The following is a 239,678-nucleotide window of genomic DNA, read 5'->3' on the forward strand; positions in this document are numbered from 1 at the left end:
CCCTACAAAACAAATATTACTAATTCATTCTGAGAATATCCCTCATTTTCCCCACCTCTCATCTAAGGAAAGCACAGCCCTCCTGCTTTCCAGCCAGGCAGGTCCTTGGATATTCTACTGGGGTTGTGTGAAGCAAATTCAGTATTCCCCATCCCTAGATCTAGTCAATTCAGCAGCAGGCAGATTCTGCAGGATTGAACAGTTCAATGTGCATGCCCAAGTGAGTTTTAAGGATGACAGGTTGATTTTGGCTTCCTGAACACAATTTAAATTGATGAGATCTCAGTGAATTCTTTCTTCCAATCCTGGGGAGGCGGGGGCGGGGCGAGGGAGGGTGTTCAGATAATGCTTTAATCACATTGTGAATAAAAACTGTTTGCTGAGCTCTGATACTGAGAAGGCACTGGATTTTCCCAGCTGAAGAATCGTGGGCTTCTTCAGTAAGAGCCCTTTCAGAAACTAAGGAAACTGTCTGTTCCCACTTTAGTTGTCAACAACTCCTCTCTAACCTCTCAAAAGCAATCAGTCAACAAGTATTTGTTTAGATCTGAGCTATCTGCACCACCCTAGGTGCTTGGTAAAAAGTGAGACAGTAGAAGCCATAGTATCTCATTCGTTCATTCATTCATTCATTCATTCACTCAACAAATACTCACTGAGCACCTATTCTATTCAAAAATATTGTTCATTCTGAGCACGGTAGCTCATGCCTGTAATCCCAGCACTTTGGGAGGTGGAGATGGGCGGATCACCTGAGCTCAGGAGTTTGAGACCAGCCTGGGTCACAGGGTGAAACCTGTCTTTACTAAAAACACAAAAACTTAGCCAGGCATGGTGGTACGTGCCTGTAGTCCCAGCTACTCAGGAGGCTGAGGCAGGAGAATCACTTGAACCTGGGAGGCAGAGGTTGCAGTTAGCTGAGATCACGCCACTGCACTCCAGCCTGGGTGACAGAGCGAGACTCCGTCTCAAAAAAAGGACTGTTCAAAGGATTTGGGGTACATCATTAAACAAAACAAAAAACAAATCCCTGCCCTCTTAAACTTTCATTACATTTGGAGACAGATAAAAAATAATAAATATAATGAATAAATAAATGATACCATATGTTAGAAAGTTTTAAGCGGTGTGGAATAACTAGAACTGAGTGAAGGAATAAGGAATGTGGAGTGAATGATGAATATCAGTTTTAAATAGGGTACTCAGGATAGGAGTTTTGCCAACCTCAGTTGGGAAAACCACACAGCTCACGTGGAGTCAGTGGTAGCAACTGGGGTGGAGAGAGCAACTGTGAGTTCAGAAGATGAAGAAAGCCAAGAGAATCTGTGAGGCATACAATATGTATCTTTAAGACACCGCTGGTGCACTGGGGCCAGCTCGTACAGGCTCACTAGAGCCAATTATGCACAACCCTTCCAAACTCGGGGTTCAGTGTTGTCGTATTGGTAGCTTGCAACCAATCATGTTAGTAGCTTGGTGGGAGGATTTACACCATGAAAAATGGCAAACCCTCCAAATCAGAGTTTCCTTTTTTTTTTTCTTTTTAGTAAGAGTTCAGTGTTTAAACATTTTGTATCATACCACTAATTGGACCCCACCTCCAACCATACCCTAGGAGGTTGATATGGTTTGGCTGTGTCCCCACCTAAATCTCAACTTGAATTGTATCTCCCAGAATTCCCACGTGTTGTGGGAGGGTCCCAGGGGGAGGTAATTGAATCATGGGGGCTGGTCTTTCCTGTGCTATTATCGTGATAATGAATAAGTCTCATGAGATCTGATGGGTTTATCAGGGGTTTCTGCTTATGCTTCTTCCTCATTTTTCTCTTGCCGCCACCATTTAAGTAAGAAGTGCCTTTCACCTCTGGCCATGATTCTGAGACCTCCTCAACCATGTGGAACTGTAAATCCAATTAAACCTCTTTTTCTTCCCAGTCTTGGGTATGTCTTTATCAGCAGCATGAAAATGGACTAATACAGAGGGCTACAAATGTATGTCCTTTAATAAAAAGCATAGAGGGCAATCAAGTGTCACCCAAAAAGGGAGATCACCATGGCAAAGTTTCAGGGGAAAGTTTTTGGGAAGAGGGTCTCTCAAATAAGCAGCCAAGCTAATCTGTATAAAGGAAGAGAAACAGAGCACAGAATGGGTAGAAAGGGATGATTCCATGGGAAAGGCATGGAGGTTGGGCTGACATGGTGTGATAGAAAATCTCCACCAAGAAAACACCCAACTGACACTGAATTCAGCTTCTTACCAAGTGGGATGGGATGCTTTCCAAAATTGAACTAAAAATTACCTCGTCTTTCACGCCCCCACCAAAGTCATTCCTAGCTCTCTGAAAGCTTTGCAAACCTTGATGAACACAATCCACATGTATCTTCAGGAATAGAATCTGGGCTCAGCATCTGTTTGGAGTTCTCTGAATTTTTCTGCATGGAAACATGAGCTGGTAAATAGACACTAAAACGCTGAATGTCTGGGTTCTTTCCCCATCTCTGGAACTGCTTTGCTCAGTAACATTGGGCAAGTTGTCTCAGTACTGAATTTCCCCACTTGAAAATGATCAATTTACATTCTTCGCTCCTTGTTAAAGATGAACAATATCATCTTTGGGAAATATTTTAAGCTCTTCTAAGAAAGACATAAACAATTATATGTGTATGATAAATAGAATAATATTATTGTTATTACAAATAAAAATACAGATATCCTCCAAAGGCTGAAAAAGGAGAGCAAGCTCTATTAACTCTTTCTGTTGTCAGGGAAGCCTCCTCCTCCAGATCATAAATTTACCAAAGCAATTCCCCTCCCTGGCTATGGTATACCAGCCTCCAATCACTGGTTCAGAGTATCAGGCTAGCCAGTCATAGGAATGTGGGCGTGAAGGCAATACCCTGCTCAGATGCCATGGTTGGGTGTGCCATTTATCCTCCCTCCAATCCTCTCTCCTTCACAGCACTGTTCTTTCTCTGTGGCACTCCAGCCCTGATGAGGCCACCAATTTGCTTTGCCTCACTTGTACCATGCCTCCAGCACAACTTGGCATGCATGTAGCTCTTTAAATTATTATTATTATTATTATTATTATTATTATTATTTTAGAGATGGGGTCTTGCTTTCTCACCCAGGCTAGAGTGCAGTGGCACAATCATAGCTCACTGCAGCCTCAAACACCTGGGCCCAAGCAATCCTCCCACCTCAGCCTCCTGAGTATCTCGTACTACAGACGCACCATAACACCTGGCTAATTTTTTTTTTAATGTTGAATAGATGGGATCTCATTATGTTGCTCAGGCTGGTCTCAAAACTCCTAACCTCAAGTGATCCTCCCTCCTTGGCCTCCCAAAGTGTTGGGATTACAGGTGTGAGCTACCATGCCTGGCACTAAATTCTTGATCACCAACATCAAATGGGCATCAAGACCACTCAACAAGGTTTCTGTGCTTTCCTAATGAAACTTTTATTCTTCTCAACACAAAAGCTGTCTCTTACCTTCTCTAAATCTCCCTCTACCCTCAGATAATAATCTTACCTTACTCCTAATTTATAACGTAGAACCCACCAAAATTGGCCTCACTTTCCTACCACTAAATCCATAGACCTACCTGCCACTATACCCATCTCTTTCCACTCCTCTTGCAAGGAAGAAAGAGTCCCTTCTCCTTCCATAACCCAGTTCCAAGTGAGTCTTCAATTCCATCTCTCATTTCTTCCAAGACTCCAGACCACTGTTGATTACCTCTCTCTCTTTAGTCTTCAATCTCTTTTCTTGATTATTTCTGTGAACATTCTAAGATGTGCCAGTAACTACTATCTTTCATATTTAACTTTTTATTTTTAAAGTAATGTGTGTGTGCACACATGCACACCGTGTGTGTTTGTGTGTGCATGGAGTGGGTTGGGGGGAAGGGAAACAAAAATGGAAAAATGTTACAAGTTGTTGAATCAAGGAAGAATATACTAAGGTTTGGGTGGTTCTTGTAACTTTTCTCTAGGTGTGAGATTATTTCAAATGCCCCTTTCTCAGAGGTCTTCCCTAACTACCAGATATAAAGTAGTGACTTAGTATTGTTTTCTCAGCAGGTAACTGTTCTTTTTAGGCATAGATCTTGCTATACTATGGAGTTCTAGGCACACAGCAGCTGTCTCAGCCATGTTCAACCTGTGACTCACATGTGACCACACATACCTGAGAGACAGTAGGAGTAGACCCAGGGCCCGGATGAGCAAGAGACATGGGAGACCCTCGCCTTGGGCACCAAATGTACAGGGCCACCAAAAACTCAGAAATCAAGACAAGTAATATAAAATTTTATTTAATAAAATTTAATAAAAATGTAAAAAAGACATGCAATATAAAATTTTAATATAACAATTTAAAAAGACAAAACAGGCTGGGCACAGTGGCTCACGCCTGTCATCCCAGCACTTTGGGAGGCCGAGGCGGGCAGATCACTTGAGGTCAGGAGTTTGAGACCAGCCTGGCCAACATGGTAAAACCCTATGTCTACTAAAAATAAAAAAATTAGCCAAGCTTGTTGGTGCATGCCTGTAATCCCAGCTACTTGGGAGGCTGAGGCAGGAGAATAGTTTGAAAACAGGAGGTGGACAGTGCAGTAAGCAGAGACCATGCCACTGCACTCCAGCCTGGGCGACAGAGCAAGACTCCATCTCAAAAAAATAAATAAATAAATAAATAAAATGACAAAATACAAGAAAAAAAAAACACCCATGGTGATCCAAATATCACAATTATAAATAAAGATGAAAATCTGAACTTGTACTTTCATGACCCTCTCCCAATCACCCCACCCTAATCCTGATGTTGTTTCCTTTCCAATAAAATTTTATTTATAAAACCAGACAGCTGGTGAATAGTCCATGGTTTGCCATACACACACACACACACACACACACACACACACACACACACTCACACTATATATTTAATATAATATATATAATATTATATAGAATATATTATATATTATATATAATGTAGAATATATTCTATATTATATATTATATATATAATATATTCTATATAATATAGAATATAGAATATATTCTATATTATATATAATATATTATATATAATATATAATATATTCTATATAATATATAATATATTCTATATAATATATATAATATTTTATATATATAAATAATATATAATATATTATATATTACAAGATTATAAGATTAATTTTGATGACTGAGGTTTGGGGGCCCCCTTAAAATTTCCCTCCCTATAGTCTTAGCCCTGGGTGGATCCCTCTATGATGAGGGTCTAAGGAGCCTCCAGGAAATGAGTATAGGTGCATACATTTGTTCAAAGACAGTGGGTCACTCTTGGAGAGGAAGGCAGTTCTGAGCTCACACAGTGCCTGTCACTCACTGCTGCTCAGCCTAGTGGATTCAAGCACCCCTCCTTTGTGGCTGTCTGCACCCTATTTACACTTTGCAAGCTGCATATTCAAATATTTCACTTCACTGAAACCATTAATTTATAGGCTGCACACTTCTTAAAGGCCAAATCACATCTTTTCTCCTTAGCTCTAGAGCCTGGGCTATAGTAGATACAAGGGGGTACCTGGTGATTCAAAACCTGACCTTTTCATGTGACCGGGAGGTCAACCAATGGACTTCATTCATGTACTTACCTTCACTAAGGGCCCCCTGGTCTGCCGAGCTGTTTGTTGTTTTTGTTGTTGTTTGGAGGAAGGTAAGAAGACAGGAAATAAACACATCTGCAAGCGTTCAAAGGCCCTTTTGAGAGTCAGCAAATGAATTGAGACCTCAATTCTTCTCTTTTTAAAGTTCAACATTATTAGGAACTCTCTGATAAAGTAGACACTTGTAGAAAAATCCTCAGAGGAGGCTGGGCGTGGTGGCTCACACCTGTAATCCCAGCACTTTGGGAGGTGGAGGCAGGAGGATTGCTTGAGGCCAGGAGCAACATAGTGAGCCTGAGAGATCAACCTGGGCAACATAGCAAGACCCCACCTCTAAAAAAATAAAAAAATTAGTCAGGGGTGGTGGCACATGCCTGTAGTCTCAACTATTTGGGAGGCTGAAGTGAAGGAATCAATTGATCCTAGGAGCTGGAAGCTGCGGTGAGTTATGATCCGGCCACTGTGCTACAGCCTGGGCAACAGTGAGACTCTGCTTCTAAAAAAAAAAAAAAAAAAAAAAAACAGGAAAGAAGAATCCCCAGAGTTGTACTACCACAAGGAGAAGAGTTCTGAACTGTGGGCTAAACCTGTGTTCTTGGGGACTTGCTGCCTCCTAAGAGCATGTCTAATGTCCTGAAACACCTCCAGATCCAAGCTTCTCAGCATTAGGGTCTTGCTTTGGAATAATGCCTGAGTGTCTAAGTGTGAATTAAAAGAGCTCTAAATTAGAGTCCAAAGTTAAGGCACCAGTGCCATTGGTGAGAGATCTGGACAAGCAGCGCATCCTCAGCATCATGGATGAGCACCCACGGGAGTGAGAGGGACCAGCTTTCATCAGCACTAGTGAGTCTGTGAAGCAGTGCCAGTGGTACACTGACTCGGCTACTGTTCTCTCTGCCTGGCAGACTAGTCTAGCATTTGGGGCTGAGCAGGTGTCTGATGCTCTAAGACAAATCAGAGATGCCTCAAGAGGGAGATGTACTTCCTGCTAAGTTGGGCACGTGGGATCTTCAATGATTCATTGGAAAAATGGAGAGACGTGATCACATTTGCACATCCAGACTGCTGATACAGATTATGCTAGCTTTAGTAGATATTCGATAAAAGTTTGATGCACAAATGCTTGTTGTAATTTCTTCTGCCCCATTCATTGTCTAGGTCTACTTTTTACCCCAGAGGATACTAGCAAATTAGAGGAGAAAGGGCTACATAATGAGAAGGGAGAAGAAGGTAGCTTAGAACTATGATTATATCCACTGGCTATGAGCTTCCTTTAGATTAAAAATGTTCTTATTGATTTCAGCAGGGATACATTTACATACAATTGTTCCTCAAATCAGCAAGTATTTATTGTGTACTTGTACAAAGTGAAACTTTGCTCCAAAAACCTTGCCTATTATAGTATTTAGAATTCACTGTCAGTCATGCTTCATTACTATGCAGGATGAATCATAGACCAGCCTCTCTGTGGTATCAAGAAAAGAGGTTACAGTAAAATAGAGCCCACGTATTTAAATATCTAGATTTTCTTCCCTGTTCAGACACAAAAAGGTTGTGAACAACCAGTGATATTCCCAGTCCCAGTTATCTTCAATTATACAATAAATATGCAATGATCTAAGAGGGGCAGATCCCGGTCTGATGGGGTCTGAAGCTTATGCAGTTTGGGGGGGGTCCACTTTCAGATTAAAAAAACATAGAAAACTAAAATTTAAATTGGGTATGAAAATGAATGTTTACTCAAAATGAGAAAATAAATCACAACAAATAGCAATTTGTTAAATCTGATTAATCCAGAAAAGGAATCAAAAAATCCAGAAAAGGGGCTGGGCACAGTGGCTCACACCTGTAATCCCAGCACTTTGGAAGGCCGAGGTGGGCAGATCAATTGAGGTCAGGAGTTCGCCAATGTGGTAAAACCCTGTCTCTACTAAAAATACAAAAATTAACTGGGCGTGATGGCACGCGCCTATAATCCCAGCTACTCGGGAGGCTGAGGCAGGAGAATCAGTTGAACCCAGGAGGCAGAGGTCACAGTGAGCCGAGATCGCTCCACCGCATGCCAGCCTAAGAGACAGAGCAAGACTTCATCTCAAAAAAAAAAAAAAAAAAAAACCAGAAAAGGTAATACAATATTTTTAGCAATTTGCTGGCTAACATCCCTGTATAATACATTTTTCCTACTTTTTTACTGCATTGTCTTTGATCACTTCTTTGTAGGACAATGATTTTGTTAAAATATATGGAGAGAATAGAAGGATAAAACTCTTTTTTCTCTAACATGGTTCCTTGAAATTTGCTTCTTATTATTAATAATTCTAAGCTCTAGAGCTGTTGTTACATTTTTAAAGTGCTTAGCAAATATTGCTCATTTTCCACAGACTGCACATTGATGCTACATTTCAAGACCTGTTTCTCCTCCACTTTCCCCATGCTCCTGGGGCTGGATGTTGTGGGACATTCATATCACGATATCCTCTAGCCCCACACCTTTATGTCACTGCACCTGAATGGCTAGGAACAATGTGAGCAGATATGGAAGGGACTATAAACACAGAAACATATCTCACTAAACCCAGATTAAATGCACTCACAAATCAACTTCCACTGAGCTGTATTCTCCAAATGCTCATGGCCATTCTACTACCACCAACACAAGGAGAAAAGTGACAGAGGGCAAGAAAAATGGGATGCACAGCAATGCTGACCAATGACAGCTAAAATGTCTTTTTTTTTTTTTAAGTGAGACAGGGTCTGGCTCTGTTGCCCAGGCTGGAGTGCAGTGGTGCAATATGGCTCACCGCAGCCTTGAACTCCTGGGCTCAAATGATCCTCCCACCTCAGCCTGCCAAGTAACTGGGACTACAGGCATGTACCACCGTGCCTGGCTAATTTTATTGTTATTTTTCATAGAGACAGGGTCTTGCTATGTTGCCCAGGCTGCTCTTGAACCCTGGCCTTAAGCAATCCTCCTGCCTCTGTCTCCCAAAGTGCTGGAATTACAGGCATGAGCCACTGCACCTGGCTCTAATAATATCTTAATTTTTAGTATTTTACTAAAGTGTGTGACCACATGAACACATGGCCCTGAGGCATAGTCTTCTTTAGCTTGACTGTAAATCTCCCTCTGTGGTGGTATTTCATCAGCTCCTACCCTTCTTCCCTCACCACATCACCTTTCCCACCTCAGCTCCCAGGTCTGGGTGCTCTTTTGTGTCCTCATGCACTTAGAGACTCTTTTGTTGCCAACCAGACCCAAAGTTGATTTCTCCACTGATCTCCTCTTCCAAGTCATTGTCCCCAGTTTCTGGGATGGACACCTGCTTTGTCCCTGCTGTCATACTCTGTATTTTTTTTTTTTTTTTTGAAACGGAGTTGCCCAGGCTGGAGTGCAGTGGTGTGATCTCAGCTCACTGCAACCTCCGCCTCCCAGGTTCAGGCGATTCTCCCGGCTCAGCCTCCCGAGTAGCTGGGATTACAGGCACCCGCCACTATGGCCGGCTAATTTTGTATTTTTAGTAGTGATGGGGTTTCACCATGTGAGCCAGGCTGGTCTCAAACTCCTAACCTCAAGTGATCCACCCTTCTCAGCCTCCCAGAGTGCTGGGTTTACAGGAGTGAGCCACCACACCCAGCCTCTTACTCTTGAGAGTTGCTTCTCCCAGAGCCTGGAATTCTGACCATTAACCCTAGCATGGTGGTGGGTCCACTTTCTTACAGAAAGGCTCTTAGCAAGGGTCATCACTGCCACTGCTGGACTCTGAAGTTCAGCTGCCCCAGACACTCCCCTCACTTGTACTTGGCTTGGTAGATTATGGGAGCCATAATCTACCAAGATTATGCTCTTGTTAGATTATGCTAGCTGCTCCCTCTTAGAAGTGCTAGGAACTGCTGGGTACGGTGGCTCACACCTGTAATCCCAGCACTTTAGGAGGCCCAGGCGGGTGGATCACAAGGTCAAGAGTTGGAGACCAGCCTAGCCTACATGGTGAAACCCTGTCTCTACTAAGAATACAAAACTTAGCCAGGCATGGTGGTGCATGCCTGTATCTCAGGTACTTGGGAGGCTGAGGCAGGAGAATCACTTGAACCCAGGAGGGAGAGGCTGCAGTGAGCTGAGATCGCACCAATGCACTCCAGCCTGGGTGACAGAGCAAGACTCTGTCTTGGGAGAAAAAAAAAAAAGAAGAAGTGCTAGGAACTACTGTTTGAACAGCAGTGGCGCACGTTATGCCCTTTGGACCCTGAACTTTGGACTCAGTTCCTTGTAGAGGGATCCTCAGATGTCCCCAACCATAAGCTCTGTCATGGCCCAATTTCTGAGCCAACTGAAAAGCTGGGAATGCTTTAGATAACCTCAAGCCTACTTCACTTCCCATCCTCCCTTAGGAAAGCGAAGGCGCTGACTTCAGTCACCTCTCATTCTCTCTTTCACCCACTTGCAACCTGGCTTTTAGCATACTGCACCGTTCCACTCCCGGAAACCCATTACCTCAAAGGTTTCTAGAGGTGGCACTCAAGTGGCTTTTTCAACCCTCGTCCTCTCTAATTTTCTGCCATGCCCAAACTATTGACCACTACTTATTAAAACTCTTTCCCTTGGTTTCCATACTACCAGCATTCTCATCTGTCTCTCTGTGACTCCATTTTCTTCCTTAGATTCCTTCCCTAAGCATCCCTTAAAATCAGGCCTTCCCCACGGTCTGCCTCTCCATACACTCTTCCTTCCAAATGATCTCCCTTGCTTCAGTGATAACCTCTAATCATGACTCCTGAATCTACACATGGAGCTCTGGCCTCTCTCCCAGACTCCAGCCTGTATTTCCCGACTGTTTTTTAGATATGCCACATGCATGTCCCACTTGAATTCAAACTCCCCTAACCGATGCTGAACTCCTAATCATCACTCAGCAAACACTCTTCTTCCTGTGACACCCCCCAACCTCGTCTCCATGAATGAATGGCATTACCACTTACCCTGGGCTAGCAATCTCTAGTTTTCTCCCTCCTTCCTGCAGCGAACCTGCTAGATCAGGTCATGTCAAGTCTAACTCCATGACCCCTCTCAAGCCCATCCTGTCTATTCCATTTCCACGGCCGTCTTTCCAGTCCAGCCACCAGTTCTTTGCATGGAGACTCTCACAGTGGGCCCCTCATTGATTTCACTGCCTCCAAGTTACCCTCAGTCCAATTTCTCCTGCATACTATTGACTTCCATCTTTCTGCAACACAGATTAGTTCATGTACATTTCCTATTCAAAAAAAAATGTTCATACTTAAAAAAACCTCCAGACTCCTGGATGCGGCCCTGAACATCTTCTTCATGTGCCTCCAACTTAACTCCGCTGCCTCATCTTCCTCGTAATCCCCATGCACAGCACGACTGAGTAGCCTGCCCAGACCTCTGACAGCCTGGCACCACACACACCCCTCCCATGCAATCCTCTCATCCTTTAAACCAGACATTCTTCTTCTTTTTTTTTTTTCTTTTTAGAGAGGGGGTCTTGCATGTTGACCAGCTTGGTCTTGAATTCCTAGCCTCAAGCAATCCTCCTGCCTCAGCCTCCCAGTGTGATAGGATTATAAGCGTGAGCCAAGTCACCCGGCCTTAAACCAGCCAATCTTCTTAATCCAGGGAACCATCCTCTCCACAACGTTGGTCTGGAATGATGTAAGTTTAGGGGATTATTTTATAGTTCACATGTATGTATGTATGTATGTATGTATTTTTTATTATTTTTTATTATTTTTATTTTATTTTTTATTATTTTTATTTTGTGATGGAGTCTGGCTCTGCTGCCCAGGCCAGTGTGCAGTGGCACTATCTCAGCTCACTGCAATCTCCGCCTCCCAGATTCAAGTGATTCTCCCACCTCAACCTCCCAAGTAGCTGGGACTACAGGTGCGTGCCATCACACCCGGCTAATTTTTGTATTTTTGGTAGAGACAAGGTTTCACCATGCTAGCCAGGCTGGCCTCAAATCCCTGACCTCAAGTGATCTGCCCACCTCAGCCTCCCAAAGTGCTGGGATTACAGGTGTGAGCCTCACACATATTTAGATGGCGATCTCTCTCACCTATTAATCAGCAAGTTTTCCCGGGGCAAGCAGCAGGTCTTACTGGCACTGTTTTTCTGCATCCTGGGTGCAGTTCTGCTGCTCTCAGCCGTTGTGCCTCTGCTTATCAGCTCATGATGGTTACTGTGAAGGCTGAACTCATGTGGCATGGCTGGGTTGCTTGGGGGAAAGGGCCTGAGCCTGCCACCAAAGAGACACAGCTTTTCAACTGAACTATATCACTTATTAATGGTACAACTTAGAGCAAATTTCTTACCCACTCCTAACCTCAATTTCCTCATCAATAAATCAAAATAATGGTAACCTGATACAGAATAAGTGACATGATATATACAAGAGTGTCTGGACATAGAAGGCTCTCAGTTATGGATTGGATTTGTTATGCTCTCCCTGCAAAGCCCACCTCTGTTTTTCGTTTTTGTTTTTTAACCTGAAAAAAAATCACAATCCGAAAAATAATAACGATTTGAAATTTTAAAACTAAAAAAAAAAATCGAGGGGATAAAACTAGTAGCTAATATAGAAAGGTGATAAGTGCTATAAAATTTGTATTATAGTGCTTACCACATCATATTATAATAATTTATGGGCTGTGTGTCTCTTCTGTGAGCTTTACAAGGAAAAGGACTATGACCCTTTATCCCTAACACCAGAACAGGTCTTGGCATGGAGGAAGCATTCAGGATATGCTTATTGTCTACTTGAAGAGCAATTTCACAATATCTTTCACGAATTACATTGCACCTACCCTTTGCCCTAAATATTCCACTTCTAGGAATTTATCTTACAGATAAACTTGTACAAGTATGCAAAGAGATAAGGGTCCCAAAAAATGTGCATTGTGACATTGTACATAATAGCAAACCAAACCAACCAACAAATCAACAAAAAATACTTTTTTTTTTTTTTGAGACTGAGTCTCCCTCTGCCGCTCAGGCTGGAGTGCAGTGGCGCGATCTTGGCTCACTGCAAGCTCCGCCTCCCAGGTTCACGCCATTCTCCTGCCTCAGCCTCCTGAGTAGCTGCTACTACAGGCTCCCGCCACCACACCCGGCTAATTTTTTGTATTTTTAGTAGAGATGGGGTTTCACCGTGTTAGCCAGGATGGTCTCGATCTCCTGACCTCGTGATCCACCCGCCTTGGCCTCCCAAAGTGCTGGGATTACAGGTGTGAGCCACTGCACCTGGCCAACAAAAAACACTTTAAATGTCCATAATTAAGGTCCAGTTTAAAAAACAAATAAAGACATACCAAGGAATACTATGTAATGTTAAAAAAAAAAAATGTGCAGTAGATCTCCAGATACTGGTATGAAGAGGTGCCTAATAACATATTGCTAAATGAAAAAAGCCAGCTGCATAGTGCAAATACACACACACACACACACACACACGTGCCTCTATGTGCAAGAACAATTTCTTGAAGGATATATGGGGAACTGTTTCTAGTGGTTACTTCTATAGACTGAGACTAAGAAATCAGGAGTGGGAGGAAGGATTTCCACACTCACTGTATATCCTGTGTACAATTTGAACTTTTTACCATGAACAGGAACTAATTTTGAAAAATAAAATATAAATGTAAAAAATGAAATTAGCAAAAAATATTTGTTGAATAATTCAACTTTGGGCTTGTCTGGGTAGCCTTTGTGTGTTTGATTATTAATTTCTATCAGCAGGATAAAGAAAGTGATAGATGTGCAGGCTCCTTTCGTTTCCCTTGATGTAAGTTCAAAGACCATAAGGAACAATTTAGGGAACACTCAGTTGCTCAGCGGGAGTCCCTTGTGGCTTATCAGTGTCACTAAGAGCACCAGATGCATTTATAATCCCATCCGTAAGTGTCGATTGTGGCTTGTTCTCCATGATCAGTTACCAGCCCCGTCTTACACTCTGTTAGCAGAAAGCACATCCTCACCAGGACAAAAGGGGGTATGGAGAAAATCAGCTTTGCTGATTGTCTCTGCAGACTTCACTGCTCTTTCCCTGGGAGCCATGTGCTGCCTTAACAGTTGGCCCAGAGCTGGCACTGCATAAAGGAGAGGAATCTATAGCAGCAAGAGGTGGTGATTAATTTTAAGCTGTCATGGAAAATGTTTTTGCACTCTAATGTCAGAGAACTGTATTATTATTATAGGTCTAACGTTTTCTTGCCAAAGCTGTGTGTTTGCTCTCAGGATACAAAATGAATACAGAAAGCTTTCTGGTTGGCTGTCAGTAGCATCTTTTGGAGAAGGGAGAAAAGGAAGGCTGCCAAACCAGCCAGGTTCCACAGCAGCCCTCATGGGGCAGGTCCTTCCCCACCTGCCCCCTCTCCCTGCCCCAGGCTGGAGGAAGCCCTGGCCACTCCCTTCTGCCCTAAATGTTGTCCAGCTGAATACAGTTTTGCTCTCTCAGCCATCTGACCCACAAAGTCTACTGGAAATCTCAGATAGGGGCAGACACCCTGGAGAAGCAAAGGATAGAGAAAGTCAAGATTTGATAGAAAAGAAGACAAGACTGTAGCCGCAAGTAGGGAAAAAAAAATGGGCCGAGAGCAACAAGTCCACGGAGGTCTTTAAGATCCATGCCATCTGGGTCTGAGTCAGAAACAAGTACAGCAAACATGTGTGCCCTACCACCACTCTCCCTTCCTGCTATACACACAGAGGGAGAAAGAGAGGAGGAGGAAGAGGGAGAGAGGCAAGAACTGACTAGCTTTTGGACTTCAATACAATATTTATTTCTTGCATAATCTGCCAGCAAATTAGATCAAAGAGCTGTCGGTTTTTTAAATCATGCAATTCATTAAGGGAACAAACTTTAAATATACTTAGTCTAAAATAACATTTACCAAGAGGCAGGATTGATTTATCTAGCTAGAGCAGATCTAGGAACTGGAAGAGAGTACAAAAAAAAAAGAGAGAGAATCAGAATACTGACTTTATAGCACTTTCAAAAAACTTGAGATAATCATGTTAATAAAAATGGCTATTTATTGAGGTCTACCCTGTGCCAGACCAGGCACTTTACAAAGTGTTTATCTGTAATCCTATCACATAGTAAATATAGTTATTCTCATTTTTCAGATGAGAAATCTGAGAATTGGAGAACTTGCAAAGGGCACCTCACAAGTAAGTGGTGAGTACTGCCCATCTGTCTGCCTGTCTGCTTGTCTGTCTGTCCACTGGACCAGGCTGCTCTGTGGTATGCACTATCAAGAGGGATACATGCAGTATCCAGTCTACATAAAAAAAAATTTTTTGGCAAGGTGCAGTGGTTCATGTCTGTAATCCTAGCACTTTGGAAGGCGGAGGCAGATGAATCACTTGAGCTCAGAAGTTCAAGACCAGCCTGGGAAACATGATAAAATCCTGTCTCTAAAAAAATACAAAAATTAGCCAGGCATGGTGGCGTATACCTGTAGTCCCAGCTACTTGGGGGTGCTGAGGTAGGAAGATCGCTTGAACCCAGGAGGTCGAGGTTGCAGTGAGCTGAGACAGCACCACTGCCCTCCAGCCTGGGTGATAGAGTGAGACCCTGTATCAAAAAAAATTTTTTTAATTGATTCATAATATTTGTATACGAATATTTGAATATGTATATATGTATAAGGTGCATTCAATATTTTGCTACATGCATAGAATGTCATGATCAAGTCAGGTATTTGGGATATCCATTACCTCGGGTATTTATCTTTTTTTTTTTTTTTTTTTTTTTGAGATGGAGTCTTGCTCTGTCACCCAGGCTGAAGTGCAGTGGAGTGATCTCGGCTCACTGCAACCTCCACCTCCTGGGTTCAAGTAATTCTCGTGCCTTGGCCTCCTGAGTAGCTAGGATTACAGGCATGTGCCACCACACCCGGCTAATTTTTGTATTTTTACTAGAGACGGTTTCACCGTGTTGGCCAGGCTGGTCTCAAACTCCTGACCTCAGGTGATCCACCCACCTCAGCCTCCCAAAGTGCTGGGATTACAGGAGTGAGCCACCATGCCCAGCTGGTATTTATCATTTCTATGCTTTGGGAACATTTGAAATCTCTGCTAGCTGTTTTGAAATCCACAATTTATTGTTGTTAACTATAGTCACCCCACTCTGCTATTGAACATTAAAATACATTCCTCCTATTTAACTGTACGTTTGTACCCATAAAACAACTTCTCTTCATCTCCCCAGTACCAGACACAGACACACACACACACACACACACACCATTTCCAGCATCTGCTTTCTATCATTCTGTTCTCTACCTCAATGAAATCAACTTTTAAGTCTCACATATGAGTGAGAAGATGTGAAGTTTGTCTTTCTGTGCCTGGCTTCTTTCACTTAAGTTAATGACCTCCAGTACCATCCATGTTGCTGCAAATGACATGATTTCATTCTTTTTTGTGGCTGAATTGTATTCCACTGTGTATATGTACCACATTTTCTTCACCTGTTTGTCCACTGACGGGCACTTAGGTTGATTCCATATCTTGGCTATTGTGAATAGAGCTGTAATGAACACGCAAGTGCAGGTATCCCTTTGAGGTACAGATTTCTTTTCTTTTGTATAAATGCCCAGTAGTGGGATTGCTGAATCATATGGTAGTTCTATTTTTAGTTTTTTGAGAAATCTCCATACTGTTTTCCATAATAGCTGTATTAATTTGCATTCCTGCCAATAGCATATAAGCATTCCCTTTCCTCTGCATCCTTGAGAGCATATTATTTTTTGTCTTTTTAATGACAGCCATTCATTCTAACTGGAATAAGATGATGTCTCATTGTGGTTTGATGCTGAGCATTTTCTCATATACCTGTTGGCCATTTGTACAGTCTACATTTTTTTTTTTTTTTTTGAGATGGAGTCTCACTCTGTTGCCAGGCTGGAGTGCAGTGGTGCAATCTCAGCTCACTGCAACCTCCCCTTCCTGGGTTCAAGCGATTCTTCTGCCTCAGCCTCCCGAGTAGCTGGGACTACGGATGCATACCACCATGCCTGGCTAATTTTTGTATTTTTAGTAGAGACGGGGTTTCACCATGTTGGCCAGGATGGTCTTGATCTCTTGACTTCGTGATCCACCTGCCTTGGCCTCCCAAAGTGCTAGGATTACAGGCATGAGCCACTGTGCCCGGCCCAGTCTACATTTTTAAGCCATTCTTAGATTTAAATGTTTCTTTTTATAGCTCCCTTATTCAACCATTGATAGAACCCAGGTCCTAACTAAAGCTTTAAAAATATATATATATTGTTGGCCAGGCGTGATGGCTCATGCCTGTAATCCCAGCACTCAAGTGAATCACTTGAGGCCAGGAGTTCAAGACCAGTCTGGCCAAAATGGCGAAACCCCGTCTACTAAAAATATAAAAATTAGCCCGGCATGGTGGCTTGCATCTGTAACCCAGCTACTCAGAAGGCTGAGGCATGAGAATCGCTGGAACCTGGGAGGCGGAGGTTGCAGTGCCATGATCACACCACCACATTCCAACCTAAGCAATAGGGCAAGACTCCATTTCAACAACAACAACAAAAAAAGGGTTCCTGTAGCTATACCAGTACTGGCTACAATAAGCCAATAGCAGAAGCTGACTTTGTACCCGTGAAGCATTGCTATGTTTCATGGAAATATTTGGCTTTGATGGAAGCAGATTGAAAGCCAACTCTTATACATATTACCTGCTACAGTGTCTACAGCTATATCTGTGTCTGGTGGAGCCATAGCTACCTCAAGGTAGTAGGAGAATAAAATGACATACTGTATACCACCACTTCTGGATCTCTCCTCTGGGCTCCAGAATCATGTAACTGATGCCACTTGGATACCCTACATATGCCTTTAACTCATCATGTCCAGAACTGAGCTCAGCATTTTCCCCTAAACTAACTTCTTCTGGGTTTCCATCAGAGAGAATTGCCCCTCCAGTAGTAACTGGGTGAGATCCCTAAATTCCTATCTCCCACATCCAACAGTCACCAAGTCACATCAATTTTACTCTTAATGCCTCCGACGCACCCACTGCTCTCTCTGTATCACTACAGTCTTTTTTTTTTTTTTTTTTTTTTTTTTTTTTTTTTTTTTGAGAAGGAGTCTCGCTCTGTCACCCAGCCTAGAGTGCAGTGGCGTGATCTCGGCTCACTGCAAGCTCTGCCTCCCGGGTTCACACCATTCTCCTGCCTTAGCCTTCCGACTAGCTGGAACTACAGGCGCCTGCCACCACACCTGGCTAATTTTTTGTATTTTTAGTAGAGACGGGGTTTCACCGTGTTAGTCAGGATGATCTCAATCTCCTGACCTTGTGATTCGCCCGTCTCGGCCTCCCAAAATGCTGGGATTACAGGCGGCAGCCACCGCGCCCAGCCCACTACAGTCTTAATTTGGGGTGTCATATGTGACCCCACTCCTGCACCTGCCCCTCCCCACTGGCCTCCCTCTTTTGAACCTTGCCCTCTCCAAATCATTCTCCACGTTGATTTCGGAGAATGTATTCTAAAGAGCATATCTAATGATGCCATTTCCTGCTTAAAATCTAATGACCTCCCTAATTGCTTCCAGATATATTTGTCATTGTTGTTGTTGTTGAGACAGGGTCTAGCTCTGTCCCCCAGGCTGGAGTGCAGTGGCACAATCATGACTCATTGCAGCCTCAAACTCCTGGACTCAAGCAATTCTCCCATCTCAGCCTCCAGGGTAGCTGGAACCACAGGCACGCACCACCATGTCCACTTAATTTTTTTTGTAGAGGCTGGATCTTACTATGTTGCCCAGACTGAGCAGTAACAGTTGAGCTCCATCTCAAACTCTTGAACTAAAACAATCCTCCCACCTTGGTGGGAATTGCTGGGACTACAGGTGTGTGCCACCATGCTCAGCTAATTTATACATTTTTCGTAGAGACAGGGTTTCACCATGTTGCCCAGGCTGGTCTCGAACTCCTGGGCTCAAGCAACCCTCCCTCTTTGGCTTCCCAAAGTACTAGGATTACAGGTGTGAGCCACCTCACCCAGCGTAGATATATTTGTTTAATAGCTTCAGTAAGATGTAATTCATATATCATGCAATTTACTTTCTTTTTTTTCTTTTTTGAGACAGGGTCTTGTTGTGTCACCTAGGCTGGAGTACAGTGGCACAATCACAGCTCACTGCAGCCTCAAACTCCTGGGCTCAAGCATTTCTCCCATCTCAGTCTCCTGGGTAGCTGAGAATGCAGGCACACACCACCATGACTAATTTTTTTTTTTTTTTTTTTGAGACGGAGTCTCACTCTGTCACCCAGGCTGGAGTGCAGTGGTGCGACCTTGGCTCACTGCAACCTCTGCCTCCCGGGTTCAAGTGATCCTCCTGCCTCAGCCTCCCAAGTAGCTGGGATTACAGGCACCCGTCACCACACCTGGCTAATTTTTGTATTTTTGGTAGAGACGGGGTTTTGTCATGTTGACCAAGCTTGTCTCGAACTCCTGACCTCAGGTGATCCACCTACCTCGGCCTCCCAAAGCGCTGGGATTTACACACGTGAGCCACCGTGCCTGGCCTAATTTTTTGCTTTTTTAGAGATAGGATCTCATTATGTTGTCCAGGCTGGTCTTGAATTCCTAGGCTTATGCAATCCTCCCGCCTTGGCCTCACAAAGTGCTGGGATTACAGGCATGAGCCACTGTGCCCAGCCTAATTTTTTGTTTTTTTTAGAGATAGGATCTCATTATGTTGTGCAGGCTGGTCTTGAATTCCTAGGCTCATGCAATCCTCCCGCCTTGGCCTCGCAAAGTGCTGGGATTACAGGCGTGAACCACCTCATCAGAGTACCCATTTAAAGCCCACAGTTCAGTGGTTTTTTAGTATATTCACAGACTTCTACAACTATCACCACAATCAATTTAGGTATAATCAATGTTTACTGTCATTACCTAAAAGAAAACCCCATTCCCTTTATTAGTCACTCTCTACTTCTCCCCAACACCCTTATCCCCTGGCAGTCAATTACCTACTGTTCTGTCTCTGTGGATTTGCCTATTCTGGACATTGCATATCTAGAGAGTCCATACAGTATGTGATCTTTTGTGACTACTTTCACATGGCACAATGTTTTCAAGTTTCATCTATGCTGTATCATAGATGAAAAAGGAAAGTTTCATTCCTTTTTATGGCTGAATAATATTCCATTGTTTGCATAGACCACATTGTGCTACTCCAGTCATCATCCACCAATGGGCATTTGGGTTGTTTTCACTGTTTGGATATTATGAATAACACTGCTATGAACATTCACTTACAACTCTTTGTTTTTATTTCTCTTTCGTTTTATTTCTCTTAGCTAGAGAGAAGTAGAATTGCCAGGTCATAGGGTAAGTTGATGTTTAACTTTTTAAGAAGCTGCCAAATGTTTTCTAAAGAGGCTGTGCTCCCCCCACCGCACTCCACCAACACAAGCCACTCAACATGGTCCTTCCTAATCTAGTTGCAGCTTGTTGTACCACCTTCATCTCTACTGATGCTCCTACTCAAACTGGATACTTCAAGTAGGCCCAACTTCACCAGCCCTAAAAAACAAATAATCCGTCTCACTCGGGCTTCTATAAACATGGTTCCCTGTGCCAGGACTACTCCTCCCTACCGTAATCTCCAGGCTCACGCCCACGTGTCCTCAGACTCAGTTTCCTTGGCATGTCTTCCCAGGTCCTCCACAAGACTGGCGAGGCCTCTGTGCTCCCTCATGTGCCCTGAGTTTTTGTGCTCCAGTGGCTCTTCTCATATGACAGGGTCATCACCTATGCACTGGTCTTTACCTGACAGTGTTTGGATTTGTGTCCACACCCAAATCTCATGTCCACTTGTAATCCCCAGTTTTGCAGGTGGGGCCTGGTGGGAGGTGATTGGATCATGGTGGCGGATTTCCCCCTTGCTGTTCTCACGAGATCTGGTTGTATAAAGTGTGTGGCACCTCCCGCTCTCTCTTCCTCCTACTCCAGCCATGTGAGACATGCCTGCTTCCCCTTCAAGTTCCGCCATGATTGAAAGTTTTCTGAGGCCTCCCCAGCCATGTTACCTGTACAGCCTCCAGAACTGTGAGCCAATTAAACCCTCCTTCATAAATTACCCAGTCTCAGTTATTTCTTCATAGCAGTGCAAAAACGGACTAATACATTATTCTTCACCAAACTGTAAGCTCCCTAAGGATAAGAATTACACCATTTTCCTCAGCCAAGAACAGTTCCTGATATGTTGGTGGCTCTCCATAAATATTTGATACATGGATAAAGCCCCCAGCATATAGTAGGCCGTCACCCTCTTCCCTACTATATTGAAAGTGTGATGCAAGAATCCAAAACTTCATTCTTTCCAAAGAAAATCGTTCCCAAACCATCTTGGAAATGCACAGTCTGATTTTAAAAATAAAACATTTGTAGTTCCTTCCTGATTCTGTTTTGTACGGGCTAATAATAAAATGAGTTGGCATTCCTTGGGTATATATCAACTAACAGTAGAGGGAGCCAAGCCAAGAATGTGCTAGGTAGTGGGTAGGAATCTGCATGCGATTAAAAATAGGCCATGTGTAATAATGGAGGAAAACTACTCAAATGGTCAGCAATTAGGAAATAGTTCAATAAATTCTGGTATTAGATAGATAGGTTATATTGCCATTAAAATCATAAATATGGAAAGGTTTATTCAAAATAATCCTAAAAATAAAACTAGGACACGAATTAGAATATGCACTTTGATTACAAGTATGCAACACTGTGTCTGTATAATCTCATAAAACCCTATTCGTTCCAGGTATTTTGTAGTAAAATTTAAAATTGGGGATTTTTTCTCAGTTTTTTTTAAGCTTTTGTTGTAAAAACCTATGACAAATAATTGTCATGCATTGTTTCCAAAGTGTATATCATAAAATGGACATAGTGAGCTTTTTGATCTAAGGCTCCTAAAGGTACTGTTTATAATTTGTTGGATGTATACGACACATTGCATTCCTTAATTTAAAAATATATATGTATAGGCTGGGCATGGTGGCTTACACCTGAAATCCCAGCACTATGGGAGGCCGAGGTGGGCAGATCACCTCAGGTCAGGAATTCAAGACCAGCCTGGCCAACATGATGAAGCCCTGTCTCTACTAAGAATACAAAAATTAGCCAGGTGTGCTGGCAGACAGCTGTAATCCCAGCTATTCAGGAGGCTGAGGTGGGAGAATCACTTGAGCCCAGGAGGCAGAGTTTGCAGTGAGCCGAGATCGTAGCACTGCACTTTAGCCTGGGCAACAGAGCGAGACCTCCTCTCAAACAAACAAACAAAAAATATATATATACACACACACATACGTATTTATATATTAATGTACGCATGTATGCTTACATGTATTTATTTCATAGTGCTCTTAGAGAAGACAAAATGTTTTCACATTTTCATTGCACTTTGCCTCCAGTACTTCTGGGAGTCAGACAGAACAGGAGCTATTGTATTATCCTCTCTTTATCCATTTGACTTTACACACAAACTGAAACTGACTTGCTCAAAGTTACATAGGGTATTAGTTTGCTCTCACGCTGCTAATAAAGACATACCTGAGACTGGGTAATTTATAAAGGAAAGAGGTTTAATGGACTCAAATTTCCATATGGCTGGGGAGGCCTCACAATCATGGCAGAAGGCAAAGGAGGAGCAAAGTCACATCTTACATGGCGGCAGGCAAGAGAGCATGTTGCAGGGGAACTCCCCTTTACAAACCCATTAGATCTCATGACACTTATTCACTACCATGAGAACAGCACAGGAAAGACCTGCCCCCATGATTCAATTACCTCCCACTGGGTCCCTCCCATGACACATGGGAACTAGAGGAGCTACAATTCAAAATGAGATTTGGGTGGGGACACAGCCAAACTATATCACATAGTTAGCAAGGATCAGAACCAAGATCAGAGCCCACTCCACACTAATACAACCTCCTTCACTCTGCCCAGAAACCTGAGCAGGAAAGACTCCGTGGACTCAGGATCAGCAAAGTTCCTTGCTAAAGAAGCTTGCACAGCATCTTGCCCTAGGAGTTGCTCAAGGAGCATTTGTTCAAAGGATTGATATACATCAATAGCTTGATGGGTCCATCAGTGGATAGGAATTTAACAGATCACAACTAATCAGATAAAATTCTTTGGCACTCTCTGGTGTCAGCCTTCACCAAACTCATATCATTGCTACTTTAAATGTTTTCTCTAAAAATATTTCATTTGTTCATTCAGCAATCAAATATTAGACAACCACTAAGTATAAGAAGCTGTGTTAGCAGCTTTAGGAGTCAAAGAAATAAAATATCATTCTTGCCTTTAACATAGTTACAATCCACTAGGAGAATAAGACTTTCATTTTATTTATTTATTTATTTTTATTTTTTTGAGACAGAGTCTCACTCTGTCTCCCAGGCTGGAGTACAGTGGCCCAATCTTGGCTCACTGCAAAATCCGCCTCCCAGGTTCAAGCAATTCTCCTGCCTCGGCCTCCTGAGTAGCTGGGACTACAAGTGTGTGCCACCACACCCAGGTAATTTTTTGTATTTTTAGTAGAGACAGGGTTTCACCATGTTGGCCAGGCTGGTCTCAAACTCCTGGCCTCCAGTAATCCACCTACCTTGGCCTCCCAAAGTGCTGGGATTATAGGCATGAGCCACCGTGCCCAGCCAAGACTTTCATTTTTAGAAATGCTATAATACCTGGCAGAATATGAGGTAAAGAGAGATATAAACAAAGTGTTCAGAGGAAAAAGAAATGATATTTAGTTAAAAGAATAGAGGCAAATTTCATGGAAATGTGGCATTTCAGCAGCACTTTGAGTGACAGGTACAATTTCACAAGAGGCAATGGGGGAGGACATTTCAGGGAGAAACAAAGTGTTTTGTTTTTTTTTTTTTTTTTTTTGAGACAGTGTCTTACTCTGTAGCGCAGGCTGGAGTGCATTGGTATGATCTCAGCTCACTACAACCTTCCACTCCCAGGTTCAAGTGATTCTCCTGCCTCAGCCTCACAAGTAGCTGGAATTACAGGCACCCACCACTACGCCCGGCTAATTTTTGTATTTTTAGTAGAGACAGGGTTTCACCATAATGGCCAGGCTGGTCTCAAACTCCTGACCTCAGGTGATCCTCCCACCTCAGCCTCCCAAAGTTCTGGGATTACAAGCGTGAGATACCACGCCCAAAGTGTTAGCCAAGGTACTAGATCAAAAAACTTTGCAAAAGTGAGGATCTTAGGAACGCTCCACGTCCTTAGAGAAACACATTTCAGCTAAAATGTATTCTCTTTTTTCCACCATCGCCTTTTCTAGTCTCTTTGTCTGACATAAGACAGACAGTTCCTTAGTCATCTCATCTGACTTGCCCGCAGGTGCTAGAGATAGAGTCACAGATACACAAGAATATACTGGAAGGCTGTGTCTGTTAATTTGCTCCCTTTGATGAACACAGTAGAAAGTATTATATTATTAGCCATGTTTTGCAGCAGCATGTGAAACAAAGGTGCAGAGAGACTGGGAACTTTTCAAGGTCACAGAAGGAGCCAGCTGGAAGGAAACCCTAGAACCACAGCTGCACCTCTCCAGAGGAGGCTGTGTGGCACATCTTTGTGAGGGGACAGTGTGTTCCCACCCAATACCTTCTGCACCCTTTTGCCAGGGAGCTCAGCATGCTATGCAGACGTTATTTAATGAGTTCTCTCAGCCCCATCGTGGTTGAAGTCGGGTGAAGGCATGTTTGTATTCTTTTCTCAAATTAACAAACTGAAGTCCACAGGGTATCCTAGCAGTTCATCTGAGAGCAAGGAATCTATGTGAGAGTTAAGCCAACAACTGACCCAAGCGCAATGTTTTGTTTGGCCCTTGTGTTAGGACCAAATGTTGGCTAGAGAGGTTGGAACGTGGGCCGGGCATTTTTAGACCCAAATTCTGATCCCAGCTCCACTATATGCCTACTGTTTGAACTTGGTCACTGGCTCAACCTCTCTGAGTGTCGGTTTCTGCATCTGTAAAATGGATACACATCTGTAGCTGTCACATACATATTTTGAGTGGTAAGAAAAGGATACAAGAGCGTCCCCTCAAAACCATGAAAAATGTTTACTTTAGGGGAAAGAGTAGAACTGGTAGGCTTCTATTTGGCTTGATGTACTTCTTTTTCATTTGGAATTGTTTACAAGAACCTGGACAGCAAATAAAAGATAAGAATAATAACAATGTTATAAATTACCATATAGGCTGGGCATGGTGGCACACACTTGTAATCCCAGCACTTTGGGGGCTGAAATGGAAGGATTGCTTGAGCCTAGGAGTTAGAGACCAGCCTGGGCAACATGGTGAAATCCCTGACTCTACAAAAAATACAAAAATTAGCCAGGTGTGGTGGTGCACACCTGTAGTCCCAGGTACCTGGGAGGGAGGCTGAGGTGGGAGGATCACCTGAGCCCAGGAGTTCAAGGCTGCAGTGAGCCAAGGTCTCACCACTGCACTACAGCCTGGTCAACAGACCAAGACCCTATCTCAAAAAATAGTAATAATAAAAAGAATTTTTTAAAAATTATTATATAAAAAATCTACATGGTAATTTCCAAATACTACCTTCCCAATAAAAGTTAATTTTAGGCCAGGCACAGTGGCTCACACCTATAATTCCAGCACTTTGGGAGGCCGAGGTGGGCGGATCACAAGGTCACAAAGACCAGCCTGGCCATTATGGTGAAACTCTGTCTCTACTAAAAATATAAAAATTAGCCGGGCATGGTGGTGGGTGCCTGTAGTCCCAGCTATTCAGGAGGCTGAGGCAGGAGAATGGTGTGAACCCGGGAGGCGGTTGGGCCACTTCACTCCAGCCGGTGACAGAGTAAGACTCCAACTCAAAAAAAAAATTTTATTTTTATATGTAAAAAGTAATCATTATGTCCTGTGGCAAATATGTCCTGTGGTAGAATATAAGACAGAAAATCAAGGAACTATAAGAGCATAACAGTTTCTAATCAAGATTCAGATTCTTTGGGAGGTAATGGATGGTATAGAAAGAACACCCAGGCACCTAGCTTTAAATCCCATCACTGGCCAGGCGTGGTGGTTCACCCCTGTAATCCTAGCACTTTGGGAGGCCGAGGCAGGCAGATCATGAGGTCAGGAGATCAACACCATCCTGGCTAACATGGTGAAACCCAATCTCTACTAAAAAAAAAAAATACAAAAAAAAAAATCCCATCACTGCCACATCCTTGCTATGTGACATTGGAGAAGTCACTGAGCCTCTCTGGGATTCAGTTTCTTTATCTGTAAATGGAGATTTAAAAAATTTTACCTTGGTGGGGCGCAGTGGGTCACACCTATAATCCCAGCACTTTGGGAGGCCGAGGTAGGTGGATCATCTGAGGTCTGGAGTTCAAGACCAGCCTGGCCAACATGGTGAAACCCCGTCTCTACTAAAAGTACAAAAATTAACTGGGCATAGTGGTGTGTGCCTGTAATTCCAGCTAATCAGGAGGCTGAGGCAGGAGAATCGCTTGAACCCAGGAGGTGGAGATTGCAGTGAGCCAAGATTGCGCCACTGCATTCCAGCCTGGGCAACAGAGCAAGACCCTGTCTAAATATATATATAATATATATTAATATATATAATATAATATATTAATATATATTATATTATATATATTAATATATATTATATATATTATATTAATATATATTATATATATTATATTAATATATATTATATATATTATATTATATATATTATATATATAATATATATTAAATATATATTAATATAATATAATATATATAATATATATATATAATCACCTCATAGCTTGTCTAGAAGATGAAATGAGACAAACATTTAAGTGTAATAGAAGGCATTGATTATTACATTTAGTGTGGGCCACGGAAATGAAAAAAGACGCTGTGTACACCTACAAAGCTTCTATTCCACCTGCTTCCTGCAGGTAGATTGCTCTGTAGAGTGTCTACAAGATTTTATCAGGGGAATCACCTAAATTGTTTAAGCTATACATGATTCTTTTGAAAATATCTTAACAGCAGCTGGGTACAGCTCTGCTCATGCCTCTAATTCCAGCACTTTCAGAGGCTGAGGTGGGCAGACCATTTGAGGACAGGTGTTTGAGGCCAGCCTGGGCAACATAGTAAAACCTTGTCTCTACTTAAAAAAAAAAAAAAAAGCTCAGCCTGGTGGCATGCTCCTGTAAGCCCAGCTACTTGGGAGGCTGAGGTATGAGAATCACTTGTACCCGGGAGGCAGAGGTTGCAGTGAGCCGAGATTGCGCCACTGCACTCCAGCCTGGGTGACAGAGCAAGATTCCATCTCAAAAAAAAATTAACAGCAATCAATGAAAGCCAAGAAAGCAAATTGGGAACCAGCCAACGTGCATCCACCTTTAGATCTTTCTGAGCAAGACAGGGTTTTCAAGCCCACATATTTGTGGTTAAGTGCTGGCCTGTGCTTTCCTGGTACTTCCCGACTACGTGTTTCTCCACTGCACCTCTCAGTAGCAGATGTGTGTAAAGAGCCATAAACTCAGCAACAATAGGTGGGAACATGCTTGCTTTCCTCTGGCCTTCCTTGTTCTGATTAAAGGGTCCTTTATAGGATCTGGCAAGCGTGCTCTGTTTGGTGTACTAAGCAGACAGATATTTCTATAGGAAGTTCTATACACTGAGATGACCTTTCCTTCAAATCAGAGCAGGTGGCGACGCCCCACTCCCCAACTGCTAGGGCCTTTCTGAGTCTGTTTCCTCACCTCTGAGATGAAGCAGGCTCATCGTCATGAGGGCAAAACATCATGGCTTGTTGAGAGATTTAAACCAGACAGTATCTATGGCCAAGGTTTTGCAAGTTGGAGACAGTAAACCATCTGGAAGAACATGCACAAGTCATGAAGCTGAGGTGGGGAGATGGCTTGAGGCCAGCAATGTGAGACCAATCTGGGAAACATAGCAAGACCCTGTCTCTACAAAAAATTAACTGCACATGGTGGTGCCTGCCTGTAGTCACAGCTACTTGAGAGGTTGAAGCAGGAAGATTGCTTGAGCCCAGAATTTCGAGGCTGCAGTGATCTATGATTGCACCACTGCAGCCTGGGCAACAGAGCAAGACTCTGTCTCTTAAAAAAAATTATATATATATAATATATAAAATATATTATATATAATATATTATATAAAATATATTATATATAATATATTATATATTATGTAATATATTACATATTATATAATATGTAATATATTACATATTATATAATATATATAATACATATTATATAATATATAATATATTACATATTATATAATATATAATATATTACATATTATATATTATATAATATATTATGTATAATATATTACATATTATATAATATATAATATATTATGTATAATATATTATATATAATATATAATATATTATGTATAATATATTAAATATAATATATAATATATTATGTATAATATATTAAATATAATATATATAATATAATTTATATTATATATAATATATATTATATAATATATATTATATATAATATATATTATATATAGTATAATATATAATATATTATATAATATGTAATATATATAATATATAATATTATATATTATTATATATTATATTATATTATATTATATTATATTATATTATATATATACACACACACAAGGGAAGCTGAGATCCCTAACAATAGAACTAACTGCAACTACAGGATCAATTTCTTTGCCTAAAGAGAACCTTCATGAAAATGTTCTAAAACTGAAAGAAAAAGAAGTATTTTGCTTTCAAATTTTATAGATGATTTCTTTTCAAAAAAAGTCTCTTACTCATTTTGTCCTGAATCTCAATTTTACATTTTCTTGCCTGCTGGCTATTTTTTTTTTTTTTTTAAGAAACATGATCTCACTATGTTGCCCAGGCTGGCCTTGAACTCCTGGGCTCAAGGGATACCTCCAGCCTCAGCCTCCTGAGTAGCTGAGGTTATAGGCCCATACCACAGCAACCAGCTTCACCCATATGCTTTGATGTCGATTCAGTGCTGCAGCCTGTGTTTCTGTGTTTTATTCATCCCTCTCACCTCTCCTCCTCTTTTCTTTCCTGCTGCTTCACCCTACCATGAACATTTCTAGGCAGTAAGTGGACATTCTGCTTCTGAGATGGGGGAGCTATATTGCTTAGATGAAGCTGAGAGGGAAGGTAGTGGCTAATTGCTATGTCAATAGCAGCCTCTCTTGCTAGTTCTGTCTCTTAATGAAACCACGCAGGAAGACAACAGCTTTTTTTTTTTTTTTTTTTTTTTTTAAGATGGAGTCTTGCTCTGTTACCAAGCTGGAGTGCAGTGGCGTGATCTTGGCTCACTATAACCTCCGCCTCCTGGATCCAAGCAATTCTACTGCCTCAGCCTCCGGAGTAGCTGGGACTACAGGCACGTGCCACCACACCCGGCTAATTTTTTGTATTTTTAGTGGAGACAGGGTTTCACCATGTTAGCCAGGATGGTCTCGATCTGTTGACCTCGTGATCCGCCAGCCTCAGCCTCCCAAAGTTCTGGGATTACAGGTGTGAGCCACCACACCCAGCCAACAACAGCTTTCTAATAAGTCTTCTCTTCTTTCATTTATTGAGTGTTTTCGGTTGTGTCAGATACATGCAAAGCATCTTTCATTACGTGTTGCTTATAATCCTCACAGCACTCTGTGAGACAGGACTTTTATCTACCTAACAGATAAGGAAAAAGAGTCTAAGAGCTTACGTGAATTGTTCAAGGCCAGGCAGCTCATTAATGACAGAATTGGAATTCAAATTCAGGTGCCTTCATCTTGCCAGGTGTGTTGAGAAGTAGAAGTGAGGGAGCAGTGTCAAGGCAAGAAGAGAGGCTCCAAGAGACTTGATAGAAGATAAATACATGAGGGTCCCTTGAGCAGTGGGGACCCTTTCTCTGCTCCTGGGCAATACAAAACTTGAGTGGTGTTCCTAGCCATGCCCAAGGTTCCCGTGCTATAATTAATTTTTAATGAAGAGCTGGCCAGGTGTGGTGGCTCACATCTGTAATCCTAGCACTTTGGGAGGCCAAGGCAGGAGGATCACTTGAGCTCAAGAGTTTGAAACCAGTCTGGGCAACATGGTAAAACCCCATATGTACAAAAAGAAAAAATGAAAATTAGCTGGGTGTGGTGGCACGCACCTGTGCACACCTGTAGTCCTAGCTACCCAGGAGGCTGAAGTGGGAGGCTCACCTGAGCCCAGGAGGTTGAGGCTGCAGTGAGCTGTGATCTCACCACTGCACTCCAGCCTGGGTGACAGAGCAAGACACTGTCTCAAAAAAAAAAAAAAAGAGAGAGAGAGAGAGACAGCGAGAAAGAAAGGAAGAAAAGAAAAGAAATAAATAATATAGCGGTTATATTTTAACAGGTACTTTTGAAAATTTTACATGCTGTAATTAATTTATTCCTCACATAAACTCTATGAGTTAAATACAATAATTCTTCCCATTTTATTATATTTTAGAGACAGGGTATCGCTCTGTCATTGAGAACTGGAGTTCAGTGGTGCGATCATAGCTCATTGTAACCTCAAACTCCTGGGTTCAGGCAATTCTCCCCAGTCAGCCGGGCTTACAGGCATGCACCACCACACCTGGCTGATTTTTTAAATTTTTTTGTAGAGTCAAGGTCTTGCTATGTTACCCAGACTGGATCTCAAACTCCTAGCCTCAAGCGATCCTCCTGCCTTGCATCCCAAAGTGCTGGAATGACATGCACGAGTCACCACACCGGCCTCTCTCCATTTCATAGATTAAGAAACTGAGGCTCACTATTTAAACCAGGGGGATTTGGCTCCTGTGCTCATTTTTCTTTTTCTTTTTTTTTTTTTTTGAGATGGAGTCTTGCTCTGTCACCCAAGTTAGAGTGCAGTGGTGCGATCTCAGCTCACTGCAACCTCCGCCTCCTGGGTTCAAGCGATTCTCCTGCCTCAGCCTCCCAAGTAGCTGGGATTACAGGCACCTGCCACAGCGCCCGACTAATTTTTGTATTTTTTTTTTTTTTTTTTTTTTTTTAGTAGAGACAGGGTTTCACCATGTTGGCCAGGCTGGTCTTGAACTCCTGACCTCATGATCCACCCGCCTTGGCCTCCCAAAGTGCTGGAATTATAGGCGTGAGCCACCACGCCTGGCTTCCTGTGCTCATTTTTCTAACCATTTTTCTGATAATTCTGTACTTCTGGGTCTGAAGGAGCCCGTAGATTATGTGATTCTGTATGTTAGCAAAAATGATCTGTGAGTGGGCATGTCCCAATGTCTTGAGGCTATGGAAGATCCCAGAACCTTGCAGTATCTGGGGAAGGGGTCACACCAAGGACGACTGAGGCCAATTTCTTGTCTGTAGAGCTTGATAGATGCTTAGTGTTGAAGTTAAAATTATTTAAAGAAAATACATTTGTGTGTGAAAAACAAATTCAGATATACCTTTAGCCACTGGCGACACCACCTGCTATCCTACGAGAATTTTTATTTGACCTGGTACAATCTGACCCTCACTGTCCACCCCTCTTCCTTCCTGAAATGTGCAGGGCTGTCTTTCTTTTTTTTTTTTTTGAAACAGGGTCTCACTCTGTCTCTTAGGCTGGTGTGCACTGGCACAATCGCAGCTCACTGTGGCCTTGGCCTCCTAGGCTCAAGTGATCTTCCTACCTCAGCTAGGACTACAGGTTCGCACCACCACGCCCAGCCAATTAAAAAAACATTTTTTTTGTAGAGATGGGGTTTTGCCATGTTGTTCAGGCTGGTCTTGAATTCCTGGCCTCAAGTGATTCTCTTGCCTCAGCTTCCCAAAGTGCTGGAATGACAGGCGTGCACCACCATGCTTGACCTAAGGCTGTCTTTCAAAAGCGACACACTGTCTCTCTCTCCCCCACCTGCCCTTTGTGACTCATTTCAGGAGATGCCTTTGTTGAGAAGCTCTCGCTGACACTCCCCGACTGACTCCAAGGCCCCCTCCCAGTTCACACAGCTCACTATTTATTTTTCTTTTATTTATTTACTTTTATTATTTTTATTTTTATTTTTTTGAGATGGAATTTTGCCCTGTCACCCAGGCTGGAGTGCAGTGGCACAATCTCGGCTTTCTGCAACCTCCACCTCTCAGGTTCAAGTGATTCTCCTGCCTCAGCTTCCCAAGTAGCTGGGATTTCAGGCACGTACCATCACACCCGGCTAATTTTTGTATTTTTAGTAGAGATGGGGTTTCACCATGTTGGCCAGGCTGGTCTCCAACTCCTGACCTCAGGTGATCCACCCTCCTCGGCCTCGCAAAGCGCTGGATGACAAGCATGAGCCACCGCACCCAGCCTCTTTATTTTTCTATTTCAATGCTTGGTTTGCTTGTGCATCTGTGTCCCAACATGGTAAGCAATTTGAGGGCAGTGCCTAAATTTTTTTGTGCATTACCAGTGCTTAACCAATGTGTAGGCTTGACATAAAATTGGCCCTCAGTACTTGTTTGTTGAAAGAATAAATGGATGAATATATAAGGAATACACAAGCAGCAACAATAGCTACAACAAATAATTCAATCCTGCTCCTTACATCTCGTACCTCAGGTGGCCAAGTAGCACCACATCAATTCAACAGTTTTATTTTTTGAGATGGAATTTCGCTCTGTCATCCAGGCTGGAGTGCAGCGGGACAATCTCAGCTCACTGCAGCCTCCACCTCCCAGGTTCAAGCGATTCTCCTGCCTCAGCCTCCCGAGTAGCTGGGACGACAGGCGTGCGACACCATGTTTAGCTAATGTTTTTGTATGTTTAGTAGAGATGGGGTTTCATCATGTTGGCCAGGTTGGTCTCAAACTCCTGACCTCAAGTGATCTGCCTGCCTTGGCCTCCCAAAGTGCTAGGATTACAGGCAAGAGCCCCCTGCACCTGGCTGTAGAAAGATTTGTTGATCTGTAGAATGGAGGAGCAGAGTACTGGCATTTTGCATCAGAATATCTTAAAAGCAACGACCCTGGGCAGAGACTTCTTGTCTGTAAAAAAAAAAAAAAAAAAGTATAATAGGCCAGGTGCAGTGGATCAAGCCTTTAATCCCAGGATTTTGGGAGGCCACAGCAGGTGGATCACCTGAGGTCAGGAGTTCAAGACCAGCCTTGCCAACATGGTGAAACCCCCTCTCTACTAAAAATACAAAATTAGCTGGGTATGGTGTCGTGTGCCTGTAATCCCAGCTACAGGAGGCTGAGGCAGGAGAATCACTTGAAACTAGGAGGCAGAGGTTGCAGTGAGCCCAGATCGCACCACTGCACTCCAGCCTGGGCAGCAAAGTGAGACTCTGTCTCAAAAAAAAAAAAAAAAAAAAGGCTAATAATCATCCTTTTATCACAGGATTGCTGGGAGGTCAAATGGCAAATGGATGTGAAAGCACTTTAGAAACTACAAAGTGACATGCAAATGTTAGTAGCTGTTATTTTATTGTTATTATTATGTGCAAGGCACCATGTCAGGCCCCAAAGGAGGACTTAAAGATGAGTAATCCACTGCCCACAAGACACCCACAACATAATGAGGTATTCAAAGGACTATGAAATAAGGCAGAAAATAAGAGATGTTCGAAGACCTATAGGGGCTCAAAGGAGAGAAAAATCATGGATCAGGAGTCAGGACAGCCCATTCATCCAAGGCCTTGTGGGAGTGCTGTGGGGGTTTAATAGCAAGGTCCCTACTCTCAAGTCCTTGATGGTCATATATGGTGCTGCATGAGACTGAAATACATGGTATTTGAGCATAGAGAGCTTTTCCAGTGAAGGCATCTGGAAGATCCAGTCTAGATCTAAAAGAGTGAGTGGGACTTAGGTTAGAGGAGGAGGAAAAGATGGTCTTTGGAGGGAGGAGGATGCAGACAAAGGCAGGATTGAGCTTGGAGAGACTGGGAAACTCCTCCTAGGGGAGCAGAGCAGAAGGTTCCTGTGGCTGGGCTGCTCATGACCCAGGGCAAGGCATCAAAAAGCAAGCAAGTGCCATGCTGGGTTGGATCAATAGTCCATTCAGTACTCTGTATTTGGACAGTGGCCCTGGGGGATACTTTGGGAGAGCCTCTGGTTGTGCCATTTGGATGATTCTTTAGCTATTAGGAAGGTAAATTATATAATAACCCATTATGGTGCGATCGTTCATGAATTTTTATTAACCCTGTCTGCATCTGTAGGCAAAAATCTCAAAAAAGACCCTCTTAAAGGAATATTCTACAATACAAAGCTGCTTCTATGGGCTCTCAGAAAGCCGACAGGAAAAGACAATTATATAAAAAGCGACCCTAAAGAAAAAGAAAAAAAACTATAGAAACAAAAAGCAGATCAGCGGTTGTCTAGAGCTTGGGGGAAGGGTAGGGAATGGGAATTGACTGCACAGAGGCACAAAGGAGCATTGAGAGGGATGGAAGTGTTTGAAACTCACCTTCCAATGGCTGAATTTTATGATATGCATAGTATGTCTCATAAAGCTGTTATTTTTTAAAACCCTACATAAATGCTTTCTCCAGTCCTCACCCAGAAAACATTATCTTTATAAAGAAAGCCAGTACAAGGTCAGAGGTGGGAATGGAAGGAGACTCAAAATCATGTCACATGAGAAATGTTGTAAGGACCCTGGAAAATAGAGCCAATAAAAGAGGAGAGAAAACCGGGGGCAGGGGCGGGGGGGGGCAGGTATGTGGGGACCGGGCGCAGTGGCTCACATATGTAATCCCAGCACTTTGGAAGGCTGAGACAGGAGGATCCCTTGAGTCCAGGAGTTTGAAACCAGTCTGGGCAACATAGGGAGACCCCGTCTCTAAAAAAAAGTTAAAAAAAAAAAAAAAAAGAAAGAAAGAAAACCAGGGGCAGCTAGCAGTTTGTGGGAAAGGGATTACAGGTGCTCTGTGTAATGCCAAGGAAGCTGAACTAGACAAAATGGATGAAGGTTGGCTTGCTCCTAGAGGTAGAGAGCTGCGCAACACTGGAAGTATTCAAGCAGTGGCTCAATGCCCCACTGTGGAGTGTTGCAGAAGGTTCTTAAGCCATGGATGAGGGCATGGAGTACAAAGGACTTCAAGGTTCTTTTCCACCCTAAGAGTCTATGATTATATACACTTCTATAATAAGTTTTATGTAGGTTTGCTCTTTGCATCAAAAAAACTGAGTTAGGCCAGGCGCGGTGGCTCACGCCTGTAATCCCAGTACTTTGGGAAGCTGAGGTGGACAGATCACGAGGTCAGGAGATCAAGACCATCCTGGCCAACATGGTGAAACCCCATCTCTACTAAAAGTACAAAAATTAGCTGGGCGTGGTGGCGCATATCTGTAATCCCAGCTACTTGGGAGGGTGAGTTAGGAGAATCCCTTGAACCTGGGAGGCGGAAGTTGCGGTGAGCTGAGATCACGCCACTGCACTCCAGCCTGGGCAACAAGAGCAAAACTCCATCTAAAAAAAAAAAAATACTGAGTTAAAGCACCAGACTGTTGCTCCTTTCCTTCCCAAATAACCTGTCTTAGTCTGCTCAGCCTCCTATGACAAACTACCATAAACTGGGTAGTTTATAAACAACAGAAATGTATTCTTCACCATCCTGGGCTGGGAAGTTCGAGATCAAAGTGCTGGCAGACTCGGTGTCTGGTGAGGGTGCATTTCCTGGTTTGTAGATGGCCTTCTTGCTGTGTGCTCACGTGGCAGAAGGAGTCAATGAGCTCCCTTGGGTCTCTTTTATTAGGGTACTAATGCCATTCACAAGGGCTTCACCCTCATGACCTCATCACTCACAAAGGCCTCACCTCCTGATACCGTCACCTTGCAGTTAGAGTTTCACATGTGAATTTGGGAGGGTCACACAACATGCAATCTATAGGAGAGCCAGACTTCGAAATTGTATAGAAAGATCAAGGAGCTAGGAGGGGGACATGGATGTCCTTGGTTGATGCTTTCTTCCTTTCCCTAGAGGTTGAGGCTCAGTTCTTTAGTATCTTTGGGTCTCCAAGGCTTTGTGTCCTTGGCCCGACATTAGAAGCTCTCCGTTCTGTAGGAGCCTGAGCTCTCTTTCCAGCCTTACTTCAATGCTCCCCACTACAGGCCAGGCACAGTGGCTCATACTTGTAATCCCAGTACTTTGAGAGACCGAGCCAGAAGAATCACTTGAGCTCAGGAGTTCAAGACCAGCCTAAGCAATATAGTGAAATGCTTTCTCTACAAAAAAAACTAAAAATTAGCCAGGCATGTAGGCATGCACCTGTAGTCCCAGCTACTTGGGGTGGCTGAGGTGGGGGGATCACTTGAGACCAGGAGGACGAGGACCTGGCCACTGTACTCTAGCCTGGGGGACAGAGTAAGACTCTGTCTCAAAACAAAATAAAAAAAACCACTGCCCAATGCAAACCATCTGTTCCAGGCAAAGTGGTAACACAGGGCCTCTAAACGCCCTCCACATTTTCCATTCTGCATCCTTCCTCAGATCATACCTCCTGCAGGAAAGGCCCTCCTCTAACCTCCACAGTGGTCTAAGTCCTATGCCACCCACAAGTGCTTCCTGCCACTGTGCCACAGGTGAGACTGGTCCTGGAGGTCCACTAGGAGCTGTTCACCAGCAAAGGCCAAATCTGGTCCGTGGGAGGCTGAGGCTGCAACAGGCCCAGAGGTAAACACAGAATTGGAGACCAGCGGCCAGGTGTGGGGGCTCATGCCTGTAATCCCAGCATTCTGGGAAGCTGAGGCGGGAGGATTCTTGAGCCCAAGTGTTCGAGGCTGCAATGAACTATGATCACACCACTGTTCTCCAGCCTGAGTGACAGAGCAAGACCCTGTCTCCACAAAAAATTTAAAAATTAGCCGTGCTTGGTGGCTTATGCCTGTACTATCAGGTACTCAGGAAGCTGAGGTAAAAGGATTGCTCGAGCCCAGGGGTTTGAGGCTATAGTGAGCTATAATTCCACCACTGCGTCCAATTAGGTGACAAAGTGAGACTCTGTCTCAAAAAAAAAAAAAAAGAAACAAAGACCAGGAATTCAAAATAGGTCAAAGTTGGGCTAGGCATGGTGGCTCATGCCTGTAATCCCAGCACTTTGGGAGGCCCAGGCAGGTGGATCACCTGAGGTCAGAAGTTCAAGACCAGCCTGACCAACATGGAGAAACCCCAACTCTACTAAAAATACAAAATTAGCCGGGCATGGTGGCGCATGCCTGTAGTCCCAGCTACTCGGGAGACTAAGGCAGGAGAATCGCTTGAACCCATGGGAGGGGTGTGGAGTTTGTGGTGAGCCGAGATCACACCATTGCACTCCAGCCTGGGCAACAAGAGCGAAACTAAGTCTCAAAAAATAAATAAATAAATAAATAAATAAATAAATAAATAAATAAAATAGGTCAAAGTCAAGCAGGGGATGTTTGCCCTTCGTATGTGATTAGGGGAGACAACAGACAACTGCTCAAGTTGGTCTTTTTTCTTTCGAAGTTTTAATATATATGTACATATAAATGTTACATATATATGTAATATTAAGAAAGTTAACCCTGAAACAATTAAATGATACTATCACTATTTAATAGTTTACTTACATAATCATCATTTTTCTTTAAGTTCTAGAGTATATTCTACTTTAATTAAGAGTAAAATTAGGCTGGGCTTGGTGGCTCATGCCTGTAATCCCAGCACTTTGGGAGGCCAAGGCAGGTGGATCACCTGAGGTCAGGAGTTTGAGAGCAGCCTGGCCAACATGGTGAAAACTTGTCTCCACTAAAAATACAAAAATTAGCCAGGAGTGGTGGTGCATGCCTGTAATCTCAGCGACTTGGGAGGCTGAGGCAGGAGAATCACTTGAACCCAGGAGGCGGAGGTTGCAGTGAGCGGAGATTGCGTCATTGCACTTTAGCCTGGGCAACAAGAGCAAAACTCCATCTCAAAAAAAAAAAAAAGAGTAAAATTACAGTACATTTTGCTGAAAAATGTAACAGTCATCAAAACTATTTGTTTCTTAGTGTTAGGCAGGCCCAGAGAAGGTAATTATAATTTCTCAGCCCAAGGATTTTAGAAATCAATTTATTAAGCATTCTTCAGAAGGGATTCTCTTGGTCTTTGAGAGTTTCTAGTTTTAAACTTAACAGGAGAGCCAAGTAAAAGTTGAAAATGAAGAGACTCTACCCTGGGGGTTTTCAAAATTGAAAAGGTTTATGAAAACATTAGTTTACATCTTTCTAAATCACTAATCTATTGTCTCCATATAAATTTTACTTCTTTATTTAAAGACACTTATTACTATACAATGGCTGTTGGGTGCAAAGAATATATGCCATAAATACTTGATAAACTGAAGTGAATCCATGTACACCAACGGAACTTGTTAACTCTTTGCAGCCTTTTGGTGACACAATTGGTTAGTATGTCATATTTAACTTGATTACAATCTTAGAAGACACGGTAATATTCTTTGGAGTAGAAGACTACATCAATTTGGGGTCTAATTCCTGAAAATTTCTTGGTAAATAGTACAGGATAATCAGGGTTCATGAACTGCCTTTTCTCATCTCACCTCCAATACTCTTTATCCACAAAGAAGTAGGTCTTGTAGTTAAGTGAATTAAAAACGGCACCATCAAATCTTTTCACAGAGACAAGGAAGCTCGGAGAATGTATCCTCTTGTGATAGTCTGGTTTTAAACAACTGATTAACCAGTACTTTCATCTTTAAAAAGAAGAATTTGACTCCTGGATCCAATTTTATAAGCAGCTTGAATGCCAGATGACAAGATCAGCCATAAGGAAGAAATTAAACTAACACTGCTCTTTGATAGTTCAGGAAGCTTACACCAAAAGAACCTGTCTTTAAAGAAAAAGATTTTTCCTTCAATTATAGTGACAGCATCAAAGCTTAACTTGGAGTCACAGGTAGCAGGTTTTAGAGTATAAGGATGTGACAGGGGTTGGTGCTTTTATGGGCTTCCACGGAGAAACTGAATATCATAGATGTCATCAGTAGAGAGGCAAAATCTGGTTGGATCAACATAACTCTAGAGAGAGAAAAATAGCTTTTGGATCTTTGGAGTGGCTAAGACCCAAGGAATGGCCCTATCAGCAGCATCAAGAAGCAAGTTTATGCCTTTGGAGTGTTGAATTCAGATTTTAGCCTCCTCATAATGCAAGTATCCATCAACACCAGCTCCCAGACCATAAGCATAGGCAATAGGTTCCACCTCTGCCATCAAAAGGATTCCTGTCTTCATGATCTCCTTATGCAAAATATATCTTAATGTGGCGAGGTGCAGTGGCTCACGCCTGTAATCCCAGCACTTTGGGAGGCCGAGGCAGGCAGATCGCCTGAGGTCAGGAGTTCGAGACCAGGCTGGCCAACATGGTGAAACCTTGTGTCTACTAAAAATACAAAAAATTAGCCAGGCGTGGTAGTGGGTGCCTGTGATCCCAGCTACTCAGGAGGCTGAGGCAGGAGAATCACTTGAACCCGGGAGGTGGAGATTGCAGTGAGCTGAGATCACGCCACTGCACTCCAGCCCGGGTGACAGAGTGAGACTCCATCTCACCAAAACAAAACAAAACAAAACAAACAAACAAACAAAAAATATACATATATATAAAAATGTCAGCCTCACCTGGGTCAATCTGTTTGAATTTCGGGGGTGGCAGGTACCATATCACTCCATACTTGAAAGCCTTCTGGATGGCATAGTCAAAATCTTTCTACACCATGCCAGTAGTATAATTCTTGATTGTGTAGGTGATATGACATTTCATCCATACTGGTTTCCCCATCACTGTGTTAACCTGATGAACATTAGGTACTGCTCATCAAGGTGCATGCATCATTGCCAGAGTAGATGCATCCAATTGCCCGGTCACATTTGGCCCCAAAAACTGCTATATTTCCTGGATTTTGTGTGCCTTGAATTCTCTGTTGGCTCTCTTTGTGATCATTGGAATTCTTTCCTTCAGGAGACCATAAAAGATGCCCATGTACCTTTGTGCAAACACATCATTTTGTTCTGGACTTGTACTATTAGCCACAGGAATAGCTCCGAAGGCAGTGGCTTGAAGGACCAGAATTAATAGAAGAAACTTCAGCCGGGCGCGGTGGCTCACGCCTGTAATCCCAGCACTTTGGGAGGCTGAGGCGGGCGGATCATGAGGTCAGGAGATTAAGACCATCCTGGCTAACACAGTGAAACCCCATCTCTACTAAAAATACAAAAAAAAAATTAGCTGGGCATGGTGGTGGGCACCTGTAGTCCCAGCTACTCAGGAGGCTGAGGCAGGAGAATGATGTGAACCCGGGAGTCAGAGGTTGCAGTGAGCCAAGATCGCAGCACTGCACTCCAGCCTGGGTGACAGAGCGAGACTCCGTCTCAGAAAAAAAAAAAAAAATAGAAGAAACTTCATCTTCAAATTCTCTTGAATAGTTTAACCCAATTTGCTCTGTTCCTTTGCAGTCTCCAGCTGGCTTTTATTCCTGCCTTATACATATGCAGGTACTCCCACCCCCAGCCTAACTGAATGTCTCTGACAACAGCTCTCAGAATGCACTCCTACCTCTAAATTCTTTATTATTTGTACCTCCCATTTTAATGATACCTTATATAATTACTTAACTTTTCATAAAATGGTGGGATTTATCAGCTATAAGTAAGACTCTTGAGGCTACACAGGCCAACCAGAGTTTTCAGATTTATTATTGTTGTTGTTGATTTGTTACCTTTTTAATTTCATAGACTGACATCTCCCTTCTACCTCCCACTCTCTTTTGCCCTGAAACATCAACTTTAAACCCAAAAAAACCTTGCTTTATTTATTTATTTATTTTTGAGATGGAGTTTCACTCTTGTTGCCCAGACTCGAGCACAATGGCACAATCTCGGCTCAGTGCAACCTCTGCCTCCCAGGTTCAAGCGATTCTCCTGCCTCAGCCTCCCAGGTAGCTGGGATTACAGGTGTCTGCCACCACACCCGGCTAATTTTCTCTCTCTCTCTTTTTTTTTTTTTTTGTATTTTTAGTAGAGACGGGGTTTCATCCTGTTGGCCAGACTGGTCTCGAACTCTTGACCTCAGGTGATCCACCTGCCTCAGCCTCCCAAAGTACTGGGACTACAGGCATAAGCCACCATGCCCAGCCCAAAAAAGTGTTATCCTGTGCATTCAGATGAAAATAAAGTCATGAACATGGAGCTACTGCTTAGCTGGAAGGAAAAGGAAGCACCAGTGTATGGGATGTGTGTCCACCAATGATGGCCTCAGAAGTATCTCAGATAAGATGCGATTTTTAAAGTGGATACACTCTGTGTATTTACATATGCAGATCTAAAACTTTTAGGCCTTTCTGAACTGTTGCTATTGTTAAGACAAACAAGTGCTATTGTGAGGGATCAGTACGAAGTGCCTTGAGTCTGTCCAACAAAATTCTGTCTCATTTAAAGCTTTTCAATATCAAAGCCACTTGATAATTAAGCAGAAAAGGATAATGCTGAAATCAGGGTGTTCAGGTGTCTATATTTCTAGCTTTTTTGTGTCTTTCTTAGGATTTGGTAATAAGAAGTACACACCCTTCTCCAGGAGGGAAAATAACATCATTTTAAACAACACTACAGTTATACTTTCATTTTATACTGAACCTGCCTATACCGGAAATGGCCCAGCTGTAAAACAGGACCAAAACAGGCTGTCTCATTGTTCTGTTAGAAGGCAGCTGTCCTGGTGAGTTACCCACCACCCCAACACTCCACAGAACAATCGGCTTATCAGAGAAGGAAAACTTTGCCTATCCCAGACTTCCTTTCTTGCTGCTTGTTTTGTTTTGTTTTGCTTTGCTCTTTAAGCACAGATTGGTCAAAACCTTGTATAACACTGATATATTTAGTATACTGTAAAAGCCATGGAGGTCTTTGAAATGCACACAAGCGTATATTATCCTTGTTGGGAAAGGCAAAAGTTTGATTATTGATTGTTCTCTTTTGCAAAAAGATTTTTTTTTTTGAGACAGAGTCTCGCTCTGTTGCCCAAGCTGGAGTGCAGTGGCACAATCTCAGCTCACTGCAAACTCTGCCTCCTGGGTTCAAGCGATTCTCCTGCCTTAGCCTCCCAAGTAGCTGGGATTACAGGCGCATGCCACCACGCCTGGCTAATTTTGTATTTTTAGTAGAGATGGGGTTTCACCATGTTGACCAGGCTGGTCTCGAACTCCTGACCTCAGATGATCCACTGGCCTCAGCCTCCCAAAATGCTGGGATTACAGGTGTGAGCCACTGTCCCTCCGGCCGGCATTTTTTTTAACAGAGCATTTTCCTGTCCTCCTTACCAAAATATTCCTGATGTCACAAAAGTTACCTGAGGCTGTGACAAGCAGTCATCTATAGACACTAATTCTGGGTCGATGACTAATCTCTCAGATTCTGCTGCTCTTCCCTACCCAACCTCCAGCTCCTAAGTGTTACCCTAAGAAGAAAAACGAAATTTTATTTCTCTGGGAAGATAAATTTTTAAAACTGTTCCCTTGGAATTTATCCCTATCCAGAACATGCTGACATAGAAGTGATAATAGTTAAATTTAGAAAGTTCTTTCTCAAATCAAAGAATACTCAAGCAGAGAGGAAAAACAAAGCTCATTCTAGCTTGTGACTTCATTTTGCAGAGAAGGAAACAGAAGTCTAGGGAGGTCGAGTGTTTGGCCGAAGTCACATGGAAAATACATTTGTTTTTCTTAACAAATAGTTATTGAGCATCTTCCGTGAGTCCAGCACTGGAGTTCGGCAGCAAGTGGGTTCTTGGCAGGGATGTGGGTGGCAGAGCCAGGGCTAGAAATCAAGCTCCACCCTCTCCTGCTGTCCCTGTCCCAGGCCTCTCCCACTGCAGGACCTCTGGCCTTGCCTCCTCAAAGGATTAGCATTCTGAGTGATAAAAATAAGACAATTTTCTGGAAGATGGAGCCTCATTTGTTTCCAGTTCCTTCTGGCAGGAATCGAGGGGCATTTGGGAGGGAGCCAGGGACATGAATGTGTTCTTATTCACAGATATGATGCCACTGTCTCAGAGCTCACAGAATGTGGGCCTTGAGTAATTTTCTGGAGACCTCTCCCATGATCAACAGGGTGGTGGAGGTAGATATAAACACAGGTGCCACAGGTCATACACACAAGAGAGCTGACCACACTTTGAGGATTCCTAAATCTACTTGGAAAATTCCTCATATAATAAAAATGAGCCTTGTTCCAAATACTTGCATACTTGCAGCGAAGTAGTAAAGCATGTAGAATTCTTTTTTTTTTTTTTGAGACAGAGTTTCACTCTTGTTGCCCAGGCTGAAGTGCAATGGCACAATCTCGGCTCACCACAACCTCCACCTCCGGGTTGAAGCAAATCTCCTGCCTCAGCCTCTTGAGTAGCTGGGATTACAGGTATGCGCCACCACACCCCGATAATTTTGCACTTTTAGTAGAGACAGGGTTTCTCCATGTTGGTTAGGCTGGTCTCAAACTCCTCACCTCAGGTGATCTGCCCGCCTCAGCTTCCCAAAGTGCTGGGATTACAGGCGTGAGCCACCGTGCCCAGTTCAGCACGTAGAATTCTAAGAATCAAAGCAGCATTCAAAAGTGCTCTTAAATAGAAAGATATATGGCTAGGCTCAGTGGCTCACGCCTGTATTCCCAGCATTTTGGGAGGCCAAGGCAGGTGGATCCCTTGAGTTCAGAAGTTCAAGACCAGCCTGGCCAACATGGTGAAACCCCTGTCTCTACTAAAAATACAAAAAAAATTAGCTGGGCTTGGTGGCGGGCCCATAATCCCAGCTACTCGGGAGGCTGAGGCAGGAGAAGCACTTGAATCTGGGAGGCAGAGGCTGCAGTGAGCCAAGATCACAAGACTGCACTCCAGCATGGGCAACAGAGAGAGACTCCATCTCAAAAAAAAAAAAAAAAGATAGACATCTCTCCTTCAAGCAATTCAGGCCTGCATCCCTCTGGTCCTGAGAAACCATAAGCATTCCCTCCAGGGAGAGCATGTCCTTGTCATTTCATTTCTTCTGGGCTCTAGAATCCAGAGCCAAAATAAAATCCTCAGTGCCACTGAGCTGGTGCCTCCCAGGTGTAAAATCACATTTTCGTACCAACATACAGTCCCTAGTTTTGGGGGGGATTACACTCAGGGATTATAACCAAGACTTTACCTACCCCTAGAACTGTGCTGAAGCCAATAGAGCAGCAAACAGAACAGTCCTGGAATGTGACATGCAACCAGTAACTCACTTGTTTCTGAAATATCTGTATTTATTTTAGCTTCATGATTTAACAGGAATAGTGTGAGGTAAAATGACATGAGTCACTTAAAGCCTTTCAGAAGGAGAAGTACCAGCCTTGATGTGGGGAAAAAATTGGTCATGGTGGCTCACACGTGTAATCCTAGCACTTTGGGAGGCCGAGATGGGCGAATCACAAGGTCAGGAGTTCGAAACCAGTCTGGCCAACATGATGAAACCCTGTCTATACTAAAAATACAAAAAATTAGCTGGGCATGGTGGCGGGCACCTGTAATCCCAGCTACTCAGGAGGCTGAGGCAGCAGAATCGCTTGAACCCAGGAGGTGGAAGTTGCAGTGAGCCAAGATCAAGCCACTGCACTCCAACCTGGGTGACAGAGTGAGACTCTGTCTCAAAAACAAACAAACAAACAAACATACAAACAGGCACAATACACGCACACACACACACACACACACACACACAATAAAAATTATTCCTATTAAAATCTTCTGAACTAAAATAAAATCTGACAATAAGAACCTCCATGGAACACTGACTCAGAATATTTCAATGAATGAGTATTCATTTTGTTAAAAAATTCAGACTGGCCAGGCGTGGTGGCTCGTTCCTGTAATCCCAGCACTTTCGGAAGCAAACATGGGCGGATCACTTGAGATCAGGAGTTCGTGACCGGCCTGGTCAACATGATGAAACCCTGTCTCCACTAAAAATACAAAAATTAGCCAGGTGGGGTGGGTGTCTGTAATCCCCGCTACTCAGGAGGCTGAGGCAGGAGAATCGGTGGAACCCAGGAGGCAGAAGTTGCAGAGAGCCAAGATTGCACCACTGGACTCCAGCCTGGGCGACACAGCGAGACTATCTCAAAAAAAGAAATCAGACAGAAAAGAACTAATGAGTGTTCTCCATCAAGAGCTTTTTTCTATTAAATGTGAGCTATTGTAATAGGCACTCTTCCAAATATTGACAAAGGTGCTTTTTCTATTTCCCAAAACTTTAATTAATATGTATGCCAAATGAGCCTCTCCCTTCCCTAAAAGGAGCCCCAAAATTATATATAGAAATATAAATTTGTGAGAACCCGGCCTGTGAGTTCACTGTTGGCCCACAAAAGACTGAAGCTAAAAGCTCCAAAGAGCTTTTGAGATCAATTGTTATAGGAAAACAGCAATAAAATGAAAAACTTGGGGGCTGTATGTTGGTATGAAAATGTGATTTTTACATCTGAGAGGTACCAGCTGGGTGGCACAGAGGATTTTATTTTGGCTCTGGATTCTAGAGCCCAGAATAAATAAAATGACAAAGACATATTCTCCCTGGAGGGGATGCTCATAGGTTCTCAGCGCCAGAGGGATGCAGGCCTGAATTGCTTTCAGGGAGGTTGTCTGTCTACTTAAAAGCATGTAAAAATATTGTTTTCTTAGAATTCTATGTGCTTTGCTATCTTACTAAAAGTATTTGGAATAAGGCTCATTTTTTGTTTTTGCGGGCAGGGGATTTGTCTGTTTTATTTTTATTTTTTTACAGGTGGATCTTGCTCTGTTGCCCAGGCTGGAGTGCAGCGGTGCAATCATAGCTCACTGCAGCCTCAAACTCCTGGGCTTGAAGGATTCTCCCATCTCAGCTTCTCAAGTAGCTGGCCCCGCTTAACCTTATTTTAATTTTATTTATTTATTTATTTATTTATTTATTTTCTTTCACTCTGTCACCCAGCCCGGAGTGCAGTGGTGTGATCACAATTCACTGCAGCCTTAACCTCCTGGGCTCAAGCAGTCCTCCCACTTCAACCTCTTGAGTAGCTGGGACTACAGACGTGTGCCACCATGTCTGGCAAATTTTCAAATTTTTGGTAGAGACGAGGTCTTCCTATGTTGACAGGGCTAGTCTCAAAGCCCTGGGATCAAGCAATCCTCCTGCCTCAGCCTCCCAAAGTGCTAGGATTACAGGTGTGAGCCACGTCGCCTGGTCAGCCTCGTTTTTATAAGGAGTTTTTGGGGCAGTTAAAAATCCTCACAGTGTGGTTCTGGATCAGGATCATCCACATCATGTGGGAGCTGGTTACAAATGCAGACTCTCAGGCCACGCCCCACATCTGCTGAGTCAGAATTCGCATCTCAGCGGGATCCCTAGGAGGCTCCTCTGCCTCTGGAGGCCTGGTTAGGAATGTGCGCTTCTAAGTCCCACCTCAGTGAATCTTCCCTACAGTTTGAGACCCTTGGACCTAAAAGTTTTAAGTTACTTTAAACATTTCATATGAAAATATGATATTTCATGGCTTTCCTCTTTTTTTTTTTTTTTTTTTTTTTTGAGATGGAGTCTCACTCTGTCGCCCAGGCTGGAGCTCAGTAGCTCAGTCTTGGCTCACTGAAACCTCTACCTCCTGGGTTCAAGCCATTGTTGTGCTTCAGCTTCCCAAGTAGCTGGGACTACAGGCGTGTGCCACCACGCCCAGCTAATTTTTGTATTTTTTGGTAGAGAAGGGTTTTTGCCATATTGCCCAGGCTGGTCTTGACCTCCTGAGCTCAAGCGATCCACCCACCTCAGCCTCTCAAAGTGCTGGGATTACAGGAGTGAGCCACTGCACCGGGCCAGTTCATGGCTTTTCTAATTCAATAGGTGAAAAAAAAAAAAAAAAAATATATATATATATGATATTTCATATCCATAGAATTTCTATGATAACAATGATTGTGTCTAGAGGAGAGTACTGGAGGAGGGAAATTTTCATGTGTTAAGTGAAATTTATGGGACTGTCATTGGCTTGGACTAAGCTCTTGCCTGCACTAGGCCCAACAGACCAGACAAAACCAGAATGGAGTCGCTCATGCCAGGGGCCATACAATCAAACTGAACTCTCAAACAGGCTGATATTCCAAAACACAGGAACCAATCACAGCAACCAACTAAAAGGGGCCCAGTTTCCCCATGCTGGCATAATAAGGAAGCCCCCTCTGTCTGAATCCAGGGAGGAAAATAACTTTGAAACAACCAATCTGCTTTTAGTTCCCTGCTTTTGTTTTTTTCAGCCCTTTTGTGCCTATAAAGCCAACCTCCTCCACTCAGCTTACAGGAGATCCTTTCTAAATCTTTGGATGGGATACTTTCCAATTCATGAATAGTTAATAAAAACCAATTATATATTGAAACTAAATTTGTTGCAATTTTATTTTTTAACACGTTATACCTTCCATACTGCTTGATTATATGTGTGTGTGTGCCCATATTAATCTTTACCATGGCAAAGTAATCATGAGCCTTTTCTAACTACCACACTTCAAGAGGATGTTATAATTTACAAAGCCCTTTGATAGACATGGTTTCACACATATTCTAAACATCCTTTTTTGTTGAGACAGAGTCTTACTCTTTCACCCAGGCTGGACTGCAATGGTGCAATCTTGGCTCACTGCAACCTCTGCCTCCTAGATTCAAGCAATCCTTATGCCTCAGCCTCCCTAGTAGCTGGAACTACAGGCGTGCACCACCACAGCCAGCTAATTTTTTTTTATTTTTAGTAGAGATAGGATTTCATCACATTGGCCAGGCTGCTCTTGAGCTCCTGACTTCAGGTGATCTGCCCACCTTGACCTCCCAAAGTGCTGGGATTACAGGCATGAACCACTGTGCCTGGCCTAAACATCCTTGAGCAAAAAGTGATACGTTCAGATATCCCATATTACAGATAAAGATGTTAAGCACAGAAATAAAGACCATAAAGAAACATTGAAAATTAGAAGCCTGGGCAACATAGGAGACCCTGTCTCTACAAAATAAAATATTTAAAACAACCTAGCTGGATGTGGTGGTGCATGCCTGTAGTCCCTACTGGGGAGGCTGAGGTAGGAGGATCTCTTGAGCCTGGGAGGTTAAGGCTACAGTGAGCTGTGATCACCCCACCGCACTCCAGCCTGGGTGACAGACAAGACTGTGTCTCAAAAAGAAGAAGAAGAAGAAAGAAAGAAAGGAAAGAAGAAGGAAAGAAGGCAGGGAGGGAGAGAAAAGAAATTAGAGCCAAAAATAGGATCCAAGTTTGTTGTTGTTGTTTTTGTTTTGTTTTGTTTTTTTGGAGACAGAGTCTCGCTGTGTCGCCCAGGCTGGAGTGCAATGGCACAATCTCGGTTTGCTGAAAACTTCACCTCCAGCGTTCAAACGATTCTCCTGTCTCAGCTTCCCGAGTAGCTGGGATTACAAGTGTGCACCACGATGTCCAGCTAATTTTTGTATTTTTAGTAGAGACGGAGTTTCACCATGTTGACCAGGCTTGTCTAGAACTTCTGACCTCAAGCGATCCACCTGCCTCCACCTCCCAAAGTGTTGGGATTACAGGTGTGAGCCACCAAACCTGGCCAGGATCCAAGTTTTAAAAATTTTTATTATGACAAATTCTAAATATTTATAAAGTAAATACAATATTATAATGGAGACTTATGTACCTACCTGTCACTCCCCATACCTCACTTGATTATTTTACATATATATTTTTCAAGGTAAAAATTTATATACGTTAGCCTGATTTAGTGGCTCACGCCTGTAATCCCAACACTTTGGGAGGCTGAGGTGGGCAGACTGCTTGAGCCCAGGAGTTCAAGGCCAGCCTAGGCAACATGCCAAGACCCCATCTCTATTAAAAAAAGTTATATACAATAACATGCACAAATCTTATCAGGATCCTTTTTTAAAAACATTCCCATCTTGTTTAGCAAAAATCTGGCTCTATTGCCTCCCAAGTGTAAATGCTATTGCCGGATTTCCTGCTGTTTGCTACCCTGAGTTGAATCATCCTTCCCCTGCTTGAGGTTTAGCTGGGAGAGGATGAATGCTTTTGTTCTCAGTCAGAAAGCATATGGGATGTCAAGTCTGGCTGCTGCACTGTTATGCACTCACAGTGACATCCAGGTATGCCTCCTTCAAACCATCTCCCTGGGCCACAGTCAAGAGCCTCCTTCCAAAAGGGAAGCTCAGAATCCCTTAGCCATGTCCCACTCCCCAGACAACCTGGCAGCCCCCACCTGAATGCTCACTACTCTTGAGTCGGCTGATTGGGCCATCATTAATATATCCAACTCTCATTTACTTAGTCCCAATATGTGCCAGGGAGTTGCCTAGACTTGATCTCATCTCAGAGAGATCCGAACTTATAAAACTCTCATTTCCCTTTACAAGCTGGAAAACAAAATATAAACTTGTCTTCCATCTCATGGCAGGAGATGAGTCAGCAGAACAGGAAATTCTCCTTGCACAAGCCCTTCTGATCCGTGGGTTGGGTGTGTGTGGTATCGAGCGAGGGCTGGGAAGGGAGCCGGCTCCTCTCCTGGAACCACTCTGAAAGGTGAACAATGCGAGTTGGCCGGTGAGTTCAGAACTGTTGACACACACCTTGTCAATTAGAAGTGTCCCAACATGTTTTGGGGAAAGCTGAGCTGCTTCCAAATAAGGAACAGGGCAAATAAGGAAACTGGTTGTTGCCAACGTCTAGGTGGCTTCAGAATGCAAGAGGTTGGAGGAGTTACTGCCCATGAAACTCAAGATGCACTTGAGCGGCAAGCCCAGCTTTGGCGGATGTTTGATGAAAGATGAAGCTTAAGGTGGGTTTCAAGGAAGGTCCTTAAATGCCACAAAAGCCCTGGTAATACAAGTATGCACACGCAGTGAATTGCAGAAGGAAGGGAGCTCTAGGGGTTGGAAATGTCTACACAATGTCTACCACTTCTGGCCCAATCTCTAACAACCCTGCAGTCCCCTGAAGAGATCCAAGCTCTAGTCTGGTGTTATTCCTAAGGAGCTGAAACTTGGGATAAGTCATTTAATTTCCGTAGACCCTCATTTCCTCATCTGCAAAAAGAAGGCATTAAACACGATGAGCTCTTCCACTTCTGAATCCTGTAGCTGCATTGCAAACTCAAATCAGTTTACCATGACCCCACTTTTTCCTTTTCTTCCATGACTTTGCCAATGAGATGATGAGGGAGAAATAGCTGAGGCTGGCTGTTAGATCAAGCCAGACTCTTTAAAATAACTAGTCTGTGGGAATCAGGCATTGCAAGTGTGTGTGTGTGTGTGTGTGTGTGTGTGTGTGTGTGTACACGTTTCCATTAGGTGGGGCAAGGAAGCGGTTTCTGCAGTGTAGAGGGGGAAGCATTCAGTCAGCTCTAAATGTTTCAGCTTTGCAGAAAATTGCATGCAGCCAAGAGAGAGGATTCAGATTTTTGCGCAGGAGAAGGAGGTGGGGGAGGAGTGCATGAGCTGATATTCCAGCTCTGAATTCAAAAAAGGATAAGAATGCAGTTAGAAGAGTAGGCTGAGAATGAGGCAAGAGGTAAAAATATGCTAGGGCTTTTAAATAGGGTGTAGCCAGAGCTGGTTCCATCCTACTCTTCCACTCTGCCTGGCTTTTTACATTCAGCTGGCCTTCCCCTCACCCCACCCGGACCCACTCTAAACTCTTTCAAGGCTCCGATCCCCCTCCACTTCCCCCACGAGAAATTATATAGGAGCCAGGGAGGAAGTGACACATTTTCCTGCCTGAATGGAGCAGGCCCCTGAAGCAGCGTCTCTCGGCCTTTCAGCAGTTTTATCTCACCCTGGCCATCGCAGCCGCCTGGTTCCTCGTACAATGCTTCCCTCTGGCTGAACCCCACTGATGACTAGAACGCCTAAGGAGGCTCCGTGCTAGAGGTTTGGGACATCCATACAGGGCTCCAGTCCCTCTCACATGCAACTTCCGGTCAAACATCAATGATTAGAGCTTTGTTAGACCAACGAACCACTCAGAGCCCTGCCCCTGCCCCTCGGCATGTGCTGGATTCTTGGAAGGTAAAGTAGGAGAATCCCCAAGTTGGCAATCCTCGATGCCTGAATTTCCATGCCAGATCTCTCACTTCCTAGCTATGTGACCTTGGGCAAGTTACCCAGCCTCTCTGAACCTCTGTAGTTTCATCTGAAAGGAGAGATTGATAATAACAACTGCTTTGCAGGTTCTAAGGAGGATTTAATAAAAGCGTGGATAAGATGTGCCTGAAGCATTGGAAGTAGTGGAGAAGTTTTGCTCTGTCACCCAGGCTGGAGTACAATGGCACAATCATGGTTCACTGCAGCCTCAAACTCCCAGGCTCGATCAATCCTCCCATCTCAGTCTCCGGAGTAGCTGGGACCACAACTGCATGCCACCACACCCAGCTAATTTTTGTGTTTTTTGTAGAGATGGAGTTCTGTCACATTGTCCAGGCGGGTCTCGAACTCCTGGCCTCAAGTGATCTGCCTGCCAGGCCTCCCAAAGTACTGGAATTACAGGTGTGAACCACCACGCCCAGCCCTTTATGGCAGTTTTTATCAGGACCTTCGCACTTAATTTTATGCCACTGTATTGTAGTTCTCTTAGTGGCACCAAAAACGTAAATCAGCATTCCAGTCTAACACCTTATTGGTAGCTCCCAAAATGAACAACTAAAGAGATACTAACAGAATAACAAAACTACCTAAAAATGAAGACTGAAGTTAAAAACATCATGGGCAACAGGAGCCTCTAGTCCTCTCCAGTACCCAACTGTTTTGCTTGGCTTTTTTGAGACAAGGTCTCTTATGTTGCCCAGGCTAGCCTCTAACTCCTGGTCTCAAACAATCCTCCTGTCTCAGCCTCCCAAATAGCTGGGACTACAGGTGCATGCCACAGCACCCAGTTCACTGCTGTTTTTGCCCTGCCTAGTATCTCTACTACATAAAATTTATCTTATTGGGCTGGAATGATCTGTTTCCATACTGTCTCTTACAAGACTAGAGTCTATCCTGTCCAAAACTTGGTTTATTTCATAGTTCGAAAATGTATACTTTCTTCATTTTCTCTTAGAATGTTAAAATATCATTCCCCCACCCCACCTCCACCTCTAGGACTTTCCCTACCCGCTTTTGAGGGAGCATGGCCCTGCTAACACCTTGATTTCAGACTTCCGGCCTCCAGAACTGCAGCAGAATGCTTCTAGAAGGCAGGGACATGCCTCCTTTATCTTTGTATCTCCAGAATTTAGCCTAACAAAATACCTAGGGGGTAGGTCAACGTTGGCCTCTTCTGTTCACTGGTGTAGTCCATGCATGTCGCATGGTGCTGTTACTTGTGCTGCAACAGCACTGTGGGATTTCGGGGCCTCAAGCTCCTCATCCGTGTCAGAGTGTTTCACTGGGGTCAGTGGACTGAGTGCTCTAATCCTAGTTCTCCAGTGGGTCACGGCAGAATTGGGCAGATTTGAAAAGATAGATTCCAGGTTGCGTGTGGTGGCTCACGCAGTGGGTAGATCACCTGAGGTGAGGAGTTTGAGATCAGCCTGGCCAGCATGGTGTAACCCTGTCTCTACTAAGAATACAAAAAATTAGCCGGGCGTGGTGGCACGCGCCTGTAATCCCAGCTACTCAGGAGGCTGAGGCAGGAGAATCGCTTGAACCCAGGAGGCGGAGGTTGCAGTGAGTCGAGATCATGCCGTTGCACTCCAACCTGGGCAACAAAAGCGAAACTCTGTCTCAAAAAAAAAAAAAAGAAAGAAAAGAAAAGATAGATTCCTGGACTCCATTCCTGAATAATTCAATAGGTCTGGGGTAGGGCCTAGATGTTTGTACTTAAGCAAAAAAAAAAAAAAAAAGAAAGGAAAAAAGAAAAGCTTTAAAGATGATTCTGGAACAGGACGAAACTTAGACCTCACTGTACGAGATGTTTCCAATAATTTTGCAAGTAGTATGATTATATATGTCATTTTGACTGATTTCAAAAGACTCCAGGCCATCAAGAGTGTTTTTCTAGGCTGATATGTGAGTATATAGAGCTTAATTTAAACAAATGGTGCCTCGGGAGGATTAGTGATCACGCACCCTTTAAACCGATGAACTTTTTAAATCCTGTATTTAGCAGGGTTACAGAAAAATTGATTTTTTTTTAATCAGAGAAGTTCAGGAGAACTGATTTTTTTAATTTTTATTTATTTATTTTTTTGAGACAGAGTCTCGCTGTACCGCCCAGGTTGGAATGCAATGGCACTATCTTGGCTCACTGCAACCTCTACTTCCCAGGCTCAAGCAATCCTCCCGTTTCAGCCTCCTGAGTAGCTGGAATTACAGGCGTGTACCACCATGCATGGCTAATTTTTGCATTTTTTGTAGAGACGGGGTTTCTCCACATTGCCCAGGCTGGTCTCAAACTCCTGAGCTCAAGGGATCTGCCCACCTCTACCTCCCAAAGTGCTGGAATTATACACGGGTGAGCCACCGCTCCCAGCCCAAGAACTGATTTTTTAAAGAAATAAATATTAATACATATTATATACCTCTTTATGTTCAAAATAAGGAATGTATTTTTTATTTACATTTTATTTTTTTGAGACAGAGTCTCACTCTGTTGCCCAGGCTGGAGTGCAGTGGTGCCACCTCAGCTCACTGCAAACTCTGCCTCCCAGATTCAAGCAATTCTCCTGCCTCAGCTTCCCGAGTAGCTGGGATTACAGGCACCTGCCTCCATTCCCAGCTAATTTTTTTTTTTGAGACGGAGTCTGGCTCTGTCGCCCAGGCTGGAGTGCAGTGGCGCAATCTTGGCTCACTGCAAGCTCCGCCTCCCGGGTTCACGCCATTCTCCTGCCTCAGCCTCCTGAGTAGCTGGGACTACAGGCGCCCGCCACTACGCCTGGCTAATTTTTTGTATTTTTAGTAGAGACGGGGTTTCACCGTGTTAGCCAGGATGGTCTTGATCTTCTGACCTCGTGATCCACCCGCCTCGGCCTCCCAAAGTGCTGGGATTACAGGCGTGAGCCACTGCGCCCGGCCTAATTTTTGTATTTTTAAGTAGAGAGAGGGTTTCAACCATGTTGGCCAGTCTAGTCTCAAACTCTTGACCTTGAGTGATCCACCTGCCTTGGCCTCCCAAAGTGCTGGGATTACAGGCATAAGCCACCACACCTGGCCCAAAATAAGAAATTTATTACATATATTTTTTTTCTGAATTGCTGAACCAGACTTCTTAGAAGACAACATAATTTTTAAAAAAATTTTTGTAATTGGGCAGCCTCCCAAACGAGAATTGGTTTAGAGAGACTCCTTTGTAATTTCAAATTTAAATGAAAGTAAATTGTTCCAAATAAAGAACACGGTGTCATCCATTATTCAGGTAACTGTCAGCTAGCTGCCTTCAAGGCAGGACCTGAATGAAGCTGCACCTGGATCCTACATGCATGTGTCACAAAATGCTAAAGGGTGGGGGGTGGGGGGGGGGCGAGCGGGGAGGATAGGACGCAGGGTTTTGTTTTTATTCAAGGGTAATCTCTACTTTGGTGATAACAAGACCAATTTAGATTCACAAATTAGGTAACAAACCTGAATTAACTCGCTGGGGTTGCTTGACTTTATTCCAGTGATGGTTTTGTTTGTTTGAAGACAGGCTCTCACTCTGTCACCCAGGCTGGAGTGCAGTGGCGCGATCACAGCTCACTACAACCTCGACCTCCTAGGCTCAATAAAGTCTCCCACCTCAGCCTCCTGAGTAGCTGGGACTACAGACATGCTCCACCACACCCAGCTAACTTTTATATTTTTTGTAGGGTTTCACTATGTTGGCCAGGCTGGTCTGAAACTCCTGGGCTCGAGCGATCCACCTGCCTCAACCTCCCAGTGCTGGGATTACAGGTGTGAGCCACCGCACTCAGCCCCAGCAATGGTTTAACACACCTTTTAGACTGATATCCCAGGTGGCCACTGGTCTGCCTCTTTGCACCTCAAGTGCTAACTAGATAACAAAAGGTCACCTCTGCACCCTCATAAATATATTTTCTCACTCTCCCAGGTCAGTGTTTTAGACACAACTGTGCAGGCTGGGGAAGAAGAGGTCAGGGATGGAGGAGGGAAGTGGGTCTACTTTGAACTGCATCAAATTCCCTCCCAAGTGACTGAGGGAGGAGCCCGATGGAGAAGCTCTAGAGAGTCGGCTTCTCTTAGCTGGGGGCGGCCAAGGGAGCGTCCAAAATATGTGCACAAAGGACCACAAAGCCTGCAGGCAGACACACCGCCAAAGACGTGGATGACAGCCAGGCACAACACCGGCCAAGTTGGAATGGGACAAAGGAGGCGTTGTGCTCATCGGTTGAATTATCCCAGCGTGTTCATAGCTATTCTTTGTTTTTCTTTTCTATTTTGACGAAAAATGTTGCAGTTTTTTACCTTGTCACTGAACAATAACAAACTTGTGACATTTTACAACACACAGGAGATTTAGTAAACTTGTGACCATTCTAGGGTGTTTCTGACACTTACAGAAACATGTTTCGGTCTTGTGGGGCAGCAGGGTGTTGTGTGTCTGCCTTTCTGTGTCCCCATGCTTTGTGAATGTCACTGTGTGGCTTCTGGTGCCAACACGGCAAGATAAGATCAGTTACATGGCTGCAAGATCCCCAAGGATGGTCTCTTTGATGGCAGTGGAGGGCATGGACTTCAATACTGCTGCCCACAGGGCTTCCCAAGAGCCCCTTCCTAGCAAGTCACTGGCAGAGCAATTGCCTACCATCGAGTTGCAGGAGAAGGCTCAGGATTTAACAGTGCACTAAGTTACAAAGCTTTGGCTGAGTGAAAGAATGAGACATGCACAGATACCATGCTTTCCGTCCCTTTTTAAAGGCTGAAGTGATAGGATGGAGATCACAGACATTTTGAAAGTGGCCACAGAGTTTATTTCTCTGGAAGGGCCAGAAGTTTGCCCTGAAGGACATCCAAGCGCCTTCCACTTTGAGATCCAAAGCTGCAAAGCACATTTCCACACGTGGCCTAGAGGAGATGGCTCCTTCTGTAACAAGGAGGACTTGAATTTAGATGGAACCATTTCTGCAGGGCCCGCGGATGGGGATGGTATAAAAGGGCACAGATTTCATGATGGTACTTGCAGACTTTCTTCAGAGGGATTCAGTCCAATCACAAGAAGATCGGGGTTGAGGCCAGGCATGGTGGCTCACATCTGTATTCCCAGCACTTTAGGAGGCCAAGGCAGGTGGATCACTTGAGGTCAAGAGTTCAAGACCAGCCTGGCCGACATGATGAAACACCATCTCTACTAAAAATACAAAAATTAGCTGGGTGTGGTGTTGTGCACCTGTAGTCCCAGTTTCTCAGGAGGCTGAGACAGGAGAATCTCTTGAACCGAGCAGGTGGAGGCTGCAGTGAGCCAAGATCGCACCACCGCACTCCAGCCTGGGTGACAGAATGAGACTCTGTCTCAAAAAAAAAAAAAGAAGACTAGGGGTGAGTTAACCTTCCAGGTAAAACCAAAGATGATTGCAAAGTCATCATCAATGTGTAAACCAAAAATAAAATTCTAAGCCCCTCAACTAACTGAACAGACTCCTCTCTGCCAACGGCATTCGAAAGTTAACCTGAAACACTGCTTCAGGCCATAATGGGATAGGCTGGGGTGTCGAACTTGCCTCATACCCTGTTTCCTTTCAGAATTCAGGCACAGCTGACCAGCATTAACATTAACACAGAGACCTTAAGACCGACGAAATACACTCTTTATAGCATTAAGATACCAACATGAAAGAGAGCAGGCCGTGAAGTAAATCGAAACATTTTACCTCAAAATATATTTATTTAATATATTTAGAAATGGCCCTGCCAAGCTGTCTTATAGGGAAAAGCTGCATTCTATGGAGAATTCCTTTCCCTTTCTGGGTCTTTTTCCTGGTCCATGAGAAAATTAACTGAGTCTGGCACCTTTTAAAGTCCAATTAGAGACATTTACTATCCCTCCGAAGCCTGCTACCTGGAGGCTTCATCTGCATAATAAGAACCTTGGTCTCTACAACCGCTTATCTTTTTTTTGAGACGGTGTTTCACTCTTGTTGCCCAGAATGGAGGGCAATGGCACAATCTCGGCTCACTGCAACCTCCTGCTCCCAGGTTCAAGCGATTCTTCTGCCTCAGCCTCCCAAGTAACCGGGATTACAGGCCTGCACCACCATGCTTGGCTAATTTTATATTTTTAGTAGAGATGGGGTTTCTCCACGTTGGTCAGGCAGGTCTCGAACTCCTGACCTCAGTTGATCTGCCCACCTCGGCCTCCCAAAGAGCTGAGAGCCACCGTGCCCAGGCTTACAACCCCTTATCTTAACCCAGGCACTCCCTTCTATTGATTCCAAGGTCTTTAGATAATAACTTAACCCTTTCAACTAACTGTCAATCAGAAAATCTTTGAATCCACCTATGATCCGGAAGCCCCCTTCCTCCTGCCACCTCTTCTTCCTACTTCAAGTTGTCCCACCTCTCTGGACTGAACCGCGAACCAATGTGTATCTTACATGTATTGGTTGATAACTTATGTCTCCCCAAAATGTATAAAACCAAAAGCTGTAGCCTGACCACCTTGAGCACGTTCTCCGGATCTCCTGGGGCTGTGTCGCAGGCCATGGTCACTCATATTTGGCTCAGAATAAATCTCTTCAAATATTTTACAGTTTGACTCTTTTCATCAACAAAGGTTTGGAGTCACAGTATCACTTTTCTTCAAAATCATGTCACCCTTGGCCACTTAGGAAATTGTTCATGTTCTCAGAAGCAACTTTGCAGTGGTGTGATCATGGCTCACTGCAGCCTCGAACTCCTGGGCATAAATGAGCCTCCTGCCCCAGCCGCCCAAGCAGCTAGGACTACAGGTGCACCCCATCATGCCAAGCTAATTTTTGAATTTTTTTTTATAGTAATGAGGTCTTGCTATGTTGCTGAGGCTGGTCTTAAACTCCTGGACTCAGCAATTTCTCCCACCTCAGCCTCCCAAAGTGCTGGGATGACAGGCATGGGCCAACATGTCTGGCCTGGCAGTAACTTTTAAGTGAGGGGAAAGAAGCCCTTTGTAAATAAATAGAACACATTTCATTGCATCTTATTCCAGTTCCCTCAGCTGGAGTGTTGTCACCTTAATTTATCCGATTGTATTGTCATCCTAAATTTCTAGCCCAGTAATAACGGTAAGGAGGATGAAAGGCGGCAGTTCCTCTGCAGCAGTGACATTTTTTCAAAACCTTCATTACCCTTTGGCCAGTCTGCCATCTCGTTTTTGAGGTGTTTAGTTAAGGATGGACCCTGGAGTCAGACTATCTGGGTTTGTATCTGCTGTATCTGGGTTTGTATTTGATGTCTATTAGCTGAGGGACCTTGTAGAGTTATTTAAACTCTCTGTGCTGCTTTCATTTTCTTCCAGGAAAATGAGGGTAATAGTACCTACCTCATAGGGCTGTTTTGAGGCACAAGTGAGAATGTGTGCAAAGGGTGAAAAGATGTGCTGGCACTGTTAGAAAATGCAAGGGAGGTTTTTGCTGCTTGTGTTGCTGTTGTGATTCCCAATTCACCTAGTGAGCACCAGGAGCAAAAACTGGCCATGCCGGGCCAGGCACGGTGGCTCACACCTGTAATCCCAACACTTTGGGAGGCCGAGGCGGGTGGGTCCCTTGAGGCCAGGAGTTCGAGACCAGCCTGGCCAACATGGTGAATCGCCGTCTCTACTAAAAATACAAAAATTAGCCAGGCGTGATGGTGCATGTCTGTAATCCCAGCCACTTGGGAGGCTGAGGAAGAAAAATCACTTGAACCTGGGAGGCAGAGTTTGCAGTGAGCCGAGACTGCACCACTGCCCCCCAGCCTGAACAACCGAGCAAGACTCTGTCTCAAAAGAAAATAAAAGACAAGAAAAAACTGGCCATGCTGATGCTTTACATAGCCCACCTGTGGGACAGGATGGACATATTAATCCTATTTAATTAGGGAACAAAGTCTAAGAAAAATGCAACATTTTATTGCAAGTGAACTTTTAACCAGGAGGACTGATTCACAGGGACTAACCTTAAAGGGCCAGTATTCTACCAGTACAAGGGTATTTGCCATCCCAAATACATTATCTTATATGGTTTTTCTCGTTCCAGTAAATCAGTGGTTCCTAATATTTTAGGTCATGGACTCCTTTAAAAAAATCTGATGAAGCCAGGCATGGTGGCTTGTACCTCTAGTCCTAGCTACTTGGAAGGCTGAGGTGGGAGGATTGCTTGTGCCCAGGAGTTCAAGACCAGCCTGGGCAACACAGTGAGAAGTGCAACTCTCATCCATCACAAAAAAAACAAAAAAAAAAAGTTGATGAAAACTATGAACTATGTACCCTCTGCTCAGAACAGTGCATATTCACATATGCATAGACTATTTTGCATGCAAAAGCATGAGGTTCACTGACCTCAAGTTAAGATATCACTGCTATGTACATGGGAGAAGTAGAAAAAGAAAGTTATGGAATGGAGCTTCTTTCCAAAATTCTTTGAGGCACATCTCCATGGTGATTGTTTCAAATGTCAAGTTCTAGGGCCACACTTTTATAAGATGAACCTTGGGATTCAATTATTTTTTCCATTATTTTTAACTTCTCTTGCAGTGGTTCTCAGCCCTAGTTCTATGTTAGAATCACACATGGAGATTTTTTAAAAACTCCAATACCCAAGCCACACTCTAGATCAATTAAGTGAGAATATCTGGAGGATGGGACCAAGGCATAAGTAATGTTTAAAGCTCCCCAGATGATTTGAGTGTTCAACCAAGGTTGAGAAACACAGCTGTACTGCCTCTCCTTAATTAAGAGAATAATTCAGTGGATCTGGGCCTTCCAGCCCCCTACAAATCCCCATTTTTCTTTCCATATCTTTTCTGTGTAGGGTATGCCATATTTCTCTTTAAGCTAATAACTGGCTTTCATCTCCTGTTATTTAGTATGTCACAAAGACGTGTATTGTTCAACTACCACTTAAGACTTCATTTAACTCTGAGCTTATGATGGGGAGAAAAAGAAGCAGAAGGAAAAGCACATGCTGTTCAGGATTGTTAAACCCCATCCAATCTCATGAGTATGCTTTACTGAAAGAGCCGAAGACAGAGAGGAGGTGGTGGCAAAAATAAATAAATAACTAAAGATGATTTTGAAGACGTAGATGACTCAATGAAACCTGCATGAGCGGAGAAGACCAGAGACACAAGGCAGAAACATCTAAGGAGTGAGGTTCCTTTCATCGTAGAAGGTGAAGATCGAATAGGTGGGATTTGAGTAGGCCCCAAATCAATTCTTTTTTTCCGGTAGAGTCATAATTTTAGAGCTAGAAGATACCACTGAGATACACTAGTCCTCTTTCTTTCAGTCCTCTTTATCCTTGCCCCAACCAGCTGAGGCCTCAGACAGAGACATCACCAACCTGAGAAAGCAACCAAGGTTGGTGATGTCTCTGAGGTCTCAGCTGATGGGGGCAGTGATAGGGGCTGGCATAGCTAGGTCTCCTGAATTTAGAGTGTTCTCCCACCTTCCACAGTGCTAGGCTGACAGAGGCTCCTATGGCTAAGAGACACTAGGTGAGCAGAGAAAGCTAATAGAACATATTAATAAGGTGACCATATATATTTTTTTGTCTAAACCTAGACACTTTTAAGGGTAAAGGAGATGTCTTAGTTCATTGGGATGCTATAACAAAATACCATAAGCTGGCCAGCTTATATGCAATAGAAATTTATTTCTCACAGTTCTGGATGCTGGGAAGTCCAAGATCAAGCACTGGCCGATGTGCCATCTGGTGAGGGCCTACTTTCAGGCTTATAGATGGCACCCTCTGTGTCCTTATATGTGGGAAGGGGCTAGCTAGCTCTCAGGGGTTTCTTTCATAAGGGCATTAATCCCATACAAGAGAGCTCCACTCTCCTGACCTAATTATCTCCCAAAGGTCTCACCTCATAATACCATCATTTTGAAGGTTAGGATTTCAGCATATGAAGTTGGTTCTGGGTTGGGGTGCAGGGAAGGGGCACAAACATTTGGACCATAGCAGGAGACAACAGGTAAACCTGGACTTATTTGTCTCAAAAATCCATTTGCTATCTTTCTTCATTTTTACATAATCTGTCACCTTACTGATATTTCTACCATCAATACTACTTCTGTGAAAGAGTGGCTCTTAGTAGCTGTACAGTGACCTTGAACTCACCTGTGGGTTCTTCCAGGGGCGAATTCTGAGCTGTCAATCAAAAGAAAAGTTTCCTGGTTCTGACTCCCGTTACTTCCCTCTCCTTTTCCTTGCTTCCATCTGGATCCAAGCATTCCTATAGGGTAGCAACATGGACTCTTGGGAGAAGGGCTTCACAGACACACTTGCAGTGGTAGTAAGGTCTCAGATATGTGTGTTCTGCCCCCTCTCCACTTTCTTCCTTGTGGGGACTTTCTGCCTGTGAACCCTCCACTCTGCCTGAGGTCTCTCTGAGCTGACTTCCCTCTTTCCCAGACAAGCAGTGTTCCTTCCCAGGTGAGCACAATATTTCTCCTTTCCTCAATAGATTTTTCCTTGTTGAAAAGGCAACGTTTTGATCTCTGTGACTTTTTTGCTTGTTAGAAGACAGGCCTGTCCTCTTTCCATACAGGGCCCAGTTCAGCTCAGACTGGATTTAGTATCCATCAAACGTTGATCACCAGCAACAATGGCACCTCTAGTCAGTTTTCCGTAGGTGCTGTTCTTAAGTTCTTGTGTTAACAATGTACTCTTCTGGAACCTTCTAAGAACAGAGTATTATTTATTTTTTTTTTTCTTTTTTCTTTTTTGAGCCAGGGTCTTGCTCTGTCACCCAGACTGGAGTGCAGTGGTACAATCATGGCTGACTGCAGACTTGACTTCTGGGCTCAAGCGATCGTCCCACCTCAGCCTCTCAAGTAGCTGGGACTACAGATGCACACCACCACACCCAGCTAATTTTTGTATTTTTTGTATAGACGGGGGTCTCACTTTGTTGCCCAGGTTGGTCTCAAACTCCAGGGCTCAAATGATCTGCTTGCCTCTGCCTCCCAAAGTGCTGGCATTACGGCTATAAGCCACTGCACCTGGCCTGAGTAGCATTTTCTTAAATGAAAGGAATGCTGTTTCCAAATGGGCTAGTTAAACATCTCTCCTGTAGCACCTGGTTTTTCCCCAAGGAGTGTAAGGTAGTTACAGACTCCGAGATATTTGGTAAGCCTTTTTATGAGTCTTCTGATATGAAGTGAATTCCTGCTATAAAACTCTTGAGATTGTGGCTTTGGCGACTCCATTTCCAAATCAAAATAGGGACCAATCGGGAACAGGATTCAATTAAGGTTACACAATCCCTATGACATATATATATATTTCAGTTATCAATACTTTCCTATTCACTCAAGCGATTGTTGCTTCATCTTCAGCTCTCCTAACATGGCAGCTGACTAAATCATCCGAGTTCTTTGCGGCTTACCCACCATTGGCACTCCTTGATCTGCTGTCACTGTAGGCTCTTGTGATATGGAAGTACCTTATGCCCATTTATTCTTGGATGTCTCTGTACCTGAGCTACAGCACTGTCTCCCGACTTCAGTGGAAATGTTACTGCCTTATCACGTGGTCTTGATGTTTATTAGCTTCCCGTCCCTTACACAAGGCAGTATTTTCCCCTGGATAACTTGCTTGAGGCCGTGAAACCTGCTGTGATAAAAGAGGTTACATTATGGAAGTGGGAACCCGTGTCAGAGGGAAATCTTAGCTTTGGAAAGAACTCTGGCAGGAACATAGGTGGGACACCCTATAGAATCCTCATGTGACCTTCAAAAAGAAATCGTACACTTTTCCTTCTGCAACTTGGTTGGGACTGAGAACTTCGCTGTGGTGGAGGAGGTTAGATTGTGGAGGTGGGTGCTTCAAATAGCATTTGCAAGGTGGTGTCTCATCTAATTTCCCTTGCTGAAAGCAACTTGAAGTCTAACTTTTGTTATAGCTTTATTGTCTTCCATATTAAGAGGTTATTACATTTAAATTTTTATTGCAAAGCTACCAATATACCATGTCAGAGAGGTTTTTGCAGATCTGTTAGGCATAAGCTGGATTTGATTCGTTAAGCTTTCAATTTTCTCTAAGGCCGTGTTCAAGGGTTTGTGGAAGCATTCATAACCTTTTTTCAGGGAGGGTGGGGGAGTCTGTTCTAAAGACGAGGGTACAGTAAAGTCATACTAAGACATTTGGGGTCCTCATGGGTGAGTTTACATATTTCACCCCCAAGGAATTTTTACTTTGCCAGTTATGGTTTATTTTTAAAATGTGTTTGAGGACACATCTTCTGGATCAGAGTACAGTACAAAGATAAACGGTATGGAATAAGCAGCTTGGTGGGATAATGTAAGAAGCATTAGATTGAGTGGATTGAGAGCCAAAGACTGGCTCCCAGCTCCCAGCCTCTCCTCCATCTAGCTGAATGAACTGCATGCAAGCTACCAGCCTTTAATAACAAATGCCTTAATCTCTTAAAACCCCCATTTCCTCATTTCTCTTATGAAAGTCTTTGAGATCATGCACATGACAAACAAAGTTAATATACTGGCCGAATGCAGAGTATTATTCTTGATTTTGTTATAATAATATAATATTTGAAACCTGAATTATGGTAAAAATGGAAGTGGGCAGGGCTTTGGCTCACTCCAAAATTTGGAAGGCGAACTGAGGAAGATCTGCATTGACATCCCTTTTCCCCATATGTCCAGGGGCTTCCAGTGCTCAAGGCAGCCTCAGTCAATGTTGGACCAGGCTTGGTATTCACAAGTGCTGTGGTTGAGATAGGCCTTTGTGAAGTGTACGCCGATATCAAAGGCTAATTCCCAGATGGTTAAGTGGCCACTGAATTTTTGTTGCTCTGAGGGGGTCTAGAAGCAACATGGGCTGAACTTGGATATGATGGAACAGGATGCAGTAAACCATATTAAAGAACTCATAGGTTCTTGAGTTTATCAGACGCAATAGCTAGTGAAAACTGATTTAGAAGGTCAGCAGAGGCACATCATAGAATCTAGTATTTAGGATTGAATGCCCCATAGCTAAGACTGTGTGTACATAAGGTACTGGGGCTCATGGAAGTATTGTTTCATCAGTGTTGTCAATGAGTCCAGTGGAATAATGAAGGACAGTGCAGAATCTCGTCGTGGGGCACTGGAACAGCTATCAGCACTGAAGAATCGCCCATGACTTGTCACAGAATGCCCTGAGCTAGACATTAGAGAATAACGGCAAGATACAATAAACCTAATGTAATGGATGTCCAAAATGAGGTCAAAGCACAGAAGCAATAGTTGAAGTAAGTCCCAAAGTGCATTATCAAGCATTGGGGCAGAGCTGTGGGCAGACTTCTGGGGGAAATATGGGAGCAAACACTAGCTGGCAGTACAGTTAGAAATGCAAGGAATAGCCTGTAGCATATCCAAATAGATCTTTATTGCAACTCAAAAGCAACCTTTATTTGAAATCATAGATTTGTTTTGATGTCGGTTGGTTGGTCTTCATTCAAGAGTACACATATTCTAACATCACTATTTCACCATCTCAATAGGAAAGATTCACAACCAATGTACAGGCATATTTCAGGAACATCCTAAAATTGAAATTTTAAAATAAAACGGTTAGAGTTATCACGGAAAGGAAGGTCATCGTATGTGGAACATGTCAATGAAAGGAAATGCTTTAGGGTAAAAATACACTGATTAGAGAGGAAGGCTGATATAACTGTGGGCAGAGATTTATGTATGTGGAAGTCAATGAATCCACAGGCGGTAGTGTGCTGGTAAATGTTTGATAACCAGCTTTCTGGGAGTGTGGGGGAGCCCCAGTTTCTAGCATTTATTGATTTCTGAGGTATAAATATTCCCTCTGTAACCAATTTCTACCATACAGATATAATAGATGTGAATAACCCCAAGAGCATAGATAATAGTAAAACATAGTAAAATAATTAGGAAGTGATGAGTTTTGAATATTTATTACCTTTGTTTATAATATAACTTAATTATGTTTATATAATTTAATTTTTATTATTGTCTGTTTTTAACAAGCTCACAAAATTCCCAAAAATTTCACAATCATCTCTTTCGAGCTAGTATGAACTAGCTCCAGCACACCCCTGCCTGTGAGTGAAAGGACATCGGAGCATCTTTAGGGAAAGATGAAAAGAAAAAGGGACCAGGCGCGGTGGCTCACGCCTGTAATCCCAACACTTTAGGAGGCCAAGGCGGGTGGATCGCTTGAGTTCAGGAGTTCAAGACCATCCTGGGCAACATGGTGAAAACCTAGCTCTACCAAAAATACAAAAAAAATTAGCCAGGCATGGTGGTGCTGGCTTGTGGTCCCAGCTACCCGGGAGGCTGAGGTGGGAGGACAGGTTGAGCCTCGGAGGCAGAGGTGGCAGTGAGCTGATATCGCAGCACTGCACTCCAGCCTGGGTGACAGAGTGAGATTCTGTCTCAAAAAGAAAAAAAAAGAGAGAGAGAAAGGAATAGCTGTGAAAGATTTCGTTACTTACAAGGAAAAAATAGAGAAAGGTGGGTTTAGATTATTCTTCATATAAGTTAATGCATAACTGTAGAATGATTTTACTTAAATAATGCTCATTAATGATCAACTTCTTTTGCCCCACAGGCATGGGAAATGCTTCATACTATAGCTCATCTGCTGCAGATTTGGCACGTACATTAAAAAATCATATAATGAAGAATCTTTTATGCCTAGTGTTGCCCAACTTTTTTGACTGTAAAACCTCTTATTCCCCACAGAATACTTAATATCTATGGCAGATCAGTCAAGAAACTACTCAGTAGGTTGGTTGTAAGTATCCTGTCCTTCAACCTTCATGATTAATGACTTCAGACAAGTTATAGTGTGTTGATCAAATCTTTTGTACCATAGGAGATAGACTAAGTCAGTGATTCTCAAATTTGACTACACATCAGATTCCTCTGGAGGCTTCTTAAAAGACCTAATGAATCAGAATCTTCGGAGTTGGGGCCCAAGAAGATCTCTCTTTAAAAAATTCTTCCCATTACTCAGCAGTGAATATAAAATAAAATATTTTTAAAAAATTCTTCCCATCAGACAAGGGTACTACTACCCATAACATTTTTGGCAATATTTTTTTCCAATAATTTGTCAATGTGCTCTGAAAGAGTGCAAATTGATTGATTGATCAATTGAGACAGAGTCTTTCTCTGTAGTCTAGGCTGGAGTGCAGAAATGCAATCACAGCTTACTACAGTCTTTACCTCCCTGGCTCAAACTATCCTTCCATCCCAGCTTCCCAAGTAGCTGGGACTACAGGCACATGCCACCATATTCATTTTTAAAAATTTTTGTAGAGATGAGGTCTCCCTATATTGTCCTGGTCGGTCTTGAATTCCTGGGCTCAAGAGATCCTCCTGCATCTGCTTCCCAAGTTGCTGAGATTACAGGCATGTGCCACCACACCTGACTGAGTGTAGTTTTGAGCATGCAGTGAGACGGATACTACATTGTGAATTCAGGAGACTTTAAATATAACAACTTATCAATATTTTAAGATTATATATTTGAAATCCTCTTTTTTTAAATAATAATTTTTTTTTTTTTTGAGATGGACTCTTGCTCTGTCACCCAGGCTGGAGTGTAGTGGTGCGATCTCAGCTCACTGCAAGCTCCACCTCCTGAGTTCATGCCATTCTCTTGCCTCAGCCTCTCCAGTAGCTGGAACTACAGGCGCCTGCCATCACACCTGGCTAATTTTTTTGTATTTTTAGTAGAGATGGGGTTTCACCATGTTGGCCAGGACGGTCTCGATCTCCTGACCTGGTGATCCACCCGCCTCGGCCTCCCAAAGTGCTGAGATTACAGCTGTAAGCCACCGCACCCGGCCTTAAATAATAATTTTTAAAATTTTATCATAAAGACAGGGGTCTCACTATATTGTCCAAACTGGTCTTGAACTCCTGGGCTCAAGTGATCCTCCTGCCTCGGCCTCCTAAAGGGCTACAATTACAGGCATGAGCCACCATGCCCGGCCAGAAATCCTCTCTCAAAAAACATTTTGGCACTAAATTTTAAACTGAAGTCATTAATTCTCTAGAAAGAATTACAATTACATGGCTTTTTAGATATTCTGTACAAATTGTTTATATTGAATAATAATAAAATCTCAATGATGAAGGAAATAATACAGAATAACAAAACTTTATATGTGTTTGTTCAAGTATTTACCAAGTTCCTACTATGTTCTAGGGACTATGTATCAATAAAAAAAATGACCTATTGGGAAAAAGATTAGAGAGAGATGTGTGTTAACAGCTGTGCATGGGAAAAGGCTCGATCACAATATAAGGAGGTGCAGTCTGTGTGATTGTCAAATCCAAGGAAGTCCGGTTTGTAGAAAAGAACAGGTAACAGTTTCACTCAGGTGTATAATCGTCAGGCCTGAATTATTATATTTAGTTCTGGGCATCACTATTTGAGGCATTTGGAACAAGTACACTATATGTAGAGGGTACGCCCAAGATGAGATGCAGAGATTAAAGATGGGCAGATGAAGAAGCTTGGAAGAAGCTCATTGATTATTGTAGAGAAGAGAAAACTTGTGAGATGTAGTTATGTTCCAAGATCTAAATGACCTTCATTGAAGAGGGCTCAGATGGGACAGCCAGGGTCTGCTGTTTAAAGTTGCAATGAACATTCATACCATGATATTCAAGGTATTCATTTCTGTACAATGTACAGTGTAAGGCCGAATTACTTCGTGATCATAGCTCTCTAAAAACAGAATGCGTCTTAGTTCTCAGCTACTTGCAAATTTTAAGCCAAGGCTGAATGAGCACTGAAGGACATGTTACATAAGGAATTTAAGTATCCATTATGAGAACTGGGTTAGTTAATGCCTGAACTTCCTCCCAACCTTAAGCTTGTGTGTTTCTGTCATACATGCATAAAACACACACTTGTGTCATGGCTAATAACCTCAAATGCCACCTAAAAAATCTGCAGCATGGGCCTGGTGTGGTGGCTCATGCCTGTAATTCCAGCACTTTGGGATCCAGGTGGATTGCATAAGCTCAGGAGTTTGAGTCCAGTCTGGGCAACATGGCAAAACCCAACATTTATGAAAAATACAAAAATTAGCTGGGCGTGGTAGTGCACACCTTTGGTCCCAGCTACTTGGGAGGCTTAGCAGAAGGATCTCTTGAGCTTCCTTGGAAGCTCAAGGCTGCAGTGAGCCATGGAAGGTCAAGGCTGCAGTGAGCCATGATTGTGTCACTGCACTCCAGCCTGGGGGACACAGTGAGATCCTGTCTCAACAACAACAAAAAATCTGCAGCATGGACATACACTCATTCTTCAAACAAATAGGCTGTAATGTAATAGTTTACATTACAGGACATTTATGATCGTTCAATATGCAACACTGAAAATACATTTTAGAGATAATGTTTAATTTCACAAAGTTTGCATTTTATACCAGATATTCAGGTTATATCCTTACAGGATGTACCTGCCACAAAAGTATAATACAACATTTTCGGTTGCAATTTACAAACAGAAGGTAATTGCATGAACTTACTAATGTTTCCTTCGTTAAATGACACTGTCGCAATGTACATTGCAATGTAATCATGAAGTAATTCTGCCTTACATTATACATTGCACGGAAATGAATACCTTGAATGTCATGGTATGAATGTTCATTGCAACACTGAACACTGTTAAAAGACAAAGACAAAATGTTTCTCTATTTTATGCTAAAACCATGGATTAAGTCACATCTGTGCATACAGTTATAACGGACTACAACTTTCACTTTAAGGTAGAAAATAGGTAGCATAGATGTTATCAAGCTCTAATACCAGCATTAGAATGAATTTTCATAATTAAGTTTATTCTTTCCCTTTAATATATGTTAATTATAGAATATTTAGAGAAACGCAAGTGTCAAAGGAGAAAAAATTACCCATCGTGTCACTGTCCAGAGACATTACTGAGAACACCTTGGTGCATTTCCTTCCTGTCTCTTTCAGCTGTGCATATATTGTGTTTGTTTGTTGTACATACTTGCGTTCATATTGTATCTATATTTTTTATCCTGCTTCTAAGGCACAAGCAATGTGCCTTACAAACATTTGACTACTACATAGTAATCCACCTGGTAGATTCACTATCATTTTTGGGTTTATCCTTCTAGTGTAAGATATCTTAGTTATTTTATAGTCAGTTCTATACCTTGAATATCATGGTATGAATTGTCTTTATTGTGTAGACTCTGCAGAGTTTTGGGAAACTGACTTATAGGCCAAATGTGTAGCTATTAAAAAAGTAGGCTGAGAACGGTGGCTCATGCCTGTAGTTCCAGCACTTTGGGAGGCTGAGGCTGGTGGATCACTTGAGGCCAGAAGTTCGAGACCAGCCTGGCCAACATGGTGAAATCCATCTCTACTAAAAACACAAAAATTAGCCAGGTGTGGTGGCACATGCCTGTAATCCCCGCTACTCAGGAGGCTGAGGCAGGAGAATCGCTTGAACCCCAGAGATGGAGGTTACAGTGAGCCAAGATTGCGCCGCTGCACTGGGCAACAGAGTGAAACTCCATCTCGAAAAAAAAAAGTATATAAAAAACTGACAAGTCCTTATAACTTTCCCTGTAAAGCCCTTGCAATTGCTTCAGGTCAGAAGGCATAGCTATGGTGGGTTTGTCAAAATTCTAAACTGTAACCATTTTTAATCAGGGACCTCTCCCCTTACTCTTGAATTCATGGACTTTCCTGGATACCCCTTGGTCTAACCACCTAGAGGAGAAAAGCAGCTGAAAAGTGCCACTTCTCATTTAGTGTGTGGGGGTGGGGTGGGGGCGTGGGTTGTGTTCCTCTCAACTCCAAACATGCTTCATCGAGGAAAAGAGTAACTTTCAAATGTTTCTTCTTTGGTCATTCAGTATACTTTAAAAAGCCATCTTGCAGTAACCCATGGCTAAATCCTGTTGGCTCCATCCTGCTGGTGAGATTGTGAGTGTCTTTAGTACCTTTCAGCTCAGACCCAAAGCAGAACACTTCCAAGACAAACAGGCTGTCTACAACCTCACCAGGAAACTCCAGAGGGAGTTGTCTCCCTGTTTGTGCCTAAGCTGAACTCAGTTCTGCAGGAAACTATGAGTTTGTGTATCTTATATGTGGCCAGGTGTTGAAGTTCTGGCTAAAGGCTCACATTAAAGAAAACTTGGATGATAGCATCTGGATGAGGGAATGGTGTCCTACGGGATCCTCTTGGATAATATGTATTCAGGAGACAAAGGACCAGGTGGAAGTAGCTGGGATGAATCTATCTATAAGCAACTTACATATTTAAACAACTGTTGCCTGACAAATGTAGATCAGAATGACTGAGATCATTGTAAAACGTCTTTCTTCCACAGTTAAGGGTGAGTGACAACATTTATGATATGGCAAGCATTGAGGAGTCAACATTTCAGTGGTTTTCTTTAAGCCAGAGAGATTTATTCATTCATGCATTAATCCCACAAATTATGTGGCTGATGATATGGCAATGAATGGCATACTTCCTACCCTCAAAGAACTCAGTGTAGTAACAGACAAATATTTAGATAATTTGAGTGTGGTCTAGAAAGACAGAAGTGAACTGGATTTTACAAGAATATTGAGTAAGGGTGCCCAGCCCAGCTTAAGGTGGGTAGGAAATGGGGAACAATGTCAGAGAAGCCTTCCTGGAGGAAGTTAACATTGGAATTGTTTTTTAAAGAACAGTAGTTTTACTGGCTGAGGAGGAAGAAGGACGGCTGCTGGGAGTGTTGGGGTGGGGGTGGCGGGGTGCGTGGGAGTGTTGGGCTGGGGGTGGCGGGGTGTGTGGGAGTGCTGGGGTGGGGGTGGCGGGGTGTGTGGGAGTGTTGGGGGTGGGGTTGGCAGGGTGTGTGGGAGTGCTGGGGTGGGGGTGGCGGGGTGAGTGGATGGTAGTGCTCAGGAAAGGGACAGCATCAACCATGGTATGGAGGGGATGTGGAATCAAGACTTGTGCCTGGCAGCACTATGTTTGAAATGCTAAATGGGCATCTAGAAATGTCACATAGGCATGCAGAGGTGTGTGTCTACAGTTCCAGGGTGAGGGCATAGCTGGAGATCTAAATTTAGCAGTCCCTGGTATATACATGGTATTACATGATATTTACTTAAGACTAAATGAGGTTGCTCGAAGAATGTGTAGTTACACAAGGGACCCCAGTACGGAGGCTGGGGAGACAGATCACCGTAATATTTATTTATTTATTTAGAGACAAGATCTTGTTCTGCCACCCAGGCTGGAGTGCAGTGGTGTGATGATGGCTCACTGCAGCCTCGACCTCCTGGGCTCAGGTAACCCAGGTAGCTGGGACTACAGTCACGTGCCACCACACCTGACTAATTTTTTTGTATTTTTTTGTAGAGACAAGGTCTCCTTTTGTTGCCCTGGCTAGTCTCAAAATCCTGGGCTCAAGTGATCCTCCCAACTCAGATTCCCAAAGTGTTGGGATTACAGGTGTGAGCTACTACTCCTGGCCACCACTCTAATATTTAGAGGGTAGTCTAGGAGAAGGAGCCAGCAAAAGAAACTACAAGGAATGGCTAGACAGGTGGATAGGTTAGGGGGGGTGACAAATAAAGTGTCAAGGGGAAAAAAAGAGTCTCAAAAAAGAGGGATTGATGGATGGTTTCAAATGCTGCTGGGAAATACAGAAAAATTAAAACAGAGAAGTGACCACTGTAGCAACATACAGATCATTAATGACCTTGACAGAGGCTATTTAAGTGCAGTGGTAAGGGCAGAGGACAGAGTGGAAGGTAGAGCCACGTGTGGAAGCACATGCCTATAGTCCCAGCTACTAGGGAGACAGAGGCAGGAGGATCACTTGAGCCCAGGAGTTTGAGGCTGCAGTGAGATATGATCATGCCACTGCACTCCAGCCTGGGTGACAGAGCTAGACTCTGTCTTTAAAAGAAAAAAAAGTTTTGTTTTTTTTTGTTTTTGAGAGGGAGTTTTGCTTTTTGTCGCCCAGGCTGGAGTGCAATGGCTTGATATCGGCTCACCACAATCTCCGCCTCCCTGGTTCAAGCGATTCTCCTGCCTCAGCCTCCCGAGTAGCTGGGATTACAGGCACGCACCACCACACAAGGCTATTTTTCTTGTATTTTTAGTAGAGATGGAGTTTCTCCATGTTGGTCAGGCTGGTCTTGAACTCCCAACCTCAGCTGATCCACCTGCCTTGGCCTCCCAAAGTATTGGGATTACAGGCGTGAGCCACCGTGCCTGGCAAAAATGTTTTTTTAAGTGGAAGATAGATATGGAAGTGAGATGGACAAGAGCAACCCTTGACTCTGGGCTAGCGGGTGTTCTGGCCTCTCCTCCTAATGGCCATTCTGATGAAAGGGAGGTGGCTTATGGTCCTCTGAAAGGGCTGACCAGGGCCCAAAAAGAGCCAGGTCGTTTACACCAGGGTGCCAGGGTGCACTGGCCCTTGATTATCAGACCCAAGTCAGCCCATTCCACAGGCATGCAGTACCCCCAAGGCTCCAAATAATGTTCTTAAAACAGCACCTGGCACAAAGTCGGTGCTATATACATTTTTGTTATAATTATCCCAGTTTCTAGGCAAGCTTTATTGGCTTCTAAGAACAAATCATTTATGTAAACCAAATCATTTTCAGGGTATGTAAAGTCTATATTCTCTTTTTCTGTCTTCCTTTCTCTCTCTCTCCTTCCTTCTGGGTTCTGGTTAAGATGGAGAGCTCTCCCTGGAGAGTCTGGGATTGAACCACCAAAGAAGGGCAGAGCAAGCAAAAAGGAAAATAAATGAAGGCATACCCAGAGAAATACATTTATGAAAAACACCAGCATTGAAGAAAATACAGCACGCAGTGCACTGAAGTTTTGTACCTGTTGTACAGGTAGCCAAAAGATGACACATAGAGGGTGGATTTTTAGTTTTGATTAATTCATTGGTAACGTGGGAAATATTCATGCAGAAACAGAGGAATGATCATGCAGTGGTGCAGTTGTTCCTTTGAAGGAATTTTGAACGTTGCATTACAGTTCAACTGTCCTGGAAATCAAAAATATGGTAGAAAGTGGAGATGGTGGGGAGGACGTGTAAATATCTTTAACTCCCCCTTCTTGGTTTCCAAACGCCTTTATCACTCCATTCAGCCTTAGGCCAAATTCTGGATGCTTTTACAGGTGTTTTTCACGTGTAAAATGTGCATATCTATCTCCTAGGAGTATCGTGGAGATGGAATGGGATATGTAAAGTGTGCTGTATATAGCAACTGCATCATTAGAGCATCTTTCAACAGAAGTGCACATCCCCTCATAGCTGATGACTGGCATTTCCTGTTCATTTTTTTCCTTCTACCTCTTAACCTTACTGACGATGCTTTCAATACAAATCTAATAATAACGGCAGCTAACATTTATCATGTGCTCAAATTAAGTCATTTCATCTCCCCAACAATCCTATCAGGTAGGACTGTCATCTTCATCTCCTGAGCCTTGGAATCATATTAGGCAGCCTGGCTTCAGAGCCCAGCACTTTTTGTGTTTTTGTTTTTGTTTTGACAGGATCGCATTCTGTCTCCCAGGCTGGAGTGCAGTGATGTGATCACATAGCTCACTGCAGCCTTGACCTACTGGGCTCAAGCAGTCCTCCTACTGCAGCCTTCTAGTAGCTGGGACTATAGGCACGCCATCATACCTGGCTAATTTAAAAAAAAAAATTTTTTTTGGAGAGATGGGTCTCCCTATGTTCTCCAGGCCGAACTCGGAACTCCTGGCCTCAAGCGATCCTCCCACCTCGGCTTCCCAAAGTGCTGGGACTACAGGCGTGAGCCACCGCGCCCGGCCCTGAGCCCAGCTCTTAAGCACGCAGTCCAACACGTTTAGCTGGAGAGACGCCGGGTCACTTCTTGGGCCATACCCTCTCATCACAAACTCAGGTTTCTCTTAGAAATCACTCTTAGTGTCCGCAGTGCCTAGGACTCCCGCCTTGGATCCTGGGGCCCACGAGAAGGTAATTTAATTCACCCAGATAGAACCAGCCCAATCGTGTCCCTCTGAACCCCGTGAACTTTCACCCCGGCTGAGCAGTAAGTCTGCACCGCTGTCCCTTTCTTTGTGGTCTCAGGGCTAATCCAAAGTGACAATTTCCTAAGAAGCAGTACGGGGTTTTTTGTTTGTTTGTTTTTTGTTTTTGAGACGGAGTCTTGCTCTGTCACCCAGGCTGGAGTGCAGTGGTGCGATCTCGGCTCACTGCAACCTCTGCCTCCCGGGTTCAAGCAATTCTCACACCTCAGCCTCCCAAGTAGCTAGGATTACAGGCGCACACCACCACGCCTGGCTAATTTTTGTATATTTTTAAGTAGAGACGGGGTTTCACCATGTTGGCCAGGCTGGTCTCGAACTCCTGACCTTGTGATCCGCCCGCCTCAGCCTCCCAAAGTGCTGGGATTACAGGCATGAGCCACCGTGCCCGGCCCAGGTATTCCTAGAAGACATAGGACCCCATGAATCCTTGCAGGAGAGCACGTAAACTGGACTCCTAAGCCCGCCCCAGAGCCCCGGCGCTAGTGCTCGAGGCTGGGACACTGCTAGGTGCACACAGCCGCGGCCTGGCGCAGGCGGTGCGGACAGAGGGTATGCCATGGCGAGACGCTGGCGCGGCGCAGGCCCTGCCGGCCGGGACACGGAGGGCGGGGCACAGGCGCAGCAGGAAGGGGGCGTGGCCAAGAGCCGCCCGGCCGCTCCCCCGCCCCTCCCCCTCCGCTCTCCGCCCCAGCCCGGCGGCTCCGCCCCCTAGGTGACGTCACTGGCCAGGCCAGCCGGCGCCATTTTGAAAGTGGAGTCGCCTGCCCCTGCCGCTGCCGCCGCCGCCGTCGCTGTCGTAGTCGCCGCCGCCGCTGCCGGAGAAAGAGCACGAGCGGGGAAGCCCCAGAGTGAAATCTAGCATCCTGCCGGCTGGTCTGCCCGCCCCTCCTTCCTTTTCCCCCCGGCCCCCGTCCCCTCCCCCCGCAGGTGCCATCCGCCGCCATCCGCCCTCTCTACCCCCCCATCCCCAGGTGAGGGGGGTGAGTTCAGGAAGCGGAGACCCCGAGGAACCCAGCAGGGTCACCATTTGCAGCGCAACATGGCAGGTAAAGGAGAAATCCCCCTCGCCCCCTGACAAGGCACCGCTTCCTTATTCCTCCCTCCATCACCCCCTAGCGACCGCCCGCGCCTCGCGCAGAGCCACAGGGCGCCCCTCGGGTTTGAGGGAGTAGGGTCCAGAGGGGTGGGGTGGGGGCGGGGAGGGCTCCCGGGAGGCAAGTGGTCACGGTGAGAGTCACTGGGCTTGGAGAACGGGGCTGGCGCCGTGGCGGGGGTGGGGGTGGGGTGTGCCGGCGAGCTTGGGGTGAGGCGTGGGTGGGGCGGGGTGGGGGTGCGTGCAGATTTGTCCCTCCCGCTCGGGAGCCTGGTGGATCTTCTCCCACCTCCCCACCTTGCCCCCCGCCTTTATTTTTTTTTCCTGCAGGTCTTCATTTAATTTCTATTTTTCCCCCTGCTGCAAGCCTTCTTGGGTGTATATACACATTTATTTTGCCTCGAGAAGGAAGAGCGCCTTATAAGTTAAAATACAGTGGGGGCATATGTGTATTTTTTCCCCACTGTAGATGCCAATATTTTTGAGACTGGAAGCCTAAATTTTTTGTTTCGAACCATTTCGTTTCCGTTTCTTCCCTTTTACCGCCGAAGAGTGCAAGGCCTTTCATGTACAGCAAGTTGCATGAAAATAATTTAAACTTTGCGTTTAGCATGTTAGCTTTTTTGCAGATGTCCTTTTCCCAAAAGGGTTTGGTAGAGTTAGTTAAAATAGTTGCGGAGTTCAGAGATATAAATAGCAAGGAGGAGAGAGATTTAGGTAGAAGCTTTGAAGGGGAGGGGAAAGGATGTAGAGAGAAAACCAGTTTGGAAATAAATTTAGCAAGGAATAGGGGTGATGGGGGAGAGAGAAGTAATGTAATTGCTTTGAGAATTCTTTTTGTACATGTTGGTATTGCTAAATCTTTTCCTTCATGTAGTAGAATCAGTTGCAGATTTAGATTCAGTTTCTTTCTCCCTAGAGCCCCAGGACATTTTCAATCATTTCGACCTCAGTACTTGCACGTGAAATAGAAACATTCCGAGATGAGACCAGTTTTCCGTGCTGTATTCATTATTTAGATAATTAAACCTTTTGAAAAAGTTAACATGTCGGATTGACTTACGGTTTGCTATAAACAAGTTGCTTGTTGGCCTTGTTGAAAAATGAAATGAGATTAAAATTGTTTTGCACGAGATGACATTAGCAAAATGAATTCTTTGCCAGGTCCTTTGGAGTCAAGGGATGAGGTGAAGGGAGGCAGAACAAGCTTCCTTTGACAGTCTCTTTAGCAGCATTCATTTCGGTTTCTTTTCCTCTCTGTCTGGAGCCAGTGATTTGCTGGTAATGAATGCAAAGAAATGGGTGTAGTGTTTGCTGTGTGTGCACTTTGGTGATAAGGTTCATATGAATCATTACTCCTTACCCAGGCAGTAATGTTCCCGAAGTTTTCTCTTCGTTCTATGTTTCATGGTAGTTTAACCTTATTAACTCTTCTGCAGGCTTTTTGTACACTTAAGAAAACTCTTTAACTCTTGGTATTTACTTTTTTTCTGGTAGGTCTTGCCTGAATGTAAGGCTTTTACTGTATTTGACAGGAAGTTTGTGAACAGATGTTTAATGACCACAGAACATGTGCCTTTAAATATTTCGTACCTGGAATCTTTTTTTTCTTTCTAATGCAGTACCAAGTATTGGGGACTAACCTCTTTCCAAACTGGTGCTCTTGGTGGTAGTTGTATGTGTGGGCAGAACTAGGCTGTTAGTATCATGCCAACCATGGATACCATCTTTGTGTTTACGAGAGTCAACATAAGCAGAACTCGGTTTTAATTGGTATGTTTTCTTTTTCCAGGAGCTGGAGGAGGGAATGATATTCAGTGGTGTTTTTCTCAGGTGAAAGGAGCAGTAGATGATGATGTAGCAGAAGGTAAGAAAGCGTTTAATGCAAAATTTGGATATATAATTTTTGCAGAAATGTTTCCTACTGGAGGATTTCCTTGAAGCCGAGACTGCTATAAATTCAAGATGATTTTGTTGTCCAAGAAATGTAAGAACAGTTTTAAAAGATACCTTTCTGAAAAACAGCCTTAAATTTCATTTGTTATTTACGCCTTGTTTTTATTATTTTTTCCTCTGAATTTACATGGAAGGAGCGGTAGATGATGAGACATATAAGATCCTCACATGAAAGCTCTGAGCTCCATATAAGGGTTTCTTTGTTATGTAAATTCCACATACAAATAAATGGTGATGCATTTTTATGTTTGTACATTGGTTTTAGATAAGTAAATTGAAATAGGTGCCATCAACATTTGGCTCAGAAACATTCTTAACGGCATCTTTGATTTTTATGGGAAGATTTTTTAACTACTTTTGAATTTGTCCACTTTGGGAGTGTGATGCTGCTTGGCATATTCTGTGAAGAGATGATAGCTCAGATTATTCATTTTGTTGTCTTTCTGGTATTTAGGTGGATAAGACAGTAACAATGCTATGCATATATCGCTTGTCTTTTAGGAATCGTATATTCTTGTGCAGGTAGAAACTGTGTTTGATCAGTTGAAGTACTTACGTCTAATTTTCTCCCCAAATTTATTTTCTAACGTGTTTCAGAAGTTTAAGTTTTGAAACTTCAAGGTTTTGCATTCATTTGAGATGGTCTTAGGCAGCGGAGGCATTTTCCACAAAGTTGTTGCATTGTTTCATTCCTGAGAAATGTTGAAGTTTGAGTTTTAATGGTATTGTGTGTCTTGAATTACAGTAGGAATTTTCCAAACAAAACTCAGATAAATTTAAACATGTACTTGTGAGTTTTAAAAATTTGGTGAAAATTCATAAACCTTTTTTCCCTAGATTGTGTTGTCCTCATATTTCTGACCTGTCTGTAGGGTACTGTTTGTTCTGGAGATTTTTTTTCAGGTGGTGGGTGGTAGCCGAACTCTCTTATTTGCTTGTGTCAGTGTCATCCTTAATTGTCTGTTTTAGAGTGTGGTGAATCCTATGGCAAGCCAACTGGTGTAGATTATACTTGTCATATTTTGCAGAGCTCTCTCACGTTCCTTTTCTATTGGATCCTCATCTGTTTCTTAGATGAGAAACCAGAAACAAAAGAGACTGACTGATGGTCATGCACATAGTGTAAATCAAGGTTTTCTGATGAAGTCAGTGGTGTTTGACTTGTTCAGAGAAGTAAGTCCTGACTTCAAGGGAGGAGTTGTGTATTACTCATGTTGTAACTACATTACCTGTTGAATAGTAAACACTCCAGTATTGGATCATTAGTTCTGTGCAGTTGTGTAATACTCACCAAGTTATGAAAGTGCTGTATACTTGGAAAATGTTCTTTGGTTGAATTCCATTTATTCCCTTAGGAAAGTTCCCCTAAATGCTGAGCACTGAGGGTACTTGGTGTCTGGAACATAAACTCTGCCCACAAGGAGCTCATAGTTTGCTTGTTAAACATTACGCAGAAAGATCACATGGCTTTTATTTAATCAGAAGAAATTGATAGTTCAAAGTGAACATCATTTACCTACCTGAACCAAATAACTTGTGATATACATTAAGTCCTCCCTTAATGTATAGGTTCTGTCAATAATGTAATGTCAATAGGTTCTGTGACTTTAAGCAAAGAAAGCAACTTATAACAAAACCATTTTTTATCCATACCATAACAAAAGATGCTGAGCAGAAAACAAAGTCAAAGTTTTCAAGAACCTATTGACGTGAAGTTAGGAGATAAATCAGTTATAGTTCCCCTTTGCTGATACTTAGTAGCTGCATTTTTCTACTGATTGGTTAAATAATTTTCTTTAGAGGTTGTTAAATATTTTAACGTAAGCATATTCTTAGCATCGTAAAATGCTGATACTTGGTATATACATTTTAGTAAGATAACATATCTTAGTAAAAATATGACTAGTTCTAATAGGTATTGCTGTACAAATGTATTAAGTATAAAAATAATCCAGTTTTCAAATGACACTGCTTTAATTTGGATATTTCTGCATACTAGAGTTTGCATATTATAGTCTTGCTTATTTGACTAAGGGGAGATTTGCTTTTCTGAAGTAAAATAAGGTTATTAACACATTCCCCACCCCCCTACCTTTAGACTGATCTCTTCAACAGGTTACATGTAGCTCAACTTTTACTTGCCTGTTTTCTGTTAATGATACATTTTGATTGTCTCCATATTGCCTGCCTTTCTCCCGTCTACATGCAGTCAGCTGCCAGGGCATACCATTTTTACTCTGTAATGCCTTAATCTTCTTTGCATACCTGCTTTCACCTCTATTCAGGTTTGCACTCTCCCTCATCCAGATTGCAGTAAGTTCCTAAATTATTCCCTGCTTCTTCGTCCTGTTTTGCTTCAAAGTTAATCTTAAATGCAGTCCCAGTTTTGTCATTTTCCTCATAAGTCTACAAGTGGATCACTGTATCCACTGGATTAGGAATTAAGTTCAAACATCTCAGTCTAGAATGTATGACCTTTGCCCAATATGGCCTCTGCTCTCAGTTTATTTGCTGCTATGGCTAATGACCCAGCTAAACAGATACTGTTCTTAAAAGGCGTTCTATGCTCTCTCACTTTAGGGTCTTTGTTTTTGCTGCTTCCACCTTGGAATGCCTGACAATCATCCCACAGTTCTCTTACCAGGATCCTGCTCATCTCTCAAGTCACGCCTTTAACCTTTTTGCTAATTTCCTCTTTTGGAAATAACCTATTTTTAAAGTCTTCCTTTATAGCACTTTGTTACGTAGATATCATATGGTACCCCACATCTCTACTGTTACATACTACAGAGTTTAGTGTAGGACTGATTTATCTTCGTACCTTATGCAGGCATGAAGCTGCTCTGTCTAGAACAGTGCCTGGCACACAGTAGTTGAATATTTGTTTGAATGAAGGAACGTAAATGTTATTGTTCTTAGGTTTTGAAAGGGGAAGAGAAATGGTAAAAGGCAGGATGATTGAGATGTAGTTCTAGCAGTCATGGATTTATTTACTTGGTAGGCTTTTTAAAATAAAAATTTAAAACGCTTTCTGCAGAATCATCGGTAGGCTTTTTATAACCAGATTGATGTTATACAACCGTATAATGCAAAGAAATCAGGAGACCTTGGGTTTTTACCCTAGCTCCAGCACAAACTAGTGTATGTCACTGGGGATAAGTACTCTCCTGGGTTCCTGTGTGTTTAGCAATGGAATAACAAGAGTGGATTAGGTGATTTCTGCTCTTCCTTGTACTTTAATCTTGTTAATTTCCAAAGGCATGTAAAAACAGCCCAAATTCTTTTGGTGTGTGTGTGTGTGTGAGACAGAGTCTCACTCTGTTAGGCTGGAGTGCAGTGGCACGATCTCGACTCACTGCATCCTCAGCCTCCCGGGTTCAAGTGATTCTCCTGCCTCAGCCTCTTGAGAAGCTGGGACTACAGGTGCACCCCGCCATGTCCGGCTCATTTTTGTATTTTTATTAGAGATGGTTTTGCCATGTTGGCCAGGCTTGTTTTGAACTCCTGACCTCAAGTGATCCACCTGCCTCGGCCTCCCAAAGTGCTGAGATTACAGGTGTGAGCCACCGGCCACAAAATTATTACTACTGGTAATTAATACTACTGGTAAGCTAGATTGTTTGAGATACCGTACTCTCTAGAGGCCTTAAATAAAAAATAAATTATTGCTAGTAATATATTTTACATTTTTAATTTTTCTTTTATTGAAAACTGTCTGTCATGAGACAGTAGGTTAAGAGCACAGACTCAGGTGCTAGGCTACATGGTTTGAATCTTGCTCAGTCATTTATCATTTCTGTGGTCATCTCTTTGTGCCTAGCTCCCCTCTATAAAATGAGGATAACAATAAAACCTGTCTTACAGTGTTGTTTTGATGATTAAATGAGTTTATACACATAAAACAGAACAGTACCCAGCAGAAAAGAGCCTTATGAGGATTTAGATATTATTACTTGAACCTTCATATTATTGTTACTTTGAAGGAAGAGTCTTTGGAGTATGAGTATATTGAGGATTTGTCTTTAAAGCCTACTAAAAATTTCTCAAAGTGAAGGAAATAGCATATATGTGTGTTATACATACTCTTTGATTCCACTAGTAAATTACAAAATACATTCAAAATTAAGCTATAGGTTTAGAGGCACATATGCAGCTGGTAAAACTATGAAGAAAAGCTATGAAGTAAAAGGAAAAAAACATACTGTAAAAAGTACTATAAAAGTCAGTATAGTGGCTACCCTTAAGCTGTTGGAAAGGAGTTGTGATCGGGAAGGGCTGGGGAGGCCCTTGTGGGCTATCTTGACTGGGATGGTGGTTGTACAGATGTTTGTAAAGAGTAACCTGGACATTTTTGTTTCAATTTTTGGTTTTCTTTATCTGTTACATTTTACAGTAAGAAGTTTTTGGAAATCTAATAATGTATTAAAGGGTTTAGGATGAAAAATGGCAGTCCCCTACCTCCCCACTCCTTAATCCCTAGTCCATCTCCTAAGAGCAGTTGTTCAACTCTTCCGCTGGGTTCCTTGGTGCTTCATTTCCTTTTTGGGAATAAAATGGTATTTCTATATCTTGTCAATTTTAGTATTTCCAGCTGACTTGCTCCTCTAGTAGATGATAACTAAGCTATTCACATTATCACCCCCATTTCTGTCCCCATTGTGCCCCGATGTTACATCACACACTATGATTAAATTGGACGTCAGTGCTTAAATTGTTATGACCACGCACACATTCTCTGCTGAACCAGTAGTGCTCTGCAGTGTTTATTTCATCCTCAAGGTAATACAGTAATTGCTTGTTTGTTAATTTGACTATTTGGTTTTTTAAAAAACGTAATCAATCTGGAACATTACAGAAAGTATGTGGAATAGTATAATGAACCCCTGTCACCCGGCGTTGTCAATGGCCAGTGTTGCCCCATGTATGGTTCCATCACTGGACCCTTTCCCATCCTTTTGTTATTTAATAATGTAATACTTGTTTTTAAAATCTGAATTTAACAAAATAGAAAGCCAAGTTCATTTCTTAAAGTCGAACAGTAAGAAATTTTTTCTAATGATTTTGATAATGTGTTTAAATTTTACTTGTGGAAATAAATTATTAAAAATTCAAATACATGTGGATAATCTGAAGTGTGTAATAATTGGTCAAAATAATAGAACAGGCCAGGTGCAGTGGCTCACGCCTGTAATCCCAGCACTTTGGGAGGCCAGGCGAGAGGATCTCTTGAATCCAGGAGTCTGAGACCAGCCTGGACAACATAGTGAGACCTTTTCTCTACAAAAATTAAAAATATTAGCAGGGCATGGCAGTGTGCAACTGTAGTCCCAGCTACTAAGGAGGCTGAGACTTGAGCCTGAGAGGTCTGCTACAGTTAGGCTGTGATTGTGCCACTGGTCTCCAGCCTGGACAATAGAGTAAGACTCTGTTTCAAAAAAAAAAAAGGAACAACTTAACCATTCAAGATAGTTATTTTAATTATTTTAATGTAGATTTTTCATTGTTTAGTAATCTTAAAATATCAGATGTTATTAAATATTTAATAATGAACCTCATCTGCATATTTGATAGTCTTAAACTTTCACAGGAAATTATTTTAGGATATTATCTTATAAAGTCTTATTTTATGAAACTTGGATCCAAGTACATTGTGTGTTTTCAACTCTTTGCTTTCTGTTTACTTTTGGTAGGATTTAGCCTTGTGGACTGGGTCTTGAAAAAATATTTTTTAAATGGTAGAGGCTAAAATATGCCCCAAATAAGGACATAAGTAAAAATTTGAAAAACAGTCCATATTATGATATCTCACACAATTTAATGGTTTTAGTCCATTCCATATGTTTAATGCTATAATGTAAACAATTTAAAATCATTTCTCTTCTGCATCTCTTTTTTTTTTTTTTGTTAGAGACAAGGTCTTGCTGTGTTGCCCAGGCCGTCTTCTGTGTTTCTTAGAGTAGTATGCATGTTAGATTTAGGCAGTAAGGTAAGTTAGTAGAAAAAGTAGAACCCTGTTGTTTTGTGGATTTAAAAATAGTGGCACATTAGCTGTATTCCGAAACCTAATGACCTATGGTAAAGGTCTTATTTAATATCCTTACCTTGTATGACATGTGACACTTCTTTTTCTTAACACTAGCATTACTACTGAAGTCTAGTAGACCTCACTCAGTACAGTCACTTAAAGTAGTAGTGTAAGTTTACCCATTAAATACCATGAATGATAGTATCTGTTTAGCATCAAATAGTTTTCTTGCTTTGTTTTAAAATACTAAGTTTTTTCACATTCATTTGACAAAAAATTATGAGAGAGAATGGCCATTGAAAACATATTGCTGACATTTTGTCATGTTATTAAAATAAAACAAAAATTAGCCTTAGGTGTTTCTTAGTACTCTGTAATAGTGAACAAAATATTAAAATCAAGTTCTTGAAAATTGTGGAATAAGCAGAATGATGAGAGGTTGAAGCAAAAATGTATTAAATCAGTGAAGAGGTTACAGTATGTTACGTATTTGCATATAAGTGTTTGCCTAGTTTATCTTAAAGTTGATTGTAGGAAGAAAGGTACGTTTCTTAATGCTGTTAAATAGGAAAACTGAAGGATTGGAAATAGCTAAAAAATTTTAGTTAATATCCTCAACTGTAATCTCGTTGCCCTTTAAGGTGATGATGGAATTTGTAATTAAGTAATCAAGTATCCATAAGGTGCTTCCTCAGCAGACAGAAAGAAAAGTAAAAGCTGGCGGGGCGCGGTGGCTCACGCCTGTAATCCCAGCACTTTGGGAGACGGAGGCAGGCAGATCACGAGGTCAGGAGTTTGAGACCAGCCTGGCCAATATGGTGAAACACTGTCTCTACTAAAAATACAAAAATTAGCCGGGTGTGGTGGTGCGCGCCTGTTGTCCCAGCTACTCAGGCTGAGGCAGAAGAATTGCTTGAACCTGGGAGGTGGAGGTTGCAGTGAGCCGAGATCGTGCCACTGCACTCCAGCCTGGGCAACAGAGCAAGACTCCATCTCAAAAAAGAAAAGAAAAGAAAAAGCCTAGGTGCAAATTAGATTTTCTATAAATAAACTGCTATATAGTCATTGTAAGGAAGGCATGGCATGGCCATCTTGAGTACCTACATTTTTTGAGTGCTTAACTATGTATCAGGCATTGTTTTAGGTCCTTTACATCTATTTATTTACTGTTCTTCACAAATACCCTGTGAAATAAGTAGATACTGGTGGGAAAGTTAATTAACTGTATAATCTTGAGCAGGTGGTGAAGCTGGGATTCTTACCTTAGACCTTTCACTTTTCCTAATATAATTTTATTTCAAAACTTAATCTCCTTTTAGTTCAGGTGAAGGCGTTTGATGTTGAACTGCAACTCCTGTTTATAACAAGGTTTATTTGTAATGCCTAGTAGATACTTTTTATTTTGAAGTAATTAAATATAATTTGGAGATTTGTTGAATTTTCAGCTAATGCCATTCTTTTTTTTTTCCTTTTTCTTTTTTTTGTTTTTTTTTTTTGAGACGGGGTCTTGCTCTGTCATCCTGGCTGGAGTGCAATGGCGTGATCATGGCTCACTGCAGCCTCAACCTCCCAGGCTCAAGCGATCCTCCTGCCCCAGCCTCCTGAGTAGCTGGGACTACAGGCACAGGCCACCACGCCCGGCTAGTTTTTAAAAATTTTTTTTTGTAGAGACAGATCTCACCATGTTGCCCAGGCTGGTCTGCTGATGGCGTTCGTTAGCTGAGATGTGCTATATATAGATGGGTTATAAGGGCTTTGTGAACCCTCTGATGATGTGTGTGAAATTGTGTGTGATTGTACATATGTGCATTTCTCTGGTCGGAGTCCGTAGCTGCCATCAAAATTGATATCATTTAGTCCAGTGGTTCTCTAAATGTCGTCTGGCAACCCCTGAACTCATTCCAAATGTCTGTGAAGTAAAAACTATTTTCACAGTAGTACTCAGGTGATACTTGCCTTTTTCAATACATTGACTTTGCAGCAGTGCTGCAGAAGCCATCTTAGCATGAGATCAAGACAGTAGCACAAAAGAGTACCTGTAGAGGTAATCTTCATTACCATGTACTAGCAGTTTAAAAAACCATCAGTTTTAAGAATGTCCTTGAAGCAGTGAAAACTTAATTTGATTAAATTTCTACTTGAACACATGTCTATTAAACGTTCTGCATGACAGAATGGAAGGTATACCTAGAGAAAGAACTTCTGCAAGGGGGTAAAGTGGTTGTCTGGAGGAACAGCATTGGTGCAGCTGTTTTGAGTTTCAACTGCAGTTTTCATGGAACATCACTTTTATTTGAAGTAACTGATGAACTATAGTTATTCAGACTTGGATATTTGGTGGACATTTTCTCAAAAGAACAGTGAAACTGATACTTCAGTGTACAGTGTTTGTTGCCCATGATGAAATTTGAGCTTTCAAGCAAAAATTAGAATTTTGGAAAACACGTCTCTGCCATTGTGAGCTTGACAGCCTCCCAATACTTAAAATATTTTTTCAAATAAAATCAGTAGTCATATTAACGAATGTGATTTTTTGATACTATGTAATGTGTTAACATTTGGAAGATCTGTATAACTCAGTAAATCAGTCTTTTACGGGTGACCGATGCATGTGATGTTAAACAGTCATACATCAGTAAAAGTGCGTGCTAGAGCATTGAATTTTAATGTGACAGACTACCGATATGTTTTGAGATTCCACAAACCTTCAAGAATCCACCACTGTGGAATTTTGGTGTAGTATCAAAGGTATATCCATAACTACCTGAAACACCTATTAAAATATTCCTCCCTTTCTAACTACATATCTGAGTGAGGCTGGATTTTCTTCATATATTTAACTGACAGAATATATTGTGGTGCAGTACATTGAATACAGAAGCAATTAAGAGAATCTTCATTCTGTTAGGCCAGATTAAATTAAAGAGATTTGCAGCAGTGTAAAGCAATGTCATTAATTTTGTTGGTGGGGAGGGGGATGTAGTCATTTTTCATAACATTTTTGTTAATGTGTGAGGTTTATTACTATTTTACAATGAAGAAATATTTTAAAGTTTAAAAGGTCTTTGATGGTCTAAGATTTTAAGAGTTAAGGGGATCCTGTCATTCAGAAAATTTGAGTTGTTGGTTTAGTCTGTTCATAGATTTCATTTTAGTAATAATGCTTTACAAGTCTCATGAACCACAAGGTAAGTGATCAGAATAGTGTACTGCTTTTGTGGATGAATGTCTTAAAAAATTGCCTACGAAAGTAGTTTCTGTGACTTGAAATTGTTTCAGTCTCCTCCCTCCCTGTTCTTTTAGATACCAAATTAGATCTGCCTTAAGCTCCTTCAGCTGGTGATCTTGGTGAAGGAAGAATACCTTCAGGACGTTAAAGTATCTATTTTTAAACTTACCTCTCCCTTACAGAGATTAAATACCAGTAACATATTTGCCAGAATAAAATAATTTTTTACGGTTTTCCCCACAATGTCTGCTCAGGTCCAACTATCAGGAACACTGAAATTCTCACAGCCTAATTTAGTGCCACTCCTAGGTTGCCTGCCTCGTCATTAGAAGTGAGTTGGTGACCTTGACATTGTGTTTTATTTTGAGCCCAACTTGTAGCAGTTTGGTGATGTGTTGTCTGTTCTAGGAAAGAAGGCATAAAATTGGCTTGCTAACTTTCCCAACTTAACTACTGAAGGGAAGAGAGAGAGGGAACAATGTTTTTCTGAAAATCCTGAAGTGAACAACATAATTATATTTTAAATAGTTAAATTTCCCATTCTAAGGATGTAGTATCAACTATTGCTTAATATTTTCAGTATTTTTGTGGCTGTTTTCTACTCTTGAATGCCAAAGTTTGTAGACTTCAGCAGTTTTCTGTCCAGGTTTAAACACTGAATGTAATTTAAAAAAAAACTCCGCTAATTTTTAAAAATGAATATGAATGTTTTTAGTTAATTTTGGCAGTAGTTGATTACAATATCATCTAGATCTTTGCTCTTGGCATATGTGGAATCCTTGGCAAGTCGTTGAATACTTCTATATACCACATTGCCGGGAGTTACGCTCTTGTAGCTTTTAGTTTCTATTGGTTAAATCCTCTCTGTATGTTCAAATACCAGATGGAGTTTTCTCTTCTAGAATCTTCGAATGATCTCTCTTTTTCCAGTTCACAGGGTCTGTGGACCGGTGATCTGGTTTAAGAACTTCTGCTCTAATCTTGAGTTATGCCTGTGTTTACACACTTACTGAAACTTCTGTGCTGGATTCTAAATTTGGAAGAATCAAGGATATTTGTGTGGTAATAATGGTGTTTAGACTATTTAGGAGGGTATTTTTTCTTACCGGTCCTCTTATTACTTTTTCCTGAGATAATATGGGAGGGATTAATCATCTGTAAAATACCAGACTTGACAGATTTAGTGTGTTCCCATCTTTTTTTTTTTTCCTTTATTAAAAACTGTCTCTCATGGGTAAAAACATTAGAAGGATATATTGGATTTTGAACCAGTTGCTTATTTTATACTTTAATCAGAAGGAAATTTAAGTTTTTCAGTAGCTTGTATTAAGAGAGAAATCAGAGTAGGTAAAAGGGATTGGGGGCAAAATTTTAAAAATTTTCTAAAGATCCAGAAGAACATGGTTAGATCTGGAGCAGTGTTACTTTTCAAACCTGCCATTGCAGGCTCATTGTAGGTCTGTCTGCTCTGTATGAAAGTAGAAATAGTACCTTTTTGGTGTTACCCTGCGTGTCTGTTTTTTCCTGCTTACCACAAGGTAAGATTCTTAAGGGTGGATGACTTTCTAAGGGAACAAAAGAGGAATCTTTCCTTTTGGCTAATAGAGTGGGAAGGCTCTAATTCAAGAGAAACAGGCTATTGTAGGCAATAAATAGTTCTGACCAAATTTCTTATCAAGGCATGCAACATGCAAAAATGTTTGTTAAAGGAATTGGTAGTAGCAAAGGCATTGCTTGTTCTGTCTTTCTTCTCCTTGACATAAAATGAGCATTATTTTTTTTTCTAGCAACAGAACCAATTTTTAATGAAAATTTTTAGCTACCTAATGTTTTTATGCATATTATAGAAAACATATAACATTAAATTTACCATCTTAACCATTTTCAAATACACTGTTCAGTAGTGTTAACTCTATTCATATTGTGAAACAGATCCTCAGAACTTTTTCGTCTTGCAAAACTGAAACTCTATACCCGTTAAATAACTCCCTTCTTCCCCTCCCCTCAGCTCTTGGCAGCTACCATTCTACTTTCTGTTTCTGTAAATTTGACTGCTTTAGATTCCTCCTCCAAGTGGAATCATACAGTCTTTTTGTGACTGGCTTATTTCATAATGTCTTCAGGGTTCATCCCTGTTGTAGTATGTGACAGGATTTCCTTCCTTTTTAAGGCTGAATAATAGACCATTGTGTGTATATATCCCTTTTGTTTATTCATTCATTCTTTGATGGGCATTTTGGTTGCTTTCATGTTTTAACTCTCGAGCTCCTAGTCTTTTTATATATATGGGGTTCGGTGGGAAGGAACCAGGTAGGTACTTTCTGTAATTAATTTGAGTAGTCTAGGTAGAACATGAAAGTGTCAGTTTAAAGGATTTAGAGATTGGTGTAGTTTTATTTTTAAAACTCCTGTTTGATTGAGTCTACATCTCTGATTTTTATGGGGAGGGGGCAGAGCTAAGGTGAGACACAGCCACAAGTCAACAGGTATCTGTTGAGTTCCCAGCACTGTGGAGAATGTGAAGGAGATAGAAGACATTATTCCTTCATTTTAGGTACATGGAGGTCCATTTTATTGAAATAAACATTTCCCATAGCACTTGGCATTTGGTATTACACCCTACGTATGGTACTGTGAAAACCTTCTCTAATGCCATGTAAAAATTTTACAGATGATACTAGAGTCTGAGTAGTAAATTACTTTCCCTTTTCTAAGTTGATTTTATGCTGCTTGATATTGAGATGGGGATGTAGTACAAATATTTACTTGTTTCTTGGAGTTAAATTTTAAAAAATCCCATATTGCAGGTCTAAGACCATAAATTTGTCTTTTACTGCTTTCAAATGGTCGTGAGTTGGAATTTTCCAATTAGTATTTTTAGAGACTTCTCTAGGTGAATGTTTATGGTAGCCTACAAGCTACCATACAGAATTACAAAAATTAGCTGGGCATGGTGGCACGTGCCTGTAATCCCAGCCACTCAGGAGGCTGAGACAGGAGAATCGCTTGAACCCAGGAGTTAGAGGTTGCAGTGAGCCGAGATCGTGTCACTGCCTTCCAGCCTGGGTGACAGAGCAAGACTCCATCTCAAAAAAAAAAATGAGTTTCTAGACTGGACGTGGTGACTCACATCTGTAATCCCAGCACTTTGGGAGGCCAAGGTGGGTGGATTGCTTGAGGTCAGGTGTTCGAGACCAGCCTGGCCAACATGGTGAAACACCGTCTCTACTAAAAGTACAAAAATTAGCTGGGCTTGGTGGCGCTTGCCTGTAATCCCAGCTGCTCAGAAGGCTGAGGCACGAGAAATACTTGAACCCAGGAGGCAAATGTTGCAGTGAGCAAAGATCGCGCCACTGTACTGCAGCCTGGGTGACAGAGCGAGACTCTGTCTGAAAAAAAAAAAAAAAAAAAGTTTTCTAGAGCCAATAAACTGCATTTACAAAAGAAAAACATTTTACAGCACTGTACTTCTGAGTCATACACAGACTACATTTACATCTAACTTTTCCCACTGTATTAATCAAATCTAGTTTGTACGTCTGTTTTACAAACCAAATATAGGTAAAGATTTTTATGTTTTAGTAACTAGGTTAAAAAAATCTAATAAAGGTTGGGCTTTATTAGATGATGCATGCCTGTAGTCCCAGCTACTCAAGAGGCCAAGGCAGGAGGATTGCTTGAGCCCAGGAGTTCGAGGTTGCAGTAAGCCATGATCGTGCCACTACACACCAGCTTGGGTGACAGAAAAAATTAATACATATATAGAATGGTAAATCAAGAGGAATACAGCAAATGTATGCTTCTCTCTTCTTTCTCCCAGTTTCTTCGTCCTCTCACCAGAGATGCCATCACAGGTTTCTTATATATCATTCCAGAAGTATTTTATTTTGTATTTGCAATGTTTTTAACAGCGCATCTTTATCATTTTGGACTTGAAAGTAGGAAAATGTATTCTAGGAATCCATGAATTATTAAGCAAGGTCTATAGGCCCTGCCTTAAAGAGGATCTGATGAGTTGCCTGAGAAATTAGCATTTTCTTTTAACCAGTAGATTAAAACCATACAGATTTCTATATGGAGAGTTGCTGAGAAGGTTGTACACATTTGGAATTTACATCTAGATGTGTAATTAGTGGACTCTAAACAAAGCTAAGTAAAATCTATAATATCTAAGATATACAAGTCTTTAAAAATAACAGTTTGGGTTCACAGATACTGGAGTCTTCGGATTGTAGACCTTAAGTCTTCTTTCTCCACTTGAATCTGATTGTTCCTGGCAGTGTGTAAAGTGATCGGTTCATTTTGGTGATTTATTTAATTAAGACTGTACTACACATTATAGAATAGGCTAGATCCTAAAGACATAATGTGTGTTCTTAAGTGTTCAGTAAACACGTAGGCCTTTTTGGTCACTTGTCCACCATGTCTAATTCTCGACCTAATTTCTTGGGAGTTTTGTTAATATTCCTTAAAATGCCAAAATGTCATAATTTGTATACTGCTCAGGTTGATTGGAATAAAGCTTTGTTAAATTCTTGCTATGCAGAATTCTTTTAATCTTTAAGAATTTTTGTTTGTTAAAGGAAAAACAACTTTGATTATAAATGTCTGAGAAATTTAAAAAATAAGTGCTCAAGAGACTGAGCTGTCTATAAGTGCTTTATATGCATTATCTCGTTTAATCCTCTCACTCTGAGGATAAATTATTACTTTCATTTTATAGATGAGGAAATCAAGGCTTAGATAAAGTAACTTGCTCAAAGTCACGTAGTTGGAAAATGGGGGAGTGAGGGGTTGAACCTTGTTGGTTCTTCTGACTTCACAGCCCATGTACTATATGTAAATGAAAAAATAAAATCAAATATAGGCATACGTCAGAAATATTGCTGCTTTGGTTCCAGATCACTGTAATAAAGCAAATATTGCAATAAGGTGAGTCACAAATTTTTGGTTTCCCAGAGCATATAAAAGTTATGTTTACATTATGCAGTAGTCTGTTAAGTGTATAATAGCGTTAATGTCTGAAACAACAGTGTACATGACAATTAAAAAGTACATTATTGCTAAAAAATGTTAATAGTCTGAGCCTTCGGCAAGTTTACATTTTTTGCCAGTAGAGGATCTTATCTTGATGTTGATGGCTGTTGACTGATCAGTGTGGTGTTTGCCGAAGGTTGGAGTGACTGTGGCACTTCTTAAAAAGTGCCAAATGAAATTTGCTGCATCAGTTGACTCTTTCATGAAAGATTTCTCTGTAGCATGCAATGCTCTTTAATAGCATTTTATCCACAGTAGAACTTCTTTCAAAATTGGAGACAATTCTTTAACCCTACTGCTGCTTTATCAACTAAGTTTATATAATATTCTAAATTTTGTTTGTTTCATTTCAACAATGTTCACAGTGTCATCACCAGCAGTAGATTCCATCTCAAGAAACCATTTTCTTTAAAAAGAAACTGCTCATCTATTGATGGTATCATGAAATTGGACCAATACATCTTTAGGCTCCACTTCTAATTCTAGTTCTCTCGCTATTTCCACTACTTCTGCAGTTACTTCCTACATGGAAGTCTTGAGCCCCTCGGAGTTATCCGTGAGTACTGGAATCAGCTCCTTTCAGACTCTTGTCAATGTTGATATTTTGACATCCTCCCATGAATCATGGATGTTCTTAATGGCATCTAGAATGTTGAATTCTTTCCAGGAGGTTTTCAGTTGACTTTGCCCAGATCTTTAAGCGGAATCACTGTCTATGTCAGTTACAGCCTTACAAAATATATATATATATATACTTTTTTTGAGATAGGGTCTCTGTTGCCCAGGCTGCAGTGCAGTGGTGTGATCATGGCTCACTGCAGCCTTGACTTCCTGGGCTCAGGTGATTCTCCTGCCTCAGCCTTCCAAGTGGTTGGGGCTTCAGGTGTGCGCCACTACACCTGGCTCATATTTCTACTTTTTGTAGAGTTGGGGTTTCAATGTGTTGTCCAGGCTGGGCTTGAGCTCATGGGCTCAAATGATCCACTCACCTTGGCCTCCCAAAGTGCTGGGATTACAGGAGTGAGCCACCATGCGCAGCCTATATTTCTTTAATAATGCTAACAATTGTCTTGTAAGTCAGAATCACGCCTTGATCCATGGGCTACAGAATGAATATTGTGTTAGCAGGCATGTAAACAACATCTCCTTGTCCCTCTCTATCAGAGTTCTTGGATGAGCAGCAATATTTGGAAATGAGTCTTTTTTCTAAGCAGTAGGTCTCAACAGTGGGCTTAAAATGTTTAGTAAACAGTGCTATAAACAGATGTGCTCTCAGCTAGGCTTTTTTCTAGAGTACAGGCAGAGTAGATTTGGGCCCTAGAATTCAGAATGGTCAATGAGCATTGGCCTCAACTTAAAGTCACCCAGCTGCATTAGCCCCTAACAAAAGAGCCTGTTCTTTGAAGCTTTGAAGCCAGGCATCAGCTTCTCCTTTCCAGCTATGAGAGTCCTAGGTGGTATCTTCTTTGAATACAGGGCTGTTAATACAGAGCTGTTTAGTTGACTTTGAAAATCTGTTGTTTAGTGTAGTCACCTTTATCAATTAAATTATCTTCCTTTCACTTGAACACTTAAGAGGCCCATAGGGTAATTGTCCTAATTTCAGTATTGTGTCTCCAGGAGGCCCAAGGAGGGAGAGAGAGAGGGGAACTGCCAGTAGGTGGAGCAGTCAGAACACGCAGCATTTTTAAGAATTACATTTGCTGTCTTATGGAGGTGCTTCATGGCATTCCAAAACAATTACAATAGTAATATCAAAGATCATTGGTCACAGATGACCATAACAGGTATAATGATGGAAAAATTGAAGTTTTGCAAGAATTACCAAAGTGTGACACAGAGACACAAAGCTAGCACATGTTGGAAAAATGGTGCCATTCGGCCAGGCGTGGTGGCTCACCCCTGTAATCCTAGCACTTTGGGAGGCTGAGGCGGGCGGATCACGAGGTCAAGATATCTAGACCATCTTGGCCAACATGATGAAATCCCGCCTCTACTAAAAATACAAAAATTAGCTGGGTGTGGTGGCGTACGCCTGTAGTCCCAGCTACTCGGGAGGCTGAGGCAGGAGAATCATTTGAACCCGGGAGGCGGAGGTTGCAGTGAGCCGAGATCACACCACTGCACTACAGCCTGGGCGACTGAGCAAGACTCCCTCTCAAAAAAAAAAAAAAAAAAACACAGTGTCTATGAAGCACAATAAAAGTATGCCTGTATAATCTCGCAATTTTTATATTATATCTGTTAATATTTGGGCATAGATCTTTCCAGCATATAGTTCTTTTTCCACAGCAAATATGTATTTTCAAAACTGTTATCAGACGTACAGTTTTGTATTATGTTTTTTTCCAGTTAACATATATGAGAAGATAAATGGCTGTATGATATTTAATTGGATCTCTAATGTATTTCATTTAGACATTTAGATTGTTTATAATGTTTGCTATTGTAAAGATCATGATGAACATCCTTGTGAGAATCTTATTGCTTTAGGATATATTATCTGGAAATGGGATTGCTGGGTCGAAAGGTGTGATTTTTTTTTTCCTTTTTTTTTTTTTAATGGCTTATGGTATTTATTGCCAAATCACCATAGAAAGTTGGTGTTGATTTTTCACTTCCTCCAATAGTGAATGGGAGTGGCCATTTCCTGACCTCTTGACAATACCTGGCACAATATTCACCATTCAGAAAAATCTTTTCCAGTTATTTGTTTGAGCACGTTCAAATGTTGGAGCCTTTTTGTGTTCTTTGTCTAGTTTTCTTTGGTGATGCTTTTTTAAATTTATTTGTAGTATCACAGCCCTTTTCCCCTTCTGAATCATACATTGTAGTGGAGGAATGTTGGAGGGAAGCTCAAAGAAATAATTTGGGTCTGTATTACATGGGAAAGACTTCCTAAATGAAGTGGATTTTTTTCCTTTTTCTTTTTTCTTTTTTGTTCAAGCAAAGGAAACCAGAGAGTAAGGAAACAAACATTTGAGAATTGCTGTGTTTTAGTTTTCTTATCTGTAAATGGGAATAATAGTACTTGTCTTTTTATTTAGAGGATTAAATATACATGAATGCTTAGTTTTGGCACATAGTAAGCCTCAGAACATTTAATTGATGTAGTTATTTTTCTATCTGATACCCAATTAACAGAATTAACAGTTGATAGCAGAAGAATAAAAGCCTATTCCGGTCCACAAATTGAGATCAACTAGTTTTTGAGGTTTTGGGCACATTTTAGGCACTTCCAATAAATATACGTTACATTAATGACTAACATTTCAGCTTGGTTGAGTTAGGCATTTGGTAAAACTAGGGAGAGATTAGTTTCCCAGCTTCATCAGAATTGGGATTAGTTTAGGGTCTGGCACTTTGACTATTAATTTGACTAATTTAAAATTATTGTGCTGAGCCGGGCACGGTGGTGCAAGCATGTAATCCCAGTTAATTGGGAGGCTGAGGTGAGAGGAGCACTTGAAGCCACGAGTTCAAAGCTGTTGTGCACAGTGATCATGCCTGTGAACAACCACTGCACTCCAGTCTGGGCAACGTAGCATGACCCTGTCTCTGAAACAATGAACGAAAAATAATGTGTGACAACAGAAATTCAAGCTTCTTTTTTTCTCTCTTGTTTTCCCTTTTTTCTCCAGTTCCTCCAGTGTTTTATTCTTCCCTATAATTATATATTCTGCATCTTCCCTCAAGAGTAATATAATTGGGTGGGGTGGGGTGCACCTAGAACATGCAGGAGGGTCCAAAGCACCCTTCACTATTGGTGTCAGTTTCTCATAGCAGGGAGGGATGGAGTTTGGGAACATCTGAAGGGATGGTGTCAGGCACACGGAGGCTCTAAAACACCCTGCTATTGGCTCCCCTTGCTACCTAGGGCAACGTTGTAAATAGCATATTTTTTACATTATAAATATTTTCTCTTTCTCCTCGTTCTTCTACTCACTTGTTTGTATGATGATCTGAATCTTTTATCAGAGTTTCAAGTAGGCTGACAAATATATTTAGAGCCCTTGGAAAATTCTCCAGAAGTCTGAAGAGAATAGAAATGGAAAGCAAATGTTATTATACCAGTGAACATGCTTAATTCCCCTCAATTCCTTATTCAGAAGTGTGCTGTTTTGTTAAAAGAGTTGTATTGGCCTGATAATCAACACTTCTCTAGCTTTATGTGCATGTGAATGTCCTGGGAATCTGGTTAAAATACAGATGATGATGGTGCATTTAGGTCTTGTGGGGGATCCTGTGATTTTTGCATTTCTGATCAGCTCCCAGTGATGCTGGTGTTGCTGCTGGTGGTCCCCAGACTATACTTTGAGTGGCAAGGCAGCTTATAGCCTCTCTTTAAGGGTAAGGGAGACCTAGTAGCTTAATTTTTTTACTCAGCATTTTTGACAGAATAAATAGATCTATTGTGCTGTTCTCACATCAGTTAACATTTCTTCTGTAAATGAATAAAATACCTCTTTGGGAGTTTTGCACTAGCTCTTAAAAGAGCAGATTGCATCATACTGCAACACGTTAGCCATCTCTAGTTGTTACTTTAAATTTGTATTTCAATTTCAAGTTTGGCTCGGTCTAAGACCTTACTATACTTAGCAAAGGTGTGTTTTTTGCTGGTAATTTGCCCTTAAATTTTTATCTTTGCCATTTTTCTGTTTGCTTCCTTACCCTTGAGGCACCTGTTCATCTCAGATCAGGGCCTCCCTTACCAGCTATCTAAGTTTAATGTTGTTTTAGATTGATTTTTATTTTATCCATGTAGCTCATGTATATAGTTTTTAAATAAAAGTCCATATTTCAAAATACTTACAAGGCAAATGAACAGTTTTCTGTTTCTCTCACCTGTCCTCATCTTGATCCACTTTCCCAAACTCTTTTAGCTATTTCTTCTGGTGTTTATTTTCATATTTCTTTTTTTTCTTTTTTTTTTTTTGAGATGAAATCTTGTTCTGTCGCCCAGGCTGGAGTGGCACCATCTTGGCTCACTGCAGCCTCCACCTCTTGGATTCAAGTGATTCTCCTGCCTCAGCCTCCCAAGTAGCTAGGACTACAGATGCGCGCCACCATGCCTGGCTAATTTTTTGTATTTTTAGTAGAGACATGGTTTCACTATGTTGGCCAGGCTGATCTCAAACCCCTGACCTCAGGTGGTTTGCCTGCCTTGGCCTCCCAAAGTGCTGGGATTACAGGGATGAGCCACCGTGCCTGGCCTATTTTCATATTTCTAAACTACATGCTCATACAGCTGTTTTTAAAAGCAATCCACAGATGGAAATGGTAGCTAAGAACTGAGGTCCGCTAGGCTCTTCCTACTGCTCCTCCCAGCTTTCTTGGTGTTGTTACACTGTGTTGATTGTTTAAGCCAGTGTTCACAGTTGTAGTAGACTGGATAATGGTCCCCGAAAGAAATCTGCGTCCTAATCTCTGGAACCTGTGACTGTTACCTTATATGGCAAAAGGACTTGCAGATGTGAGTAAATCAAGGATTTTTGAGATAGGGAGATCATCCTAGGTTATCCTGGTAGGCTGTAAATATGTAAGCACAAGGATGCTATAAAAGGGAGGCAAGAAAATCAAAGGAGGAAGCAAGAGATAGGAGTGATTGCAAGGAAAGGGTCACAAGCCAAGAAATGCAGGTGGCCTCCAGAAGCGAGGAAAGGCAAGAAAATGGATTCTCCCCTTAAAGCTTCTAGAAGGAACCAGCCCAGCTGACAACTTCACCTTAGCCCAGTGAAACTGTTTTTTGACTTTAACTGTAAGAGAAAAAAATTAATGGTGTTTTAAGCCACCGAATTTGCAGTAATTTGTTACAGCAGCCATAGGAAACTCACGCAGGAGTGGACATTGTACATACGGGCTGTATAATAAATTCTGATTTTTTTCTATTATTGTTTTCTTTAGAGTTAAAAATTACCTTATTCATTTGGCTTTTAATCTCCCATCACTGTTTTCTTTCTGCACCTTCAAAAGCCTTCTAATGTAATTTTCCACATGATCAAGAAGAATCAGTTTATGTTCTTCCTGGAGTTCTCCATCATGTTTCAGTCTGGAGTACTTCGTTTCGTTTTCTGTGAATCTGTCACTAAATCATCTTCAAATCCTCTGCAGAGACTGAATCCCCTCCTAGTATATTGAAGCACATCAGATGTTGTATCAGTTTTACTTTTGCCTTAAGCTCTATCCCTCCAACCCGCGTGCTTCAATCTGGGCAGTTTCTAAGCCTGGTGCACAGCTGTTGTCCTGGGATTTTCCTTCATCATTATCATTGTGATCATCATCATCGTGGGAATTCTTTTGCCTCTGCTGTGTTGGAGCTCCTTGTTCTTGGATCTCACATCTTTTTCTTTCTTGTTTTATGCTATTATTTTGGGATGGTGCACAGTATCCAGTGCTTTATGGGAAAGGTTTCATAGGAGGTAAAATTTTTGAGATCTTGCCTGCCTGGAAGAGATGTCTTTATTCTACTTCCACACTTTCAAGTTTGGCTGGTTAACATTTTCCGTTAGAATTTGGGAGGTGTTTCTTTTGTCTGTTAGCTTCCGGTGTTACATTTGAGAACACTAATGCCATTCTGTTTACTGATTTTTCCTTTCTGGATGATGTGCTTTGGTGTGGGTCTTTTTCATTAATTGGACTCGTACTCATTGGACCCTTGCAGCTTGTAGATTCATTTCCTTCTGTTTTTTCCTTCTCTGTTTCATTTGTTCTTTCTGGAACTTATCTGGATCTTGGACTTTTTGTACTGGTCCTCTTTTTTTTTCCCTTCCCCCCCCCCCCCCCAACTATTTTCCATTTCCTTTTTGCTTTACATTCTGGGGGAGTTCCTCAGTTTTGTTCTCAACTCTTTCATTTATTTTTACCATTGCATTTTTAAGAGCTCTTTTGCTCTTTGGAAATAATGTTGGTGGTGGTAGTTTTAAGCAGCCCCGGTTTTATAAATGGAGTATCTTGTCTTTGAGAAGATTAATAGTTTTTTGGGTTTCTTTTCATTTTCTAATCTGAGCATCTATTTCCTTTGAGTTTCTTTTTTCTTATTCATATTGGTAGACTGGTATCTGGGAATCCTTGGTTGTCTGTTAGTTCTTAAGAATGAGGTAGTAAGAGTAAATTAGGAGCTTTGTGTCCACTGGCAGAGATATTCGGCTGGTGGGCTTCACTGTAGGGTGATGAGCCAGGGACCCGCAGTCAGTATCTCTAGATGAGAAGGAACTTCTAGTGTCTTATCTCAGTGGGAGGTGGGTAAGTGGGATGGGTCACATCTTAAGCCTGGCTGCTGACATTCTGGGAGCCAGGAAGATCACCGAGCAACTCATGGATTACTATGCAGCCTTTCATTTAATCTTGTTTTTAATTTGACGCCTCACCACCAGCTTCCTCTCAAATTGATACCTTCTCAAGGTCAGGTTCAGTTTCTCCAGAAGGTAAATGTGTTCTCTATTTTAGAGTCTAGCTTCTCTGTGTCTTGCATAGATGTTTCAACCAATAGCTGTTTTGAGTCTCATGCTTCACTGCAGCCCTGCAAGGTACCTGGTGCTTCTGTGTCCTGACTTGACAACCCCTTTTGCATGCTCAGAGGTTTCACTTTATTTTGCTGAGTTTTCTATTTTTCAGCACATTGGTTGTTACCTTCCTTCTGCTGTTGCCTTGCGTTTTCTTTGTTCTTATTTTAGACTGTTTTTATTAGTTTACCGTCATTTTAGTGGGTTTAGAAGATAAATGCGTGTTTTACATCTACATGTTTAACAAGTGTATCAAAATGTTTATAGTTTCTTTTCATTCATGTCTAGAACACTTGGTAATCACTTTCTATGCAATAGAAAAGGGGAATTCACAGAATTTATATAAAAGTAGATTTGTTTTCTTAAATCTAAATTCTGATATTGTGTACTTCTTTTTTTGAGGTGGAGTCTCACTGTTGTTGCCCAGGCTGGAGTACAACGGTGCGACCTCGGCTCACTGCAGCCTCCGCCTCCTGGGTTAAAGCAGTTCTCCTGCCTCAGCCTCCCGAGTAGCTGGGACTACAGACACCTGCCACCACGCCCGGCTAATTTCTTTTGTATTTCTAGTAGAGATGGGGTTTCACCATGTTGGCCAAGGTGTTCTCGAACTTGTGAGCTCAGGTGATCCACCTGCCTCAGCCTCCCAAAGCGCTGGAATTATAGGCCTGAACCACCATGCCCAGCTTGTGTACTGTTTTTAATGGCCTTTTCTTTCTTCAATTAATAGCAAAAAAATGATACAAATTAAAATAGCTTTTGTCTAAGATACTAACCTGCATTTTTAGACCTAAATTTCAGGCATGAAGCAGTCAGCCAAAAGCCGTGAGGTTTTAAAGAACTTAATATATCAGAGAAAACTTCAGCTTTCTTAGATAAAAATCAGTTTATATTTTTTTACTCCTGAAATAATTTAAATTAACACATATATTTGTCTTAGAATGAAGACATTTGTCAAAGACCTTTTGGGCTGCTGTTAACAGAATAGTACAGACTGGGTGGCTTACAAACAAACAACAGACATTTATTTCTCACAGTTCTGAAGGCTGGGAAGTCCTAGATCAAGGCAACTGCAGATCTGGTGAGGACCTACTTTCTGGTTCAGAGACAACTGTGTCTTGACATGATAGAAGGGACAAGGGCTTTCTCTTAGGTCTCTTTTATAGGGACACACTAATCGCATTCATGAGGGCTCCACCCTTATTACCGGATCACCTGCCAAAGACCTCCCTTCCAAATACATCATATTAGGTTTCAACATGTGAATTTTGTGGGGGATGAACATTTAGTCCATAGCAACATAAAGTAGAACATAAGATTATAGTCAGTTACTGATTGCAGGGCAACTAAAATACCAGTTTTCCATTGGGAAGATGATTTGTCTTGAAACTAAGACAAAGGATTAAGAGAGTAATGGCTTTCTTTGTTTTCCATCAGGAATACTCGCCTGTTACTAGTAGTACAACATTTGTATCGTAGGTTTAGTACTGTGCTCCCTCTGCCTACCCCAGAGGTCATTCCTGTCATTCTCCCCTTGCTCACTAGTAGGTCCAGCCACAGGAGCTTTCTTGAGGGCTTTGAACTTGCCCCTTTTATTCTGAAATAGACCTTCCTTCATAATCTTGACTACCCTGTGTAAATTAACTCATTTCCATTCCAACCCCAAAAGAGATGTACATTTAATGTTATCTGTTTTTAAAATATCTTTACTATTATTTGAAATGATGTTACTTATTGTTTGCTTGCTTATTGTATGTAGGCTTCTTTCTCTCCAGTTTGTGAGTTTCACGTATGAGGAAATCCTGATTTTTTTGTTCTGTGATTTTCATTCTTAGCATCTGTAACATTTTTAGGCACAGGACAGTATCTGGCATTTAGTGGGCATTTGTTGAATGGATAGATAAATTCTGCAATATGTCATCTCATTTTAAAATATATGATAACTTCAGTTGTTTATTTTACTAAATGTACACTTTGTTGTTTAAAATAGGGAAATGAAATAAGCTAAAAATTAGTAGCACTTCCCAGTTTTTTGAACCAGTAAAAGGAGACCCAGACAAATCCCCACAGTCACACAAGCTAGTATATGTATTATTGACCAAACTACTTTAAAGACCCACATACACAGTGGTTCAAAAAATTAGCTTGTTTCTCTCTCACGTGACCATTGGTGGCAGAGAGGGATCTGAAGTGGATAAGCTGGTTTTGCCAGAGATTACCCAGGATTGCAGGTTTGTTCTGCTCAGGGTCTAGGTGTATTGCTCTTGTGTGCACGGTCAGATCTGGCTCAAATCTGTGTTCTATCTAGCCCATGGGGGAGAAAAGAGAGAGAAGGGCAAGTAGCTACCTTTTAATGATGTGACAGAAATTTTATTCATAACCTATTGTTTAGAACTTGGTATTAGAGAAACATGCAGCCTCTAATTTCCTGTTAAAACTCTGTGTGTATGTGGTTTTTTGGGTTCTGAGAGTGAAGGTGCCAGGATGTGCCATTACTAAAGGAGAAAGGGGGAAATGGCCACTCTTAGGGACGATTAGTCTCTGCTACAGCTACTAATTCTTAGAACTTTTACTCAGGACTTTGTTCATTCCTCTTTCCTTCCTCCTTCCAGTGTTACTGTAAAAGCCTTATAGGATCCTAATTCAAATAGTTTAATATTTTTTATGACATGAAACAATTGGAAATTTGAACAGTTACTGGATATTTCATACTAAGGAAGTGCTTTTGATTTTTTCAAGGTACGGTAATGGTGTTTGATTATATTGAAAATGGTGGTCTTTTATAAATCTTTCCTGAAATATTTATGGGTGAAATAATTTGATGTCTGGGATGTACATGAAATAATGTGGCATGGGTTTATAGATGAAACAAGATTGTCTATGAATGTATAATTGTGGAAGCTCTGTGATAGGTACACAGGAATTCATATGATGCTCTTCTGCCTACTTTTGTATATGATTGAAATACTCTGTAGTGAAACTTTTAAAATACCAGTTTATACTGATACCTCCAATTTAAATTGATACCGCAGGGTTATTCCTTACTTCCCTCATTCTATATTTATGTCTTTTGGCTCTCACAGTGAGAACCTTAGTTCCCAGCCCTGTAACTATTTTTTGTCAGAATATAAAGATAGACAGAACCTGGATATTTGATAACATTAAGCCAATGAATTAACTAGCCCTGGGTTTACTTGCCATGCCTTGGGACTTTTTATGTGGGATGACAATCTTTTTATTGTGGTAAAATACACATAAGGTTTACCATTTTAAAGTGTATAGTTCAGTGTCATTAAGTGCATACAAATCTGTTGTGCAGCCATCGCCACCATCCATATCCAGGACTCTTTTCATCTTCCCAAACTAAAACTTTATACCCATTAAAACATTAACTCCTCATTCCTGTCTCCCCAGCACCTAGCAACCCCCATTCTACTTTGTGTCTCTATGAATTTGACTCCTAGATGTTTCATATTGGTGGAATCCTACAGTATTTGTCTTTTGTGACTGTTATAGCGTATGTCAGAATTTTCTTTCTTAAGGCTGCATAATCTTATGTATGTACCACATTTTGTTTGTTCACTCATCTCTTGATGGACATTTGGATTGCTTTCACCTTTTGGCTATTTCAATAGTGTTGCTATGAACACTGATCTTCAAGTATCTGTTCAAGTCCCTGCTTTGAATTATTTTTGGTATATACCTAAGAAGTGCAGCTAGTGTATCATATAGTAATTCTGTGTTTAACTTTTTAGGAACAATCATACTGTTTTCCATAGTGGCAGCACCATTTTACATTTTCACCAGCAATACGCAAGGGTTTTAATTTCTCATTAACACTTTCTACTTTTTTTATAAGAATTTTATACTTCTAGGTCTTTAGCCCTTTGATCCACTTTGAGCTAATTTTTAGTATGATGTAAAGCAAGGGTCCATTTTTTTTTCTTTTGTGTGTGGATATCCAGTTTTCCTAACTCTCATGTTTTGAAAAGACTGTACTTTTCCCCATTCGTTGGTCTTGGCAGCCTTGTCCAAAATCATTTGACCATATGTGCAGGGGTTTACTTCTGAGCTCTCTATTCCATTGATAGAACCCATTAGGGTGGATTTTTTTTTATTTATACAAAAAGTGCTTTAGGGATTTTGTTAGGAATTAAATCTTCCAATCCATGAACATGGAATGTCTTTTCATTTATTTATGTCTTTAATTTATTTTAGCAGTGTTTTGTAGTTTTCAGTGTAAAAGTCTTTTGTCTCCTTGGATGAATTTATTCCTTAGTATTTTATTCATTTTGATGCTACTGTGAATGGAATTGTTCTCTTAAGTTCCTTTTTGGGTTGTTCATTGGTAGTGTGTAGAAACAACTGATTTTTGTGTGATTTTGTGTCCTGTATCTTTGCCAAGGTAAGTGATTTTATTCCCTAAGTGCCGTGCTAAAATGTTTGTAAATCACCTTTCTTTCAACACCTCACCTGGAAATCTGGTGAGATCAGGTTTGACCCTTAGGCACTGTGCCTTACATGTGCTGTACAGGATAGCTACCTGTGTTGGTTATATCCTGTACAGCCATATGTGGTAGACGTTATGTGGGTGTCAACTCTCTTGTTCTCTTGAGTATTCATCAGCAGAAGACGAAAAAGCAGAATCCTGGTTATTTGGCAAACTCTACATGTTGTACTCCAAGGTGTCAGATCAGCAAATACGTTGCTGCCTGATTCAGTTTTGGTTGATTCTTCCCCTCCGATATCATTAATATTCTCAGGAGATAGAGTGAATAAGCTATTGGGAGAGGGTAAAAGAGATACATGATGTAGGGAACGTTTTTTTAATTGTTAAACCAGAAGTGGGTATTTTGGTTTGTGAGTTAAAATACTGCTGGTATTCTAACTTACGATTAGTCTTTAAGTATTATGTATATTCCACAGTGCCAGGTGCCCACTGCTGGGCATGCAGTTGTAGGTACTTCTTTATAACTCTGGCTAGTTTATCCTGTCTGTGCAATTAGTTCATACTGCTGAGCAGCTGTGTCTCCCTGCCTTTTACAATTGTAGGTATATTGTTAGTGTTGCTGTGCTCACTAAGTTTTGTGATGTTTTAAACGGAACCAAGTTTGGTGGTATTATTATTATTTTTTTAAAAGAAAGCAGTTACTTAAATTAACATGGTAGAAAATATCCTGGGGATTGATGGTGTAGATTAAAAATCTTTGTTTTATCCAACAATAGAATTGAATTATATGGCTAGGAACACCAGCAAGCACTTCCTGTCACAGTTATCGAAACAGTCTTTTAAAGAATGTCTAGAGGGCCTTACTTAAACAAATAGCTTGTCTTGACTTTGGGAGGAGGATGGTTACCTAAGCCCATGTGTTAAAACAGACAGATGACACACTGAAATGACCAACGAGCATAATAAGGAGAATTCAGTATCCTTGGAAACCCTGGAACGGTGCCATAACTAAACTAAAAAAATTTTAGCAGGAAACAGTACAAACAAGAAACATCGTGAGAGAAGGCCTTAGTGTTCATTTCTGTGGTTGTGAAGCGCTAGTAGGAGTAAGTGACAGGACCTACTTTGAATAGCCAGAGTTAGAATTGAAGGGGGAGCCACTGGACAATTGGTTCATGTATTCTGTACTTTGAAACTGGGATTGAAAACTAAATGGCTCTTACCAAGAGAAATGTGACCAGAGAAATGTGACCTGAGAGAGAAGCACAAAGTTGAAACTCTGCCCCCAGGCTGCCTTCTTTGTCAGGCAGCCGCTTAAGGTGGCCCCAGTGATCCCTGGCTTCTGGTATTTATGTCTCTGTGTAACCTTGTCCCTTTGAGTGTTTCTGGACCTCTCGTGACTTGCTTCCACAAGTGGGGCAAGATGCTGGGATGCTGCTTCAGAGGTTAGGTTACAGAAAGGTTTTGGCATCCATGTTGGGCTGCCCTATTTCACTTGCTGAGGGAAGCCAGCTACCATGTTTGTGTGGTTCCCTGTGGAGCTCACATGTCAAGGATCTGTTGTCTCTGGCCAACAGCTGGCGACCTGACACCTGTCAGCAGCCAGGCGCACGAGCTTGGAAGTAGATCTCCTCCTCCAGTCAGGCTTTCGGATACCTGCAACTTTGTGAGAGACCTTGAACGCAAGGCCCCCTGGCTAAGTCACACCTAGATTCCTGACCTGTTATGAGATAATAAGTGTTTGTTGTTTTAAGCTGCTACCTTTGGGACAATTTTTAAGGCAGCAATAGAGAACTTATATAGGAAGTAACAATGTCAACATTTCCCCTCCTCGGTCTAAGATTTGAACTTGGTTCTAATGTGTTTTCTGGTTGAACCCAACACAGTACCCAATATTACATAAACACAGGCCCTTTTCTTTAAAGATACATACAGAGAATGATAGACACATCCAGATTCAGTAGGTACTGTAAAAGAAGTTGACCAGTATGAGCAGTAACTTCCTATGAAATAGACTTAGTGCAGGAAACAAGAGAAACTGTTGAAGTTTAAAGAGCAGCTAATTAGTTGCTCTGGGAGACTGATGAGAATTTGAAAGAATCAGAGAGCAGGAAGGAGTTCTTAAGTGAAATTTGTGACTCTCTGGAGTCAAGTAGCAGCAGGGTTTTAGAAATATTCCCTCAATACAATGGGAAAAAGAAGTTGAAAATTGTAACAAAAATATAAGGAACATAGCATTTGTTTTCGTTGATTTTCTCAGTTGCATTGTGCACGTTTCAGGTGCTCAGTAGCTGTGTGTGACTAGTGGCTACTGTACTAGACAGTGCAGAATAGAACATTTCTATCGTAGGAAGTTTTGATGGACAGTGCTGTGGTAGAGTGTCTTCCAGAGAACTCTGAGGAAAAAACTATGATAAACTAAGAATCCTAAATTGATGAAGTTATCCTTTACATAGGCAGTGCAACAAGATGGCTTTTTATAGGTGTGCAGGAACTCAAAGTATATCACTCGACTACTTGGGAAAAAAAAAAAGACTTAACTACACCCAGCTGAGTAGTTAGCATCTCAGAAGCATGATAAGTCAACTTCAGCATTGTTTAACTCTGTATCCTGTTTCCCAGAACAACCCAAAACTTACATATAAAAGTAGGGGAAAATCTTCATCTTTGACAGCTATTAAGAGGATGCCCTTCTTAAGCCAAACTTCAGACCGTCAGAACGGTGGTTTCAACTTAGTTCAATTCCAGAGCTTCCCCTCTCCTTTTGACGATAAATAAAGCCACAGGAAGCAGCAGTTTTTAAAGACATTAATCCATTGAAACCACTTTTGCTGAAATCACTAAAAAGTCTCCAAGTCACCAAAACCAAGTTTCATTCTCAGCCCTCTCTTGATCTTTAAGTACCTTTGGATGCAATTCATCACTGCCTCCTTTTAAAAACACGGTCTTTGCCTAGCTTCCAGAAAACTTCTTCCTACTCACTAGAAGTTCCTGTGCAGTCTCCTTTTTTACCTGGTCTCCAGGCTTAATCCTTAGCCCAGACCTCTGGCTTTCTTTATCTATACTTATTCACTAGGAAATCACATTTAAGTGTCATGTGACTTTAAATGTTTTCTCTGAGCTGATGATACCCTAATTATATCTCCTTTTCCCTAATCTGCTGTCAGATCAATCTAGCTGACTATGTAGAAAACACACACACAGTTTCTTGCACAACACTTCTGATAACATATATTCATCTGTAAGTTTTTCTCTGTACATCAAGCAAGCAATCAGTTTTGCAGCAGACACCAGCTGGGTGTCCCCCCATTCAGTTCCAACACTGTCTACCTGGAAATAGCATCATATTCCCCAGGTTGAGGGGGCTCGGTCCCACAAGACTGCCCCCACTTTTTCCAATGCCAGTTGGAAGCCCCAGGTTGTTTACCTGTGCCTCTGACCAAGTGGCCATACATAGAGGTTACCAAGACCTCCTTCTTGGGTTCGATTAATTTGCTAGAGTGGCTCACAGAACTCAGGGCAAACATTTACCACTTTATTATGAAGGGCATTTTAAAGGATACAAATGAACAGCTACATGAAGAGATATGTAGGACAAGGTCTGGAAGGGTCCTGAATGCAGGAGCTTCTATCCCCGTGGAGTTGGAGTGCGCCACCTACGCAGCTCCTGGATGTGTTCTAGTTTACCTTCCTGGAAGCCCTCCAAACTCCGTGGAGGCTTCATTATGATTAAGTCATTGGCCGTTTGTGATCTGCTCAGTCTTCAGCCCCACTCCCTTCCACTTCTCTGTGGCTACCACCTGAGTTCTGACTCCTCTACTCTCTTAGGCTACTGCAGTAACATAGGAACCATTTCTTCCTTCCTCCAGTTTTCATTGTTTTCACACAACAGATTTAGAACCTCTCCAGTGTCTTATCACATGTTAGGACAAGTCCACTGCCCTTTTACCGTGGCCTACAAGGCCATTGCCACCATTTGTCTTACAGAGTCTACATTAATCTCACTGGCTTTCTTGTTTGCATCAAGTTTGCCAGCCTCTTTTCTCATTAGGCCTGGCATTCTGGAATGCTTTCCTTCAACAAGTTTGGATGGCTCATTCCTATGTCTTCATTTTGGTTTCTGCCTAAGTCACCACCTCAGAGAGGCTTTCTTTGACCACCCTACCTGAAATAGTATTCCCCACTCCATGACTTTTTATTGTTTTAGGGCTTTATATTTTTAGAGCACTGAGCACTGCCTGATACATTTTATATTATTAATTTGTTTATAGTATGTGTTTATCACAAGAATGTAAGATCCATGAGAGCAGGGATTTTTGTTTGTCTTACTCTTGTACCTAGAAATAGTGTCTAATACAGCTTCCACGTGGTGTTGAGCCTGTGGGTGCACAGAAGTCAAGAACTGAGGTTTGGGAACCTCTGCCTAGTTTTCAGACGTGTGGAAATGCCTGGATGCCCAGACAGAAGTCTGCTGCAGGGGCAGGGCCCTCATGGAGAACCTCTGCTAGGACAGTGCGGAAGGGAAATGTGGGGTCGGAGCCCCCACACAGAGTCCCTACTGGGGCATTGCCTCGCCAAGCTGTGAGAAGAGGGCTACCATCCTCCAGACTACAGAATGGTAGATCCACCGACAGCTTGCACCATGCCCCGGGAAAAGCTGCAGACAATCCACACCAGCCTGTGAAAGCAGCCAGCAGGGAGGCTGTACCCTGCAAAGCCACAGGAGCAGAGCTGCCCAAGACCATGGGAACCTACGTCTTGCATCAGCATGACCTGGATGTGAGACCTGGAGCCAAAGGAGATCATTTCGGAGCTTTAAAATTTGACTGGCCTGCTGGATTTCGGACTTGCATGGACCCTATACCCTCTTTGTTTTGGCCAATTTATCCTATTTGGAATGGCTATATTTACTCAATATCTGTACCCCCACTGTATCTAGGGTGCCTTGTCTCAGATGCAACTTTGTACTGTGGACTTTTGAGTTAATGCTGAAATGAGTTAAGACGTTGGGGGACTGTTGGGAAGGCATGATTGGTTTTAAAATGTGAGGACATGAGATTTGGAGGGGTTGGGGCAGAATGATAAATGGTTTTGCTGTGTCCCCATTCAAATCTCAACTTGAATTGTATCTCCCAGAATTCCCACATGTTGTTGTGGGTGGACCCATGGGGGGGTAATTGAATCATGGGGGCTGGTCTTTGCTGTGCTATTCTCGTGATAGTAAGTCTCATGAGATTTGATGGGTTTGTCAGGTGTTTCCACTTTTGCTTCTTCCTCATTTTTCTCTTGCCGCCGCCATGTAAGAGGTAACTTTCACCTCCCGTCATGATTCTGAGGCCTTCCCAGCCATGTGGAACTGTAAGTTAAATTAAACCTCTTTTTCTTCCCAATCTTGGGTATGTCTTTATCAGCGGCGTGAAAACGGACTAATACAGTTGTATTCCCTGTTTAGATGCTGTTAAATAATATTTCATGTAAGATAAGTATCTGCCTATTAATGATATTAGGTGCATTCAGCTGCATAAGTACCTGAACATTATTCTTGGCTTTCATCTGTAGCTGTCCACACTTTATCAATTATCAAGCCTTGTTTTATGTACTTTGGAAATGTATCTTAAAGTTTGTTCACTTATGACCCCTCTTTGGCCTTGGTACTTTAATTTCTTCATTTGTTAAATGGGTATATTGATACAGCCAACTTAATAGTTTTGTTGTGATGATTAAATACCTAACATAGAGTATGTAAACTTTACTTATTTTTATTTATTTTTTATTATTTTTTGAGATAGGGCCTCACCCTGTCACCCAGGCTGGAGTGTGGTGGCGTGAGATCTTGGCTCACAGCAGTCTCAGCCTACTGGGCTCAAGCCATCCTCTCATCTCAGCCCCACAAGTAACTGAGACTACAGGTGTGCGCTGCCATGCCTGGCTAATATTTTGTATTTTTTGTAGAGACGGGTTTTCGCCATGTTGCCCAGGCTGGTCTTGAACTTCTGAGCTCAAGTGATCCTCCCACTTTGGCCTCCCAAAATGCTGGGATTATAGGTGTGAGCCACCATGTTGGCTTGTTAGGTAAATGTTAAATGTTGCTGTCTAATGATAACCATATTTTACTATTACTGGCTCAGGTCACTATCATTGCTAAACTGGGATTTCTGTGGAGTAACTCCAGGTTGGTCTCCAGTTTTCCCTTTGCTTAGGTTCCTCCCAGTTCTCAGTCTCCTTCACTTCAGTTTGAGCAATCTAAGGTGCATGTCTGACTGGATTGCTTTTACTTAAAATTCCCAAGTGGACTTCTTTTTGTCATTGGAATAAAGTCTGTAAAATGTTTTGTAACATACCTTAAAGACTCCGCCATTTTCTCTAAATATTTTGCCTCTTTGTTTTCAGTTTGTGGGTGAACTAGAACAATTCTGGCAGGAAACAAACTGTATTGGGTGTGACTCTACCAAGAAAGATGGATAGTGAAGTGCTTTCTGATTCTTATAGCATAGCCATAGTAATCCTAATTTGTAAAGATTTTAGGGAGATATTAATAGCCAGATACCCATTCTAATTATAAAAATACCTTAATTAGGCATACATAGATGCAAGAGTTTCATACTGTACTACTTGTTTGTATAATCTCCTTGAGAAGCTATTTACATTATACTTAATAAGGCCACTGAATGAGGTGGTTTGCTTTTGTGAAGTTAATTAGCCAGTTAAAAGTTGAGGAACATCTAATGAAGATGATAACTAACTTTAAGTCTAGAATGCTCAATTTAGAGCTCTTCTTTCTAACATATGTAACAGTTATATACCAGGGCTTATTGTCTGTTTAAAAAACCACACCTATAGACTAAATGTATTAGCAGCTGTTTATCTTTCTGTTCTTGGTTGCAGTAGGATATGATTCCATTCCATTTTATCCAAACGGGCTATCAGATTATCCAGGAACAAGTTACAAAGAAGGGAAACTGGTTCCAGGACACATCTCTGGAAGTTACCTTGTGGACCCTGAGAATGTGTTACAGGTGTGCCAAGATCCTTCAGCCCTTGGAAGCGGGTGCCTGAGTGGGGTCTTAGCTGACTAGAGTGCCTGGGCAGACAAGAGCAGCTCCATCTTCTCTTTAGAGTATGTTACATAAGCATTAAATCGAGGGTGTGCCCTGACGTAAGGAAAGTAGAAGCTCACCAGCCTGCTGCACTCACATCAGCGAGAGGGAACATTTGCCCCTCCATGCCTACTGCCCTTCCCGCCCTTCAGCCTCAGGTTACAGGAATAAATAAGTTAATTAATCCCAAGTGGGGAGAGCCTTTGAAGAGTATTAAAAGGAGAGGAAGGAATGGTTGGAACCTGTTCCCATCAGGAACAGATGAGTAGGTCAAGCTTTATTCACTTTTAAGGAGGAAGGGATTCCTAAAGGACAAACCAAACTTGCTTTTCAGGGCGTTACAATAAAACGTTCTTAAATCCTGAATATCACACATTTCTGGGAGGAATGTCCTGCCCTTTGGGAAAAATAGCAAGAACTTCGAGCTCCCTCTAGAGGCCAGCAGTGATAAAAGAGCGTCGTAGTGGTCTGTAGGGAAATCATTTTACAATGATTAGCTAAGCTACCTTTCAGCAAGAAACTATCATTTTATAGATGTATTATCCAGTAAAATGTTCTCTTATATTGGGAAGAAATTGGTGCCTTTGAAAAGAAATTTGGGTTAATCATACTCTAATTAGCTATGAGGGGCCAATTGTAAAGTTCATTTACTGTGTAGAAATACAGCTGAGAAGATCATGAAAATGGGTCATGTGACCTAACAGAATAGTATATTCTAACCATTGGAACAAACCAGATCAAGATGAGAACCTGATTTCTGTGCTGTTTTGTGCCGGAATGTTTCGACAGTAGACCTTTGAATTGAACAGAGGTAAAGGTGATCTATAGTACCAGCTGTGTTCTCACCCACTCCTCCCCCTCATCTGAACAAAACCAGTGAGTTCCAGAAGATTAATATTAGGAAATGCAAGATGCAGGCATATGTTAAAATTTCTGAGTAAGCTAACATATACAGTTTCTTAACTTTTTCAGAGCCTCAGTTTACTAAATGATCCATCTATTATTCCAGGATAGACATTTTAGTCATAACCATATATGTCAAGGAGTTAGTTATGGGTTTAACCCTTTGATGTATTTAGTCCTTTTGTTCTCAATATATTTATACTTCTTTATAGAACTCACTGAGAGAGTTCAGTTCTAAAAACTTAGTATGAACTATAGAATGACAGAAGTGATTTTATGGTAATATTAATATGTAAAAGTTGCATTCCCACCAGGAATATGTGAAAGTAATTGCCCAATACCTGCACTAAGTATTGCCTCTTTTTAAAAAAATCTTAATCATTGGAATGGTGTGTAGTGGCATATCATTTTTCCACCTTGTGGAAATCCATCTATTATCAAAGTTTCCATGGTTTTATGCAAATAGCTATCAAATACCTGTCACCTGGTTTCTCTTTCCGAGCTCTGGTAACTATTCCATAATTCCCTGATTGTTTTATTTATTTTATACAAACAGGATCAAATGTACTTTGTAACATTTTAAAAACTCGGTGATACATCGTAGACCATATTCTTAGAGATTTGTTATTTTTTTGTACTGGGTATGTGCAAGCACATATGGCCAGACAGCAGAGGAATATTTACTAAAATAATAGTGGTTTCCTCAGAAGTGGGGTTAAGAGTGATGATTATCCTTTTTCTACAAAGTAGTTTATTTGTGAGATTAAGGAATGAAGTTAATTTTAATTAAAAACCTATGTTATGATAATCTCATTACTACAAGTGATCTTTAAAAATCATATTGTATATAAACACATCTGATACATAATTTGCAGTTTGCATGAATCTGCTAAATGACTGTTCCAGGGGTGAGATTTCAGGGTTTCTTACACTTTATTTTTTGTGAATTGGTTAGTTTATAGTGATAATTGTATCTTTTTTATGAACATAATGCCATCTTAAATATTTACATATTTAGATTCCTATAAAACTTTTTAAAGTACCTTTATTGCAGTACTGATTTTAAGGTTCCTAAGTGGTTGATTTAACCATTGGCTATTAATCTTTAGCTATTTTGTTGTGGTCAGACAGTATGGTCTTTATAATTTGATTTCTTGGAGTTTCTCTGTGACTCTTAATTGCATACCTTTTTAGAAGAAATATATACTTTTAATTTGGTATAATTTTTCTGTGTATTTGTCATTTATATTTTTTAGGTGTCTATCCCTTCTCCCTCCCAGCTCCCATCACTGTTCCTGTCTTCTACTACCTTTTTTTCAACTCCTTATTCCTAATAACCCTGAAATTGTAAAGTTAAAATCTGCATTGGGCATTGGGCATAAAAATTTATGACTGTTACATTCTCACCATACCTTTTATCTACCTACCTGCATAGTACAAAACCCCCTTTTCCTATTGAATTCTTTTTAAAAAAATTCCACCAGACTTTGGGGACATCATCTGTATTTATTAGGCATGGGTCAAGTATGCTAGCTATTTGGCAGTTAGCAGGACAGTTTTGAACAAGAAAAATTGTTCGATGGTCTGCATAGCTTAGAATATACTGCCAAATGTTCGTGATGCTGGAAAAAAGCTTGGTTATTTTCTAAGCCTACAAACTGTTTTACTTACCAAGGGTTTTTTCAGGGGATAGAGGCCACGACTTTTAGTACTAAAGTTTACTGTGTAAATCAAGGGAATGTTATACTTTGAAATGTTGGGATTTTTTTTACAAAGAATTCTTCACAGTTTTGCAAAATCACATCACTACTGCAATGCTGCTAATGGATTTTGAGTTGTGGGTACCATATACCCGTGTAAGTCTACATTTAACACTGAACCCTTTGTGTTGAGTACTCTGCATACAGTGTCATCATACCTTGAGTATTTACATTTAGTCATCATGTTTTCAAATAGTCCCGCCCTGCCCCTTCCCAGGACTGCAGTGATACTTACGTTAGAGCACTTGATGTTATCCCACAGGTCAGGTCTTGGTTACTTTTTCTTCCTGTCTTTGCTTTATTTTGTTTTGATTATAGGGTAGTTCTTCAACTTCTTGATATTTTCCACTACAGTATTTAAATCTGTTAGTCTTATCCAATGTATCTTTCACTTCAAATAGTATGTTTTTTTATTTTTAGTCACATTTTTGTCTTTCGTCTTTTATTTCTCATCATGTTGATGATTTATTCTTTTTTCTTTTTTTTTTTTTTTTTTTTGAGACACAGTCTGGCTCTGTCGCCCAGGCTGGAGTGCAATGGCACCATCTTGGCTCACTGCAACTTCACCTCCCGGGTTCAAGCGATCCTCCCATGTTCAAGCAATCCTCCCACCTCGGCCTCCTGAGTAGCCGGGACCGCAGGAGCACGCTACAGCACCTGGCTTAGTTTTTTTGTTTTTTTAGTAGAGACAGGGTTTCATACGTTGGCCAGACTGGTCTCAAACTCCTGACCTCAAGTGATCCACCCGCCTCAGTGCTGGGATTGCAGGCGTGAGCCACTGTGCCTGGGCCATGATTTATTCTTGATCATATGGAGCATATTTACAAAAGCTGTTTTTGGTCCGTGTCTGCTAGGACCTTAATTCTTTCATTTTTGTCACTTCTGGCTCTGTTTACACTGGTTTTTCTTCTGATTATGGGTTGTATTTTCCTGCCTGTTTATATTCCTGGTAATTTCGGATTGGAAACCAGACAGTGTGAATTTACATTGTAGAGTGTTGGATTTTGTTCTAGCACATAGTTGAGACACTTGGGATAGATTTGATCCTTTCCAAGGATCAAATGTTTGTTGTTAAACTTTGTTAGGACAAGTTTAGTCTTTAGTGCTGATTTAGCCTGATTACTAAGGTGTGACACTCTTGTGAGAACTCTACCTGCTGGTGGGGATTTCTCTTCTCTGGCTGGTGGGGACCCTAATTTTTCAGAGCCTCATGTCACTTCATAGATGCCCAGATCAGTATTCAGCCAAAGATTCTAAGTGAGCCGCCTATAGATACCTTTTTTGGGGTACTCTGCCTTTACGTTGTAGCTGCTTTAACCTCTGGCCTCTGGATTCTTCATAACTCTCACCATGCTGTCTTGGTGCTTCCAGTCAGTAAGCAAGAGCTACTACAGGAATCACTTTCTTTTCCTTTCTAAGAGTATCCAACCCACATTCATTGTCCGTTGTCTGAAAAACAGTTGTTTCATATATTCTATTCAGTTTTCTAATCTTTCACAGCAGGACAATAAATTCAGGTTATCTTAACTCCTTTGTGGCCAGAAACAAGACCAGTTATCAGATTTTTAATTTTGATTTTTATCTTTTACTTTAACCTCTTGAAAGTAGTAGTGGTAAAAATCACACATTTTTATTGGGTACTTTTTCTGAATGCCTTTGTTTATGTAGTCTTAGTGTTCTTTGTTAGTCTTTGTCTTTTTTACTGAAATATAACAAAAAGTAGAGGAGACTGATTACCTAGTAGAGCTTTACAGGAAGTCAAATGTTATTTGTAGAAAGATACGAGTTATTATAGCCAGCTTGACGAGAGCATTTTCTTCCAGGTATGAACATTTAATTTCGTATTAGAATACTACATTGGCAGCCCCATTTGTTTGTAGATACGTGCTCTTTACACAAATGCAGCCCTTTGTGGCAGTATTTGGAATACAGAATTTTAAGAAATAGTGGTTACTCAATAGAATTTTCACAAACTTCATGATTATCTTAAGATTTATGCTATTTTGTGTTGCATGAAACAGATATTTCTGGATTTTCAGTGTTGTTTATTTGCTACAGCAATGTTTAGAGTGTTTTATGAGTTTTAACCTTTTAAATTGTTACTATTTCACTGTAAAGCCTAATTATATTGAGGGAAATAACAGAATAGGGTTTGTCAGCATCTTAAGGAATGGATCCTACATCAGCTGTTTCAAATGGCACTTTCAGGAATCTATAAATCAGATGGTTAAAAATACTTAAACAGGCCAGACGCAGTGGCTCACGCCTGTAATCCCAATACTTTGGAAGGCTGAGGTGGGAGGATCACTTGGCCAGGAGTTCAAGAGCAAGCCGGCCAACATATTGAAAGCCTGTCTCTACTAAAAATACAAAAAAAAAAATTAGCTGGGTGTAGTGGTGCATACCTATAATCCCAACTGCTCAAGAGGCTGAGGCAGGGAGAATTGTTTCAACCCGGGAGGCAGAGGTTGCAGTGAGCTGAGATCATGCCACTGCACTCCAGCCTGGGTGACAGAGCAAGACTCTTTTGTCTCAAAAAAAAAAAAAAAAAGAAGAAGATACAAATTGATATCAAAATACCTTTTGAAAAAAAAATACTTAAGCAATTCCTCTCAGTTGTTTCTTCCCCTCCTTTATTTTTATTTTTTTAAAACGGGCATTTACATATTAACTTGGTCCTTATGTCTTGTAATTCATGCTGTAGTTGTTTATTTTGCCTTAGGATACTCCTTTGATTTTTCTTAAGCATTTACTGAATCCTTTATTGGTTAATGCTTCATCTGTAGGGATTACAGTGCTTTCTCTTAGCCACATTAGGGGGTAGAATTTAGAATGTGTATCACCCAGTGCCTTGAATGTAGCAGATTCTGAATAAATATTTAAAAGTTGTAGGGACAGGCAGTAACTGTAATGTGGTCATTAATAAGTAGTATAAAGTTGATGTTGCTTGGCTCTAAATATTTTACTAAACACAGACATTTTGACAATGAAAAAGAGGCAATAAACTGAATACTTACACATTATCCCTTTTTTCATCATCCAGAGATTTATAGAATTCTGTGCTGCCACCTTATCCCTATAGTGCTAAATATGAGTCCTGAGTCTGACAGTTGATCACTGTGTGATTTTTCTTAGGCTGGTTAATCACTCTAATTTGTTTTTCTATACATTGAAAATGATATGCATATTACAGTGATGTTATAAAGATTAAGAGAGAATAAATGCCCACTTAGCACAATGTTTGGCACATTTTGGTTGTAACATCTGTATGTGCTTTGGCATTAGTTTGATATGACTTTGTGTTATTTTAATGCCAGTATCCAGTTAATATAAAGCAGAGTTTGGCAAACATTTTCTGTAAAGGGCCAGATAGTAAATGTTTCCAGTCTGTGCCGTCTATTCAACTCATGGGCATGGCTAAGTTCCATTAAAGAATTATTTACAAAAACAGGTTGTGGGCCGTAGTTTTCCAACCTGTGACTAGAGGTTACTTTTGTATTTCTTTGTCTTTTTTGTTTTTGTTGCTGTTTTCATTTGACAGCTTTGGTACAATGTATTTCTTAACTATTGAGTATTTCAAATACCTTCAGCTGTATTAAAAATTATATAGGTAATACAGTTATAACCCTCTTTGCACTTTGATTAATTTCTTTCAGATCACTTATTTGAGACATAGTCCTCAAGTGGAATTATGAAATCAAAGAGTGACTCCATAAAGTGCCTCACAACACAAGAGCTGAGGTATTTAGAGAATGCCAAGGCTACTAATAATTTAGTCTTTTAATGGATAGTAATTATTTGTTACACCCATTTATATATACTATTTGTGAATTTCCCCTTGCTGATTTTTATACTGAGAGTTACATTTTTGAACCTTTGGCTGTATGTGTTCTATTGTGTTTCTTATAATACATAAGAAACAGAAGATAGGTGGCAATAAGGAAACGGCCTTATGAAGTAAAAACCGACCAATGACACTGTTGTCATTCCCACTACCAATTGCTCTTCCACTCACAAAAGAAAGCAATTATTTCACCTTCTAAGAGTGAAACCTGCCTGGGTGCTGACAGTTTAGAAAGAGGGGGTGGAAAAAGTAAGAATTTCATTCTGTATAATAAATTACCAATCCCTTGGTTTGCATTAATAGTGTATAGATAAAATTTAAGAACATTACATTACTTTTTTTTTAACAAAAATACTCTTATGCCTTTTAAATACTACCTTTATATCGCACAATTTGGAAGTCAATGTGTATCTAAAATTGCTGGGTTGACTTAATGCATAGTAGGGCAGTGGACTAATGTTCTGAAAGGTCCTTCTTTATTAACTGTATTAGAATGTTCTTTTGTAAGATTAATACAGGCATTTTTCATTGTAAAATAACATTGTGATTGGTGATAGGACAGATTTTTCCTTTTAAAGAAGTTGTTTGTTCTTTGGCATTTTGGTGGTGGTGGTTTGTGAGAATATAACTCAACTGATATACTATACTAAAGTATGCACAAATTCGGTATGATAGCTCTGACAGTGATGTCAGTTTTTGCTTTTAAAAAACATGATACACAGTGCATTGTTTAAAGGTGCAGAATTCTCAAATTCCAGCATTCTTGGGTTTGCAATAAAAGTCAGTATCCGGCCAGGTACGGTGGCTCACGCCTGAAATTCCAGCATATTGGGAGGCCGAGGTAGGCGGATCACAAGGTCAGGAGATTGAGACCATCCTGGCTAACACGGTGAAACCCCGCCTCTACTAAAAATACAAAAAATTAGCCGGTGGTGGTGGCAGGTGCCTGTAGTCCCAGCTACTCAGGAGGCTGAGGCAGGAGAATGGCGTGAACCCGGGAGGCGGAGGTTGCAGGGAGCCGAGATCGCGCCACTGCACTCCAGCCTGGGCGGCAGAGTAAGACTCCATCTCAAAAAAAAACAAAAAACAAAAACAAAAAAAGTCAGTATCCACTCTGTAATGTTTTAGACCTGTGCTGTCCAGTCTGGTAGCCGCTAGCTACATATGGGTATCAGAACATGAGAAGAATATTTTCTAAGAGTAGATTATTTTCTAAAAACCTGGATACCAGTATTTAGCCAGCCCTGTTTGGGTGTAGCATGAAATGGTATCCCTGTTTGCAGGACTGTGCTTCCTCACTTTTTGCATGTCATGGCATTCCTAAAAAGCAGCGATGTTTGTATGGCACACTGGGATACACAGCCGAGGATGCTTACAACTAGGGCTTACCGATCTGAGTGCTCTGCAGCACCAGGCAAGACCATACCCCATTCTTGGCATGCCGGTATGCAGTGGCACATACGGTACAAAGCTGCTTCAGCGTGCTCCCTATAACTCATTCCTGGATGTTTTTCTTGGTCTATGAGCGGAATTTGAATTCATTCTCCCTTCTTATTTCATCATTTTTATATGTCATATTCCCAGTGAGACTGTGAGACATTGGCATTTCACAACTTAGAAGAGCTTTCAAAGCATCATCCATAAACTTAGAGATTTAGTGAGTAACTGTATATGATCTTTCTCTTCTCTTTTGTTTAAGGGAGAAAGGAGGAAGGAACACCATGACGTAGTGATATATTTAAATTCTGTTTTAGAAACCAGGAAAATAGTTTTCCTACCAGAAATATGATTACATTAAATATATGCGGTATAAAGATCACAGCAAGGAGACCATGAATCTGTCCATCTACCCCTCCCCGAAATAAAATTACTCTACACTATTCAGATAAAAAGTGACTTGGTTGGCTGTTTCTGAAACTTTCTGTTTATTGGCTTTTGGCAAGATAAATAGTAACAAACACCAGTGTCTTAAAATCTAAAAATTGGTAATCCATGTACCTACTGTTTATTTCCCTCAAGGATTTTACAGTGAGTTGACTTTTGTGGTGTAAATCTTTGGTTCTTGTCCTTTCCTGATATCCAGCCACTTGCTGTTTGGGCCAGTTGTTTCTAGGATTCCTCACCCTACACAAGGGTCCCTCTTAAAATTCTTTACCTTTGCTACAAAACTAGTTCACTGCTAAACACATAACCACATCACTGTACGCTAAAAATGTCATCATAAAATAATTGTTCCTGCCATAAGAAGTGATACGTTATTGGAGCAAATGTCTTGTTTCTGTTGCATCTTGCAATCAAGTCTTTTTCTTCTCCCCACACACCCTTCACCTTCCTCTTCCATTCACATGTTCAGTGATTACATTATAACTGGTTGTGAGAGTCCCCTGTCTTCAGTTTGGAATATTGTACCTACAATCATTACTTGATTCTTGTTCTGTCTTCTCATAATAAAATAGGTAAGGGCTGGGTGTTGTGTTTTGTGGTTCATGCTTGTAATCCCAGCACTTTGGGAGGTCAAGGCAGGAGGATTGCTTGATGCCAAGAGTTCGAAACCAGCCTGGGCAACATGGCAACACCCTGTCTATAAAAAAATAAAAATAAAAAAATTAGACTGGCATGGTGGTCCGCACCTGTAGTCCCAGCTACTTGGGGAGCTGATATGGGAAGATTGCTTGAACCCGGGAGGTCAAGGCTGCAGTGAGGTATGATTGAACCACTGCATTCCAGCTGGGGCAACAAAGCGAAACCCCATCTCAAAAAATAATAAATTGGCGTGGAATGTGCCTTCCCACCCCACCCCTCAGTCTCAAATCTCAATTGTTTTACTGTAATGCTGTCCTTACTGACTTAATCATCTCTAGGTTTTACGTGTTCAGTTCACTTAAGGAATATTAAGGTTTCTTCCTTATTAGAAATTGAGCCCGGCTGGGTATGGTAGCGCTTGCAAACTTCCAGCAGTTTGGAAGGCTGAGGTGGGAGGATCACTGAAGACCACAAGCTCGAGACTACCTTGAGCAACATAGTGAGACCCTGTCTCTACAAAAAAATTTTTTAAAAATTAGCCAGGTATGGTGGTGCATGCCTGTAGTACCAGCTATTCAAGAGACTGCGGTGGGAGGATTGCTTGAGCCCAGAAGTTCGACATGATTGCACCACTGCACTCCAGCCTGGTCAAAAGGCCTTTTTTTTTTTTTAAAGACTCTTTTAAGAAAAAAAAAAGTCCATGCTGCACCAAACCTACCTGTCTAACTTTACTGCTTAGCAGAGAGTGTAGTCAGGCTAGTCACGCCATGGTCCTTGACATCTCCTTACTAAGTGATAGTTGTAACAGCTCATCAGCCTGACAAGGAGTTGTAATTAATTTAGGTGGATGCAACAACTTGGACCTGGGAAAGAGATAAAATAAGTAATGGGCAACTCGGCCCATTATTCCACTGAGTTGAACAGGAGAATGAGTCTGGTATTGGTTTCAGATGTGAGCATTTCACCAAGCTGAGAGCATATTCTAGAGATCAAAGATAGGTATTTTGGTACAGCAAGATTTCATATTCAAATTAACTAGTTCATTTGATGGTTAGGCTAAAAAAAACCCAGCAAATTATCAATGCTGTAGGGAAAATTGAGCTGGACTTACGAGAAAGAATTTGTGTCTTCAGGGTGTCTGTGTGAGGGATTTGAATTTAAAGATAATCTTGACTCTGTATGTTTGTATTATTATTTGATTTTAGAGCCTAACCCTCAGATTTGATTCAATATTTTTTGTCTGCTACTCTTTGCTCCTACTTAACTCCCCAGTTGTACTCTAATGTGCTTTAAGTGCAGGGACTTTGTATATTTTTAATCCTTTATTCGCTGTAGAAGTCAGTAGTATAGTACAGAACTCCTAATCAAATGACTTCTCAGTACTTACTGGTGTTTGGCTTTATGTACTAGCCCAGTATATTCAGTTTTACGCCTTTTATGTTACTTAGGTAAGCAGTTACTCAGGTAACCACCGTGGTGTAGCCAGGGGTTTTTTAACCTGGCGTTGAGTTGTTGTCCAAACAGTCTGAGATAATATGCACATTTTTATGAGCACTTAAATATGTGCAGTTTTGTGGGAGAGCATTTGTAACTTTTGGTAGATTCTGAAAGAGTTCAAAAAGATTAAATGCCTTGGACCTAGACAACGGAGGAAGAAAAGAAACCTTCTCAAAATCTGGGCTTTAAAAAATTGCTAAAAGAAAATTATGAAATGCAGTGCTGGATAGATTATTGGTGAAATACATGTCAGTAAATTTAAAATTTTAAAGTATGTATATCATCAGATTCTTAAATTCTTAACAGTGAGCTTCTGTAGACCAGAGGATGTCTGTTCTTTTATAAAGCTGATTTATTTTAAATGCACATGATAGGGGCTTTTCTAATTCAGCTTAATGCTTTATAGTGAAGAACTTCTTAATGACACAGTGATGAATTTTACCATGTTACTGCTCTATCTTATGCCCATTTCTGTAATTTAGACTTTTTTTCTTAGGAAAAGGGCTCTAGTGTGAAAAACCAAGAAAAAAAACTTGACAGTTTTCTTTGATCATGACTGTGAAGTCAGCACTGAGCTGGTAGAATCCATGTGACGTGACTGATTCTAGTGGTCCTGCAGTGTAGGGGAGCTGGAGGAGCCGTGCACATTGAAGGCACATAGCACGAAGCATTTCTGCTATAAAAAAGCGGGATCTATTTGCAAACACTTGTTTGAAGCCATGATTTTGAATTTATGACTTAAAATTCCATCTAAAAGTATTTTTACATTTAAAATTCCCTCTCCTTATTAGTAATATGTGCCTTTATTATAGATGATTATTTGCATTTGCATAAACAAGCTTATCAAATGTATATAAGAAAATTAGCAAGATAATGTTTAAGGGTGCTATCAGAATGATTCACAAATTGTTGATTTCTTTGCATTCACAAATTTAGTGAAATGTTAATAAATTAGTATTTGTTGTATTCTCTGTTAAAATAGTTTCATACTGGTTTATTCTGAGGAGAATTTTTATTAGTGGATCAAAATATTTATGAAAGAACTTTAGATTCATGTTATTTCTGATGGGTGGTTGATGTACTTCAAAGATATACTTCATAGACTTGGAATGTTTGGGAAAACACGCTAAGTTCTGAAACTAGTGAGTCGGGAAAGAAAAACTAATATCTTTTTTTGTTTTGTCTCAATTATACAGCAGATATAATTTCTACAGTAGAATTTAATCATTCTGGAGAATTACTAGCAACAGGAGATAAAGGTGGTAGAGTTGTCATCTTTCAACAGGAGCAGGAGGTAAGTGTTTAAAGTTTATTGTCTAAATTTCAGTTTGATCTTAGGACTAGAGCTTGTGTTGCACTGGAGAATCTCATCAGAGGATGTTGGAATTTTAAAAGAAGTGTGTGTTTATTGAATACAATGTCCAATATATAGACAGCTCTGGTTCTCTTAGCTTTGTATGTGTGCATGTGTGTACATGAGCGTATGTTGTTTTGGTTTAAAAACATAACACTAATTGTAAAAATACTTGATTAGAGAAGGGGGTGGAAAGTGATGGAATAATCCAAGATTTTAACGGTTTTGAAGCCTTGGCCCTTCATTATAATTTTTCCTTTGAAACTCCGTAAAGCAAAGTTGCTTTGACTTCTTCTCAATGCTTGGTTTACTTTGTACAATTGAGGGGTGAGAGGCTAGTTTAAAGAAAAAGCAGCTCAATTATTTTGATGTCAGTTCATAATAATACTGTTACAATGATTTAAATGTAAAGGTTTAAATGACAGTTGCATGTACATGCATGTAAAGTAACTTAAAAGTGCAGTGCTAGCTTTTTGAAGAAAGAAAATTGCAGAATCGGTAATTAAAGTGGGCTTTTGTTTTGTTTTTCTTACAACTTAGGCACACTTCTAAATTTAATTGACCAGATTTCTCACTAAAAATTTTTTGCTAAACAAAATTTGTCACACTTGGTTTTTTCTTATTCATTCTCTCCTTCCATTTGTAGATCAGAGTTTAACCATTAAAATCAGTTGTTTTGGAACATTCTGCCCCTATTTATAATATATTTAAAAAGTTTAAAGTAATGTGGATAAATTGCAGGGTTTTACAAATACATGTCTAAATCATAACACAGAGTTAGGTTTTAAAGGATTGTGAAATTCCTTAAATAAGCAAAGAATCTAGTAATAATACTACTACTTTGCACTTCTATAGCGCCTTTGACCTGAGGATCTCAAAGTGCTTTACAAACACTAATGAATTAATCCTCACAACACCCCAGTGAGGTAGGTAATTTAATTTTAAAAGAAATGATTAATAGTGTCTGATTAGAAGATGCACAAACACTAAATATGTCTTTTATTATTTTTTTCGTTTGGAAGAAAATATGAAAATAAGACTCAAGCTTTGCTTGACAAAGAATGGTCTCGTGGGAAGTGGGGGGCTAAATCAGTTTTCTGTTTTTAAGTAGCCAAAAACTCGACCATAAGAATCTTGACATACTTAGAGTTGACATGGAACCTTACATTATAATTTCATTATAATTTCCCTTTATTTACTAACAGGAAAGTCAAGATATAAATAGATTACTTTATTACTTAGTGGCAGAACTAACAAGCAGAACCTGAACTTTTGACATGTCGTTTTTCAGTATTCTTTGCTGTTTTTCATGCTAGATAACCAAAATGTGAAAGTTTTTATCTAGAGTTTAGAGCAGACCTTCCCATAGGTGTTCTCTGCCCTTGAATGTATTTTTTACTGAAAGTTATTGACTCTCTACACTTTACTTTTATTTTAAAGAAAAGTGTTTGAGAAAAACTCGTAAAAATTGATTTTGCCCTAGGCTTAACATTCTGAGGGTTTCAGAAAGTCTTCATTTTTAATGAAGGCATTGTGTCATTGTCAATTCTAAAATACAAGTTTGTCAATTAAAAGCTAATTTGGAACTATTTTGCCTGAGAATGAAGTCATTTTCATCTCCTGTGGTCGTTTGTTGTCCAAGTCAAAATCAAGTGTGGAAAAAATGGCTGAAAATTTTTTTAATTGGGGGAAATGTTTGTTTTAATATGGGTTTAGTAATGTAGTCAGAATATTAGTATTTAGTATTTTCCTAAAGGCTGTTAGTAATACATTAATTTGTAATTAAATTCCAAATTTAATAGTTACTGAAATTACTCATTTACTTGTATTAGAAAATAAGACAAAATTATTTTAAAGATAATCATTTCCCGTGATTCTTTTCTGAAACCCCACTGAAGATTCTAAAGTGCTAATATTTTAACTACATTTTCTTGTAAGAAGAATTGAGCAGAATAACTTTTTGGGAAGGGCCATTGATAGGAAAAATAGGACCTCCTTTTCATGTGTCTCATTCTTCTTAACTATATTTAAGAATTCTAGATGGAGAGTTTTGTAGAAACTCAGTAACATGTCTTTTGAGAATTACTTAGTGGTGTAAATATCAGCATGTTTTTAAGTGATAGATTAAGTAAAGATGATGATGGTGATTGACTCTTCACTTCTGAAACTTGATCTTGACTATTAATTTGGTGTGTTTTGCCTATTTAATTTTCTACATTTTAAAGCCCTGTCTTAGAGTTTCTAATACAGTATTGTCTTCAGAATCTATGTCATTGGTCATAAATATGTATACTTGACACTTAGAGGCACCTTTGTTTCAATACCTAATGTAATTGGATGAGATTTTATGAATTCACATCTAGAGGCACCTTTGTTTCAATACCTAATGTAATTGAATGAGATTTTATGAATTCACATGTATATATCTGTAAGATAGTGTTACAGTTTGAAAAGTGAAAGAAATAGTCCTTTCCTAATTTGTAGATAAAATCCAAATTATTTAACAAGGTTATATTGCTTCATTTAGTAGCAAAAATCAGGTTAGGATTTGGGTCTCCGATTTTCAATCCAACTATTATATGTTCATTCCAGAGTACACTGGTGCCTAATGTTTCTTAGACTCTGATGAGGGTGCTAGCCTTGTTTGCAGAATACACTGGCATTTGATCTATTGTGGCTTTATTCTCTTACCTAGTGGCAGGGTTCCTTCTTAAACTTGACTTTACTGGAGACCAAAATATCTCCACCCACTCATTTTTATTGTCTTTACTTGGAAGAAGAAGAGATCATATAACAGCAACAGAGAACTTGGCACATCAGACTTTGACATCTGTAACCCCTCATTGTCTGCCTCATTTATTTTACCCTTCAGAAGTAGCTAGTCTCCTTCCTGTGATCCAGGCGGGTATCTGTGTCCTCTTGCTGCCTGTCCGTTTATTCCCCAATCGTAATATAAAGAAACTGAGTAGCCAATTCAGAGGGTCTTCATTTGGTTTGAGTATGTTTCAGACTGATAATTGTTTAATATTTTTAGCTGTCATTTAATAGCATTGTTATAACTAATATATTTGTATAGGTATTCTGCTACACGGAATCTCTGTTGTAGAATCAGGGCACCTAAAGAAATTGAGGCACACAAGTAAAGTGATTTCCCTGATGTAATCACAGCCATCATGTGATCAGTGAGAGTCCAAAATTCTGATAACAAATCCAGTGTTCTTTATAGCATGACCCGATATAAGTGACCCATGTTATTTTTATAGCTTCTAATAGCTTTTGACAGCAAAGTAAATGATAGGGTATATTCTTTTTGTTAATGAAAATATTAATACAGGGTTTTGAGGAGAAGAGTCCAAACAGCTATTAAAGTGGATAATGATGTTCTCTAGGTTTTAGGGATTTTTGTTGTTTCCATGGGTGCTCAAATTAGGTAATTAGCAGTTGTCAAAGTAGCTGGTTTCCTACTGAGTTGGGTTGCTCAGACCTTCAGTTTCTCTGAGACTTTGTGATGTACCCTGTAAGGTAGTGTGGGTGTGTGGGTGCTGGGTTAAAGGGACAGCTAAGACAGAAGGTGAGGAGGGAGGTTGTACCTCTTTCCACTTCTTTTTATAATTTTTCTAGGTTGGTATGGGGCCTTTGATTTTTGTTTTCTAGGGCTGCTGGTAACTTTCTTGGATTTCATACCCTCTGGCTTTTTTTATTCTTAATGTGGTATTCCCAAAATTCCTTAACAGGATACAGAAGAAACCTTAAAAAGCATGCTTTTCACAAAAGGTGGATAGTATTGTTAATATGATAGTATTACCTTTCTAAATTATATATGGCTCAAAATGTTTGCATGTATTTAAAATGCAGATTTCTGGGTTGGGGGCCGTGGCTGATGCCTGCAGTCCCAACACTTTGGGAGGCTGAGGCAGGTGGATCACTTGAGGGCAGGCTGGCCAACATAGTGAAACCCTGTATCTAATAAAAATACAAAAATTAGCTGATCCTGGTGGCACATACCTGTAATCCCAGCTATGTGACTGAAATATGAGGATCACTTGAACCTAGGAGGCGGAGGTTGCAGTGAGCTGAGATGGTGCCTTTGCACTCCAGCCTGGGCAACAGAGTGAGACTGTCTCAAAAACTAATAATAAAAAATAAATAAATAAAATACAGATTTCTATCCTGCTCCTCAAGATTACTAAATCAGAATATGTATGTATATGGTGCATTCATAGAATGTAAGAGCTAACATTTATAGGGCTTTCTAGGGATTCTTAACTTTTTTGTTGTCATCCCATGGATTCCTTTGATAGCCTAGTAAATCCTGTAGACTTCTCAGATTTTTTTTTTTTTTGAGATGGAGTCTCACTCTGTTGCCCAGGCTGGAGTGCAGTGGCGTGATCTCAGCTCACTGCAGCCTCCACCACCAGGGTTAAAGCAGTTCTCCTGCCTCAGCCTCCTGAGTAGCTGGGACTACAGGTGCACACCACCACACCTGGCTAATTTTTGCATTTTTGGTAGAGATGGGTTTTCACCATATTGGCCAGGATGGTCTCGATCTCCTGACCTCATGATCCACCCGTCTCGTGATCCACCCACCTTGGCCTCCCAAAGTGTTGAGCGTGAGCCACCGTGCCTGGCCAGAATGTTTAAATTGCATAAAATATTTAAGATTATAAAGGTTGAAATAATTTACCAAAATATTCATAATTGAGTAATATATGTTTTAAGTGGATAACAGCTGGATTACGATATTAAAATGTCATTTCTGTTTGACAGAGTCACAAGAATTGCTAATACTATATGCAGTTTGTTACCTATGCCCATAATCAAAAGAAATGCTGAAATTTAGCTGGAGGTTAGTGAAAATAAATGTGTACATTTTCCCCCCATCCAGGCTTATAAAATCCCTGGGTTCTGTCATTGGACCCTTGTGTCCATGAGCCCTCAATTTTTAACCCCTGGTAGTGCAGTCTCCTTTTGCCAGCTGGGGGCCCAGGTACCAGATTACCCATCCAAAGTCATACAGTTAATAAGGAAGTGATTCTTCACTGCAGAAGCCACACATCCTGATTTCTACTGCATGGCTTTGCCCACTCTAACCTGGATGTAGTAGCAGCAGTTTATGTGCTAGGACCTCTGCCAAGATCCCTAAATCTTACTTAATCATCACAGCAAAATAACAAAGATGTATGTATGTTTACTATATCTTGATGTATTACAAATTTATAAATAAAATGAGATTTAGAGAGGATAAGTAACATTTCCAAGAGCACCCTGCTAGGTAAGTGGGTAAAAGCTAATTCTGTGTAAATTTGGATGAGTATTCACAATGCTGGCTATTGATATTAAAATAAAAAAAACTTTAATCCTGTTTGGTGTGATGAGCCTAATTGTTAGAAATCACACAGGAAAATCAGTCTCATTACTTTATACCTAATGAGGAAAGTACGTGATCCTTAGACTTTTTAATATGAGCTATTGAGTGATCTGTTTTCTGTCATAGGTGTTAGAGGGGAAAATGGACTAAGAGTTGAACAGCCTTGGTTCTAGTCCTGGTATTCATTTATGCATTTGCCCAGCCATCTCTTCTTGTTCAGCCTTTTAGCGTCCAGATTTCTGTCCAGACTGCCATCAGATTCTTGTCAGCTACCTGTTAATCTTTTGGGGCTCCTTAGGGTATTACATTTCCCAAAAGCAAAATATCATGTATTTTAAATATTTAAAATATCGGCTCAATGGGTACCTAATTTTACCCGTTGAGCAGAAATTTGAATTAACCATATTTCTTATACAGGGTGAGTATCCCTTATCTGAAATGCTTGGAACCAGAAGTGTTTCAAATTTCAGATGTTTTCGGATTTTGGAATATGCGCATGTGTACATAATGAGATATATTGGGGATGGGACCCAAGTCCTAAACACAAATTAAATTGTTTCATATACACCTTATACATATGACCTGAAGATAATTATACAACATTTTAAATCATTTGTGCATGAAACACAGTTTTGACTGTGACCCATCACATGAGGCCAGGTGTGAAATTTTCCACTTGTGTCATGTTGACAGTAAAAAGTTTCAAATTGTGGAGCATTTTGGGTTTCAGATTTTCAGATTAGGTATGCTCAACCTATCCCCAAGAAATTCTCCACCAAAAACAACTCCAAATCTATGAAATTAATAATGCCCAGTAATTTTGGAATTAATTATTTAATTAATAAACTTGGAATTTATTTACCTTTCCTTCTTCCTGTGCTCTCCCTAGCCTCACACATATAAAACATTTCATTGTATTCTTATTATTAATAATTTTTCCCTCTTAATTATAAATTCATTATGCTCGATGTAGATAATTCAGTAAATATGGATAAGTGGCAAAGAATGCATGTATAACCCCACCAAACAAAAATAAGAACTTTTGGTATATACCAAAGGCCTGTCTTTCTGAATATCTGATTATAAATTTAGGGTTGTATGATTTTTTTTCTCACATACTGTATAGTGAATACCTTTTCATGTCATTCAGTTTTCTGTATCACCATCTCTGTAATGACATGACATGACATAATTATGTTTATTTGATCTAGTCTCTATTGTTAGATTCCTAGATTGTTTATTTCTGCCTCTTTTTTCAGGGTTGGGAGGTGAGCGACTGCCCCTTTGCAGTTACTGTGTTTTTCCCTCTTTCTAAAAAAAGAAAAGTAGCAACTTGGTGATTGAAAATACATTATTTCATTGGATTTTGGTTTTACTTTACGCCTTAATACTCCCAATAATTAAAGCATCTTGTTCTATGCCCTCTTTTTCTAGTGGTGTATTTATTGAATTTGGATGGGCCACATATTGTGAGAGACGGCATCAGCTCTTTTTCTCACGAGGCATTATGTTTTTCAGCTTTGTTGATTGGCTGCCTTTAAATTTTATTTTACTTTTTGTTTTTCTGCCCACAGATTATTTAAACATTCTTTTGTTCCCTTTTAAATTTATTATTTAGTTAGACTTTATTACCCTACATTATGTGATGAAGTGATTTTTTTCTCTTCCACCTTCCCCACCCATTCACAGATTACCAGTCGGGTTATTATTATTATTATTATTATTATTATTATTTATTTTAGTTTTACAGAGTCTCACTCTGTCACCCTGGCTGGAGTACAGTGGCATGATCTCAGCTCACTGCAACTTCCACCACCCAGGTTCAAGTCATCCTTATGCCTCAGCCTCCCGAGTAGCTGGGATTACAGACGTGCACCACCATGCCTGGTTAATTTTTGTGTTTTTAGTAGAGGCAGGGTTTTGCCATGCTGACCGGGCTGGTCTCAAACTTCTGGCCTCAAGTTATCTGCCCACTTAGGCCTCCCAAAGTGCTGGGATTATAGGCATGAGCCACCACACCCAGCTGGTTATTACATTATTTATTGAAATTTTTTCACATGGATTTAAAATGCACATTAGATCAGTCATCTGCAGAGTTGTGTCTAGACTTCACTATATTTTAGCTTTTCAAAGTCTTATTCAAGGATGATGAACTCTGCTAGTCTTTCTACTTTATTCGTTCCTTCTTACAGTTGAGTTGTGTAGATAGGTTTTGAAATGTATTGAAATTGGGTTCTTTCTCAAATATCTCTCTATAGCCTTTCAGAGTAAATACTTGATCAGAATAGTTGTTGTTGCATATTTCTTAGTGTCTAGTTATTAAGAAGGATTTGACTTGTGCCTTTACAAAGGGGAATTTTCTAGCGAACTTCATCTGTAGTCAATTTATCAGGGGTATGGAGGACTTTCTTATTAGAATGTTACCAGTGGAAAGGACATTGAAGACTATCTGATCCGATCTTATTTGTTATTTCTCCAATTTGAGGCACAGAGAAGAGTCTGAAATCAGGCGCCTCAAATGTCGGGGTGTCATGCATTTACCTGCATCATGTTGTTTCTAAATGATAGAATTTGCACTTGATCCTTATCTGGAAGAGAAACTAATATTTGAACTTTACTTGCTTTTGCATTAAATTCCCAAAGTTATCCTGTCCTGAGAGAATAAATTGTATTTAACACATGAAGAAAACGTGATCCAGGGGATTGTTATATTTTATGAACTTCAAAGGGAAAGAGACACAAGTAGTAAAATGAATCTTTTTTTTTTTTTTTAATCTAACACCAGGTAGGGTTCATCTGAATCTTCTCTCAGAGAGAAACCAACTCCTTAAGGGTCCAGGTTAGATTGAAATTCCATTTTGAGAGAAACAAGGTTGGAGAGCCTTGAGATCTGCCTCCATTCCTTGGTTGTTGATAGAACTGGGGAAGAGCGCTAGCATCTGAGCAAGGCACAGTTTTCGTGTGGGGTGTTTGTGTGTGTCCACGCGCATGTGCATGGAGGGTTTTTTTTTTTTTTCCATTCCTTTCAGTAATGTGTAAAATGTAGAATAAATAAGCATTCCTCCTATGTAACTTTATCACTTAATCTGTAGCATAGTTTAGAACAGATATTCTAGCTAGTTTGATAATCTGAGTGAAAGCACTTTAACAACTTTAGGTTTTAAAGCATTATATTAATTGTATTTTATGCATTTCCTTTAAATTTTATTTGACTATCTTATAGACAAATAATAATGCTACTTGATTTGACTTTCTAATTGTTTCAACCAGGTATCCTTCATTCAGATATCTCTCCCACTATATTATTGTTTTTTTGATAGGATATTGTGACTGATACGCTTCCAAATTGCACTTAGAATAGTACATAATAGGCACTCAGTGAATGAGTATTAACTTACTGAACATAATTTAATAAGGCCTTGCAAAATCTTGAAGTGCTCCATGACTATCGTTATCATTAGTTTAGAGAAAGTTTTGAGATTTCTCTTGTGTTTATTTCATCGAATGACTTGTATTTTGCTTTATTCTAGAAAGTTCCCCATATTTTCTGAATGTGTTGAGAGTAGTTATCAGATATCATTTAATTTTGTTTTGTACCATTTCTGCCACTGTCCCTGAATGCCCATTTCACAAGACACTGACTCTTTTAAAATACTTTTATACTGCTATAAAATATAAAACAAATGACTGCTTACACTATATAGAAGATGAACATTAATAAACAGTAAGTTTTAGTAGGGTTCTATTTGGAGGCTTAAAAATATTCATTTATTTTCTGCTATATGAGATCAAAGTAAAATACATTTATTATTTTCTTAAATTTTTAAATTTTTTCCACGGAGCAAAGTAAATATTTCCTACATTTTTGCAGAGTTTCATTTAAGGAAGGAGAAAGTTAGTACAGGTTGAGCATTCCTAACCCAAAATCCAAAGTATTCCAGAATTGGAGACTTATTGAATGCTGATGTGATACCACAAGTGGAAAATTCCCCTGGCCTCATGTGATGGGTCACAGTCAAAACTTTGTTTCATGCACAAAATTAATTAAAATGCTGTATAAAATTACTTTCAGGCTATATGTATAAGGTATATACAAAACCACTGAATTTTGTATTTAGACTTGGGTCCCCTCCCTAAGATAATATCATGAATATGTAAATATTCCAAAATATGGAAAAAAATGTGAAATCTGAAACACTTCTGGTCCTAAGCATCTTGGATAAGGGATACTCAGCCTGTAAAAGCACAATGGAGTTACTTATATTTAGAAGTAGCTGTTGAAAAATGTTAAGTGAAATTCTTTCAGAAGTTTGCCTTTAAGTCTTGACTATTCTTAGTATGTTTATTGCAGAAAATAGGAAAAATGTGTATCATTTCCACAAAGAATAAAATCAAAACCATCCCATAACAGGAATGAAAAATGAAGACCTGTGTGTGTGTATGTATGTGTGGTTTTCTCAGGGATTTTTGTTTTGTTTTACAGAATGAGACTCATGTTGTACATATCACTTTGTAATGTTTAGTTTTATTTACTGTCAATGTTTTCTCAGGTTGAAATATTGCCTCCCAGTCAGGGAGATGAAGAGACTGTTGGAACCATTGAGTAGAAAGGGGCACTTGAATAGTTGGGAAGAACATACTCCATCTTATAACTTAGGTGACAAGGTTCAATAAACTTGTGGCTTGTGGGAACAGCTTATACTTCTACCAGTAGTATGTGACTTTGCCTTTCTGTCACTAAAACAATGGTCATTATCACATTTTTAATTTTTTGTTCATTTAAGGGAAAATAATATTGCTTAGTTTTGGTGGGTGGGTAGATGTGTGTGTGTTTTGTTGGGGATTTTTGTTTTGTTTTACAGAATGAGACTCATGTTGTACATATCACTTTGTAATGTTTAGTTTTATGTACTGTCAATGTTTTCTCAGGTTGAAATACTGCCTTCCAGTTAGGGAGACGAAGAGACTGTTGGAACCATTGATTGGGTTACTTCCACCTTTTGGCTCTTGAGAATAAAGCTGTAATGGGCATGGCTGTCCAAACACCTCTCTGAGGTCCCATTTTCAGTTCTTTGGGATAAAATCCAGAAGTGGGATTGCTGGATTATATGGTAGTTCTATTTTTAGCTTTTTTGAGGAATCTCCACGTTGTTTTCCATAGTGGCTGCAACATATGTGTGGTATATATTTTAAAATCTTTATTTAAATATACACTGAAAAGTACATAAAATACTAGCAGATTATTACATAGCAAACATTTAGGTCAAGAAATAGAACTTCCTACGCTTCCACAAACCCTTCTCTTTTCCCTTCCTCTCCTTTATGAGCCTGTCTTATTAATGATTATTTTGGCCTGCAGTTTTAGAACTTTGAATAGATGGAATCCACAGTTTATCCATTATGAGTAATGTTGCTGTGAACATTCTTACTCATGTTTTTTGCTGTACAATCATGAGTAGAAATATTATGCCCATAGGGTAGGCATTCACTGTTAGCAGACATCACAGTAAAAAGTTCTGCTAATTTTATTCTTGTGAACAGTATATAAATTTTATGGCTGTTCTACATCTTTGCCAGTGCTATGTGTTGTATTATCAGTCTTTTAAAATTTAACACTTTGTGGGTATGAATTAAGTTTGTATTTACTGTTTGTTTGTTTTTTTTTGAGACGAAGTCTTCTTGCTTTGTCACCCAGGCTGGAATGCAGTTGGTGTGATCTTCGCTCACTGCAACCTCCTCCTCCCATCAAGTGATTCTCCTGACTCAGCCTCCCAAGTAGCTGGGATTACAGGCATGCACCACCATGCCCAGCTAAATTTTTGTATTTTTGGTAGAGAGAGAGTTTCACTGTGTTAGCCAGGCTGGTCTCGAACTCGACCTCAGGTGATCTGCCCGCCTCAGTCTCCCAAAGTGCTGGGATTACAGGCATGAGACATCACGTCCGGCCTTGTACTTACTCTTGTGATTCACATTGAGATTGAGTAGTTGTTGTGTTGTTTTGAGACAGGGTGTTTCTTTGTTGCCCAGGTTGGAGTGTGCAGTGGTGCGCTTACAGCTCACTGTAGCCTCAAACTTCTGGACTCAAGTGATCCTTCCCACTTCAGCCTCCCCAGTAGCTGAGACTACAGGCGTGCACTGCAACACTTGACTAATTTTTTTTTTCTCTCTCTCTTTTTTTGGTAGGGATGGTCTCACTGTGTTGCTGATCTTGAACTCCTGACCTCAAGCAATCCTCTGTCTTGGCCTCCCAAAGTGTTGGATTACAGGCATGAGCTGCGACTCCTAGCCAGAGCTGCTTTTTATATGTTTATTGGCTATTTGGATGTTATCTTTTGGAAGTGACTATCGAAATCTCTTATAATTTTCTGTGTTGTGTGTCATTTTTCTTACTGATTTGTAGACTTTCTTTACACTTTTTGTAGATGAACTCTTTTTCAGTTACATTTGTTGGAGGATCCAGGGGCAGTGGCTCACGCCTGTAATCCTAGCACTTTGGGAGGCTGAATTGGTTGGATCACTTGAGCCCAGGAAATTGAGACCAGGCTGGGCAATATAGCAAGACCTCATCTTTTTTAAAAAACAAAACAAAACAAAACAAGAAAACCCACACATTTGTTAGAAGTATTTTTCATTCTGTGACTTGCCTTTTCATTTTTTTGAATAGTATATTTTTATAAATAGAGATTATTAATATAATACAGTTGATCAGTATTTTTCTTAGGGTTACTGGTTTTTCTGTCCTGTATAAGAAATACTTTTCAACCCCAAAATCCAGGGAAGACATTTCCGTTATCTTTTAGAACTGTATGACTGGTACTGTAGCTACTAGATCCATGTGGCTATTCAGATTAATGGGGAGTTGAGTCTGTTCTCTCTCCCCTAATGCAAGACCCTGTTGCAGTGGTCCCTGTCTCCATGGCCCTCTTTAAAGTCAGCCTTACTACCTTATAAATAAGTAAATAAATAAATTTAAATTATTAAAAATAAATTGTAGAATTAACTTCCTTAGTTGCAGTAGCCACATTTTAGGTGTTCAGTGTGTGCCTAGTGCTCAACATGACTAGTGGCAACCATACTGGACAACACAGATACAGACTATTTCCATCATTGCAGAAAAGTTCTCTTGGGTCCTGTTATCCTAAAACTTAATTATTGTACCTTCACATTTATATCTCTTATTCATCTGTAATCACTTTACGAGTGGTTTTGGGAAGGGGTCGAGCTTCATTTTATTTCCTATGAATAGTCAACCTAACACCATTTAGTGAAAAGACCATCCTTTCCCCATTGCCCAGCAAGGCAACCTTTGTCATCATTTAGGCCTGTTTCTGGGCCATCTGTTCTGTTTCATTGGCACATTGGTGTATCCTCATGCCAGTACACAGTCTTTATGACTTTGCTTTAAAACTTGGTTATGATGTCCTTTAGTGAATTCTGTTAGCATCTGTGTTGAAAATGTGTGATTTTGGTTTTGTGTCCTGTGTTTGTAATGTATGTAAAGTATGTGACATAGCTCATTCTAAATCCTGCTTTGAAAGTCTTTATTGAATGCCTGTTATATGTGCCAAGTACTGTTATAGGTGCTGGGGAATAAAGCACATCTAAACTTACTGTAGAAACTTTCATGCAAATAGATTGTATGGTTAGGAAGATGATTCTCATAGTGATCATAAAGGCAAGCAAGAAAAGAGAGGGAGGTGAAAATGCTGTGCAGGTAAAGCCAGTATGAATTGTTGAAGGATGTGTCACAATTCTGTATGACTGTAGGAGAGGTTTTTAAAACAAAAACATTGTGTTTGATTTTGATGCATTCTCATTTGAGTGGCTCAGTGTTGAGTATGCGGTTATGTGTCTTCTTATTCAGGCTTGCTCACTGTACTTTGTTTGTGCAGGGAACAATGCTATCATGATCATTATAATGTAAACATCCCCTCCCAAAGTGTTAGGAAAAGTCTGCTGCAGCTCCCTGTGGTCTACTGTCAGTTACCACTTGTACCCATCTGTTTTATAGCCTCTTCAGTTTTGTTACTGCTGCTGTCATTTCTGCCATTACTCTTTGTCCTGTGGACTTGTTTTTAAAAGTTCTGTTATGATCACTTTAATAAAGTTTCAGGAGAGAGGGGAGGCTAATGCATGTGCTCAGCCTGGCATCTTGAGCTTTTTAGACAGAATTTTCTCCTTTTGTGATACATTAATTTATTTCCTGTTGCAAAGAGATGGAGCTTCTTGCAGTCCACGAAACTGCCATATACCTCTATGATTTTGTTTTTGGATTCTGTAAGATACCATGTTTAGTAGACCTGTGTTGTTGTCCACGAGTCTACAGGAAGATGTTCATGTTTTGTTTCAGAAAATATTTCTGTTGTTTTGTGCTTTTCTTAACTCATCAAATACAATGTGTGGCTCGCCCTTGGCCCTTCATATTGCTTACCTTAATTGTGTAGACCATAACCAGTTTCTACTTTGACTAAAGTTTGACGTACACAAGTTACTTGAATGTGGGGATTCTGTCTATCCCTCTACGCCCTAGTGTACATAGTACTATATATTATAGTCTCTTTAAGTGTTAAATGAAAAACCAGTCTAAAATGCAGGATTTATATTAAAAATCGAGTTGCCTGCTTAATGGTATTGTGGTTTCCTTGTAGACTATAATGATAAATTTTGTGAGACTGGGTGAGTCATTTTAGGTAAAAGATTTGTGGAGCTTTAAAGTGATACTGGAGTATTTATATATGTTAATGGAATAGGCTGTCTAATTTTGTGTATGGGTATGGTGATGAGACCAAGGCTCTGAGTCTGATTTTTACCCCTTGTGTATCCCCGATATGTGGATCGTTTTGTGGGACATGTATTCTTAACATTGGCAGACTTGCCCTCTAATAACTGATAACTGCTGTCCAAGGGTTCAAATACAACCATCCATGAATGAACAACCCAGATCATCAGGCTGCTGGAAAAAACAACCCAAAACATAGACTTTCAAGATGATTCAGTGAAGTTTCCTTTTGATATGGAGAATAGTAATAGGCTGTTTTTATTATCAAGAAGTTCTAAACATTTCACTGGGTAACTCACTTTTACTTAAAATAGTTGACTGTCAATAATATCTCATTCTATTTTTTACTTAAACTTTTTCCATAGGTGGTTCTTTGAACTAGACTTTCAAATTTTTTTATGAAAATGTTTTTAATCGTGTGATAATAGGTCAAAAGATGAAATTCTGAACATGATTATAATTCTCACTTTTGCTGAGATATTAATGCTAACCAGAGTAGTTCAAAAGTAGTCCCTTTATGAGATAGCTTAAATTACATTTTTTCAAAGTGATACTAAATGAAATTAGTCATCAGTGTGTGCCAGGTTCATAAGATGAGAAAGCAAATTTAAGGCGAGTAAGCAGTTGTTGATGGGGGTGCATGGGGCCATTGCTGGGTAGTGCTGAATATGGACTTGATTGGTAGCAAAGCTGTCTGGAACAGTGGTCTTGGGGTGGGAGGTAGGGGTCAAATGGTATCCCTTCTTTTATAAGAGCTCTTTTTTTAAGCTTTCAGCAGCGAAATAACCAAAAGGCGGGCAGCAGAAAGGAAAAGGACAATACATCATATTAAATAACAGATCGGGGAGTTGACCCTAAAGTGGGCATAGGAAGAAGGTGTGCCTCACCTAGCTCTTTCTGGGCAAGACTTTATCATTATTTTTAGATGAACTTCCTTATTATGGGTGCTCAGTTTTTTTTCATCAGTTTTTTTCATAGACTATACCATCAAATACATAAGAGTAAATTAGCAATCAAATTGATCCATATTTAACGTCATTATTTCCCTAATGAATTGAGCTTATTTATTCAGCTTTATTTAGCCTTTTCCCCCGTTAAGTTTTCTCATTTAATCCTTGAAGGCCTTTAGAAATATAAAAAACAGAATGTAATTGTATAAAGACACAACTAATGGGGTATTGAGAATGTGCAGGGTCCTTTGGAATTGATTACATATTTGATTATTTTGAAATATTTTTCAACAATGGTCCATATATTTTTGTTTTCATTTTAGAACAAAATCCAGTCTCATAGCAGAGGAGAATATAATGTTTACAGCACCTTCCAGAGCCATGAACCAGAGTTTGACTACTTGAAAAGTTTAGAAATAGAAGAAAAGATCAACAAAATTAGGTGGTTACCCCAGAAAAATGCTGCTCAGTTTTTATTGTCTACCAATGGTAAGTATACATATTTTCTTTCCATGTGCCCACTGTGTGTACCTGTTGCACATATCCTGTAGCCTAGGAGAGGAATCATTTAACAGAGATACTTGTAAAAAGGACTTTTGTTTTTCTATACAGAATGTAAACTCTACTTTTTTACTGTCACTTGCAGTTTTTAGATTCTCTGAAAGATTCTCTGATAGCAATTTTTTGTTTACTACACCTCCAATTTGTAGTGAAAAGAATGGGCTGCTATACCATTGGATTTAGGTCAGGTAATATTTCTGTCATTTCTCAGTCTCGTAATCTTGGGCAGGTTACTAACACTGAATTGAATTTTCCTCAGCAGCAAACTAGAGATAGCAATTTTTTATTATAGTATTATTATGAATATTAAATAACTTCACATACATCATGAGTGCAAGTGCTCAATAAATGTTAATTTATTCCTCCTTTTTAAGTGTTTGTAAACTACACAGAGTATCTCAAACTGCAGATACAAAATACTCAAAGGATGGTCTCCATTCCAGGATACGCTATAGGAGAGCACTTTCTTACTTGATCACCATTAGCATATTGCCTTCTTCCCAGCAATCCACATGGCTGGAAGGAGATTCCTCTCCTACTGTTTACTTGCCAAGGGAACATTTTTTGTTGTTTTTTGAGACAATGTCTGTCGCCCAGGCTGAAGTGCATTGGTGTAATCACAGCTCACTGCAGCCTCGACCTCCCTACCTCAGTCTCCTGAGTAGCTGGGACCACAGGTGAGTGCCACCACACCCGGCTAATTTTTTAAAAACATTTTTGTAGAGACTGGGTCTCCCTATGTTGCTCAGGCTGGTCTTGAATTCCTGGGCTCAAGCAGTCTGCCCCGCTCAGTCTCCCAAAGTGCTGGGATTACACGTGTGAGCCACTATGCCTGGCCCAGGAAAAGTTGAGTGAGGATTAAAAGTTAGTAATGACAGGCCGGGCGTGGTGGCTCACGCCTGTAATCCCAGCACTTTAGGAGGCTGAGGCGGGTGGATCACGAGGTCAGGAGATTGAGACCATCCTGGCTAACATGGTGAAACCGTGTCTCTACTAAAAATACAAAAAAATTATCCGGGTGTGGTGGCGGGTGCCTGTAGTTCCAGCTACTGGGGCGGGGGTGCTGAGGCAGGAGAATGGGGTGAACCTGGGAGGCAGAGCTTGCAGTGAGCCGAGATCGCGCCATTGCACTCCAGCCTGGGCAACAGAGCGAGACTCGTCTCAAAAAAAAAAAAAAAAAGTTAGTAATGACTCTACCAGAATTTGAAATCCTTTATGATGAGTTGGGTGCTTTCTCTTTGTTCTTATGAAAAACTTTTTCCTGTGAATTGTTTGGACTTTGTTGGGGTCTTGAGTCTAAAGGGAATCATTAGAGTGACTGAGGAGATACTTTAGTTTCTGGGTAGCCGTAGTCTATAAAAATTTGTGATTAAAACTTTTTTGAGGTTGGTGCTAGGGTGAGGGGAACCTCTTATTTTCTCATCCCCTCACTATTAATTTAAAAAGCAAATTCTAACACCTAGACCATAAACATTTGCAGAATATATACTTAAATGACTTCAGGATGAAATGGGGGAAGAAATTCAGCACTTCCTCCATCTAATTGATGCCCCTCGTCCACAGTATTAGTTCTTAGAAATGCTGTTCACAAATGCCTGATGGCCATCAGCGTTGGCCGCCTCCTGGGTGCCCGTTTTTCTGATCATGAAAGCTTTCCCCAGCCAGTCCATTGAGATGCGTACCCTCTGCCTTCTCTGTTTTCACAATAGACTGCATTCCCCTCTCTTGTCCTTATTAGAAGAAAAATAAAGAGAAGTAACTATTTAAAGCCTGTAAATCACAGCACTATGGGTGGAGGGAACAGTTTATTCCTGTCATATGCTAGCTTCTAGTCTTGGGTCAGTTTTAATTTATATGGTAAACTAAGTTATTTCAAATAGCTTCAAATATTTTAGACACTGTTCTTTGGCATCAGATGATACATAATTAAACCATTTATATAATTTCTACTTTTAGAAGTAAATGTTCCTAGGGAAATGTGTTGTTAACATTTTATATATTGGAATATTTTTATGTCAGTTTATTTCTTATAGGGCTACATCAGCTTTCTTATAAAGAGAACTTTTTAAATGTAGGCTGAGTTCAAGAGAATAGTATAGTGAAGCCCTGCATGCTCATCATCCACTTCTGACACTCCTCAGTTCATGGCTAATTTGTGTCTCGGATCCTTCCCCTTCCCCTCCTCCTCAGTGTTATTTCGAAGCAAATCCGATTACAACGTCTATGGATTAAATCTTGTTTAAAGACATTAGAGAATGCATTGTAGATTTTTGTCTTTTGTTTCTTAATACTAAGTAAAATACAGCTAACTGGGGGCTGCATTTTTTAATGCTAAAATAAGTGCTTAATAATAGAGTCCAATGTGGAAGGATAAAGCAGATTATGAGAATCATATGAACTGTTGTGTCTGGGTAGATGGGAAAAGGATGGGAGGAGTAGGACTTGAACTATATCTGAAAAACTATTTGGAAAGAAGGAGACTTAGAGAAAAATGTCAACATCTGTTGATTCTGAGTGATATCTTTTATATTATTTTGTGTATTTTTCTCTGTGAGTTTTTTCTGTGAGCATAGTAACACCCCCCCCCCCCAATATAATGGGTCTATATAAAAACTATATCTGTGGGAGAATGATGGAAAATAGTACCAAACTTTCCAGGTTTGATTAACCAAAATTAATCTTATAAAAATATTTGCATTGGCTTTCCATGATCATTATATGAACTGGGTTTCCCAGATCATTTTTACTTAAAGGACGTCATAGTCACCTTATAACTTGAGTTAATTTAATGTTCCTTCAAGCATTTTAATTCTCTTTCTCTTTAATCTTCTTTTGCTCCTCTGAATTCTCATTAATTCCTCTACATTGCAGAAAACATGAAACTGACCTGTCAACCATGAGTGTTACATATATGAATAATGTAAAGTTCACTCATAAATAGGGTGTGTCTTAACAACTTCTTGATAAGTTTTTTAGGGTCTTACATAAAGCTGCATTCCCACAAAGGAAACGGCAGCGTGGTTTTCCCTGCTCATACCTCTCATACCTTCTGCTTGTGGTGAGAGGAACTCTGTTCTTCTGCAGTTTCTCCAATGCTTTAGTTATTAGTGTTGATAATTCAGGGGAACACCACAGTGTGGTCGTTTTGGAAGGAACAGATCTTGAGAATCTAATAACGTCTCCACTGAAAACTGTGTTTTTACATAATCTCACATACAGTTTTATGGAGTTTGATTATTCTCACATACTTTGTCTTATGGGCCAAAAACTCCAGGTAATAAAATATCACTGCTGTAGAACATAAGGATTCTGATTTTTTAAAAATTTATGTCATATTTATTAACATACTGATTTATTTCCTGCCTGCCTTGTCCCCACCTTACTGAAAAATGTATCCTAATTCATATGTGTCCTGTGTTTGTGTTAAGGAAAAAACATTTTTTAAAGAGCTTTCTTCCTGTAAACACTATTAGGCACCACAAACTAATTTTATCTCATCTGAAAGTTTCATAAATACATTGTGGTTTCTTTATTTGGATCTTTAATAAGGAGGATGGATTTAAACAGGCCACAAGACAACTGGACCAGGGGGCGGGGGTGTTGTCATCCTCATCACAAATACTTTGCAAGTATTTAGAACAAATACTTCTCAGAATACAGATTTAGGCTAGGCTCATATCTATCTATAAATCATATACATATATAAACTAAATAACACATAGAAAATCTGTATGACTGAACTACAAGAAAATTATAAGCAAGGTCACATAGGGCTTAGAAGAAATAATAGATTACAGATGATTAAAGTTAGCAGTTTTTCTCTGTTTACACTTCATCATTGGGAAGGGCATCCTTAGGGGCAACTATCATTCTTCTGTACGATACAGAGACTGCCAGGCTAGAGTCACTGGCATCTCTCTGAGTTGTTTCTGTTTTTATAAAATGGCTTTATATACTGTTATAAACAATTTTGTTACACCATTTTGCTTATGAAAGATCGTTAGGAATGTATGCTTTTCTATAAGAAAAACTGTTATACAATTGTAACAGTTTTAAATCAACATGCATGAGCCTATAGTGATACAAATAAACAATTGAATGGATACATGGAGAGCAGGGATGCTTCCTGCAGGAGAATTCTAAATAAGACGTGGATACATACTCTTCCCTACAGGGAGTATAACTTATTTCTCCCTTTAAGTACAGGCTGGATTTAGTGACTCACTTCCAAAGAACAGAATATGGCAAGGGTGAAAGAGTCATTGTATAGTGGAGAAGCCTGGCAAACATTGTCTTAACCAAATGACCCAAGTTAACGCCACCAGCTGTAAGTCATGTTGATACCATGTATCCCTTTGAACAATGCTGTGAGAAGTCACTTCATCTCTCTGTTCTGTTCCTAAAAACCCATGGTCCCAGTCTGATCATGAGGAAAGAGCAAGCAAATCCAGTTGAGGGATATTCTACAAAGTACCTCACCACCACTACTCAAAACTGTCAAGATCAAGAAAAATAAGGAGAGCCTGAGAAACTTAAAGGCAGAGAGACTAAGGAAACTTGATGACTAAATGCAGTGTTGTTTGAATTCTGGAGCAGAAAAGGAATGTTAGTGGAAAACCTGGTTAAATCTCCAAATGCAGTCTGTAGTTAATAGTAATATACAAAGTCGACGTCTTAGTTTTGACACACGTACCATGGTTGCGTAAGATGTTGACAGAAGAAACTGGGTAAAGGATATATGGAACACTGCAATTCTTGTAACTTTCTGTAAATCTAAACTTAATTGTAAAACAAAAGTTTGTTTTTAAACAGATGCCATTTTATATATCCTTGATACCTAGGAATTTGGTTTCTTCTTGAAGGACTTGGGGATGTATGCTTTTAATCAGTTTTCTTCAGGCCCTGTTTCCTACTTGTGAACCCTGATACAAGAAGGGGAAAGGTTTTAAAAAGGAGGCATCCAGTCCTATGGAGGCCTCTGTGGAATCTTTGATAGGCTCTGCTAAGAAGTGGGAGCAAGGGAGAGCAGCTTTACTATTTTGATTCTACATAATAGGCAGTCTTAATCAACTTCATTGTTCCCTTTAAATTTTTTAAAATTCAGTACTGAACATGTATATGTTTACATGTAGGTACAGACATATATGTGTTTGCATACACCACACATGCATATCAAGTTTTTCCCTCTAGCTTTAATTACTTTTAAGGGACAGGGATAGAGACCTGTCTGTGACTTGATTTGACTATCACATGGAATTTATGAGTGCCACCAATCTTTGCACTTTATTTCCATGTGTGTATGTTATTCAGCTGATAATAGGAAATTTTTTAGTAAGTTCAGATTAGGGTTTTTTTTTTTTTCGTGGAATCCTTTTACGTGAAATGTGAAATAGCATATTTTAAATGCCTTAAAATGTTTTTCTTCTTCAGTATTTTAAGGACTTTTCTTTATTTTCTTCCCAGATAAAACAATAAAATTATGGAAAATCAGTGAAAGGGACAAAAGACCAGAAGGGTATAACTTGAAAGAGGAGGATGGAAGGTATAGAGATCCTACTACAGTTACTACACTACGAGTAAGTACATAAGAAAAAAATGTCACAGATAGTGCTTGTATTCATATTATATAGCCCAAATCCTGAGCAGAGCTTGAATAGGAATAATTACAGTCTATCTCCCCTTTCCCAGTAATTCTGTAATCAGGTAGGACATTGAGTAACTCATTTAAACATAGAAACTGACCTACATAGAGGTCTCACTTTGGCCAGGGACAGAAGCAGGACTCAAGCACAAGACAGTATTTCACGCCATCAGACTTCATCTCTGGTTTGTCATGTTAGCTATCACAAGGTCAAGTTTCAAGATAAATTTTCTTTGGAAATCAAAAAAGTAGATACAGATCAAATCTTCTAGTTGTAGCTAAAAAATACCAAGAATTAGATGTTATGGGTTAATTTTCTTTTTAGCCTCTTTAATCTGAACCATAAACATTTATTAGCTTGGCATGTCTTTCAAGCAAAATATTGAAACTAAGAACTGCAAATTCTAATAGTATTGCAACCAGTAAAAGAAGATATATTATCCACATTGTTCATTTTTTCTTCAGCACTCGAAAGGATCAACATCAGTTGCTTTTTAAAACTAAATCTATGTAATATTGTTCTATTTTATGTTCTCAAAAACTGAAATAATGAAGTTTTCTGAATCTTAATTGCTATTTGAAACTGAGCCTTTTGTAATTTCTGTTTTTCATGTGTCTTATTGACAGGTGCCAGTCTTTAGGCCTATGGATCTAATGGTTGAGGCCAGTCCACGAAGAATATTTGCCAATGCTCATACATATCACATCAACTCAATTTCTATTAATAGTGATTATGAAACATATTTATCTGCAGATGATTTGCGGATTAATCTTTGGCATCTGGAAATTACAGACAGGAGTTTTAGTATCCATTTGGTTTTCTTTGGTGTTTGGTGAAGAAGGCATGTTGTGCCCATATTAGATTTATTTCATCTCTCCTAATGAATTTGGTTGCTTTTTATAGTCTGTGTACATATATGTATGGCACCTTATTTTTTTCTTTGTAGATGAGTAATGAAATACTGGAAAAAGTTATTTGCTAAACATAAAGGGCATAATGTATTGATTTAAAATTGGATTCATGGAATTTTAAGGAATTTGTCTATTGTATCTATGTAAATAGGATTATTTTTTATAATTTAGGTTTTTGTTTTAAAAATCACATTTGTGAGGTCTGTGTATGGTAGCTTATGCCTGTAATCCCAGCGGTTTGGGAGGCTGAGGTGGGAAGATCACTTGAGGCCAGGAGTTCAAGGTTTACAGTGAGCTTGATTGTGCCTCTGCACTCCAGCTTGGATGACAGAGCAACACCCTGTCTCTAAAAAAATTTTTTTTCTTCTAATCAAATGTATGAACTACTGTATTTGAATTTTTTATTGTAAAAATAGTCTCACCTGGCTGCGGTGACTCAGCCTGTAATCCCAGCACTTTGGGAGGTCAAGGTGGGTGGATCACCTAAGGTCAGTAGTTCAAAACCAGCCTGGCCAACATAGTGAAACCCCGTCTCTCCTAAAAATACAAAACATTAGCCGGGCATGGTGGCGCATGCCTGTAATCTAAGCTACATGGGAGGCTGAGTTAGGAGAATTGCTTGAACCTGGGAGATAGAGGTTGCAGTGAGCTGAGATTGTGCCATTGCACTCCAGCCTGGGCAACAAGAGTGAAACTCTGTCTCAAAAAATATATATATATAGATTTATATATATTATATTAATTGATATTAAGATTAGATTAAGATTAGATTAAGATTAATCTTAAGATTAGATTAAGATTAATTTTAAGATTAGAAAAAGATTAATAATTAGATTAGATTAGAAAAAGATTAGAAAAAGAAAGATTAAAGATTACGATTAGATTAAGATTAGAAAAAGAAATTCACGCAAGTCATGATGCATGATTGGGTAAATAAAAATATTCTATTGAGGCCGGGCACAGTGACTCATGCCTGTAATCCCAGCACTTTGGGAGGCTGAGGCGAGGCGGATGGATCATGAGGTCAGGAGGTCGAGACCAGCCTGGCCAACATAGTGAAACCCCGTCTCTACTAAAAATACAAAAAAAAAAAAAAATTAGTCAGTTGTAGTGGTGTGCGCCTGTAATCCCAGCTTTTCTGGAGACTGATGCAGTAGAATCGCTTGAACCTGGGAGTCGGAGGCTGCAGTGAGCCGAGATTGCGCCACTGCACTCCAGCCTGGGTGACAGAGTGAAACTCCGTCTAAATAAAAATTAAAAAAAAAAGTTTTAATCCCTTTGGAATTTATACTCATAAAAACAGTGGAGTGCAATTCAGAATTAATATTTTTGCTTAGGTCCATGAATGGGTTTTAGGTTTGAGAAATGTAGAATTATATTTGCCCTTTTTTCTAAGTGGAAATTCCTTAATAAAATGTTATCTAGACATTGTGGATATCAAGCCTGCCAATATGGAAGAGCTAACAGAGGTGATTACAGCAGCAGAATTTCATCCAAACAGCTGTAACACATTTGTATACAGCAGCAGTAAAGGAACTATTCGGCTATGTGACATGAGGGCATCTGCCCTCTGTGATAGACATTCTAAATGTAAGTTTATTGTATCTTTCCTTAAAATGATTACATATTCTGTTTGTCTGAAATAAGCCTCAGACATGATAAGTACAATTACAGAGGTTCAAAGTCTTAAACCCGTGTGTCCAGAGCCACTTGTACCCTTGGTAATCTGCCTACCTCCTCATGAGGCATTCCAGGTTATTCCTGGAAGCTCTCTTGGGGGGCATGTCTATTGATTGCCAAGGAATATATCTCTCATGGAATGCTGTTGTTCTTTGGTAACTTGCGGTTGGGCTCTGTAACCTTGTATTGAAGTAGAGCTGTTCCTTTCTTTCCCATCCTCCCTTCCTACTTTGAGCTTCCTAGGAAGATTTCTTCTGAGGTTTCCTTGGCTTAAAAAAAAAAAAAAAAAAACAACTTTGGTTTAAAAACTTCAGGATACAATATTCTTGTCTTGTTGAATATTAACTCATGAAAATTGATACATGCCTGTTACCAAAATAATTTTACCTGGCTACTAGAAAATAAGATCCTGGTATGAATTTGGGATGGGCGAGGATGGTGTGTTTCTCATGGTGATGATACAGGCAGTCAGTGAGGCATATTGCAGGAATAATACCAATAAACCTGGTGCACTGAAGTCAGAAGTCCCAGGTGAGTCTGGTTCTAAATTAGTCATATGACTGGAAGTATACTGCATACTTATGCATCTTCAACTTCAATATTCAATTAAACTAAGAAGCTTTCAGGAGAATTCTAGCCAGAGAGATGTTTTTCAGTTCTTTATTAGCCTGGCATTTTACCTCACTTGTAGGGAGTTTGTGAATGGTTGTTTAGGAAATGCTTTGTCCAAGCCAGAATATTGTACACCTTGCCCTTTTTGTGTTGTTTTGTTTTGTTTTTAGTGTTTGAAGAACCTGAAGATCCCAGTAACAGGTCATTTTTTTCCGAAATCATCTCCTCTATTTCGGATGTAAAATTCAGCCATAGTGGTCGATATATGATGACTAGAGACTATTTGTCAGTCAAAATTTGGGACTTAAATATGGAAAACAGGCCTGTGGAAACATACCAGGTATTTGAGTTTTTTCTTTCAATGAGCATATACCCTGTTTACTTTGAAGTGTTTATAGAGAAGGATTTTGTTACTAGGTTTTAATCCCTGTATGGTGTTTGTTCACCATTAGGCCTTTTCCCTCAGAGATCTATGAGTATGTTGCTCTTCCTTATGTTAAATGTATATATACTTACATAGGTTGTGTTGTCTCTTGAGTTTTGCAGTTAAAGTGTGATTTTGCTACCCATTTGGTTCAGTATTGACATTGTTTTTTTTTCTGCCACTATGTACATTTAAAGTGAGGATGGAAGAGCACCCTTCATTGAGGTCTGGGCAGGAAGAGGATTGGAGAAAGTGGCCAGTCCTTAGTAGAGGTGCACCTGCTCAGGTTGTGGGAGTAGTTGAACTAGAGATTAAATTTGGTGTGCCAAGTCAAATGGACTGGTGTTCTGCCTTTTGGCAGATAACTGTTGTCTTCAGCTAAAAGAAAGGGCTTGAAAGCCTTAGCAGATGGCTTTAGGAGTTGCCTATCCGTTGTTGGATGTCAGTTCTTGATTCTCTTATCAGCCAGCCACTACTGTTTATCCGTGTCCACTACATCAAACAGAAGAGAATGAAGTACACAGCCTGGAACAGGGTGAGGGACAGCACAAACCTGTGCTAGGCCCTAGACTGCAGTGTTGAAATCACTTAACTCTAATTTATACATATACTTTCTTTATGTTATATATTCTCAATAGACTGGGAAGTATGTTTCTCAAACTTTAAATCCTCTGACAAACATAAACGAAGATTGTTTTTGATACGTGAAATTTCAAAATAAATACTGCACTGAAACAAAAGACAAAATACTGCTTTGCTTTTCAAAGTATAGTTCACTATTGAGCAACATGGATTTGAACTGCATGGGTTCACTCATACACAGATTTTTTGTTTTGTTTTGTTCAACCAATGCACATTTGAAAATACAATATTTGAGGGATGCAAACCCCTCAAATATATGGAGGGCCAAAACTTCACGTGTGGGTTCCGCAGGGCTAACTGCAGATTTGGGTATACCTGGGGTTCTTGGAACCCATCCCTCGTGTATACTGAAAAAAGACTTCTATTTGTGTAACTGCCAAGATTGATATATCTCCTAGTTACCCTCACCATCATTTCATTCCCATTGAGAAGAATTGATTTGAAGCTTAGCTTCATACTGATGTATAGTGAGAAACTCTATAATGTGCATTCTAAAATGTTGCTAAATTATGATAATCTACCTAATTTTACCTGATTTGCTACTTTTCTACTTATAAACAGTTGGAGTAGTGATTAAAAGTAGTCACATTATAGGCAAATGTATCATATATAGATAAAACTATTTTTATTGAATTTGTACCAGCATCTTGCCAAGTTTTGTGTGATTGAAGGGTATTTTTTTCTTACTGATTTTTTTGTGTTACATGCTCACTTTTGATCCTAACCCCACATGAGTTGCTATTCCTCTGTATTACAGATTTTCACTTAATGTCACAGAGACATGGCCTGAATCATTCCACTATATTTAAAGTTAAAATAGACACTGAAAATAAGTTTAGATTGTTTCATATAGAATAGAGAATTCTAAGCATTTAGAAGGTACCTTCTCATTTCTGTCATTTCTCCTTAAGTAGCTCCTTAAAAAGAGATGGTGAAATATAGACACTTCCTTTTTTCCTTTGAGTTACAACAAATACTTTGGAACTTTTGTTTGTAATTAATATTAATGTTGAAATATGTCATATTTCTCAGACTTTTTAAATATGAGATTTCTAGTTTATCCTTTTTTGACATATTAGTAAATACAGAATTATATAATTCAAAAAACAGGCACAGCTTTGTTAGCTTTTGACATTGTATAATATGATACTATCAAATTTTTAATAATATATGCCCAGAATAACCATATAATTTATCACCAAACCAAGGCATGGTTACGCTATGCATACATGTGCATTTATAATGGAAAATATAGGCTTCAGTTAAATTTATGCCCAGAAAATGGTATTTAAGAAAGAAATAGGCACAGTTTCAGTGTTGTTATCAGTAGTTAATGGACTGAAAGCCAAGAATAGTGATATTCAGATATTGCTATAATGTTCTTTTATTAGTCTCTTAACTGTGCCATTTTCAAGTGTTTTTGGCCTGAATGTTTTATTCAGGCTTATAAAGGCTATGTGTGCCATGCCCAGAATGGAGTTTTCCTTTGTCATACCAGTAGGAAAATGTACCTCCCTGAAGGGCTTGTGTGTTTTGTAAAAGGACAAAATGCCTTTATTGTTACTGAGAAGATTGAGATTAATAGGTTTAAAAGGTGTGTGTATGTGTCTGTATATGCCCTTTTTTTCTTTTTAAAGATATGGACTTGTTAAATCATTTTCCTAATTTCAGTGCAGTATATTTGTATTTTTCCCCCAGGTGCATGAATACCTCAGAAGTAAACTCTGTTCACTGTATGAAAATGACTGCATATTTGACAAATTTGAATGTTGTTGGAATGGATCTGACAGGTAATTAAGTCAAACCTCTCAAATATGAATTTTATTAAAGAAAAGAAACAACTATTTCATTCCAGGTCCTAACTTCGTCTCTAGGGATTCCTTGAAATAAATTTAGTAATTTTAGATATAGCACAGCAGTACTGGTAGATAAAAAATTAAAGCATTGTATTTCACTAGTAAATATAAAAGTACACAAATTCTAGGTAATCTAAATTATTTAAATGTCTAGAATTTTTTTTCTTTTATGAACCAGATCACATTTCTGACATGCTAACCATTAAAACGGTGAAGCTTCAGCTTGGTTGTTATTCTTCCATTAAACTGTTGCAGAAACATTCAGGCGGCAGATAACTCATTTGGATTGTTAGAAACACCAGGTTTTCCAGATGCTACATTAACACCTCATAGAAGTGGTCTTTCATATGTATGTTATGTATGATGTTAACCATAATATATATGGTTAAAATTTTAGTAGTAGTTATCCTTTGCTTTTTATAATTTCCAGTTTTGCCGTAGTGTAATTCCTTTTTCGTATTCATTTTTAGTAAAATGTTACCCATTATTTAAAGATAAAATAAGTCTTACTTTGAGTCTTTTAGTTGTCTATTTGCCACTATGTTCCAGTAGAACAGAAAGTAGTAAAACATAATTTTGGAATTAAACTGACATTTAAAGTAATCAGAGATACTTCAACAACAGTTTTATCACAGAGCTTAATATGATTCCGATTTCATGGTGTTGTGTGTTACAGAGGATAATAGAACTTATAGAATGTTTTCTTTCATCTGGCTTTTAAAATTATCTGATTTTTGACATAAGGACTAGTAAACCTAGAGTTCTGTTAATAGCAAACATTGCCTTTGAGTGCTACTACTAAACCTGAGGCATCAAGAAGAAAGAAGGAAAGGGAAGAAGAAAAAAAAGATTAACAAATTTGAAGAGTAAAGAGATACTGAAATAAGGTGTGGCGCACAGCTACAACCAGTTTTTCATTGTATTTAAGCAGATAATTAGCAGTTTTATGTTCTATTATCAGAAAAAAACGATTTGTTTTCCTTAATATTAAAAATTTTTTTTTAACTATTTCAAACTTAGAGAAAATTTGTTAGAATAACACAAAGAACTCTTGGCTGGCCTTGACCCAGGTTCCCCTGTCGCTGTTTGCTGTATCACGTGTTCTATTCTCTGTTTATTTATAGCTATATTTGTCCACATAGGTACGTGCGCATGTGCTCACATGCAACTTGTGTGCCACATGGGAATTTATTCCATTTACGCCAGATGTGATGCCCATAACCCTAAATTCTTGAATGAGTATTTCCTGACAAAAACACTTTCCAACATAGTGACAGTGCAGCATCCAAAGCAACATTCACAGCGATGCAGTACTGCCATCTAATCCGGAGACCCACTGAAACTGACCAGTTACTGTAACTATGTCCTTTATGGCACAGAACAAAGTCAGTCTGGTTCAGTATCCAGCATTTAGTTGTCATCTCTTGTTAGTCTCCTTTATTCTGAAACAGTTCCTCAGTCTCTCCTTGTCTTTCATGACCTTGGCATTTTGAAGAACACAGGCCAGTTATTTTATAGAATGTTTCCTCATGATTAGATTCAGGCTATACATTTTTGGCAGGAATACCACAGAAATGCTGGCCTAATGATACCTTTTTAAAGTTTCAAGTAGCCACAGCCTAGGTGTCCTAATACATTAAAACCACGCAAACTCAGATGATATGGGGATGTCAATCTAAATTACACAAGCCATTTTTAAAGAAATACAGTTTTGTCATCTTCAGGGGCACGCATTACCTTGAGTTTGATTAAAGTTGTTGCCAAGTGTCCTTTGGGAATTGACATTACTAAATAGATAATAATTTGTACTCAGTAGGTGACCTTTGTATGTAAGTATTACTTTGAACAATTCCCCAGTATCCTGTAATCCTTATTTACAATAATAATTTGAACCATTGGTAAGCAGCGGTAGCAGACCCTTTCCAAATTAAGAGCTTCAAACTTACGAAGTTTTGTTTGTGAGGATACTTAATAAATGTCGAGCAGTAATGGGTGGCAAATAGAACTGACAAGGAAGTGTCTTGGGCAGTTTAAAAATTTTGCCACCCCTTTAAACTGATACTTTTATAAATATTTGCTTAAAATGTTCTAAGTGGTAAAAGTAAAATGATGTTCTGTTAAGAAAATATTACAGCCTGGGCAACATAGCAAGACCCTGTCTCTACAAAATATTTAAAAATTATCTGGACATGGCAGCATATGCCTGTAGTCACAGCTACTCAGGAGACTGAAGTGCAAGGACTGCTTGAACCCAGGAGGTTGAGGTTGTGGTTGCAGTGAGCTGTGATTGTGCCACCACATTTCAACCCGGGTGACAGAGTGAAACCCTGTCTTGAAAAATACATATATATAGGCCGGGCACGGTGGCTCACGCCTGTAATCCCAGCACTTTGGGAGGCCAAGGCCGGCGGATCATGAGGTCAGGAGATTGAGACCATCCTGGCTAACGTGGTGAAACCCTGTCTCTACTGAAAATACAAAAAAAACTAGCCGGGCGTGGTGGCGGACGCCTGTAGTCCCAGCTACTCAGGAGGCTGAGGCAGAAGAATGGCATGAACCCAGGAGGCAGAGCTTGCAGTGAGCCGAGATCGCACCACTGCACTCCAGCCTGGGCAACAGAGCGAGACTCCGTCTCAAAAAAAAAAAAATTATACACACACACACACACACATTATGTACCACTTAATATTCTCAGGAGCAGATTATAACATAAGCATTTATTAAATGTGATTATCTGAACCAGACAATACCCTGAGAAGATTATTTATTTATGAGACAGAGTCTCACTCTGTCACCCAGGCTGGAGTGCAGTGGCACAATCTTGGCTCAGTGCAACCTCCGCCTCCCGGGTTCAAGGGATTCTCCTGCCTCAGCCTCCTGAGTAGCTGGGACTACAGGCACGTGCCACTACACCCAGCTAATTTTTTTTTTTTTCCGAGACGGAGTCTTGCTCAGTTGCCCAGGCTGGAGTGCAGTGGCACGACCTTGGCTCACTGCAAGCTCCACCTCCCGGGTTCACACCATTCTCCTGCCTCAGCCTCCCGAGTAGTTGGGACTACGGGTGCCTGCCACCACGCCAGGCTAATTTTTTTTGTATTTTTAGTAGAGACCGGGTTTCACCATGTTAGCCAGAATGGTCTCGATCTCCTGACGTCGTGATCTGCCCACCTTGGCCTCCCAAAGTGCTGGGATTACAGGCGTGAGCCACTGCGCCCGGCCCAAAAAATGTAAATCATAAGATAAAGCATTGGTTTCTTGTGAACAGCTACAGCTACTTCATGCGGGGTTCTTTTGTTTTAGAACCTGTGAGTTCCACAGATAGTTGCTCCTTTGAGAAGCTGGCTGGCCTGGTTGATCACATAGCCTGTAGTTGCAAAAATACTTAACAACGATAATTCTGCACTCCTAAGAAGTTTTACTTGAGGATGCTGTCAACTTTGCTGATAGTTTTGGTAGCCATAAAAAGAATAAGCAGAAAACCCAGTTAATTAGTACCGTATTTCTGGTTTATTCTAGTGATTGAGTTGATGTCAACAGCCCCTGTCCCTTAGTTTAAATCTGCTTTTGAAGTAGCTTCCTATGGTTTAATTGCCGAATCATTTTACTTGAAAACAATTTCTTGTTCTGCTTGTTTGACTGAGTGTACTGTCTATTTTCACAGTGTTGTCATGACTGGATCTTACAATAATTTCTTCAGAATGTTTGACAGAAACACAAAGCGAGACATAACCCTAGAAGCATCGCGGGAAAACAATAAGCCTCGCACAGTTCTGAAGCCTCGCAAAGTCTGTGCAAGTGGCAAGCGAAAGAAAGATGAAATAAGTGTTGACAGCCTAGACTTCAATAAGAAAATCCTTCACACAGCCTGGCACCCCAAGGAAAATATCATTGCCGTAGCTACTACAAACAATCTGTATATATTTCAAGACAAAGTGAATTAGGGTTGGCATTCCTAGCAGAAGAACCCACTTCCTGCTTAGTTGAGATAGTTGAATCTAGCATTCGTTCCTATAAAAGAGAGAGGTCCATTGTGGCGCCCCTTTCCAGTGTTTGACAGTGTGCCATTCGACAACACATTGTTATAGCTACATGGAGAAAGCTCTGTGGATTCATCACTGTGGTGTTCTCCATGTCTGCTAGCCATTTAGGTAAGGGTAGGGCACTTTTAATTTAAATGACTTCTTGCACCATCTTGCCTAATGGACTAGATTGGACTGTATCAACATTGATTTACTCCACTTTTTATGCCTTCCATTGTGATGACGTCAAACACAGTGAAAGCCTTCAGTCATGCTATGGGATTTAATTGTGTATCCTCATTACTGTATCATTTGTGGGGTACACCCCTTCCCCCTTTTTTTAAATTAAATACAGCTCATTCTTACTGTGGCTTGTAGCATTCCTCCTCTTCTGGCCTCCTGGACTGCTCCCCTTCATCTCTTACCCTTGCCCCCTCCACCCGGTCTTGGTGGTGGTATATTAAAAAAAGAAAGAATGAAAGCACACAAAATGAGTCAGTTTGGGGTCAGTGGTATAAAGGGGGTATATGTTGCAAACAAATGTTTTAGTAACAGTTGGCTGTAATCACTCCTCGCCGTGTCTGGCACTGAAAATAAGGAAAAAAAACCTACTACTGAATAAAAGTGACAAAGAATGGAGAATCTGGTTTTCTTTTTCTTTTTAACCTACCTCTTGTAGCCAATATTTTGTGTCATACCTTTGGGCACAGTGAAACAAAATGGGTTTTCATTGTTTATTGGTATTTTTGTTAATTATTTTTAACAAGTGTTCTTTTACATGCAGGAGGAGAGGTATTGGTTCTCTATGAACATATTTTGAATATAGGTTTTATTAAGGATTTCACAATCTATAAATGCTACTAGTTTTTTTTTTTTTTTTTACCATCATGAGGGTATTGGATACATTGTGTCTCTATTTAACTCATTATGTGTTAATGAAATTGTTGTAAATGGGAACCAAATTTGTAGAACTTAATTTCTACTTTTTAGAGTGCTTAATTTCATTTTTGCCTTACTAAATAGTCAAAGACTTATAAAACATTTTTAACAAGTTAGAACTTTTTTGTTATTCAGTCATATAAAATAGCAGAAAACTAACATCAAGTGACACTGCACTAAATACTTTTTTTGTATTTTACTGCTATCAAATCAGAATGAAATATACTTTACCATAGATATTTTTCTTCTATTTTTGGTTTTCCAAAGCTATATGAAAGACAAATTTTTAAAGGTACAGCGTTCAAAAAGTGCTTAATGAACTCCAACAGCTGCCTCAAATAAAAATCTGTATATGAATACATTTTCCCTAAGCGGTGATACATTATCCAAAGATGAAGAGTGCTCCTATTTTTAATAGGTAGAATGTACCTTTGTCAGTCTTGCAGAAACTTTAATGGAGAAGAAATGGACTTTATTTTTGAAAGGTGAAATGAACAGGCATTTATATTATTAGAGAATGGTAGTCTTATTTTGGTGGAACATAATGTAACAACCTTGAATTTCAGAGGACTCTGAGTGCTTCTATGTCCACTACCTATTGTTCTATTCTTCAATAATGAAAAAGAATTCAACGAGCCGACCGTGATTCCCTCTACTACAAATATTATGTCTTGTAAGTTAGCATTTTTAGCACACAGGAGAAATTTTATGTAATAAAATTACTGTATCTTTTGGATTTAACAAATTTGTATTTGAAACACATTCTATGTCTGATAATTCTTAATGGCACTTTTACTAATTTATTTGGGGATCTTGGGTACATTCTTAATTTGTGTTTATTCTTCACGCTTGACTTGCAAGTGGGATATTCCCCTGCCACAAGTGTCAAACAGTGATATTCTTCCTGTGTTGTGACTGGACAGTTTTCCAGATCTTTTTTGGGAGATTTTCCTACAGCTTGGTTGTATGTCTTGAGATAACACCACCAAACAGCTCTCAGAAATTCTTTTTTGATTGATCAGTAGCTATGATGATTCTCCTCCATGACACTAAGGATTAGTTTATATATTTAAGAGAAATAATTGCTAAAATTAAAATGCCTCTATCAAGGAATGCTATTATAAATTATTGTTAACATTCTCAAGTATTAATTTTTTAATTTCATTGGTGTAGCAAACTCTAAGCCCAGCCACTCATTTTACATGGCCATGGTTAATCTTTTTATTAATAAAAATTATACTTAGAATAAACTTAGTCTTGTCAAGTTGCTTGTATTTCCTATTCTCTTGCCACTAATATACATGCACATACTCCATCACTTAACCTTTTAGAAGAGATTGTGGGTAGGAAAAGGACTTTCATTCTATTAACCTCTTTTGATCTTTACTTAGTGGCTGGGCAATAAGAATTGTTTTATAAACCTGTCTAAATACATGTTTATGTAACCATTAACTGCTGGATGGTAAGCTTCTGTGCAGCCCTCCGTCTCTTGGGATTAAAAAAAATGCATCCAGTCGGGCGCGGTGGCTCACTCTTGTAATCCCAACACTTTGGGAGGCCGAGGTGGGTGAATCACCTGAGGTCAGGAGTTCGAGACCAGCCTGGCCAACATGGTGAAACGCCGTCTCTACTAAAAATACAAAAATCAGCCAGGTGTGGTGGCACGTGTCTAATCGCAGCTATTCCAAAAGATGAGGCAGGAGAATTGGCTTGAATCCGGGAGGCAGAGGTTGCAGTGAGCCGAGATCGCGCCACTGCACTCCAGCCTGGGTGACAGAGCGAGACGCCGACTCAAACAAAAATGCGTCCATGCACTCTTTTCCTTTCAAAATGAAGAGAATTTTTTAAACCTTAAATGTGAGTTATTCTGGTTAGGGATACTTCTACGGAAAGCTAGAGATAGGAAAGCAGGTTCTTTCAGTGTGTGACTTTTGAGTAAGGTGTTAATTAGGAAATTGTGCACATGTGAAAGCTATGCAGTACTGATAAAGAATTTTTAGTGATATTTAAACCCTTCTAAGGGAATATTGTTTGAGCATCTTTACCACACATAAATTCAAATGTAGATAGTATTGTGCCCTTCCAGAAAAACAAAACCAATCCCCCCCAAAAGATGGAAAAGATAGGCATATGCTGGGTAGTCAAGAATCAAGTCAGTTTACTTGTGTATTTGAGAGCACCTGTACTTTAGTATCTTACTTATCTATCTGTTCAGATGGTGATAGTTTAAGCTCTGCGTGTATGTCTTACTGTGGTTAAAAAGGGAGTTTTATGCACCTCCTCTTCCCCCTCAAAAAGCCTTGAAAAATGACCCTGCTTCATTTTGTAATTATGCATGAAGTCAAAACATTACAACTCTTTTAGTATTAATCAAATGCTTAGCGATTCTACAGAGTCTTGAGGTGTTCTCAGATGCCAAATATATTTTGTAACTGAGTTTGCCTCAACATTTTATTCCGTAGTGGTGTCAGACTGGAACCTCTTACCTCTGTATTAGAATGAAGAAACACCCACTTTACAGGCTTAACGTTAATAAGTCTCTTGCTAGCTCAGTGTATCAAAGAGAAGGCACTACAGAGCTTAGTTTCCTCTAAAAGGAATTTGGCAAACTGGTATAAGGGGAAAAACTAATATTTGTGTTTTTTCACATGTTCTACTCATGCTCCTTTGTAATCTGAATAGCAACAAGTTCTTCGAGGACTTTCCCGCTAGAGGGCAATGGTGGGGAGCGGTGGCTCATGCCTGTAATCCCAGCACTTTGGGAGGCTGAGGTGGGAGGATCACTTGAGATCAGCCTGGGCAACAAACCAAGATCCCATCTCTACAAATAAAAGATGTATTTTAAGAAATATATTTTAGGAAACCACTAGGGGGCGATCGTTAAGTTTTGAACAGCAATGATGGGGTATTTTTGAGAAAGTATAAACGGGAGTCTTTATGTACTGGAAGAGCTTCATTATTAAAGTCAGGGACCAAATACAGGATATTGTGTACCCAAAACCACTGTTCCCTATGACCCTTGAGTAAATATTTGAGAACCCACTGATGGAGGGGAACACAAAAGCCAACTGTGATGTCATTACTTATATTGTACTACAATCAAGTCATGCAATATAAGTACAACAAAGTAGTACAATTACTCAACAAAATACTTGCAAAATACAAAACTTTAGCTGGGTTTACCCAAATGCCAACTGTGATGTCATTACTTACATTGTACTACTTTATTGTACTTACACTGTATGACTTCATTGTAGTACAATATAAGTAATGACATCACAGTTGGCATTTGTGTACATCCAGCTAAGTTCTGTATTTTGCAAGTATTTTGTTGAGTAGTTTGCATTGATGTTCATGAAGGATATTGATCTACAATTTTTTTATATTTTAATGTCACTGTCTAGTGTAATGCTGATCTCATAAAATGAATTTTCCTCTCCTGTATTATTGAAGAATATGGACAAAATTGGTACAATTTCTTCCTTCAGTGTTTGGTAGAATTCACTAGTGACAAATTATTAAATACCATTCTATCAAAGGTCACATCACTGAGTCACTGTAAGGAGAACAACATTTGTCTCTTTTCAGAATTGAAATGTATTTCTGCTCTATTCACCAAATCGCCCAGCCGAGTTAACAGAATGAAGCATCATAATTTGAGTTTGTCAAACACCATTTTGCTCTCTTACAGTATCTTTGAAAATGTTAATTTGTTAGCCCAAATCTATATCAAACTTTTGTTGCCCAACACTTAACTTACCAATGCCTAAAAAGATTCACTGATCAGGTAATGTAGTTGTTAAGTAACACAGAGCAAAGTGGTTAGGACGTGCTGGACTGCCACACTAGGAATCCTGTGAGTTTAAGAAAATATAATAATGATAATTGCTTTTTGAGACACAGTCTCGCTCTGTCACCCAGGCTGTAATGCAGTGGCCTGATCATGGCTCACTGCAGCCTCAACCTCTTGGGCCCACTCCTCTCATCTCAGCCTCCCAAGTAGCTGGGACTACAGGCACCTGCTACCATGCCCAGCTAACTTTTTAAAAGTTTTTGTAGAGATGTTGCCCAAGCTAAGCTTCAATTCCTGGGCTCAAGTGATCCTCCCGCGTCCACCTCCCAAAATGTTGGGATTAGAGGCATGAGCCACCACTGTGCCTAGCCTAGAAAATAGAAACTTCTCCCTCCTCCTCTCCCCTTCTTCCCTCTTCTCATCCTTACTTCTTTCTGTCCACTGGCAGCCAAGTCCTGACCTATTTGCAGACAAGTTTATTTGGTCATTGGATGACAATGCCTCTAACAGTCACTCCTGAACTACACTTTCTAACTCCCCTTCCTTCTGTAAGCATTTGAGTTTGTACCTTCTCTTTTGCTTTAAGATTACAACCAAACCAGGCAAAATACTTGTAATTGGATATGGTATTATGGAATCAATGCTCAAAAATTAATTAATAGTAAAACATCTTGCAGAGCACAGCATCGTTTCTGTTTTTCTTTTTTCTTTTTATTTATTTACTTTATTTTTGAGACAGTCTTACTCCATCACCCAGACTGGAGGGCAGTAGGGCAGTGGTGCAATCACAGTTCACTGCTACCTTAAACCCCAAGCTCAGGTGATCCTCCCACCTCAGCCTCCCAGGTAGCTGGGACTACAGATGTGCACCACCACACCCTTTTGTATTTTTCGTAGAGATGGGGTTTCACCATGTTGCCCAGGCTGGTCTCGAACGCCACTGCACTCCAGCCTGGGCGACAGAACGAGACTCTGTCTCTAAATAAATAAAGTAATTGGTAGGGCAAGTATATTACCTTATTTCTTATGAAAATTAATCATCTTAATAAATCAGGTAATAGTATTTGTATCCAGTAGCTATTGCCACAATCAAGTAATAGAAGTACAACTATAGCTAAAATGAGAAAAGTAAATATTAAGTGGGGATATCAGCTGGGCGTGGTGGCTCATGTCTGTAAGCCCAACACTAGGGGAGGCCAAGGTAGGTGGATCACGTGAGGTCAGGAGTTAAGACCAGCCTGGCCAACATGGTGAGACCCCATCTTTATTACTAAAAATACAAAAAAGCTGGGCATGGTGGTACATACCTGTAATCCCAGCTACTCAGGAGGCTGAGGCACAAGAATCGCTTGAACCCAGGAGGTGGAGGTTGCAGTGAGCTGGGATCCTGCCACTGAACTCCAGCCTGCGTGACAGAGTGAGAACCTATCCAAAAAAAAAAAAAAAGGATATGATCAACTAAAAAATGGGTAGTAGAGATAAAGGTGGAAGAAGAGGAATTATACTAATTTCATTACTGTTCCTTGCTGGACATTAAAAGAAACTAAGGAAAAGAAGGATTAGGAGGATTATATAAATATATAGTTATAAAGGTAACTAACTGAACAAAAATTAAAATTTCATCAGGCTAATACAACTAAGCAACAATAATAATAGTAAAAACCCAAACCATGATCTTAATATTGAGGTTGAACTGAAGACAAAATTATGACCACTTTATAGTGACAAACAGGGATAGTTATGAATATCTGTGCATCAACTATAAGGAATGAAGATACAAGAAGAAAGAAACAGGAGTAGGAGATATTAATTTACCTCTTGAAATCCATGACATGTAAAGGGGGGAAATAATCAACTATATGAAAACTTAAATGACATTAAGGTGGTTCCAACAGATACATCAAACCTGATTTTGTGAACACAAACTACATCTTCTTTTCAAATACGGAATAGTCCCCAAAAGGCATCATAAGTTAGGCCCCAGAGAACACCTAAAAAAAAAAAAAAAAAATCCCACACTAGAAATGATACAAAAACCAAATCTGACCAGGGAAAAATTCTTAAATACCCAAATTAATAAAGAATGAAATAAGTATCAAATATATAAGAAGCTAGGAAAGCATGAGGGTGACTGCCAATGAGTACAGGCAGTCATTGGTTGGGGGGGGGGGTGTGTGACAAAAGCGTTCCAAAGTGACTGTGATGGTTACGTAACTCTGAATATATAAAAAACATTGAATTGAACTTTAAGTGGATGAACTGTATAGTATGTGAATTATATTTCAATGGGGCTGTTAAAAAACAAGAATTAGGAGGCTAGGCGCAGTGGCTCACGCCTGTAATCCCAGCACTTTGGGAGGCCAAGGCGGGTGGATCACGAGGTCAGGAGTCTGAGACCAGCCTGGGCAACATGGTGAAACCCCATCTCTACTAAAAAAATAGAAAAAAATAGCTGGGCGTGGTGGCGGGCGCCTGTAATCCCAGCTACTCAGGAGGCTGAGGCAGAAGAATCACTTGAATCCAGGAGGCAGAGGTTGCAATGAGCCGAGATTGTGCCACTGCACTCCAGCCTGGGCAACAAAGCTAGACTTTGTCTCAAAAAAAAAAAAAAAAAAAAAAAAACAAGAATTAGGAATAATACAATTAGGAAGCAGGAATTCAATTCAAGAGCCAATAAAATAAATGATTAGGTAATATAATCCAGAAAAAAACAGAGGACAAACAACATAAAATAAGAAATAAAAGTAACATCCTATAGAAACAGAGATGACCTTCCTAAAAGCATCAGGCCCCAATGTTTCCATAGGGAATTATAACATCTCCTTAAAGAAAGTAATTTCAATGTCATCTATGTAAGACCAGAGAAAAGGAAACTTTCTAATTATTTTCAATAAAATGAGTATAGTAAGCTGGGCAAAGTGGCTCATGCCTGTAATCCCAGCAGTTTGGGAGGCTGAAGCAGGGGGATCCCATAAGACCAGGAGTTCAGGACTTGCCTGAGCAACACAGGAAAACTCTGTCTCTACAAAAAACACAAAAAAATAGCTGGACATGATTGCAGGCACCTGTAGTTCCACCTACTGGGAAAGCTGAGGTGGGATGATCACTTGAGCCCGGGAGGCTGAGGCTGCAGTGAGCTGTGATTGTACCACTGCACTCCAGCCTGGGTGATAGCATGAGACCTTGTCTCAAAAAAATAAAAATAAAATAGCACATGATTAATAAAAAACTTTTTTTTGAAAGTTTAAAACCTTTTGAAAGGAGCACCTAAAAGGAAAATAGAACAAAGTGGGATCTCGTAGTCCTGACTGGGAAAACAATTCTATAAATATGTCAATAATCCCCTCAATTTCTTTTTTATCATTTGGCATTAGAAACCTTTTATTGAGACAAACGGTGGGCTGAAAATAATACAGGGTGAAGGAAGGTTGAGGAAACCAGTATGAAGGCATCTCAAATGATGAACTAAATACATTCCAAAGGTACTATTTACACTTAAGGCAATTTTAAAAGTGAGGTCTTAACCAAAAAGCCTTTACATGGCATTAAAAAAAAAAAGCGGGGGTCATTTAAATCTTTTGGATTGACTAAAAGAGCTAAATTATGTACCCAAAATCTGTACAGCAGGGGCCTGTTTTCAGCAGGTAAGCCTATTATATGCAAGAAAGAACCTCTTACTCTTGTTACAATTGTCCTGTTTTGCTTTGTTTTACAGGAATATATAACCCCCATCCCCACAGAGTTAGTCCATAAGGCCTCAGTGTCTGCATAGAAATGTGGACCTACCTCTACTAGAGAACTATTTACACTGCACTGTAAATACACGTCTGTGTCCACCCCCACAACTAAGCTGTCAATGCCTTGAGTGAAGGGGTAGTTACAACTCAGTCATTTTGTATCTACAGTGACAATTAATAGGCACTCAATACTTTTTTTTGCATGAATGATAAATGATATTACACTACCACCACTATTTACATTAACATTTCCCATCATTAGCTGTCCCCAAAATAAAAACACCAAATTGCTGCCACATTTTCAGCAGTTTTCATAATATAGTGCTTCTGGACTTTTTAATGTAAACAAACATGCTTGATTTACCAATTTTCAGAGTAATGACACAAACTTAGCATTCTTCTTGGAATGGAAAACTTTCTGGGAAGTTACTTCATTCTTTTTCTCTTTTCAAAAGGCATCTCGCAGCGCCAACTGTTTTTCTCAGAAGGAACGCTTATTTTCTGACCAGACATTCTGGCTATACCACATCATCATAAAGTTCTTCTGTTTTTTCTTCTCTTTACTTTTTGAACTGGAAAATGGATTCACTTTGGTTTTCTTCCTCACAAATTCTTTTCGGTCTGTCTTTCCAGCCATTGCAGTTGCTAGTCTTGTCTCTTTGTCAGATTTTGGCTTTTTATGAAGGCGTTCAATGTCCGGAAGAGAAAGTAATTCACCCCTCGGCTCTTCATCACTGTCGATTTCAATATATTTCCTCTTCTGGGATTTCCCGGGGACAGCGTCAAGTTCTTTTCTCATTTGCGCCATGCGGATTTTCTGGAAGTCTTCCTAACTTAAAACTCGACTGGTGCTGACGGCTGCAGTTTTGGCTTTCTGCTCCTCCATGGGCATGGTGTTCAGCTTCTTGGAAATTTCTTGCTGTTCTTCATTGGAAGAGTGTTGCACATCAACCCATTCGCCATCGGCATCCTCCTCCTCACTGAGACTGGTACTTTCCCATCCATCTTCATCATTTTCAGCACTCTCCTCTTTCTCAACTTCCAGAACTTCTGCTCCTGGAATGTAACCTTTAGCATCTAATTCTCCATATTCTTGTACTCTTGCTTCTATGGAGGCTTCTGTAGGCTTACCCCAGAATTTCTTCTGCAGCATCTGAGGATTCAGTGTTCGGAAGAGCCGAATCAAAGTTCTAGCAGACATCATTACATTATTATCCTTGTGTGTTTTATACTGAGCCAGGTCTTGGAGAAGCTTTTCAGTCATGGCCAGAGGACACTGAGCTGTTGTCTCTTTTACAGCATTGATTCCTATTGTCATGGCTTCTCCAGAGTTCTTGTCGTTAACAAAATTGTTGGCCACAGTCATAAGCAATGATTGAATAATCGCTGGGTGTACTAGGTGATGAGATGCTTGTGCAGCAAACAGAAGGTTCTTTGTTACTTCTCTTTGGTGGGGCTGCAGAAACCTTCGCAAAAAGTGATAGAAATTGAAGAGGAAGAGCTTATGAATTCCCACCAATCTGAGATGAGGTTCATGAGCATCATCTTCACTTCCAACCTCTCCTTACAGCACTCAAGCTGCTTTAGTAGTTTTTCTGCAAAATCTTGGGGATCATGAATCAAGTGAACGGCTAAAAAGTTAAACACCTCTGGTTTTTTCTTCTTCTTTTGTTTCTTGAGCACTTTCATTGCCTTTTCCAACTTTTTCTTGTTTTGGGAACTTTGTTCCCTGTAGCATACTGTGCTAGCAGGTCTCTTGCTGTTGGTCCGTCATCCTCAGATTCGGAGTCACTGGCCTGTTTTTCATCTTCATCTTTTCCAAGAAAGAATGTCAAAGCAGCAACTAATATCTTGGTGACCTAAGAGAAACATGCAGTTGTGATAACATTGACAGTTTTGGTATCATTCCAGATGTTCCTTCTGTAGAGTTCAATCATAACATCTAAAGACATCTTGGCTGCAGTTGCATTGCTATCTCTCAACATGGTATACATGAAATTTTACAATACTACATCCACTTTATTCTTGTGTTTTGCATTTATATTCTTGATATCAGTCACGATATATGTGTATGAAGTCTTTTGCAGAAGCTTATCATGGCAACAGAGAAGTTCAAAGAAGAGTTCTAGCAGGCTTGATGGATTGATGAGATTCTTATTTCTCAGCAAGATCAAAGCTTTGCAAAATGTCATTCGAAGATCTGGATCCAATACAGTATGATTACAGGACAGAAGATCTTTCACCACTTGAGGAAAATTACTTAGATACCCTGGGTAGCAGTAACTAATCTATAACAAAGCAAAGGCTCTTCTGAAGTTTCTCTCTTTCTCTCCTATTATTCAGATGCACATATTTAGGACGTTCTGTGCCATAAACACCACCAGCTCTGCTAGTTCTTTACCGGGTTTATATGGTTGCAATTTGAAAATCTCCACATTGGATGTGTAGTGATTATACTGCTGTAGAAACTCCTAGATGGAGGGTGGTGGGTCTCGCTTCATCAGATTCTGTAACTGCAGTCAGGTTGCTGGGCAGCTTGTTGTTGTTTCTGCTGGACATTCTGGCTGAAGACTGGCTTCGCGGCGAGCAGTTTTAATAAAACTCAGATGGCCAGCAGCCGCCAATCCCTACCAGCTGCGGCTTGAACTCCTGCTTCCGGGTATGACCGGAAACAGCACTCAATCTATTAATAGAGTTCATTTCTGACCAAAATCTTAAAAGAATTTGCAAAGGGATTTGACAAATCAATCCTTAAAAAAAACCTTTTAGCATGGACTTTTTCAAATATATTAAAAAATTAGAGGAATACTTTAATGTATTACATAGCTTCAATAATTACCAACACAAGGTCAATCTTGGACAAGTCCATTTTTAAGTTCATCTGAAGAGTAACTAGCCATTAACATCTGAAAAAGACAAAGGAAGAGAAACTTTAATAGTTATCTAACAGAGGTATTGCAGATAGCCCTGAAACAGACTCACATTTTTGTGGTCATTCAGAGAGTGACAAAGGTGCAATTTCAAATCAGTGTAGAAAGGATGGCTTAAAATTAATATTATTAGGTCAATGGGCTACAAAATTGGGAAGAATTGAAGTTAAATAATTTACAGCATATGGAAAATAAATTTCAGATGGATTAGAGCTCTAAATGTAAAGTTAAGCCTATAAGAAAATTAGAAAAAGTTATAAGGGAATTATAGATTAGTAATCTTGGTGTGACTGTCTCCCCAAGCCATGTAAGAATGATAAATCTGATTACATGAAAACCTTAAGCTTCTACAGAGTGAAAAAAACAAATTAAAAGACAAGTTAGAGACTGCGAGAAACATATGTCACTCATAAATCAGACCAAGGAGACTGGACGAAGACATGGAGATGTGAAGTAGGAGGTGTGCTCAGGAACATAGTTTAATGTCATCCACGTACAGGATAAACGGCTTCCCACGTCATGTCCCAGAAATCGATTAGTCGATGGGATTTGGGTGAGTACTTTCTTCTCTCTGTTTTCCTGAATTTTTCTTTTTTCTTTCTTCCCCTTTCTTCTTTCTCTTTTTTTCAGAATGATGGTGTGTTTGTAATCGACATTTTAAAAATTCTGTAACAATTAAATTTGGGGGCGGCCTTCCCTTGTTTCCCGTATGGAGTGTTGATGTTTCAGCAGCTTTATTTGGAGTTTACACGTGGAGGCACCTGGGTTTGGGGATTCCTTTGTGTCCCCAAGACACCTATTGCAGAAGTGAGTCCTAAGAGGTAGAAAACAGATGCGTGCGCAGGGCTGGGTGAAGCACTGTGGAGCCTGTGTGAGAGGAGGCACGGGCGCGAACACAGGAGCGCACTTCCTCATTCCGTTTCTCCTCATCCTCTCTCCCACTGCCACTGGCATCACTCATCCCATCCGGTCATCCCAAGTCACACGCAAGAGTTCGTTCCCGGCGCGCGCGTCAGCCTGACTCGAGCGTCTCCACGTCCGGGGCCCGCAGGGGAGCGCCCCTGCCCCGTCCGGTCGCTTGTTGTGTTGTCATCACGTGGCCTGGGCGGGCCCTGACGTCAGGGGCAGGGGAGGGACGGCGCAGGCGCAGAAAAGGGGGCGGCGGACTCGGCTTGTTGTGTTGCTGCCTGAGTGCCGGAGACGGTCCTGCTGCTGCCGCAGTCCTGCCAGCTGTCCGACAATGTCGTCCCACCTAGTCGAGCCGCCGCCGCCCCTGCACAACAACAACAACAACTGCGAGGAAAATGAGCAGTCTCTGCCCCCGCCGGCCGGCCTCAACAGTGAGTGCGGGGCCGAGGCTCTGTGAAGGGGATGGGGGAGGAGGAGCAGCCCCGGCCGCCGCCACCGGCGCGGCGCGGGAGGCGGGAGGAGAAGGCAGCTCATTGGCTCAGGCATGGGATGTCCAGGTGACTGACAGCTCCCGTCCCCTGTCAAGAGGAGGGGCGCCTGCCTTGCTCCGGGCCTCTCTGTTGCCTCCTGGGGTCTTGGGCCCGGGGCCGTTTGGGCTCGCGGTCCGGGAGCGGCGCGGGTAGCGCGGATCCCCCTGGTGCGGGGGGTGGTCCCCAGCAGCGGAGCCGGGCGGGGCGGGGCGGGGGCGGGCCTGGGGGGCGGGGAGGCCGGGTGGGCGGAGCGGGCCGCGGAGGGGACGTGGGCCGGGATGGGGACGTGCGGCGGGGACGCCGGGGGATGGACGCGCGGGAGCGGGGCGGGGCGGGCGGCTGCCGCGGGACGTGTCGGGGATCAGGTGTGCGGGGCTCGCGGGCGGGCAGCGTCTGGCGGGCGCGGGAGCCCCCCAGCGAGCATTCCTTTGTTGCCACACGTTTGTCAGGAAAATTCATTTGCTCGTCTAGGGTTGGCTTCAGTCACGTGTGGGGTGAGAGGCTGTGCCTTGCTTCTCCTTTTTCCTTTTTTATTTTTTTATTAGATTTCTCGAAGTTGCCCAAGTGATTTTTTTTTTTTTAAAGCGATGGGTTGTGCGCCCAGTAAAGCTGAGAGCAGCCTCCTGAACCACCCAAGATTGCACACGTCAGGGAGTCTGGGGCCATGCATTTAAAGAAACGGAATTAAAAACGCACTCGGGCAGTTGAAAGTTAACGGACGAGGCTGATAGACAACCCAGGCCAGGGTCTTTTCATAACATTCCGCTGCCCAGACATCTTGTCCTCAGATTGTTCCTAGTCGTGAGAACCGGGAGCCTTCTTGGAAGGGTTCTTGCCTAACCTTTCTTTAATTCAACTCTTGGGAAAGAGGTAATGGGAGCAGTGAGCATATGGCCAGATGAAGTCTTTTCAAAACCACTTGGATGCTTAAAGGTCATGCAGTATCTTTCGTAAGAGGGAGGTGCTTCCAGTGTGGCCTGAAGATTATTTTAGGGAAGAGAGTTTCAGCCCTCACCAGGTAGCGATGGAGTTTGGAGATTTTAAGATGGATGCTGCTGCTCCAGGTTTTGATGGGTTAATTCCCAAAACCTTTAAGTGTCATATATTCCAGAATGTAAGATGGTTATATTATTTCCCACAGTAAATTAGGATGAATGTATGAGTCTTTAAACGTTACTTGTATCACATATTCCTATGCAATTTTAAGTTATTTGCCCATGTTTAGCATACTGTCTTAGATTTTAGAATGGGAAGAAACTTCAGAGCTAGCTAACTGCCTCCTGTTGTTTGCCTGTAGAGAAACAGGTCTAGAGTAAATGGCCTTGTCCAAGTTCACAACCGGCTGGGAGCAAAGCAGAGGTTCTCATGTTCAGCCTGTCTACTGCTCTTTTGAGGACATTTTTTTTTTTTTTTTTTTTTTTTTGAGGTAGAGTCTCGCTCTGTCTACAACCTCCGCCTCCCAGGTTCAAGCGATTCTTCTGCCTCAGCCTCCCGAGTAGCTGGGACTACAGGTGCCTGCCACCCGCCCAGCTAATTTTTGTATTTTTAGTAGAGACGAAGTTTCGCCATGTAGCTGGGATTACAGGCGCCCGACACCAAGCTAGGCTAATTTTTGTATTTTCAGTAGAGAGGGGGTTGTTGGTCTCTCACCATGTTGGCCAGGCTGGTCTCAAACTCCTGACCTCACGTCATCCGCCCGCCTGGGCCTCCCAAAGTGCTGGGATTACAGGCTTGAGCCATCGCACCGGCTTCTTTTCAGTGGTGCAGAACCTCCTGCTGGTGTGTGTGTCTTATTTTGTCAGTGTGTTATTCTACCTAATTGACAAAGGTGGCCAACCTTTCTGTTTCTTTTTAGTATTGTTTCTTAATTGTACAGTTTTCTTATGAGTGAAGATACTTGGTAGGTGTACGTGATTTCACTGAAAGCAAAGGGATTTTCATCTTCCTTTGACCCTTTAACAACAACAACAAAAAGGGCTGAGCCAGGCAGGGCACGATGGCTCACACCTGTCATCCTAGCACTTTGGGAGGCCAAAGCGAGTGGATCACTTGAGGTCAGGAGTTCGAGACCAGCCTGGCCAACATGGTGAGAGAACAACCCCCTCTCTACTGAAAATACAAAAATTAGCCTGGCTTGGTGTTGGGCGCCTGTAATCCCAGCTATTCAGGCGGCTGAGGCAGGAGAATCGCTTGAATCCGGGAGGCAGAGGTTGCAGTGAGCCGAGATCACGCCACTGCACTCCAGCCTGGGTGACAGAGCAAGACTCTGTCTCAAAAAAAAAAAGGGGCGAGGGCGGGGGCTGAGCCATATGTCATTGTTTATCTTGGTGTCTGACAGACCTATGAGGAGTTTGATGTCTTTGGCCAGTCGGTTCCTGCTTGGCTGACATCAGCTCTTACAGAGGTGGAAGTACACTCAGCCTGCATGGGACATCAAAATGTTGCTTTGGGACATCTGCTAGATAGAAAGTATTTTGTGTGGGATAGGGTGAGCTTTCTGAAAAGCTTTTAGATATTGCCATATTTAATTACTCCCTTCTTGCCTCTCACTCTGTTCGTTTTTTTAGCTCATTACACAACACTGTACTGAACAAAACAAGAAGCCTCATTGAATTCCTTGAAGTGATTTTTGGGCAATGGGCAAAACAACTTATTCAGGCATCTAGTACTATCCAAATTGCTGATAAGTCGAAGGACTTTGTTGGGTAAAGTTGCACAACTGAAAAACAGGAGAAGAAATGTACAGATTATCTTGCGTTTGGGATTTTATCTTTGGTTCAGGGGTCAAAGCAGGGTTTCAATAGCAAATTACTGAAGTATTTGAATAGTGAAGTATTTTTGTGATTTTTTTTTAACTTTACCGCTGTGGAGAGACTGTTCACTTTCATTAAAAATTACAGGGCAAATACCCAAACTCCTTCCAAGTCAAAAGGATGTTGTCCAGTTTGTTTTATTGTTAAGAAAACTATCAACTTCCTTAAGAATGTTTGAATAAGATTCAATAGGGCCGAATAAGGAAAATCAAAGTAGTAGTGTAAATCGTAGTATAATTCTTGTTGTTGAGAAGTATAGCCTTTTTTTTCTTTTCAAATTTTCTTGTTCTTTTTTGTTTTTTGTTTTGTTGAGACAGGGTCTTGCTTTGTCACCCAAACTGGAGTGCAGTGGTACAGTCATAGCTCATGGCAGCTTAGACCTCCTGGGCTCAAGTGATCCTCCTGCCTCAGCCTCCCAAGTAGCTAGGACTGCAGGTGTGCACCCCCACATCCAGCTAATTATTTTATTTCTTGTAGAGTTCGAGTTTCACTTTGTCACCCAGGCTGGTCACCGGCTAACTTATTTTTTGTAGAGATGGAGTTTTGCTTTGTTGCCCAAGCTGGTCACAAACTCTTTTTTTTAAATAGAAACATCTTCAAGCACAATGTCCTTGCTTTCTTGTTATGAAGAGTGCTCTTAAGGCCTTCATGGATTGTCACTGCCTCATAATAATGTTTTGAATACCTACGTAACTTGTATGTAAATACATACTGCTGCAAAAAGACCAACTTTTCAAAAATTTATTTATTTATTTTTTTATTTAAGAAGAATGCCAGTAACTCTTGTTGGCCTGGTCTGGATTTCAGCATCAGGTTGGCCTGGTCTGGATTCCTTTCAATAATGAATGAAAAGCTTTGAGGAAAGAATGTAAATATAATGAAATTTCAAAAGAGTTACATGTGGGCCTTGAAAAGTTAGGGGGAAAGATGAGGAGAAATACTCTTCATTCTCTCCTCCCCTTGTCCCAAAGCTCCTCTCTTCTTCTTCTTGCAAGAGGATTGAACTAGTGATTATAAAACTGTAAAGATTATACAACATACGGCAATGAGTATAATCACAATTATTGGACCACCCTTCACAGTCTATTATGTTAGAGAACGGAGAAGCATTCACAGAAGTTTCTCTGAATCTCTTAGTCATTCCCAAAAACCCAAACCAGAAAATATCTCATGTCATTGTATGTTATGTACAAATTGGCATAAGGAACAGCTCTTAGTTTGTAAAGTCTTTTAGATAATGGAGAAAGCTTCCAGCTTTTAGTTTTCAAGCTTGATCATTAGGAGGAGAATTCACTCTGTGGTTGTTTTCTACTTTGTGTTGCTTGGACAGCACAAACCTCTTATCTAGCCTTGTTTCCTTTCCAAGTAAAAAGGGACTTTGTGAGGATTGGTAGAGTTAGAACACTAAGAAATTCTGAGGCTGTAAATCAGGAACAAATCGGGTGATGGGAAACAGACGTGTTGTTCATCTATTGAGGAAGACACATTTGCTTTTTTATGTGTTACTCAAAAGATTAATATGTAGCCTCTTAATGCCTGTGTACATAACTTTCTCTGTACCACTATGTATTTCCATAGATGATATTTTTGAAAGAGAATTACCCTTAATTAATTAAAGGAAATCTACACTTTTAAGGCTGTTAATACCTATTGTCAAATTATTCTCCAGAATGTTCACTGAAGCCCTAATTGTAATAACAAAGTATTAGAAACAACCATCTCAGTAGTAGTTAACCATTGCCATTTAGATAATGGTTAAAGTATGGTATATCTTTATAAAAGATGAGATGCAATGCAGTTGTTCAAAAGAATGAATGTCAGTATATATTGATAGGGAAGACATCTGAAAAACGACTTACAGAATATGTCAGTATGTGTGTATGGTACAGTTCCATTTCTTTATAAAAACAAAAGCAAAAACAGACCTATATTTCATTGACAAAAACTCTGCAAGTCTCCATGTGAAACTGTCAAAAGTGGCTCCTTTGGGAGTAGGAACGGGAGGTTGGGAGAGATGTTAATTTTTAATTTTATGTACTGATGTTTACGTTTTCTAGGAACACATTTTTCCAGTAAGGAATGGTTTTTCTATGATATAGAATATAATTGTAGTAGCTAAAACTTTCTTAGGGACCTTTCTTATTGTTCTGCGTGCTATATTCATTTAATCCTCCTAACAAAGTCTTCGAGGTAGATACAGTTATTATCTCTATTTTATAGATGAGAAAACTGAGGCACAAAGAGGTTAAGTACCCTGTGCGAGGGTAACAGCTATAACTGAGAGTGGGAGCCTGGCTTCAGTCTCAGCCCCTGACCACACTATACCAGTGTATCCCAAGTACAAATTGTCCGCCTTAAGTAGAAATGCTTTCAGTTATGATTCAGGGTGTGGAGGCCACAGCAGAGATCACTTTTACTAAGCTTTTCTAGGTATGTCTCTTTCAGGTTCCAAAAGTATATATTGGATTATGATTGCTTATGTGTTTTTAATGAAGAAAATAGGATCCAGACATTGATTTGAAAGTCCTTCAAAAAAGTAAAAACCAGGTTGGGAGCAGTGGCTCATACCTGTAAGCCCAGCACTTTGGGAGGCTGAGGTGGGAGGATTGCTGAAGCCCAGGAGTTTGAGACCAACCTGGGCAATGTAGGGAGACCCTGTCTCTACTAAATAAATAAATAAATAAATAAATAAATAAATAAGTCGGGCATGGTGGCATGTGCCCTGTAGTCCCAGCTTCTTGGGAGGCTGAGGTGGGAGGATTGCTTGGGCCCAGGAATCAAGGCCGCAGTGAGCTGTGATTGTGCCACTGTACTACAGCCTGGGTGACAATGCAAGACTGTCTCAAAAGAAAAACAAAAGTAAGGACCAGAAAACCTGATATTGTTTGTTACACCCTTTTTTCTCTTCGATTGCCTACTTCAAGTGAATATTAATTGTATTTTAGGGAAGACTGACTTCCACAGAGACCTATCTGGAACTCCTGGTTCCTTACCTCTGCTTCTGTCAGAGCAGCTCTGGGTTTTGGTTTGTTACTATTGTACACATTAGGCTTCTATACAAGAAGAACTGGTCCCATTGGTTTAAAAATAAGTTTGAAAATCCTAGAAACAGTGAGAGTCAGAAAAAAAAACTGTTTTTATATACATATTCTCTCCCCCACCCCCTTTCTCTCCAGTTGAAATATGTTGCAGAGCTCTAAATTTAGGGATGCTTTTGGCGTATTTCTTATACACTCCAGAGGCACTCGAGATAAATTATCTTCAATGTTAGATCTCTCTTAGCTTTGCTAGTTGTATTTGTTAATCCATTTTGAGTTCTCTAGCCTGTGTCCATTTTATGTGTGTATAGAATGAGGCCATGGAGATGTTGTACAACTGTGTCGTTTGGCAGCAGAGTCCTAAGGAATTGGTGGTGACTATGGGATGGTGGTAGCCACTGGGGCTGCCTCAAATGGAAAGGAAAGGGTTCTAAGTATTTATAAAAGAAAATTCTAGTGTATAACTGAGCATCTTCTATTTACCAGCACTTGATACTACTAAATCGTCACAGCACCCCGGTGTTATTATTATCTCTGTTTACAAATGAGGAAGCTGAAGCTCAGGTCACACAGGTAGACAGGAAGTGATGGGGTCAGATTCCCAGCTAGGTCTGCCTTGGAGCTTTCCTTCTTGTGAGGGTGATGTTCAGTTCACTCTGGAACTGGTGTAGCCATCGCCACATTTAGAGTGCATTTTAGAGTTTGAGCCAGTTTTGATGATTTTACTTCAACTTACTGATGGAACTCCTTGTTCATCCCTGGAACTCTCTAACACTTCTGCTGGGAGTTTAGAGGGATGGCCACACCAAGCTGCTTGGGTACATTTTCTAAAACAAAATTTATTGTAAGAAATGGAAATTATGAACAAAATATACCACTATCTCTTTTTGCTGTGAAGTTAAGTTTATTGGCTACTGTTAACAATTTATTTACTTACTTACTTACTATTCTTTTGTAGAGACAGGGTCTTGCCATGTTCCCCAGGCTGGTGTCAAACTCCTGGATTCAAGCAATCCTGGTGCCTCAGCCTCCCAAAGTGCTGGGATTACATGTGTGAGCCACTGTACCTGGCCTCAACTCTTGTTAAAATTAAAGCACCTTAATACGTTTAGCAAACTCATCAGACCAATAAATATTTTCAAGATGTATGCAGAATTACCAGTGGCACATCCCCTTTTTCTGTGGCTCCACCCCTTCAACTTTTTGTCCAAGAAAACTTTTCGTGTTTGCCTGTAGCTGATGTGCAGTTGTTTCTGCTCCCAAATCAACAGGGTTTAATGAAAACCCTAGAAAGTAGAAACCCGTGGGAGAGAAAAGAAAAAAGACAAGTTCACAAGGTATGTTTAGTGTATAAAAAAGGAGAAGGACTAGAAAGCCTGAGATACAAAGGAAATGAAGAAACTAATCAGTGAGATAGAGATAAAGCTTTTTTCTGAATTTTTAGCATTATTACCTGATTTAGTTAACCAGCTGCATTAATTTTATGCTCCTGATTTGTGCACAAATTGAAATTTTTGCTATTGGATTTAGGTTCCCTCTCTAGGAGTTTCTCAGTTGTTTGCACTAAGTAGGATATAGTTGCTAACTTACTTAGATGACCTTTTATGAAATTTGTAGGTGATATATTTATTTCATTTCTGGAGCAGATACAGCTGAGCAGCTTAGGTAGACTATGAAGAAAGTGTGTGTGTATATATACACCAACTAAAATGTTAAAGGTAAATAGCCTAAAAGTAGCAATTTTTTTTTGAAAAGCAACCTGAGTTTTCAGTAGAGTGTTATTATAAACCAAGCTTTACCCAGAGAGAAATTGACTGAAAAACACGTTTTCTGAGATGTTTTAGAGTTTGAGCTGTTTCTCAGTTGATGGCATGAGCTATTTCAGGAACAGAACTATATAGATCTTTAGACTTTTATTACTTCTTATTTATTTTCTTCAGAATACTTTTACATTTGGTTTGAGGAGAGTCAGAATTCTTATCTGGATTCACCATGTTCACATCTGTGTGCACATGACAGATTTCAGTTCTGCTGTGGTTAACTTATCTGACTTGTCCAACAGGTTCCTGGGTGGAGCTACCCATGAACAGCAGCAATGGCAATGATAATGGCAATGGGAAAAATGGGGGGCTGGAACACGTACCATCCTCATCCTCCATCCACAATGGAGACATGGAGAAGATTCTTTTGGATGCACAACATGAATCAGGACAGAGTAGTTCCAGAGGCAGTTCTCACTGTGACAGGTAAGTGAGACCCATGTTTTGGTGGAATTCAGGAAACAGGTGGGTTACAGGGCTCATTCACTCTAGGAAAAATCTGTTTGCTTAAATCTTCACTTAGCAAAATATGCCTCCTGATATATTGTAGTATAATATATATTGCACAGATATATATTGTGTTTATATGAGACAGCTAATTGACAGGTGCTTCAGTGCCCACTGTTTTTCCCCAGATTGTCATTTTTCTTACCCAGATTATATTGTTTCTAGCAGTTTATCAGTTTAAAATTCAGTGGCATAAATGCTAATTTATAGAATTAATCTGACTTTCCCCCATTTTCCTTTGTGTCCCTGTGTTACAGATCACAGACTGTTCTTGAATTAGTTACCTCTGTATATATGTGTCTTCCCTTCTAGATGTTGACGTTGCAAAGGGCAGGGGCCATGTTTAATTTTTATTACCTTCACAGTAATGGTGCTGGCACGTAGTAGACACTCAGTAAATGTTTGATTCATAGGAACTGCAGGTTGCTTCACGTTATAGCAATATTTGCACAGTTGGAAGCACCAACCAAGGTCTGTAAAGATAGTTTTGAAGTCTCCTCTGCTTTCTCAGGGGATGTTTTGTTTCAGACCTCATTTTTCTATATTTGAGCTGAAGAAACTAATTACATGGATTAAGGACTGCTTATGGTGAAAGAGTAAGAATACAACGAGATATGTGTGTGGAATGAAACCAGGTCATTATTTTTTAGTATAAACTTTTCTGTTTTTTTTTTTTTTTTTCAGAAGGGCTAGATATTAAATGACATTTAAGAAATTCTTGTTTCAGTGACAGCTACACTGTTAGCATTATGGGGCACTGGATGACCTTCTGGGTGGTTGTTAACTGATGTTAACCATTTAGAAAATGCAAATGCACGGGAAGCAGATTAAGGAAATGTAAACAGTGACTATTTTTAGGAATGCAGTATGGATATGTTTCTTCTTAACATTTTTGTATTTTGTAAAAATTGTGTATATTGCACATATTATTACTTATCAGAAGAAGTGAAAAAAAGGAGAAATGAGTTAAATCATGTCCAACTTCCTGAGTGGCTTATGATCCACTAATGTTGCCAAGGCAGCGGGGGACTGGTTTGTTGGCTCTGTGGCACACTGTGCACCCCCGCCACCCCCGTGTCATCCCTGACTTGTCCCTGTGCTTCTTAGAGCCTGGGATGGCTCTTGTCATAAGCGGAACCAGAGCAGATGGCTCTCTTCTGAACAGCTTGCCCTTGATTCCAGTAGCTACAGCATTAGTCTGTCTTTCCGAATGAAGATTTATATTTATATTATGGAACTTGCTGATGGGTTTCTCAAGTTTTCTGCTTGTTATGGCCTGTCAACAAGGCTTTCACTCTGCGTTCAGGTGTGTGGGCCTTGATCATTGATACCATGGTGTCCATGAGCCTGTTGTTCACATGGTGCTGTCAATGAGCAGAGAACAGTCACCTGCTTACCTGTCTGTTCATCTTACTTCATTTATGGTGCAGTTTTACGTGTGACTGAATATGCCTTCACCCTCCTATGATCATGTTTAAGTTTAGGTTGCCATGAGGAGGCATGGCAAATGCTTTTGAACACTTTCGTACCCCTCATCTTATGTCTCTCCAGGCCCTAGATTAGTGGTCATCTTTCAGAGAATGGCTAGAACTCGAGTCTTCTGGGATAGCCTACTAACACGCTTTACCATTGAGGAGTGTCTTCAAAACTCACATCATCTGAATTGCCATGCGTCTCTATATGTGAAAAGTAATTGGAAAGTGTTTCTTGTAGGGGGAAATGTTTTAGGGTTGTTGGGTATCAGTCCTAGAGCTGATTTATGTATATTTTCAACTTAAAAATTATTCCATAGAAATATTTGTGTTGCCGCAGGGGTTGTTAGCTGGGAACCCCAGTGTGTTCTGCTTTGCCTTTCACCCTGTCACAGGGGTTTTCACCTTGACGGCACACTAGATTCACCCAGAAGCTTTTAAAAATGGCAGCACATGGACTGCATCTCAAGAACTTCTCATTTTGGTTGACAGGGGCAGGGTAGAGACGTCACAATATTTTAAAAGCTCCCCAGCCGATTCTAATATGTGCCATGGGTGAAGCTCTAATGCATTCCAAATTGTTAGGAGGAGTAAACAGTTTAGAGAAGAGGTTGGTACCAGTGTGAAGAAGCATATAGAAGCAGAGCAATGCTTCCATAGGATTCTTGACTTTGTCACCCTGACTGCCTTGACCTGGTCACGGCTATGTAAGGCTGACCCTTAACTTGATGTGTAGCTGTGAACCCAACAGTTATGAGCACAAAGATAGTAAACTGAGGCCAGTAGGAGTGCCCAGTTCGGGTTGACTCCTGTGCTAGTTCAAGACAAAAATTTCCTAAATATATATGACGTTGGTTTGATACAGAACCAGCTTTTCTGTTTTCCTGTCCCCATTTAAAAATCTCCTATGTCAATTATACTAGTCTAAAAGACTCCTAGGCCTAATCTGTCTGATAAATTTCTGACGATCTTATTTCTGAGTCAGTCTCACCAACGTCTCTATACATTAATTAACATTATATACATACTCTTGATAACTTTAATAGTTAATATCTATTCTTTTCAGCAAGTTAAGCCCCAAATATTTTTTATTTCTATTTTAGATTTTGGGGGAGGGTTTGTGTATGTAGTGAAGGATCCCCAGTGACTTTCAGTTTTTATACAAGAAATCATTAATAAAGCTAAGAAATTAACTTAGCACATTCTGTTCATCTCTTGTATCAAGTGCAGTTTGTGATCATGTTGTTTTTGTCTAAAAACTTATTTGTAAATTTTTACAGTTCTAAGAATGTATTTTGTGCAATCATAAAGGTTTTATATTAATATATAAGTTATATAATTCACTCTGAAATATCTCAAAGCAAATATTTCTGAAATAAGTAAAATAGTGGTTCTCAAAGTTTTTGGTCATTACATACCTTTACATTCTTAAAAATCATTAGGGACCCCAAAAAACTTGTTTGTGGGTTTATATATTTTGATATTTACTATATTAGAAATTAAAACTGAGAAAATATATATTCATTCAAAAATAATACATTTTAACATAAGTAGCATTTTTTAGTGAAAATACCTATTTTCTATAAACCCTCCAAGTTAATAAGAATAGTGGCATTGTTTTACACATTTACAAATCTCTAATACCAAGCTTAATAGAAGACAGCTGGTTCTCATCTGTGTTTGCATTCTAACTGTTGTGCTATCACACATCATGTAGCCTTTGGAAAATTCCACTATACACATGGGAGAATGAGAATGAAAAAGGCAAATAAATCCTACTAGTATTGAGAAAGGAACTGTAACCTCAAAGACCCTCTGAAAGCGTCTTTGAGAACTACCTTATGCACTTTGAGAACTACTGGTGAATTATTTAATGATGAGGGAACTTTGAGAAAAAGAACTCTGAAGTTCCTGAATTTGAAGATTATTTTACCTTTAGTGGACAAAAGAGTAAATATAAGAGAATGTGACAGTTTGTGTCTGTAGATAGTATTTCCTTTGCAAATTTATCATTTTGAAGGATTTCATTACTACTGAAAAAGTGCAGAACATTTTGGGAGTAAGAATGCTCAATTTCATTTAGCCTTTTAATATCACATAAATTTTTCTTGTATAGGGTTATGATATATTCTCTGATTTGCTTTTTCAAAGCCATACTGCTGTAACTTTTAATTTTCTAATTTCTAGTAGAGACTAAGTCATTTGACAAAGTGAGAATTAAAACTAATAGCTGAATTCCTTCTCTTCTAGCCCTTCGCCACAAGAAGATGGGCAGATCATGTTTGATGTGGAAATGCACACCAGCAGGGACCATAGCTCTCAGGTGTGTCGGGGGGATTCTGATTTACAGTAAACAATTAAGAAAGATGTAAATTCTCTAAGTATATTTTGCTAAAATAAATGTGAAGACTTTTAGGAATAGTTTGAAGCTATTATTGAGTTTCTGATTTTGGAATTTATTTAGGATGATATAGTTCTTGTCGCACTCCTTTACAACTAAGGATTTTGGGCCCTGTCACTCTAAACGAATTGGAAAATTCTTGTCCATAATAAATCATGCCAATACTCCAGGCTAGTTTCTTGAGTGTATAAGTAGAAAAAGACTGAGATAGATGCTTTAAGACCACAGAATAGGGAGGAGCCAAGATGGCTGAATAGGAACAGCTCCGGTCTACAGCTCCCAGCATGAGCGACGCAGAAGACGGGTGATTTCTGCATTTCCATCTGAGGTACCGGGTTCATCTCACTAGGGAGTGCCAGACAGTGGGCGCAGGCCAGTGGGTGCGCGCACCGTGCGCGAGCCGAAGCAGGGCGAGGCATTGCCTCACCTGGGAAGCGCAAGGGGTCAGGGAGTTCCCTTTCCGAGTCAAAGAAAGGGGTGACGGACGCACCTGGAAAATCGGGTCACTCCCACCCGAATATTGTGCTTTTCAGACCGGCTTAAAAAACGGCGCACCACGAGACTATATCCCACACCTGGCTCGGAGGGTCCTATGCCCACGGAATCTCGCTGATTGCTAGCACAGCAGTCTGAGATCAAACTGCAAGGCGGCAGCGAGGCTGGGGGAGGGGCGCCCGCCATTGCCCAGGCTTGCTTAGGTAAACAGAGCAGCCGGGAAGCTCGAACTGGGTGGAGCCCACCACAGCTCAAGGAGGCCTGCCTGCCTCTGTAGGCTCCACCTCTGGGGGCAGGGCACAGACAAACAAAAAGACAGCAGTAACCTCTGCAGACTTAAATGTCCCTGTCTGACAGCTTTGAAGAGAGCAGTGGTTCTCCCAGCACGCAGCTGGAGATCTGAGAACGGGCAGACTGCCTCCTCAAGTGGGTCCCTGACCCCTGACCCCCGAGCAGCCTAACTGGGAGGCACCCCCCAGCAGGGGCACACTGACACCTCACACGGCAGGGTATTCCAACAGACCTGCAGCTGAGGGTCCTGTCTGTTAGAAGGAAAACTAACAAACAGAAAGGACATCCACACCGAAAACCCATCTGTACATCACCATCATCAAAGACCAAAAGTAGATAAAACCACAAAGATGGGGAAAAAACAGAACAGAAAAACTGGAAACTCTAAAACACAGAGCGCCTCTCCTCCTCCAAAGGAACGCAGTTCCTCACCAGCAACGGAACAAAGCTGGATGGAGAATGATTTTGACGAGCTGAGAGAAGAAGGCTTCAGACGATCAAATTAGAGTGAGCTACGGGAGGACATTCAAACCAAAGGCAAAGAAGTTGAAAACTGAAAAAAATTTAGAAGAATGTATAACTAGAATAACCAATACAGAGAAGTGCTTAAAGGAGCTGATGGAGCTGAAAACCAAGGCTCGAGAACTACGTGAAGAATGCAGAAGCCTCAGGAGCCGATGCGATCAACTGGAAGAAAGGGTATCAGCAATGGAAGATGAAATGAATGAAATGAAGCAAGAAGGGAAGTTTAGAGAAAAAAGAATAAAAAGAAATGAGCAAAGCCTCCAAGAAATATGGGACTATGTGAAAAGACCAAATCTACGTCTGATTGGTGTACCTGAAAGTGATGCGGAGAATGGAACCAAGTTGGAAAACACTCTGCAGGATATTATCCAGGAGAACTTCCCCAATCTAGCAAGGCAGGCCAACGTTCAGATTCAGGAAATACAGAGAACGCCACAAAGATACTCCTCGAGAAGAGCAACTCCAAGACACATAATTGTCAGATTCACCAAAGTTGAAATGAAGGAAAAAATGTTAAGGGCAGCCAGAGAGAAAGGTCGGGTTACCCTCAAAGGGAAGCCCATCAGACTAACAGCGGATCTCTTGGCAGAAACCCTACAAGCCAGAAGAGAGTGGGGGCCAATATTCAACATTCTTAAAGAAAAGAATTTTCAACCCAGAATTTCATATCCAGCCAAACTAAGCTTCATAAGTGAAGGAGAAATAAAATACTTTACAGACAAGCAAATGCTGACCGATTTTGTCACCACCAGGCCTGCCCTAAAAGAGCTCCTGAAGGAAGCGCTAAACATGGAAAGGAACAACCGGTACCAGCTGCTGCAAAATCATGCCAAAATGTAAAGACCATCGAGACTAGGAAGAAACTGCATCAACTAACGAGCAAAATCACCAGCTAACATCATAATGACAGGATCAAATTCACACATAACAATATTAACTTTAAATGTAAGTGGACTAAATTCTGCAATTAAAAGACACAGACTGGCAAATTGGATAAAGAGTCAAGACCCATCAGTGTGCTGTATTCAGGAAACCCATCTCACGTGCAGAGACACACATAGGCTCAAAATAAAAGGATGGAGGAAGATCTACCAAGCAAATGGAAAACAAAAAAAGGCAGGGGTTGCAATCCTAGTCTCTGATAAAACAGACTTTAAACCAACAAAGATCAAAAGAGACAAAGAAGGCCATTACATAATGGTAAAGGGATCAATTCAACAAGAGGAGCTAACTATCCTAAATATATATGCACCCAATACAGGAGCACCCAGATTCATAAAGCAAGTCCTGAGTGACCTACAAAGAGACTTAGACTCCCACACATTAATAATGGGAGACTTTAACACCCCACTGTCAATATTAGACAGATCAACAAGACAGAAAGTCAACAAGGATACCCAGGAATTGAACTCAGCTCTGCACCAAGCAGACCTAATAGACGTCTACAGAACTCTCCACCCCAAATCAACAGAATATACATTTTTTTCAGCACCACACCACACCTATTCCAAAATTGACCACATAGTTGGAAGTAAAGCTCTCCTCAGCAAATGTAAAAGAACAGAAATTATAACAAACTATCTCTCAGACCACAGTGCAATCAAACTAGAACTCAGGATTAAGAATCTCACTCAAAGCCGCTCAACTACATGGAAACTGAACAACCTGCTCCTGAATGACTACTGGGTACATAACGAAATGAAGGCAGAAATAAAGATGTTCTTTGAAACCAACGAGAACAAAGACACAACATACCAGAATCTCTGGGACGCATTCAAAGCAGTGTGTAGAGGGAAATTTATAGCACTAAATGCCCACAAGAGAAAGCAGGAAAGATCCAAAATTGACACCCTAGCATCACAATTAAAAGAACTAGAAAAGCAAGAGCAAACACATTCAAAAGCTAGCAGAAGGCAAGAAATAACTAAAATCAGAGCAGAACTGAAGGAAATAGAGACACAAAAAACCCTTCAAAAAATCAATGAATCCAGGAGCTGGTTTTTTGAAAGGATCAACAAAATTGATAGACCGCTAGCAAGACTAATAAAGAAAAAAAGAGAGAAGAATCAAATAGACAAAAAATGATACTACAAACACCTCTACGCAAATAAACTAGAAAATCTGGAAGAAATGGATACATTCCTCGACACATACACTCTCCCAAGACTAAACCAGGAAGAAGTTGAATCTCTGAATAGACCAATAACAGGAGCTGAAATTGTGGCAATAATCAATAGTTTACCAACCAAGAAGAGTCCAGGACCAGATGGATTCACAGCCGAATTCTACCAGAGGTACAAGGAGGAACTGGTACCATTCCTTCTGAAACTATTCCAATCAATAGAAAAAGAGGGAATCCTCTGTAACTCATTTTATGAGGCCAGCATCATTCTGATACCAAAGCCGGGCAGAGACACAACCAAAAAAGAGAATTTTAGACCAATATCCTTGATGAACATTGATGCAAAAATCCTCAATAAAATACTGGCAAACCGAATCCAGCAGCACATCAAAAAGCTTATCCACCATGATCAAGTGGGCTTCATCCCTGGGATGCAAGGCTGGTTCAATATACACAAATCAATAAATGTAATCCAGCATATAAACAGAGCCAAAGACAAAAACCACATGATTATCTCAATAGATGCAGAAAAAGCCTTTGACAAAATTCAACAACCCTTCATGCTAAAAACTCTCAATAAATTAGGTATTGATGGGACGTATTTCAAAATAATAAGAGCTATCTATGACAAACCCACAGCCAATATCATACTGAATGGGCAAAAACTGGAAGCATTCCCTTTGAAAACTGGCACAAGACAGGGATGCCCTCTCTCACCGCTCCTATTCAACATAGTGTTGGAAGTTCTGGCCAGGGCAATCAGGCAGGAGAAGGAAATAAAGGGTATTCAATTAGGAAAAGAGGAAGTCAAATTGTCCCTGTTTGCAGATGACATGATTGTTTATCTAGAAAACCCCATTTTCTCAGCCCAAAATCTCCTTAAGCTGATAAGCAACTTCAGCAAAGTCTCAGGATACAAAATCAATGTACAAAAATCACAAGCATTCCTATACACCAACAAGAGACAAACAGCCAAATCATGAGTGAACTCCCATTCACAATTGCTTCAAAGAGAATAAAATACCTAGGAATCCAACTTACAAGGGATGTGAAGGACCTCTTCAAGGAGAACTACAAACCACTGCTCAAGGAAATAAAAGAGGATACAAAGAAATGGAAGAACATTCCATGCTCATGGGTAGGAAGAATCAATATCGTGAAAATGGCCATACTGCCCAAGATAATTTACAGATTCAGTGCCATCCCCATCAAGCTACCAATGACTTTCTTCACAGAATTGGAAAAAACTACTTTAAAGTTCATATGGAACCAAAAAAGAGCCTGCATCGCCAAGTCAATCCTAAGCCAAAAGAACAAAGCTGGAGGCATCACACTACCTGACTTCAAACTATACCACAAGGCTACAGTAACCAAAACAGCATGGTACTGGTACCAAAACATAGATATAGATCAATGGAACAGAACAGAGCCCTCAGAAATAACGCCGCTTACCTACAACTATCTGATCTTTGACAAACCTGAGAAAAACAAGCAATGGGGAAAGGATTCCCTATTTAATAAATGGTGCTGGGAAAACTGGCTAGCCATATGTAGAAAGCTGAAACTGGATCCCTTCCTTACACCTTATACAAAAATCAATTCAAGATGGATTAAAGATTTAAACGTTAGACCTAAAACCATAAAAACCCTAGAAGAAAACCTAGGCATTACCATTCAGGACATAGGCGTGGGCAAGGACTTCATGTCCAAAACACCAAAAGCAATGGCAACCAAAGCCAAAATTGACAAATGGGATCTAATTAAACTAAAGAGCTTCTACACAGCAAAAGAAACTACCATCAGAGTGAACAGGCAACCTACAACATGGGAGAAAATTTTCGCAACCTACTCATCTGACAAAGGGCTAATATCCAGAATCTACAATGAACTCAAACAAATTTACAAGAAAAAAACAAACAACCCCATCAAAAAGTGGGCGAAGGACATGAACAGACACTTCTCAAAAGAAGACAGTTATGCAGCCAAAAAACACATGAAAAAATGCTCATCATCACTGGCCATCAGAGAAATGCAAATCAAAACCACTATGAGATGTCATCTCACACCAGTTAGAATGGCAATCATTAAAAAGTCAGGAAACAACAGGTGCTGGAGAGGATGTGGAGAAATAGGAACACTTTTACACTGTTGGTGGGACTGTAAACTAGTTCAACCATTGTGGAAGTCAGTGTGGCGATTCCTCAGGTATCTAGAACTAGAAATACCATTTGACCCAGCCATCCCATTACTGGGTATATACCCAAATGACTATAAATCATGCTGCTATAAAGACACATGCACACGTATGTTTATTGCGGCATTATTCACGATAGCAAAGACTTGGAACCAACCCAAATGTCCAACAATGATAGACTGGATTAAGAAAATGTGGCACATATACACCATGGAATACTATGCAGCCATAAAAAATGATGAGTTCATGTCCTTTGTAGGGACATGGATGAAATTGGAAACCATCATTCTCAGTAAACTATCGCAAGAACAAAAAACCAAACACCGCATATTCTCACTCATAGGTGGGAATTGAACAATGAGATCACATGGACACAGGAAGGGGAATATCACACTCTGGGGACTGTGGTGGGGAGCGGGGAGGGGGGAAGGATAGCATTGGGAGATATACCTAATGCTAGATGACGAGTTAGTGGGTGCAGCACACCAGCATGGCACATGTATACATATGTAACTAACCTGCACAATGTGCACATGTACCCTAAAACTTAAATTAAAAAAAAAAAACAAAAAAAAAAACCTACCAGTGGAGGTACAAAATAAAAAAAAAAAAAAAGACCACAGAATAAATGAAGATGAAGGTTGTATTAGAACTAGACATGAAGACTTTTTTTTGCATCTGAAATCAAAGCAGTGGCTTTTGAGATAAATTTTAAATTTATCTAAATTATGCAGGATTCCTTCAAGATAAATATTGTTTACTAGGAGTTGACAATGTTGGAAACATAGATGGATATAGTATTAAAATCTTACAAATGTTTGTGTTATAAGACTTAAAATATGGTAAGTATATAACTGTGGCTAATGATTTAGAATACTCATAGCCAGCCTTTAACTTTATTGATATGTAAGATCACCTAAAAGTGTCATTAGAGTACAAATTCTTGAGGACGGGAACCATTATCTTTTTCTCCTGTATTTAGGGTGCTTGAAAAATGTTTAATGAACCTTTGAATGAGTCGCAACAAAAACCTTGTTTTGTCGGGTTCTCACTATTCTGTGTCCTGGGCACTAGAAATATTTTGTGTGTCTTAGATCCACCCAGTATTCTTTCTGTTTCCAAAGGCCACAGAATTCCTCTATACTTTACTATGCTCTATTTTTGCTTTTCTCTGAAATGTCGAAAATCTTTGGATTCAACACAAATTTATTTTATGATGATGAGCTTTATACTGTAGAGAAGCTCACAATAGCAGGCTGTCGTATATAAGATGATCTGACTGGAGCATTTGAATTGCTGGCTTATGTATGTCAGTTTGGCCACATGCAGTAAGCTATAGCTGATGTAGAAGAAAGCTTACAAAGTCTCCATAGCAGAAAGTGTACCACGGAATCCAGGAGAGAAATCGAATTCTTTGCCGTGGTCTTTCCTGAGGAGGATTTCTTCAATCTATATCACCTTTTATACAGAAAGCTTTAAGTTTAGATTAGCATTTTCCAAAATGTGTTTTCAAGAACATTTGTTCAAAGGTCAAATAAATGGAAGGTAATGCAGCCCCAGGTTCCCCCACACTCTCACCTTAGTAGTCGCATGAGTAATTCTGACCAGTTCCTGCAGTAAAGAAATTATAGTTTAAGCTGGACATGGTGGCACTTGCCTGTAGTCTCAGCTACTTGGGAGGTGGAGGTGGGAGGATCCCTTGAGCCCCACAAGTTTTTGAGTCCAGCCTGGGCAACATAGCAAGACTCTCTGTCTCTAAAAAAAAGAAAAAAAGAAATGGGTTTAATTAAACCAAATGTTTCCCAAGCTTATTTGACCTTAGACTTTCTTCCTCTTCTCTGCATACGTTTTTCCCTTAAGAACTTAATAACTCCGTGGAGCACTGTGGTAAGTGCTTTCCTGGCTCATGGAGTTGCAGATGTGCAATCAGGCTTAACTCAATATTGAATGTACATGGAATTCTAGAGTTGAATGCATCTACCCTGGAATTCCAAAGGAATTTTTGAAATTCAGGAAAGAAAATGTCAGGTTTTTGGCCTTTGGTAGGTTTGCCAGTGTTGATCCCTTCTCAGGACCAAATCCCTAAAAGAGCATAGGCTATCATCAAGAGGAGGTACTTACTTTATGTTGACAATCAGATCGGTCAGTTTCAACAAAGGGAAGAGTTTGGAAAGACAGCCTAACCCCTGTGAGAGATAACAGTTGAGTAGGACTTAATAAGGGAGCTGTCAGCAGGTATAGTTTAAACTTTCAAAAACCTTTGACATTGCCTTTTTTTAATGGAAGAAACAATAATTTAAAAATTAATTTCTTTAGGATTTGGGAAAATTGATTTTCTTCCTGAATAAGAAGAAAGTTTAGGGTTAGGAAACTTAAAAAAGCAGTTAAAGGACTGTTATTGTACTTGATCTTATAGAATGTTTTTATATGTGTTTATAAGGACTATATATAATTTTCAAGCTTTTCTAAGATGAGGAAGTAAAGTCACTAACATTAACTAGATATGTTCTAGGTACTCAGTTTCTTTTTTTTTTTTTTTGGAGACAGCGTCTCAGGGTCTTGCTTTGTCACCCAGGCTGGAGTGTAGTGGTGCAGTTGTAGCTCACCACAGACTTCGATTCCCGGCTCAAGCAATCTTTCTGCCTCAGTCTCCCTAGTAGCTGGGACTACAGGCTCACACTGCCACGCCTGGCTACTTTTTTATTTTTTTTTTGTATAGACAGAGTCTCGCTATATTGCCCAGGCCGTTTTCAAACTCCTGGCCTCAAATGATCCTCCCATGTCGGCCTCCCAAAGTGCTGGAATTACAGACATGAGTTACTACTCCCACCTCTCTTTTAATGTTCTCAATCCAGTGAAAGCAATGATATTATCCCCATGGACCAGTGGAAAAAGTGAGGCTTTGTACTAATTACTTATCTAAGATCACAAAGCAAGTCACTGTTAGAGCCAGGATTCAAAGCAGGTCTGAGTCTGTGGCCCTTGTTCTTTCTACTGAACTAAGTAAATGAATTCGATTGATAACAGGAGAGCTCACAAAGCCATGAGAATGAACTGAAAAATGTCTGCTGAGTTATGGTATGGGGAATCTGCCTAAGGCAGTGTGCACTTAGGAAAAAGACCATGAAACTGCTTTTCGGATGATCATCCTCAAGAGTCTCAGTTTTGTATCAGAAAACAGACTGTAGATTGTTTCTTCACTTGATCTTAGCCAAAAGTCCGAGAAGCGATATAGATTATTTATTGAAGACATTTTTGCATTGTGTTTCTGGGACCAAAAATGCCAGCACAATGTTGAGTGTTACTGAAAAATGATCCAAACAGAAAATATCCTCCATTTCCTGTCTTGTAAAACTGTGATTTTTATCTGTACATGAATCATGGTATACAGCTTAATATCCATATTTAGAGGACAGAGTGACCTTGAGGTAAACCAGAGAAGGAAAACTTAAGTGATCAGAAAACAAAGAACTCCATGTGAGAGAACAGGCTAGAACGATCAGAATCTTCTTTGTTTTTGTTTTTTGTTTTTGAGATGGACCTCACTCTGTCACCAGGCTGGAGTGCAGTGGCATCGGCTCACTGCAACCTCTGTTTCCAGGTGGTTCTGCTGCCTCAGCTGCCCAAGAAGCTGGGATTACAGGTGTGCACCACAACGCCTGGCTAATTTTTGTATTTTTAGTAGAGACAGGGTTTCGCCGTGCTGGCCAGGCTGGTCTCAAACTCCTAACCTCAAGTGATCCGTCCACCTCGGCCTCCCTAAGTGCTGGGATTACAGGCATGAGCCATGGTGCCCAGCCAGAATCTTCTTTGAATAGATGTAGGTATAGAGAGAGGATTATTGATTTTAAAAGCACAAATCTTACGTAATTAGATTAAGTACATTTTTACCATATTCTGGAATTCTAAGAATTGGAAGGCAGTTTAAAACCTGAAAGTGGCAAATTTAAGATTAATAAAAGGAAGCACAGAGTGGTAGTGAATGAGGAAAGCTTACCACTCTTATTCTTAAAGTATTGTAAGTTGGGAAACTTATGGAGTTCTTTTTTGTTTTGTTTTCTTTTTAAAACACTTGTCCAGAGATAACTTTGCTTCATTCAACTGAGAAAATTCCATCCTCATGAAAAAAAAAATTAGAGCGTGAAATCTTACTGCGTTTCATTCTGTCAGAAATTATGAAATATTAACTTGTTAAATCTTTGAGCAGGTTTAAAGAAAGATCTGTGAGGCCAAAGCAGGAAACTAAACAGAAGCGACCTGCAGTGTGTTGAGTATAGTCAGATATTGTGTGTACAGGAACTGATGTGCAAGTAAATTGTAACAGTTTATTGTTTTTGATTTGGGATGATTTCAGTGTTACTCCAAAGAGCCAACTCATGATTCTGAGTAATCTCAATAGCCAATGGAAGGAGCTTAATCCTAAATGCTACATTGTGTCATTCAGTGGAATTTGCCAAGTTCAGCAGAACTAGATAAGATTGGTACTAACAAGAGCAGCAGAACGCACAGGGGTTTTACTTTGCCCTGTCTGAAGCTCCTTCCTGGGGTAGCTGTTTCACAGAGAACTAGACCTGTCAAGAGTCATGTGAATATGTCAGACTCTGCATTTCTTAGCTACCTACTGAAAAGAATGACAGCTTTGGTCATTCTTTTGAGTGAATCCTAGTCAAACAAAATAAAATGTCAAAATGCTTCTTAGTTTTGAGACCCCTGGGTTTGGGATCATAGCATGACATCCCTTAAAACTGACTATGACCAGGCACGGTGGCTCACGCCTGTAATCTCAACACTTTGGGAGGCTGAGGCGTGTAGATCACTTGAGGTCAGGAGTTCGAGACCAGCCTGGCCAACATGGTGAAACCCCGTCTCTACGAAAAATATAAAAATTTGCCAGGTGTAGTGCCAGGCGCCTGTAATCCCAGCTACTCTGGAAGCTGAGGCAGGAGAATTGCTAGAACCCAGGAGGCAGAGGTTGCAGTGAGCCAAGGTCGCGCCACTGCACTCCAGCCTGGGTGACAGAGCGAGACTCCGTCTCAAAAAGAAAACTGAATAAATAATACTGAATAAATAAATATCATTTTTAGGACTTTTTCATTCCTTTTGGTTCTATTAAAAGGGGAGCTATTGGAAATGTTAATTGTTCTTGGCCTGAAACTTTAGGTTATAATAAGCAATTTTTAAAAGTCACATTTTTTATTTTATTTGATATGACACATGTTAAATTCTGACTCAACTTATTATAGATTATTCCCAAAAACTTTTGGCTAACATAGTTTCGAAACCTTGGAAAATGTTTGTATAGCAATTTGTCCTAAAAATATAATCTCCTTCCAGAGAGTAAACCCTGGTGCTTAACAGTAGGGCCTCTCTATACAGTATTCCTGGGTTTGAATACTGGCCCTGCTATGTACTGGTTGTGGAACCTTAGGCAAGTTATTTAATCTATGTCTCAGTCTCCTCATCTGTAAAATGGGATTTTAATAATTATTTTTATAGGGTTATTTGTTGCAAGGTGAAAGTTAATGCATGTGGCTGGGTGCAGTGTCTCACACCTGTAATCCCAGCACTTTGGGAGGCTGAGGCAGGGAAGATCCCTTGAGCCCGGGAGTTCAAGACCAGGCTGGGCAACATAGTGAAACACTGTCTCTTTAAAGAAATACAAAAATTAGCTGGGCGTGGTGGCACACACCTGTAGTCCCAGCTACTTGGGAGGTTGAGGTGGGAGAATTAATTGAGCCCAGGAGTTCGAGGCTGCAGTAAGCTGTGATTGCACTCTGGCCTGGGTGACACAGGAGACCCTGTCTCCAGAAAAAAAAAAAAAATGCATGTAACATGCTTGGAATAATATTTGCCCCTTTAAGTGCTCAATAAATACTATTATTTATTTCCTCATCACATCTCTCACTTATTTTTGTTTTACTTCTCATCATTTTATTTTTAGCATATCCTTTTATTTCCTTTTATTTTTTTAATTATGAAATTTTTTTTTTTCTTTTTTTTGTTGAGATGGAATCTCACTCTATCACCCAGGCTGGAGTGTAGTGGCTGGATCTCGGCTCCACCTCCCAGGCTCAAGCAACCTCCACCTCCCAGGCTCAAGCGATTCTTCTGCCTCAGCCTCTCAAGTAGCTGGGATTACAGGTGCCCGCCACCATGCCCGGCTAATTTTTTTTTGTTTTGTTTTGTTTTGTTTTTTGAGGCGGAGTCTCGCTCTTTCCCCCAGGCAGGAGTGTAGTGGCGCGATCTCTGCTCACTGCAAGCTCCGCCTCCTGGGTTCACGCCATTCTCCTGCCTCAGCCTCCCGAGTAGCTGGGACTACAGGTGCCCGCCATCACGCCCAGCTAATTTTTTTGTATTTTTAGTAGACACAGGGTTTCACTGTGTTAGCCAGGATGGTCTCGATCTCCTGACCTTGTGATCCGCTCACCTCGGCCTCCCAAAGTGCTGGGATTACAGGCGTGAGCCACCGCACCCAGCGTGTAAGTTTTGTGTTTTTTTTTAGTAAAGACGGGGTTTTACCATGTTGGCCAGGCTGGTCTCCAGCTTCTGACCTCAAGTGATCCGCCTGCCTCAGCCTCCCAAAGTGCTGGGATTATAGGCATGAGCCACTGCACCCGGCCTAATTACGAAAATTTTAAGTGCATACAAGAGAGAATAATATAATGGACCTCCATGTAAGTATTGCCCAGATTTAACTCTTATCGAGGTTTTTCATACTTCCCTTAGCATTACATCCCAAAGTACAGTCTTATGCAGTTCCTGTGCTGTGCTTAGATATCCCAACAGTGAAGCTCACTCAGGTTGTTCTGAAGATATTACATACTCTGATCTTACATTATTTTTCAGCATTTTTTAGAAAAGCAACATGTTTGTTATCTAAAATTTCTGAGACACAACCTTATGAGTTTGGTATCTTTTCTGTCTAGATTTTTCTTTGTATTAGGAGGAATTGGTCTTCCTTTTTTTCTTAAAGTTTGAATTCTTCTTTACAGTCAGAAGAAGAAGTTGTAGAAGGAGAGAAGGAAGTCGAGGCTTTGAAGAAAAGTGCGGACTGGGTATCAGACTGGTCCAGTAGACCCGAAAACATTCCACCCAAGTGAGTTCTCACATGTTTCTTGTCAGTGGACACAGTTGATCTGCGCACGCTTACAGGCAATGGGCCTGGTAATCCCCACGATATTTTCAGCAAATGACATCTGCCTCTGAATTTCTTTCTCAGGGAGTTCCACTTCAGACACCCTAAACGTTCTGTGTCTTTAAGCATGAGGAAAAGTGGAGCCATGAAGAAAGGGGGTATTTTCTCCGCAGAATTTCTGAAGGTGTTCATTCCATCTCTCTTCCTTTCTCATGTTTTGGCTTTGGGGCTAGGGTAAGTACCGGTCAACTCCTGAAGTTTTTTCCATTCATTTTATCCTCTTATTTTCAGATTGAAGAAATGTATGTGAAAGCAGTTTTTATTGCTTTACTTTCAATGTTTTAGTGCAAATAAGGTGAACTTAAAAAAGTGGGTGCACAATTGTTCTACAAATAAGCATTTTTAATAATAGTAGAGTGTGTTTTCTTATTTGAAAATAAGATGTTTGGCCTGGTGTGGTGGCTCATGCCAGTAATCCCAGCACTTTGGGAGGCCAAGATGGGTGGATGACCTGAGGCCAGGAGTTCAAGACCAGCCTGGCCAACATGGTGAAACCCGGTCTCTACTAAAAATACAAAAATTAGCTGGCCATGGTGGTACATGCCTGTGGTCCCAGCTACTTGGGAGGCTGAGGCAGGAGAATCGCTTGAACATGGGAGGCGGAAATTGCAGTGAGCCGAGATCATGCCACTGCACTCCAGCCTGGGGGATAGAGTGAGACTCCATCTCGGAAAAAAAAAAAAAAAAAAGAAGATGTTCATAATAATCCCCTAAATGATCAAATGTAAGCGGACTCCTCTGTGATTGATTTTTCTTTTTGGGTTTTGTTGTGTAATATTTAATCTTGAGTAATTTATGAACTAAACTAATCTTTAGCATGTACATTTTGTGGTCAGTGCAAATACCTTTTTTTCATATGGGAAAATACATGATTACATTGAATAGTTTTTTTTAATGAAACTGGTAGGTTGATTGGTGCTAATTTTTTCCTTTTTTAACTTTGTAGTATTTTCATTTATTTTGCTAAAATCAACCTCATATTTACGTGTAATTCATTAGTTTCTTAGCCACATCTTTTAAATAAATTGCTTTTTTTCCTTGATTTAAACAATTGAGGAATTACACTTCTGAAAGATTTTAGGAGTTAAACAGTAGCTGTTAATTTTTTTCAAGACGTATGTTGTGCTCTAAGCATGCCCAGTGGGTCATTTTCAGTATAAGATATGCAGAAGATGGGGTCATCCTTTTTCTTCCCTTTAAGGAGCTCAGCATATTGGAGAGAGATTCTTAGTCACGACCTCAGAAACTTGCATACAGCTTTCCACACACCCGTCTTGTCTCTCTTGGGTGCTTGATCTGCTTTTGTGAGGGCAAGGACAGTAATCAACAAACAGCAACCTAGAAGGGGTTTGTGCAGAAGGGGACTGTGTGACTGTTGCGTGGGGGTTGATGTGGGGCAGGTGTAGGAGTTTAATACATTGCTGCCTATACAGCAGTTCATTGCCCTTAAGCGATTGGTGTCTATACCTTGCCGTCTCTCTTTCAGTCATCTTCAGATTGTTTGTCTTGGCTGTAAGTATAACTATTGCTATAGATGAATGTAAAAAGAGTGTTTAAAAAGTTCGTTGCTTTAATTGCACTGGAGGTGAAGCTAGTTACATACTTTCCTTAACTTCCCTTCTGCTTTTGCTGTTGAAGAGGCCAAATACTTTCTTGGCATGAAAAAGTATTATAAGGCCCCTAATCCTTAGGAGTTATTAGTAAGAGCTGTCTTTAAAGCACTGGCAGCTTTTAAGGTTTTTTTTTTCTTTTGTCCTACATAGAGCACCAGAATAATTTCACATATTACTATATTTTTGTGTCTGAAATGTCAGTAGAACCTTCTGTCCACCAAAGAGGAACATCTTGAAGGAGTTGGGCTGCTTTATTTACTCTGTGGAGGGATCTGTTCTCTCTGGCTTTACTTTGTCTAATCACTACCCCTTTGCTGTCGAGCCCCGATATTTAATGAGTAAACAAACTCATATAAAACCAGTTTGGCCGGGCTGGTGACTGGTTTTAAGAAAGTCAGTGATGATTTCACGGTGTTTGGGGAGCGGTACCCACAAACCTTTAGAGCCTTTTACAAAGACTGAAGAGTTTTAAGTAGAGTTCAACCTGTGGACAAGCTGGTATAGAACTGTTGAAACAGGTGAAACATGATGCTTCTGCTTCCTTTCAGCATCTATATTGGAAAGCGACTGAGCACACCCTCTGCCAGCACCTACTGAGGGAAAGGAAAAGCCCCTGGAAATGCGTGTGACCTGTGAAGTGGTGTATTGTCACAGTAGCTTATTTGAACTTGAGACCATTGTAAGCATGACCCAACCTACCACCCTGTTTTTACATATCCAATTCCAGTAACTCTCAAATTCAATATTTTATTCAAACTCTGTTGAGGCATTTTACTAACCTTATACCCTTTTTGGCCTGAAGACATTTTAGAATTTCCTAACAGAGTTTACTGTTGTTTAGAAATTTGCAAGGGCTTCTTTTCCGCAAATGCCACCAGCAGATTATAATTTTGTCAGCAATGCTATTATCTCTAATTAGTGCCACCAGACTAGACCTGTATCATTCATGGTATAAATTTTACTCTTGCAACATAACTACCATCTCTCTCTTAAAACGAGATCAGGTTAGCAAATGATGTAAAAGAAGCTTTATTGTCTAGTTGTTTTTTTTCCCCCAAGACAAAGGCAAGTTTCCCTAAGTTTGAGTTGATAGTTATTAAAAAGAAAACAAAACAAAAAAAAAAGGCAAGGCACAACAAAAAAATATCCTGGGCAATAAAAAAAATATTTTAAACCAGCTTTGGAGCCACTTTTTTGTCTAAGCCTCCTAATAGCGTCTTTTAATTTATAGGAGGCAAACTGTATAAATGATAGGTATGAAATAGAATAAGAAGTAAAATACATCAGCAGATTTTCATACTAGTATGTTGTAATGCTGTCTTTTCTATGGTGTAGAATCTTTCTTTCTGATAAGGAACGTCTCAGGCTTAGAAATATATGAAATTGCTTTTTGAGATTTTTGCGTGTGTGTTTGATATTTTTTACGATAATTAGCTGCATGTGAATTTTTCATGACCTTCTTTACATTTTTTATTTTTTATTTCTTTATTTTTTTTTCTCTAAGAAGAGGCTTTGGAATGAGTTCCAATTTGTGATGTTAATACAGGCTTCTTGTTTTAGGAAGCATCACCTATACTCTGAAGCCTTTAAACTCTGAAGAGAATTGTTTCAGAGTTATTCCAAGCACTTGTGCAACTTGGAAAAACAGACTTGGGTTGTGGGAACAGTTGACAGCGTTCTGAAAAGATGCCATTTGTTTCCTTCTGATCTCTCACTGAATAATGTTTACTGTACAGTCTTCCCAAGGTGATTCCTGCGACTGCAGGCACTGGTCATTTTCTCATGTAGCTGTCTTTTCAGTTATGGTAAACTCTTAAAGTTCAGAACACTCAACAGATTCCTTCAGTGATATACTTGTTCGTTCATTTCTAAAATGTGAAGCTTTAGGACCAAATTGTTAGAAAGCATCAGGATGACCAGTTATCTCGAGTAGATTTTCTTGGATTTCAGAACATCTAGCATGACTCTGAAGGATACCACATGTTTTATATATAAATAATTACTGTTTATGATATAGACATTGATATTGACTATTTAGAGAACCGTTGTTAATTTTAAAACTAGCAATCTATAAAGTGCACCAGGTCAACTTGAATAAAAACACTATGACAGACAGGTTTGCCAGTTTGCAGAAACTAACTCTTTTCTCACATCAACATTTGTAAAATTGATGTGTTATAGTGGAAAATAACATATAGATTAAACAAAATTTTTATCTTTTTTCAAGAATATAGCTGGCTATCTTTAAGAAAGATGATATATCCTAGTTTTGAAAGTAATTTTCTTTTTTCTTTCTAGCATTTGATGTCTAAATAATTTTGGACATCTTTTTCCTAGACCATGTTTCTGTCTTACTCTTAAACCTGGTAACACTTGATTTGCCTTCTATAACCTATTTATTTCAAGTGTTCATATTTGAATTTCTTTGGGAAGAAAGTAAATCTGATGGCTCACTGATTTTTGAAAAGCCTGAATAAAATTGGAAAGACTGGAAAGTTAGGAGAACTGACTAGCTAAACTGCTACAGTATGCAATTTCTATTACAATTGGTATTACAGGGGGGAAAAGTAAAATTACACTTTACCTGAAAGTGACTTCTTACAGCTAGTGCATTGTGCTCTTTCCAAGTTCAGCAGCAGTTCTATCAGTGGTGCCACTGAAACTGGGTATATTTATGATTTCTTTCAGCGTTAAAAAGAAACATAGTGTTGCCCTTTTTCTTAAAGCATCAGTGAAATTATGGAAAATTACTTAAAACGTGAATACATCATCACAGTAGAATTTATTATGAGAGCATGTAGTATGTATCTGTAGCCCTAACACATGGGATGAACGTTTTACTGCTACACCCAGATTTGTGTTGAACGAAAACATTGTGGTTTGGAAAGGAGAATTCAACAATTAATAGTTGAAATTGTGAGGTTAATGTTTAAAAAGCTTTACACCTGTTTACAATTTGGGGACAAAAAGGCAGGCTTCATTTTTCATATGTTTGATGAAAACTGGCTCAAGATGTTTGTAAATAGAATCAAGAGCAAAACTGCACAAACTTGCACATTGGAAAGTGCAACAAGTTCCCGTGATTGCAGTAAAAATATTTACTATTCTAAAAAAATGAGAATTGAAGACTTAGCCAGTCAGATAAGTTTTTTCATGAACCCGTTGTGGAAATTATTGGAATTAACTGAGCCAAAGTGATTATGCATTCTTCATCTATTTTAGTTAGCACTTTGTATCGTTATATACAGTTTACAATACATGTATAACTTGTAGCTATAAACATTTTGTGCCATTAAAGCTCTCACAAAACTTTTCCTGTCAGTATATCATTTTTCTGTCGCACCTGTTGCCTGGGAGTTTCAGGCGATGAGGCCTCCTCGCCTACACACAGCCTTCCAGTCATCTGGCTTCCCCAGCAGTGGAGTTCCTAACAGTGCTCAGGGTGTGAACGGTGTTCTGTGGGGACAGTCACCGCAGTGTGAGCATTCGTGAGTGCCTCGGGACTGTGGCATTCAGAGCATTTGCCTCCAGGTAGTGGCAGGAGGGCGCTCACGGGAGGAGTGCTCAGGAAGTACAGGAGAGAAGAAGAGTGTGCCCTGATGGAAATGACAGTGGGACACCAGTGAAAGTGGATCCAGAAGGAACTGGAAGTTCCACGTGCCTGGAAAACAGGATGGATACAGAGGAAACTGAAAAATGTAGGTTAGTACTGAACCTAATTGAAATGTGTGTGCCCTCCCAGGGGTCACACTTCATCATATAGTTAGCTGGGTTTACTTCTTTTAAACCAGGAGGTGATTTAAGATGTAAATTTTAGACAGTCAAGCCATCTGGTGAGAGAGTACCAGAGGAGATCAATCAGTTCTCTAGGCGAGGAGCTAGGGCCTGTCCTGGGCTGTCACCCTGAGGTTGGCAGTGGTGGGCCAGGATACGTATGAGAAACAAAGCGGAAGTAAACTGGTCAGAAAGTGACTTAGAGACGAAGGCGTGTGTATTCCTTTGTGTGTGTGGCCCGAAAACATGGGTTGATCCCATTAGTTAAAGGAGGACAGGAGAAGAAATGGGGTGGTAGGAGCAAAGAGGGAGGATTTCAGTTTTGAGTGCGTTGAACATGAAATGTCTGAGGGCCTTCTGATTGGACACTTATTAAATAGAACTATAACCCAGGAGAAGGGTCTGGAGTGGAAGTAAAACACAATCAGACCCATGCATTATATATTTATATGATGTTTAAAGATTGGACAATGGGCAAGGAAGAAAGTTACTCAAACAACAGGGAAGCCCAAAATTTGAAGGCTAAGCAGAAGAGAAGTTCTAGGTGAAATTGTTGGTATCACAGAAACCCCAAAAGTAGGAGGTGACCAAGCCTGACATGTTTCGTGGTTAAGTAAGATGAATCGAGAAGCTTTGGAATATGGCAGTCAGATCTGTGCTGATCTTTGCAAGAGCATTTTCTGTAGGAGTGAAAGAGGGATCCTGGATAAGATTGTGTTGGGTCAATGAATGAATAGCAAGAAGTGTTGGCTTTTTTGAATAAACTTCATGATTAAGAAAACAAGGGGGGAGTTTCTGAAGAGGAGACAGGATAGTAGGATTGTTGGCTTAGGTTGGGAATATAGAGGGGCCAATGTGTAGGCTAAGGAGAGAGAGCAAAGGGAGATATTAGCGTTACGGAGGGAGCAGATCAGTAATGGAAGAGTGGGACGTACTCCCTCCCGGAGAGGAAGGAAATGTAATTAAGCACTCAGGGAGGGTGAGCCTTAGAAAGGTGGAGTTTACAAAACCCAGACATTGATGACAGGAAATGAAGACATGAGAAGGGGTGAGTTAGAAATGGAAAGTGATGAAACCCCTGTCTGGTGGCTCCACTTTCTCCATGTTTGAGGAGGAGGCGGTGGTCGATGCTGAAGGAAGACAGAGCTGTTTCCCATCAGTATCTCCTCTGGAAGGAGACGGGAACTAATGCTGAAATCCTCAAAGCCTTACAATGGCTCCTGCCTTCATTCCCCAGTGCAGCCAGAAGCACCAGGCAGGTGGACTGGGCTCTGCTGCTTCACAGCCTGGGCGACATGATGCTTTGAGCTTCAGCTGTCTCCTGTGTCAAGCCAAGGGGCTGCCCGAGGTGCTCTCTGTGGACCTTTTAATTCTGCAGTTGCTGTTAGTAAATTATGGTTCAGGGTAAAAAGCAGGATTAGGAATGGGTGAATGATCGCTTGAGCCCAGGAATTTGAGACCAACCTGGGCAATATAGGAAGACTCCTTCTCTACTAAAAAATATTAACCAGGCATGGTAGCACACGCCTGTAGTTGCAGCTATTCAGAAGCTGATGGAGGGAGAATTGCTTGAGCCCAGGAGGTCAAGTCTGCAGTGAGCTAGGATTGTGCCACTGCATTCCAGCCTGGGTGACAGAGCAACACCGTGTCTAAAAAAAGTGGGAGCCAGGTGCAGTGGCTCATGCTTGTAATCCCAGCACTTTGGGAGGCCAAGACGGGAGGCTTGCTTGAGCTCAGGAGTTCAAGACCAGCCTGGGCAACATGGCAAAACCCCATCTTTACAAAAAATACAAAAAATTGGTTGGGCATGGTGGCACACACCTGTAGTCCTAGCTACTTGGGAGGCTGAGGTGGGAGGACTGCTCGAGCCCAGGAGGTTGAGACTGCAGTGAGCCATGATTGTGCCACTGCACTCTAGCCTGGGCAACAGCGAGATCCTGTCTCAAAAAAAAAAAAAAAAAAAAAAGAATGGGTGAATGAGGAATAGACACTATGGACATTTTATAAATATTACTTTAGGTTTGGTAGTGGATCAAAAATGTAAATGGACCAAGATAATGGAACAGAATGCAGAGAAAAAAATCTAAATTCTGGGTTTAGGTGAGCTGAGATTCCACATCTCAAAACTTAATCTTCAGGAAGCCAGTGGGCCCCATTCTTGATGTTTTTGCTTTTACGTATTTTAGCCCTTGAATTATTTCTTACACCACTGCTTCATGAGAGGTGTGAAGTTCAGAGTATTACCACATTTATAAACTAATTATAAAATGTAATGAAATCTTTAGAGGGGAGGAAAGAGTTTGTAAAGATTACCACGTCCTTTACTTCATCTGTTACTATTTCTGACCTAGTGGTAAAAATACAAACTTTAAGGTCATGAAATTAGGCAATTTATAAATTCAAATCAAGAGAAAATCAGTCTTGCCAAGAACTTATTTCTCCAGTGGGGACAACAGAGTCATCAGAAGTGAATGGACAATAGCAAGTCCTATAAATAACTGAAATAACAAAGGATTTTGAATAAGCAGTAATTGATGGTTAAGCTGCTAGTCAGTTCTTAGACTTTGAAATGCCAGTTTGAAGTTTGTCCCAGCGAAATGGACTTGGAAACTTTGTGTGAGAGAAGAGGGACTACAAATCCTACCAGAAATTATTTGGTTGCCACTCAGGAAAAGATACACCTCCTCTGGGTCTTACGTCATTCTTCAAAATGCTCTGCAAAAATAAAAGCTCAATCTCAGTGAATTTTACCCCTACTCCACTTACATAATGTCCTGTCCGCTACTCCCACTCTTAGTAGAAGTAAGGAAAAATCATGGACATACTTGGTAAGGAAAGAAACGCAGTTTTTAATAAAAGCTCCAAAAGTGATTGATGCGCAGCCAAGATGCAGTTCACTGGTCCTCGGGTGTATGAGAATGATGCCCACGACTGTAGTCAACTCTGATCTCTCCTGAACTCCAGACCCATGTGTCCAGCTACCTGTTAAGACATGGCCATTTGAATGTCCGTGGCCATTTCAAACTACACGTCCAGAACTCCCCGCCTCTTGCTTCCTCTTTTCTTCCAGGTGCCCATTGTTTTATGGTGTCTGTGAATGGTGCAAGGGTGCCTTCAGTTGCCCAAACCAGAAGCTTGCCAATTACTCTTTTCCTTTCCTTCTACATCTGGTCAGTCACCATGACCTGTTAATTCCACCTTCAAAACACCACTCAGTGTCACCGACCTTTCCTACCTTGCACTACCTAATTGAGGCCCCAGAGCCCTTGACTGCCTCCTTCCCAGGGCTTCCTTAGCTGAGTTCTGTGGCTCTGTACTTTTCTGTCAGCAGCCACAGTCATTGTCCTAAATTACAAATCTGATCATGGTGTCCCTTGAAATCCTTAAACGGTTCGCCATTGTCTTGGGGACCAAGTTCAAGTTCCCAAAGTGGCTGCCAGGCCTGCTGATCTCTAGCTTCATTGGACCGTGGCTGTCCCCGACTCCCACCCCACTGAAGTCAGCCTAACTTCATGCTCCTGTAACCTTGTTTTCCCTAAGTGCTGTTTTCCCTGCCAGGGATAGCCCTCCCTCCAGCTTCATTTTTCAGGGCTCAGTTTGGCAGTCACTTCCTCTGAGAAAACTTCCTTGACATCTGCCACATGTCCCTCTCCTACCTGGGCTAGAAGCCTCTCCTGTGATCTCCCGGAACACCCGGCACTTCCCCCATTGCAGCACCAGTCACCCTGAATGAGAATTGTCTTTGGCTCTTTTGTAGCTCGAGCTCCTCTAGGTAAGTGCTGTGTCTTCCCAACTGTATCCCAGAATTGGCCCCAGGCTTGTCGCATAATGCATGCTAAAAATACCTACTGAAAATTAATGGCTGCTCACAGCGGCTCACAACTGTAATCGCAGCACTTTGGGAGGCCGAGGTGGGAGGATTGCCTGAGGCCGGGAGTTTGAGCCCAGACTGGGCAACATGGTGAGACCCCCATCTCTACAAAAGCTAAAAAGCTAGTCTCAGTGGCGCATGCCTGTAGTCCCTGGTACAGGAGGCTGAGGCAGGAGGATCACAGCCTGCCTGGGAAGTCAAGGGTGCAGTGAGCTATGGATTTCAGAGCATTTTGGATTTCAGATTTTCAGATTTGGGATGCTAAAATGGTAAGTATAATGCAAATATTTGAAAATCCAATACATCGTTGAAATCCAAAGCACTTCGGGTCCCAAGGGATATACCCAGCCTGTACTACAGGGCTGGCTGGCATGACATCAAACATGGAATGGTGATTAATTTTAGCCATATAGCATTGTCTACAGGCTGGGGTTGCCTTCAATGACCTGAAATGAGATGGCTGGACATCGGAAGGGTTAGACTAAAATTCAGCCTTCAGAGAAAGGTGTGGAGAGCCTGAGGCTTTTTTACCAGTGTTCCTGAAAAGTTACCTCTACTGCCTGCTGAGAAAAGCTGCATCTGTTGAGAACTTTGTGCTGAGCATCAAAAGTGGCTATTAGTTACTAGCAGTCCTAATAGATAGTTCCTGATGTAGGAACCTGGGCTCAGTGTTGTTAAACAACTCACCTCTATCACAGCATTAATAGATTAGAGTCAGGATGCCAATTCAAAGCAAAAGCACTTTTCAGGAACCAGCCTTTCTTTTTAAATCAAGCATCTGAGGTTTCTTAATATTTCCAAAACAGTACCTTAGGATCAGTTTATATCATGAAAATCACAACTTCTAACCAAATCATTAACTACTGCAATAATTAGTAGTCTTAAAAATACTGGGCCAGGTGTGGTGGCTCACACCTGTAATCCCAGCCCTTTGGGAGGCCGAGGCGGGTGGATCACTTGAGGTCAAAAGTTCAAGACTAGCCTGGCCAACATGGCAAAACCCCTTCTCTACTAAAAATATAAAAATAAGCCGGGCATGGTGGTGCATGCCTGTAATCCAAGCTACTCGGGAATCTGAGGTAGGAGAATCGCTTGAACCCAGGAGGCAGATGTTGTAGTGAGCTGAGATCACGCACTGGACTCCAGCCTGGGCAGCAGAGTAAGACTCCATCTCAAAAAAAAAAAAAAAAAAAAAAAAATAGCAGTTTTAGTGGCAGATTTGAGAAATAACAGAATCAAACACTAGACAGTGTTGTCAGTGTGGCATATTTTGTTCTATGTGTATTTGGTAATTCTAATAATCCTGGTGTGAAGTTAGATTTTGAGCTTTAAACTATCCATTTGGGCATCCTCTAGGTTCAGCATTATGAATAAATCTGTAAAAGAAAAATCCATATGCATTTCAGCCATTTCCGAAAGTTATTTTTAATATCATCTGTGCTTTTTGTAAGTGCTATAAATGTTCCTGCCAAAGAATCCATATTTTGGGGGCTGTAAGTCAGGGTGAGAATGTATTGCATGAAAAAACTGTCGGTATCACTGGTTTCTTAAACACTGCCGTGTTCGACATGTGAGTTAATAAACAAATCACTGTTTTGAGTGAGAAGGAAAAAAGGGAGGAAGGAAATATGGAAATGTTCAGGGAGCCCTTACTGTGGGGCAGACCTTGAATTTTGAGCTCTTACATTCTTTAATCCTCACCACGCCCATTTGCAGTAGCAGCTGTTTCAGTGTTACAGATGAGAAAATTAGTGTTCAGTAAAGGAAACATGTCTCTGCTCTGCATTCTTACAGAGCAGCTTTTGAATTCCTTTGGGTTTGTGTCTGTAGCGAGGTAGCCCTCCCCTCCAAGTGAACCAGCCTTCACATAACACACAGTCCCTGGTTGCCAGGCCACCTTTTTGTTCTTTGATGGATGTGGTTTTCTTTTTTATTAGGAAAACAAATCACGTATTAATGCAGTGAACGCAATCTTAAAGGCATTTCCAACATCAACTAACAGTGTTTTCTTTGGTTTCACATTTGTGATTTTTGCCATTTAAATGGAAGATGGTTGTGAGTTTTAAAAATTCATGTAAGAATAAGGGATCTTCAGTCCACAAAAGCACCTAGGACCCCGTTGTTCCATGCATTATTTTAACCAGCAGATATTCATTGTGTACCTACTACATGCCAGGACTCCACTGTGGTTTATAGCCTGCTATTCTGTTATAGCCTGGCCCTGATGCACATAAAGGTCTATTAAAAACTGTATTACAAGCCGATGGAATAATCAAGGGCTGGAGAACCACTCTACTGAAGGGTAGAGACCCCCAGACACCAGGCGCCACATTTTCCACTTTCTCTTCCAGAACCTCACTCTGCAGCCACTGCTGCTGCCAGCACCAAAGCGCTTCTCCCCAGGAGCGCACCCTTGGAGCACCCCCCTCCTCCTTCTGCCCAAAGGAAGGAAGTGAGTTTCCCTACCCTTTCCTCTTGTGTTACTGGTTCTTGAGCCCACATCTCTCTGGATGTGCCTGATTGGGGGCTTGCTGGTGTCCTGCCTGCAAGAGAGGCTGGAAAAGTGAGTGGAGCTGGGGATGGTCCTTTGCCCTCCTGCCCTCCACGCCCACCAGGACTCATAAAGTGGTTGATTCTTCCAGCCTAGAAAGAAGTTCAGATGCTGGGTTGCCAAAAGGAAAGATAAATGTCATCTGTGACTGGATCAAACATGGACATGGAACTTTCTGTCTAGCAGAAAGAGTAAACAGATAAATAATTGCATACATTATTAAGGTAAGTGTTAAGGAGAGACAGAATTATGAGAACCTATAAAATGGGGACTTAGCTGAAGCGGCCTTTAAACCAAGCCCTGAAAGCTGAGAAGCTGTGAGCTGCCAGGGGAAAGGGTGGAGAAGAACTTCCCAAGAATAGGGAACAGCAAATGCTCTCAAAGTCAAAAAGAACAGGAGCGTCGCTGAAAGACAGCCAGTGATGACACCGAGAGCTGGGAGAACTTGGAGAGACAGCATATGGATTAGGAAGGGCCTTGGAGGCCACATCGACAATTATAGACTTTATTCAAAGGGTTTTGGGAAGTCACTAGAGAGTTTTAAATAGGGGAACAACAGGCTTAGGTTTTTAGGTTTGCATTATTAAAAGACCAAAGAGCACTCTTTTTTTTTTCTTTTTTTCTTTGAGACACGGTCTTGCTCTGTCACCCAGGCTGGAGTGCAGTGGCGTGATCTCGTTTCACTGCAACCTCCGCCTCCGGGGTTCAAGCGATTCTCCTGCCTCAGCCTCCCAAGTAGCTGGGATTACAGGCACCCACCACCACGCAGGCTAATTTTTGGTAGAGACAGGGTTTCGCCATGTTGGCCAGGCTGATCTCAAACTCCTGACCTCAGGTGGTCTGCATGCCTTGCTCAGCCTCCCAAAGTGCTGGGATTACAGGCGTGAGCCACTATACCTGGCCACTCTTTTAAACTTAGAGAATGAAATTGAGACAGACAAGCATAGGTATGAGATGACCAGTTAGGAGGAAGTTATTACAGTGGCTTAAAACTAAATTTGTGGTGGAGATGGGGGAAAAAAAGATGGATTTGAGAAATATCCAGGAAGTACAATCGGTAAGATGGGATGAATGACGGGATATGTCACCCCAGAGTGTCAAAGGACACACCTAGCTTGCTTCGGAATTACAGTTGCATTTCTTGAGGGACAGCGTCTGGTGGTCCAGAAGGAGGGTGGGAGCGGTGTGTCAGGCAGCCATGCAGAAGCATTGACTGCGCCATTGGATACAAGAGTCGGGAACTCAGAATAGAGACCTGGCTGAGAGAGACTTTGGACTTAATTAGCAACCAGTGGTAGGTGAAGCCGCAAAATGGATAACATGACCTGGGGCTGGGGGAGGGGGTGGAGAGAAAAAGGAAGGTCTAGGAAGAGCCCAGAGAACTCCAACATGGAAAGATTTGCAGAGGAGAAGCTAAAAGGAAGTTGAAAAGGCCAGACAGCAAGAGGAAAACCAGGCCCTGAGAAGAGCATTTTTCAAGAGCTGTGAAGCCACGTGTTTCAAGATCAATGGAAAGGAGGGACTGTCTGGCACATATTGGTTTCATCAACATGGAAATCATTCATCTTAACAGCTGCCCTTTTGGAAGCTTGCTGGAGATGGGAGTTAGACTAGGGTGCTCTGAGAGTGTGAAGAGGTAAAACAACGGGAAAACAGCAGCCCTTTCTGCAAAATGTGGCCCTGAAGGGGAGTGAAGAGAGATGATAAGCAGAGGGAATATGGGCTTGAGGAAGGATTTTTTTTTAAGGTGGGACAGATTTGAGCATATTTAAATACTAGTGGGAAGGCTCTGTATTGGGACTCTCTTGAGAAACAGAGCCAATAGGATGTGTGTAAATAAAGAAATTTGTTACAAGGGCCTGACTCACTGGTTATGAAGGTTGGCAAGACCAAAATCTGCAAGGTAGGACAGCAGGCTGGAGACCCAGGGAAGAGTCCATGGTGCAGTTCCAGCCCGAAGGCCAACTGCTGCAGATTCCGTCTTGCTCCTCGGGCTTTTATTCCAGTGAGGCCTTCAACTCAATGGATGAGGCCCACTCCACCCGTACTATGGAGGGCAAGGGGCTTTACCCAAAGTCCCCCAATGTAAATGTTAATCACAATCGCATCCAAAAACACCCTCGCGAAAGTGACCAAATATTGGCACCATGGCCCGGCCAAGTTGACCTATAAATTCATCATCACCGAGAGATGTGGAGGATACAGGAGAGGGCAGAGGGGGCAAGGTTTTGTTTCGTTTTTAACACAGAGAAGCACCAGTATTCCAGAAGCTCCCTCCATACCCTTCGGCTCCAAGGCCCTGATGGCTCCATAAGGAACAACAAACGTGACCTGTTTCAATGCCATTCAAACCAACAAAGATGGCTTGTAACATGATTTTTAAAGCCATGTTTGCGACCACATTTAACACTTGCAATTACGACCACGCCTGGTATGTGAGTTTGAGAACACATTGCCAAGGAGGGCTAAACTGTTCTTTATAGTCAAGGGAGAGGAATTTGAGGTTGAGTGTCAGATCAGCTTCCTAGGGGACTGGGAAGGAGACGGGGAGAGGAAGGAGGCAACAGATACTCTCTTTCTGAAAAGGCTCTGAAATGTAAATCTGTCCTCCTCTTTCTTCCAAACAAAAAATCCCATCGCAGAGACAGGGTGGGTTATTTGGGGGGGCCCTCAGAGAAACTTGAATTTCACAACCGGGTCAGAATTGTAACTTGGAGATAGCACATGGGAAAACTATTATTTTTCTCCATTATTTATTTATTTATTGTGTGTGTAGAGGGGGGTGGGGGGTAGAGACAGGGTGTCACCGTGTTTGCCAGGCTGATCTCAAACTTCTGAGCATAGGCAATCCTCCTGCCTTGGCCTCCCAAAGTGCTAGGATTACAGGCACTCACTTTTTAAAATTTAATGTACATAAGGAAAAACTTACTGTTCTTAGCGGACCATTCTGCAGATTTTGACAGGTAGGTACAATTGCATAATCACCACCACAATCAAGATACAGAACATTTCCATGCCCCAAAAATTCTCACATCTTCATTTTATTTTTATTTTTTAATTGGTAAATAATAATGATACATATTCATGGGGTACATGGTGATATTTTGAAACATTTAATGTATGGTGATCCTATCAGGGTAATTAGCATATGGACCATCTCAAACAACTGTCATTTGTTTGTGTTGGGAACGTTTGATATCCTCTTTCTAGCTATTTGAAACTATATGTTATTGTTAAGTATAGTCATCCCACAGTGCTATAGAACACTAGAACTTATTCTTTCATCTGGCTGTAATTCTGCATCCTATCCCCCTTCCTCTACCCTTCCCATCCTCTAATTATCCTCTGTTCTACTTTCCTCACATCCTCATTTTAAAAAACAAAATACTGATTGGAGAACTGAAAACAACTTCGATGGTTGTTTTGTATACTTAATGGTAGTTTTGGATGCTCACAGCAACAGTCATCTGACAAACTTGTTTAAAAAGGGGGTGGGGCAGACAAAGAAACAACATATATTTACTAATTATACCTGCACTGTGGCATCATAATTGCACAAATTGCATAAATGCTAGATGTATGCAGTTGTAAATATGCCTTCAAAATTCATTTTACTGGCTGGGCATGGTGACTCATGTCTGTAATCCCAACACTTTAGGAGGCCAAGGCAGGAGGACTGCTTGAGGCCAGGAGTTAAAGACCAGCCTGGGCAACATAGCAAGACTCTGTCTCTACAAGAAAAAAAAAAAAAAGCCAGGTATGGTGGGGCACACCTGTAGTCCTAGCTACTCTGGAGGCTAAGATGGGAGGATCACCTGAGCCCAGGAGTTGCAAGCTGCAGTGAGCTGTGATCGCACCACTGCACTCCAGCCTGAGTGAAAGGGCAAGACCCTGTCTCTTAAAAAAAAAACAAAAAAACTTTACAGGCAATATTTATTGGTTGAAACAGTGGTGTAAGAAACTCTCTTCAGCCATAGTCACACTTGGAACAGGATAAACATCTTCACAGAACAGAAGCAACAGGAACGTAGAACCATGGATCAAGGCGAACGCAATGGCAACAACCTTCCGCGCTCCTATTAGGAAACCAGTGGTGCAGCTGGAAAATCAGGGCTCTCGGTGTCCTCATGAGGTGGGCGTGGAGTCAGAGAGTGTTGATTCAGCCCTGCCATCTGCCTGGAGCCTCCAGGCCTGGGCGAACATGTGGACCACACACGTTGTGTCTGGCTTCTTCCACTGACATCGTGTTTGTGAGGTTCACCCACACTGCAACACGCTGTCAGTTCCAACATGCTATCAGTTCTTCATTCCTTTTTATGGCGGTAGAATGTTCCAGCATATGGATATACACTCCCTAGACTTTTTACAATGAAATATTTTAGACATAAAAAGATCCACAAAATAATAGAATGAATAATGTGAGGAGTCCACAGCTTAGGGAGTGAAGCCTATTTGTCAATTACTCTATGCTTGTGGGAAACACAGCCTTGCTGTCATGTTAATAGAATTTCAGGAGGAAGCAGAAGTAGATGGGTGGGTTTGAGCTGCCCTCTCCACTCAGAAGTCCTTGTTTGACCTTGTCGTACTGTATGGATGTAGAACTTTGACAAAAATAACACTAAGTAAAAATAAAATAAGGTCAAATTTAGAAGTAATCAGGAAGGTTCCAATGGAAGTGAGCATGAGTTATTACTTGGTGTAAATCAAAATGGCTAATTAATTAATTAATTTAGAGATGGTTTTGCTCTGTCACTCAGGCTAGAGTGCAATGACACGATCTTGGCTCACTGCAACCTCTGCCTCCTGGGGCTCAAGCAATCCTTCCTCCTCAGCCTCCTGAGTAGCTGGGACTACAAGCACGTGCCACCATGCCCAGCTAAGTTTTGTACACATGGGGAGACTATAGGTGCACACTACCACGCCCAGCTAATTTCTGTATTTTTTGTGGAGATGAAGTTTCACCATGCTGCCCAGGCTGGTCTCAAACTCCTGGGCTCAAGTGATCCATCTACTTCGGCCTCCCAAAGTGCTGGGATTTACAAGCATGAATCACTGCGCCCGACCAAAAATGTTTTAAAAAGCCTGTCTCTGCAGGTGGGGGTGAGAAGAAAGGACTCCTATAAGTGCTGGTGGAAATGGGGATCAGAAGGGTCTTTTTGGAGACAGTTGGCAGCATTTATGAACAGTCGACATATACCCTTTGGTCTTCGAATCTGACTCTTAGGAATCTATCCCATGGGAAAAAAACATACCACACATACCAAGTTTGTAATGATATGAGTGAAAGAATGTTTATCAGTGCTGCCTGTAAAGGCCTCAAATGGAAATGAGTGAAGCCTATCAGTGGGCGATGGCCGGATAAGCTCTGGTTCCTCCATATCAATGAATAGTGAACAGCCATTTAAAAGAATATGTGAGTCACATTAGATATCTTGCTGTGAATTTCATTTTTAAAAAAGCATGATGCAAGAAAGTCTGTAAAATATTATTCAATTTATATTAAATAGGGTCTACCCTCATTTATACTTTAATATATGTATATGCACATAGTTGTGTATGGCATTGTATGACTGTGGAGATAAATGACTAATGGGAAGTGTGGGGATGGGGCCCTCATACGGTGGTGGTGGTGATGGGGAGGGTAGTTGAGGTGCCCAAAACAGCATGTATGACGTGTTCCTGTTTAGGTCAACTGACATACATGGGTGTGTCTATTTAAAAAGAAAAGAATTTTGTCAGGGTCGGGTGTTCTGGCTCATGCCTATAGTCCCAGTGCTATGGGAGGTGGAGGCAGGCAGATCACTTGAGCCAAGAGTTGGAGACCAGCCTGGGCAACATGATGAAAACCCATCTCTACAAAAAATACAGAAATTAGCTGGGCGTGGCAGTCAGTGTGCACCTGTAGTCTCCCCAGGTCCAATCACTCCTCCCTTCCCACCAAAGGACCAGCATCTGCCACCTCATGGACAATCCGCTTTAATTGCAAGGTTGGGTTTTCGCCTTTAAAACGCAGTGTTTCTCAGTGGCTTCTGGGACAACTCACTTGCCTATCAAATGAGGCTCTTATCCTGAAATACACTCCACACACACACACATATACACACGTGCGCGCACAGACACAGAGCATCAAGGAGAACCAGAACTTTAGAAAAAGCAGAGTTCTGAACACTCATCTCCTCTCCCTCTTGAGACCCTGCCAAAATTACGGTAAAGGAACTTAAAAAGAGAATAAACTGATCCTTATAAAGACAATGGAAGAGGAGCAGCAGCAGATTTCAGCACATCATGGAAGAAGAATGCCAAGAGGAGTATGATCTCACCGTCTCCTCACATTGCAGTGAGGGCTGGAGCCCAGCAGCTGCTGGGCTCACTTTCTCCTGATGGGCTCTGCTTAAAACAAGGCTGCTTTGGGCCAGGCTTGGTGGCTCATGCCTGTAATCCTAGCACTTTGGGAGGCCGAGGCAGGCGGATTGCCTGAGTTGAGGAGTTCAAGACCAGCCTGGGCAACACAGTGAAACCCCGTCTCTACTAAAATAAAAAAAAGTAGCAGAGTGTGGTGGCGCGCGCCTGTAGTCCCAGCTACGCGGGAGGCCGAGGCAGGAGAATTGCTGCAACCCGGGAGGCAGAGGTTGCAGTGAGCCGAGATCGCGCCACTGCACTCCACCCTGGGTGACAAAGTGAGACTCCATCTCCAAAAAAAATTTTAAAAAAACAAACAAAATGAGGCTGCTCTGACGTCAATTCTTGCTGCGATCCTCAAGTCCCCCAGAAGAATTCTCCCTGTATCTTCCTGTGCCTGGCAGGAGTTCCGTTTGACTCTGGCTCAGCATCATGGCCAAAGGCAGGCAGAGGCAAAGGGAGGGGTGAAGGCAGGGTGAGGCCCTTCACAGAGAGAGAGAGACACACAGATGGGACAAATGATCCCTTCAAAGCTTAATGTCTCAGGCAAACTGACCTAGCTACTGCATAAAGTCAGTTTTTTGAACTAGGATCTAACTCATCAGGATTTAAATTTATTTTACTCTAATATGTGGTTTTATTGAAATTAATTATATTTGCAAACACAAATTTTTAAATCTTTTCTCATGAAAGTCAAATTCTGAGTGTCTCAAATTAATGCACTGATTAGTCTCTGTGACTGTAGAAGTGTTTTGTTTTGTTTGTGTTTTTAAAATTGTGGTAAAACAAGCATAACATGCAATTTACCATCTTAACCATTTTTCGTGTACAGATCACTAGTGTTAATTATAAGCACACTGTTGTAAAATAGGTCTCTAGCACTTTTTCATCTTGCAAAACTGCACTTATTGAATGGCAAATCCCTGTTCCCCTTCCCCAGCCTCTATTCTACGACCACTCTTGTACTTTGTTTGACTATTTTAACATCTCATGTAAGTGAAGTCATACAGAGTTTTTGTTTTTTTGTGACTGACTTCTTTTACTTTGCATCATGTCTTCGAAGTTTATCCATGTTCTAGCATAGGACAAGATTTCCATCTTTTTTTGAAGACTGAATAACATTCCATTTTATGGATAGACCACATTTTATTCATTCGAACACTAGTGGGCATTTGGGTTGCTTCCACCTCTTGGCTATTGTGAATAATGCTGCTATGAACATGGTGTGCAAATATCTCTGAGATCCTGCTTTAAATTTTTTTCGGATATATACTCAGAAGTAGGATGATTACAGAATCATTACAATAATTCTGTTTAATTTTTTGAGGAACCTCCAAACTGTTTTCCATAGCGGCCGCTATTTTACATTCCCACCAATAGGGCACAAGGGTTCAATTTCTCCATGTCTTTACCAACAACTGTCATTTTGTTTTCGTTTATAGGGCCCATCCTAATGGGTGTGAGATGATCAAGATTTAAATTTGTAATCTTGACCTTGACATGATTTATACCTAGTAAGATAAACATCATAGTTAAAAGCCACGTGTGTGTGTGTGTGTGTGTGTGTGTGTGTGTGCACACATAAGAAGGAGGGAGAGAGGAGAAACGAGGGAGACTGTGCAGGTATAAAGTGCATATTTTTGCTAATTAGTCCTGAGAATATAGCTGGAATTCTTTGGGAATGAAGGATTCAGTGTGACATAGTGGCAGACACCCAGGGAGTGGAGACAGAAATTTTTTACTTTGCCATTGACTTGGGTTACTCTGGGGAAGCATGTAAATTCTCTGAGTCTCAGTCTCTTCCTAGTGAGGATTAAAAGAAATATACACGTAAAAGAAGTGGGCCTGGCATGTATCAAACACTTAATTTTAAAATGTCAGCTGGAATAAATAAGACAACAAGAGGGGCGGGGCTAGGTCATTGCCAAGTTCAGCAGGTAGCTGAGTTCTTTACTTTGCAGATGTTGCTGAATCGTTTTCTTTATTCTAAAATACAGATAAAGTTCACTTTGCACAGCAGATGAGTTGAAGAGATACTGTGCCTGTGGGGAATGTTTTGTAATGAAGCAAATAAAACCGTAATGTTTTCTGGGAACTCTACATAAAGGAACCCATGGTGAAGTTAAATGTGATTTTGTAATACAAATAATTTATCTGATTGCTAACTACATGTTTCAATAGTTAGCTCCTTTCTTTCTGTCTCTTTCTCTTCCACCCTTTCTCCATCTTTTTCTTTCCCATCCCCTTTCAAAAAGGACTTCATGTTGCCATATCAAAGATAAGATTAAAAGAACAGCAACCCCATTACTGGGTCTATACCCAAAGGAAAATAAATCATTCTACCAAAAAGACACATGCACTTGTATGTTCATCACTGAGCTATTCACAATAGCAAAGACATGGAATCAACCCAGGTACCCATCAATGGTAGACTGGATAAAGGGAATGTGGCACATATACACCATGGAATACTACGCAGCCATAAAAAAGAATGAAATCATGTCCTTTGCAGCAACATGGATGGCACTCAAGGTCATAATCCTAAGCAAATCAGTGTAGGAACAGAAAACCACATGCTGCATGGTCTCACTTATAAGTGAGAGCTAAACGTTGAGCACACATGGACATAAATATGGGAACAACAGACACTGTGAACTACTAAAGGATGAGGGCAGTTGGGTTAAAAAACTACCTATCAGGGGCCGGGCGCGGTGGCTCACGCCTGTAATCTCAGCACTTTGGGAGGCCGAGGCGGGCGGATCACGAGGTCAGCAGATCGAGACTATCCTGGTCAGCACGGTAAAACCCTGTCTCTACTAAAAATACAAAAAAAAATTTAGCCAGGCGCGGTGGCAGGCGCCTGTAGTCCCAGCTACTTGTGAGGCTGAGGCAGGAGAATGGCGTGAACCCGGGAGGCAGAGCTTGCAGTGAGCCGAGATCACGCCACTGCACTCCAGCCTGGGCGACAGAGTGAGATTCCGTCTCAAAAAACAAACAAAAAAAACTACCTATCAGGTACTATGCTCACTCCCTGGGTGATGAGATTCGTACTCCAAACCTCAGCATTATGCAATATTCCCATGTAACAAATCTGCACATGTACCTTCTGTATCTAAAATAAAAGTTGAATTTTTTTAAAAAAATTAAAAGATAAATTGGAAGGAAAGGCAAAAAAGTATAGAAGAAAAATGTAAAGTTTGAGCAAATATTAATTCCCCAAACACAAATGTTATGACGAGAGCTTTTGTTAAAGGAAGGGTTAAACAAAACTTTGATCTGAGCATCCTGGTGTCCAGTGCAAAGAGGCAAACATAATTCAATCCATCAAAGTCCAAAAAACTGAAAGAAAACACACACACACACACACACACACACACACAGCCCAAAAAACTGAAAGCAAGCTGACTGCATAGTTTTGATCAGTGATGCCTGAAAAAATATTTTTTCCTTAGAGGTGTTAAAAAAAAAGGGCACGTTCTCAACAATATCCCTAAAATAAATATAACACTGAATTTTAAAAAATTCAGTGAAGTCGGCAAACCACAGCCTGGCTACTGCAGAAAATAGAATCTTTTGCCTAAGTTATTGTTGATCCCATCTTGTCCTTGTGAGTTCAAGATCTTGTGTGATTCTCAGAATTGACTCATAAAAAAAAACAAAGAAAAAGGGGACCTTATTGAACATTAGGAGCCTCATGCTTAACCTCAGAAATCCTACGGAAAATACTTGATTATTTAAATTTGATTACCACCTGTAATACCAGCACTTTGGGAGGCAGAGGCAGGAGGATGGCCTGAGGCCAGGAGTTCAAGACCAGCCTGGACAACATAGCTAGACTCCAACTCTATTTTAAAAAAATAAGTAAATAAAAAATAAAAATAAATTTGATTACCAAAAAAATTAAACTTATGTATGAGAAATACCATAAACAAAGTCAAAAGATAAATGATAAATTGGGAAAAGGTTTGCCAACACCTACGGTAAAGAGAAAAATTGTGTCTTCTGAGAAGGCACCCTCCCCCTGCCCTAATTTGCAGGTAAGTGTTGACAGTGTGGGGAAGACCCTCTACAGAAGACACTCTGCTATAATTTTTGGATCTTATAAAATGTCTATGAAAGCCTTTCTCCCAGAATCAGCCTTATCTAGAGACAGGGCTCAACTTCCAAGCTGCCGGGACACCCTGGAGCTTGTAACATGTCCATGTTTGGGCAGGCCTATGGCCTCTACCTTAGTTCCTGATGCTTTAGTAGCAAACTGATGCAGTAATAGTTGGTCACGGCTATGAGGTTGGGGCGGGGTGGACCGGTCCTGGGCACCCCACTTGGGCAATCTCTCCCTAACATAGGTTTTGGCTTCCCGTTTTGACTTGTAGATAATACCATTATATGCTTATTGCCTGCTGGGTCTTCCCAAGGATCTCTCCTAGGACTTCAGTCTCACCCTGTCTAGCATAAGACATGCCAGTCTCTTCTCCTGAAGCCCCTCCTCCTGTTCCTTATCTCCCCTGGAAAGTTGCCACCACTCACCTGCTCAAGCCCCAAGCTGGGCGGGACCTATACTTCCTTCTCTTTCGCTTCCCTGCAGGTCTGTTGTGTCACCGGTCTGTTGACTCTGACTCCATTATTTTTCCAGCATCCTTCTACTTTCCTGTCTTCCTGCTGCTCCTCCCTTGGTTTGGTCACTATACTCTTTCTGAAATGCAAATCTGATCAGACCACTTTTATTTCTTTTTTTTTTTTGAGGCTGAGTTTCGCTCTTGTCGCCCAGTCTGGAGTGCAGTGGCGTGATCTCGGCTCACTGCAACCTCCGCCCCATGGGTTCGAGCAATTCTCCTGTCTCAACCTCCCAAGTAGGTGGGATTACAGGCGCCTGCCACCACGCCCAGCTAATTTTTGTATTTTTAAGTAAGAGACGGGGTTTCACCATGTTGGCCAGGCTGGTCTCGACCTCCTGACCTCAGGTGATTCACCACCTCGGCCTCCCAAAGTGCTGGGATTACAGGTGTGAGCCACCGTGCCCAGCCGATCATATCACTTTTTGCTTAAATCCTTTCAGTGGCTTACTGATACTATTAGTGTAAAGGCCAAACTCCTGCTCTTGTCTAGTGGGGCAGAAAACAAATATATAAGCAGATATTTTGATACATTCTATAATAAAGGTCATTTTAGATAAGTACAATCAAGAAAATAAAAGTGCGATGCACTAGATGTGAGTGTAGATGTTAGTATAGTTGGATTTTGGGGAGGAAGATGACATTCATGCTGACCCCGGTCTATGAGAGAAAGCACAGCCAGGCAGCTCCCCTCCTTCCTCTCCCACCTTTATTTTTGGTATAAATTGATGGTGTTTATGTGCAGTTTTGTTACATGCATAGATTGCATAGTGGTCAAATCAGAACTTTTGGGGTATCCATCACTTGAATAACATATGTTGTACCCACCAACTAATTTCTCACCATCTACCCTTCCCCCCGCACCCTCTCAGTCTCCGTGGTCTATCATTCCACTCTTAATTTGCATGTGTGGACATTTTTTAGAACCTACTTAAGAGTGAGAACATGTGATATTTGACTTTCTGTGCCTGGCTTGTTTCACTTAAGATAATGACCTGTAGTTCCATCTATGTTGCTGCAAAAGACGTGATTTCATTATTTTTTAATGGCTGAATAATATTCCATGGTGTATATGTATCACATTTTCTTTATCCATTCATCACTGATGGACACTTAGGTTGATTCCGTATCTTTGCTATTGTGAATAGTGCTGTGATAAACATACAAGTGCAGGTTTTTTTTTTTTTTTTTTGAGACATAGTCTCGCTCTGTCACCTAGGCTGGAGTACAGTGGCATGATCTTGGCTCACTGCAACCTCTGCTTCCTGGGTTCAAGTGATTCTCCTGCCTCAGCCTCCTGAGTAGCTGGGACTACAGGCACACGCCACCACGCCTGGCTAACTTTTGTATTTTTAGTAGAGACGGGCTTTCACCATATTGGCCAGGCTGGACTTGAACTCCTGGCCTCAAGTAATCTGCCCGCCTTGGCCTCCCAAAGTGCTGGGATTACAGGCATGAGCCACAGCGCCCGGCCATTTTTAATTTATATTAAACCAGAAATGTATTACCATTAATGCATTAATATCTTTCACTACTAAATACTGAAAAAACATTGAAATTATTTCTGTAGAAGATTTGTCCTGGCAATGTTAACTTCACAGCAGACCGACACTACGTAGCTCACATTTCAGACACAATGGAAAAGCAGATCCATGCTGGTGTTAGTGTGCAATCTTCTCCTACACTAAAGTCAGGGTCACCTTGGAGTACATTTAATAAAAAAACAAAGAGCATACAGAGATTTACAATAATTTTAAAGACAAAAAAATGGTCCTTTTATGTTGTCCCAACAATAAACTCAAAAGTCTATGACAAATAGAGGTTCTGATGGGTTGTTTATAAATTCTTTAGATTAGGTATAATGATAATGAAAGTGGAGTTCATTTGAAGTCTTCAAAAAAAAAAAAGTTCCTGTTAATCCTCAAATGATGCTTGCTACAGTTTAACATTTCTGTTAAGAGCATGCATTGAATTACTTGTTACCCAAGCGCAGCAGCTGTTCCTTACCACTTACTGTTAAGGGCTTTAACTGGCCGTCTTCTTCAACTTCTACCCTTTCTTGACCATTCTCGACAATTCTCTTTGCAGTCTCTCGAAGTCAAATTTAAGTGCAAATATATTACATAAAAGAGGTAATGCTATGAAATATTATCTATTAATAGCTAGACATAAATTTGTTTCCAAAATGAGACCTAGGGATTCTGGAGCTGGGAGAAAGAGCCAGAGGCCTGGTAAGCATGGGTCCTGCCGTAGGACCTGTGTGAGAATCCCTGTTCGTTGGGAGGGGGCAGTAGCGGGAGTTGTGAGGGATAAAGGGGAAGTGAAAAAGAAAGGAGAGTGTATTCGTTCATTTTCATACTGCTATAAAGAAATGCTTGGGACTGTGTAATTTATAAAGGAAAGAGGTTTAATTGACTCACAGTTCCGCATGGCTGGGGAGGCCTTAGGAAACGTAGTGATTTTTCTGTCATTAACCATTTTAGTAGAAGTTGATATCGATTTGAAGTTGCTCATCCCACTACCACCAAATGATGTAGAAGAGAATGAAGTGAGGTCTCCCTGACCTAGTGACCCAAATGAAGTAAATCCTGTATCAAAAGAAGAAAATTCATTTCCGAAAGATGGAAATACACTGAATGTGGAGAAAAACGACCCCATCCCTCGGCGTCTGCTTCTTCAGGGACCCCTTCAATTCCCAAAAAAGTCGTCAAAAGAAGTCAAATGAAAATGGGTCCCTTTCACCAAAAAATTCCCTGAAGACATCATCTGGGTTACGGAATGTGAAGCCAAAATCAAATGGACCATCAAAATGACTTCCACCTCCCCCTCCACCAGTGCATCCTTCTTTGCCACATTTGTCATAGATGTCCCGTTTCTTAGCATCTGACAGCCCTTCATAACACCTCCGCTACTTGTTTGAGTTTTCTGTCTGCTTCTTCTTTATTGATCTGGGTGCCACTTCAGGGCCAGTTTCTGATATGCCTTTGTAACATCCTCCGGTGAGGCATGTCTCTGCACACCGAGAACTTCCTAGTCATCCACCGTGTTTTAAGAGATTGTTGGTATTGGTCCGAGGACAGAGGCGGCTGGTGGCGGGATGCAGGCGGCTGGTGGCGGGATGCAGGGGTGGCGGCCCGGATCTCTTCCCGGCTCCAGGCACTGCTGTGCTGGTGGCGGCAGCGGCTCCTCGTGCTTTCCTTTGCCTCATTTCTGAAATTTTAATTTTGAAAAAAATGAGATGGGGTCTTCCTATATTGTCCAGCCTGGTCTCAGACTCCTGGCCTCAAGCGGTCTTCCCAGCTTGGCATCCCAATCATGCCAGGATTATAGGCATGGGCCACCAAGCACAGCCAGAAATGCCACTGATTTTTGTATATTGATTTTGCATCCTGCAACTATATTAAATTCATTTATCAAATCTAAGATTTTTGGTGGAGTCTTTAGATTTGTCTAGGCATAAGATCATGTCATCTGCAAACAGGGACAATTTGACTTTCTGTTTTTCAATTTGGATGCCTTTGATCTATTTCTCTTGCCTGATTGCCCTGGCTAGGACTTCCAGTACTATATTGAATAGGACTCTCCTACCTCTTTGAAGGCACTGTACTTTGTGGCTTTGAGACGTAATCAGACTGTTCTTTCTGCCTCATTTGTTCCTCTCTCTCTCTTCACTTGACTAAGAATTACCTTCAGGTCACTTCTTTAAGGGAGACTGCCCATCCCATGGAACTCTGTACTTTGTGCTTCATGTCAAGTTGTTTTGCAGAAGGTGTGTTCCACGTCTGCACTCCTACAGGCAACTATTGTCCATTCTTTTAAATCTCAGCCATTTTGTTAGGCAAGTGATAGTATCTCATTGTTGCCTTAATATGTATTTTCTTTGAGTCTAATGAGATTGGACATATTTTTATGTTTTCTGTCCATTTGAGCTTTTCTTTTGTGGCTTTCCAACTTCCCTCTTTCATTTATGTTTCTGTTGGTGTGATCATAGCATTAGCATTCACCTAACAGCATGGTTGCTGCATGCCCAGGATTAACATATGTGAGGTGGTTATTAGGGGCTGGATCGCGCCCTCCCCAAATTCACCATTGTTGAAGCTCTGGGATTATATTTGGAGACAGGTCCTTTAAAGAGGTGATTAAGTTAGAAGGAAGTGGTTACCCTGGTCCTTAATCCAATCTGACTGATGTCCTTACGAGAAGAGATTAGGACGCTCAGAAAGAGACACCACAGATGCACATGAACTGAGGCCACGCGAGGACACGGCCAGAAAGCTGCTTCTCTGCAAGCCAAGGGGAGAGGCCGCAGAAGAAACCAAATCCACTGATACCTTGCTCTTGGACTTCTTTTATTTATTTATGCATTTATTTAGAGATGGAGTCTCCCTCTGTTGCCCAGGCTGGAGTGAAGTGGCATGATCTCAGCTCACTGCAGTCTCCGCCTCCTGGGTTCAAGTGATTCTTCTGCCTCAGCCTGGCAAGTAGCTGGGATTACATATGCCCACCGTCATGCCCTGGTAATTTTTTTTTTTTTTTTGAGACAGAGTCTCGCTCTGTGGCCCAGGCTGGAGTGCAGTGGTGTGATCTCAGCTCACTGCAACCTCTGTCTCCTGGGTTCAAGCAATTCTCCTGCCTCAGCCTCCTGAGTAGCTGGGACTACAGGCATGCACCACCATTTTTTTTTTTTTTTTTTTTTTTTTGAGACAGAGTCTCACTCTGTCACCCAGGCTGGAGTGCAGTGGTGCAATCTCATCTCACTGCAAGCTCCGCCTCCCGGGTTCACGCCATTCTCCTGCCTCAGCCTCCCGAATAGCTGGGACTACAGGCGCCTGCCACCAAGCCCAGCTAATTTTTTGTATTTTTAGTAGAGATGGGGTTTCACCGTGTTAGCCAGGATGGTTTCGATCTCCTGACCTCGTGATCCACCTGTCTCGGCCTCCCAAAGTGCTAGGATTACAGGAGTGAGCCACCACACCTGGCCTCTTTTTTGTATTTTTAGTAAAGACGGAGTTTCATCATGTTGGCCAGGCTGGTCTCGAACTCCTGACCTCAAGAGATCCGCCCCATCTTGGCCTCCCAAAGTACTGGCATTACAGGTGTGAGCCACTGAGCCGGGCCATTGTTTTTGTATTTTTAGTAAAGATAGGGTTTCACCATGTTGGCCAGGCTGATCTGGAACTCTTGGCTTCAAGTGATCTGCCGCCTCAGGCTCCCAAGGTGCTAGGATTACAGATGTAAGCCACCGCCCCCGGCCATGGACTTCTAGCCTCTTGAACTTTGAGAAGTTAAATTTCTATGGTTGAAGTCATCCAGTCTGTGTGGTACTTTGTTGTGGTATCCTTAGCAAATGCAGCAGTGTTCCAGGCACTGGGGTTTCAGCATCAAAGAAGACAGAGAAAGTCCCTGCTCTGATGGATTAAAGCAGGAGGCAAAAAAATAAGATCTAATATAAACCTTTATTTATTTATTATATTTATATTTATGTCAAATTAGAAATGCCTATTTATAGTAAGACACAAATAAGATAGAAGGAAATAAATAATAGTAGTGATAGGGTAGGAAGAAAATAAATAGGGTGGGGTCATAGAGCGTGATGGAGGCTTGCTAGGGAGGTCTGGAAGGCGGAAAAGGTCTCTCTAAGGGGGTAAGACCTAAACTTGTGCTGAGGTCTGAAGACAGGAAGAAGCCAGCCTTGCAGAGGTAGAGACTGGCAAGTATGCAGTGCAGAGGCCCTGAGGTAGCCATTGTGGTTGCAGGAGTTCACAGCTTGTAGCTGCATCACTGTGACCTCAGCCTTGGTCTTCACGTAGCCTTTTCCTCTGTGTGTCTGATCTCCCTCTGCTTCTCTCTTATGGGACACTTGCGGTGGCATTTAGGGCCCTCCCAGCTAATCCAGGACAAGCACCTCATCTCAAAATCCTTACCCTAATCACACCTGCAAAGGCCCTTTCTCCTTATTAGGTAGTATGAGGTTGGTGCAAAAGTCATTGAGGTTTTTGCCATTGAAAGTAGTGACAAAAACTGCAATGACTTTTGCACCACTTTAATATTTTCAAGTTCCAGGGATTAGGCCCTGATATCTTTGGGTGGCCATTAGTCAGCCTATGATCACATGGCTGAGGATAGGAAGAAGGTGGGATCTGATGGAAACATATGAATGTCAGGGAGAAGCAAAGATGGGGTGGAGAAGCAGCAGGATCACACCAGGGTGGACCATAATAATCTTAGAGATATTGATCTCTAAGAGCAATGGGACACAATGACAGGTTTGGCAGGGGAGGGAGTGAACCAGCTTCTGTTTTACAGCTGCGTGGAGAGAAGTGGAATATCCAGTCTCTAAAGGACATTTCCCTTCTTTTTTCGAGATGGAGTCTCGCTCTGTTGCCCTGGCTGGAGTGCAGTGGCATGATCTTGGCTCACGGCAACCTCCACTTCCCAGGTTCAAGTGATTCTCTTGCCTCAGTCTCCCGATTAGCTGGGACTACAGGCATGCGCCACCATGCCTGCCTAATTTTTGTATTTTTTTTTTTTTTTTTTTTTTTTTTTAGTAGAGGTGAGGTTTCACCATGTTGGCTAGGCTGGTCTTGAACTCTTGGCCTCAAGTGATCCACCCACCTCGGCCTCCCAAAGTGCTTGGATGACAGACATGAGCCACCACACCCGGCCCTTCTAAAGGACATTTCATCATGTCAGTGAGTGATCTCTGCAAGCCACAGATGTGGAGGGCGGAGAAGATGGGGGACCCCGTGAGAGGCTGAGGCATGCCCTCTGCTGGTCAGCATGGCCACTGTTTGTAACCTTCCAGGTGCAGTCATCTCAGAAAGTGAGAGGCAGTGAGCACGGTGGTCCGGAGCCAGGAGCTTGGAGCCAGTCTGCTCGGGAGGAATCCTGGTTCTGACACTTAGTCACACAGACTTAGGCAAGTCGCCTAATCTCCTGCACCTGATTTCTTCTTCTTCTGTAAATAATATCAGCAGTTGCACTTCTGGCTACCCCCAAAGAAGTGAAAGCAGGGGCTGGAAGGGATGCTTGCCCACCTGTGTTCACAGCAGCACTATTCAGAATAGGCAAAACGTGGAAGCAACTCAAGTGCCCGTCAAAGGATGAACGGATAAACAATGGCGGCTGAATGTACAAGGGAATATTATCTAGCTTTAAAAAGAAATGAAATTTGGACACATGCTACACACAACACGGGTGAAGCTTGAGGACATTATGCTAAGTGAAATAAACCAGACACAAAAAGAAAGTACTGTGTGATTCCACTTATATGAGGTACATAGAGGAGTCAAGTTCATAGAGACAGAAAGTAGATGGAGTTGCCAGAGGCTGGGGAAGGGGAGGAGGGAATGATTGCTTAATGGGCATAGCATTATGGTTTTGCAAGATGAAACCATTCCGGAGGTGGATGGTGGTGATGATTGCACAACAATTTGTGTGCATTTAATTGGCACTGGACTGTACACTTACAAATGGTTAAGATGGCAAATGTAATGTAGATTTTACCACAATAAAAAGGGAGGGGGATGATAATAGTATCTGTTTATTGTGAGGATTAACTGAGCTGATACGTGTAGAGTATGGGGCAGTGTCCAGAAGCAGCAGGTGCTCAGTGAATGTCAGTTATGATTGTTCTCTAAACACATTCACCTTAGTAAGATGCACACTCATTTTATTTCTATGTTTATTTTTTTTGAGACAGGGTCTTACTCTGTTGCTCAGGCTGAAATACAGTCGTGTGATCACCGCTCACCATAGCCTTGACCTCCTGGGCCCAAGTGATCTCCCACCTCAGCCTCCCGAGCAGCTGGGACTATAGGCATGTGCCACTATGCCCCACCAATTTTGTTGTATTTTTTGTAGAGGCGGGATTTTGCCATGTTCCCAAGCTGGTCTTGGACTCCTGGTCTTAAGTGATCCTCCTGCCTCGGCCTCCCAGAGTGGTGGGATTATAGGGGTGAGCCACCATGCTTGGCTCATTTTATAAACAATTGTCCCTAAGAGTCCACCATCTGGGCTTGTCCCCACATGATCCCTCATGTGACCCTCCAGTAGCCACCATAGTTGCTTCTGAGGTGTCTCTCATTCTCCCCTGAAAATGGGCAGAATCAGTTAACTTTCACTTAAGAGTTTTTAACCTTAGTTATAAATTAATCCGTTTTGTCGACAAAACTTGAGCCAAGACTCAGCTGACAATAGTCAGAAGTGCCTCAAGTACTTAGGTATTATATGGTCTGAGGACGGTTGGGTAATCCAGGTCTCCCATCAGGGAGCAAACTCCAGCCAGCCCTGAGAGGCAGGAGGTGCTTGGGCTGAGCTTGGGGCTGGGTGCCAGTGCCAGGCACCCTGGGTCTGGGCAGCACCCTCTTCCTGGCTTTCTGATCTGGTGACGACCCCAGTGCTGTTATCTTTTTTTTTTTTTTTTTTTTGAGATAGCGTCTCACTCTATAGCCCAGGCTGGAGTGCAATGGCAAGATCTCAGCTCATTGCAACCTCCACCTCCCAGCTCAACCGATCCTCCCTACCTCAGTCTCCTGAGTAGCTGGGACTACAGTTGTGTGTGATTGTGCCCAGCTAATTTTCGTATTTTTTTGTAGAGACAGAGTTTTGCCATATTGCCCAGGCTGGTTTCGAACTCCTGGACTCAAGTGATCCACCCGCCTCTGCCTCCCAAAGTGCTGGGATTACATACAGGTGTGAGCCACTGCACCCAGCCAGGCAGCTTTTTATTAGACTTTCACTAGGTCCTTGTAGGTGGAACCTTAGTGGTCACAGTGGGCCAGGAGGGTTTGGCTAGTTTTGGCCTTTGTAGCCATCTTTGAATTACACTATTAGTAGATCAGTCTGGTCTCTAAAAGGAAAAAGACCACAGTCATTATTGGAGTTTGACTATTCCGTTTAAAATGTAGCTTTTAAGTGAGGTACATCATAAAGGATCTACTGGCTGGGCACGGTGGCTCACGCCTGTAAGCCCAGCACTTTGGGAGGCCGAGACGGGCAGATCACTTGAGGCCAGGAGTTTGAGACCAGCCTGGGCAACATGGTGAAACCCCATCTCTACTAAAAATACAAAAATTAGCTGGGCATGGTGGTACGTGCCTGTAATCCCAGCTACTCAGGAGGCTGAGGCAGGACAATCACTTGAACCCGGGAGGCGGAGGTTTCAGTGAGCCAAGATCACTCCATTGCATTCCAGCCTGAGTGACAGAGCAAGACTCTGTTTAAAAAAGACAACGAAAACCGAAAAACAAAGAACAGGTGGAGTCTACTGACTTGCATGAGTCAGGTAATTCATTGACCGGGGCTGGTCAAAAAGATGGGTTGATCCTTACTGTGGAAGCTCTCAGCTGCCCTGCAATACTTTGGAAATAAACCAGGCAAAACACTGCTCAGTGTGCTGCACTCCAGACACAAACAGGAAGCTGCTCTTTCTCTGCTTCCCTCCCCCACAATCAGACTCTTGTAACTCTCTTTTCTTCTTTTTCTAAAATGAATCTGGGAGTTTCCTTTAGCCCCTGTTTTGTGGTCGCCTCCCATACACGTTTTATCTGTCCGTGGCATTTTCTTTTATTTATTGAAAGCACCGTGTCTTAGATCAAGTCTTGAGAAACAGAACCTGAGACAAACATGAATGTGGTTAATTGAACGAGCGCTGTGCAGGAAAAGCTGTACTGGAGAGAGGTAAGCGGACAGATACGGGGAAGAGCTGGGCCCAGCAAAGATGAGGTCTCAAGTAAAGCTTATGTTTGGCTTAATCCACCGGGGACGGTTCTGGAACATAAGCCACACCGCAGAGCTGTGATGTCACACCTTGAGGCGAGGGCCTTGCCTCCTGGTATCAGTCAGTCCTGGCTGTGGGGAGCAAGGTGGCTCCACTCAGTGCAAGGCCATCCTGGGCAAGGGGCAGCCCCCCTCACCGCAGTGGCCTGGCAGTGGGGCCCTGGGTCCGGCACAGCTCCTCCTTCGCACAGTGCTGTCTGCTCGCCCGGTGTCTTTCATGCCGTTTCCCACCAACTTCCCTCCTCTGCCTCCTGCTCTGCATTGCACAGTGCAGCGAGGTTGCCAATTCCATAGTTGTAGCGGCTGTGGGGGAAGGGGCAGGCGGGACAGGGGAGGCAGCCATCTAACTTTTGTCCTGACTCACGCAGGCCTGGCCTGGTGTTCAGAACACAAATGTGAAAAATCAGACCGGGAAGATCACGGGAGGCAGGAAGCATCTGGTTTGCAGGTAGGGAAGTGACAGACCCCGCGGATGCCATGCACAAGGGTACACAGTGGAGTGGGGATGAAATCAGGGCGGAAGTGCAGGGCTCCTGAGCCCGGGGCTGGGGCTGTTTCCCCAACTGTCCGCTGCCTCTGCTGCCTCCTGAGATCGTCTCCTTCTGCTGTCTGCCCGCTGGAACTTATTTTTAGTTTTAATTTTTTCGAGACAGGGTTTTAATCTGTCACCTGGGCTGGAGTGTAGTGTCGTGATCAGGGCTGACTGCAGCTTCAACCTCTCGGGCTCAAGTGATCCTCCCACCTTAGTTTCCCAAACAACCAGGACTACAGATGCATGCCACCAAGCCTGCCTAATTTATTTTTTTATTTTTCAATTTTTAGTAGAAATTTAAAAATCCCCCAGTGTGGCTGATTGGCTGACAGCCACACTGAAGCTTTATTCCTGCCTCTCCTCACTCAGCAATCCTCATTCCTCAAATACCTCTTCTCCCTGTTGTCCAAATGTCCCCTGTACTTCAAGACCCATAGGTCACATCCTCCAAGAAATCTTCCCAGTCCACACTTATCCTTCTTTTAAATCAGGGGTGCACACCCTGGTTACATGTTACAATCACCTAGGAAGCTTTAAAAAATAAGATTAGGGGTTAGGGAGAGGGGACCAGACCAGCTGAATCAGACTCTCTGAAAATAGGACCTGGGCATTTGTAGTTTTTAAAGCTCCCATGTCATTCTAACATAGCCAGGATTGAGAAGTACCGTTCTAAGCAAATATTACAAATATGTCTTGCTTCCACACCCATGGCTATGTTTTGTTTGTTTGTTTGTTTTTGAGAAGGAGTCTCACTCTGTCACCCAGGCTGGAGTGCAGTGGCGTGATCTCAGCTGACTGCAATCTCCACCCAAGTTCAAGAGATTCTTCTGCCTCAGCCTCCCACGTAGCTGGGACTACAGGTATGTGTCACCACTCCTGGCTAACTTTTTTATTTTTAGTGGAGAATGGGTTTCACCATGTTGGCCAGGCTGGCCTTGAAATCCTGACCTCAAGTGATCCACCCACCTCGACCTCCCAAAGTGCTGGGATTATAGGAATGAGCCACCACGCCTGGCCACCCTTGGCTATGTTATTAAAGACATGCAAGGGAAACATTAACTTCCATATTAAAATATTCTCTTTCTTTTTTTATCCTGTACAGAGCATACCATAGCAGCTTGTGCCTGAGACCTCGACAAATATCTGGGGGATAGATTGGCTTGCAGAGCACATTCTGCCTATAGAAATGAGTTAGCAAGTTTAGTCAGCCATTGTAGATTTCAAAGGGTGAGAAGCCTAGCCAGAGGTTATAATATAGCATGATATCCTCCTGGAAATGGAATTCTTCACTTGCGATGCATTTTAGGAGCCGCTGCTCTGTGTGAGCCACTCTGCTAGGTCCCAGCATGCATGATATTATTCTACACAAAGAATAATATCAGAGCTCACAGCCTATGCAGGAAGTAAGCAATTAGTTACAGCGTGATGTGTACTGCAACCCAGGTAAGTACACAGTGTCATGGATGCTTCCAGGAGGAAGTCATAGTCTGACCAGGAAGTTTGGGAATACTTCTCATAGGAAGCAACAAGCTACCTGGAAAGATCTAGAAAGATGAACAGTACCAGTGTATTGATTAGAAATGCGTTCAGCAGCAAGTCATAGAACACATGACTAGTAAGGTTTAAACAAATAGAAGGTTATTTTCTCATATAATAAGCCCAGAGGTAGGCACTAAAGGTGGTACATTGGCTCAGTGGTGTTGGGACTAAGGTTTCTAAAATTCTCTTGTCCTCTAAGACATGGCTGCAGGTTGGCTGCAGCAGCTCCAGGCATCGTGTCCACACTGAAAGGAGAAAGGGGGAGGCCAGCTATGATTTCCCCTTTTATCAGGAAAGCAGAAACCTTCCTGTGGATTTCTGCTTATATCCCACTAGCCAGAACTGGGTCATGTGGCTATCCTTAGCAGCAAGGGAGCCAGGAAAGAGAGGATTTCACTTCTCCAGCTTCTTCTGTATATGGGAGGGCAGGTAGGTGAAGGGGGCTAGACTGAATCCTGTGTGAGCCAACTAGCAGGCAGAACATTTTGCATAGAACTGCATTTGCAAAAACATGGAGCTGTGAAAGTGTGTGGAACATTTACAGGCTATTTATTTATTTATTTATTTAGAGACAGATTCTTGCTTTGTCGCCCAGGCTAGAGTGCAGTGACACGATCTTGGCTCACTGCAACCTCTGCTTCCTGGGTTCAAGCAATTCTCCTGCCTCAGCATCCCCAGTAGCTGGGATTACAGGTGCCTGCCACCATGCCTGGCTAATTTTTGTATTTTTAGTAGAGACGGGGTTTCACCATGTTGGCCAGGCTGATCTTGAACTCCTGACCTCAAGTGATCCACCCGCCTCAGCCTCCCAAAGTGCTGGGATTACAGGCGTGAGCCACCGCCCCCAGCCTACAATCAAAAAATTTAATATCATCAAATTACAGGGCATGTGGCAGAGAAGTGTGGGCAGACAAGACACAGAGAAGTGGAGATGAGACTCTTCAGACCCTTGAATGACATGTTGAAGAGCTTGGAATTTTCTTATAGAACGTAGGTAATCAATAGAGAGGTTTCATCCGAGGAATGATAAAAATCCATTTGGGAAACAGAGGCGGTGTGGAGGATGGGTCAAGAGAGAATCAGAAGGCAGATGATTTACAGCAATCCAGGCCAGATATCAGGAGGGCCTACTCTAAGATTGCTTTTAGCATAGCTACTGGGGAAGAGTCGGGCAGGAGAGCCCAGAGGCCCCGCATGTGATGGAAACAGCTGCCCAAACTGCATCTTCAGGTAAATATGGCAGACCATAGTTCCCCCTTCATAAAGGCCTCTTGGGCGTGTTTCCTGGAAGGAAGAGGTGGGAGATGTCGCCATGCTCAGCACATACGTGAGGTGTTGCATTAGTCTCCTGGGGCTGCCGTAACAAAGTACCACAAAGCAGATGGAAACAACATGCATTTTTCCCCCCACAGTTCTGGAAGGTGGAAGGCCAGGATCAGGTGTCAGGAGGGTTGGTTTTTTCTGGGGGTTCTGAGAGAATCTGAGGGGAATTCCATGGCTTTCTCCCAGCTTCTGGTAGTTGCTGGCAATCCCTGGTGTTCCTGGGCCTGTAGACACGTCACCCCCATCTCCGCCTCTGTTTTCATGTGGCATCCTCCCCGGTGCGTGTCTGTGTGCCCCAACCCCCTTGTCTTATGAGGCCCACTCTAATCCAACAGGACCTCGTCTTTACATAATCAGATCTGCTAAGATCCTGTTTCCAAATAAGGCCATGTTCACAGATACCTAGGGTTAGGACTTGGACATATCTTTTGGGGGGACCCGATTCAACTCACAACAGGTGTTTGAGGGCAGCTCTAGTTGAGAGTGTCAGAGAACCTCTGGCTTAAAGGAGGAACAGGGAGTCTATCTGCTTGCAATGTCTGAAGTAGAGTGGAGTGGCTTTACTGTCCTTGGTAGAGAGCATGTCCTGCTTCATTCTCAGGAAGGATCTCACTGTGAGGTGGCTACGATTACTCTCTGCCCACCCTGGTTGCATCTGGCTTACAGAAGACAATCCCAGAAGAAACAGTCTCCCCCAAAGTCCGCAGCAACCCTTCCACTAGGAGTCTACTCCTGCTTACACAAGGCCCATGCTCACGCCTCACCCCACTGCTGTGTCCAGGGCTTCGTGGTATCCTGATGGGCTAGCGTGGGTCACACTCCCACCCTTTGAGCCATGGGCCCACCTAGTCCAAATCATAACAACTGAACAGGATGATCACAGGTTGTGGAGATGAATCTGCCAAAGTGATGCTAGGCAGTGCGCTTTCTTTTTTATTTTTAAAATATTTTTTGCATGTATGTATGTATGTGAGACAGTCTCGCTCTGTCGTCCAGGCTGGAGTGCAGTGGCAAGATCTCGGCTCACTGCAACCTCTGCCTCCTGGGTTCAAGCAGTTCTCCTGCCTCAGTCCCCCGAGCTGTGATTACAGGCATGTGCCACCACACCCGGGTAATTTTTGTATTTTTGTTAGAGATGAGAATTCACCATGTTGGCCATGCTGGTCTCCTGACTTCAAGTGATCCGCCTGCCTCAGCCTCCCAAAGTGCTGGGATTACAGGCGTGAGCCACCATGTGCAGCCAGTAGTGCTCTTTCTTTACCTCTGCCCAAATGAGGACAAGGAGATGAAGCGTGGCTGAAAGCATCAGCCTCTTCCCAGCTGTCCTGATTGCATGGGCCGCTTGTCCACTGGACAGGTACTTTTCCTGCCGGGCCTGCTCGTGTGGTTTGGACAGATGCCCAACTGTCAGGCTCACTCTGTTCTGTTCAGGGAGCTGGCATTTGCTCCAGTTTCCTCACCTGCCCACAGGGCAGGTGTGTGTCTGTGCGCCCCAACCCCCTTGTCTTATGAGGCCCACTCTAATCCAAAAGGACCTCATCTTTACATAATCAGATCTGCTACGATACTATTTCCAAATAAGGCCATGTTCACAGATATATGAATGGTAAGAGCCAGTGGGCCAGGTTGCCCATGTGAGGGAGCCGGTCTCCGCACCTTGAATTTCTCTACTGTTCTGGCCTCCGGGGCCATGACATTGAGGATGGCTGGCCACTGGGCATTGCTCCTTGCACCATTTTCTCTGGGACTCCCTGATACATGTGAGGTTCTTCTTTCTCAGGCCTCTTTGAGGTGCAGGGACCCCCCCGCCCCCATTGCCTAGTACTCCAAACTGGCCTAGGTCTACCTCTCCCAGCCCAAATGTCCTGAGGTCCGTGACTGGATTATGACTTCATAAACACCCTTCCCCCACCCTCACCACCACCACTTCCAGCATCTGAGCTGGAAGACTGCCCGTGTCCTTCCAATCCACTTCCCTTCCCTGTTGTTCATCCTCACATTTCTCTAACCACAGGCCAGCAGAGCTAGAAAAAACCCTAGGACAACTAGTCCAGCAACGGCGAAACATTCATTTTAACCTTAGTTCACATGGTGCAGCCGCTACAGAAAACGGTATGCGAGTTCCTCAAAAAATGAAACATATGATCCAGCAGTTTCACTTCTGGGTTTCTGGGTATATTCCCAAAAAAACTGAAAGCAGAAACTTAAATAGCTGTTTGTACACCCACGCTTATAGCAGCATTAGTCACAATAGCCAAAAGGTAGAAGAAGCCCAAGTGTATATCAACAGATGCATGGAGAAACAAATGTGTATACATACAATGGGTTATTATTCAGCTATAAAAAAGGAATGAGGCCAGGATCAGTGGCTCACACCTGTTATCCCAGCATTTTGGGAGGCCAAGGTGGGCGGATAACCTGAGGTCAGGAGTTCAATACCGGCCTGGCCAACTTGGTGAAACCCCCGTCTCTACAAAAATGCAAAAATTAGCCGGGCATGATGGCAGGTACCTGTAATTCCAGCTACTTGGGAGGCTGAGGCAGAAGAATTGCTTGAACCACGGAGGCGGAGGTTGCAGTGAGCTGAGATCGCACCATTGCACTCCAGCCTGGTTGACAGAGCGAGACTCTGTCTCAAAAAAAAAAAAAAAAGGAATGAAATTCAGATACATGCTACAACATGGATCAACCTTGAAGACATCATACTAAGTAAAATAAGCCAGTCACAAAAGGATAAGCAGTATATGATTCCACTTATATGAGGTACCTAAAGTAGTCTAATTCAAAGACAGAAAGTATAATAGTGATTACCACGGGTTGGAGGGAAGGAGAAGGGGAGTTATTGTTTAATCATATAGAGTTTGGGAAGATGAAAAAGTCCTGGAGATGGACAGTGGTGATGGTTGTACAATAATGTGGATGTACTTAATGCCACTGAACGGCACACTTAAAATGGTTAACATGGTAAATTTTATGTTATGCATATTTTACAACAATAAACTAGTAAATACACAGGTCCTGTTTATTCTTTTTTTTTTTTTTTTTTTTTTTGACGAGTCTCACTCTGTTGCCCAGGCTGGAGTGAAGTGGCACAATCTCAGTTCACTGCAACCTCTGCCTCCCAGGTTCAACTGATTCTCTTGCCACAGCCTCCTGAGTAGCTGGTATTACAGGTGCCTGATACCACACCCAGCTAATTTTTACGTTTTTAGTGGAGGCGGGGTTACCCCATGTTGCCCAGGCTGGTCTCAAACTCCTGACGTCAAGTGATCTGCCCACCTCGGCCTCCCAAAGTGCTGGGATTACAGGCATGAGCCACCACGCCTGGCCATTAATTTCTTTATTCAAGTCTTTTACGTCACTTTTTGCTTCTGAGATGTGACCAAGATGGGAGTTAACCTTTCTAAAATCAATGTAGTATTTGCAATTTTCCTTTTTTGGGGAGACAGTTTTTACTTTAGGACCTAAGGGCTTGTGACTGTTATTTCTCCCTTTTAAAAATGAGTGTAAAACCTTTGTTTCGTTCATAATTTGCACCTTGACTTTCACTTTGTATAATGTTAGGTTTATCACCTCTGCTGTCTTTTCTGGTTTGTATTTCATTCACTGCTTCCTTCTGGAAATAACATAGTGCTCCTACTATGTGCCAGGCCTGTTCCAGGTACAGAGAATATAGCAGCAAACAAAACAGACCAGAGCTCTATCCTGGTGGAACTCACATTCAAGTTCGGGGGATGGTAAACCAAAATACATAGGAAAAATAAACTTTTGTATTATCTGCATGTTGGACCCTTTGTAAGTCAAAGGTCCTCGCAGATCCGCAGGCAGGTGGGGAGCAGCAGAATATCACGGACACGCGTTAGAAACTTGGGGACCCACCCTCGACCAAGTGAATTCGCATCTGTGTTGTAGGAAGGTCCTCAGGTGATTCACAAACGCATTCGAGTTTGACTGCGGCAAGGGCTAAGGAAAAAAAAACTAAGCAGTGAAGGGACTGAGGAGGGACTGTGAATTGCAGGAGCAGAGGTGCTGTGATTTTAAAACCAGTTGCCAGGGAACAGGGAAGGTCTGGTTTGGAAGAAGGCCCTTCTGTAAGATCTGAAGGGGGTGGGTATCCGGGAGAAGCCACAGCAGCAAATGCGAAGACCCTCGGGCTTCGACGCAGGGACCTGCTGTTCAGAGAGGCTGGGGCAGAGCCAGCTAGGGGCAGCGTGGTCCCTGGTGCAGCCGGCTCGTTTTTACCTCGTCTGTGCTCTGTGTTTGGGGTGTGTCCTGCGGCACCGTCCCTGAGCGCTGGAACGTGCGCGGCCCCGCAGGGCAGTGCGGCCGGGGAATGCACCGAGCTGCGCGCTTCCAGCGCCGTCGGTCTGGGGTTTCTGCCATTCTAACTCCCAAGGCTTTTCTATTTTGGGCTTAAAAAGATGCAGAGTCCCCTTTTATCGGTCAGGCTTGTAGCAGAAGGTTCAGGTCCAAGAGGACCTTTTGGATTTAGTCCTTTCTGTCGGCTCCCGCAGTCAAAACCCCCTTCCCTTAAACTCCGCCTGCACTCGAGCCGTCTCTCTACACCATGGAACCTGCACAGAGGCGTCCAGGCCAGTGCACCCGAGCCGGGGCAGACGGAGAACGCCCCTGTGCTCACCCTGCCCTCGGCCTTGCGTGGGGAAGAAGCTCTGGGTCTGACCCTGGCGAGTCACTGCGTCTCCCGACGCGCGCTGCTCCCTCTGCGAAAGGGGGAAATATCAGCGGCCCAGCTGGGTGGTTCTGACCCAAGTGGGGTCACTTCTAGGGAAGCTGCTGTGGCCAGAAAGCACTGCACAAGAGACTAAGTGTAGCGCGCCGCCCTCGGCTAAACCACGGCTGTGCGGACCACCCTGGACCCGCGCCCCGATCTTCTGCTTTCTTCTGCACAGGGAGTTGTGAGGTTGCTACACCCCCGGGTCTGGATTCCGCACCCGCAGCGGCCCCCGCACGGTGACCACATACCAGGGACTCGACCGAGCATCTCCAGCCACAGGATTCCCCGGGGGAGCGTCCCCGAGCGGAGGAGAGGAGCGATTGGCTGGGAGGGAGGTGGGACGAGCGGTTACGCCGGCGCCAGGACACTGCGGGGCGGGGACCAGGGGACGGGCGGGGTGCGGAGGAGGGGGGAGGACGGAGTGGGACAGGAGAGGGGAGAGGAGAAGGAGGGAGGGGCGGAGGAGGGGAGAAGAGGGGACTGGGACGGGGTGACCCGAATGGGGAGGCGGGGCAGAGGGTACGGGGTGGGGGAGGGGAGAGGGCCGGTAGGGAGTGGAGAGGGAGGTTGTAGGGGAGAGGAAAGGGGGAGAGGGACCCACTGCGTAGGGAAGAAGGAAAGTGGGGTGGAGTGAGCGAAGAGGGGACAAGGGACTGGGTGTGGAGAGAAAACGGAGCTGAGTGGGGAGGAGAAGAAAAGGGAGAGAAGCTGAGAGGGGTGAGCAGGAGGAGGGAGGGCGGGGCGCCTCCCAGCAGTCGGGCGCAGGCCTAGGGTCCTCCCCTCCCCCAGAGGCCAACGTCCCTGGGGCGTGATTAGCAGCTCCTTGGGGAAGAGGACGGAGCCTGAGCTCCGGGCGCGGAGGTCTGGGCGGGGCGACCCGCGGCGCTGCTCGTGGCCGCGGCGATGGCGCGGGGACCGGGGAGGTTTGTCCAGGAGGACGCTGGTCACACCGCGTTTCTGAAGCTTTCGATTCCTCTTCGGCTCTGCTCTCTGCAGCCGCCCTGCCTTCCCTCTGCGCGTCTGAGCCGAGTCCCCGGCGCCCAGGGGCGGGGCGGCGGGGTGGGGACACTCATGGACCCCCCAGCGAGGACCTGCTGGGTGCGACTACATGGTCACCCGAAGGACCCTGAGAGAGGGGCAGCTGTAGGGGGTCCTTGAAGAGGGTCTGACTGCGGGGTTTGTGAGCGTCAGCGCGGGGGAGGCTTGGGCCTGGAAAGATGGGGGAGATCTGGCCGATAGAGACGTGAGTGCCCCAGAAAGGGGGGCCGAGGTGGTGGAGGCGGGCGCGCGGCTAGCTGGGGTCCAGGACAGGAGGGGCGGGAGGCAGCCGGGAAGGCCTCAGGCAGGGCCAGCGAGCAGCACCTCCTGCAGCCTGCCAAGTGCAGGTACGAGGCCACCCCTGCCCTCACCTATGTGTGACGCGTCGAGGTAACCTTTCTGAGCGTTGACTTGTCCACATATGCCAGTGGGGCAATCTCTGAGGGTGATGAACATGTGTAACATATGGGAAGCTGTATAGTGGCCTTCCCAGCGTGGCTGCTTCATAAACTTAGTCCCTTTCCCTCCTGGAGGAAGGAAGTCAACCCAGAGGCTTCTCACTAATGGGCACTTTCCTAGCACAGGTAAGCGTCAAATGGAATCAAACAGAAGAGGCATCTCAGAGTTCAACAGAACAGGTGCCTGGCCTAGCTGGCCTCCGTTTGGGGGATGAATAAGAATCCCCTTACAGGCCAGGTGCGGTGGGTGGCTCACGCCTGTAATCCCAACATTTTGGGAGGCCGAGGCGGAGGGATCACGAGCTCAGAAGTTTGAGACCAGCCTAAACAACATGGTGAAACCCCGTCTCTGCTAAACATACAAAAATTAGCAGGACTGGTGGTGCACGCCTGTAATTCCAGCTACTTGGGAGGCTGAGGCAGGAGAATCGCTTGAACCCAGGAGGCGGCGGTTGCAGTGAGCCGAGATCCTGCCACTGCACTCCAGCCTGGGTGACAAAGCGAGACTCCATCTCAAAAAAAAAAAAAAAAAATACCCTTACAGATTGCATCTGCATTAAGACTTAAGGTCTCAACTTGTTGATTCTTTGCTAGGGATTCTTATCACAATACAAAGAATTTACTGCCATTGATTGCATCCGAATGGACAGACACACACAGATGCACATTTCATGGGAGTGTTTCTCTCATAAGCAGAGAGAACCCTTCTCAGCCTGAATTCCTTGACTTGCAAGTCTGTGTGGGATTCAGGATTACAGATTTAATGACCGAAACATAATAGGGTCTGAGAGGCGGGATCTACAGCAGAGCTGTGGGCAAAACTGCTGGAACCAGGCAGGTCCTACCTCCACGACACAGCATAGAGGGTGACGTGTCTGAGGGCACACAGGCTCTGGTTAGGCTTTGTGGAATTCTGACCTCAATGAGTCACTGAATTGTTGAGATTGCCCTGGTAAGTCAGATCTTGATTCAGTTTCTCCATGGGTAAATTGGGAGCAAATATACTGGCTGTTTAACTTCCCTTAGGGTAGGTGTGGTCTTAAAATAGCTTCTCCAAGTTGAGGCAGTTGGTGGGTGTGACTGTCATTTCTGTGGGATGGAGGAGTTGCAGCCTTCCCGTGAGATCAGTGCCCTGGCATGGCTGAAGTGACATGGAGAGGCCAGGAGGCAGCCTGGCAGGAAGGGTGGCATCCCCCAAAGGGAGGGAAGAGGGAAGCTGGAGAGGTGTGGCCGACCCTTCCCAGAGAGACTTCATGACACTGGCATTCCCCAGGGGCAGTGTGTGGCTCTGTGAATGTTCCAGACATTAGCCAGGGCAGTTGAAGCCGCCCTTTATGCCATACGTGGAACTGTGCTTTAGGAAGTGGCTTAGTTGGTGGAATAATCATTGCTGAACCACAATGCAACCACAAATGCCAGCAAGTGTGCACCTTCTTTCCTGGTGAGTGCAATAGTCAGCCACATCCTTCTGGACCAGCCCGGCCTTGTTTCCTAACTGGGTGGGCCCTGCTTTGATGACAGGTGCATTCCTAGAGGTACTGTCTTCCTGCAGAGTTTTACGTAATGCAACGCCAAGAACGCTTTGATGGTGTGGGCTCTTACTGTCATTGAAACATCCCAACGAACTCTCAGGGCAGCATTGAGTGAGAGCAATGGCTTGGGAGACCCTTCGTCATCTGGTTGGGCTGGTGTGTTTGCTGCCCTTGGAAATTCTCTCAGCATTTCCGCTGTTTGTCTCCTCAGCAAGCTTATTTATGTCTTTATACATACACTCAGGGGACCTAAAAATAATGTTTCTCATTTCAATCAATCTTCCTCATCCTCAACATCTCGTTCAAGCCACACCTCTATCTTCCGTCCTCCCCGACAGCTTCAGGATTTTTCTCTGAGCTCATAGCATTCAGAGTCATTTCACACACATAATGGTCTTGAGTTGCCTGTCATTTTTAGGTTCTGAGTCTTTTTTTTTTTTCTTTTTTAGGCAGGGTGCTGTTCTGTTGAGCATGCTAGAGTGCAATGGTGTAATCAATCATAGCTAGCTGCAGCTTCAAACTCCTGGGTCCAAGCGATCCTCCCCGCTCAGCACCCCAAGTAGCTGAGACTACACCACCATGCCCAGCTAATTAAAAAAAATTTTTTTTAGAGATGGGGTCTCACTATGTTGCCCAGGCTGGTCTCAAATTTTCGGCCTCAAGTGATCCTCCCACCCTGGCCTCCCGAAGCACTGAGATTACAGATATGAGCCACAGAGCCCAGTGGTTTATGAGTCTTAACTCCTCTTCTGGAACCTAAGTTTCCTGATGGCAGATATGCTATGAGATATATCTTTGTACTTCTGATGAATCCAAAACAATGTGGAAGGTATTTCAGGCTCTCGCTCAATACTTAGAAATAAAACTGGTAGGTTGAATTACTTCTGGTAATTCAGTGTGCTGGGTTGAGCTCATTTCGTTCTTCTCTCACCCCATTCCGGAGATGGGACATTTATCTCCACCCCTTCCTGGGGCCCTGGCTCATGCCAAGCTGGGATGATAGACAAGTTTCTGGTAAGATGGAGAAAGGGGGTTAGTATAATAACACATTACAGTTGGGCTAAAGGAGTCAGCTTTAGCAAGATTTTGAATGACCTTGCAGGTAACAACCCCCAGCCCCCAAGACCTAGTGACTTAAAACAACAGCCGTTTATTTGCCCGTAAGTCTGCCATCTGGCCTGGGCTCATGTGGGTGGTTTTGCTGCACGTTCTTGCCTGGGCCACTTACAGGTTGCAGTCAGATGGCACCTCAGCCAGAAGGTCCAAGCCAGCCTCCTTCAGGTGGGCAGCATGCTGGCGGCAGTGGGAGGCCCCCAGGTCTCCTCCATGGAGCGGCCTCTCAGTCATTTTCATGGGACAGACTTTTTTTTTTTTTTTTTTTTTTTTGAGACAAGGTCTCACTCTGTCGCCCAGGCTGGAGTACAGTGATGCAATCTCGGCTCACTGCAGCCTCGACTTCCCTGGCTCAGGTGATTCTACCACCTCAGTCTCTGAAGTAGCTGGGATTACAGGTGCACACCACCATGCCCAGCTATTTTTTTTGTATTTTGTTACAGAGACGGGGTTTCACCATGTTGCCCAGGCTGGTCTCGAATTCCTGGGCTCAAGTGATCTGCCCGCCTTAGCCTCCCAAAGTGCTGGGATGACAGTGGCTCTGTGCTGGGCCAAGACTGTTTCTTAACAGCAGGGCAGCTGGGTTCCAACAAGACAAAACCTTTTCTTGCCAATGTCTGACAGTCACACACTGTCACTTCCACTGCATTCCGTTGACTAAAGCAAGTCACTGGGCCAGCCAGGGCCCTGCAGGAGGGCCGTGGGGTCCATGGATTTATACGAGGAGTGGCAAAGTCATACTGCGTCAAGGCTTGCAGGATCAGAAGGATTGTTGTGGGTGTTTTTTGAGACAGCCTACCTCACGGAGAGAGGCACATCTGTTAAGATTTCCTGAAGTAGCCCAGGAGGGTCCCTGTGCCTTTACACAATCCCCCAACCCCCAGCTTCCCAGGTCCACACCTCCTCCAGCTCCTTGGCCTGAAGACCAGGTGGAACTGATGGACTCAAACCAGGGCTCATGATTCCGACTGGTTTGTAGAGAGACTGAGGGTCCATGGGAGGATAAGAGGGAGAAGGAAGATGAGATGAGAGAGATGAGGCTGCCTGATGCCCCAGAGGAGGCTGGGTGTGGACCAAGAGGTGAGTCCACAGGAAAAGTCAGCAACTGTTTGGTGCCATCCTGTGGTTTTTGTGTCAGGCTATAATGCTTTTATTTCTGATTAAATAGCGTTTACCTTCTCAATTTCTATCCAGTAGGGGCATAGGTTAAACAATTGTCTGTTGTTTTTTTTTTTTTTCTTCTTTTGTAGAGACGGGGTCTTGCTATTTTGCTCAGGCTGGTCTTGAACTCCTGGCCTCAAGCAGTCTTCCCTCCTTGGCCTCCCAAAGTGCTGAGACTACAGGCATAAACCACTGCATCCAGTCTAGTGTCCTGATAGAGACTAAGAATTTCCTCATAGCTGGAAATTTTTAGAGACCTTGTCTCTAAAAAACTTTTTTTTAATAAAAAAAAAAAACGAATTTTCTTCTAATAGAAAATCCTGTCAGAAGAGCTGTGTTTAGATGTGTAATGAAAACACATGTACTAGCCAGGCATGGTGGCTCACACCTGTAATTCCAACACTTTGGGAGGCTGAGGTGGGAGGATTGTTTGAGGCCAGGAGTTTGAGACCAACTAGGGCAACAAAGCAAGACCCTGTCTCTACAAAACATTTTTTTTTTTAAATTAGCCGAGTAAGGTGGTATGCGCCTGTAGTTCAGCTACTGGGGAGGCTGAGATAGGAGGATCACTTGAGCCCAGCAGTTCGAGGCTGCAGCGAGCCATGATTGTACCAATGCACTCCTGCTAGGTGACAGAGGGAGCCCCTAACTCAAAACAAAGCAAAACAAAACTAAATACAGGGGAAGAAAATTCCCACACACGTAATGATTTTCTCTGTACTCTCAACTACTCTCAATACTTCACTTCTGAAACCAGATGTGTGAACTTTTTCCCCACATTGACCAATTTTCCAACCCCAGCTGGAAGTCCTGAAATTCAATCCAATTCTGACACTACCTGGAGTTGGCACAGCCCCTACTGGTTGAAGTCTAATGGGACTGTCATTAGACTGCCCCCACTTCAGACGCCAGTTGCAAGCCCGTGCTGTTACCTCTGCTTCTGATGGGCCAGTTACAAATCAGAGGTTCCCATGACCCCATCCTCAGATTCTATCATTGCTGGAATGGCTCATAGAACTCAGGGAAACACCTTATTACGTTTGCATGTTTATTATAAAGGGCACCGCTCAGGAACAGGCGAAGGGAAGAGAGCACAGGGCAAGGGATGGGGAAGGGCTTGGAGCCCCCATACTCCCCGCAGGCCTGCTGCCCTCCCAGCACCTCCATGTGTTCAGCATCCCAGAGCTCTCTGAATCCCACCTTTTTGGTGAGGCTTAATGATGCAGGCATGACTGATGAAATCGTTGGCCATTGGCCATTCAACTCAATCTCCAGCCCCTCAGTCTCCTCCAGCCTCCCCAGGGGGTGATAATTGGGGGGCAGTTCTGAAAGTTCCCATCCTCTGATCACATGGTTGGTTCCTCTGGCAACCAGCACCCCCATCCTCCAAGAGCCACCTCATCAGCAGAAACTCAGGTTGAAAGGGGCTTGTTATGAATCACTTAGGAAATTCCAAGCGTTTTACGAGCTCTGTGCCCAGTACAGGGTTGAAGACCAAGTGTGTAGCTCTTATTATAAATCACAATACTGTATCACAAAATAGTTAACCGACACTCTTCAGGACCAACAACAACAAAAACTCTCTCTCATCCAAATACCTGAGAATCAGAAAGTTAAACTCTCAGATGCAACTGAGGGTGCTCAGCCCTTCTCTCTCCTCTGCAGCCTGGCCCCTCTGTCTTTGGCCCGTCTTATGGGAAGAGACCAACTCTCTCCAGCATACCTTGCAGACACAATGCAGCTATCTCCAGAGTCAACTCTGGAGGGACCTCAGGGAGCTGGAACATCACACGGTGCCAGAAATTTCTCTCTTCCTGGCCCAGGAAGCCAAGGCCATAATACCCTCAGTTTCAGCGACTGGGGTGGCATGTGAACTTTAGGGGGCTCCCCGGGTGAAAACACAAATCCACATGTATTGAGCTGGACATGGAGGCTCATGCCTGCAATCCCAGCACCCCACTCTAGATGCCCTCATGTGGACACCTACCTTTTCAGGCCTCACAAAATGACTTTAGGACTAAGTCGTTCAGGAAGGGAAGAGGAAGAGCAACATATTACATCTGAAGTCTCGGTTTCCTTAACGTAAAATGAATGTCATCATGGTTTCTGCATAATATGGTTGCCATGAGAACTATGTGACATAATGTACCTCTGCCACATGGTGACCATACAGTGTCAACTGCCATCACCATTATTATAAACCAATGCCTGCATTGTCTTTATTGATTTATTTTTTTATTTTTAGTA

General features: G+C 41.5%; 3 protein-coding genes and 3 pseudogenes across 14 annotated transcripts, besides 18 other annotated features; 2 read left to right on the forward strand and 4 right to left on the reverse strand.

The window, feature by feature from the left end:
- Nucleotides 13,266–13,882: an enhancer, noted in NCBI's record as "OCT4-NANOG hESC enhancer chr8:26087585-26088201 (GRCh37/hg19 assembly coordinates)". NCBI's record gives its function as "activates a minimal SCP1, AML or CMV promoter by ChIP-STARR-seq in naive H9 embryonic stem cells {active_cell/tissue: H9 hESC(naive)}" and the evidence as "EXISTENCE:reporter gene assay evidence [ECO:0000049][PMID:30033119]".
- LOC100129404 (matrix metallopeptidase 12 (macrophage elastase) pseudogene) lies at nt 38,113–39,828 on the reverse strand (annotated as a pseudogene).
- Nucleotides 49,130–49,424: an enhancer, noted in NCBI's record as "tiled region #858; HepG2 Activating non-DNase unmatched - State 20:ReprD". NCBI's record gives its function as "activates a minimal TATA promoter and a strong SV40 promoter by Sharpr-MPRA in HepG2 cells {active_cell/tissue: HepG2}" and the evidence as "EXISTENCE:reporter gene assay evidence [ECO:0000049][PMID:27701403]".
- Nucleotides 49,130–49,693: a biological region, named in NCBI's record as "Sharpr-MPRA regulatory region 858".
- Nucleotides 49,194–49,693: an enhancer, noted in NCBI's record as "H3K4me1 hESC enhancer chr8:26123513-26124012 (GRCh37/hg19 assembly coordinates)". NCBI's record gives its function as "activates a minimal SCP1, AML or CMV promoter by ChIP-STARR-seq in naive and primed H9 embryonic stem cells {active_cell/tissue: H9 hESC(naive and primed)}" and the evidence as "EXISTENCE:reporter gene assay evidence [ECO:0000049][PMID:30033119]".
- Nucleotides 74,507–74,856: a silencer, noted in NCBI's record as "silent region_19038". NCBI's record gives its function as "represses an Ori minimal core promoter by ATAC-STARR-seq in GM12878 lymphoblastoid cells {active_cell/tissue: GM12878}" and the evidence as "EXISTENCE:reporter gene assay evidence [ECO:0000049][PMID:35858748]".
- Nucleotides 74,705–155,877, forward strand: PPP2R2A (protein phosphatase 2 regulatory subunit Balpha). 10 transcript variants are annotated; one of them, XM_024447187.2, is made up of 11 exons: nt 76,876–76,937; nt 116,683–116,767; nt 122,087–122,184; nt 123,100–123,170; nt 137,665–137,830; nt 143,366–143,478; nt 144,171–144,348; nt 145,881–146,045; nt 146,918–147,087; nt 149,512–149,603; nt 153,331–155,877. In XM_024447187.2, the coding sequence occupies exons 7-11, from the start codon at nt 144,189–144,191 to the stop codon at nt 153,608–153,610; spliced, it is 867 nt and encodes a 288-aa protein (XP_024302955.1). In that variant the 5' UTR covers nt 76,876–76,937; nt 116,683–116,767; nt 122,087–122,184; nt 123,100–123,170; nt 137,665–137,830; nt 143,366–143,478; nt 144,171–144,188; the 3' UTR covers nt 153,611–155,877. The 10 variants fall into 10 exon arrangements, with proteins under 10 accessions (NP_002708.1, XP_005273616.1, NP_001171062.1 ...); XM_047421935.1 differs by lacking the exon at nt 123,100–123,170 and adding an exon at nt 132,163–132,269; NM_002717.4 differs by lacking the exons at nt 116,683–116,767; nt 123,100–123,170 and adding an exon at nt 74,705–75,023 and having other exon boundaries at nt 76,863–76,937.
- Nucleotides 97,470–97,764: a silencer, noted in NCBI's record as "tiled region #13890; HepG2 Repressive non-DNase unmatched - State 19:H4K20". NCBI's record gives its function as "represses a minimal TATA promoter and a strong SV40 promoter by Sharpr-MPRA in HepG2 cells {active_cell/tissue: HepG2}" and the evidence as "EXISTENCE:reporter gene assay evidence [ECO:0000049][PMID:27701403]".
- Nucleotides 117,838–118,337: an enhancer, noted in NCBI's record as "H3K4me1 hESC enhancer chr8:26192157-26192656 (GRCh37/hg19 assembly coordinates)". NCBI's record gives its function as "activates a minimal SCP1, AML or CMV promoter by ChIP-STARR-seq in naive H9 embryonic stem cells {active_cell/tissue: H9 hESC(naive)}" and the evidence as "EXISTENCE:reporter gene assay evidence [ECO:0000049][PMID:30033119]".
- Nucleotides 155,878–162,455: 6,578 nt separating the features above from the next.
- Nucleotides 162,456–166,150, reverse strand: SDAD1P1 (SDA1 domain containing 1 pseudogene 1; annotated as a pseudogene). Its single transcript, NR_144550.1, has 2 exons — nt 165,585–166,150; nt 162,456–165,063 (listed from the first exon to the last, which is right to left on the reverse strand). The product of NR_144550.1 is annotated as an SDA1 domain containing 1 pseudogene 1 (transcript).
- Nucleotides 164,728–165,927: an enhancer, noted in NCBI's record as "BRD4-independent group 4 enhancer chr8:26239047-26240246 (GRCh37/hg19 assembly coordinates)". NCBI's record gives its function as "activates an origin of replication core promoter dependent on BRD2, P300/CBP, MED14 and CDK7 cofactors, and independent of BRD4, by STARR-seq in HCT116 cells {active_cell/tissue: HCT116}" and the evidence as "EXISTENCE:reporter gene assay evidence [ECO:0000049][PMID:35650434]".
- Nucleotides 165,901–166,200: an enhancer, noted in NCBI's record as "active region_27126". NCBI's record gives its function as "activates an Ori minimal core promoter by ATAC-STARR-seq in GM12878 lymphoblastoid cells {active_cell/tissue: GM12878}" and the evidence as "EXISTENCE:reporter gene assay evidence [ECO:0000049][PMID:35858748]".
- On the forward strand, nt 166,251–196,324 carry BNIP3L (BCL2 interacting protein 3 like). Of its 2 annotated transcripts, none has more exons than NM_004331.3 (6): nt 166,251–166,427; nt 174,440–174,623; nt 178,427–178,499; nt 191,197–191,300; nt 191,424–191,573; nt 193,561–196,324. In NM_004331.3, exons 1-6 carry the CDS (start codon nt 166,328–166,330, stop codon nt 193,607–193,609), a joined length of 660 nt encoding a protein of 219 aa, NP_004322.1. In that variant the 5' UTR covers nt 166,251–166,327; the 3' UTR covers nt 193,610–196,324. The 2 variants fall into 2 exon arrangements, with proteins under 2 accessions (NP_004322.1, NP_001317420.1); NM_001330491.2 differs by lacking the exon at nt 166,251–166,427 and adding an exon at nt 173,610–173,714.
- Nucleotides 166,411–167,000: a silencer, noted in NCBI's record as "silent region_19039". NCBI's record gives its function as "represses an Ori minimal core promoter by ATAC-STARR-seq in GM12878 lymphoblastoid cells {active_cell/tissue: GM12878}" and the evidence as "EXISTENCE:reporter gene assay evidence [ECO:0000049][PMID:35858748]".
- Nucleotides 168,750–169,044: a silencer, noted in NCBI's record as "tiled region #12075; K562 Repressive DNase matched - State 5:Enh". NCBI's record gives its function as "represses a minimal TATA promoter and a strong SV40 promoter by Sharpr-MPRA in K562 cells {active_cell/tissue: K562}" and the evidence as "EXISTENCE:reporter gene assay evidence [ECO:0000049][PMID:27701403]".
- Nucleotides 174,356–174,500: an enhancer, noted in NCBI's record as "145 bp enhancer 260 fragment used in the MPRA reporter construct; PK_construct_4143". NCBI's record gives its function as "activates an SV40 promoter by MPRA in K562 cells {active_cell/tissue: K562}" and the evidence as "EXISTENCE:reporter gene assay evidence [ECO:0000049][PMID:23512712]".
- Nucleotides 174,419–174,436: a transcriptional cis regulatory region, noted in NCBI's record as "GATA motif; enhancer activity is reduced when this motif is scrambled". NCBI's record gives its function as "necessary for full MPRA enhancer 260 activity {active_cell/tissue: K562}" and the evidence as "EXISTENCE:site-directed mutagenesis evidence [ECO:0005528][PMID:23512712]".
- Nucleotides 207,190–207,484: a silencer, noted in NCBI's record as "tiled region #1267; K562 Repressive non-DNase unmatched - State 7:EnhWF". NCBI's record gives its function as "represses a minimal TATA promoter and a strong SV40 promoter by Sharpr-MPRA in K562 cells {active_cell/tissue: K562}" and the evidence as "EXISTENCE:reporter gene assay evidence [ECO:0000049][PMID:27701403]".
- Nucleotides 215,841–217,268, reverse strand: DNAJB6P2 (DNAJB6 pseudogene 2; annotated as a pseudogene).
- Nucleotides 224,163–224,292: an enhancer, noted in NCBI's record as "active region_27127". NCBI's record gives its function as "activates an Ori minimal core promoter by ATAC-STARR-seq in GM12878 lymphoblastoid cells {active_cell/tissue: GM12878}" and the evidence as "EXISTENCE:reporter gene assay evidence [ECO:0000049][PMID:35858748]".
- Nucleotides 230,393–233,623, reverse strand: LOC124901868 (vegetative cell wall protein gp1). Its single transcript, XM_047422506.1, has 2 exons — nt 233,539–233,623; nt 230,393–233,197 (listed from the first exon to the last, which is right to left on the reverse strand). The coding sequence occupies exons 1-2, from the start codon at nt 233,621–233,623 to the stop codon at nt 232,320–232,322; spliced, it is 963 nt and encodes a 320-aa protein (XP_047278462.1). The 3' UTR covers nt 230,393–232,319.
- Nucleotides 231,585–231,634: a silencer, noted in NCBI's record as "silent region_19040". NCBI's record gives its function as "represses an Ori minimal core promoter by ATAC-STARR-seq in GM12878 lymphoblastoid cells {active_cell/tissue: GM12878}" and the evidence as "EXISTENCE:reporter gene assay evidence [ECO:0000049][PMID:35858748]".
- Nucleotides 232,615–232,684: a silencer, noted in NCBI's record as "silent region_19041". NCBI's record gives its function as "represses an Ori minimal core promoter by ATAC-STARR-seq in GM12878 lymphoblastoid cells {active_cell/tissue: GM12878}" and the evidence as "EXISTENCE:reporter gene assay evidence [ECO:0000049][PMID:35858748]".
- Nucleotides 232,855–233,054: a silencer, noted in NCBI's record as "silent region_19042". NCBI's record gives its function as "represses an Ori minimal core promoter by ATAC-STARR-seq in GM12878 lymphoblastoid cells {active_cell/tissue: GM12878}" and the evidence as "EXISTENCE:reporter gene assay evidence [ECO:0000049][PMID:35858748]".
- Nucleotides 233,624–239,678: the final 6,055 nt, after the last annotated feature.

This window comes from Homo sapiens, chromosome 8 (genome assembly GCF_000001405.40).
Source record: "Homo sapiens chromosome 8, GRCh38.p14 Primary Assembly".
NCBI lineage: Eukaryota > Metazoa > Chordata > Mammalia > Primates > Hominidae > Homo > Homo sapiens.

Bases quoted from the DNA above. Each gene is read 5' to 3' on its own strand.
- BNIP3L (NM_004331.3), top strand. From the start codon at position 166,328: ATGTCGTCCCACCTAGTCGAGCCGCCGCCGCCCCTGCACAACAACAAC. The intron at 166,428-174,439 runs GTGAGTGCGGGG...CTTGTCCAACAG, and splicing joins CCCGCCGGCCGGCCTCAACA to GTTCCTGGGTGGAGCTACCC. The intron at 191,301-191,423 runs GTGAGTTCTCAC...TTTCTTTCTCAG, and splicing joins CCCGAAAACATTCCACCCAA to GGAGTTCCACTTCAGACACC.
- LOC124901868 (XM_047422506.1), bottom strand. From the start codon at position 233,623: ATGTTCATCACCCTCAGAGATTGCCCCACTGGCATATGTGGACAAGTC. The intron at 233,198-233,538 runs GTGAGGGCAGGG...GGGGTCCATGAG, and splicing joins CCTCGACGCGTCACACATAG to TGTCCCCACCCCGCCGCCCC.
- PPP2R2A (NM_001177591.2), top strand. From the start codon at position 76,444: ATGTTCCCGAAGTTTTCTCTTCGTTCTATGTTTCATG. The intron at 122,185-137,664 runs GTAAGTGTTTAA...TTTTCATTTTAG, and splicing joins TCTTTCAACAGGAGCAGGAG to AACAAAATCCAGTCTCATAG. The intron at 143,479-144,170 runs GTAAGTACATAA...TCTTATTGACAG, and splicing joins CTACAGTTACTACACTACGA to GTGCCAGTCTTTAGGCCTAT.